The sequence below is a fragment of the Peromyscus leucopus genome, chromosome 9, assembly GCF_004664715.2.
Source record: "Peromyscus leucopus breed LL Stock chromosome 9, UCI_PerLeu_2.1, whole genome shotgun sequence".
NCBI lineage: Eukaryota > Metazoa > Chordata > Mammalia > Rodentia > Cricetidae > Peromyscus > Peromyscus leucopus.
In genome coordinates, this window is record NC_051070.1 from 83068932 (window position 1) to 83357289 (window position 288358).

General features: G+C 45.8%; 3 protein-coding genes and 1 long non-coding RNA gene across 4 annotated transcripts; 2 read left to right on the forward strand and 2 right to left on the reverse strand.

The window, feature by feature from the left end:
* The first annotated feature begins 3328 nt into the window (after window positions 1-3328).
* On the forward strand, window positions 3329-108330 carry Gng2 (G protein subunit gamma 2). Its single transcript, XM_028861258.2, has 4 exons — window positions 3329-3433; window positions 19291-19331; window positions 92229-92344; window positions 107858-108330. Exons 3-4 carry the CDS (start codon window positions 92258-92260, stop codon window positions 107984-107986), a joined length of 216 nt encoding a protein of 71 aa, XP_028717091.1. The 5' UTR covers window positions 3329-3433; window positions 19291-19331; window positions 92229-92257; the 3' UTR covers window positions 107987-108330.
* A 17906-nt stretch (window positions 108331-126236) lies between these two features.
* LOC114686597 lies at window positions 126237-131512 on the reverse strand. The gene is made up of 3 exons (XR_003733594.2): window positions 131248-131512; window positions 127702-127830; window positions 126237-127161 (listed from the first exon to the last, which is right to left on the reverse strand). It is a non-coding gene; the product is annotated as an uncharacterized LOC114686597 (long non-coding RNA).
* A 16900-nt stretch (window positions 131513-148412) lies between these two features.
* Window positions 148413-162344, forward strand: Rtraf (RNA transcription, translation and transport factor). Its single transcript, XM_028861257.2, has 8 exons — window positions 148413-148580; window positions 149546-149670; window positions 152602-152701; window positions 155950-156036; window positions 156828-156916; window positions 159718-159786; window positions 161815-161863; window positions 162014-162344. The coding sequence occupies exons 1-8, from the start codon at window positions 148520-148522 to the stop codon at window positions 162166-162168; spliced, it is 735 nt and encodes a 244-aa protein (XP_028717090.1). The 5' UTR covers window positions 148413-148519; the 3' UTR covers window positions 162169-162344.
* Window positions 162345-162473: 129 nt separating this feature from the next.
* Nid2 (nidogen 2) lies at window positions 162474-220128 on the reverse strand. Its single transcript, XM_028861255.2, has 21 exons — window positions 219838-220128; window positions 218763-219071; window positions 208039-208271; window positions 203796-204520; window positions 194416-194565; window positions 193326-193571; window positions 191356-191556; window positions 189712-189942; window positions 181887-182030; window positions 181235-181363; window positions 180238-180381; window positions 175804-175923; window positions 174825-175058; window positions 170963-171184; window positions 170273-170442; window positions 168131-168260; window positions 167478-167649; window positions 165336-165493; window positions 164244-164367; window positions 163248-163360; window positions 162474-163106 (listed from the first exon to the last, which is right to left on the reverse strand). Exons 1-21 carry the CDS (start codon window positions 220069-220071, stop codon window positions 163096-163098), a joined length of 4200 nt encoding a protein of 1399 aa, XP_028717088.1. The 5' UTR covers window positions 220072-220128; the 3' UTR covers window positions 162474-163095.
* Window positions 220129-288358: the final 68230 nt, after the last annotated feature.

The following is a 288358-nucleotide window of genomic DNA, read 5'->3' on the forward strand; positions in this document are numbered from 1 at the left end:
GGACATTGCAGCACATAGTAGGGACATTGCAGCACATAGTAGGGACATTGCAGTCACATGGGAAGCCCGAGCAGTGGGGACAGAAGGTGGTGGCAGGAGAGAGAAAGGATCACAGTGAGTAAGGAGATAATTTGGAGGCAGCAACCAAAGACTGACTTACTTTGAAATAGCAAAGAAAAGGGGTCTGGGGCCATCCTAATGCTGTGTGTACAATTGGTTGATGTGCATCATTAAAGAAAATGGAGAATATAGAAAGAGGAATAGGCTTCGGGTGAAAGTAATGTCTAGAATCTTCTAGCCAGAATGCCTAAAAATGCAGGACAGACATCAGGCTAAAATGATGTCCTCATCAGCCCCCACTATCAGATACATGTGAGAAATGCAACAAGCGATTAATTTCTGCAAACAAGGACAGTGGTGGACATTAGGGCTGTTTTCAGTCTGTCTCCGTATTGATCTAATGTATGGAAGGCAGCTTGCATCTGACAAGTGAGGGCACAAACATTTCACGTAGGGTAAATGGTACCATGTTCCCTGTGAAATGGATACTTTGGAGATCTGGTGTCAGGACTTCCTATGCTTGTGTTTGAGTTAAACTAAACTGGATTAATCTCTTCTCCTGGCTGAGCTACACTCCCACCCTTGACTTCTGTCTCCTGAAAAGAAAAAAAAAAGAAACTGCTAGAACTAGCTGGAAGCAATGAGGCCAATGACAGGAAGGGAAAGATCTTAAAATCTGACTTTTTACTTCGAGGAGTTTGGTTGACCTCTCTGGGAGCTGGGCAGCTCAATCTACTGTGAGCTTTATGACCAGAGATGAAAGGATGGATTAGAAGGCAGCAGGGCTGATTCCGAGTGATTCATTGATCAAAAGAGATTTTCTTGCTGGGCGGTGGTGGCGCACGCCTTTAATCCCAGCACTCGGGAGGCAGAGGCAGGCGGATCTCTGTGAGTTCGAGGCCAGCCTGGTCTCCAAAGCGAGTTCCAGGAAAGGCGCAAAGCTACACAGAGAAACCCTGTCTCGAAACCCCCCCCCCCCCAAAAAAAAAAAAGAGATTTTCTTATAAAAGCTTACACACAAGTATCAACCCCTTTCTCATGGATGGACGGATAGATAGGTAGGTAGATAGATAGATAGATAGATAGATAGATAGATAGGTAGATGATGGATAGATAGATAGATAGATAGATAGATAGATAGATAGATAGACAGATAGAGAGTTAAGTTTCAAAGTAACGATCTACCTGAATCCATAGCTAAGGCTAGATTCAACTGGTCTAAAAATGACCAAATTCTTGTTTTTTTTCCCCCAAACTTTAAAAGCATGCTTTTAATTTTTCTTAGGCTTAGTATCATGTATCTGTGTTATATATATATACATTACATATGTGTGTTGTAATTATGTAAGTGTGTGTGTGTGTGTGTGTGTGTGTGTGTGTAATTTACATTAGACGTCTCTGGTAACCTTTGGCATCAGGCTTCTTGGCTTTGTGATAACCCGTGTGACACTGGACCTTTGTCCCATTTTCTAGCAGAGCACTCCTACTTGCTGTTACTTCAGAGGTGGTTCCTCAGCTTCCACATGGAAACCAACAAAAACCCAACAACATTCCACGTCAGGGTCCCTTACAATTAAAAGATTTCCAGGAAACTTCATGGAACCTGAAATCAAAACAACAGGGAAGGGAGATTAAATTCTGTACCTGCCAGGATGACAGGCTGTGGTCCCCAAGGTGTGCTAGAAGGCTCACTTGATGAGCCTGAATCAATCCTAGATTTCTAATGATCCTGTCAGTTTCCTTGCTGGGGGATGAAGGTAGGGTAGGACCTTAAAAATACAGTTGCAGACTGCTTCCAATGCTTGGGAAGGGTGGCTTTCCAGGCCCTGCCTCTGAGGGAGGATTTGCTGATTTATTATTTACACTTGAGACAGGGTCTCACCGTGTCAGCCGGGGAAGCCTTGAGCTCTCTGTGATTCTCTTGTCTACCACATCCGGCTGGTACAGCATCACCTCCCTTCTGGAACAAGGACTCACTTTCCCACCCCGCCCCCTCCCACCCTGCTGGTGTTTAAACCGTAGCTCCCTTAATCAAGAGAGAGAATGACTCAAGCCTTGGGTATATTGTTACCGTGAGCATCAACTGTAGGGGAAGCCAGGGGAACAAACACTGGTTCTGGTTTGGCTGTTCAGGTCACTTGTCACATCTGAGTTTCAAGCTCCTATAAATAATATGCACTAGTATGTATTGAATAGTTCTTCTCTTCCTGGAACTATAACGGTGCACCATGTGTCTGGTCTTATTTAGTTCTCAGATTTTTCCACTGTGAAATATGGTATAATCATCTCTATTTTGCAAGTGGGGAAACTGAGGCAAATAGAAGTTAAGTCATTTGTTAAAATTCACAGGCAGGGATGACAGCTCAGATTCTAACTCTGGTGGACAGACTGCCTTTAGGTTCTACCTTGACCCATGACACCAGCCATGAAGGGGACACTGTGGCCATGAAGACCCTCTCAGTCCTACCAGTATATGTGTGGGTGGAGGAGGAGGGTGTTTCTAGGATGGGAATCCAGGCCATTCAGGACCTCCTCACTCCCTTCATTCACGCTCTTTGCAGCCTGTTTTCACTGTTCAGCCTACCTCAGCGTTGCAGGACTTGGCTTAGCTCCCATGTCCCAGAAGAAGTCCTGTGGGGCCATTATTTTCTCAGCATATGGGTTAAATAAAATCTCAGTGGTAGGGAGACCTTGGGGAAATGAAGCTCCGGGAAGGTTGGCCGCAAAGGAAAAACTCGGCAGCAAAAAGCTGCGAGCTAGCCCGGAATGCGGATCGGCCATCAAGCAGAAGGAGCTGTGGAGGCTGGCCCCGGATCTCAGGACTAGAGCCTGGTGGGGGCCACCGACCCAATAAACAGCAGCTGTAGTTCAGAATGAGAATGCAGCTTAGGTGTTGAGAAGGAGACCCACTGAGGCACTCTGTGGGTGGGAGATGAGGGCTAGGGAATGAGACAGGGAAAGAAAACAGTGCCGAAGGGATGTGGGGGTGGAGGGTCGCTGGAACAAAAGGGTCCAGGGGATTAGAGCCAAATTACTATCAGCAGCAGGCAAAGCGACTTAGAGGAAGCCCTTTTAGTGGAGTGCGAGGCAAACAAGAAAGCTGGCTTGCTAGCCGGTACTAAGAGAGGAGGAAGTGGGAGATGCGCTGCTTCCTGTAGAAATGATGATTGAAGACAAAGCTGGGTGGGGACTCAAGCCTGGGCTGCTACACAGACACTCGACGCCGCTCGGTGGGCAACTCCTACTACGGCGGGGCTGGGCTGGGCTGGGCTGGGCTGGGCTGCGCTGGGCTGGGCTGGGCGGGCCGAGCTCACCACCCATCAGCTCCGCCAGGGGAAGCTGCTCTCTAACCAAGCCTCGGGAGCCAAGCAAGGTAAAGGACACGTTTTCCATGTAGCTCCTTTTGAATAGAGATAAAATGACCGTGCCTGTGGGTTTTAGGGTGGATTTCTTAGGGAAGCGAGGGACATTGCTCCAGGCTTTGGGGGGGGGGTGTGATTCAGGTGGGGTTTTTAGCTTTCTTTCTTTATTTTTTTCCGATGGTCAGATTTGTGACACATTTGTTTAGGGAGCGGGGAACCACCCTCAGTGTTTAGGAAAACACGCTGAATGTAAGAAGTGGTTTGCTTAGCTGGCCCGGGAGTCAGGCAGGGCTGTGAAGCTGCAGTCTGAGCAACCGAGCGTGGCAGTCCCTTGTTTGGGGTGTAAGTAGTGAAAGACGTTAAGCACATTCATATTATATATCGCTGGGCCGTCTTCTTTGCAACATTATGGCTGTGGTTTGGTTTTGGGGAGATTGGGTCCTTTTGTGCATAGTTTTTTTTGTTTTTTTGTTTTTTGTTTTTTAAACCAACAAAGGCTCAGATTTCGCGAGTGAGGGACGGGCAGTATTTACCACTAAGGAACCAGTGTCTTCCTCTCTGCTCTGTGCAGTTCCTTGCAGGGTAACTAACCTCAGAGTGGGTTTGTCAGTAGGTCTTACCCTGAAGTTGCATCCTTATTCAAAGGACCGACTAGGGACGGTAACTTGCCCCAAATCGGATACCGGTGTGTGAATACAGGATTCTATATGCCTGTATGGATTTATTCATCTCTAGATCGAAACGATTGCTATTCCAGACAGAGAGATAATATCAAAGTGAGCTGGTTTGTCTCCTTGTCTGTGTATGCTGTACACTGAAGTAATATAATCAGAACACAATTTTTATTCGGTAATTTTTCCCCAGCAGTGGATGCTGGGACTGGTAATGGTAACTCTTTCGGTTTATGAATGATAAATGTAAAAGTGCAATAAAGAGGTCTAACAGGCTTGAATCGAGATTGTGAGATTTCTTTGGCAGAATATGTAGGATAAACAGTTTAATAAATTGTGGCATAATTTAAAAATATCTTCAACAGAAAGTGTGTGGTTATACACAAGAGAGCATTGATTAAAATGATTTTTTTTAACTTTTTTTATGTAGTGAAAGGAGATAATTTTTCAAAACAAAGAAGGAACCTCGGGTGGTAGAATGAAAACAATACAATGGCACGTTTGGATACTCATGAATTATTAAAATACATTTTTTTAAAAAACCAAATATACCAATTGACAAAGTACATACTTTTGAGATAACACTATTATCAGTTGAAGGAGCCATATGATTGGGATTCTGTTCTGTTTTGTTATCGTTATGAAATTAATTTAGTTTCTCTGACTTTGTAGAGTAGCAGTGCATTTTCTGAGACAGGAAGCGTTCATGGGAACCAAAGAAATAAATCTCTATTTTCCTGAGTGTGTAGGAGTTGCTGTAACCATGGGGCTCCTGGGAAGGCTTCCTTGAATTTAATCAAGCAAATCGTGTCAGGGTTCCACAGTCCCCACTGTATCCTAAAGTAAAATAGGTAGCACCAATCTTCCGGATGGGGCCGAGGCTAGACCTAGCCTGGTGATCCGGCTGTGTGTCTCTAAATGAAATAAAAAACTGGGCCTTTGGGTTATGTGGAGGCCGTGACATTCCTTCTATCTGGATCATCTACAGCCTGCCCTCCCCATACGATGCCAACACCCTGCTTTGTTTGGGGATGTCTAGAAAATGTGTTACACACCCATCCCACCCCCACCCTGTGTCTCACAAGAGACTGAGATGATGAAACCTTGGCCAGTAGGCAGAGTAGAATCAAGGGACCCCCTGCTACCTTTCTGAAAACAACTATTTTCTACCCAGCACAAAACATTTCCTTAATTGTGAAATTCCAGCTTGAGGCAGAATGTGAGTGAGGAACAGCAGATCAGTAAGGATGAAAGGCAGGGTTCTTTCTTAAGCAAGAAACAGATGGACATGCTTCTCTATTGCACAATGAGACTATTCCCACTCTTCTGGCTGTTTGGAATACTAACAGGCATTCTCTTGCCCAGGGTATTCAGTGGCTCTAGAAGGAAGGGACATTTTAATTATATGTGCGTTCCCCCACCCCCTCTTTCTGACATATGGTCAATGACTGAATGGAAACATGACTCGTTATTTTATGGCCAGCCCTGGGCCTCGTGTGATGGGTATATATAGTGATGTGTTTAGCCGAATAACAACTTTTTTAGTCTGCTGCAGAAGGCAGGGCCGACCTGTAAGTCTAAAAGCAGAAAACCTGTTCACAAGAGGTCCATCAGCGTGAGGCAGAGAGAGGACTGTGGTAACGCACGCGCCAAGAAAGCAGGCTGTGGGGCAGAACGGTGTGCCTGGGCCCTGCCGCGCTCCTTCCGACATGGCTCCGTACAGTCACTGGGGAACCTAGTTGATCCCCAGTGAAGAAGGAATAACAGCACATAGTCAGGGTTTTATGTGGTGCAGCCTTTGCTTTGGTGTGTGGATAAAGTGAGTGTCGGGTACAAAAAGATGCTGGGGTGTCATGGTGTTCTTCTGTAGTAACATAAGGAAAAGTTGGCTTAGTCTTGGTCTCTGCCCTTGCCTCTGAGAACAGAGATTTCTTTATCGTAAAAGAATATTCATAACACAAAATGCCCCATTCCGTTCACATTTAAGCATGCAGTTCTGCAGTCACACTGATGTTGCCACCATCCACCCTCTGAATTCTTCTTAATCTTTTTTATTTATTTATTTTAGATTTTTTTTTTTTTCAAGACAGAGTTTCCCCGTGTAGCTCTGGCTGTTCTGGAACTCTGTAGACGAGGCTGGCCTCGAAGACACAGAGACCCGCCTGCTTCTGCCTTCTGAGTGCTGGGATTAAAAGGCATGCGCCACCACCGCCTGGCTCTTTTTAATCTTGTAGAACAGAAAGTCAGTAAATACTAAATCGTAATTCTCCTTTTCTGCTGTACCCCAGGCTCTGTCAAATGCTGTTAACTTTCTCTCTGTGGATATGATGGAGAACCTGATGGATAGGGAATCATAGTGTTTTGTGATGAACTTAATTCATCTTCTATATTGTCCCCAGGGTTCATCCATGTTGTAGCACATACCAGAATGTCCTACCTTTTTAGGTTGAATAACTTTCCATCACTTATCTATGACATGCTGTTTTTCCATTCATCCTTTAATGAATACTTGGACCGGTTTTTGGCTATTACGAACAATGCTGTTGTAAATAGAGGTGGGTAGAGTCCCTGGCTTCTGTGTTCAGGCTTTGAGGCACCACTGTACTGTTTTCTACAGCAGCTGCCCAATTTGACATCCCACCAGAAGGGGACAGTGGTTCCAGCTCACCGACACCTGCGGTTGCTTCTTTTGTTTATTTGTTTGGATAATCACCACCGTGGAGTGGGCAGGGGACTCTCTTTGTGAGTGGACTTGCATTTTCCTGGCTATGGCCATAGCGCTTCAAGTAACCCCAACGCCATCTTGCAAGAGCAGATCCCACGTGGCCGAGTTTCCCAATGATTTTCATTTCCCATTTCCTTTTTGGCCACAGGTGCATCTTCTTTGAAGAAATGTTCATTCAAATACTTTCCAATTTTGAATGTGATTCTCCCTTTAAAAATTTTTGCTTTTTACTTTAAAATTATATACATGTGTGCATATGTGTGAATGTGAGTACAGGTGCCCACAGGAGCCGGAAGGGGTCAGATCTCCTGGAACTGGAGTTACTGGAAGTTGTGAGCTGCTTGACATGGATGCGAAGCCAAAGTGATGGCTCCTCCAGCGTGTGCACACACACACACACACACCACACACCACACACACCACACACACACTCCACACCACACCACACACACACACACACCACACACCTTACACCACACACACACACACACACCATACACCATATACACCACACACCACACACACACACACACACACACTCCATACCACACACACACACCACACCACACACACCACTCCACACACACACACCACACTCCACACCACACACACCACACACACACTCCACACCACACAGCACACACACTCCACACCCCACACACACTCCACACCACACACACACTCCATACCACACACACACACCACACTCCACACCACACACACACACACACACACACACACACTCCACCCCCCCACCACACACATACCACACACTCCACACCACACTCCACACCACACACACACTCCACACACACACACACACTCCACACCACACACACACTCCACACCACACACACACACACACACTCCACACCACACACACACACACTCCATACCACACACACACCACACACACACACACACACACACACACTACACACAACACACACCACACACACACACACACACACTCCACACCACACACACACCACACACACACACCACCCTCCACACCACACACACCACACACACACACACCACACCACACACACATACACTCCACACCACACACACACCACACACACACACACTCCACACCACACACACCACACACACACACACTCCACACACTCCACACACCCCCACATGCACGTGCACGTGCACGCGCGCGCACACACACACACACACACACACACTCCCATATGAACATGCACACACTCTGCACAAACAACACACTCAACAGCAGAGGGTGTCCAGTGATCTTGGAGTGATTGCACGTTTCTTTGAAGTTGTTCTCCTGCAGAGGTCTGAAGTAAGGCAGGAGGAGCCTTTCATCGCTGGGCAAGTATGAGCAAAAGGGCCAGGGGAGACGGAAGCAGCCACGTCTTCACTGATTCCTCCACCCTGGAGGCCTAGTTGGAGGCAGGCCTTCATGCTCCAGATCAGTCCTGGGGCCTAGTCTCTGAGGCAGGAGAGAGGCCTGGAAAGCAGGCTGACGGCTTCGCCTTGCGATCCGCCATTCTGTCAGCAGGCAGTTGTTTCTTGAAAGCCCCTCCCCCTTTTTCCTTTCTTTCTTTCTTCCTTTCTTTCTTTCTTAATTTTTTTTTAATTTCACTTTCACTCCCTCCCATGCATTCACGGTGAAATCTGTACAGCCTCGACCACTACTCACTTCGTTCCTTAGAGTTGGTCCAACCCTCTCTTTTTCTAACATATGTTGTAGGCTTCCTCAATCCTTATCACTTCAGATTTTCTCCTTGTCTTCATTCAGACTGCAATAACGAATTACCACAGACCAGGCCATTTTACAAAATCCATTTCTCACAGTTTCTGAGTCTGGAGATCGGAGCTCATGGTGCCAGTAGATTAGGGGAGGACCTGTTCTTCAGAGATCCCGTCTTCTTGTATTCTTTATATTCCGGAAGGCCCTCTTCTCTGAGGGAATCAGTGCATGGCCTGATCACCTCTGCAAAGGCACCCCCGTCCTCTAATCCCAGTGTAATGACACTGGGGGTTAAATCCTAACATATGAGTGGGAGAGGAATACAAGTGTCTGGACCAGAGTCACATGCATTCTGTGTTCTTTCCCTAGCCTTTCCTTCAAAGTGAGCTATATCCTTCATTCCAACTCTGTTCTGTTCCCTCTTACCGCCTAAGTGATGATGCTCTGACAATAATCTTCCTCCTCCATGTTGGCTTCCTTCTCTTACCATATTTATTATATTCACTTGTGTGTGTGCACACAGGCCATGGTGCACGTGTGGAGGACCTAGGATGGTTTGTGGGAGTCAGGTCTTTTTCCCATGCGTATTCCAAGGACTGAATTCAAGCTGTCAGGCTTGGTGGCAAACGCCTTTACCTGCTGAGGCACCTCATCAGTCCTGGATTTCATTCCTTAATTGGCTCCTTCTTATTACCTTTGTCTCGTTTTTTCTTACATGCATAACTTAATGAATAAAATCTGCTAATCTGGGCTTTATTCCCTTGAGATAAGGTCTCACCGTGGAGCCCAGGCTGGCCTTGAACGCAGGTTTCTCCTGTCTCTGTGTCCTGAGTACTGGGATTACAGGTGTGTACCATCATGCCTGGGGACTCTGGACTCTTACGACCTTTCCTGCCTTCCTTGTTCTCCACACCACTTGAAGGTTCCCAGCAGCACTCACGCTTACACAGAATGTTCTGCCCATTCTCTTTCCCTCTCCCCCGCTCCCATTCTTTCCTCAGGGTCTAATCATCGCTGTGTGAGGGTCAGCCCAGCTCAGTTCTCATATCTGCTCTCTCGCTGGTTTCCAAGCTTCCATAGCAAACTCAATGCTCACATCCGAGATAGCACTCACAACCACCTTTTTGTACCTCAAACCCACTCCTCCCCTAACGCCATGGCTGCTAACGAACTCTCCTCTTTCAATTCTTACTTAGAAAAACTCTCTCTCACCATTTTCCTCACCAAGCAACCCGAGGAGCAGTAAACTGAGCAGCTCTGGCAATTGGGATTGGAAGTAAACCCCACTACCGTCTGCTCGTTTCTATGGTGATAACGGTCTCTTGGTCCAGGGCCTCTTGGTCTCTCCAGGAGTGGTTTGTCCTCCCTTTAGATTAGCTTGCCGACTTCTCCTGTATTTCACCTCACAGCCGTGCTTCTGCAAGGAGCTGGATTCTAACTAGGCTCAGGCCAGTGGTTCCGCCTACCATGAAGGCTGCGTCGCTTTTTCTCCTCCCTCCTGAATAAACAACAGTCTTTTTTCTTCCCTGAGCACAGCACTTAGCTCCTTCTTGTGTGTGTGTGTGTGTGTGTGTGTGTGTGTGTGTGTGTGTGTGTGTTAGTCTTGCACACTCACTCCCCTTTTAACCACGCAGCAAACGCTTTGAGGATAGCAGCTACGTTGGGTTTTGTCCGTCTGCCTCATAGCACACAATGCAATTTGTTTATCATGCACTTATTTAATGAACTTTCTTGAGTGACTCATAGTTTTGATGCAGAGTGAGCTAGACATAGAGCTCGTTCTCTGGGCTCTCACAGACCACCGGGGAAAACAGGCAGATACAGGAATAATTACAATTCAGCTAGTCAGTCTGTCCACAAGTCTCAAATGAATGTCTGCCCTGTGCCACCTGCCCTTTGAGATGCCAGGGAACAAAACAGGCAGGTTCTTTCTTTTCTTAGAACTTAAATTCTAGTTTTGAGACAGACTCAATAAACACATAAACCATAGATCTGACTACACATTAGAAATCACAAGGCAGTACTTTGGTGGGGGGAAGCTATGTCCCAGCTCCACCCCAGACTATGAAATCAGGATCAGTCAGGACTGGAAACCATGGGCAGAGATAAATCACAGTGGAAGAAAGTATCAGCTACCACTGTGTGTCGTGTTAGCTGAGGGGGGGGGGTAGCGTTATATAGGTTGTATGTGTGATGATAGGGATTTAGGTTTCTTTTTTTTCTGTTTTGTTTTGGTTTTGGTTTTTGATAATCTCAGAAGGCTTCTGAAGAGGTGACATTGGGGTTAAGACCTAGGTGGCTAAGGAGTCAGGCATGTGAAGCTCTAGGCTGTACCAGAGTGCTTCCAAGCGGAAAGTACAAGTACTTTTCTGAAGTAAGGATGAGGTGAGACCCCAGAGGCCATATGTCCTTCCTCCCACAGAAGCAGGAAGACCTACAGACTTTCTTCTACTGGAAGCAGCTTTTCAGTCAACCTAGACAGGCTCCAAGGCAGAATGCTTGGCTATGCGGTTGAGTATTTGGCCTGGGTTAGATTTTATTTAGATCAAATTGATTTGCACAGTCAGGAAGACTTCTCCATTTAATTATAGATTTTTCCTACACTGCAATCAACTCAACAGGGCTTGTCTGAAGTAAACACTATCCTTATTGTTTAAAGTAACCTTAGATACATGATATTCATCTCTTAGCTGAATAAAGAAGAGAAAGCAATGCTCTCTGTCCCCATTGTGTTTGGGGGAAGCAGCAAAAACGCTTACCGAGGAGTCCTTCAAGCCACACGGAGGAAAGCACTCCCTCCTGGTAGAAGGGGTGAACGGCACCACCCCACACGCCAGTTGAGGAGCAGCCGGCATCTGAGGAGCGGTCAAACTGTGCTCTACACTTTATATGTTACTGTTTTCAACTCATTGTTACATTAACCACGGGAAATGAACATTTTTTTTCCTGCCAGAATATTTTGAGCTGCTGCTGAGGGAGAAAAGCTGTTGTCTAAATGGAAACAATAGGAATTTATCTCGGGATCCAGAGTCTCTTAGTTAGCAGCTGGGCAGCGTCCTCAACGAGCTGAACTCTTATTCTTCCCGCTCTGCTAGCCTCAGCATGCTGATGTGCTCTCTCGGGCCAGCTCCCCTCACTGTGTGGAGATGCTGCCTACAAGTCCAAATTAGGAGCTGTTCGGAGCCCACAGGCACAGCTGAGGGGCCAGGTTCTTCTCATGAAGCTCGTGTGCTCCTTTGTGTCAGTTTCTCGCTCAGTCTACCAGAGTCCTAGAGCTCATCATGTAGTCCAGGCTGGCCACAAACTTGTGACAATCCTCTTGTCCCAGGCTACTAACTGCTGGGATTATAGGCATGATTACAGGTATACCTGTCACTCACGCACCCCTTTTTAAAGTTGAAAAGCAGCCTGTGGGTCACCTGTACACTAGGGAGATATCGGAAGGATTTTCTTAAGTATGAGGCCAGCCTGGGCTACATAGTGAAGTCAAGGCCATCAGAAGCTACAAGGAAAAAAATCCCGTCTCAACAAAAAAAGGCTGTGTCTCAATCACAGAGAACTTAACCTGTATGTCCAAGACCTCAGATGTGCTCCATAGCACTGCAAAAGAAAGAAAAAGAAAGGGAAAAAAGTCATCTCCAGCTGTATTCCCCTCCTGACTCACACTTGACCAAGCAGAAGGAACCTCTGTGATTGTCTAATTTGGGAGCTTCCTTCCAGAGGCCTTGGAGCAGCCCAGCCTCTGTGAAAAACAGGGTCACCAGGACCCAGGAGAAAGATTCACTACTATTAACAAAAAACAAAGGGGTTAGTGGCCCCTAGGTAGGCTGTGAATATATTTTGCTACTATTAGTCTCATTTTGCAAATGAGCGTACCAAGACTTGAAGATCAAATAGCTCCCCCAAACCACACAGCCTGATCTGAGTTGTTTTCCTACATTTCACTTTGAGAGCAACACACACACACACACACACACACACACACACACACACACACACGTATCCACACATATGCATGTCCGCACACACATGCACCCACACACACACACACACACACTCAGCACTCACCACTTACACACATGTCAAAACTTGTTTTTACTGGTGATGGTGATCTAGATAGGATGGAGAAAGAAGTCCAAGCAGAGGAAAAATAGAACTCTGAGGTAAGACAGGTAAGAATAACCCTCTGAAGAGAATAGTCCTGAGGGAAATACGGCAAGTCCTGTAAAGGCAATAGGAAAAGTACTCACTTTAGACAGTCAACCCTACATTTCTGCATATATGTATATAATTAAGTTGGTTCTCTGTGACTGATCATGCACATCAATTTGATCTAAATAAAAGCCAGCCTGGGCTGAATAATGAGCTCAGCGGCCAAGGATTTGTCTGTCCAACTTCCATGAAAAGGCTGTTTTCTCCCGAGGGGTACGCTTGGTTGGTTACAGCACCTGTAAGTGAGACCTGACCAATCTATGACATGTCTGATTACAAGTTTCTCAGACAATAGGTCTCCACTCTTTGGCAAGTGTGTGTGGTTCCAGCAGTGCCAAGGCTTGTCTGTGTTGCTGCTTTCTACTCAGGTGTTGCATTTCTGAGGCAATGTGTGTGCCACAGCGATAGGGAAGAGGAGAGATTTCAGTGTTGTGACGGCTTGTCGTGGAGACGTATTTCTGTGTATTCCCATCCTAGCAGACAGGTGGTGGTGGGAGTGATCTCTCTGCAGTGGATGATGGAGTGCTTCCTACTCGTCTATTTGCATTTTTAAACGGGAAAGTACAGTTAATGTCTAGTACAGTTACTGTCTAATGCCAACAGAGCCCTGTTTAAGAAGGCATTTGTCTGATCTGTGTCGAGCCATATAAGAAAAAAAATGACATAGGAACAAAAAAATTTTTTTCACTGTCGTTTTTTGAGGGTTTCCATGGAGTGAACTGATCTCTTGTCTTTTTTTTTCCTTTAAGACTTCATGAATGTATTTATGGAACCCTGATATCCATGAGTATTATTAAACTACTTCACTAATAGTTTTATCATTATTTTTTCTCCTTTAAGCAAAAAAAATGTTGATATTAAACAGCTTTAAGATTCTTTTTTCAATAAAAAAAAGTAAGGCAAGGTGAGACTTTCTAGGCCAAAATATATTGGTCCAGTCTATCTTTTATTCTGTCTTGAAATGATCCAAAATACAGCAGTGTGGGAAAGTTAGAGTGTAAGGGTTAGTATTTAGGAGTTAGGTAGTTCACGGAGATCAGTGTGGAGGCAGTCACTTGTGGAAGCTGCTTGGACATTCTGTGTCCTGGCTTCCTCATCACGGCTACAGAGTGTTCATTTGTCATGAGCCTGAACTACAGTGGTTATCTCGGAAGTGCGGTTATCCCTGTAACTTGCACTGCTACAAACCTGAAGGAGAGTGCCTTTTAGTTTAACCAGGGTCTTCTTGCCACTCTCTAGTAGAAGGACTCGTACCCATGCAGTCAGAGTTCACCACTGGAGACTGGAGTCAACTGGGGAAGCCCATTTCCCTGGCACAGAGCACGGTCAGTGCTCGGATTTAGTGAAGTGTTAATCTCAGATTTGAACTGTTTACCTGGGAGTCCACGGGCTTATCCGTAATCACGTCCAGGTTTCCTGCCAATTCATAACAGACTCACCTGACCCAAACCTGCTTTTTGGTAGGTGTGGCCAGGTGCCTGGCATTGGCCCGAGATAGGTGAGCGGTGTGGAACGCGTCATGGGTCGAAAGATGCTATAAGAACAATACACAAACGTGCCCCCTGGCCACTGGCGGTGGTGGAAGGGGCGGCAGTGGCTTTGATTTGAAAGTGAGGACAACACGAGGGAGCCCCCCCGCGCTGACCAGTAATGACCGCAGAGCGCGAGAGGAAACAGGCTGTGCTGGGTCAACAGTGGCTGTGGTCAGTCCAGTCTCGCCCACGCTGCCTGATAGTCACTTTGGTTTTCCCTTTAAACTGTGGGGGCGGCTATTGGCCTTAGTACATAAAACATTTACATAATTCTGAAGATGGTGCTTTTAAATGCACGTTTTGAGGCATTGGTGTGTATGAATGGTACTGGGGGGAAGATAATTAAGTTTACATAAGTAATTTGCATTTTAATTTCTTTTTGCAATAAGGCTTATTTTCACTTCACACAGAGGAAACCCCTATATTAAAATGCCCAGCATATATTTCTTTGAGGGAGTCGATAGTAGGACCAAAGTCCTGCCTGTGGCGTGCAGCAGGTGAGGAGAGTTCCACCCTCAGGGGTGCCTTGTGAGTGTTCAAAGAGAAGGAACAGCCAGGCCGGCCCATGGGCCTCTGTCTGGAACGAGTCTCCTTAAGCCCTGTTGTTATGTTCCAGCTACAAACAATGATGCATAGTTCATACACGGCCTTAAATGATGTTTATTAAATAAATAGAAGTCATTTTCATTTCTTCCAGTGTCTGGATTCTTTCATGTGTTGAATTTTAAAAATAAATTATTTAACTTGGGACACCCATTTTAAAATACCTTGATATTAAGAATTCTAATTATTCTTCTGTAACAGTTCGTGCTTCCAGATTTAGGTTATTTTGTTTGGTATTATTAAATATTTTATTTCGCCTACTTATTTTACTAGAGTCTTTAAAACTACTTCATGGAATTACTTAAATTATTTAAATTAGGAAGAGATTATCTTCCATATATAAAATCAAATTAATTTCATTGTAAACCTGAAGTAAATAGATTTATCTTGGAACATTGAGAGAACTGATTAGCTTTTTGCTTTCTACTCCTGATTTCTTCCTCTCTCCCTCTTTCTTTCTTTCTTTCTTTCTTTCTTTCTTTCTCTCTCTCTCTCTTTCTTTCTTTCTTTCTCTCTTTCTTTCTTTCTTTTTCATCTTCAAGAAGGGCCTGTTTGATTTTATGGATCCCTCCTCATAGCAACAGATATGCTAATAAGAGCCCCCCAAAATGCAAGGAAACTTTAAATGGATTTTATAAACCAGCCAGAAACCTGTGTGTCTGGGGCTTCTGGGGGAACAACCCGTGAGTCATTTTAGCAAACACACTCATAATCTCATAGTGCATGTGGTTGCCATGGTAATTAGGCCTGTGGAGCTGCCTTGCTTATGTTCCTGCAGAGGGAAGACGGGAGAAAAACTGTGAACTCTGAGCTTTGACTATCGGCTTTGGCTTCAGCCTGCCTACTGTGGGAGAGTTAGGGGTTTCCCTTGAACACGCTGGCACAGTCATTCTGGAGGGAAGTGGAGAGACTCTGGACTCCCCCCTCCCCTTGTTGTTACTGAAGACAAACTAGCTGCCATATTAGTCTTGGGGATTGCAGTTCACGGGGGAGAGAAGGACGATTGGCACTCTCTGGAGAAGAAGAGCACAAATGGTTTCTTTAGCTAATAGATAATTACAGGTAAGTCTCTAAGGTCAACCTGCTGAAATGCTTTGAGTGTCTGTGCACAGGGCCCTAATGATCTCCTAAAAGGTGCCGAATGCCTCTGGCATATCATTATTGCAGAATGTAATGATCAGCCATGTACTACCCAGGTAGACGCTGGTTTTACGTTTATGATCTGATTCGTATGTGGACCTGCTATCTTTATTTATGGACTGGATTTGACTCCTTTATATTGGGCAACCATCTGATAATGCAGGCCCATGGTTCTCCAAGGAGACCACCAAGCTTACAGGAGTTCTGCTGAATCAGTCATTGCACCTAAGCAAACCAAAATCAAAGCACATGCTTGATGGACATCTAAGAGGTCCTGGGGCTCCATGAGAGGAATGTTGTGGAGGTCACTCCTCTTGGTTCTACTGAAGAACAAGCAGAGTCATGAGCCAAAGACATGAGGGCACACATAGAACGTGTCAAACTCACCTTCCTAAGGCTGGGCATCCGCTCACATTATTATTATGTATAGGCTGAAATTTTATTCTTTAGAGCATACCTCTTGGAAGCAGGTTTTTACCTGGAGTTACATTAAGATTTCCTTATTCCAAAGTCTTGAAATAAAGTGAAATGTGTATGATTGGTTCTCTCTACAACACTATTGGTTCTAAACTCCATATTTATTTTTATTCTCATAAGTAGAAATAATTATTACCCCAACTTTATTTTAGATTTGATCGTCTTAACATTAGTAAATAAAGTTTAACTGGAGCCCCTAAGATAGCTTGAGGGGTGAAGCACCTGCTGCCAAACCTGACGGCCTGGATTGGACCCCGAGCTGGTTAGAGGATTCGCTCCCACAAGCTGTCCTCTGGCTTTCCAGCATGTACCATGGTGTGCATGCCCATATTCACACATGTGCACACACACTGGGAAAACATGCAAAATAAATACATTTTAAAAACATAATAATATATTTTACTGATCATCAAAGTAATTCATGGAGAGCATTAAAAATTTGGAAGTAATAACATTACAAATTATGAATGACGAAAGTAAGAACAGCCCCGTTTAAGTTTGTGGTTAGTTGAACTAATTGCATGTAGCGGGGACCTGATTTCACAGTGGCTGGAGGAAGTTAGAAAGTATTTATTTCTTTCTAACACAACAACCCAGAGGTAAATGACCAATAGCTGTACCCAAGATCACACAGGGGGCCCACCTCTTCTGCCAGGTTGCTCCACGGTTCTCTTGTTCTTGAGGTCTTAGATGGCTTGTTACAAGAACCTGGAAGAAAGGGAGAAGGAGAAAGCATGGACCCACAGCTACATATGCCACCTTTCCAGTTCTCCCATTGAACTCTGTCACATGGCTGCACACTTCCAGCAAGGGAGGCTGGGAAAATTAGCCCCTCTTAACATGTATGGGCATGTAGTTCTTTCTCAAAATATCTTCTTTTGTGTACTCACCTTCTTGAGGTGATGTGAGGTAATAAAATGCCTGCAGGATAAAATAAAGTACATTAAATAATAAAGATGTTGTCACATAGCATTAGGCCACTGTTTAAAGAATGATTGACTTCGAGACGAGATGTCTAATAAGTGACTCTAGTTAATGATGAAGAGGCAGGCAGCATATACAGTGTGGATACATTGGGCAAAGGGATGATTAGTGCCCTGGGCAGGACCAAGGGAAGGCGAGTGGCATAATTTAAAACTTATGAATTATTCACTCCTAGAATTTTCCATTTTCCATGTATGGACATTTTCAGACTGCAAGTAACTAAAACCCAGAAGAGTACATTTCAAATGGGACTGCGGGATGTACCTAGTTGTATGTTAGGGAACTAGCTGGCATTACACTGTAGATAGTGTTTTTGCTTTGGTGTCTCTGCGCCATATCAGGTGCAGTTTTCCTCATCATTTAAATTTCTTGCATCTGGGCTGGGGATGAAGTTCACGGATAGAGAGCTTGCCTAAAACGCAGTCACCACCGTCCCCAAGCAAAAAAAAAAAAAAAAAAAAAAAAAAAAAAAAAATCTTGTCTTTATTGTTGATTCACCGTGCAGAGTTCCCGTTGCCTAGGAAGTTGTATTATTGGTAATTGGGGTTATTTCTAACACCTTGGTAATCATTTTTGTCTGCAGCTATTGTTTGAATCAAGGAGCGGACTCACTAGCATGATGACTGTGAACACGTCTAAGTCCCTTGATAAATAGTAGCAAGCTGCTTTCCAGAGACGTGTGCCAGTTTACACCATCAGCACTAATATATGAGCCCGCTCCTCAGAGCACCCTTGTGCAGGCTTATTTTCTGAGTCCCACTTAGTCATTATTATCCCCAGGGTTCAATCTCTGAAAATAGGTTGTTTTTTGCCCTTGGCTTGTTTTCTTTTCCTTTGCTGTCATTAATCACAAGATAATGATTTTCTTTTTTAATAACTTTGGCTCATTTAAAAACCTGTGACCTCTTCTAGCACTCCGAGAACACAGCTGATTGGACTGAGACATACGTGCCGGTCTCACACAGCGTGAGATCTCTGGAGACACCGATCCCATTTAGTTAGTACTAAGACCCCTTATGAATTTGACTCTTACCCTCTGTCATGCTCCTCTTGGTGTAAGATACCTTTTTGTTCTGAGTCAGAGATGAAGTAGGAATGGGAAGGTGCTCCCTGAGGCTTCGGGGTGAGTGCTCCTTCTGTGGGAAGCACAGACACTAGGCATAATTAGGCCAACTAGGTTGGAATTCACAGGGGCATCAGCAAAGAGTGCAGGTGCCTTTAGACCTCAAAACAACCTAGGAAAGACTACATGCTAAAGAGACCTTCACAACCACCAGCTGACTTCCATCTGCCCTCTTAAAGGGCCACACACCCACAGACTGAGCACTCCAGCTCCCTTAATACCTAAGGCAAAAGGAAGTAGTCTTTGCTTTGATCTTGGTGGGAACCAATCCACCTAGCCCAAGAGCAGAGTTTAAAACTACCCATCCCAGGGTATACAGCTTCTGCCACCAAGAACTCTGCTTCCCTGCCATTGTGTTCTTATGGTGGTTTTTGGTGGTGGTGGTGGTGGTGGTGGTGGTGGTGGTGGTAAGGTATACGTGCATATGTGTGTGTGTGTTTGGGAGGGTAGTGGATTTCACAAAGCAAAAGATTCCTGTTTCACTTGCTACATACCTTTCTTTAAAGAGAAAGTTCATAAAATACAGGTTCTGACATAGACACCCAAGATTCTCCGCCCTTACCACTAGCCACAGCGCCCTTACCCTGGCCACAGAAATGTCCACTTGCTCACTTGGCTATCATTAATTTTGCTATTTCTCATTTTCTTAAAGTATGTTTTCTTCTGCTTTCTACACAGTCAGATCTACCAGTGAGCCTCCGGCCTTGAAAACTGACAAGGTAAGAATTCTGAAATATTTTCTCTAGGCTCATCATGAACCTAACTAGAACTTCAGAAGGGACCATGAAAACATCAGTAATCTTATAGACCAGGACCTTTAAGTATGTGATGTTTTTGTAGAAAATAACCATTTATGGTCTTTAACAATGCTGTTGTGGCTCTGGTAGTTAAAGAAAACACGGTTCTCTTTAGTGATAGCTAAAAGTGGAGTTTTACCCAGATTTCCCCTTATCTTCTAAGAAAAATGTCTGAATTGGAGGACGTTTGAAGTTGTCACCTTAATAATGAGATCCCTGTGGTACCAAAAGTGATTAAGCGATTTCAGACATTAACATAATCTGTGCAAGACAGAACCCTGGGGTGATTGGGCTTGGGAAGGTTAGCCTTGACTTGATGGATTGGTTATAAGCGTTGCACAAGCTTTTCCCTTAGCAGTAACCGGAAGAGCCAGAGGTCAGCTGAGTGCTGGTGGGCTCCTTCTGAAAGACCCTTAATTAACTTTGGACACAAGTTAAAGCCGTTCAAAACCGTTAGCCTGAGACAGGTAATACTGTAGTTTGTCTGTCCCAGCCCAGAAGTGAAGTTTCCATTCAGCAGAGGCTCAGAATTTTCTTTCCATTGTAAAGTTCAACTTCATTTTGAAAACTTTTCAGCAGATGTCAAAGCAGAGATAACTATTATAAAAAATTTCCCATGACCTCATCACCCGGTGTCAACGGTTGCAGATTCACAGCTGGCAGTGTTCTTTCATACTTTCTTCTATGTCTCCTCTTCCTTTCTCCATTGGGTTGAATGGTGTGGCCACTAGCATTTGGTGGTTGGACTTGCAGTCATTTATTTACATATGTGTTTAATGGCTTTAGCAAAATGTTGGTTTGTAGCTAGAGTTTTCCTGCCTTGCCCACAGTCAGGACAAATCTTTGTCACCCGCCAGTCCCACAGCCACTCAGACCCAACCAAGTAAACACAGAGACTTATATTGCTTACAAACTGTATGGCCATGGCAGGCTTCTTGCTAACTGTTCTTATAGCTTAAATTAATCCATTTCCATAAATCTATACCTTGCCACGTGGCTTCTGGCTTACCGGTGTCTTCACATGCGGCTTGTCATGGCTGCGGCTGGCAGTGTCTCTCTACCTCAGCCTTCTGCTTCCCAGAATTCTCCTCTTTCCTTGTCCCACCTACTTCCTGCCTGGCCACTGGCCAATCTGTGTTTTATTTATTGACCAATCAGAGCAATTTGACATACAGACCATCCCACAGCATTGGTTAAAACAGAAAGCCTCGGTGCCTGGCTTAATTGGTTCCAAGAACTCATCATTCATTTGTTTCTTCACACAGCAAATGTATACTTAGCATTTCCCAAACCCTAGACCTTCCTCTGGATAAGAGGGTCAGTTGTTTGGGTGTTTTTTGTTTTTTGTTTTTTGGTTTTTTGGATTTTCGAGACAGGGTTTCTCTGTGTAGCTTTGGAGCCTGTCCTGCATCTCGCTCTGTAAACCAGGCTGAACTCAAACTCACAGAGATCCACCTGCCTCTGCCTCCCGAATGCTGGGACTAAAGGTGTGCACCACCACCCTCCAGCTTGTTTTTTTGTTTTTTTTTTAAACTCACAATAATGAGTTCCTCAGTTTGGACTTTTGAGATCATCAAATGAAGTCATCCATCAGAGACGCACTGACAGAAAGAAATGATGCCCTTCACCTACAACTTTAACAGTCAAATGTAAACATTTGACATATCACAATTCTAGAAACCCGGCAGGGGGTCATTTCTGAACTTATTAATATAGTGGGATTGCAAAGACCACACACAAAACAAAGCTCCTCCCCACTCTCAGATCAATCTTGTTTTATCATGCATGTTCCTCCAGCAATCTATTCCAGACAAAGCTCTGTGAGAGCAGGTGTGGTTTCTAACCCGGCAATTCTGCCTCCAGCATGTAGACAGCAGTCTGGCATTTGTTAGATATGTAATAAAAGTGTTGAATGAATGAACAAAAGAATGAATGCCAGATGCAGGAGCATGAAGATGCAAACCACACAGCATTGCCACAGCTTTGCCAGTTGCATGGGGGAGTACTGTGGGACGAGGGGCCCCATGGTGAGGTGTGAGCAGAATCACCAGCAGGTGGAGGAGGGGGCTGGCCCCGTGGCCCTGGGGAGGAAAGCTTTGAGTAGTGGTGAGATGCCCTCAGTCAGAAAGGAAGAGAAAACTCAACCAAGACGTAAAGAATGCCGTGACGGGATACTCACAGATGCCGAAGGACGCGGTGTGTTCTGAAAGCCGTCAGAGATGTCAAGTGCCCGAGTGGAGCTGGCTGAAGCGGTGGGGGCTTGAGTAGCAGGCCAGCTAAGTGCAGAGGGACTCTGTGCTCTTCTGGGTGGGCAGGCAGAAAGAATATGCGATGAGAAATTAACTTGGAGAAGATGGTTCTACGGGCGGCAGGGAAACGGAAGGAAGGCTGCCGCGAAGACGTGGGTCGAAGAAGATCCGTGTGGGTCGGAAGACGTGGGATCCCAGGGAGCTGATGGGGCTGATGGTGGAGGTGGGGAGGGGAGAAAGCCCCTAGGAGAACTTCAAAACCTCTCTCTGGGGAGATGAGCCGAGGAGTGGTCACCAGGCCCCAAACGCAAGAAGAGAGACTGGAATCCAGATCCCAAGAGTGGCTTCATCCGTGTGGGCATGCCTGTCGGCTGCTTACTGCCGGACAGAGCAGCATTGTTCTGGGTTGGGGTTGTCCGTCAGCACCCGCAGAGAGAGGAACACGGAGACACATGGCTACGCAGAAGCCACCCAGATCAGTTGAATCAGAAGCCCCGGGGAAAGACCTGGTTTCTAAAAGCCTTGCAGATGCTTTTATGGTGCAGCCAGGTTGAGAGCTTATTTGAAGATAGCTCTGTGTATGTGTGTGTGTGTGTGTGTGTGTGTGTGTGTGTGTGTGTGTGTGTGTGTGTGTGTGTGTGTGTAAGACCATGTAGAACCTCTGCTGCCCCATAATCAAGTTCTTTAGGTTTAAGTACCTCATACCTTTTGGATGAGGACTGGGTCATCCCAAATATTCCTTCAAATATTAGTAATAGCTAGGAATGCTTTATACATCTTCTGATGCCCTTCGTATGTTGTGTGGGTTTCATGTTTAAAAGTAAGCTGAAAAATTTCAAATCCACCCAAGCAGAGTTGACCAATGGAGACTGTCCATGTGTACAGTGGGACAGTTCTTCATTGTGCTCTCGGTACTTGTAGCTCATTAAGGGCAGTGGCATCCTTTAGTCATTGTGGCCTCTGGAACGTTCTAGGGACACACTGAGAACTACTGTGCCTTTTGCACACAACTTTAAAGGAGTTATTTGGCATTTGCCGCTCTCCCCTAAAAGAAATTTTCCTCCAGACAAAATTATTGGTCTCAGTGGTCCCTTACCTAAATCGTCTCTGAGTTAATAAACTAAAGAAAGAAACTAAACAAGGTAGATACACAAAAGATGGTGTTGTTTTGTACTCTCACAGGGATTTCGAGTAGGTTTGGTTTAGTACTGACTGCTTTCAAAGTCTGAACAGAGAAGCATTTAGACACTAGGTAAGAAGTGGTCAAGTATGGTTGGAAGCAAAGTCCTGCTAAGGAGGCATCAGGCAAACGGCACACCACTGATGAGAGATTATTTGTTTTCTTTTGCTACTTTAACATATTATGATAAGTTTAACATCTTAAAAGCATACATGTACATATTCCAGTGCTATGGAATAGGGTCTGTAGGCTCTCACTCGGGCTAAAAGCTACATATTAAGAGGCTCAAGGCTCCTCATCTTTATAGGTTCCAGTTCCATTTTCAAAGCCTGTGACATTGTGCATCTGTGTGACTTGGTGCTGTAGGCACGTTACCCTCAGACTGGGTACATCTAGATGAACGGGGATAATCTATCTCATCATAAGATCCTTAATTTAACTGTATCTTCAGAGTCCCTTTATTCAGGTCAGGTTACACATTCACAGGCTCCAGGGGATTGAGACATGGACATATTTGGAGGCTGTTATTCTGCCTACCACAGAGGAAAGAGAGGAATTGTTCAGAACGGTAGGACCGTTTCAGTTTGGGATCTTGTCAAACTTCATTTTACCAGATTGAGGGGTTTTAGTGCTCCTGAGTGAATGAAGCAAGTTCTTGTCTTAGCTCTACAGTTTCTATTCTGTGGGTCCAGGCACTGGGAGACTTTTGCTTTTCTTAGAGTATTTGGCAATGAAGCAAGCAGACAGGTTGAAGTCCAGTGCCTCCCTTTTTCTTGGCTAGACTGCAGTACTGTGGGTGTGGCCTTTGGAGAGCTTGCTGCTTTTGGTGTTTCTCCAGCTCTGAGTGCTTGTCTACTGGTCATAGGTTCCAAGGACTTTGAATAGCACCAAAGAGTGTGAAGGTTTTATTGTAGGCTGCTATGTCTGCCTGCCACATCATACATTATTTATTAGACTCCAAAATGTGGAGATTGGGGAGGGAATGGTATAATATTCAGCATCTCTATGCAGCATGGCTATTGCAGCCAGTTTTCAGGTGTGTCTCAGTTGCCTTCAAATGGATTATTTGGTTATGTTTTTTTAATAATTTATTTAAATTTATTTTATGTGCATTTGTATGAAGGTGTCAGATGCCCTGGAACTGGAGTTACAGACAGTTGTGAGCTGCCATGTGGGTGTTAGGAATTGAACCCAGGTCCTCTGGAAGAGTAGCCAGTGCTCTTAACCGCTGAGCCATCTGTCCAGGCCCTATGGGGTTATGTTTTAAAGGGATATCTTGAAAGGAACGTGAGAGTTTTAAGACTCTGGGGAGATTTTAAGCTCTTCAGATGTTTTTGTAGCAGGTCTCCCTTCTACCCACTTTAGATACTCCAGCACCCCAAGTCTGAAGTCTAAACCTAGGGCTCTCAGTAGAGCACCAAAATGTCCTGATTTTCCCAAGAGCAGGGGACACCATCTTTCCTTTTTTCCCTCAAGATACAGGACTTTCAGAACTAGAACTTGGAGAGTCCTAAGCATATCACAATAGTGGGTCATTTTAAAGGGCTAAGAAAATGGCTCCATGGACATTAGTGTCATTCTGATGAATTTTTAGAACAGAGACTTTAGTTTAACTGAATAATAAAAACAGCCTCTGGGGTTTGGATTGAAAGTGGTGGAGGATCTATCCTGTTTGGAAAACCTGCATCTATTACCCTCTGTATTCATGGGTTCTGCCTCAGCAGATTCAACCGACCATGGCTGGAAAAAAATATTTTAAAAAATTACTTCTGGTGGTGAGCAATGTATCTTAGTAGGTAGACTGCTTGCCTAACATGCACAAAGCCCTTGGGTTTGATCTTTAGCATCACATAAAGCAAATGTAGTAGCAGCACACCCTTCAGTGGAAGCCCTTGGGAGGTGGAGGCAAGAGGATCAGAAGTTCAAGAGCATCCTCAACTACATAGGGAACTCAAGGTCAGCCTGAGACACGTGAGATCCTGTTTCAAAAACAAAACAAAGCTCTCAGTTCTGTACTATGCATCTACATGCTTTTTTTCTGGTCATCCCACAAACAATGCAACCTAACAGCATTTTCATAGCATTTACAATGTGTTAGGCATTATGAAAAATCTAGAGGTGATTTAAAGAGAAGATGCATAAGAGGTTATGTGTAAATATTATGCCATTTGACAGAAGGGATTTGACAGCTACGGATTTTGGTATCCATGGAGGGTCTTGGAAACAGTCCTTCACAGACACTCCACAAGTGGATGGCCGGACACACGCAGACTGATACAGTAACAATACCTAGGATTCAGAAGAACTGGCAATATTTGGGAAATCACAAGGTTGATTCAAAGTGGTTTCTTGCCCAGTTGGTTCCCCAGTGGCCGCTGCCACTTCCTGTTGCCTCCTGCAGTAATGGAAGCTTTAAGAACTATGTTACTGAGGTAGCCATGGGACCTGAATCTTCTTCAGTATATCAGCATGTGGAGGTTATAATGCCCGTCTGCCACAGAGTCCTCTTAGCTTTCATTCTGCCTTTTGTGTTACAACACTGGACCCTTACTCCCTAATAAATAGCGAAGAGTGTTTGGAAGAGTCTGGATGCTCTAAGGGATGGGATTGAGCAGACAATGACTTGGATGTTGCTGCATCTGCTAATGACACCCCGCCCCCCAGCTGTCCATAGCAAAGCCTAACAGGATAGAGGCGGAGGGTCCCAGGGCGGTGTCCCTTTGCTCTTCTGTTGCTTTTACTTGGAGTTTTGATCTCTCTGAACCATTAGGACTAAGCAAAGAGAATCGTAATCGCACTGGTAGAGTACTTATTGAACTCCAGGAAAGGTCTGATTTGCATCGAGCATGGGAACAGCAAAATCCCCAAACAGTAGCAAACCCTCATTTCAATGTCTGCTGGTGTTTTCATGAACTAGCAAGTTCCATAAGAAACTATATAATTTCTTAAGCCCGGATCCTTTAATTCTTTTCAAAAGAGAGATTAGAGAACACGCAAATAAGGGATCAATGACTCTTATGCCTGGGTGGTGGTGGCACACGCCTTTAATCCTAGCACTCGGGAGGGAGAGGCAGGCCGATCTCTGAGTTGAAGGCCAACCTGGTCTACAAAGTGAGTTCCAGGACAGCCAGTACTACACAGAGAAACCCTGTCTCCAAAAACCAAAACCAAAACCAAAAAAGAAAGACAGAAAAAGAAGAAAAGCCCCTTGTGCTGGGGATGGGGTTTCCTACTGGGGAAAAGTCCTGGAAAGAGATAACGGTGACGTGTGCATTATTACTAAATGCCGTCCCATTGTTTGCTTTAATGAAAGGTGAACACTTTTACCTTAATTCTAAAAACTGATTAAACTTCCAGAGGGGAAAAGAAGCTGATTCCTCCTACCTTTAAATTCTCGGAGAGGTCTGTACCCAATAGAATGCACTCATGTTAAACCCCTGGCCCTCAATGATTGTCTGTTCTGTTCCATTACTGGGAGGAAATACGAGCCTCAGAGTCATGGTGGTCCTGACTGAGGAAGCGCTGAAGGGGACAAGCGGACCACTAGTTGTTCGCTGTTAAAATGTGTCCCTTTTGTCACTGGTTATCACTGGTCTATCCTTGGCAAATCTTATCACAATAAAATGTGATTTTTTTAGAGTTTAGCTTTGTTCTGCCCATCGTGGGATACGAGTCCTTAGCACCGTTGTAAGCTTTTACTCTCCTGCAGTACAGACAGCAATTGGAAATGACAGAGTGGAAGAAGTCCAGATGTGACAATTTTAATGAAATGTGAGCGAGGCAGCATATTTCATATATAGAAATATCTTTTATTAAACTATCTCCTTAGACATCCCAAGGGCCATTAATTGATGGGGACTTCTTTCAAGGGATCACGAGTAAATGTGGGTTTAATTATGAAATCTTGGGGCTTTAAATTTCTGCCAGATTTAGAGATAACCATTTTAACCTTTCTACAGAGATGTAACTAGGCAACCAATATAGCATTTGGTCTCTGCACAGCACTCAAAGTGTGTAGCTATTGCATCTTTTTTTTTTTTTTTTTTTTTTTTTAGAAATACTATTTAAATCTCTTCTTTAGCTTTGGCATATGCTGCCATGTAACCTTTATTTTCTTTGAAAATATCACACGCATCCCCAACCTGGAGCGTGGTGTGGTTCCTAGAAGGCCAGCGTCCCTCTTAAGGCAGCGTGTGCACGGGAGCAGGGATGTGGCTGACAGTGGCCACATGCACTGTGTTTTATAAGTGAGGTTAAGGTGGTAGGTTTCACTTAAGAAAAAGCGATAACAATATTTTTAAAATATTTTTATTAGTCCTTTGATAATTTCATACACTGTATCTTGATCATAATTATCCCCACTTCCCCCCTTAACTCCTCCCAGATCTACCCACCTGCTTAGTCCCTCAGATTCATGCCTTCTTCTTCTTCTTCTTCTTCTTCTTCTTCTTCTTCTTCTTCTTCTTCTTCTTCTTCTTCTTCTTCTTCTTCTTCTTCTTCTTCAAATACCCCTTGACTCTGATTCGTGCTGTTAATATATTCCTAAGTGTGGGGCCGTTCACTGTAGCGTAGTCAGTGGGCTTACCAGGAGCCACACCCTAAGCTGATCCTCTCCCAGAGGGTCCTCTGTTTAGGATCCTCTCTCCCTTTCCCATGACGGGCTTGATCTCTACAGGTCAAACACAGGCCATCACAGCTGCCCTGATTTCATGACTGCAGCAGCCCCGTCATGCCCAGAAGACACGGCTTTGCTTCAGTCCTCTCCTACCTCTGCCTCTTAGAATCTTTTTGCCTCCTCTCCCATTTTGGTCTCTGAGCCTCGGGGAGGGGCTGTGATATGGATGTCTCAGTCATGGTGGAGGTTTGGTCAGTTTGTATGTTAGCCACTGTCCACTGTACAAACTTCTGTGAGGTCTGAGGGCTGCACCAATCTATGAGCAGAGAGATCTAAACTTAGAGAGCAATGTGGTGCACTACTTTGCAGAATAATAGTAGTAGGTTCGCTCCTGAGGCCTGTGCGTTTCACAAAACCATAGGCTCTTGGCCAGGCTTATAGTACCAAGCATACGTCTCCTCCTGCACAACAGGACTTAAAACCAATCAGGAAGTGGTTGGTGACTCTTATAACGTTTGTGCCGCTGCTGCATCCGTGGTCAGTTGCCACACTGGTTGGCCATTATTGCAGTTCACAGGGATCACAGTGGGTAAGACTGTTGATGAATCCCTCCCCCAAGCAGCCTTCACGGCATCTTCTAAAACTATGATCGTTTGCCATCAGGGAGAAGCTTCCTGGTCAGTACCAACTTGATTTCTCCATGCCCTGTGACCAGTGTGGGTGTTGTCTCCAACAATAGGGAGTAGGTGTCACTTTTAATGTGGGAACATGTAAAAGAGAAAACCTCTACCCTCAGCAGGTAGAAATGAGCATTTTTCACAGCATTATTAATGAAAAAAATAGATATCATAGAGAAGAAAACTGGGTTTTATGCTAATGGATTTGGTTTTACTGTACTGTATATGTGGTAACTAGAAATATCAAGTTTGGTCAATAAGCAAGAACTTACTGCAAGCATTTTATATCTCAAACAATCTCTAGGTAGGTGCTGTGTTCCTTTTTGGTTATAATCATGATTTTAAATTTTTAATTAGCATTTTATTAATAACATTAAAGTATTAGAGATAGATGTAAGTGAAAGGTGAAGGAGTTTTCCTCCGTCAGCTCCTAGCATCACCGTTGGAGACGCCTGACGTGAACAGTTCCTGGTATCTGTTGGAGAGCTTCCCCTGTCCTAGTCACTCTGTAGAGAAGGTGGGTGTGTTAAGTAGTACACAGCCATCTGTCCCTCAGCTTCTCCTCTAAGCTAAATCTTTTTTGAAATGCTGTTTGAGGCTTCTTTGTCAAATGTGTCTTTTAAGAATTGCCAGGGCCAGCATGGAGAGGGCTGAGGGTGTGGAGGCCAGGGGAAGAGTCAGTGTGGGCGACAGCCAAGGAACAATCTTTAATGTTGTTCTCTGTAGTCTCCGTATCCACTGTAGTACATGATGTCCCTGTATCCTCTGGGTGACCAGTGACACAGCAACTGCTTATTTTACAGAACGGGAAGCTGTGGTTCCCAGAGTGAGACAATTTGCCCATGATCATTAGGTCACATAGATGATCAGTGAAGACAGGATCAGGATAGACACCAAGTTTCAGCCTGTCCTAGTCAGGGTCCTATCGCTGTGAAGAGACACCACGACCATGGCAACTCTTATAAAGGAAAACATTTTTTTTTTCTTAGTTTTTTGAGAAAGGGTTTCTCCGTGCAGTTTTGGTGCCTGTCCTGGATCTCACTCTGTAGACCAGGCTGGCCTCGAACTCACAGAGATCCGCCTGCCTCTGCCTCCCGAGTGCTGGGATTAAAGGCGTGGGCCACCGCCGCCTGACTAAAGGAAAACATTTAATCGGGGCTTGCTTACAGTTTAGAGGTTTAGTCCGTTATCACTGGGGAGGGGGGCATGGTGGCATGGTGCCGAAGAAGGAGCTGAGAGTTCTATGTTTGGATTCTCAGAGAACAGGAAGAGAGAGAGTCTCTGGGCCTGGCTTGAGCTTCTAAAAACCTCAAAGCCCACCTCCGGTGACACACTTTCTCCAACAAGGCCACACCTCCTAATGCCACTCCCTAAGCGTTCAAACATATGCTCCTATGGGAACCATTTGTATTCCAACCACTACACAGCCTTAAACCAGAGCACACTGACGACCACGAAGATGAGGTTGACAACACTTAAGTGGTTCCTGAAGTGACTGCCTGACAGGGACAGTGAATTCTCAAGGTCTGGTTACACCCTCGTTCTGATTCTGCCACTGACAAGTTATTTAAGGCGGTGAGACCGGGGTGGGTGGGAGGAGCCAGCTCTCTCCTTTCAGTTTTCCCAGTGGCTGTTCTGTCCCCATTTTGTTTCTTTAGGGAATTCTGGGTGCACAGTGAGGGCTCAAGTCAAACTGATAAGGCCAGGCGTCTTCATCCCCAGATGGGGTTAGTTTAGAGAACCGGCACGTGACCAGCAGGGGCCAGAGCGTTCTTTGGGTCATGCAGAAGTCCAGCAGGTGAAGGCCCCATCTCTTCCGCTCTGGAGGCAGAAGGAATTGTGCCTGACCATGTTTCAGAAGATGAAGAGCAGTGCACAGTGGGAATTGGGTGGGGGAGAGGTTAGGGGTGGAGGGGGGAGAGGGGAGGGAGGGAAAAGAGGAAAATGGGAAGAATGAAAGAATTAAGAGACCATGCAGGTAAAAGAATGAGCTCCAGCTGTGCCTAGAAACAACTGGGCTCTGAGAATCTTGCCAGTGTGAGAGCCCAGCGACACATTTCCACTTTTTGCCTAATTTAATTCAAGCTGTTACTAAAGGCGCTCTCTCTGGCCAACACCTCCAGGCTTTAGTTCTCTCACCTCTAAGCTGGGGTTGTGGTAGCTCTGCCCCGTATCTGAGCTTTTGCAAGCAACAGTTGAGCTAATGAACAGGAAAGCGCTTTGTAAATCTTTGGACCGACGGTGCTGTGCATGGGTGTTGTATCGAAGTAGGAAAAGTTGAAAGAATGAAGTTACCACTCATCTGGAGAATAAGAGGCAAGAGCTTGTGAGCCATCTGGTCTTAAGGAAGCTGCCAGAGCTCTCTAGTGTTCATTCTCCGACCTGCTTTTAGAATCCTTTAAGCTCTGCTTGTGCCCACAATGGACGCGAGGATAGACCTGAGTTAGTCTAATGGGTTTCTCCTCTCTCCCCTCTGCCCTCTTCTGTCACCCCCACCAAATGCACACACATGGTCTTATTAACACTTCAGCATTTTCTAGCTTGTCATCCAGAGAGCTTTACCAATTCATACTAAATAACACTTTGGCTTTATTAAAGAAAATATCATGAAAGAGCTTAAGGCAGCTATTTTTGTTGTATCTTTTTTTTTGGAATGATATTGTGTAGGTGATTCTGGGAGTTGGTTGTTTCCGGATTTAGACAGGCTCACAATTCACTTTTTTTTTTTCTTTTCAAGAGAATATCTTGCTAGTAGCTCCAAGTCTTGAGATTATAATTTATTCACGATGCAAGACTCACATTTCAGTTTTCTAGTATCCTTCACTCTACATGATGGTAGCTCCCAAGGAGATACCACAGATGGAGCCTCCACAACACCTTAGCTTTGCCGTCGCTGCAGTCATTGCAGTTCACATTCATTTCCTTTATGTTTGATAATGAGCACCTCCTCCCAAGTCACTTAAGGCCTCAGTCTGAGAGGAAACTGTTTACAAAAAGGTTGCAGCAGTGTGGAAATTCGATCTGCAAATGTGAAAGAGCATGACCCACCCACCCCAAGGTGCTTTGCATTTCTCACGTTGGAAGATCTGGAAAACATATTCCATCCCCTTCGCTGTAATCAAAAATCTGTGAGGATGTACCATCCAACAGCCACGTGTGTGTGTGAGCATGAGGCTGGATCTGTGCTGGCGCCACCCCCTCCATACATCAATACCATACTGTGCCTGGTATTGATGTCATGAATGTCAGCGATTTCATGTAAACTGAGGGCTTAGAATAAGTTCGTATTGTGAACTGTGGGGTCTCCAAGCTGCAGAAAATGCCAGGTGAATTGGAAACAGTTGGCACCCTCAAATTGGTTCATTTCAGCTGAGCAACTATAAATACAGGGAGTGATTTTCAAGGGTATGGGCAGAGTCTAGGGGACATGGAAAGGAATGTGTGGTTGTCTTGGTTGCCCTTTGCCCTGAAGCAATGACAGATGAGGAAGAGGACCTTCAAAATGGAGTTGAAGCCACCAGGAAAGGGGTCTGGTCATATGATGATGATCCTGTAGACAGAAGTCCCAGGAAACAAAAAGCCTGAATTGCTTCTCTTCTTCCCTCTAGTCTGGTCACGTTCCCTGCTGGCCAAGCCCACTGGCAGGCAAAGAGCCAGGCTGCCTGTAATGGAGTCCGTGCAGTTTAGTTTCCCAGGGGTGTAGAGCCAGGACAGCAAATAGAAGACATCCAGCCTGGTCCACCTAGGGAAGTCTTGAATGAAACAAATGGCCACACTTCTCCCTGATGTAACCCTCCCAACCAAGAAAATACTGTTTTAGTAAACGTTCATATTCCCATTAATTTAACTTGATCAAGGCTGTAGCCCATGTTCAAATGGACCCAAAAACAATGAAGTATTTGAACAGAGCTGTTGGGTGAACAATGGCTTGGAGGAGGTCACAGGATCTTCACAGGAAACCAACCTCATTCTTGTTTTATTCAGAGTTGGGGTGGCAACTTCAACACACAGTTTGAGTTTACAGCATGAAGTAGCTGGGCACCACTGAGAAAATTTTGTACCCCACAGTCAGGGGCTTGCCACAGTTAAAGGAATAGCTGTCATCCCAAAGAATTGCCAGGTCCGGCTAGAGAGCTGAGGGGCCAGGTGTTTGTTCGTTCTTGTTTTTTTAATATCAGTTCAATTATTTTCATTCCTTTGCCTAAGGAACCACCATTTCTTACTTTGATCAATCTAGTTGACCTACTTTGAATTGCTGAAAATGAGTAAATCTATCGAGTTAGCTATGACTTCATAGTTAGCAAAGGTGCTGGGAAATAACAGTCAGAAGAAAACCGTGTGTAATCAATCCTCTTCTGCACTGTGACCCTCTTCTGTGGACCAGAAACTTCCCTGACCTGGTAAATCCAGGTGGGCAGAGTTGAGTGTATAACAGGAACAATGGAAGATGTGGGGTGCAGAAAAAGAACATGGATGTCAGGTATGGAATAAGAGATCTTGACGTGATAATGCCTGTGAGCCTTGTGGCTTACTGAACTCTACTTCAGAGTCTCCTCACGGGCACCATAGGAATAATTCAACTTGCTTCAGAATTGATTGACATTTGGTATGCCAAATGAAGACATAGCTTTCTATCCTATAGTCATGAACTATTTGGGAGATATGTGTCCATCTTGATTAAAGAAAAACTCATAACTGAAATGATGCATGCATTGAATGTTTGTGATGTGATAATGGATTGAGGTACGGCAGTGCACTCCTGTAATCCCATCACATGGGAGACCGAAAGGAGAGAATCGCAAATTACAAGTGAGCCTGGATCACATAACAACATCCTGTCTCAAAAACAAAGCTCAACAGGAAACTTCCAATTAGATTTGTCCATAGACTCACTTAATAAAACCATCACTTCTTAGGTTTATTGATATTTAACTGATACACAATAAATGGTACATTTGAAGAGTATGATTTGATGAACGTGAACAGTATGAAACCATAGCCATAGTCAAGATAATGATGATGCCCACCCACAAATCGCTTTATCGCAGTGATAAGCCAGATTCCCGCCCTATTCCTGCATAATCCCATGGAGAAGCAGGCATGCTGTCCAGTCACCTGTTTATCCCTTTTAAGGCTGAACTGAATCTACTGTAGTTAATGTTGTTTGCCTCTTGGTGAAACTATTCAGTTAGGTGTTAGGACCTTTTCCCTTCTTTTTTTCCTCATTAATAGTATAACTTTTTTTTTTTTTTTAAAGGATCCCATGTTATTACAGCTGACAGCTCTGTTATCATCCCTTTGGAATAACACAGTAAACAAAGACTGGGTACAAATGCAGACAGAGCAGTAACTGAATTCACTAATGTCTGGGTTTGCTTGAGTTCAGAGCTGAAACCTGCTTCCTCCAGCCTCCTAAGCTTACTAAAAACAAGCAAGATGGTGGGAAGAACCTAGTGGCCACCAGCTGATGGGTGGCTAGCCAAAACTGTGGTCTGGATTATTCATCTGTAAGGAGGAGGGACACAATGATGCATGTTCCAACATGGATGGACCTTGAGAACATTCCGCTAAGCGAGAGAAATCACATACTGTGTGGTTTTATTCACTGACATATCCAAAAGAGGACATCCCCAGAGTAGACTGGTGGTGTTGAGAGCTGGTGGGAGGCAGGAGAAAAATGAATAGAATTCTGCTTTTGCTGTGATGAAAGTATCCAGGCATGTAATGATGATGGATATGAAACTTTGTGTTGTATTCCAATAAAGCTACGTGGGGTACGTGTGGAGGTGTGTTCGTGTGTGTGACACTTGTTGGAGAAGCCAGAGATCAATGTTAGATGTCTTCCTGTATTGCTACCCACTTTATTTTCTGGCATAGGCTTTCTTCCAAACCTGGAACTTATCAATTAGGCAAGAATAACTTGCCAGTGATCCCCAGAGATCATCCTGTCCCTGAGTTACAGGTACAAGGCACCATGCCTGGCTTTTACACAGATACTAGGGATCCAAACTCAGGTCCTGAGCTTTTTGTGGCAAACATTTTACTGAGTCCGTTCCCCAGCCTGAAGCTAGTGTGTGTGTGTGTGTGTGTGTGTGTGTGTGTGTGTGTGTGTGTGTGTGTGTATGTGTGTGTAATGAAAAACTTTGCTTGGGGAAAAGCATTCAGGAACAGCAATTAACTGAATTCTTTCTTCTCATTGCCTGTGCTGCATCTGTTCCCAGGTCTGGAGCACAATGCAGAACCTGCCAGCACTAGGTATTAGAAATGTGTCACTTGCAAATAAGTGGTATTCACTGGTAGAGGGGGCTTGGTGACGTGTTGCTTTGGTTTACTTGGGATGATAAAGGACTTGTAGCCATTTTGACTTCTGTTATTGTTGTTGTTGCTGTTTTCTTTCCTTTTAAAAGCAGCACCACCCCGATTACCCAAGCACCTTGCTTCGCAGGATATCCTGTGTACAAGCGTCTTAGCTCTGCTGCCGCGGTAACTAGATACAGGCTATCCTGCGTGCAAGCGTCTTAGCCCTGCTGGCTGATTTATCGAAGAGCTGACAGTGGTAGAATGGTGCAAGTCCAGATTCTCGGCATAACCCTCAGAAAGGCAAGGAGCCAAATCAGAAAGCGGAGAGATTCGGGGATGCGGCGGCGATGCGGTCAGAGGGCAGCTTGGGTTTCAGGCAGCCGTGCAGGGTGGACTGAAAACAGATTTTCTTCCTTTCTAACTCTCTTCCTTCATCTGGGAGAACATTACCTCCTTTAAAACCCATTTAGCTCTCCCAGGGTGTGATGCAGGGTGACCACTGAGCACTGCGGTCGCTCTAAGTAGGGCCCACCTTGTCTAGTTCAGTAAGCACGTATGTTTCCTGGGTGCTCAAGGTTTACAGGAGGGAGACACCTCCTCCCTCTCCCCTCTCCCTTGAGAAAATCTTACTAGCCAAGGTTTGGATTTCAACGCCATTTGCTTTAAACCTGAAGGTGACTGAAAGGTACTGCCAACCTAAGAGGAAGACGAAACCGGCATGGCTCCACCCGGAAGTGTTGTCTTTGCTTTTGGCTGTAATTTGACAAGTTTTGGTTTTCCAAGGTGACCTGAAAACTTTTGAGGTGACGTGTGCATTTAGCTGCTTTTTTCTGTTTGCTAACTCCTGGTACACTGCAAAACAATATTGCATAACCTTCCATTTTACCGTGGCACTGGAGGGTGAGGGGCCCCAGTACGTGTCTCTGGGTCATAGTCTACTAACCCATGTGGCGGATGTCACACAAAGTGTGCTAGGGAGGTGACCACAAGGTATCCGAGTTAGATGATGGGCTGTGTGGCCTGAGCAAGCAGACATGAAAACGGATGTTCTAGGATTTGCATCCTCTTGAAATCTGGGGTGGCTGAGAGTATTTTCATATGTTTTAAGGGATCTTTTGCATTTCCTCTTCTATGAGCTGCCGTTTCTCATCCTTTTGCCTATGTGTCTAGAAGGCTGTTTGGCTCCTCCCTCAATTTGTGTCACGTTTTAGTTGGGTGATGATAAAGCTTTGCTCTGATTAATACAGTTATATAATTCCCTGACTATCATTGCTCTTTAGTTTGGTTATAATGGTTTTCATCTTTAGTCACTAGTCTGTCTTGTGTGGCTTCTTCATTTCTTGCCGTGCCTAGGGACATTTCCCTTACCCAGAGTAATTAATTTAAGCAGATCCCATATTTTTCTTCTGATATTTTAAAATATATTTTCATATGCATATATTATGGAATATATTGCAATGGTTTGCATATGCCCCTGTGAGCTCAGGCCAATGTCCAAGTGCTTGTAGGGGTGCTGGGAGCTGCCTGTGGTCAGGAATGTCATTGCTTTCAATTGTCAATCAGCCACAGTTTTGCTAAAAGTGATCTGAATAGAGGATATGGATTATTATATTTAAGTGTAAACACTCCTTGAAGCAGAGCCGTATCTATTGGATAGGGGCTCATTTTCCCACCAGACCCACGGGATGCATGCTGCTGTCAGATAAGGGTCATCATTGCTGAAGAACTTTTGTTATCCATGCAACTTGCTGTGCATGCGCTCATTTCTAAAGACTAGACTTTATAAGTGGAATGTAGTTACTTCTGAGACACTAATGGCCTCAGCAATGTAGATGGCATTCCTGAGGCTATGAAAACACCTGCCGAAACCGACAATTGCCTCCAAGCAACATAACCTCAGCCTCCAAAGTGCAAGTCCAAGAGAAATCTTTCTAAGTGCCCACTTCATTTTTAAAAGCCATGACTCCAAAGAACAAATCTACAAGAGAATAGGAAAAAGAAAGAATGATGAACTTTAAAGCGATCTGATTTGAAACAACAAAAAGTCCCAATCAGAAATAACAACAGCAACAAAAGCCGACAACCTGAACAATAGTCTACATGAGAAAAAAAGAGATAAAATGCATGAGACCAAAGCTATTTCAGGGAAAATTGCAATGTCACAATTGAGAGTGTTTCCAGAAATAGTAAAAAAAGGGAGGAAGACAGAAGGGATTACATGGTTATGTGGGGACTAGCCGTAATTAGGTAAGCATGTTCATTAATTATAGAACCAAATAAGTTAGATGGCTTAAATAAGCTTTGAAAAATAATTCCAGATCAAGTTGACCCATTTCTAGAATGGGACATCATTTATTACTTTAAAAAATATATAGTTTCTTAACTTTAAAATAATGGGGGGGGGGGGAATACTTGAGCCAATGAAATATATAATTTTTAAAAAGCCAACAATTTGATATATAAAGTCTCCCTAGAATTCATTAAAGATGTGGCATATTGTGTAAATTAGCATCCAGGGGAAGATGCTGAGGCTGATCTGATAACATTTCAAACTCCAGTGTGGAAGAGACCCTGAAATTTCTGCAAAGTAAGGCCAGATGACACTCTAAATACTGATTTCCAATGTAGCCACTATTAAGACCATGAACTTTCCAAGGCATTGAAATAACATCTGCAATTGTATTTATAGAAAAAAATTCAGGCAAGATGGTTGTTCATTTGGGAAAACTCAAGAAGGATTTCTACATATCCCACCAGCCCTAAATAGTCATTGACTCACACTCCAGTTCCACACAGCTATTGCTCTACACTGTGGCCTCTGGCCAGGTCCTCCTCTCAGGAACATTAACCAAGGTCTGATCCAGAACTGTCCAAAAGAACAGCTCAGACCTGCCAGGGGGAAAGATGTTCTCATGTGCTTCCTCATCCTCATTTAATAAAAGTGAAAGATACAAGACACATGAATCAAGGCCCGAAAAGATTCCTCATTGAAGAGAGAGAGAGAGAGAGAGAGTTGTTAAAATAACAGCTCCAGCCCAAGCCCAGTGGAAGAAACAAAGCAGCCACAAAAGGACGAGCTGAAGTTCTTTGTCTGAATTAAAAATAACTAAAAGTGGTCAGATGTGAGTTGACTGCAAAATGCTGCATTCATGGCCGAATCCCCGAGCTCTCTACGTCTGCACCCTTCCTGACAAGGCCTGTCTCTGCTCCGCCTAGCTAGGACCAAGTCCCCAACCCTACTGTCTTCATGGTCCGCAACAGCACTTGGCCAATGTCGACTCTTCCCTGCAAGCTCCAGCTGCACAACCACGAGGAGCCGGCAGAGATCAAATAGATAGCGTGAAGCAGCCCACTGACCACAGAGACAGGATCCTAAAGGGAATGCGGAGATGGGAGCAGAGTGGAGAGCGGAGCTGTGCTCAGACTTCCCTGGCTGGCAGTTCTTTGCTGGGCTATCTTCACACATCGCCCCTGTGGAAGAGACCTTCAAGAGCTCCCCGAATGCCAATGGGTGAGACTTGCCCTTTGAAGGGCACCCCTGTCTCTGTCACACACTTCTGGTCCTGAGCCCTCTCTGATAATAGTGAGCTTGCGACAGGAATTGTTTGGATGAAGTGACCCACCCAATCCGTTCTGGCCCTTCAGCTCTTGGCTGGCATGTCACAGGCTCTGGACAGCTCGTCATTTGTGGCTCAGATTAATTATCTTGATTTAAAAAAATTTAGATGGCCGGGCGGTGGTGGTACACGCCTTTAATCCCAGCACTCAGATCTCTGTGAGTTCAAGGCCAGCCTGGGCTAGAGAGCAAGATCTATGATAGGCACCAAAACTTACACAGAGAAACCCTGCCTCAAAAAAAAAAAAAATTTAGATGTATTTATTTTATGTGGATGAGTGTTTTTTGCTTTCATGTACATCTCTGCGCCATGTGCATGCCTGGTGCTCTCAGAAGTCAGAAGCGTGTGTTGCATCCCCCGGAACTGGAGTTATGAACAGTTGGGAGCAGGTGTGTGTGCTGGGATAGAACCTGGGTCCTTTGCAAGAGTGAGCGCTCTTAACCCTTGATCCATCTCTCCAGCCCCAATTATCTTGTTTGAGTTGGCTATGAAAAGTAATTTTTTCCCTCAAACATAAAAAAGCTATAAAAATGAATCCTCCTTTTGAACATATTGAAAATTTTAGTAAGAGCTGAGAAATCAGAAGTTATATATGCTAAATTATATAACCCGCAGTACGTCTCTCCCCAAAATAATGTTGATATAAAAAAACAACAAACAACAACTATACTTACAGTCCGTCTGTCATGGCCAAACAGCTATAAAGGGAGAAACGTATTGCTTGCAAACGTTCTGTTCTTCGTTCCTGCCTTCATTTGAATAAAGATAACTATTAATTAGGCAGAGAAGAAAACGAGTGGACAGTGTTTGAGAACGAGACAAGAGGGAGCAGTGGCTCCTTGGGCACCTGCCACCCCCCAGGGGACTTTATTAATTCCTTCAGCAGGCCCAAGCAGGAGATGTCGTAGTTAGTTCCCAGGAGCAGGCTCCTTATCTTGCTTCCAAACATGCAGCCATTGAACCTATATTTGCCTTTCTATTCCACCGCCAAAGCTAATTAATATGAACCAAGTTAACAGTTTCAGTCGAAATAGTAATAGGAAGGACACTTTCTCAATGATAACAAAGTCACTTTAAAATTGGTTGACCAAGAATTAACTTTTTGGCCAGGCAGTGGTGGCGCACGCCTTTAATCCCAGCAGAGCCAGGGAGATCTCTGTGAGTTCGAGGCCAGCCTGGTCTACAGAGCAAGATCCAGGAAAGGCACAAAACTACACAGAGAAACCCTGCCATGAAAAACAAAACAACCGCCCCCCCCCCCTGCGCAAAAAAAAGAATTTTTCAAACAGTCCATGGAAGTCAAGGAAGAGTAAACCCATGAGCCACTAAAGTATATTTTAATATGTCACAATTCAGAATGGCGTGGCATAGATAGTTACAGATAGGAACATAGATTATCACGCAGAACAAAGAGCTCAAGAACAAACCTTCACACTCTTAGGATTTAATACACAATGCTTCACTTGTAGTTGGCAGGGAAAGTGATTTATTGTTTCTTCAAATCATTGATTCATTTAGATTTTGTCTGCGTTTGGAAAAATAATAAACCTGGCTCCATGCTGACCAGTAGAAGCTTTGTGTAGAATGTGTGGGTTTGTGGAGTGTGATGTGTGTGTAACTGCATGCATTCATGTGTGTGCATACCTTCATGAGGGGATTGTGGGTGTGAGCTTCTGTTGGGACGTCCTCCCTGCAATCCTTTCCTTCCCCAGGATATCTGCCACTCATCTTCTCAGATTTGGGTTTCTGTACTGGCCCTTTGACATCTAACATTGTGACTTCTGCTTTCTAGTCCTCCTGATTCCATCAGTGAATCTTAAGATTTAGCGTGTAGCCGAACCACTCAGGGCCTGGTGCTTAGGTCCCATATCAGAAATTGCGCTTCAGTGGGTCTGGGATAGAGCCAGAGGTCTTGTGTTTCTGGCAAGTTCTGGATGCAGCATCCTTCCTCCGCCTAAGGCACTAGATTAATGGAGAGTGAGTACTTGGGAGCTTTTTATATTAGCTGAGAAAGCTTCTGTTTCATAGAGCAATTTGGACTCTTTAGATCTAATAATTTTTTAAAAATGAGTGCACTTTCAATGAAGTTTTTGTTTCATTTTTCTAGTTATCTAGAAATTGTAATTATTCGATTTTTATAATAGCACCAGACTGTACAGCACTGGATATGAAAAACAGACAAATAGGGCTGGAGAGACGGCTCAGCGGTTAAGAGTGTTTCTGCTCATACAGAGAACTGGCATTCAGTTCCCAGCTCCCACAGCAGATAGCCCACAGGAGATGGATACCCCCTGTAGGCACCTGTACACAATTGCACAGACACACATATGTACACACTCACAAGTAAAATCTTTTTTTAAATGGACAAATAAAGGCATATCCTCACCATGGATTGTTCACTATGGTTTCTCTTAGAAGAGTCACATAGTTTGGGGCAGACCACAGCCTACAAGCCCTTATAGATAACCTGGTGAAACAAACAGAGATGACCCGGGTGGTGGTGGCACACGCCTTTAATCCCAGCACTCAGGTGGATCTCTGTAAGTTCAAGAGCAGCCTGGTCTACAGAGAGAGATCCAGGACAGGTACCAAAGCTACATAGAGAAACCCTGTCTCAACCCCCTCCCCCCCAAAAAAAAACCAAGTCAGGATGATTTCAATACAACATAGACAGATGCCATCAGGTCCACAAAGTACCAGAACATAAGACCACATGGCACTGCTGATTTATATGTTGACCATGAAAAACTAAGCCAAGATTTTGGGAGTCAGTTCTTTCCTTCCACCAAGGGTTCCATGGGTCAAAACCAAGTCATCGGCTTTTATGGCAAATGATTCTACCCACCAAGTTGTCTTGATGGCACCCAACATTTGACATTTGCTTAAAGCTTCCAAGTTCCTCTTTCTCATCAACTTGTGATGGAATTAATTCAGTCAACTCACTGCCCTGTCTGGAGGCCATTGTCTGCTTTTGATGATAACTTTGCAAATCTCTATTAGAGCCCATTATGTTATATAATGTCACAGATACGTAACAGGAACAAGGCAAAAATTTAGTTAACACATTAGAGGACAAACCAATACAAAGCCTGGTTTAAAGAAGCCTAAAGTACAAATGCTCTGAGGAACAGGAAGAATGCTGAAGGATGGTTGCCATGTTATGTAAAAACCAGTTAGTGTCCTCCAGAGCAGGAGAGATGTGACCTTTTGGGTAATTTCCTCATTCAGATAATTTGCACCTCTGCTAGACAGAACTAACTGACAATTTACCAATCTGTAAGTAGACTCCTAACTTTCTGGAGTTGCGGCCCTAATATATATTAAGTCAGAAAGTGTACCACAAAGCAGTGAGTCACATCAGATGAGCTTACACAGTTGTCTTCCTATTTCTGAGCTTTGAAAAAAAAAATGTCTTTGCAGACTTAAAAGCTTTACTCACAGAGAGAAATCCTTTCCTTTGTTTTCTGCAAGAAGATCCTGATGAGTCTGGGGGCAGAACAGAGAGAATGTTCTTTTTTCCAATGTCCAGGAGTCTGAAATGACAGCCATGGTCTTAAAACACTTTGAGAGCCTGCAAAACGGCTCAGTGGGTAAAGGCCCTTGCTTCCAAGCCTGATGCCCTGACTTCAATCCCCAAGCCCCACATGGTGGAAAGAGAGAGTCAACGTTCATGAGTTGTCCTCTGACCTCCACCTGTACACTGTGGCACATACATGCCAACACATATAACACACACACTAACACACACACACACACACACACACACACACACACACACACACTCGTGCAGGCACACGCGTGCAAACACACACATGTAACTAAATTAATTAATGTAATATTTTAAAAAAATTTTAAAGCCTTGGGATCTACTGTCTAATTGCCAGTAAGAGTAACACCATTTTCATGACTGAACAAGAACGATGGGGTAATTGTGCCCACTGGCATTTAAAGGCTGTCCTGTTTGACTTTGGGGTTTGTTTGTGTGGGTCAGATAGTCAGTGCATACAAAGCTCAAATATAGACCTTGATAACCTCTGCAAACCCACATCCTGCCATGTAAACTATCTCCACTGCTTGAAAATGCATAGGACCTGTTGTCTAAGCATGATAAACCCCAGGAACGACTTTCCTGCATTATTGTGTGATTAAAGTATTTGTTTGGGAGTACCCAGAGGCCTATATACCAGGGGAGTGCCTATGTTGATATAGTGAAGTGAGCTCTCACCAGTCAGTAAAAAGACTCCATCTCTTCACTAAGATTAAAAGTACCTAATGATGTGGCCCGTTGGTAGCCAGGAGGTGGTAGTGGACCTGGAAAGAATGCCAAACAGATGTGGATTGCAGCAGCCACCCAGTGCCCAAGGGCAACATCAGAGGTCTCTGCCTAGGAGCCATGAGGAGAGGAGAACAGGCAGGACCAGTGGCCCCATGCTGCTGTTTTGCAGGGTCAGAGGAAGACCCAGTGAAGCAAAGGCCTGCTGGGAGGTCCTGGCACCCAGATGTGCACTGTTCTGGGAGCTCTGTGGTGTGCACCACTGCAACAGACACTTGAGTTTCAAGACTGTCGGTGCAAAAGGAAGTCTCTGGTGTCACTCTTATGTGGTCGGGCCAGGACGTCACTTAGCCTGACAACTCCAGCATCAGTGACGATCGCTGCAGAAATTTGACTTTTGGCTTGTTTGTTTTATGAGGGGGCGTCATGTAGCCTAGGCTAGCCTCCCTATGCAAAATGAGAATGACCTTGTGTCTACCTCTCCACTGTGTCCCCATAACGCATTTGTGCTGTGCCTGGGAACGGAACCCAGGGCTTTGTGCATGGTAGGCAAGCACCTTACCGACTGAGCTACAGTCTCACAACAGCAGTTTGTGAAAACTGAGCCAAGGACTTGAAAATACCTACAGTACTCGGGCACGTCATTTCTGCTGCAGTTCATCGTGTGTGTGTGTGTGTGTGTGTGTGTGTGTGTGTGTGTGTGTGTATAATGGTGTAGCTGACTTAGTCAATAAAAGGAGTGCTAAACATCTTTTAGCCAAATACTTGGGGTTTATCACTCTCCACATTAACACTTATCCAGCTATCTTTAAAATATTTTCATTTTGGGTATGGCTCTTCAGACTATATAAAGTTGAAATTATTTTAGCCCGACCATCAAAAGTAAGAAAAGAAATGATATTGGCGACATGAAAGATAGTCTTTTTGTCTAGAGCCGGCAAGATGGCTCGGTGGGTAAAGGCACCTTCCACCAAGCCCAATGCCCTCGCTCAGGCACCAGAATCCACGTGGGAGAAGAGAACCAGCTACCACAGGTTGCCCTCGGAGCGCCACATACACACATCCTGAGTCAATAAACCTTTCTGAAAGACTCCCTGTCCAAATTTACAGAAAGTGTTTATTCAAAGTTAAAAAGACGACAGACGCTTTTCGTGAGTGCGCAGTTAAAACTGAACAGTTTGTGGAGAAGCAATGTCAGGCACGGGAAAGGTTCCCGAGGGAAGGGACAGTGGCTGCCCTGGGCCCGGCCTCCATGCCTATGTAGCAGAAATCTTAAAAGTTCTTATTAATAAAATCAAACCCGAGGCGAGTTATTGGAGTCCATGCTGGTAGATCAGAGAGACAGAACAAACCACAGCTATCTCACCTCGCCGGATCCTCAGCTGGTCTTGTCTCTTCAGACCGGAGGTCTCTGAGTCCTCATCCAGAATGGGTCTCAGCTCAATTACTGCTCAAAAGCCTGAATGCTTAACCAGCCAAAATCTTCTAGTTTCTGGTCCTCATGCCTTATATATCTTTCTGCTTTCTACCACCACTCCCTGGGATTAAAGGCTGGCTTTCTGGGATTAAAGGCATGTGTCACCATGCTTGGCTATTTCCAATGTGACCTTGAACTCACAGAGATCCAGAGGGATTTCTATCTCTGGAATGCTAGGATTAAAGGTGTGAGTGCCACCATTTTCTAGCCTTTGTATTTAGTGGCTGTCTGTTCTCTGACCCCAGATGAATTTATTAGAGTACACAATATTTTGGGGAACATAATACCACCACACGCCTACCTGGAAGCGGCTTGATAAAAGTTAACAGATGAATGAGAAAATGAGTCAACATGTGAGCAGCTCATTGGCCTGACCGGGAATTAAGTGAGTGCAAATTAAAGCAATAATGAAATATTATTTAAATTTGCTATTGTTAATCCAGCAAAATGGAAATAGAAATAAAATCCACACTAAAGGACCTTGAGGAAAACACCCTTATTGAAAGGACTTGTTCATTTGTGTCACCTAGGGCCGCTCCCTTTCTTCAGCCCCTCTTGAAGATTTGCCCCCAGGAAGCAATGGTAAAAAGCACTGTAGTAGAACTCGTAACACCGAGACTAGACACAAGCTGCACACACCCAGCTACTCCATACTATGCAGCCCTCTGAAAGAATGTACTTGGACGGAACCGTGTCAGGACCAGCACCATGTGGACTGGGAGGATGGCTTGCCACGTTCAGCACTTGTGCAAGTCTGAGGACCTAAACCCCGGCTCCCAGCACCCACCTAAAAAGCCAGGCCTAGCAGTACACACCCGTAATCCAAATCCCAGGGAGGGAGAGACAGGAGCGTCCCTGGGGCTTGCTGGCCATATTAATGAACTCAGGTTCAGTGTGAGACCCTGTCTCCAAAACATGTGGATGTGCTCATTAGTTTTTTGTTGACTCGATACAAACTAGGGTCTTCTGTTGCAAGGAATCTCAGCTGAGCACATGCCTCCATCTGTAATTCTGTGGGACATTTTCTTGATTGCTGTGGGAAGGCCCAGACTGCTGCGGGTGGTGCCACCCCAGGCAGGTGATCCTGGGTCATATAAAAACGAAAATGGACCAGCTGTGGCAATCAAGTCAGTAAGCAGAGTTCCTCCATGGTCTCTGCATCAGCTCCTGCCTCCAGGTTCCTGCCCTGCTTGAGTTCCTGCCCCAACTTTCCTTCATGTTGGACTGAAGCCACAAGATGACATAAGCCCTTTCCTCCCCAAGTCAGTTTGGTCTGTCACAGGAACTGAAGCAAAGTAGGACAGTGGAGGATACACAGGACGGTTCAGTGTGTAAAGGCACTTGCCAACCTTGAGGACCTGAGTTTGATCCCTGGGTCTCGCATGGTCACATTCCATGGAGCGTTAAGACTTTCCATCTTTTGGGAAGGTTTTCAGGTCCATTGTTCAGATCCCTTTTCTCTAACAGATTGTTATTTGAGAATCATGGATCTGTACAATAAATCCTGAGACAATGTCATCCTCTGGTGGACCTACACAGCGCTCTTTCTTGTGTACCCACAAGGTTAGCTAGAGATAACTACTCTCAAGTCTGTGCTTTGGGAAGAACCCGGTAGGGACATAGTAGCTTCCACCCAAATCCTAATCAGAGAACTTATACTGAGAAGAAGAGAACCATGCTGTCTCTTAGCTCTGGCCTCTCTGGATCTTCTTAGTTGTCTTAGTATTTGTCTGGTAAATGTCTTGCTCTATGAACGTGAGGGGCTGTAGGAGATGGATTGGGTTGAGCTCTCTATGCTGTCTGAAGTCACGGCCCTCCACTTCTCTGCCTCTGAATCATCCTTGTAGCCAGGAACTAGGAGGGGGTCTCTGTGGAGGTTTGAATGAGAATAATCCCCATAGGCTCATGTATTTGAATAACTGGTCCCCAATTGATGGAACTGTTTGGGAAGGATTAGGAGGTGTGGCCTTGTTGGAAGAAGTGTGTCACTGGGAGTGTGGGCTTTGAAGTTTCAAAAGCCCATGCCAGGCCCAATTTCTCTGTCTCTGTCTCTGTGTGCGTGTGCGTGTGTGCATGTGTGCGTGCGTGCGTGCGTGTGTGTGTGTGTGTGTGTGTGTGTGTGTGTGTATCTGTCTGTCTGTCTTGTGATTGTGTCTCAAGATGTGAGGTCTCAGCTACTGATCCAACACCATGCCTACCTGCCTACCTGCCTACCTGCCTACTTGCCTACCTGTCATGATGGTCATGGACTGCAATCCTATTAGGTCCCAAATAAATGTTTTCTTCTGTAGCTTTCCCTGGTCATGGTGTTTTATCACAGTAATGGAAAAGTCACTAAGACAGTCTCAAATAATTATTTACATTCTGCGGTGGCCCCAGCCCCTAAGAAACTCTAGGCTTGCTTCTCAGACACTGGGGAGTCAGTAATATTTTATGTGAAAGAGTTTGTAGAAGATTTAAGTTGTCTTTGAGACAGCTGTAGTTTGGGTTTTGGAGAAGGTTGGTGCTTCCTGGTTATTTTACTACATCAGTGAAAACTAAAGTCAACCACTGAAAAACAATAACTAGTAGTTACTGTGGCTAAAACTGTGGTACAGTTTCCATCCGGACACTTCTCCTACCTGATTCAGCTGAATTTTTCCTGAATACAACTTTGGATGAAAAGATTAAAAAAAAAACAACTCACATAGTAGCCCATGAGTGCATTTAATGCTTACCTTTTGTAAAATATAATTTTCAGATTATAATATAATCACATCATTCCTCTTTTCCTTTTCCTCCCTCCTGCTCCTCTCACATGCCCTACCCTGCTCTCTTTCAAATCATGGCCTTTTAGTTCTTGTTTTTACATGTGTGTATTCCTAAGTATATACATACAACCTGCTCTGCTCATAGTGTTGTTTGTCTGTATATTAACGCTTACCTTATTATGCATCAGTTAAAAACAAAGATGTCCTTGGAACAGCTGGATGCCTTTGCTTCTTCAGTTTGAATACTGGGTAGGTTCGTGAAAAATGGGATCAAAATGCCACAGGAGTTAGGTCTGCCATGAACAGGAGAGGTTTTCCTTGTCAGGGTGCCACCAAATACAACAGACGCCCTGGACCAGCAGCATCTCCCTCCACGGCTTGAAGCCAGCAAGCTCAGAGATGATCATGGCTGTCTTTCTATGCCGTGGAAATTGCTAGAATCCAGACTTTCTAGGTGAGGCAAGGGTTTCTACTTCTTTCCTACCACCTGGCTTTCAGGACCCCCCCCCACTTTCCTCTGCCTTCCTGTTTTGATTTTACTCTTTCATATTATCTTTTTACCTCCTAGGAGTTAGAACATTATAGGCTAGTTTCTGCATTGTGCTCCATCATGTTCGAATTTACTTGTCATTTAAAACGTGCTCTCTAAATGTAAATTTCTGGTTAAGTCATTACTTGGTTTAATCAGTGTCCTGGATTTTCCTGTTGGAGGATGGGTGCGTGGGGCAGGACTGCCTTTCAATCTCACTGTGTAGCATCACTGGAACAGTAGCTCCCAACATTTCAAATTGGAAAAAAAATCTTCCTTTCTCCACACAACTTCTCAAATCTCAGTGTAGTAACTGGGAGGAGACAAGCTTCTATGTGTGCACATGTGTACACGTGTGTGGAAGCCAGAAGTAGATAGCTAGTCACGTGTGTACACATGTGTGGACACCAGAAGCAGATAGCTGGTCACATGTGTACACGTGTGTGGACACCAGAAGTAGATAGCTGGTCACATGTGTACACGTGTGTGGAAGCCATAAGTAGATAGCTGGTCACATGTGTCCATGTGTGTGGAAGCCATAAGTAGATAGCTGGTCACACGTGTCCACGTGTGTGGAAGCCAGAAGTAGATAGCTGGTGTCTTTCTTAGTCACTGTCACTCTGGCACTGAGCCTGGAGCTGGCCAATTCAGCTAGACCAGCCGGTCAGCCATCCCCAGGGACCCTCCTGTCTCCACTACCCAGTGACAGGCCCCTCCTAGCCTTCCTTCCTTCCTTCCTTCCTTCCTTCCTTCCTTCCTTCCTTCCTTCCTTCTTTCTTTCTTTCCTTTCATATGGATACTAGGAGTAGAACTATATCCTCATACTTGGGTGACCAGCACTTGACTGAATGAACATCTCCCCAGTTGCTGGAGATGAACTTTTACTGTCTGGTATTTGGGAAACGATTTACTGAAAAATGTTTTAAGTGAATTTGCATCCAGCCCATCACTGCCCTCTTTGTACATCCATGAAAACAGAACTTGTGTGTGTAGACTGTGTTTTACTCACAGCCCGCTGGACAATCCTTTACATAGACTCCGTGCCTTCATTCTGAAGCCAAGCTGGAGGCTCAGGGATGGCAGCTCTTGGATTGGATTCAAGCTGGCAACCGCTGCCAGGTCTTGGGCCCGTGGAGGAGACTGTCTCCATGCCTATCCTGCCACGCTTCTCTGACCTCTCATTGAGTTTAGAGGTCCTGATTCACACCACATTTTCTCACGTATACAGTAACGACAAGACGCATACCAACTATTTTAAACAGAAAAGAAGAGGCATCTTAGCTGCTTTTGGACAAATTCTCTTGGCTGGGTTGAGACTGTGGAAAACAGGGATCATGAATGGGAGCACACTAGCAATAATGGCAGCAAGGAATTCTGTAACATGCAGCCTCCATTCCCTCTGCATCCAGGGCATTAAGGGAAATTAAGCCTCCATGCACAAGGAGCACATTTCTTTACTCCTCAGAGATCCCACTTAGCAGGACAACAATAGGCAGTTTTCCCAGCATGCTCTTTGTTAGGGTGTACTCCCATGACATCTAATTTGAGCCACTGCCTGGCTCAATGATGGAACAGTGAGTTGGGTCAAGCAGAAAAGGCAGAAGTCTTTTTTAAGGTGCAGGACTTGAATCTGAAGGCTCGGGAACACATCAGTCCCCGGCTCCTGCGATCCCTGTGACCTTCATCTGACTCATTTCCTGCCTCACATCCTGAGGAGGCAGAACACCCTGAGGGCGGGGCAAAATACCTTGCACTAAGTCGAGTGAGCGGTCTTTACCCACGTGGAGTCGGCACACGAGTGGTGTGAGAATAGTTTAGAATGTGGAGGAGGGATCCACAACTTGGGAACAGGCTTGAACACTTGGAGCTGGCTAGGTCCAAGTGTAGTGAGGAAAACCGGCGAACACTTGCCATCTAGAATTTACTGCACGTCAGTGTGTGCGAAGGGCTGACCGAAAGAAACTGCCCACACGATTGCTCCATGATATGATGAAGATTTTTTATCGTAGATGAGAGAGAGAGAGAGAGAGAGAGAGAGAGAGAGAGAGAGAGAGAGAGAGAGAGGCAGTCAGAAGCACCTGGAAGAGTCTAGATCAGAGAGAGAAAGAAGCAGCCTGAATACGGCCCGTCAACTGGACATGGCCAGGGCTAAAGAAGCGGGAGAGCGGGAGAGAATGGCGGGGACAGCAGGATAGGAAGCGGGGAGAACAGAGGACGTGAGAGTTTAGAAGAAGAGGGAGTAAGTGCTGGAATAGTACAGAATAGCAGGTCGTAAGGAGGGCGAGGAGTTGCGGGAGGGGAGGGAAGGGACAGGAGGCTGCTGTGGCGCCTTTGAAACGCGTAACCAGTGCTCGTGAGTAGCAACCGAGGAAGCCTGGAGGCCAGCACGGGCTTCATATACAGCCAGAGATGTATGTCATGGAGAGCCATAGGTCCCTTCTGCCAGAGGTAAGGGAAATGACTCCTTTTGACAGATGGGACCAGGTATTACAAGTTTCTGAGGAACGTGTAACTATTTCTATAGAGATCCTCCGGTAGTCCAACTTAAGCTCATTTCTGGATATATGGACTGCCCTTTGGGGTTTGGGGAATTGGGGTTTCCTGTGGACCTGACGGGCCTCGTGCATGTTTTGGAGGGTGGTCTGTCACGAAGCTGCATTGTGATCTGAGCTGAAGCCGAAGCCTCTGAGTCCAGACTGCGGCTGCAAATCTAGTTCCAAGCTTGTTTGTGGGGCCATTGGCAGGAGGCCTCAGTTCCTTACAAGGATTTCTCTAAAGACCTCTCTTGACAGGCTTGCTGGAGCACCACTGATCAAAAGAGCAAGACGAGAGACATTTACAGCCTAATTTTAGAAGTAACACATCCCCATTTCTGTCCCTTCGGTTGACCACACAGGGTATGAATACCAGGAGGGAATAAGTCTAGAAGGTCATCTTGGTGGCAGGCTGCTGAAGGTCCAACTTTTTGGACCTTGCTTTTTAGGAAGCACAGATAGCTGCATTCTTTGTAATTCTGGTATTTGATCAAGGTAATAGTAATAATATATTTTGAAAACAAAAAGCTGTACCTTTGTTTTTAAATGTAAAATTTTATATGTGTAAATGAAATATACTAATGTATAAATAATAGATACTAGCATATAATATAGAAATTGAAAGTTTCAGTAATACCCATGGTTATCGATAAATATTTATATATCACTATAAAATATATCCACTTAAAATACTCAATATTGTCAATCTTGCTTTATTTTCCACATAATATCATGGGTATCTAATAATGTCATATAAAATCTATTCTTTAACTTTGAAACACTGTGTTGAATGACTATAATACATAGAATTCCCTTATCTAGAATCGCCTCACCAGTGCCCATTGCTGGACAGTTGAGATTTCCCCCTTCACCTGCTTTGAAAGTCCGAGTCTTGCTTACACCCATAACTCTACATGTGCTGTGAGAATTTTAAGGGTAAATGATTTTCAGAAGGTGAATTCTGGAGGGAAGGGGTGTGTGCTTTACCAGGGTGCTAGATATTGCCGAGTTATTAGATAAAAAGCACTGAACCCAATTACATCTTGCCAGAGGTGACAAAAACGTGACTTCTGAAGCCAGCATCACTTCCCTCTGGTATGCCCTGCTGTGACTTTAAGGAAGGCATGATATACTTGGCAGGAGAACTCAAGAAAAGGAAGAGAGAGCCAAACCCCCTGGTGAGCACAATTTTCTGAGGGCGTGGCTGCTGGACCCCAGTACACCCTCCACGTGAGGCAAGCAGCTCCTGAGCCTTGCTCCGGCTTCTCTGCTTTGAGCACGGACCTTAGGGGCGCTCACCCAGCTCCTCTCTGAAAGAGCCCACTCCGATGGTGTCAGCCACCACGGCTCTGTCCACTGAAGCCAGAAACGGCAGGAAACGAAGTCAGTGGTTGACTATGGCAAGCCAGCTTCCCTCTGTGCTTCCCGGCAGTCTGCCATCTTCCTTCTTGAAAAGGAATCTCACACTACTGTGGCCAATGCTTCAGACTCAAGAGCCTTTAAACAACCCACAGATCATCTGAGGGATGCAGGAAATGCATGGAGACTTATCAGTAGGGCCCAAGCAAGGTAACCACTTCCCCGTCCTTGATGAGACTGACCTACGACCATGAAATTCATTCACCGATTACACGGTGTGATGGCAACAGCTTCCGTTCACCCACTCATCCACAGACTCGACTGTAAGAGAGTGCCACTCTGTGCCAGAAGCTAGAAGAGGCCCTGGGTAGGGGTGACAAGGGACGTGGACATGGAGCTTCCTTCCAGTGTGGGAAATAGACGGCATCCAAATAGCCACAAACAGTTAAATGCAAACTGTGTCTAAGAAATGAGTAGTAGCTCAGAAGTCCCAGGAGGTCGAGTCTAAAGGATGAGTTTGAGGTCAGAAAGAAAGCTGGGAGGATTGTGCAAGGCAGGAAGCCAAGTCACACAGGCATGCAAAGGCCCTGAGGTAGGACATAGCTGGCCTGTGAGAGAAGCCAGTGTGACCAGACGGCTAGAGATGAGGTAGCGAAGGAGGAAGGAGCCAGGCCATGGAGGACCCACACAGGCTGCTGGAAGTAGTGTTTTCAGAAAGATAGACTCAGGAAATGGACCTATGAAAGGCAGGCTCACAAGGGGATGGAAGTGGCATTTGCCGTTGGACTGGTGGGAGGCATGTGGGCTAGGAAAGACACAGCTGGAGTCTCTGTTGGCCACATACCTCCCGGTCGTCATTGCCTGCCTGGGACTTGTGTGAGCACAGTTCCATTGTGCTGACCCTTTCTGCATGTGACAAGCAGCACTGCCGGGACCTCCCTTTGTATCCATTTCTGCCAGCTGGGAGCATTCCAACAGAAGTCCATGCTATGAATTGAACTACAAGAGGAACATTCAAGAAGACTTAATCCGTCTCCAAGTCACCCTCAAGTGTTCACAGCTGTGATAAGCCTGGGGTGGTGGGCCTCGGCAGCAGCCCTCAGTGGACACACTGGGGGTCACCTGTCCACAGGGACTTTTCTGCCATAGTGTCCAGGACAACTTACACTGCTTTTAGCTGTTGAACTCTTGAGGTGTATTGCTGTGACCCCGGTCAGTTTTGAATCGTTATTTAACAAAGAGCCGATAGCTAACAGATCTGTGCGGCTAGCTCCTGAATTTACCTCTTTTGGTGCTACTGTGGGGTGAAAAGTCATGTGGTTGGGGCCTTGGGAACTAGGTCAGGGCCTGTTGGTGATGTTCAGCCATCTGGTAGCTTCAGCATTATAAATCAAAGGTTGCAACATGAGGACTAGGGATGTGACTCACTTGGTGGGATGCTCACCTAGCACCCATGAAGCCCTGGGCTTGATCCCCAGGACCACACAAACTGGGCATGGTGGTGCATGCCTGTAATCTCAGCATTTGGAGAGGGGGAGCAGGAGGTCAGAAGTACAGCAACCCTCTATGCATAGCAAATTATGATGGCAGCCTGGCACCGAATAAAAGTGTCACATGACGTGACATTCTAGCAGGGCTTGCTTTAGAAAAGATGTGTATGAGTGTACGTGTGTCTGCAGTGGGTTACCGGTGAAGAAGGAACTTCTCATGGGGCATGGCAGGGTGTGGTTATCCTTGCCAGGGGCTTAGCAATAGTCCCTAAAATGAGCATGGTATTCTCATGGCTAGCTTCGGATACCAGAGAAATGAATGGCCAAGAATATGGCCTTGGGGACCCATGGCCAGAGTTCAAATCCTGACACTACCACTTACTAACTGGGAATCTCAAGAGTTTAACGAACTTACCTGAGCTTCATTCTCCTCTGGATGATGGTCATATTGGCAGGTGTTGTTCTTCATAGGTTTTGGGTTAGGACTACAGTAGCAGCGGTATGAAAAGTCCATTGTATTTAGTGATTTTTTTCCCCTTAGGAAATGGAAAAGAAAGAGAACAGCACCCAAGCCAATCTAGTCCACACAAGATCCTAGGGAGTATGTGTTGCTACCACCACCCCACTTCCCAGATAAGGAAACCGGGGCGCAGAGGCAGTATCACTTCCCACAAATCACATCCCTAGTAAGTGGAGCGGAGGCCTGAGTTCTGAGCGGCAGGACTTGGACTCTTCACTGCCTTGCCTCACTCACACCTCGCCCAGCTGTAGAAAAGTATTAGCTTTTGTCGTCACCAAGGGCAAGGAGGAAATTGTGCTGGAATGTAAGAGGTAAACATGCAGAGAGTTAGAATAATCCATCAAGGAGCCACGCGAACACCAGCTACCCCAAGTGACAACACTGGAGTCTGTTTCGTGTCCCTCTGTCTCTCCACACCCTTGGATGCCTCGAGGCTCCATCCATGGAAACTCCAGCAATCACCTTGCTTTGAAAGTCAGAGTTGTGTGAGAGCAAGCTGCTGCCCCTCAGTGTTTACTTTAGCTGTTCTCCACCCCCACACCCCCACATCTCCACACCCCCACACCTCCACCCCCTCACACCCCCACACCCCCACCCCCACATCCCACACCCCCACATCCCCCCACACCTCCCACATCCCCACCCCCACACATCCCCACACCCCCATCCCCCCCATCCCCACACCCCCACATCCCCACACCTCCACACCCCACATCTCCACACCCCACCCCCACCCCCACATCCCCCCACCCCCCCCACATCCCCACCCCCACACATCCCCACCCCCTACATCCCCACCCCCCATCCCCACCCCCACATCCCACACCCCCCACATCCCCACACCCCCCACATCCCCACCCCCCTACATCCCCACCCCCCATCCCCACCCACACCCCCACACCCCCACCCCCACATCCCCACATCCCCACACCCCACATCCTCACCCCCCCACATCCCCACACCCCCCACATCTCCACACCCCCACACCTCCCACATCTCCACATCCCCACACCCCCACATCCCCACATCCCCCCACACCTCCCACATCCCCCCCAAACCCCCCACATCTCCACACACCCCCACCCCCACCCCTCACACTCCCACATCCCCACACCCCCCACATCCCCACACACCCCCACCCCCTCACATCCCCACATCCCCACCCCCCCACACCCCCGCAAGTAGCAACATACCCCTCCCTGCCTGGAGCAACATAGCCCCCCCAAAGGGAAACAGCTGCCCCCCTACAGGAGCAATGTACCCCTTCCTCACAAGGAGCAACATAAAGAACTAAGGCAAGCCGGGTAGCTAAGTTAGGAGGTCCGTGAGGCAGAGAAGAAAACAATGTCACTCCTTACTGCCGCAGGCAGGACTGGAGCCCCCCCCCCCCCCCACACACCCTTTGCCCTACCCCACAATCCTTCACTCCAGTGAGCTGTACTGATAAGGCTCCAGCACTCTTTCCGGGAAGCTGCCACACTCTATCCTGATAACATTCCGGCACTCATTGTTCACACTTGGGCGGTAGGGACTGTCACGTCCTTTTCTCACTGCAGCTTCCCTGGCTGCTGCGGGCCTCTCTTAGGGTGCCTGGTGCCACTTGCAGGGCAGAAGCCCTCTTCCTGGTTGTGTCCTGTCTGCTCTCATTACTCCTGGGCTTCTTCGAAACTATCAGAAGTTCTTCCTCAGGGGCGAAATTCCCCTAACAGAACTGCGTGATCGACCCAATCTGACATTCCAAAGCCAGTCGGTCCCTCTGGGCTCACCAGCCTAGATTCTTTCTCTTGAGATGTCAGTGAGTCTAATAAGAGGCCAGAGGCCCCGCTCAAGGGAGCAGGATCCACGCACAGTCTTTACGGACCTTTTCTCCCTGCAGTATGCAGAGATGCAAGGCTTCCCTGATCAAGAGGTTTTGTGTGGTCTTAGCCTCCCTCAAACTCTGTGGTTCCTTAAGATAGGATCTCAATAACCTTGATGGATGTCAAGCTTGCTATGCAGCTGAGGATGACATGGATTTCCCCCCATCCTGCTTCTTTTTTTTTTTTTTTTTTTTTTTTTTTTTTTTTTTTAATATATTTTTGAGATGTTACTTAGGTTACAATCAGCTTTAATTTTGGAGAATGCAATAGTCCAGTTTGGGCTCATGGGTCTGTCCGTCTCCATTTTCGTTTCTTGTGGTGTGGAGAATGGGATCCTGAGCCTGACACATGCTTGGAAAGAGTTCCGTCCACTGAGTTACAGTCCCTCCCCCTGTCACCAGTTTAATACAGCTGGAGGTGACTGGATAGGCGTCACTGGGGAATATAAAGTGGGTAAGTCAGAGCGAGGCTAGGTGGGAGAGGACCGCCATCTTAGGCCACTCCCATTGTCTAATGCAGAGGAAGAAGCCACGCCCACAGGCCCCTGCTCCGGCTTGGCTTTCACGCTCCTCTGAATCTTCTTGAGGGACCCTCTGTCTTGAGGGTGCTCAGGGCATACAAGAGATCTGTCATTTCTGCGTCTGTGCTTTGGTGTTACATTCCCAGTGACAGCATCTGATCAGAGTGTGATGTCAGTGTTTTTGGTGTGGCTGTTGTTTTAAATCTACTTAAAGCTTTAAAGAGACCACGTGACGAGTAAAATACTTCAGGTGCTGCTCTCTCATTCATTCATTCATTTGTAAGTGAAATGCCTAATTAACGCGCTGGCGGATGTGGTAACAGATCTTTGCTCGGGACATGTGTGGGGCCCGCCCTCACGCTTTCTCGGGTGTCGGCAGAGGACTGCCGCTGGCTTTAAATGTCCCGCGGGATGAGCCGGCCCTGCTGTCTTCCAGCCTCCCATTGGTAGCTCTGGGAGAAACCTGGTGACAGTATGTTGGGTCTCTCTCAGTTAACATGGGGGGCACGGGCAAGACAGTGCTTGTCCTCGCTCTGTTGCCGACGGTCACTCACAGTGCCATCAGGACGGACTCCCACTTCACGACTGCTTGCTCACCTTCAAGGCTTTTCTTTCTACCTAGACTCTGCTTTGGCTCCGGTCATTTGTGAACTAACTGTGGCACTCAGGGTGCTCACCATTGTGATATGGCTGTTGTGAGTCCGTGTTCTCTTTGTTGTGAAGAGACACCATGGCCACAGCAACCCTGTAATGGGGGCTGGCTTATCCTGTACCCATTTTCCAGAAACCCCCAGAGACCACTAAGGAGCAGGTTTCCAATGCGAGCACAGAAGGGTCCTTTTATTGTCAGGTTCAAATCTGGGCCACCCCCAGGCAGATGGAGGGAAATGCTGTGGCGGTGGCGGCGGCGGCGGCGGCAGTGGGCCCAGGGGTAGAGAGTTTTTATAGGGAAAAACCCGCAAGCCAGGAATTACATGCTTTGCATCATGGGATTGTGTAGAAGGGATACAGGGCAAGGTGATTTTTTTTTTTTTTTTTTTTTTTTTGAAACTATTGGTCTAGACTTTCGGCACGAAACCACATTTGAAACTATTGGGTTAGAATTTTGGTGGGGAACTACAATTTGCTGAGGAGGATTATCTGGGCTGCCCAGCAGGATTAACTGGATATCTTCAAGGGCCATAAACTGCAGACACAATGTCTGCAGGAGCATACTGCCCTGTATCTGTTCGAGTTGTCATGACACATTCCTGAGGTCCTTCCTGGAACTGAGTACAGCAGGTGGTCTAAGATGGTGGCCCTACCCTAAGATGGAGTCTGTATTGCCTTCACCCTTACAGTTTCAGAGGGTTAGTCCTTTACCATGGTGGGAAGCATGGAGGCATGCAGGCAGACCTGGTGCTGGAGAAGGAGCTGAGAGTTCTACATCTGGATCCACAGGCAGCAGAAAGAGAGAGAGACACTGAGCCTGGCTCAAGTTTCTGAAACCCCAAAGCCCAGCCAAGAGACACACTTCCTCCAACAAGACCACACACTTCCTCCAACAAGGACACATACCCTAATCATTTCAAGTAGTGCCACTCCCTGTGAGGGCCATTTCATTCACACCACCACAACTGGTGGGAAACAGTGGCCACTTGCAGGGCCACTGTTTCCCATGCTCATCAGTTTAAGTATCCTTTCTCTACGCTGCCTTTCATCTCCTTGTTATTGCCTTATACTAAGGGCATCATCCGGGCACAGAGATGGTTCAGTTGGCAAAATATTTGCCCTGCAAGCTTGAGGATCTGCATTTGATCCCCAGAACCCACGTGAAGAAGCCAGACAGGGTGATGTGCACTTACAGTCCTGGTGCTAGGAGACAGAGGAAGGCAGCCAGTGTGGCCTAATTGGAGAAGTCCAGGCCAAAGAGAGAGCTTATTCCAAAAAGTAAGGTAAAGGAATGGCATCCAAGTTTATCACTGTCTTCCACATGTACACAGGTAGGTATGTATGCACCTGCACACACACGTACACACACAGAGAAAGACACACACACACACACACACACACACACACACACAGAATCTAAGTGAATACGAGGACACTATTTCTCTATTGGAAGAGCCAACACTTGGTGCAGGCAGTTAAGACTCTTGTGAATGAGAATGTCAATGTTTGGACATGGAACTCCCCTCAACACTTGGCCCCGCTGCTCCTTTCTGAGGGAAAGGATGCGTCTGAGTGTAGTGGGCAGGGCAGATGTGACAGTGCTGTGTTCTTTGAACATGGTTCCCACCCCGAGTTGAAGAAGAGAAACAGGGCCCTAAGTGAGCTCACCAGACAGACGGCTGGCTGTCCCGGGTACAGGAGGGGCTTGGGTTAGAGGCAGCGGGAAGACAACCTGAGGAAAAGAACAAGCTGCAAACTTGGGGTGGCGGCGGCGGGAACATGAGTTCACCCTTAGGTCCTTCACCCTTTGGTATTTTTCTAAAAATGCTTTTTTCAGATGAACTAAACTTCATTCTGAACACGCTCACTCCCTCATGCTCTCATCGCCCTCTCTGAAATATTTCATGGAACAATGCTGTCGCTCTCAACCAGTGCTCTCCAAGCTCCCCAAGGGGCATGTCCTCAGCCTGGAGCTGAGGAGGGATGGTAGGAGCACTGTCACCTGCAGGGCGCGTTAGGGAGCCCGGGAAACTCGCCAGGCAGAAGCACAGCACGGGTGCCTCATCCAGCTGACAGTTCTCCCGGGACTGTGGCGGTGGGTGTCGCGGCTGATGATACTTACTGAAAGATCAACCTATGGCTGGCCATTTTTAGAGAGGGAAGCGTTAGAAAGACATACCGTGGGGGGCCACAACAGTCAGCCTCAGAGCTCAGCCCTCGAGCCCAGGAGCCTCTTCCTGTGTGTGTGTGTGTGTGTGTGTGTGTGTGTGTGTGTGTGTGTGTGTGTGTGTGTGTGTTTTCTCTTCCTGTACAGCAAACAGTCGGGCACCAACTGGGTGCGTGAATGAAGCCCCGCCCCGACTCCACGTCATTTTCTTCTGCGTGAAATGTCTTGGGATCAATGACAGCAGATCTTCTCTGAACAGGGCTAATTTTAGGGAGAAAGCCTTGTTTTCAGCATTCTTATCATTTCAGCCAGAAGAAAACACTGACGTCGAGTGGGCGCTAGAACACAGCCAGCCGTCCTGTGCCCTCTGCAGACGCATCCGATAGTCGGCAGAGGAACAGCCAACCGTGTTGGGAAAAATCTTCCTGCGCGCGCCTGCCAGGAGGACTGTTTGATGCTGAGTTAGTTCGTATTTCAGTCTCTGCCCCTGCGAGAATATCCTAACGTGTGAAACTTTCTCCGCAGAAATACTTCTGGGGGGAGAAGGGAAGAAAATCCGAATGAACATACCCTCCCTGGGGAACAGGATTTGAGCTGGTTAAGCCCGACCAAGTGAGATGGGAAGGAACGGAGAGGGAGCTGCCCAGGGAGAGCCAGCCAGCCGCAGGACGTTGGGGGAGGCGCAGGGGCCCTGCTGGGCCTTAGGAAGGGTAGTTCCGCGAAGCTGTGTGACCAACAGGGTGTCAGGCAGTGAGTGAGTGGATAGTGTTCCCCACTTCTCGGAAACCTCAGATATTGCCAGAAAGGGAGCGAGGAAGGAACATTTTTTTTTTCCACATTGCACCTGCTGAACCCCAGGAGGAAAGAAGCTTCTAGAAAATGCCATCCCATTTTTCAAAGGGCGGTGTGACAGGATTGGTTGAGTTTATATTGCAGTCGCCTCTGTAATCTTCCTGAAAGATCACCACCCTCTGGAGGATTAGTGTCGCAACCCCAGCCTGGGGCAGAGTTGATTAGAATTCTGTCTTTTCTGTCACTTACCATCCAGCAAACGGAACTAATCCCTCAGACACCAAACTTCCTCAAATTAAAAGTATGTGGAATTAATCAAAGGAGATTTGTTATTCCCTGAAAGAAAAAAAAAAAATCCGAGTCTTTTTTTTTCTTTTTAAATCTATACCACTGAGCTTGTTAATTGTTATTATTTTGTTCATAAAAGAAAATCTGAAGTTTTGATCATTTCCTTATTAATCATCAGATACATTATGTTAGAAATGAACAGATGAGGCTGGGGATATGACTCAGCGGGCAAAGTACTTGCTCCCCAAGTATGAGGACCTCAGCTCGGTCTCCAGACCTGTGTAAAAACCTGGGTGTGATGGCATATTCTGGTAACCCAGCATAGGAGAAGTTGGTACAGTGGATCCCTAGGGTTCACTGGCCAGCCAGTGTAGCTTACTTGGTAAACTCCAGGCCAGTGAGAGGCCCTGTCTCAACAGACAGGTGAATTGTCCGTTGACACCTGACATTGTATCGTGGCCTCTACATGCACGTACCTGCACGGGCACACAAATATCCATGCTCCCACTAACACACACTATCTGTGTCTGTGTCTGTATCTGTGTCTGTCTGTCTCTCTCCCCTCCCCCCCCCCACTCACACAAGGGGTAGGGGAGTGGGATCAAACAAAGCTCCCTTCTACCACTACCACCCTCAAAAGGAAGATGATAAAAGTTGTAACAAAATGGGTGGCAACAATCCTGGAAGCATTTTTATTCAACAGGGTTGTAGGTACTTAACAGGGCTGGGAGCTAAGAGCTTTTTTTTTTCTTTTTTTAATATATTTTATTTTATTTTTATGTGTATTTGTGTTTTTGCCACGGGTGTCGGGGTCTCCTGAAACCGGAGTTACAGACAGGTGTGAGCTGTCATGTGGTTTGCTGGGAATTGAACTCAGGTCTTCTGGAAAAAGAGTCAGCACTCTTAACCCCTGAGCCATCTCTCCTGCCCGAGCTAAGAGGTTTGACTATGTCCCCATGACACCCTGTATGGTGGTTTGAATAAGAATGACCCCCATAGGCTCAAATATTTGACTGCTTAGTCACTAGGGAGTGGCACCACTTGCAAGGATTAGAAGGATTAGCAAGTGTAGCCTTGTTGGAGGAAGTTTGTCACTGGGGGGTGGGCCTTGAGGTTGCAAAGCCCATGCCAGGCCATCTCTAGAAGCTCTCAGCTCCTGCTCCAGTGCCTGCCACCATGCTCCCTGCCGTGATGATAGTAGACCAAACCTGGGAGACTCTAAGCGAGCCCCAACTCAATGCTTTCTTCCAGAAGAGCTGCCTTGGCCATGGTGTCTCTTCACAGCAATAGAACAGTGACTAAGTCGACCTGTGTGACACCTCACCTCTCCTGTGCCCCATCCTGTATGACACCTCACTGCTTTTGCATCCCAGGAGCTGGACTCATTGGCTTCCAATTGTCTTTATGTAGACAGAATTCTTCATTGAGAACAAGTCTCAAAAATATGTTGTTTTACCACTGCTTTCCAGTTTTATCTTGGTAAAATGAGGCAGACAGAGGGTCAAGTCCAAATTTAAAACTGTCTCTCTCTGTAGTTGGACTTTTTCTTTGGGACCATCAACTCCCCAGTAATGACACGGGAGACTTACTATTAATTATGAAAGCTTGGCCAATAGCTAAGGCTTGTTTCTAACTAGATCGTATAACTTTATTTAACCCATATCTTTTCATCTATGTTCTTTTACATGGCTCAGTTTGTTAGTTTTCTGGCTGCGTTGTGTTCTTACCCTGCAAGGAGCATCACGAAACACGACAGAATCCGCTTATAGAGTTTATTAGGAACAAAGGACAGAAAGTGTGCAGGCCTGTGGGAGAGACACGTGCGTGGAGAAGGAGAGGGGAATATCGCGCCGGACTTTTAAAACCGGCTGGGGGCGTGGCCAGGTCACGTCACTACTCTATGCGTGTGCGTAGAGCACATGGTCATGTTGCGCGCTTACATCACCATGCAACGCCACGGGACTCTGATCACGCGAGACCCCTTGGCACGGAACTTGCTTGGTGGAGACATCCGGGCCCACCGGGTATCCTAGCTACGAAAAGACGCTCTTGATGCGGAAATGGCTAGACGGAAGTGTCCGCCCAGTAAATGGAACCGCGTTGTGAACCCTTCACAGTTACCTTCACCTTGTAATGCCCATGCTTCTTGCTCTATGCCTCCTGGTGAGTCTGTCTTTCTTCTCCCAGAACTCTCTCCATCCAGAAGTCCCTGTTATAGCCCTCCTGCCTAGCTATCGGATGTTTAGTTTTTTTATTAAACCAATCAGAGTGACATATCTTCACAGTGTACAAAAAGATTATTCCACAACATCTCTCTATTCCAACTTTCATGAAGGTGTTTCCTAAAAGTAACGGGACTTGTTCATCTCTGGCCTGGTCCCAATAGGGTGCTTACTGGTGTTTGCAGTCTGTCCAGTGACATGTGTTTTTTGACATAAGTATTAAATAAAAAACCCTCACACAGAAAAGACCAACGTATGAGGCTTTTGCTTGGAGATCGGCTTTGGAATAGAATCCAGCAGATTGTCACATCCCCATAGAAATGACTGACTGTGTACCGTCATCACATGGGGTCAGAAAACCACAGGGCTGCGGTTCTTGACACATTCTTATGCCATCACCAAAGAAAAAGGATTTAGAAAACGTTTTTTGCATTCAGCTACAGTAAGCACTCTGTCCATTTCAATTCTGTGATGTCTGGTTTACTTCAGACAGTGACTGGCAGGCAGCTAACTTCACTCCACACACCCACTCTCTGTAGAGACACGGGAGGCTTCAGTGCGCTAGCACTCTGTGAGAACAAAAATACATTAAAGGACAGTTCTCTTTTAAGCATCTTTAAGAATAGTTCTCAGGCCAGGTAGGATAGTGCATGCCTGTAATCTTAGAACTTGGAAAGTGTAAGCAAGAAGACAGTGAGTTCAAGGACAGCCTAAGCAATACAGAGAGGGCTTGGCTTTAAAAGGAAGGGATGAGAGAAGAAAAGATGGATAAAGAGAAATAGCTTTTTGCACATAGTTACTGAATGTGCCAACCCAGCCATAAAAAAAATCCTTTAGCCTCTCAGTTAGGGTCTCACAGAAGGGTCTCTATAATGTAGCCACTTCAGACTAAGCGTTTGACTTCTGCTGAGTGTTGTGTTGGATCATCTTCCAAACAGCGCTGCTGAGAGTCCGGCATACATCTGTTTAACGTATCATAGTCGAGGACCTACTATGTACCGGGTTCTCGGTATTTCTGGGTAATCCGCATGGCCCCTGTCCTCATGGACCGTGCGGAATAGCTGCTGAAATGGGACGTAAATGCACGTATTATTAGATGTGACTGCAGATCACGTCACAGAAAGAACAGGAGGCCATGGAGTATGACCACCGGAAGGGCTTGCTGTGGCCATAATTTATAAGGCGAGGTCTAGGTAAGCCCTGGAGGCCCTAGGCTTTTAGAACAAATGTCTGGAGCACATCCAAGCTCCCTTCCAACCTGCAGGCATTGGTAGGAAGGAAGATGGCAGGAATGTTCCCGCTATGGGCTTGACCGGTGCCTCCACAAGATGTTGTGGATCCACACAGGCCTGAGGAGAGGCTGCCGCTGGAGTCATGGCAACATGCGAGCTAGGCTGCTGGGGAGTGCAGCTGGGAAGGGGACGACTTGGCCTCACACTTCACTAGGATTAGAAGGATCCGGGTTCAGCTGAAACCTTGTCAGGAGCCGGCTGGCCTCCCCTGATGGCCCACCTAAATTCCTAGAGCCTTTTTTTTTTTTTTTTTAACCTTCTTTAAAGTAAAAGGATTAAGGTCCATTTGGATTCAAACTCCTAAAAGGCTGCATGGCTTCGTGAGTAAAGCTCATTTTCTGCATCCAGTCTGCGAGGGTTCTGATCCTGCTCTGCCACCTGCCCACAGTGTGGCTCTCCCCAAGTCTGTGAGTTCAATTCCTAAACAGTGAGGCTGGGCACGTTAAGGCTCACCATATACTTAAGAGAGCCAATGAGTTAACTCAGCACTTAGAACAGAGCCTGCAAGACTGTGATCGCATGCCCTGAAAGCAGACCGCCTCCTCTAAGGACCAGGCCCCCATGAAGCAAAAGATGAGCACACAGGGACGGGCAGACAGTGAGAGGGTGAAGAGAGTGCAGTCTGGGGCCCTAGCACATGCAGCCCTCTGTTTTAGGCTTTGAAGGCAGGCACACCTTTTTAGAGGGGCCGAGCCACTGGGAGCTGTACTTCACGCACAGGGAAATGTCTTCTCTAGAGCTCATCTGGGAATTAAACACCCTCTATCCCCCCAACTCCCCGCCCCCACCTCACATACCCACCCCCTGTGCATGAGGTGCACAGCATAGCAAGCTAGTGCTCACTTCACCCTGCTTTCAACCTGCACCCCAGACCACAAGACCCAGAAGGACCAGGCAGAGGCCAATTGTCTGAGGCCAATGGCGTCTCTAAGCAACGCCATGAGACCTCTGAACGAAACTTGTGAAGGTTTTTTTTTTTCCCTCAAACCAAGAGAATATTCACTGGAAAGCATATGGACACTGGCTTCCGCCGATGCCTGTCTCCCATGGAGATGGGTTCAGTGTACCCTGTTCAGCTCCAAGCTAGCCAGCATGTTCTCATCTTTTCATGATGTTCCACCACCAAGGCCCCGTCATTTCTTCCACACTCTTTTCTTTAGCGTTGTAAGGATAAATCTCATGATACCACCTTTTATATCATGATGAATTCTTATTAAATTGATAAAGGATAAACTAACTCCGAGGGTGTGGTTCAGTTAGCAGAGTGCTTGCCTAGCCTGAGTGAAGGCCTGGGTTCTGTCTCTCCCCAGCTCCACATAAACTGGGTGTGGTGGTGCCTGCCTGTAATCCCAGCTCTGAGAGGGAGAGAGGCAGGAAGATCAGGAATTCAAAGCCAGCTTCGTCTACATACTGAGTCAAGGCCAGCCTGGATTACAGAAGAGCCTGTCTCAAAATAAATAAATAAATAAATTAGGCTTTGTGTGTATAAGAGGTTAACCTTTCCTGCCTTCTGCTGAGAGGATTTGGGAATGTCAAATATAGTTTTGGTAGGTTCAGCCTCTGTAGTTAAAGAAATGTAGATCAAAAAAGCCAGGGATGTTGACCTCTGACACACTCAAGTGCACACATACAGACCAGCATGCATACACCTACACCACACATGCTCATGGAAAGCAAATACACAAACCAGGAACTACTTCTGTGATACCAAACTACAATAGTTTGCTTCTAAATCTTTGTTCAAGACAGATTCTCACTATGTAGCTCAGGGTAGCCTTCGGGTCTCTTGCCCTGTCTCAGCCTCCCAAGGGCTGGGATTACAGTGGCGAGCCGCCATGTCTGCCCTGAATCTGGTCAAACAGAAGACAAAGTGGCTTTTCCGGGAAAGAAAATCAGAGAGGGAGAGAGACACAGAGAGGCAGAGAATAGATTAGGTCTATTTAGGATCAGCTCAGCTGAAATTTTCCCGGGGAGCCCTGGGTGTGTCTCCTAGCTGTCCCTTGCTATGGCTGTCTGATTTTCCGCAGGGAAGGGGTGCTCCAAGTAACTAGATCAGCCAGAGTCTCTGTGTCCTGTCCTCACTCCCTAGCAGCAACTGGAGGCCATCACCTTCATCTTGGAAAAGTGGGGCTCCACTCCAGACGAGGGCCACTAGCCCTCCCGCACCACCAGCTTTATGCCGCCACTGCCGCCGCCGCCGCCGCCGTCATCCCCCAGCATCCTTCCTGCAGTCAACATCCCCACCCTCTCCAAAGACTCGGCAAAGAGCTCAGCGTTTCTAAAGAGCGGAAAAACAAAAAGGCCTTTATGTGGGAGTCTGCTGAAGAAATAACGGCCTCCTGTGCACAAAGACCCCTTTCACTCCGCCCCGGGCCGACAATTCCTGAGCTGTGGGGAGGGTGGCTTAGTGGTCCAGGGAGAGATGGCAGCCACTTTGCCAGGCGGTGGTGCAGGGTGAGGGCGGCCCTGTCCACAGGCGGCTCTGTCCACAGCCGCCCTGCGGCACTTGGCACGGGATTTACTCCGAGCAGCTTCTGGAGCTCTTGCTTATACAGGAAGATATGCATCTTGAGCCGGGGAGTTCTGTCTGGCAAGCGCTTTTCTTTATGGCTTCCCGCAGGCCGAGGAGGAATGGGTACGGTGGGTGGGTGGGGGTGGGGGTTGGTCTATTTTTCATAATACTCTTATTTAGAAATATCACCCTGAGCGGAGGAAGTAATAGTCACCCGGCAGGAAATGCTGATCTCTGTGTGAGGTTTTCTTCTGCCATGGGTTAGCAGAGCAAAAGAGTCTTAAGCCAGTGAGCTGTGGAACCTATAGGGACTGCGGTGGGGGGTGTCACCCAGCATCCCTGCGTATGTCAGAGAGAAAAGGGGCCACCAAGCGTCCAGGAAAGGGGAGGCGATGGAAAAGAGGACCATGTAGAGAGATGGACAGCACCGTTGGAAGCTGAGAGGCAGATTCCTTCGTTTGACTATGCCATGCATATGCAAATCCATATGTACACACATTTGCATTTCCCCATTCTCTCTGGGTATTTGATTTCGAGTTCAGTGGAAAGACATTTGTTTGGCAAACTTTAAACAGATTCTATGCCATATCAGCACCTTCTTCAATGGGGGAATGGTACAAGTTTCACTTCACTGTACTTCATCTTTTTTTTTTAACAAAGCATGAGCTAATAAACAAGATGCTCTTGACTTTAGGGAGCAGTTTTCTGAGGCAGGATATGCTCACAGACTTCCCTTCTCTCTCCACCCAGCAGATACGATGGGTCACCTCAGCTTAGGACGGTTAGTGAGAAAATAAAAATCAGGAAGATTCTGTGTTCAGAAAGACTTACATCTCCCTCCCCGACCTTCATCATGTAATTATAAATCCATTAACCTGTTTAGTTTCTCTTTTCAAACGCAAGCGTCTCTCCGTAAGTGGAAGGTACCGGCTGTTCACATTTTAGTATGAATTACTTGAAGCAAGCAGTATTCTCTTGTGATTGGCTGCAAAGACCACATCAGAAACCTTGATTTCCTAACCAAGAGCTACTTGACAGTTTTGTGTACTGTTAGAATAAACTGCTGAACTTATCTGAACTTCAGTCTTACAAGAGTGGTTACACCTGCCCACACGTCTCAGAATGGCCAGGATGTCAAAGTGTCGTCCTACAGATGGAGGGCCTCTGGGAAATTATGGAGCACCTTGGTCACGTGTGGAGATGCACGTACATGCTGCCAGCTCCGAGAGGAGTGAGGCAGGAGGAAGAAGGATGTCTGTCTTAGTTAAGGTTTCTGTTGCCATGGTAAAACACCACAACCCAAAGGGGAGGAAAGGGTCCATTTCAGTTTACAGTTCCACAGCACAATCCGTCCATCACTGAGGAGAGCCTAAGGAGTAACTCAAGCATGGCAGGAGCCTGGAGGCAGGAACTTGAAGGCAGGAGCTTGGAGGCAGGCACTTGGAGGCAGGAGCCTGGAGGCAGGAGCCTGGAGGCAGGAGCCTGGAGGCGGGCACCGAAGCAGAGGCTATGGAGGAATGCTCGGAGTGCTGGCTTGCTCCTCATGGCTTGCTCAGTCCGCTTTCTTTTACACCCCAGGACCACCTGCCCAGGGGGGTGTCACCATACCCAGTGAACTGGGCCCTCCCCCAGCAATCATCAAACAAGACAGAACCCCAGCTGCCGATTCTCACCCCAGTAGTGGATGCAGCTCCTCCTGGCATGACTCACCTAGTGCTCTGTTTGCTGCATGCGTGGAAAGCAAGGGGTTGCTCAGGGCCAGCACTCACCAAGCAACCTTCCAGGGCCTCAGGAAATGAACCTCCATAAATCACGGTTCCCTCTAGCAGCTCCAGCAGAATTGGCTCCTCCCATCGAGGCACGGGATGAAGAGTACTAGATCTCATCACAAACATAAAGCTGTGAACTTAACAGCCAAGAGTGAGTGCAGGTGGGTGGAGGCGATGGTGTGCAAGCTCTTGAACGGGAAGCGATGCCCACTCCTTACGAAGTTTGGCTTAGATTTTCCTGGAAATGTTCACTGGGATGAGAGTGATGCCGCTTGCCACAGGAACACTGAGGGTGAGAGGGGAGGCTGGCAAACAGTCATTGGTACAGGGAGCCCTGATCCCAGGGGGACAGACAAATGGCAGTTGGGTTTTTTGTTTGTTTGTTTGGTTGGTTTGGTTTTGGTTTTTCAAGACAGGGTTTCTCTGTGTCATTTTGGTGCCTGTCCTGGATCTCACTCTGTAGACCAGGCTGGCCTCAAACTCACAGAGATCCGCCTGGCTCTGCCTCCCGAGTGCTGGGATTAAAGGCGTGCGCCACCACCGCCCGGCCTCAAATGACAGCTTTGACGGGTACCGCACACCTCGAGAAAGCTTTGCTATGATGATGTCATCTGCTCTTGTCAGAGCGTGTGTCACCCTCATTTTTATTTCCCCAGTAATGAAGCATTTGTCTCTAGACATTCAATAATTCCTTCCTACCCCTTTCTCTGTAGTGAGCTGAAAGGGACCCTGCAAGTGGTCACAGCAGGCAGCGAACTACGAAGAGGTGAAAATTAAAACTCGGTTCAGATCGGCTTTGTCAACCTGGATCAGACCTCAGGGAGATTGATGCCAGGCAGTTTATTACCAACAAATTTAAACACAGTGTAACTTAGAGGGGAAAAAGTTTCCTAGTGTAATACAAACCCTGATGCACAAGGAAGCTTAATTCCATCAAAATTCCACTCAGAGTACCTGTCATTTCTTCCAAGAAGATGGGTTCTGGAGATAGGCTACCTGTGCTAGCTTAAGGGCCTAAGGAAGGTCTGGCCTGGACTTGATCATACAGATAGCGTAGAGGTCATTTGGACGATTAGCCACCTCTGGTCATGGTTGTGGGAGCTTTATATGGCCTAGACCAACAGATAACGCAGATCACCAGGCTGTTAATCACTCCCAGTTTCCAGCTTTCTGGATGGAAGAGCAGGTTTTAAGTTGGAAAGACAATCCTGCATGCTTAGCATTCCTGGTTTCTCTGGAGATCTGTGGGAGCTGGGACCTTCGAGCTGTGCCCTCCACAGTGAGTGTTTGCCTCAGTCTCAATGTAGATGACTTGGTGTTCAGCTCTCAGCCAAGTGAATGGCAGCCTAGCCAGGCCGGAATTGGTTGCTGTTCTTTCATATGAACTTCCTGTGATATACTTGGTGAGTGTGCTGTACAAATACGGTCAAAGCATCTCGTTCCTCCTGGCAGAGTCAGCCCCCATCCTGTCTTGGTAATAAGGGGATGGCATAACCATGCGGGTGGCTAATTCCTACCTACCAGAAGCTAAACGGCTCAGGATGTGACCTCTGTCCTTGGCCCCAATCGTGGAGCAAATGAGTCATGTTTGCAGGCTGGGCCTTGCCTGGGAGAGGATTCTGGCTTTCTGGAGGTTTCTAGTGTGAGTACTAGTTCTCAGGGTGTGAGGATCACTTCTGGTCAGTCTGTGACCTTGTTCAGGTCACCTGCTCTTCCTATTGTTTCTTCAACCACAAGATACGTTTCTGTTTTACCTTAGCAGTGTTTCTCCTAAACAGAAAAATACAATGAGTCCTTGACGATAACCTTTCTTTCTGAACCTACCTTTCTTTTTCTTTTCTTTTTTTTTTTTTTTTTTTTTTTTTTTTTTTGTTTGTTTTTTGGCTTTTTGAGACAGGGTTTCTCTGTGTAGCTTTGCACCTTTTCCTGGAACTCACTCTGTAGACCAGGCTGGCCTCGAACTTACAGAGATCCTCCTGCCTCTGCCTCCTGAGTGCTAGGATTAAAGGCGTGCGCCACCACTGCCCGGCTTTGCACCTACCTTTCTAAAGATTAATTGAAACTAACAAGTCCTAGAGGTGCCACATAAAGCAGGTATCTAATTTCCTTATCCACAGGTATGAGCAACAGGCCAACAGGAAGTCTTTGCTTTTTTAGAATTTCATACATAAGTACTGTATTCATATAATTTCCTCTCTCTTTTTTCTTCCTCCAACTGCTCCTGTACCCACCCCCACATCTCAAATTCATGGCCTTTAATTCTTTAATTATTATTGTTTTATACACACACACATAAATTTATAAATACAACCTGCTGAGTCTGTTTAGTTTTGTTCAGATGTATATGTATTTAGAACTGACCTCTTGAGACTGAATAATCTATCATGGGCTTTGTTCCTGGAGAAGATGGAGTCTCCTCTCAGCAGCCAGTAATTGCCTATAGTTCTTTATCTATGGATAGGGTCTGCTCTAGTTTGCTTTCTGTTGCTGTGACAGAGACCATGACCAAAAGTGACTTGGGGAAGAAAGAGTCTATTTGGCTTACACACCCCAATCACAGTTCATCATCATGAGAAGTTATGGGTAGGAACTCAAGCAGGGCAGGAACTTGGAGGCAGGAACTGATGCAGAGGTCACCAGAGCAATGTTACTTGCCAGCTTGTTTTCTTATAAAACCCAGGAACCTCCACAATGAACTGGGCCCTTTCACATCAATCATTAATCGAGAATATGCCCCATTGACTTGCCTGCGGGAAATCCAATGAAGGCATTTTCTCAGTTGAGGTTCCTCCTTCCCATAGAGCTCTAGCTTGTGTCAAATGGACGAAAACTAACTGGCACAAGGACCTGTGAGTCACCTCCCGCCCCCCATGCTGGCACATCAGTTGTTATTGTCATTGTTTGGGTCTTGTTTTGGCAACCACACTGTGCAGTTTCACAGGTTCTTCCCTGTCATGTATAGAAGACACTGTCTCTCAGCAGACACCCTGGTTCTCCGACTCTTACAGTCTTTCCACCCCCTGTTCTGAGATGTTTCTTAGGGGTGGGGATTGTGTTGTGGATGTATCACTTCTGGGTGAGCACCCTCTGCTCAGTTGTTCTCATTTTTGGCCAGTTTTGACTTTCTGTAATAGTCTCTGTCTGCAGCAAAAAGAAGCAACTTTGGGAGCTGAGAGCTGCACTTATCTGTTGGTTGAAGGCTAAGTGTGTAGAGCGCAGTTAGAAATTATACTGGTTTGAGGAAGTGGCAATCACAGGTTGTCCTCTGGACCCAGTCCTCACCAGCCACGGGTAGTAGACTAAGATGGCGGCGCCAGGCATGACTTCCCTCCTATTGAGTGGTGGGCTTCAGTTCTGATTGGGTGACTGTCGGCTGCTCCCTGGATATAACCTCCACCATTGCATCTTTCAGGAAAATTTGCTCTTCTTCTCATTAACAAGAAGTCTTGAAAGCTGGCTTCTGTTACCTTTCTTTTGTTGTTAATGAAGTCCCAAAGCAGCAGACCTCTGAAGGCTCATTTTCAAATGACTCTTGTATAGAAAAAAAAAGTGTGCACCTCACTCACTCACTCATTCATTCATTCACTCATTCATACTATGACTAGTTACTAAAATTGAACAAGTGATTTATCCATTCTTCCTGCAGGAGCAGGGCCCCATTCTAGACTTAGGGATTCAGCAGCATGAAAACTGTGTTGTTAGAGGAGACACATGACTAATGTGATCAGGAAGAGTATGCCAAGCTGAGGCATGGGGAAGTGCAAAGGTCCCAAGACTGTTCTAGAAGCAGCAAGTTGATGCTGTAATCATACTGGCATAAACAAGTTGGATCCAGTAGAAAGTCAATAAGAGAGATTCTAGGTCCCTAGTCATTCAGAGATTGGTGTCCATTAGAAGGACTTAGACCAATGGCTGTGAATGAGAGTTTGAGAGTTGTGAACAGATTGACATCCTGCTAGAGTATGTGTGTGTGTGTGTGTGTGTGTGTGTGTGTGTGTGTGTGTGTGTGTGTGATGATGGGCAGGAGTTAAACCTAGGACCTCAGATCTCACATGTGCTAGGTCAGTGTTCTACCACTGAGCTTTATCTCTATCCCTAAGGTTTTTTTGTTTGTTTGTTTGTTTAATTTTTGAGACAAGGCCTTGTTAAGTTACCTAAGCTGGCCTTGCACTCAAGTAATAGCTCAAGCAGGTCTTGAAATGAAGAATTCCCCGCCTTGATCTCTCAAGTAGCTGGAGTCACAGATCTCACTGCCTGATGTATCTTTTACAAAAAGATGTTCTGTGTGATGCACAAAAAGTGGACTGAAAGGGACCAGGGCAACATTTGGGACCATGGGATGCTATGTAAATGTTCAAGACAGGAAGCAATGTGGTTAGACCTGTGAGGAGAAGGAGCTGGATTCTGAGTGCATTCTGAAGGAAGTAGAGATGAGATGTGAGAAGCACTCGTGGCAGCGAGATTCCCTGAGAGTTTTCAGTGTGATCCACCGGAAGCACATAGCTGTGGGACTGTGGTGGGAAAGGCCACAGGACCAGCCAGTTGACAGGAGGAAACCAACAGTTTGATTTGGGTGACAGCAAGTGGGGGCTGCCTTCGTGTGCAGAGAGCAGGTTAGTGGTTGGGTGTGTGGCCCTAGAAGTCACAGGCAAGACTGGTGCTGGACACATAAACCTGGGAAATCGAAGTTTTTATAACTGTGGCGGTGAAGGAGATCGGAAAAGGTGATGAGTGTGAGCACAGAGAGAAGCAAACATACTAAGGTGTGGGGATCGAGGAGCTCGTGGAACCAAGCAGGCAGAGCTAAGAAGGGGCCGAAAGGACAGCAAGACAGGAGTCCAGAAAATCTCAAATCAACAAGCATTAATGAGGATGTGGTCACAAATGCCAAGCGAGCAGAGTCGGGCAACGGGCTAAGAACTGAAGAATCGGGGCCACTCTTCCAGACAGGAAGGCCTGGGAGACTGAGTCGGCTTTGAGCCCTTGGTGCTAGCCATTCCGTAGAGTGCCGATGTTACCGAAAACCTAAGGGATTACTCAAAAAATTAAAAATAAGCAGGATGCCATGACACCGGTCACAGCAGCCCAGGGGCTGAGGTAGAAAGCTTGCTCTGAGCCCCCGAGTGAGATCTAGTTTCAAAAACATTAAAAATGGAATGGCATGATCCTGCAATCCCACTTCTGGGTGGATATCTGAGGAACGGCAAGCAAGACCTTGAGAAGCTGTTTGGACACACGTGGTCACTGCAGCGGCACCTGTAATAGCAGGCGCTGGCGGGGACCCCACTGTCCATCCCTGGCTAGCTGGATAACATGCGGAGCATCCGTAAGAGGTAGTCGGTGTCCCCTGCCATCACTCCCTGACTTTTTCCTTTGAGACAGGGTCTCTCACTAAACCCAGAGCCCTAGCAATCAAGACTCCTGTCTTCATCCCATCTCCACCCCACTGCACTGGAGGTACAGGCTTTTTTCTTTTCTTTTCTCTCTCTCTCTCTCTCTCTCTCTCTCTCTCTCTCTCTCTCTCTTACCTGAGTACCAGGGATTCAAACCGAAGCTCATGCCTGGTCACCAAGCACTCTTACCTACTGTGCCATCCCTTCAGCTCTCTTGTTTATTTCTTACGATGAGAGGTGGTCTGGCATGTTTACGTACTGATATCAGGTAGCATTTCTATAAAGAGACAAGAGCAACTACTGATGTCAGAAAGAGCCAGAAACACAGGGGCAGGACCTTCAGACAGCAGGAGAAGATGGGACCCTGGGATCCCCTGAGAAGGAGCCGTCCTGACACAGGGCAGGAAGCACTCACGCACCCCAGAGAAGAAAAGTCAATCTTAGAAGGGGGATGCTCAGATGGGGTGCAGGGGTATCACTGGGGAACAGACAGACATGCTCTCCTCTAGTTGCTGCTACTCGTCTTACTGAGATGAGAAGTGAAGTCACCGGCTGAGAATGGCCAGGGGCCAAGGACAAGGTACAAGAGGAGAGAAGGGGAGGGTGGACGGATCATTCAAAGGGAGCTAGGGACGTGTGGGTGGGAAGCAGGGTCCACTGCCGTGAACTCCGGGTTCTCACTGAGTGTGTGTGCTCAATCCTCACCCTTCAACTGCTCCAGACCCACCTAAGCACCCTGTCCAGCCAGGATTGGGGGAGCTTACCAACTGGTGCGATGGAGAAAGGACCAGGAAAGGCTGCTGGGCGTAACAAGGAGACAGACATTGGGATGGGAGCCTGGTAAGGTTCTGGCAGCTTGGAGGGACAGTGAAAAGACAGGAAATTCAGTAGAGTGCAGTCTGGGGTGGGGTGGGGGTGGATCTAAGAGAGGAGATCCACACCAGGGGCATTCTGGAAAGCCGGGAGCAGACATCTCGGGTGGGAATGTCTGACATTTCCTTTCCACCTGCACTGCGGTTGGCCTCAGAGGTTTTCTATATGTTTACCCATGTTTCTTAGGTTTTTTTTTTTATTTTGGAGTGTGGCCTGACAGAGTCCAGATCTGTGGGACTCACTGATAATGGAAAAGTAATGCCACACCAGGTCTCTTGAAGAAATAAACAAGGGGGCTGACAGAAAGAGCCAGAAAGGAATCAGCGGTCATCAGGAACAGTACTGGACATCCCTCAATGAGGTAGCCCATGCAATCACCCAGTAAAGCAGATAATCAGATCCAGAGTTCCAGCCTGAGCTCTCGACACTGCGTTCCTCTCCACAAGGATGCTCTCGTCTCTTCCTGTGCTGAGGACCACGCCTAGCTGCTCAGGCTGCATCTCAGTCCACAGCCTCCTGGCTTTGCTACTTCCCCCAGATTCTCCCTTTCCTTTCCAATTTCCATCTCAAGATACCACACTTACAAAAGAAAAATGTCCTCTAAAAATCCCCTGGAGATCCACACAATTATCTTTCCTCCCTCCGCACAACATTAAACCTATTTTATTGAAGTGCTGGGACTTGCTTGGCAAGAACCATTCACACTCTAATCAGCAAGCCTTTGTAGTTCACTCCCCCCCCCCCTTTCATGTTAAGTTTTCGTAAAGCAGCACAAAAAAAATAATAATAAGGTGAGCAAATCCAGGCTGGTGCCTTTGATCTCATTACATTAGAACTGAGCGACCACCAGACCCCACCCGGTAGCTGGCGGGATATCAATCACCACTCACTGACTCTGCCTTTCTGCTCTCACAGGGTTGCTCTAGCTGTGGTTGGTGATTTGAAGTGGGGGGACAACTTGTCGAGAAGTCTGGACCTCAATAATGCTCCTAGTGTTAGGGAAAGGGGTTGTCAAATGCTTTAAAAACAAAACAAACAAACGGAAAAAAAAAAAAAAAAACCTTGAGGAACAGTAAATAAGTGCATCTAAGTGGGTTAAAGATGATTTTAAGTCCTTGGCTCTGAAGTTTTTGTTTGTAGTCGTGTTTTCTAAGACAATTCAGGTAATCTTTCTGTCTCTTGTGTTTAATCTACCCAGCACATAAGGGTCGTGGTCCAACAGGCTTCTAATGCCTCATATTGCATGCCTGTTTAAAGTGGGTGAGAGAAATGGATAGGAGAGTATTTTCTGTTTATTCCTAGAAAACTCCTCAGCCAGTTCCTGGAGAGAAACTTCTTTCATGAGCTAGCCACCCACTCCCCCCTCCCCCCCCAAAAAAAAAAGAAAAATAGAACCTGTGTTTGTTAAATAAAAGTGTCACTCTGGGCGCTATAGTTTAAGAGGGCTTTCATGACCTGTATGGCAAGTGCTTGAGGTGTTTAACTGGTAGTTATAGAAGATTCCTGCTTTGGACAGATGGTTATATCTACAGGACAGCTTTCAGCTTCTGTTTAACTCTGGGATTTAAGGATTTCTGGTGTGTTACCTAAGGTTGGTTAAGGTCACAACTTTGGCCTTTTCAGAACTGCTCTTGATGCCCGGGAGCCTCATTTTATGATGGTGGGATGGAATGGAAGAAGGTGAGCATCAAACATGGCTTACCAGTTCCCTAAGATAGCACATGCCATGATGGTGGTTTTGGAACTGCACAATCATTGGCTGCCCCAAAGAGGTAAAGGTATACATGCATTATAGATGTATTGCAAATTGAGCATGTCTTATCGATACAACTTGGGACCCAGAAGTATGGATTTTTTGTTCTGGACTTTGCCGTATTTTCCTATATAGTGAGATATCCCAGAGAGCCTCAGGGTAATTAATTCTACACAGTGTTTTTAGGATTTCTGTGTTTTGCCCACAACAAGGGTCAGGTGTGGAATTTTTGTGTCATGCTGGCACTTTTCAGATTTCAGATTTAGGGGTGAGCAATGTTCAACCTGTTTGTGAAAGGTAACACCCAGGCTCCAAGTCAACCTTCAAGTAAATTCTTCCATCTGTTTGGGGAGGATGAATGAACAGCTCTCTTGAGAAGGCGCCTTTCTGGGTTCACCTTGCTACCAACCTGGGCATTTCTGAATCGGCAAAAGCAGTAACCGTCCACTCTCTACCTGAGCGACATTGTGAATGGAAAGGGTGCACACCCCTCCCACACCTGCCTTCACAGAGATCCACCTGTCTCTGCCTCCCGAGTGCTGGGATTAAAGGCGTGCGCCACCACTGCCCGGCTTCTTAAAAATGAAACCGCGTGGCCGTTTATTTTTATGTACTTAGAGAAGGAATTTAAAACAGTACTGACTGCAGGAATCAAAAGAGGCTCTGTTCTGTGCAGCGTTGCTCATGGAACTGCTCACTATGAGGTATGACATAAACGTTGACACATGAGTGACAGGGGGACTCAGAATCCCTTCATTCTCCAGAGGGAGTGTGTGTAGAGCGGCAACTCTCACAGTGGAGATAAAAATAACTCACCCCAGAAAGTCAGCCTTGCACAGGGCCCAGCAAATGACCACATATTAGCTAACTGCCTTCTCAGCAATGACACACACACACACACACACACACACACACACACACACACCGGGGGGGGGGAGCGCTCCAAGTCGGGGGGGAAACATTGAGAAATTACTGCAAAATTAACTTAATTGTCTACAGTTGAGAGGATTACAGGGAATTCTTATTTTCTGAATCTTTATGCTTTTCAGTTTTCTAAAAGCAGCTACGTAGTTATTTTATAAGAAGACAGTGGGGGTGGAAAGATAGCTCAGCAGGTAAAGGCCCTTGCCACCAAGCCTCACAACCCGAGTTTAACCTTAGGACCTCTGGTGGAAGATGAGCGCCAGCTCCTGAAAGCTAATCTTTGACCCCACACATAAGCACCATGGCATGTGCCCCCACCCCCACCCCAACACACAGACACTAAGTGTCAGGAGATGGATGGAGGCCCTTCCAGAGGCATGATGGAAGAACTTGATATTTGAGTCTGGTCCTGAGTCAGAAAACTGCGTGCCAGTACCAGCCGGCAATAGATGTGGCATCGCAGGGGGGGGGGGGGGGCAGCCTGTGCAAAGGCCCTTGGGGGAAACCGGGAGCAGACTAGTTATTGAAGGTAGATACCATGGCTATTTCAGTGGTTCTGTAGCAGGTCTAATGAAGAGCTATTGTATACACACCTGAGCAAAATAATGATCTTTTATAACACCAGTCATAACAAACAATAACAACCAAAAAAAAAAAAAATGCAGAGAGATGGTTTGGATTATCCTGCAGGTTTCTGGACTGCTGTGGCCTGAAGGAGCTGAGCAGGTTATGGAAAAGACACATGACAGAATCACCATGGCTGCTATAGAGCTGTGTTGGGGGAACCGAGGATTTGCCTGAAGATCAGAGCTGGTGATGTGAGCCCAGGGCAGGCAGCATCTCTCTTGCCGGAACCACTGGCTGTGGGTGATGCTGGTCCTTTGCATACAGGAATCAGGCCTGAGGAGAAGGTGCTGCGGCCAATTCCACAAACCTGGCTGCCAGGCTTGCCAGTTCATTCAGTGGTATGAGAAACCTTTACAGGCCAGACAGTGGTGGCACAGGCCTTTCATCCCCCGCACGGAGGGGGGGGGTGTCAGGAAGAGGCAGGCGGGTCACTGAGTTTGAGGCCAGCCTGGTCTACAGAGTGAGTTTCAGGACAGCCAAGAACACACAGAGAAACCCTGTCTCAAAATCCCCCTCCCCGGAAGGGAAGGAGGGAGGGAGGGAGGGAGGGAGGGAGGGTGGAACCTTTACAGCTGCCATTTGTGGACACGGGTTTGTCCTGCAGAGGGAACTGTGAGAGAGGCTGTCACCCTAGAATCATTGAGGAAGCTCACAGCGTGTGCTAGAAATCCTTAGCCTCTGATTCCTGTAGCAACTTAATAGACCATGTGATTGTGGCTTCTGGATGCCACCCGTTGAGTACTCATAAATCCTTGATAATTTAAAATCACAATTGGCTTCCAAATGATCGTCATCCCTTTGACAGGACAGGATGTTCATACAAATCAGACGTTTCAACGGTGGGTGTGAGGATTTCCTTACTCGCTCCTCCAAAACAGATCCCCGCCCCCAAACTGTTAAAGTTTTCGTTTATTATTTAAGTTCTTTCTTAATTGGGTTCATAGATTTTTTTTTTTCTTCTTTGCCTTTCTTGTTCCATGACTCCTCTTCCATGGCCTTTGCTGTGTGGAATGTAGCTGTTCATGTAGTATTTTTAGGCCGCCACGCTCCGCGGTGGTTCCATAATCAGGAGCAGCCCCTGTCCGCTGTTCCTTGCACAGCACTCTGTAACTCACAAGGGTGGGCCCACCTGTGAAATGTTCCCTTTATGGCTAAGCATGGGGGGGGGGGGCGGGGGGGGGGCATGGAAGACTGGCATTTCCGCTCTAGCGCAGCTGAAAGCGCCCGTGCCCACTGGAACCCAGCGCTCCTGTCTCCTGGGGCCTGCATTTCCAGTCCTGTGTCATCTGTCACTTGCATGGAGGGAACACCCAAACGATACATCGTTGGAAGCTAACCTGGGTGGGGCAGGCCCAGTTCACACCTGGAGAGCCCAGCATCTCTGTTGACCGGCTGGCTTGCCCCATTCCGTGAGCGAGCGCGACCACCGGAGCCTCGACAAGGCAGCGCAGCCGGGGAAGCCTAACGAACCCCAGGAACCGTTTTTAGGTTTGAGATCGACTGAAGATTTAAGAACGAGGCCATGGGTTCTTATAAAGAAATTAATTAGCCAATAGATAATCTCCTAAAGGAAGCAGAAGGCTGCTGCCTGGCAGAACCCTGCAGCCTGCTGTTACAGAGGATTAGGCACCGGTAGGCTAACACCATCTCCATAGAAACTAGCTTGTATTTCTCTGTCCTCAGAATCCTGTGGTTCGTGGTGTAGGCTTCCATATGTATAATTTAAAAAACAAAAAACAAACAAACAAACAAACAAAACCCCAAAAACAGCATATATGAAACCCAATACTAATCTTTTCTTGGTGAGAACAAAGCTTACCTAGTATCTAAAAATGCCAGCTCCTATTTACTGAAACAAGCCATTGCCTTATGCAAAGCGCAGATGAAAACTAAAAGCTGATGTGTCATTTTTGAGTGGCAATACAGCCTAGCCCCTTCTGTTCCATTTTACAAAATTCGTGACGTTGAAGGAAACATTTTCATCAAGGCCTCTGTTTTTCATAAAGGTCATGAAAATCAGCTAGCCTGTGTCCATGAGGAAGGCTCCATCTTGTAGAGGTTAATGTTTTCTCAAAACCAGCAGCTTGCCGGGAAGCGGGAGCTGTCATTTCAAGTGACGGTTCTGCAGGGAAGCTGGGCTGCGTCCTCCTCTCCACCCACACAGAAGCAGCCCCCTCCCCAGTGAAAGGCACCCCCTGGAGAGTGCTTTCTCTCCTTCCCTGAGTGACACTTGCTTTCCAGGGAAGTAAGTGTGGATCTGAAGCCATTCCCTGGGCCGGTTTCCATCCTTTTTGGCCCAAGAGCAGTCTGGTTGTTGGTTTCATTCACATTAGCTCTCCCGGAAGCAACAGAGACCTGCGGAGCATAAGAATGGCCTTGATGTGTGTGAAAATGACTGAACAGGCACCAGAGACCCCAGATCAGGGACCAATGCTTCTGACAATGCTGTGAATTAGGAAGTGCCTGAAGAAAGTCTTTCCCAGGAAAAAAGGAGCAGCCTTCTCCATAATGCACACACTTAATCCAAGCTGCAGTTTCCACTGAGGAGGGAGATAGCACCCGCACTTCCCTGAGTCATGCTGAGGATTAGACAGGATGGTGCTTGAATGAGCCTGGCCCAACCGTGACAACTCACGTGGCAGGCTCTTAGTGTACAAGTGAAATGTATTCACAGGAACTCTTTGTCCCTTAGTGAAAGCCTAGAGCCAGGAGAGGGGAGCCAGGGCTGGGAACTGCTCCTGGGAGATTTCTGTTTTTCTTACAAATCCAGTCTACACTTTAGCCAGTGCCGTGGTTCCAGCCCATGGCATGATGGCAGACCTGTGAGCTTCTGAGGCTTCCTAGGGGTGGCTTGTTTTGCTCTGCCACCCCACCCTTGCTCCTGCCCGTCTCTGTTCTGTCTGCCATCCCTTGTCTTGCCTGTCTTCTCCATACAGTGTGCATTCATGGAGCCCAAGACCATCCCACAGCCTCTGTGTCCAAGCTGCTCATGGTGTCGGTGCGGACACATATATACTGCACACACACCCTGTCCAGTCTGTCTTCATTCTCTCCCTCAAGCCTTCACAGTACTGCTCCAAAGTGAGCAAAGGTAAGGAAACCAAGACACTGTGACACCAAGGAGTTCCCTGTGACTACCCAGTTGTTGAAATACATAGATAGCTAGGGCTGGATGAGCAAAGATGCAGTGTGGATTCTAATCCAGATAATGTTAAGGGAGAAGCGGCAACTCATGATACGTCTTTTATTGATTTTAACTGTCCCTTGTTGCTGGGGAACCAAAGAAAATGAGTGTGTGCTGATTGGCAGAGACCGATGTGCTGTTTTGCTCTTTCCAAGTCCAAGTGGCCAGCTGTTAACAGGAAGAGATGCAAGACCAGAAGTTAACCACCATGAGATCCCACAGACTCGTGTTTTATCATTATTTGATTTATACTGCAGCCACTGTGCATAAGTACACTAATGTCTGATGGTGAAACTGAAAGTGCATATAATCTGATATTAGTACGTACACTAATCTCATCAGTATATATAATACAATCAATTTGATGATATAGATGACATATAATGTAGAATGTCCTTTATGATGTATGTTTTATATAATATATAATGCCAGTTTGATGTCAAGTATACTTGCAGTAAATCTGAATGAGGATCAAAATGCAGAAGACAAAAGTGCCCAAGCTCAACCTGGATGATTGTGGGTGCGTTACTGTAGCACAGATATCAACCTGGATGATTGTGGGTGTGTGACCGTAGCACAGATATCAACCTGGATGATTGTGGGTGCGTGACCGTAGCACAGATATCAACCTGGATGATTGTGGGTGTGTGACCGTAGCACAGATATCAACCTGGATGATTATGGGTGTGTGACCGTAGCACAGATATCAACCTGGATGATTGTGGATGTGTGACCATAGCACAGATATATTTGCAAATAAATCACTGTAGGATCTCTAAAAAATTTTAAAATTGGTACATTTAAAAATTAGTCTTCCAATTTAAAATGAACTATCCCCCAAACACCAATGATAGCTAGCTGACAAATGAAAATAGCAAAGACATTACCAAGTGGCTGGGAGACTATAGCCTATAATGGGTATTTTAGATCTATAAATGGTTTATTACCAGTTTAGTACAAAACAAACTAATCAAACCCCACACACACCTACTGCAAACATCAAAACATGGTACAGAGAAACACACAGTTGTAATTAAAATAAAAGTTCCTAGGGAAGTGTGTCTGAATGCTAAAAAAAAAAAAAAAACACTATTAAAGGATGAAAAGAATAAAATACTCTACAATTAACCTACAGTCTCTAAGGCAAAGATCCCAATTTCAAAACATGTATTTATCTTTGTGCCATGGAAATAAAGGGATATATATGTGTGTGTGTTTGTGTGTGTGTGTGTGTGTGTGTGTGTGTGTGTGTGTATTTTAATAAAGCCTAAGTGACAGGAAAATGTATGGTTCTTTAACCAAAACATTCCTCCTGAAGAAAATGAAAGTGCTGAATGTGTTTTGAGGAAAAAGAAATGTTATCACCCTGCTAGAAGTCTACTGGTCCTTGGAGTGGGTGGAGACTCATAAATGGTAGAATAATGCTTTGTGTGTGCTGCTTGCATCTGGAATTCAGGTGGGAAGGGACATTCTGGCAGACTTCTACAAGTCCCTCACATATAACCCCTGTGACTGTTCTAGAGATATTTGTGGGGGTTTGGTTTGTTTTTTGTTTTTCCTTATGGGCAAACCCAGCTCAGCATAATCTCAGTCCACCCACCAGGACACTGTACAAAGAGACCGTGCTCCGTTTTAAATGAGCAGGAACCACAGATCCTTCGGGCACAGAGATGCTGATGAGAATCATGAGCTCTCAGCACTCATGCATCACTGGGGGGGGGGTCGTGGGAGTCAAAAAATATCAGGCTCTAAAAGCAGGTAGTGAACGGTTCTGCGTGGTCTGTGTTCTGTGAGCAGCTTTGTCGTGAATGACTGAGGGCACCAGGGGCGTTTGGAACAGCCCACCTCATTGTTTGTGGTGTGCTGCAGAGAACGGAGTGTCTGCCGCAGCCCATTACATACCACGTGTATCTCCATTTATTGTCACAACCGGAAGTACACACACACACACACACACACACACACACACACTTCCAAATGCCTTCATGGGTGTCACTGCCAGTGGGTCAAATTCAGGGTGTGGAGCAAAGATTAAGCCCATTTGAAATTGCCATATTTATTTATTTGAGATTATTTAAATGAGGAGGGAGGGAAAGAGGAGAGAGATCAAAGTCAAGAACGTAACCACAAGCGTCCCATGCTATGTGATGGCTGCCAGATGATGCACACTTGGCGGCTACTACAGTTGTCTCCCAGGACAGTTTGCTAGTCCAGCGTTTGACCATCTCCCCAACTGACTCCCAGAAATGTTCTGAGGGCTTTTGGATTTTCCCCCAAACAATTAAAATTGGACTCTATTTCCCTCTGCCCTGCAGACTCCTGGGAGAGATGACCACCACCACCCAGCACATCTCTGTTGCAGTCTTGAGGGCTCAGGGCCGGTGGGTCTCTGCAGAACTCTAGCTTGTCGCCAAGGGCCAGGCTGATAAGAGAGCAGGGGTGCAGTGTATAGAATAATCACTTTGGGTTTGGGTTTGGTTGGTTTGGATTGGGTTTTTGTTTGTTTTGTTAGTGTTGTACTGAGGATTGAATTCAGGGTTTGGCATGCTAGGAAAACGCTGTACTGCTGAGATACATCCTGTCTTAGTCAGGGTTTCTATTGCTGTGAAAAGACACCATGACCATGGCAACTCTTATGAAATAAAACATTTAATTGGGGGGTTCACTTACAGCTTCAGAGGTTCAGTCCATTATCATCATGGTGGGGAGCATGGCAGCATGTAGGCAGACATGGTACTGGAGAGGTAGCTGAGAGTCCTACATCTTACAGGCAACAGGAAGTGGGCTGAGACACTGGGCAGTATTCCGAGCATAGGAAACCCCAAAGCCCACCTCCACAGTGACACACTTCCTCCAGCAAAGCCATACCTACTCCAACAAAGCCACACCTCCTAATAGTGCCACTCCCTGTGACATGATGGGGGCCAATTACGTTCAAACTACCACACATCCCAACCTGTATTTTTTTTACCAAGTAAAATAAACTCAGAATTTTAATAAAGTAAAAAAAATAGCACTAATAGAACAAAACACAATGGTACACCATAATACAAAAATGCTTATGAGAAGAAAGCAGCAGAAATCTTATGTGAGAAATGCAATGGCTGTTCAATGTTAGCAATCATAGACACAGAGAGAGTTTCTATTACTGTCTTTCTGCCTATCTCTCTTTTCAGTCATCATTAGCTCATTTTTCTCCTATGAAGATAGGATAGTTTACATGGATAAACATTTAAAAATTTATAGCTAAATGATAGATCAGATAATCAGGTTAGTAGGTGTTAATGATTCGTTTCTTAACTTCTGATCTTTTATCTTGCCTTCTCCAATACTGTAACATTTCCTTCCTAAATCAGAGATTTGAGGTAAAATAAAAGCTCTTAAAAATATTACAACAGTCGTTACTTTGTGGTTACATATTCTACCATTTGTTTTCTATGTGTAAGTTTCAGCAAGATTGAGTATTAACTTCTGTCTTCAGTGCCTATATTGGTAAATGACACTTTAAAGGGGAATCCTTCAGCCTTCTGTGACTGCTCCACTTAGCTGTTATCTATCATTGTTTTCCTGATCTAGCTCACAGAGACTGATGTCCCACATGATTTAACTACTTACCTGTGATGATGGGGGCCAATTACGTTCAAACTACCACACATCCCAACACGTATTTTAACAACAAAAAATGCTTGTTTTTTTTTTCAATCACTTGTTTTCAAGAGGTAGGTGTAATTTGAAACTTTGTCTGCATGATCTCAGCAGAATGTCCTTTTCTTTTTAGAACCGCTTCAGAGATTAGCAAGTTTTTCTTAGTTTCTTCTCTCTTCAAGTAAATGCTGTCCAATTTGACTTGTGTGTAAAATGAAAGAGGAACATTAGCCGATTGTCGACTGTGTGGTGGTGCCTCTCTGCTGACATGCCTAAGCGTCTGATGGAGTGAACTCTTAAACCCATCGTGTTCACGAGGGGCAGCGCCATTCCTCAGCCATGCTTCTCCGTGCATACAACTGCTTCCAACTCAAGTGGGGGAATTAGTGAGGTGCCACTTCTATACACTAACAAGAAACGATCTGAAGAGAAAATGGTCGCACTTACAATGATAGCACCAAAAAGAATATTGAGTAATTAACCAAAGAGATAAAACATATGATGAACACTGATAAACGCTGCTGAAAAAAATTAAAGAACACACAAAGAAATGAAGATGTCCCAGAGCCATAGATTGAAGACGGACCACCAACATGTCAATACTGCTCCAAAGAATTTTACATAATAACACCTATCAAAATTCCAACCATGTTTTTAACCAAAACAGAAAAATCCATCTTAAGTTTTTATATAAAGCCCCAAATATCTAAAACAATCATACAAAAGGACAAATTAAAGTAGTTCTTACACTTGCTGTTTTCAAAACCTACCAAAGCTGTGGTGGTCAAAACACTGTGGCAGAGGCACGGAGAGATGCCACCTCTCCACAGACCAATGGGACAAAACAGAGCGCTCAGAAACAATGCCTTGTGCATTCAGGTGGCTGGTGACAAGGGTACCAAGACCATGTATCTTATTCAGTTTGGTCTGCAACAACAAAAATACAGCCTGAGGTCCTCTTCTTACCCTGCAGATGTCAAGATTTTCCTCATTTTCTCAGAGAGAGAGAAGGGGGCAAGACCATCTCTTCGATCTCCTAATCAGGGCTATGAGGCCTCCACCTCCACGATGTAGCTATCTCCCAAAGGCCCCACCTTTAGACTAGGGGAAGGGAGTTGCAGTAAGCTTCAACATATGAATTGGGGGGAAAAACAAACATCTAGTTTATAATTAATGAGGAAAATGATATTATTTTCAACAAATGGGGTTGGGAAAATCAAATAGCCATGGGCCAAACAGTGAAGTTACACCTGACGTGATGAACAAAATGAACTCAGAATGTATTGATTAATGCTGGGACATTGCTCAATGTTAGAACAAAGCCCTGGGTTCTATCCCAACCCCTTCACCAAGTCAAAGGTCAGAGGCATGGTTGTAAGACTTAAAACTATAAACCTGTGCTGTACAAGAAGACCGCACGGAGCAAACGCTTCCCAACACTGGATGTGGCCATTGTTCCTGTGTGTGACTCAGGTAACCATATCAAGTTGACAAACTGTCCTCCACAAAATTTAAAATGTGTATGCATCTAAGGATAATATAAAGAGCAGCCCATATAACAAGAAAACATATTTGTAAAGCTTTTATCTAATGAAAACATAATATCCTGAGTAAATGAAAACCCTTCAAACTTTCGCAACAAAATCCTCTTTTAAAACATGGGCAATAGATTCAAACAGGTACTCCGCCAAAGAAGCTGAGAGAACCGCTGTTTCCCACATGAAAAGACGCCCAACAGCACTGATAACAGAAATGCAAATCTAAACAGCAACAAAATACTACTTTCCATCCATTGCAATAACTAACTACTGTTGAAAAAAGCAGTCACAGAAAATAACAAGTCTGACTAGCATATACAGAAATTGAAGTTCTTGTGCACTTTTGGTGAAATATAAAATGGCATAGTTATGCTAAAAGCCAGTATGGTAGTTAGTAAAACAAAATATATACTGCATATCCTAAATAATTATATATTGTATATATTTTTGTATATTTATGCATTATTATTTTGTTATGTGTTTGTGTAGTCTGTATCTTCTGTCTTTATCTATTTTATATTTTTACTTCTGTTTATATGTTTGTATCTTTACATATACATATGTAATCTGAAACTCCCCCTTTGAGTTCTACCCTAAGGAGTTAAAAGCGTGGTGTGGCAAAGGTATGTGGACATCTAACTTCAAAGCAGCATTCGAAATAGCTAAAGTGTGGAAGTAACCAAAGTGTCCCTCAACAGGTGAATGGATTTCTAAGCTGTGATATACGCACACAATACCAATCAGCTGTAAGAGAAAGAACATTTGCCTACACTGCATCCTTCATGAACCTTGAAGTCCTCATGCTCTATTCAATAAGCCAGTCACAAAATAGACAAGTTCGTGATTCCACTCCGAAGAAAGAGCCAAAGTAGTCAAGATCTCAGAGGCAGTGTCTTAGTCAATGGTCACAAGATCTTAGAGGCAGTGTCTTAGTCAGTGGTCACAAGATCTCAGAGGCAGTGTCTTAGTCAGTGTTCTATTGCTGTGAAGAGGCACCATGACCACAGCAAATCACATAAAGGATAATTAATTGAGGCTGGATTACAGTTTAGTAATGGGCTTAGTCCATTATCATCATGGCAGAAAGCATGGTGGCACACAGGCAGACATGGTACTGAAGAGGTGGCTGAGAGTTCTACATCTGAATCAGCAGGCAGCAGGAAGAGAGAGACACTGGGCCTGGCTTGAGCATTTGAAACCCCGAAGCCCACCCCCAGTGACACAACTTCCTCCAACAAGGCCACGCCTCCTGATCCCTGTCAAACAGCACCAATCCCTAAGGACCAAACATTCAAATCTGTGAGCCTATGGGGGCCATTCTTTTTCAAAGTACCACAGGTCAAAAACGGAACTGTGATGGGGGCGCTGCTGGAGAAAGAGGCGCATGGGTTATTGTTTAGAGGAGTTTCAGATCAAAAGTATTCTGGAAATGGATAGTACAATGGCCTCATACAGTGAAAAATGTCCTTCACACTACCGAAATACGTGCTTAAAAATGATTCAAGACCGTAAATTATATGCTGTGAATTTTACAGCAAAGAGGTAAATATTAATTAGTGATGCAGAAGTCTCCTTTCAAATAGGTGTGTTTCAAATAGGTATTCACAAAATACACACACACACACACACACACACACACACACACACACACACACTCACACACTAGTACAAAAGCTTAGAAGACAGGTTAATTGTTTTAAACCTACCACCCTTAAACAGGAGACTGGTCCATCTCTTCTTTCTCCCACATTGCTTCAGTCCTGTTTGTTTTTTGTTTGGGTTTGGTTTTGGATTTTAGGTCTTTTTGTAGTACTTGGCTTTATAGGGTTCAGAGGTTCTCAATCTTCCTGCTGTGACCCTTCAGTACAGTTCCTCACACTGTGGTGACCCCCAACCACAAAATTACTTTGTTACTACTTCATAACTGTAATCTTGCTACTGTTATGAATCGTAATGTAAATATCTGATGTGCAGGATATCTGATACGTGATCCCGAAAAGGTCACGCCCCACAGGTTGAGGACTGCTGGTTTAGATAAACCTAAATAAGCCAGAAGTAGAGACATGCCACATTATGCTTCTGAAGCAGCTGGAAGGCACGGCTGCATGTGTTTTCTTCCACATCATTTCCAAAGCCACTTGCTTTTGGGATGTGGTGAATTTGCTATCGGGAGGCTTAAGTTTTCCCTTACTGGCCTTCAAATTCTGCGTAAGTCTCCATATGAGCAAAGATCCTTCAGGGACATGAGCTTCAGAAAACCATGGCCTAATTCATTTCTTTCTATCTTTCTATCTTTCAATCTTTTTTCCTTCCTTCCTTCCTCCTTCCCTCCCACCTTTCCTCCCTCCCTCCCTCCCTCCCTTCCTTCCTTCCTTCCTTCCTTCTTTCTTTCTTTCTTTCTTTCTTTCTTTCTTTCTTTCTTTCTTTCTTTCTTTCTTTCTTTCTTTCCTTCCTTCCTTCCTTCCTTCCTTCCTTCCTTCTTTCTTTCTTTCTTTCTCTTCCTTCCTTCTTTCCTTTTCTTTCTTTCTTTCTTCCTTTCTTTCTCTTTCTTTTTCTTTTTTCCTTCCTTTCTTAATTCTAAAATTTTCATACAATCTATTTGATGTTCCCCTCCCCCAATTCCTCCTAGATCCTTCCCACCTCCCTACCCACTCAACTTTATGTTCTCCCCGCCCCACCCTCTTTTTTTCAGTTGTTTGAGACAGGGTTTCCTCTGTGAAATAACTCACCCTGGCCTCGAACTCACAGAGATCTGCCTGCCTCTGCTTCCTGAGTGCTGGGATTAAAGGCGTGCACCACCACTGCCCGGCCTTTTTCCTCTCTCTTTAAAAAAACAAAACAAAATAAGAAACACACACACACACACACAATAACAGAAGTCGAAATAAACAAGTGAAAGGCCAACAAGTCAACAAAAGCCCAAACAAGGTAAAATGAGACAAAAAGTTTACAATTGTACCGTATCGATTGTTTTGTGTTAGGCAGCTACTCCTGTGCATGGGGTGGGGCCTGCCCTGAAGTGTTGTTAATATACCCTGTGCTGTGCCCATGGGTATCAATTAGAGATAGCCTCTCGGTTAGGGATTGAAGCCCATGTTCACGTCTTCCCCTCAGCGCTGGGACCCTGTCTGGATTGAGACTGTGCAGGCAGGCCTTGTGCATGCTGCCACAGTCTCTGTTAGTTCATCTCTTCATCAGTCCTGTTGTGTCCGGAAGACACTTTCCTTGAGCCTATGGCTCTTACAGTCTTTCCATGTCTTCTTTCACATAGATCCCTGAGGGGAAGACTTGAATGCGAACACCCCATTTAGGACCGAGTGCTCCAAGTCTCTTACTCTCTGCACAATGTCCAGTTGTGAGTGAGACACTGATCTATGAGTATAGCAGAGTGTCATTAGTGTCATTGTACTGCTATCTTCCTTCAGCAGAATAGTAGTGTGAGGTTTTCCTCTAGGCTTAGACTTATCTATTCTCAGGTTCTTGGCCACTTTAACAGTGTTGGTTATAGGTTCCATCTCATGGAGTGGGCCTTAAATCGATCAGAAAGTAATTGGTTACTCCCAACTTCCCTGAAGTCAGTCAGGTTCCAATTCCTAGAACCTGTAAATGCACAGCAAAGGGGACTCAGATTGCAGATGGAATTAAGCTGTCGATCAGCTGACATAAAGTGAGGAAGAGTATCTGGGGTGACCTGGGAAGTCACAATGGAGTTCCAAGGATCCTGGCAGAGAAAAGAGGAATAGGAATTAGAGTCAAAGAAAGATATGACCTCAGAAAGCCAAGCAGTGATAGGAGAAGGACTTGCTCACCTTCCCCAGTCATGAAGAATGCCCTGGAAGCCATGAAAAAAACAGAAATGGGTTCTTTCTCGGACCATCATCCTCCAGAAGGAGGTCCACCCATCCTCTCTACACCTGGACTTTAACCTCATGAGACCCATTCCATATTTCTGATACCCAGAGCTGCAAGGTAATTTTCTGCTGTTTCGGGAGCTAAGTGTACAAGGTACACTACTGCAGCAACAAGTCTGCACACACTAAATCCGTCCCCTCCAGAGGTCGAAAAGACACCAGGACTCCCCTAGAATGCAAAGGATGAGACTGGAGCATTCAATCGGTAAACAGCTGGCTTGGGGGTGGCCAGCACCAGGGCTGTGAGCAAGATGCCCCTTGCTTCTCTCTCACATAAAAAGGTGGCTGGTCCACAGCTGGCATGGTATCTCTACACTGCCATCAAGAATGCAGATTATGGACCTGGAGAGACAGCTCAGGAGCTAAGAGCACTTGCTGTTCTTCCAGAGCACCTGAGTTCAGTTCCCAGCAACCACAGCGCAGCTCACAACTGCCTGTAACTTCAGTTCTAGGGCATCTATCACACTCTTCTGATCTCCACATGTACACACACACACACACACACTCACACACACACACACACACACACACACACAAATAATTTTTAAATGAATCTTTATTTTCAAAAAGGGAAAAAAAATGAAAATTCTTCCTACTCATCCTGGAATGTTCCAGATGGCCAGAAACAGGGAAAATGACAGTGAGGCTAACTCCTTCCCTCAAGGACATCACTCATTGACCCAAACTTAGATCGTCATTTCTAGCTGCAAGGGAGTCTGGAAAACAGATCACTCAGCAGGTAACACTCAGCTATGCATGCTTCAGGATTCCTGTAATCGCTGTGACACAGAAGAGAATGTGGGCTTGGGGGACAGCTAAGATGGTGAAGTGCTCTCCAAGCAAGTATGAGGTCCCAAGTTTCATCTCCCAGAACCTACATGAAAACACTGGGCACGGGGGCTGGGAAGGCAAAACCAGGAGGATCCATGGGGCTCACTGGCCAGCCAGCCAGGAAGAATCAGTGATCTCTGTATTCGGTGAGAGTCTCAAAAAATAAGGTAAAGAGCAGCTGACATTGACCCCTGGCCTACACACTCACGCACCCATACACACATGATACATGAGCCTATACAAATAGGTGACCAACATATACACTTAAGAAAAGAAATAAAAAGGAAAAATCCCATTACTAATGAAGAAGAGAGCAAAAGGAGCTGGGAGGCAAATTCTGGTCTGTACTTCTCGTTTTTATAGGATTTAGTTTCAAGACAGAAGAGTAGTTGGCCAGGCTTCCAACTCTGTTTCAGGCCCAGGGAAGGTTCAGTCATTCTATGATTATTTGCATTCTAATGTGATGAATGAATTGTAGTTGGACAGAAACATTAGCTTCACAGACCAGTGTCCAGGGACTTAGAGATCATGGCTGTTTATATCTCAGGCTGACTGGGAAGTCAATACTTCATCTTGGCTTTGTAAAGTTTTGCTAGGCTGTTAAATGTTTATGGGTTTTGGAAATATAATATCCCTGTGCAATGACTATGCTGATTAAATCATAGTCTTTTACATTTATTTTGTGTGTGTGTGCATGGAGGGCGCATATCTGGAAGTCTGAGGACAACTGGCTGGAATAATTTCTTCCACCATGTGGGCCTTTAGGGGATTGAACCCAGGCTGTTTACACATTGAACCATCCCTCCTCCTCCTTCTCCCTCTTCCTCCTCCTCCTCTCCTCTTCTTCCATAAATTTCTCCCTTTCTTTATCTTCAAGTATGTGAAGGTACAGTTTGGAGCTCCTCGTTTCTGCAGACATTGCTTCAATTCCCCCCCCCCCTCCACACACACACTTTGTTGTCTCCAGATCCTTTGAAACAAAGTTGCCGAAACAGTTAATTGCCTTCCCTAAACAGTTAATTGCCTTCCCGTTTACATGGCTAATGTCTGGCGGCTTGTTTTTTTCAGCATGCCCGCTAAGCTAACTTCTCCAAAGGAAGGCAAGAGAGAATTATACATAATGTCTTCTTTTATCTTGAAGAATTATATATGAAAAATTACTGAACAGATAATTTAGAAACTTTTTTCTTAAGACTAAAGAGATCACTTATAGTCTGCTTTTTTGTGGTAATTAAAACAACAACAAAACAATTTTATTTTAGTGATAGATAAACTTGTCTATGACATATTATGCGTTATCATTCATACCTTGGGTTTCCTATGTGCCCTAGTTCTTTTTTGAGGTGAAGAACCTACATTTAAAAAAAAATTCCCAAAGAGAGCCAGAGTTACAGTGTTTAATATGATGGATCCAAAACAAGATTGGACCAGTGTTGATCGATGCCATGTGTCAGGTTTCATTTCCTGGGTCTGGCATTCTAGTTAAATTAAAGCTCTAGGCCACTGCTACTCTGTTCCAGGGGCAGCTTTACATGACAGCATGGGACTTTGATGAGAAGCAAGGCCCCATCAAGATCTGGGGGAGGACAGTGGACACAAAACAGAATGCTTTTAAAAAGGACAGTAATAATAAAGTACGACGATATGATGGGCCAAGAAAGGATAAGAAGGGTGTGGGAGGCACTCCACATGACGGGCCCGGGAGCTCTAGCAGAGACACTGCCTCATGAGCTACACAGAGGAGAACGCCCCTTTCAAAGCACAAGTGCACTGAAGAAGAAGTCTTTTGTGCTTAGTTTAGAAAAATACTAGTAAACTAATTAACGTCCTTAGTAATTTAGACGTGGTTCTGTCTTCCCTCGACGCTGTGGATGCGTTCCTGAAGGGCTGTGAGAAAAACAACTGTGAACTGGACCACGTTCAGAGCGTGGAGAGATGGCTCTTGGCAATGTGCAATTAAGTGGCGTTGAACAGCTACCCTCCCCCCATCCGCCGCCTCTCCTGGTTCCCCAGTGTAGTGGCCCTGTGGTAAGCAGTCTGAGGTGGTCACAGCTAAGCAGCAGGGTGGAGCTGGAGTCCATCAGAATACTGGAAATAGTGTTGAGACCTGAAGGAGCGTTGAATTTTCCCCCATCCCTCTGCCTTATCTTCTAAGGACATTTCACCCAACCCCTGACAACAGAGCACCCACAATCCACAGCAGCCACACAGTGTTGGTGGGCACCAGCACCCTACCACTTCCAGAGAATTTTATAAGTTGTCAATTTAGTATCATATACATGTATATATCAGTGCATTTTACTCCGCCTAATTAAGTGAACATTCCCCTTTGGGGCAGGGCAGAAACGGGAAATCAAATCCTGCTAGTTATACATAACGCTGACTGGGTAGATGACTGGGGAACTGGTTACCGTCACTGTTCTGAGATCCGCCAGGTGTGAAGACTGCCTGTCCCGCAGCTTGTGAACTCTCTGACGCAGTTTTCCTTTGTTCTCTAGAGTGTCTGAAAACCCCGTCCAGCTCTCCAATGGCCAGCAACAACACCGCCAGCATAGCACAAGCCAGGAAGCTGGTAGAGCAGCTGAAGATGGAGGCCAACATCGACAGGATAAAGGTGAGGGTGACGTCATCTGCAGCTCTTCCAGCTTGACTGAGGAGCAAATGTCTTGCAGCCATTTGACGGGTTTTCCATAGAGGTCGATAGTATCAGGAAGGATAGGAGCTGGGTCCCACACCCTCACTCATACTCATCTCTCTAAGGTATCTCTGCCTCCCCGGGGTTCCCCAGTGTAAAATGACAGCATGCATTGACACAGGTCTCTCTCTGTGTTGAATCAGAAACAAATACCACAGCTAAAGCAAAACGGGCTTGGGCTGAGCTCCAGCCAAGGAAATGAGTGAGCACTTGAGACACCCAGCCTGACCCAATAAAGACATTTTCCTCACTCTGGGGTCTAACTTTCTCTGTCCTATTCACTAAGACTAAGTACCTATTTTACAAGTCTAATCTGTTTTATTCATTCACCACTGAAAAAGTTTTCATCTCTATATCTTACTGGATTTTTTTTTCTTCAAAGCACAAGAGTCACAATTGAGGCCTAAGTAGATGGTTTGGGGGTGAAGCGCCTTCTGTACAAGCAAGGGGACTTGAGTTTGGATCTCTAGCACCCTCACAAAAAGTCAAGTTTGGGGGCCTGCAAGATGGCTCAATGGTAAAGCTGCTAGCTACCAAACTCGATAATGAGTTCAGTCTCCAGAACCCACTTAGTAAAGAAGAGAATTGACTCCCTCTGCCCTCTACAGGTACACTGTGGAACACACACACACACACACACACACACACACACACACACACACACACACCACACACCACACATACCACATACATGCAACACATCATAACACACCACACACACACCACACCATACCACACACACACACACCATACCACACACTACACCACACACACACACACACACACACATACCACACATACCACCACCACCATCACCACACCACACACCACATACATGCAACACATCATAACACATCACACACACCACACACACACCACACCATACCACACACACACAACACCACACCATACCACACACTACACCACACATCAGGACACACCACACACACACACACACACACACACACACACCACACATACCACCACCACCACCATCACCACACCACATACAAGCAACACATCATAACACACCACACACACACCACACCATACCACACACAATAACACCACACCATACCACACATTACACCACACACCAGGACACACCACGCACACACACATACACACACACAAAATACCACATCATACCATACACCACACCACATACCACATCACACACGCACACCACACCATACACACACATACTATACCACACACACACACACACACCACCACACAAACACCACACACAGACAACACCACACCATACCACACACTACACCACACACCATAACAACACAACACACACACCACTTCATATACCACCACACACACACACCACACCACATACCACAACATACCACATCACGTACCAACACATATCACACCACATTTATACACATACACACACCACATACACCACATACATACACACACACCATACCACACCACACACACACACACACACACACACACACACACACAGCACACACACAGCACACGAGGGGGCCAAAGTAAATAAATGTAAAAAGAAAAAAAGCCGGATGTGTTAATGCACAGAAATGCAGATCTCAGGGACTTGCTAGCCCAACAGTTATAGAAACAGCGAACTCTAGGTTCCGTGAGAGACCCTGTCTCAAAAGCTAAGGTGGGCAGTGATGGAGGAGGATGTCTGGCATTCACCCCTGTTCTCCACATACACACGCACAAATACAAAGTCACACTTGGTCTCCAAAAAACAAACAAACAAACAAAAAACCAAAAAAACCAGCATAGAAGTTTAACGAAGGTTAGTAATCTACTTTTTCTTCCACGCCCCAGACTTGTTCAGCTTGTTGAGGCTGACTTAGATGCAAGGTTTTTGTTCAAATCATTTATTTAGCATATTTCGAATGTGAAGTTAACCCCACTATGTCATTATGAATAGACAGCTATTATAGGATGGATTACCAGTAAGGTAAATTTTTGTCAGTCATCAATTTTACTTTCTCAAAAGCATTTTAGGAAACGAAACTCAGAAACATGTCTCATTGTACTCAAAGAAAAATAGAACATTATTCCAAATGTCTTTTTTCATTTATTTTTATTATTAAGAGATTTTCTATTCATTTTACATACCAACCATAGCTTCCCCTCTCCTCCCTCATCCCGCCCCCCAGCCTTCCCCCTCAACTCATCCCCCATTCCCACCTCCTCCAAGGCAAGGTCTCCCATGGGGAGTGAGCAGAGCCTGGTACATTCAGTATTTAAAAACTATAGTATTTTTCTACTTTTTTTTCCCTCTACCTTAAAAAGTTTGGATTGTTCAGCGGATACAATGGGGTATGCAGTAAGCAATAAAATGTGGCTCAGGACTTAATTCCAGCCCATGCTCTGTCTTTATGAATAAAGTATTATTGGAACACACGTATACTCATCCATTTATATTTTGTGTGTGGCTTCACACTCCAACCACAGAACAGAAGTGTTATCAGGGATCATGCAGTCCACAAGACTCTGAATAATGACCTTCTGTCACTTTATGAAGCAAGTTTGCTGGCTCCTGGTTTAGAACAATTGTTCTCAGCCTGTCTGTGTGTTCACGTCACCCAAAGGGTTCTATAAACAGACCAATTCCCAAACCACACTAAAAGGAAAACCAATTAAATTAGGATCTCCTGGGTTTAGGATTCAGGCATCAGTATTTTTTTGTATCTTCAGCTAATTCCAATATACAGCCACCACTAAGAACTGCCACCTCGATCAAGGCAAGTAGTTGGAGCTGTCTCACCAGATTTGCTCAGTCCTGGATAGTGAAGGGAGGCCTCACCCACTTCCATAAAGAAGCTGGGCAGACATCGTTGGACATTTCCCCATCCACTAGAAGCTTCCTTTGTAAGCTCAGACACCTGGGGATGGGCCATACCACAATCAGATCCTGCTCCGTCGGCCCTGGCGTTCATCCTTCCCTGCTCGTGAATGAGATGGGGGCCCCTTCCTGTGTGTTTTCTTCCTCTGCCACTTTCTGGCTTCTCCTCCTTCGCTGCTCTTCTTTTTCATCCCCCTACTGAAAAAGTACAAAGAAACCATCAGGCATTTAACTGATCGGAGAAGAGAGGTGGCCCAGAGACTGCTGTTTCCTTCCCTTTATGGGGGACAGAGGCTCCACCCATCCTCCTCCTGAGAAAGAGTGGTTTTGCCATCTCTGCGAAGCTCTGCTGTGGTTGGCATTTTTTGCCACTCCTCAGAATCCCCAGACACTGGTCCGGAAGGAGAGTGTGATGTCCCAATGGGTGATAAAAATGACAGCAAGAGAGGGTGCTGAAATGACCTCTTCAGCCAGGCCATCCTTCCCGGAACCCTTGACTGCAATGGCGCCTGCCTGGTCCCTGCAGTCTGCTCAAACCCACGTCCACCAGGCCGACAGGTGCCTGGGACAGAGCTGCCAAAGAAAACACTCCAGAGGAAAATGTCATCATGTTCCTCTCGCACTGAAAACTTGACTATACCACAGCTCCCCATCCTTTGTACAATGAATCTCAGACTCTTTAATGGAAACCACAGAGCTCCCCGTGCGTCTCCTCAGCTTTATTCTCCTTTCTTTTACCCACACTGGTCATATCAACCACTTTTGATTCCCTCGAAAGGAACCTCAAAGCTTTGAATGTCCTACATCTTCCCCTTCCCCTTTTCTCTTTATTCATGGGAAATGGCACTGATTCCCTGAAGAGTCAGACCAAATCATTAGGTTCTTGGTAAAGGTCTCCAGGACCTTCCCTGTGAGGTTGGACTTGTCATCTGTCCATACTCCTCTATTTGTCTAATGAATATTTTATTGAGATTTTCTATGTTGTCAGTACTTATTAGGTTTTAGAGGTAGAAATGAGCAGATATGGGTCTTACCCTCGATAATGTGCCGCATAGTGAGGGGTTACAAAAGGTCTGAACAAGACCGACTATCAGAATAAGCAAATACATCAGGGAAGCATAATTACCAAAGGTGTCAAAGCCAACTCCTGATTGCCCTTTCAAGAGGCATAAATAAATAGCTACAGGGGGGGGGGGTAGCCTAATAAACCGTGTACCCAGCAGCCACTTGGCAGGCGATCTTCACAGCTGCATCTCTGACTTCTTCTTGATGTCATCAGACCTTCTGATGATGGAAACCCAGCAGCAGCCTGTACTAGGGCATTTGTTCCGCACCACACAGCCAGGCGGGCGTGCTGTGGTGACAGATTATTTTTAGTTTCCCTGTTGGGTAACACTGTGACTACATTGACACCATTGTCAGCCAGCTGGTTATCTGCTTTCAGGGTTCCGCCAAGGGCTTCAAGATTTCTAGCTTCCCTTCCTACTTTCTGTGCATGAGCCTGTCGGGGAGAGGGGCTTTTTGAAAGATGCCAGGCTGGTGATTTTCCAGTGACAGCAGGAACCTCAGCGTATGATCGCTTTATGCACATCTGGAAGAACCAGCGGCAGCTGAGTTGACATGAGTAGGACCCTGAACTAGAGTGCAGCTGCCGCTGGAGTTTCTAAAGGTCTCACAAACACCTTACCCCGTAGGTGGCCTCCAGAGTAACCCGGCCTGCTCCACTGGACCTCAATAACATGTTCTTGTTTTGAAACTTTTCTTGTTTTCTAGCCTTTGTATCACATGTCCCGGGGATTCGGACTAATAAAACCCTTCTCTGTTCAGAAGCCCCAGGCATATATCAGTGATGCTTCTGGCCTTTCTCTATTTCTTTGTTAGCATTTCCTTCAAGGATAGGAAGTAAAATCAAGGGAGTCAAAGTGGAGGAGTATGGAGGGGCTGTGAACAGTGACGCTTAGATCTCTAAAGCAGGACGTAGACAAACACTAGTAGTGGAATAAGGGGGTGCAGGAGGAGGGAACATGTACTGAAGCAGAGGACAGCGGGGGTCAGGAACTACCATATTGTCACCACATTAGGACTCTTCCGGTATCAAATAGAAACCGGAAGCGATCTAGCTCAGGCAGAAAGAAAGGATTAATTATAGGCGGCATGAGGTGTCTTAGAATCCAGGATAGAAATGCAGCGGTGTCAGCCATACAAGGGACAGCTAGAAGCCACCGGGAACTGCGAGTGCTCCATCATGAGCCATTGTTTCTCCTACCGGCTGTGTTTCCTGGGAAGAGTGGGTTTCTCAGCTGTCTGGTGCTTACGACAGACACAAGATGGCCACCCACTGCTCCCAGGGTAACGGAGACTCGATCACGTCTTTTCAGTTTCACATCCATAATCTGGCATCTCTGTTTGGCAAGAGTAAGATACCTCCAGCTTCAATCTCCTGCTATCAAAATCAAACTGCAGTACAAAATCATAGTTCCTAGGAATTAACCCACCCACATGGATAAGAAAGGAACTAGGGACTGATGTAAGCTAGGGTGATATATTTGACAGAGACTACTCTTTTTTTTCTTTATTAAGAAATTTTCTACTCACTCTACATACCACCCACAGATCCCATCTCCTCCCTCCCAAGCCACCTCACATCCCCACATCCCCCAAATCAAGGTCTCCCATGGGGAATCAACAGAGTGCGGCACACTGAGCCTAGGCAGGTCCAAGCCCCTCCGCACTGCACCAAGGCTGCGTAAGGTGTCACACCACAGGCACTGGGCTCCCAAAAGCATGCACCAGGGATGGATCCCAATCCCCTTCCCTGGGTGCCCTCCAAACAGTTTGAGCCAAACAACTGTCTTCCATATCCAGAGGGCCTAGTCCAGTCCCGTGGGGGCTTCATAGCCACCAGTCCACAGTTCATGGGCTCCCACTAGTGTGGCCGGTCATCTCTGCACATCTTCCCATCATGATCTTGATGTTCCCTGCCTGCAGAATCCCTCCTCTCTCTCGTCAATTGGATTCCTGGAGCTCAGTCTGACGCCTGGCCATGGATCTCTGTATCTGCTTCCATCAGGCAGTGGACAAAGGCTCTATGATGGCGGTTAGGGTATTCACTAGACCGGTCACCAGAGTAGACCAGTCTAGGCACCCTCTAGACCACTGCCAGCATTCCAAGGTGGGGTCATCCTTGTGGATTCCTGAGAGCCTCACCCTGCCTCTTCCTGTTCCCATGATGTCCTCATCTATCATGGTATCTCCCTCCTTCCCACTCTGTCCCTGTCCCTGCTCGACCCTCGAATTTCCCTATGTTCTCATCCCCCACTCCATACCCTCCACCCCCCACACACACCCAGTATGCCTATGCAGATCTCATCCACCTCTCCTTCACAGGGTCATCCATGTGTCCCTCCTAGGGTCTTTCCCTGTTAGCTAGCCTCTCTGGAGCTGTGGGTTGCAGCTGGCCATCCCTTCCCTCACATCTAGTATCCACTTATGAGTGAGTACATACTATGTTTGTCCTTCTGAGTCTGGGTTACCTCACTCAGGATGATATTTTTTAGTTCCATCCATTTGCCTGCAAATTTCATGATATCATTGTTTTTTACTGCTGAGTAGTACTCCATTGTGTATATGTGCCACATTTTCTTTATCACATTCTTCAGTTGAGGGGCATCTAGGTTGTTTCCAGGTTCTTCCTATTATGAATAATGCTGATATGAACATAGTTGAGCATGTGTCCATGTGGTAAGATTGAGCATTCCTTGGGTATATGCCCAAGAGTGGTATAGCTGGGTCTTGAGGAAGACTTACTCTCAATTTTCTGAGAAACCACCATACTGATTTCCAGAGTGGCTGTACAAGTTTGCATTCCCACCAACAGTGGAGGAGTGTTCCCCTTGCTCCACATCTTCTCCAACATAAGCTGTCTTCAGTGTTTTCAGTTTCTTAGCCATTCTGACAGGTGTAAGATGGTATCTCAGAGTTGTTTTGATTTGCATTTCCCTGATGACTAAGGATGTTGAGCAATTCTTTAAATGTCTTTCAGCCATTTGAGATTCTTCTGTTGAGAATTCTCTGTTAAACAACAGAGACTACTCTTAATCATTATGAAAAATAATCTAGAGGTAAGGGGGGGGGAAATCCAAGGCCAGAAGCATGAAGGAAATGGTTGTTTCTTACCTGATTAGTCTCATAAATTGATCGCACATAAAAGTTTCAAGCTTACTCATTTCTCCCAAATATTTCCAACCGATTCTCCTTACTGCTCTGACAATCTGTTATGTAATTCCTGCATGCCTGGTTATTCTGGGTTCCTCCCTGGGGACACTCCACCCCAAACCCCTCTTTGCCTGTGCAAATCATGTTCTTTCATTGAGTGTCAGCTCAGATCCTCACCTGTTCATGAATCTTTTCCTATTCCTACCAAATTTGCTAATTTACTTTTATTAGATAAACTTTTCCAAACAGACTGCACGGTCCTTAAAGTCGAAGGCAGTGTTTGTGTTCCCTGTGAGTCTTTGAAGATTCTAGCACAAATGCAATTAGATAAACAAAACTGCAGCAATTAGAGAGATTCAAATGCCGTATGAAAAGGGGCAGGATAGGTGGTTTTAGAGTCAAACTGTTGTGTGTCATGGTGTGAGTGCAAGTCAACACCATGTGCAGTGCATCTTTATAAATAATTCAAAACTAAAAAGCCAGGCTCATTTTAATAACTGAAAAAAATACATAAATTAGTGCATCAAGTCTGGGCATTTCTAATGAGTAAATCGTCTTTCTGATGATAGACTCATAGTGCATAGGAACTGAACTTCAGAGAATACTGGGAGACAAAGTGGTTTACACCAGGACCAGGTTTGGTGGTGTGCATCTGTAACCCCACCTGAGAGACAGAGACAGGGGGATTGCTGCAAGTTCAAGAACAGTCTGAGCTGCATAGCAAGACTCTGGGAGAGTGGGAACGAGAGAGAGAGAGAGAGAGAGAGAGGGGGGTGGGGTGGGGGGGTGGGGGGAGCTAGTTAGACATCATGCTTGATGCTAGGAAAAGGACACATAGCCTTGGTTTGGGCCTTTGTAAATATTTTTCCAACATTTGAGTTGAAAGCTTTAATATCCCTTCCTCAAAGTGATAGGTTTAATTTTATTAGGAAGAGTAGGCTATAATCCTCCTTATAGGTCAATTGAGAACATCTCCGTGGATGATAAAATCAGTAAAGCATACAAAGAACTTACAGATATTCAAGGACGGTCAGTCTCAGTTCACTGCAGTAGCTGGAAATGAAGCCAATGCTTTTCAATTAAATTCTGCTCTGTATTGATATGAGTGTGGAACTTCGGTTTCTTGAGGACTGATACAGTTTTTAACAACTTAGTAGCTATTTTTCCATCACAAAGTGTATACTTAGCCTTATGCATCGTACATAGCCACCAGGGAAACATTATATACTAAGCACTCTGAATTAAAAAACCCGAAGCGTTCCTAAATCCAAAACTTCCTAAGCATCAAGACAGTGACAGTGTCACCAGGGGGAAACTCCACAATGACCTCATTTGACAGGTCACAGTAAAAACATAAGCTCATAAGTATGCTATGTAGCATGACTTCCAGGCCATATGCGTGAGACATATGAAACATAAATGAATTTTGTATTTTGACTTATGTCTTAGCCACAAGAAGTCTCATCATATAATATAATATAACTTCAATTTTTTATTTAAAAACTTCCAAAACACAATGGTCTAAGCATTTGAGATCCTCATTTGTACTATAAAACCTTAGACATTTCAAATCCCTGGGAAGTTAAGTTCTTGAAGTAGCCTAGTTTTCAGTGAAAATGGAGTCTTCCTTCCTAAAAAAAAAAAAAAAAAAAAAAAAAAAAAAAAAAAAAAAAAAAAAAAAAAAAAGCTGTTTAGCCAAGCCTGGTGGAGTGAGCTCGTAGTACCAGCTACACCAGAGACTGAGGCAGCCCTGGATAAGTGCATTAATGTGGGTGGTGGGTGCACCAACTGAGGAAGCGACTTCATGGTTGACACCCTTCAATGCACAGGCAGCTTCCCATGGGCAGAGGCAACGGTGGTCTATTGGGCCTTGTTTCTTTGCCTGATGGCTTACGTGTATTCTGAGACATCAATTTGAAGATGGAGCTCAATTTCAGGATGCAATGAAAATGGACCTGTATCTTTTCATTCCATTTAAGTTTGGCGGGAGGTCTGGTTTTTATCTCTGTAGAAAACTGCCCCTTCTGCAGCTTCTCCGAGACATCAAGGCATCTGTCTGCCTAGAATAGGTTCTTGTGATTTCAGAGCTTATGGCCCTAGTCTGATGGCCTTTACTGGGGCTGTCCAGAGTCCCCCCTCTCCTCGCTCCTTGGTTTGAGGTTGGCGAGGTTACCGCATAGCTGTATTTCAGCAATTGTCAGTCTGGGAAAATAAATGCTACTGTCAGAAGTAAACTCTTGGGCTACAGACATCTCAGTTATGGACAAGTCACAGGTACAGTGCCGAGCGCCTGTATTTTCCCACCGTGTGGAATAAGCTAAGGAGCGGGCCCACCGCCTTCAAACGCTTTAATGTCTGTTTTGCACAACTAAAGACCCTCATCTCCATGATCATAATGTGATCGTCAGAGTCAATATGATACACAGTTCAACTCTAATCCTGAGACCCCCCATCTAAATATTGAAAATTGCCCTCAATCATACCTTCTTTAGAGAAAGGACTTGACTGAAAATCCTGCCTTGCACTTAGCTGCCCTGTATGACACATTTCCTCTCATGACCTTGACACATTTTAACATTGTGGGCCATTTATTTTACGCAAGGTCACTCAGTTTGGGCTTGTCTGACTTTTCTTTCCTTCCACCACGTGGGCCCCGGGGACCAAACTCAGGTTGTGAGGCTCGGCAGCAAGGACATTTACCCACAGAGCCCCTTTGCCATCCCCCAGTCGGATATTTCTCTCTGAATAAATTCTAGTTAGAAAACTTTGGTCGTATGGAGTGTTACTTTGTTGTGCCCCCTTCTGCGCAAGTGAGACTTGATTTTGAGCTGTTACTTACTAGTGACATTAACTTTGATGATGGACTGAGGCAGCACCTTCCAGGTTTCTCCATGAAAAGCAATTCTTTTTCCCTTTGTACTTCATCAATATTTGGGAACCCTGAGGAGCACTAGATTATGTAATTCTTTTACTCCTCTAGAGCATTCTGTTATTTTTTAAATGTATTTAATTATGTTGCTATGAGCTCCGGGTGTCCCCTTTAGATCAGTGGTTTATAAAAATCGTTATTAAATTTTTTTAATCATTTTATTTTATATGTACAGCTGTTTTGCCTGCATGTGTGTCTGTGCACTAAGTGTATGCCTGGCACTCCAGGAGGGCAGAAGAGGACACCAGATCCCCCTGTAAGCAGCCATGTGGATGCTGGGAATTGAACCCAGGTCTGCTGGAAGAGCGGCCATGCTCTTACCCACACAAACCACTCTCCAGCCCCTGTAATCTGTTATTTTTACATTTGAGATTACCTGAGCCTCTTTCATGTGTCAGCACTGATGACACAGTGATGAATAGACAGATAAGGTTCCTGCCCTCCTACCAAAGAGGGCTTGAAGAGTTAGAAAAGATTAAGCAACCAATGAGCAAGCTCAGAAGGATAATCATGCCGGCGAGGGGTGAGGCTTCTGTGAGAGAGAAGAGGGCTCCACTTGGACAGAGAAGGTTAAAGAGTGTCAGTTTGGGTGAGGGGATCAGTGAGCTCTCTCTTAGGAGCCATATTTCTGTTGATTCCTGGCAGAAAAACATGGAGCACACGGCAGAGGATGTGAAGGAAGACTGTTTTTCAGGATCCTATATACAAAACTATAAGGCAGAAAGGACTACAGAGCTTTCAAAATTAAAGGGGAAAAGTACTGAGGCATGAAACTGGAGAGGAGTGTGTCCCAAATATTCAGAACCCATGGGCCAGTGTGTGATGTTTTTGTTTCTACAAAGTATAGTGGGAAACAACTCACGATTTCAAATGGGGACTTCCTCCACAAGGCAATCTGGGTTCCTAAACCATCTCTGCAGCTACAGTGTGATGACACCAGCTGTGACACTTTCGAAAGCAGAGAAGTCATTCAGCTTCCTAAACAGTTTGGTGCCCTTGACCTAACTATCTGCTGAAGTTCATGGTCCCCTTCTCAGAACAATGCTCTTAAATTACCAAGGAAACTGACTATGTTGAAATATAGCATATCACAATATTTTTATAAAATATTTTAGATAATAGCATACTTCAAAAACTATTTTCAAGAACTATATATAATATATACTATGATTATATATTATATATGTATATTTATATATAGTTTTATATGTAGTTATATATAACTATATATAAATATACATATTATATATACATATTATATATATAATATAACTATATAATATATACTATGATTATATATATAACTATATATAATATATACTATGATTATAGATATGTCCCTTTATTATACAGTCTAATGCCATGCCTGTAACCATAAAGTGGATAAATAGGAATACAATGTTGAGCTATGAAGATGACTGTAATATGACTGAAAATACCTGATTCTATTGACTGACTGACTCACCTGCAGAGCTCATGCTAGTATCTGTGTTTATAATGAAAGGAGATGATAAATTTCCATTTGACATTAGAAAAAAAAACAAAGGAATAATTTTTATCATCAACGTTCACAGACCACTCTTTAAATTCTGTCCTTGGGCCCATTGGGGGAACCCAATGAATGACTTTTTATATAAGCGGTGGTTATTTCAGTTGTCACAGAGAAAATGGAGCTTCCAACTCGGGAGATGACGGACAGCCAGGGGTCTACACGTAGGACATTTTTGGAGAATGAATCAACAGGACAGAAAAGGTAGAGACTATTTTAAATTTCTGGGGAAAATCTCCGTGGAACACCTGCTCCTATGAAAGTGTTAGAAAGGATCCCCCAAAGCCTGAGATCCAGGCAGAACGTCGCACAGTCTACACTAAGGTAAGGGACACATGTGACAGTCTGGGTAGAGTCTGAATCGGGAACATGAACACTCGCCATTGGCTGTTCCTGAGCTGAGACCCAAGCCAAGCACTTACTCAGGGAACCCTAGAATCCACACATCCACATTGAGGACCGTGCTGGACATGACGGCACACATCTGTAATGCCAGTGTCTAAGAAACTGAGACACTAAATTGAACACCAGCCTGAGCTAAGGAGCAAGGGGCAGGGCAGCAGGATAAGATCCTGTCCCCAAAGCAAACAACAGAAAGAGCAAAGCCTGAGGATATTAATCACCTACAGACACACACGCTACTACTCTACAGATTAAATACGACCCTTGGTGGAAAGTGGTTTACACAGTGCTGACACATAGCAAAGGACACAGATATTGGCAATTATTCTAGTTATTAACAAGATTCTGATGTGTTGGATTGTCATCCACAAGAGACTGCAATCTAATTGAGGAAGCAAAATATATTTTGAAAAGGAAATCATTCAGAATCATTTGTTCAAATATAAACTATGAGCAACTCCGTATTATTAATTTTTCCCACTCTAGTATCTTCTGGGTCATAGAAAAGCACGTTGGGGACTGGAGAGATGACCTGGTGGCTGAGAGCACTGGCTGCTCTTCCAGAAAACCTGGTTTAGTCCCCAGCACCCGCTTGGCATCTCACAACAGTCTGTAACTCTGGTCCCAGAGGGTCCAGTGTCCTCTTCTGGCCTCCTGGGGCACCGCACACGCAAGGTACGCAGACATGCCTGCAGGCAGACACTGATACACGTACACTGATTCTGAAGTACTTCAGAAACTTTGTGCCCCGTGTTTGTATGTGAGCATCGTGGGTGCGTAGGTGTGGATGGTACCAGATCTCTTCCTAACAAAGGTGATTTCAGTACTGCTGTTTTTACAGTGTCTGCTGCTCAGCAGGTAAGCTCCTGTTTAATGTCGACTGCTCAAATAAGCAAAAGTCACGACCAAAAAAAAAAAAAAAAAAAAAATGGCTGCAGTCCTTCTCAAAGTCCGGCGTTTGCCCTCGTTTCAGGGAGTAAGCCTAGAATGGGCCATTTCCTCTCATTTTGCCGTCAGCGAGTTTAGTAAAGGTGTGTGAAGAACGACAGCTTCCACCTGTGGGACTAGCCGGGGATTTGAGTGGTTTGCACGCAGATGGCTACTGCTTAACAGAAAAACAACAGTCTGAGTTCTTCTTCTGCCATATCATTTGCTGCCTGAGGATGACCACACTCAGGAAATCTGCTGATCCTCCGGGTTCCATCTGTAGATGGCAGATACTGATTTTTACTTAAGCACTGTCATGAAGAGAGGAAGAAAAAGATGACTTGATGGAACAAAATGGGCCACAATGAAAATATTTCACAAGGACCATAATGTCTATTAAAGAGATAGGTTTCTGGAACAAATATACTATACCACATAGTTCTTCCCCCCCTCCTTAAATTCATGTCCACCTAGAATCTTAGACTGTGACTTCATTTGGTAACGGGGTGTTTGTAGGTGTGATCGGGTTAACGGGAGACCCTAACGCAATGACTGGTGGGTTTTGAACAGCAGAGAGAATGCCATGTAGACAGGGGTCAGCACTGGAGTGAGTGCTCCGTGTACAAACCAGGGAACATAAAAATCACTACAACCCGCTAAGAGTGACGCGGAGCAGATTCTCCCTCGGAGGGTTGGGGACCAACCCTGCTGACTGACACCTTAATTTTAAACATCAAATTTCTAACACCGTGAGAGAATGTACTGCTGCTGCTGTTTTGGTCTGTCTGGTTTGTAATGCTACATCAAGGCAACCACGGGAAATGAATACATGTATCAGTGTTTATATCCAAACCAAGGTAAGCTGGGCTTCCTGGCAGTAACCATGGGTCCTCCTCCCATTGTCCTGGACTTCCAACACAGATATACTTCCTACTCCTACTACAGAGCAAGAGAAATTTTAACTTGATGTCAAGAGCAAAGTAGGTTTGTGATTACAGAGCGACTATGAGATCTTTCCTAATGAGATCATGACCCCACGCATTGTCATTGTCATCAGGAACACTGGCCTAGGGAGCAGTGTCCATCTGGAATATTGCATCTTTCTGGTCTGTGGCAAAGAGAATAGAGAAAGAGAAAAATCCAGCATTTGTTGATTGAGAACATGACATTGACTTCCATACCCATCCTGTTAATCATAAAATTGGTACACCTGTAAGTGATGGGAGTCTAATCCACTTGGTCCCAAGGCAAAGCAAGGGTGTGGCCATTGATCCATGCATGGAAACATGTGACTGGATGAAGGGAGGTCCTAATTATAACATCATATGGACAGAGTGGCAGGGGGAAGAGTGTCTGGCAAGACATGCATGGATTCTTCTACCCCAAAATGATTACTATCAATTCTTCTCACATCTCATTGGCCAGAACAAATTGCTTGCGATATAACCAAGGTGTTGGACAGCACCTTGTGGATCTATGGGCCCTACCTGTAGTGAGGAGCATGGTGTATTTTTAGCAATAGTATAATCTGCTCAAGTCTTAGGGAAGATTATACTTGCAGTAGTCACTGTGAGAGACTTTCACACCCTACAGTGGTGGTGGTTTCATGAGCAAATGTCTTTGGGAGTGACCTTCAACACAAGTGTATTGTGTCATATAAGAAAGCAATGACTGACTTTGTTTCTGATTCCAAATGGCATTCTTCTGGGCGATCACCTAAATCATCCCCAGATGTCAGCTGATCTCTCAACATTAAATTTAGCTCGCCAAGTAACAAAAATGTGCAACAACCATAAAGGAAAGTGCCACTGGCAACACCTCACAAGGAGCTGGGATGTGCAGCCCACCATCTCCAAAAACAGGCCAGCACCCTACTGGGGACCACACATAGTGATGCTATACTGTATATATTCTGCACTACATGATATCAGTGTGTGTGTGTGTGTGTGTGTGTGTGTGTGTGTGTGTGTGTGTGTGTTTGTACTTGAAGCTATGCATCCTGGGTAGAAAAGGGATACCAGCCTGGCTTTGGCATGCCTAGCAGAATTCCAAAAGCAGGGGCATAGCTATCGATATGTAGATATACAGGTATCTTATATATGTTATCTATAAATATGGGTTATCTACAGGTATATAATAACAGTGGCTGTCCTGTGTGAAAAGCTTCCTATGTGTGAGGGCCTGGAAGTTTTTCCTGGGTTAGCTCACTCGGTCGTCCTTGCCAGCAGGTGCAGCAGCTGAGGTATACAGAAGTGGAAAACAGGGTTGGCCCTTGCATGCCCCTGATGCTGAGTGCTTCTTTTGTCCGAGGCCCTAAGTCTGAGGCTCTTCTGTTTGAGGCTCCTTTTACATTAGGTCCCCACCTGCTGGCAACAGTCTGTCCGCTCAGCTTCGTTGACACCTTGTCTGGGGTCAAGGAGCTGAGTTTCTGCAGGTGGAGAGTCTCCTCCCTTCACTTTCGTTCTTTGCTTAGCTGGATGAGCCCCAGCGTGGTGGAGGCCAAAGCTGAGGTTTGGGTCCAGGCCTGTCTAACCTTTCAGACGTTCCTGCCTTCCCTTGCAGGTGTCCAAGGCGGCTGCGGACTTGATGGCCTACTGTGAGGCACACGCCAAGGAAGACCCCCTGCTGACCCCAGTCCCGGCCTCAGAAAATCCCTTTCGGGAGAAGAAGTTCTTCTGCGCTATCCTTTAAGTCTCTGAGAGGAGGCTGAAGAGCACCGGGGCTCCTGGGACATTGGTGTAGAGTTCCTAACAAAGTGGGCGCCTTTCTCGTCCACAGCATTTAAAGAGAGGAAGGAGAACCATCCTGGACACTCCGGGCTGTGCATGTTTAACGAACTGTCCCCTTATGAGAATGGAAGCTGATTCCACGTCCCAACTTTAGAGATCTGACCCAGCAGACCTGCCTGGAGGAGGGGAATGTATAAAAAAAAACAAAAACAAAATCGATGTCACTTCTTTTCTGCTATCCCTCTAAAACCTTACATTTCTGCTTCATATTTAAAAACAAAATAAACATTAAAGCCGGTGTCCTGAGCTGAGATATGGCTGACCTTCTGGGAATGAGAATTGTCTTTCAAATACCCTCTGATAAGCTGTCGTCCCGTGTAGCCACAGTTCTGTTGAGTGACATCCATGTTTGGTCCTTCGTGCCTTTCCCCTTCCCTTCCCTTTCTCTTTCTGTACCCCTCCCTGGTAGTGTACTGTGGAGATAAGGCTGGGTTTGTGTGTTACCCTGAACTCTAAGGATGAGTGAATAGCTGAGACACTTAGAAAGATGTTCCCTATGGTATTTCTTCACAAGAATAAAAGAAAGAAAGAAAGAACACACACACATACACCACACACACCGCACACATTCACACAATGCCGGCTATCTGTGTTCTCTTACCACTCTTCTTAATATTTGTATATGATAGTTTTGATTCTGCAAGTAGAAGTAAATCATGTGTTGTGACTGGTGCTTTCATGTCTTTGTGGTAGTTTTTGAGTAATAATACTGCATGAAAATGTCCCCATGTTGCATCCATTCAGAAGTTTTGTTGTTCAGCTGGAAAGCTAAGAAGAGAAGTGAAAGAGAAAAAGATTTGAGGCGGGGGTCCTCTGTATTTTGAAAACTGAGATCACTTCAGCGCCTTAGTCATCCTGAAATACCTTCTAGTTAACTGTGGTGTCAGCGCCCAGACACAGATTCTCCCCAATCCACAGCGTTTGAACAGCACAGTTACCCCGTACTGGAGACCGGGCAGGGATCCACCATGACTTAGGAAGGCACTGTCAGAATAGCAACCCCTTTCCCACTTTCCAGGAACTGTGGAAATCATAGGCAAAAGAATATTGTCCCTGTTCAACACTAGAAACCTATGGCCCCCTTAAGCTCAAGCGTCAGAAGAAATAAACCCCCCAGCTTCAAAGAAGGTGGCCACCCCCAGAACACCCGCTGCTGGAGAGACAAGTCCCCCAGGCACACTGAGCAGCCCCCGCAGCTGGCTCTTCTTCCCACCGACCTGGTCCTCACTTTTCATTCCCCGAAAAGTTCGAAGCAATCATTGCTTTGTGCCCTGTTGGCCAGAGCCTCTCTGCCCTATTTACAGCTTCCTTTGGCTAGCGCTCTCTTCCCACAATAAAACACTGAGAGTGGTGTTTTGTTTTGTTTGGGAGGGGGTTGTTTTGTTTTGTTTTTTGTTGTTTTGATTTTTTGTTTTGTTTTTTGGGTGGTTTTTTTTTTTTCTTTTTGGTGGTGGTTTTTGTTGTTTTGTTTTGGGTGGTGTTTTTTTCACTGCAGATGTAACCTCCATCGTTAATGAAAGGTCCTGGGAGACTCCACAAGCTTTCTGCGTTCTTCCCAGTCAAAGAGGGCCTTCTGTACATCTTGTTTGTTATCAAATCCTAAAAGACCACTACAGCCAAGTTAACTTTACTTTCTCCTCCTACCTTCCTCTTCCTCATTTTTAAAAAGAGTGTGTGGGGCGGTGGGGTGGGTACCTGGAGGGAAGAGAAGATAAAAAAGATTTCCTATTTATAGCAAGGACCCATTTTGAAATAGACTTGGTAAATATTTTTCTCTTTTATGGGTTTTCGGTAAAGGAATAAATATGTCCATTTAAAATTTATGCCTGAGGTGGGAAGATGAGGATATCAGAACATGTCTCAATGCATAAATGCGATTTTGTAACCAGGAACTCTCTTCTGGTCAGATCTTGGGGGTTTGTTATTGTGGGACACTCAGGAAGATTTAGTGGTTGAAATAAAAAGCTGTGGGTCTTTACAGAACTCTGCTGTTGTGCAGTTGAGGGCACTGTGGAATCAGCTAAAAGTGTCACACATTTCAAGTGAGCTGAAACGTGAGGATGTGTTCACACGTCAACTAGGGGCACTCTTTGCTGGTGAGTGGCATCACTAGAAGAATTCTGGACTTCTGTGCAAATTTAGACCTCTGAAGCAATTAAAGTGGAATCACAATCTTCAGAGCACACCTTGTACAGGTCTAACAATTAAAAATTAAGGGTTTATGAATTACTCATGAGCATACTTACAGAATGAGAAAGCAGAAAATGCATTCCCCTTCTGAAAGGAAGTTTCAGGAAAATATCTGGTCTCTCACAATTTCATATCCTTCGGTATGGAGCTATAACTAGAATCAGTTTTGACTTACTGATGTTTGTATTTATTAAAGGGGAAAAAAGTTTTGTTTACTTGGGTCTCCAAAGAGCTTAATTCTTTCAGAATGTCAACTATCATTTTCATCAGCATAATTTTATCTTAGAGTAACTAATAGGAAACTTCAGCTAAGTTATTTAGGGCCCTCATTTCTATATGCCTGGATAATAATTAAAATCTGCCATGGAATTAGGAGATAATAAATGTCATACTTATAATGCAGTGTCTGTTAAATGCAATGTCTGTTAAAATACTTGAACCATTTTCAATACCAACTCCAATTTAAGATGTTTTTCAATTTGAAAGCAAGTAAGATATAACTTAAATCATCATCAGATTTTAAAAAATTAATCATATTTTCCCTCATATGCTTGTATTCACATAATGAATTTTGAGTAAATCAAGCCAATGGCCTTTAGGAGATTTTTATACTTTTTTCTTTTTCCTTAGTGTTTGTTTCTAGCTGCTCCTGGAAATGATGGATATCATGTGTATATTACTGTCTCATAGCCCAACAATTGTTCAGATCTCCACACTTCCTGTATAAGATCTCTGGAATGTGTCTTTAAAGAGAAGGGAACAGAAACATTGGGTGGAGGGGGGCTTGTTGCGTTTTGGGTTGGGTTTTTTTTTTTCCAGTTTTTCAAGACAGGGTCTCACTATGTAGCTCTGGCTGTCCTGGAACTTGTTCTGTAGACCAGGCTGGCCTCGAACTCAGAGATCCCCTGCCTCTGATTCTCGAGTGCTGGGATTAAAGGTGCAAGCCACCATGCCCAGCTTAGAAATGTTAAAGCAGGAGAACCTGAATGTAGTGTGCACATCTTTATCCCACACGAACCGTGTATTTGTTATAATAAATGGAATTTTCAGATGCATTTCCTGTGGGGTCACTTTTATTGCAAACACCTGTGGACCACCTCCCACGTCAGTGCTGATTGTAAAATGACCTGGGGAAGCAGAGGTGGGGAAACGGAGATCCATGGTTCCTTTAGGAGTTTGTTCACAGCAGTTTTTAAACAGAGGTTGATGCTCTGCAGAAAGACCGTCTTCCTAGGTTGCTGTGTCTCGTGTACAACCCTTGGGAACAAAGAGGCATGGCAGGAAGGGTGCTCGGGCTCTGCAGGCTGGACCAGAGGAGAGACGTGCGAGCTGCATAGACCGCGTAGCTTGCTGTAGCTGCCCCCCAATAGTACCACCCTACCCTCACCGTATTCAGAGTGTGCTGTTCTGTCTGTGATTTTAAAACTATACTTGAGAAGACCGAACCTTTGAATCCTAGATTCAGCAGTCTCCTTGAGGATCTTCTCAGTCAACACGGGCTCCCCCCCCCCCCAGTACTGGGATCGAACCTAAGGTCGCATGAATGCTGGGAAAGCACTCTACCATTGACCTGTGTGCTTTTTCTACTTTTTAAAAATTTTAACAGGATCTGGCTGTGTTGCTCAGACTGGCCTTGAATTCATTCTCTACCCCCAGGCAGTGCTCACACTTGCAGTCCTGTCTCAATACCACCACCTCCCCCAATCACTGGGGTTGTAGGTCTGTCCCACCCACCCCCACACCCCACTAAGAAAGCCTTCCGGCTGTCCCTCAGATTGTGCTGGTAGTAGGTATTGCTAGTGAGGAAGGAAGCGCTGGGTCTCTTAGGACTTATGCCAGCAGCAGCAGAAGCAGCTCCAGCCCAGGGATGGAGGAACCCCATGGTGGAGTTTGTGCATGACCACTCCAAGTCCGTTGCTGTTTCTCAAATGGAGACCACCCCCCTCAGCATCACCTGAGATGCTTATTAAAAAGGAAAGGTCCCGCCCCTGCCCACCACACACACAGGTGAACTCAGATTCTCTGACGGTGACTTAACAACACGCGTTCTTTTTTTAACAACACGCATTCTTTTGCATGCTGCCTACCCTCCGAGTTTTGTTCTCTAAGTACCCAGCACCGCTTGCTTTCCCTAAGGCTGAAGAAGGGCACAGATCGCGAGCATGCAAGAGTGAACACTGGAGAGCAGCAGGTGAGGACCCGGGCAGCTCCTGGCCGGAGCCCTTGCCAGGAGGATGCGGGTGGGCTTTGGCTCTGTTCCTGCTTCCTTCCGTCCCTCTGGGAGGATCCCCTCCAGCACTCCTTCTTTAATAAGACAGTCACATTTTAGACAGCACTCACAGTGACAGAGGGAATTAGAGCTGGGTCAGCTCCAATCCACAAATTGCAAATAATTTGCCAAGGGAAATCCCTTTCCCTTCGGTTCTGCCCCAAATCTACATTTTTCTTCTATTTAGAATCAGGAGAGTTAGGCAGAATTGAAGGGTTCCCAACCCTTCCCCAGTGGGAACTCCTGCTGGAACCAGCAAACTGCATCCCTACCCTAAGTTACAGGTTGATGGTGTCTGGTGACCTCAAACACATTTGGGAGTCCTTACCAGCCCATTGTGTGAACTGAAGAGTCAGAATGAGGCTCCAGGTTCCCACGTGATCTCCAAGACCCCTAATCTCTCCAAGCTATAAAACTGAGGGAAGACTACTGAATTCATTTGTCTTACAAAGTACCCAAATACAGCCCCGTGTGGTGGTGCACACTTTTAATCCTAGCACTCGGGAGGCAGAGGCAGGAAGATCTCTGGGTTCCAGGCCAGCCTGATCACAGAGTTAGTTCCTGGGTAACCAGAGCTACACAGAGAAACCCTGTCTCAAAAAGCCAAAACCAAACAACAACAACAAAAACAAAGTGACTAAACCAAATGAAACAAAACGATTAAAAGGCATCCTGAAGGAGGCAGAGGTGAAGGATGGCGCCCACTACTTGCCAGCAACCCTGGAAGACAGAAACACTAGGCAGCTCTGCCTTGGCTCCTGAAACGCTCTCCTCTCTAGCCACGCCCCTGGCTCTAACCCTGAGTGCCTGGTCTCTGAGATTCTCCACACCCACTGCTATGACCACCCTCACACCCCTCTCACTCTCAGCAATGGCACCAAAGTGGTCTGTACTCAGGCTCCCTCGGTTGCAGGAGGCAAGGTCTTCTTAACGACTGCCTAAGTGTAGAAGAGCGCAGAAGCCGCTCTTTGCTGGGCCGGCTCCCGGCGCTCAGTTGAGTACTTCCTGTGCCCCTGTCCTGCTCCGCACCCCCCTCTGCAGCATCAGGATACTGTCAGCTCTGACCAGCCCGGCAACTGCAGGAGAAAGACAATGACAGTCCCAGAAAACGTGTTCGGCCATGTCCCTGGAACATGACCTCACAGTCTAGGCCGGGGGCAGAGTCACTGTGGCCACGTGGGCAGAACAGGGGTTCTGAGGAACTGAACTCCTTGCCAGACTCAGAATCCCATGGTGCTCTGCTTCCAGGTACTCCTGTCGGCAGCAGGCATCCTCCTTCAAGGCTCCAGAGGGTCAGGCCCTGCCATGCCAATCTTCCTGCCTCACCAGACCTCTCTCCTTTCACTGCCTGGTGACTCTCTGCTTCCTCAACCCCTTTGCTTACCCCATCTGGACTGTCCCGACATGTGACAAGAAAAATAACTGCTGCAAAACACACCTCTTAAACCAGGTGGTGGTGGCGGCGGCGGCGGCGGCGGCGGCGGCGGCGGCGGTGGCGCACGCCTTTAATCCCAGAACTTAGGAGGCAAAGGCAGGCTGATATCCGTGAGTTCGAGGCCAGCCTGGTCTCCAGAGTGAGGTGCAGGACGGCCAAGGCTACACAGAGAAACCCTGTTTCGAAAAACAAAAAACAAACAAACAAACAAAAACCTCCTTTTGCTCTTCTTTGGAAGTCAGTTTGAAGTCTGCGCTGTCTCTGAATGGCTTTACCCCTATCACTGGTATTTTAAAGCATGTCAAGTAAACAGCATTGTTCTGCCTTCATGGAACTTGTGGGTTAATGGAGAACGTAAAGTCAATTGCCAGTTACCAAGGCCTCAGGAAGCCCGGAGGGAAGCAGAGGTGGATTATGGACTGGAGGGGTTGATGTTGAAGTTAATAGCCCACCATGTGAGAGTCTTGTCTTTCAGGAAAAGTGTAACCATCTCCAGAGTCAGGGAGACCCCTTTCAGAAATGTCCCTTTATTCCTCCTGCATTCTTAAGGCCACTGAGAATGAAGTTCTCCACACAAAACAATAGGCCAACTCTGAGTGGAGATCTTGGCCTCCTCTCCTAACCTGTGTGAATGGGGTCCAGGTCCCCCATTGCCATGGTCTGGGCATTCTGTCAGCCAGTGATTCCTTGACCTCAGTGATAATACTGAGGGGTCTGTGGGCTTCTCCAGGTTCGGTGATCAGAGGCAGTACAAGACTGACTGCAAGATTCATCTTCTGCTTAGGCCTGAGGGAGGGGCCTCTTCTCCAGCCACTGAGATCTCTGTCTGATTGCCCTCCATTCTGCCTGTGTGTGACTATTCAAGGTTAGCCATAAATCAACAAGGCTTCAGTAAAGTTAAATTTCAGCCCCTCAGATAAGTTAGTCCCATGTTAGGTGTCCAATGGCCACACTCAGCCAGCAGCTACTGTATTGAATGGCACAGATACAGACTATTTCTATCCCAGCAGTGAGTCCTGCCATACGCTAGTCTAGAGCAGTGGTCGCCTGCTTTACCCCAGACAACTGACTGTCTGTGCTTTATCCTTGTACCCAATTTTTGACAATGTATTTTTTTTAAAGGAGGAAAGAGAAAGTGAAAGTCAATGTGAACTTGATATTCAAGGACTCTGCAGATGTCGATTGACCTAGAGGTGGAAAATAGTCAGAAAAAAACTTTCATCTGTGTTGAACATGTAATGAGTTTGTTCTTTGTCCTCGGTCCCTACATAATACGGTATAGTGACTCTTGGTGTAGTATTAACATGAGGTTAGGTATTATATGCAAGCCAGAGGTGTCCCCCCGAGGGACAACTATGCTATAATAATTCATAACTGACATACTCGGCAATAGGTCATGGCAAGTCATACAGGCTGTGGATGGTCATTCCTGGAAACCTCTAAGCCACACATTGTCATCTGTTTGTCACTCATGAGAGTACAGTGATAGGAACAACCATGATGATGACACCGGCAATAGCCGCAACAATAAAGTGAACGTGTATTAAATAAATACTTAACGGGGCATCAGGCATGAGGCCCAACATTTTGTACACAATATTCCGCTTAATTCCCACAGTAACTCGAGGAACATCATGTATCTCCTGAGGCGGACATCCTTTGTGCCTCCTATCACATGCATGACCCACTTCTGACTTCAGAGGCAGTTGGTGCGGTATTCTCGGTAGGCTACAGCTTCCCAGAGGAAACTAGTACACCCTCCCCGTCTCCTCAGCCCCTCCCCGTCTCCTCAGCCCCTCCCCTCTTCCCGGCCCCTCCCCGCCTTCTCCCAACTCCCTCCGCCCTGAAGCAACCTCTCAGCCAATGAGGCAGAAAGAGGCGGGGCAATGCCTGAAGCTCCGCCCTCCAGAGGGATCGTTCTGGGTGCAGTCTATATAGCTGACCTGAGAATTCCAATCAGGGTGTCCCCAGTCATCTGCAATAGTAACCAGCCCAACAAACACTTCAACGACTTCTGCCAGTGACTTCAAACTGTCTCCTTTCCTCATTAAAACTTTTTATTTTTAATTATGTGTATGTGTGTGTAGTCTCTATATGCAGGTGCCCCTAGAGGGCGCTAGAGAGTGTTGAATGCCCTGGAGCTGGAGTTACAAACAGTTGTGAGCTGGAGTCACAAACAGTTGTGAGATGCCTAACAAGGGTGCTGGGAACCGAACCCGGATCCTCTGTGGGAGTGGTTGGTGCTCCTAAGAACTGAGAACATGCCTCCATCTCCGTGCCTCCTTTCCTCTTACTACATTTTTGCCTGCTGGGCTCATTCTCAACACTTCCTTCCCATAAGCTTCCTGCCTTCAACCCACAGACCCAGGCCTTGACCTAGCAAGAACTCAAACAAATCCATCCTGTTTGGGAGATAAAGACTTTGAGGTTTAAAAAGATCGGCATTCTCCCAAATAGCAGATGAATGACGTCTGTGTAGATTCATCTTGATTTCAAAGATCCTTCTCTTAATTCCTATCCGAGGGTGTAAATTGGAATGCCAGTGCAAAAAAAAGGAGGGTTTTGAGGAAAGTTCTGACTGTGTTGTTGTCTATAAGATACACAGTTTGTGAACATCAAGCCCCTGGATTGCCTCTCTGAATGAAGCAATCAGTACCATAAGTCAGTACTTAACCCTTTCTTCACTGAGTGGACTTGGGGCCTCGGCAGTGTCAGCAGAAACTATTAGGTTTGCCTTGCACAAGAATATTTCTTGATATCATGGAGCCTATGCAAGGAAAACCAAGAAGATTGATTGTATCAGGGATGATGCAACGTGCTGGTTATTTCTTGAAGACTTTCAGGAGGAGAGAGAGAATTCTTCGTTTTCCAACTACTGTTCTAACAACAACTGCTCTATCAGCTAAGCCCAGCAGCTGTCTGTGGGTCAGAAGCAGAATCTTCTGAGAGGCAATGGAGGCTTCTGGGCCCTTCTCCCCTCCAGCCATGATCTGAGTAAAGTTCAGGAAGAAAAGCAAGACCGGTGCCCTCACCCATGAAGCTATAGGCCTCATGGAGCCTTGGGGAAAATAAGAGAAGGGTGCTCATTTCTGCTCCAATCCCCATCCCGTTTCTATCCAAATGCCAGGAACACGTGAAAGCCCACGAAAGCTTGGATCTGAATCACAGCACAGATCAACAGATGCTGCTGCACACGCATGCACCCGTCCACATGCGCACATACAAGGGAAAGCTGTCCCAGAAGGCTTGAGAACCAGCGTTCTCAGATGGAGACTAGCACAGTGTACCGGCACATCCACCATCAAATGTCACTGGCCCCATCTGGGGGTGATTTGTGTTTATTTTATAATGGCAGTTCTCACAGAGTGCTCCAGGTCCTTCTGAGGGCTCTCCAAGGTCAACGCTGGTGTGGTAATAGTACTGGAGTATTTCTTTCACTTCCTTCTCCTCCCAGAACGAGCCCTTTGAGAAGCTCCAGGACACTGATGCTACAACAGACTGAATGCGGGATCCATGTGAAACTCCAGCTGCCTTCTAATAAACCACACACTAAAAAGATCAGCAAAAATTATGAAATGAGGTCCATCTTTTTTTACCATGGCTTTAGTCTTGGAAAATGTAATTTTTTCATTAAAAAAAAAACCATGCTAACATGAAATGGTTTGCTGTTGTTGTTTGTAATGAATTAACATGCATAATTTCTGGTCAATTGTTGTTTATATGTTTTTAAGTCTCACCCTTAGCCCACTATGTAGCTCAGAGTGACCTCAGATTCACGGCTGTCCTCCCACTTCAGCCAAGGGTTAGAATTACTGATATGAGTCATCTTGCCTGGTAAATACACCTATTTCAAAATGTATCATCACTCTAGTATGGTGAGTGACGATAGGTCCAACTCACATAAGTCAAAGTCCTAATCACTGGAGGGGGCGGCCAGTAATTTAAAATATAAGAGTCCAGAGGTCACGAAGTGTGAGGACAGCTGCTTGCTGTTGATAGACTATCTTCTCGTATAACTATTTTGTGGATGAAAAATTTAAGCATCATTCAAAGTCCTTGGAACTATTGAGGAAGACTCATGGGCAGATAAATGTAAGTAGAAAGAGAACATGATTTTTTGGTGGGGGACAGGGTCTCATTATATAGCTCTGGCTGTCCTGGAATTCACTGTGTAGGCCAGGCTGGCTTCGAACTCACAGAGATCCATCTAACTCTGTCTCCTGAGTGCTGAGATTAAGGGCATGCACTAAAAGAGATGATTAAAGGAGAAAGAGAGAAATGTGTGGGGCTGTCCCCTGGGATGCTATTAAAGACTTTCTAGGAAGACATTTCTGATTTCAAGTTCATAATTAAGCAGGAAATTAAGGGATAATTTTCCATGCAAAAAAAAAAAACCAAAATCATGACTGACATAACTGTTGAAAGAACACATATCAAAGATTTTATTTAACTCATTAATAAGTAAATTAGGCAGATGTCATAATGAGCTCAAAATGGAAGTCAAAAGACAGAGGCATTCGTAGATCGGGAATACTGACGAATCTGCAAACGGATGCAAAACTGGCTTTGTTCATAAAGAAGAAACATTCAGCTGAGCTTCTACAGGGCAGGATTTAGTTGTGCGGCTAAAGCCAGAGCTGCTCCATGTTGCTATCAGTGACCTACACCATCAAGACTGGCAGATAGCTCAAAGGCAAGGAAAGGTACAGAGCTCCTACAATCCGAATCGGGCAATCCGGGAGCCAGGCGTATACAACCCATGGCCTCGTGGCCATTCGCCACCAAGGAGAACTGTGAATAAGACCCAGCAGTAAATGGTAAACTCACTGAAAACAGTAGGAGGGTTTCGTGATGTGTAGCTGGATTGCATAGTTCTCTGGTGTGACGTTTGTAATTGACAAGACCACGTCACGACATCAAAAAGGTCAGGCACTCCTGCCTAGACCATTTTCTATTAAAGCCTAGGATTTCCCCTCCGTTGTCACCCTGAGTTAGAGAGGGAGACTTGGTAAGCACTCTGATCTCAAAGTCTTGCAGATTCATTCTAATACATAACCCCTATCCTGTCTCTCACACATGGGCATTTCTTGGAGTGTCCCTCCATTGCTTGGTACTGGAAGTTAGTGTGGGGTAAGTGCCTACTTGAAGATTATAATATGAAATGTCCCCTAGGTTCTCGGTTGAACAGTTGGTCACTAGCTAGTGACACCATTTTGGAAGGCTGTGGAAACCTTGGCAGGATGGGCAAGTAGGTCCCTGAGAGTATACCTTTGAAGGTTATGCCTGGACTGGCTTTCTGCTTCCTGCCCATCATGAGGCAAGGAACAGCCTGAGCATGCTCCCACTAGCTGGTCACAGAGCCAACATAGAGCACTGTGGGCTCAATTCTCTGTAACCATGAGCAGAAATAGGTCCTTCCCTATGGTGATATATTGTGTACCCTAATAAACTTTGCCTGAAGATCAGAGGACAGAACAAGCCGCCAGATTAAACATAGAAGCCAGGCAGTGGTGGCACACACCTTTAATCCTAGCACTTAGGAGGCAGAGATCTGTCTGGATCTCTGTGAGTTCAAAGCCACACTAGACTACATGAGATTGACTCAGTCTAGGAGAGAAACCCCGCCAGGCAGTGGTGGCACACACCTTTAATCCCAGTACTTGGGAGTCACACGTCTTTAATCCCAGCACTTGAGATCTCATGCCTTTGCTTGGGAAGCACACACCCCTTTAATCCCAGGAAGTGATGGCTGGGTGGAGAAAGGTATATAAGCCTAGAGGAGACAGGAACTGAAGTCTTTCGACTGAGGAAAGCTTTTCAGGCTGAGGAGTCCTAGGGGTAAGAGGTGGCTTGTTCCTTTGTCTCTCTGATATTTCAGCATTCACCCCAATATCAGGCTATGGGTTTTTATTATAAGACTATTTAGCAATTCATGTTACACTTCCCATTTTACACTGATTCCATGAGTTGCTTTGCCAGGATGAAAAGTAACTAACATATATATTATGCTCCAGGACTCCATAAAGTCCCATCGGATAATCTTCCCTTACAGCACAGTAAACAACCTAGAGAAGTTGAGTCACGTGTACAAAACCAGCATCAGTAAGGCTTCGTTTGGTTTCAAACCTCAGTGCATCAAATTGCACCTTTTCTTTTGCTCCTTAGTTCTGCGCCAGGCCACCAGAGGGCGTGCTTGACAAGAGGCGGATGCTATAGTCGCTGTTCATGCCAGGAGAGCAGTTATCACTGCTCGCTCTGTTAGAATATAATAGAATATATTCTATAATAGAATGGTGTCTCTATTCATCCCCGACCTCCGTCCCAATTTTATTTATTCATATTTTATACGTATGAGAGTTTTGCCTGCACGTATGAATGTGAATCATGATGTGCCGTGCCTGCAGAGGCCAGAAAGGGATGCCAGATCTGCCCGGAACTGGAGTTACAGAGGGGCGTGAGTTGTCACGTGGGTGTTGGGACCTGAACCCTTGGTCTTCCGCAAGAGCAATGAGCCCTTAAGTGCTGAGACACCTCTCCAGCTCCTCAGTCCCAGTTTTAAATGCTTCCTCTACTCAGCAATACACATAGCATCTCAAAGAGATTTTTTTTTCCTTTTTGATAGTTTGTTTTGTTCTTTGAGACAGGGTCTCTCTACACAGCCTGAGCTGTCCTGGAATTCACTGTGTAGACCAGGCTGGCCTCCAACTCACAGAGATCCACCTGCCTCTTTCTCAACAGTGCACAAAGAAGTTTTTTGTTTGTTTGTTTGTTTGTTTTGAGTTTTTATTGTTTGTTTGTTTTTAAGGTGACTATCTCTACATGGGCCCAGGAAGAAGATATTTAGACAAGTATTCCTGAAGAGAAACAGACACAGATGCAGTTCAGAGGTTGGACTGAGGGTTGCCTTAGATCAGAAGTTAACAAACAAAAGCCATAAGCCAAGTCCAGCTGGTATTTGTAACCTACAAGCTAAGAATGCTTTCACTTTAATGATTAAAAACTCTCAAAAGAGCTGTGGGGTAGTCATGCATACCTTTAATCCCAGCACTCAGCAGAGGCAGAGGCAGGTGGATCTCTGAGTTACAGGCTAGCCTCATCTGCAGAGTGAATTCCAGGACAGCCAGGACTACACAGAGAAACCCTTTCTTGAAAAATAAAATAAATGAAACAATTTAAAAACTGCCAGATGGAAGTGGTGCAGGCCTTTAATCCCAGCACTCGGGAGGCAGAGGCAGGTGGATCTCTGTGAGTTCGGGGCTTGCCTGGTCTACATAGTGAGTTCCAGGACAGCCAGAGCTTTTACACAGAGAAATCTTGTCTTGAAAAACAAAATAATAAATATTTTTAATTAAATATGTAAAATTAAAATAAAAATACATATCAAAAGAGAAGTTTGTGACAGATGGACATTACTTGGCATTCAGATTGCAGTTTCTGTGTCTTAGAATACAACCTTACCCATCAGGGCCTTGCTGTCTGTCTTCAAGCTACCAGAAAGCTAAAGACCAGAGAACAGCAACCTCTTTTCAACTCCCAGCCCACATGATTTTCTAGTTGGGATTAATTTCTCAGAAACCCCAGAGCCAGTAGCTCTGAAGAACCTAAACATCGTTTGTCCTAAATGCCACAGGTTTTTGAATTATGTAATGGGAATGAGGCCTGGAACCCTGGGCTTTAAAAGCACTTGGGGAAGGTTCTCTACTGTGCCCCCTACACTTGGTGTCTCAGTCAATTCGTGGCTGTTCTGGTTCGTGTTCTGTGGCAGTCTGCTTGAATTTACCATTAATTACAATAATTCAAATCACAGAGCCTCCTCCGTGGGAATTTTCCGGCTCCTGGACAGAGACGTTTCCTCACACTTCTTTCTCAAAAGCTCCCTCTGCTGACCAAGTTCTCAGAAGGACATGGAACTGCAGATGGACTTGAGACCAGGAAGAAACCAAAGCTCTAGATCTAAAGAAAAGGGTTATTTGGGGTATTGTTTCCAGGCCTGGTCCACTTGTTCACAGTGCATGAACATCAACATTTGAGTACATACAATTTTTTTATTTAATCATTTTTTTTAGAAACTTCACACATGAGCACTGTGTCTCCATTACCCCAGCCCTTCCTTCTCCGTACCCCAACTCCTCCTGTGTCCCCCACTCTCAAACTCATGATCTCTTCAGTTATTATTGTTACAGGTATACACACACACACACACACACACACACACACACACACACACGCCTGTCTAACCTCCCGAGTCCATTCAGCTTTGTGTACATGAGTCCCAGTGGACTACTTGGGGTTGGACAGCTTATGTGAAACTCATCCTGAAAGAGACTGAATCTCCATCCCTCAGCAGCACTTCATCTAGGGGTGGGATATGTGGAATTTCCCCTGTCCACATCGGCTCTTCAGCTGGTGATATCATTACACTGGCCTTGCTCAAGCAACCATATCATCGAGGGCTCATGTGTGTGGCTCCTTTGTCACATAGAAAGGACACGATCTCCCAGTAGACACAGCCTGGTCTTCTGGCTCCTACGATCTTTTCAATGCCCCCTTCCACGATTTTCCCTGAGTCTTGGGTGTAGGTGTTGCATGTATCAGATAGAGTTGTGCCACCCACAGTTACCTTTTCTCCGCACGTTTACAAGTTGTAGATCTCTATAACAGCCCTCGTGTCCCAAAAGGAAGCTTCTTCGATGAGGGGTCAGAGATACACTTCCCTCTGTATAGGTTATGTATTTAGAATACAGCTAGAGATTATATTGGCTTAGGAAAACAGCAGTAGTAAGTTCTTCTCTTGGGTCTCTGTGATCCCTCCAGCCATGGGCAGTCGGCTAAGTTCACAGTCCTGGCATCAGTTCCCTCTTGTTAGGTGGGCCTTAAGTCCAATAAGGTGACTGTGGCTGACCCTCCCCCAAGACAAAAGTGCCACCGTTACACCATTGGGTGCAATTTAGTCATTGTTGTGGGTCGTTGACTTTACAGCTGTGTAGGAGGACTAGCAATTGTTGCTCTCTCTTGGCAGCTTGCATAGAACCTTCCCATACTATGAAAGCTGGTCCTCATGTAGGAGGCTTCCAGGTCAGGTCCAGCTCGATTTCTCCAAGGTCTGTGTTTGAAGTGTGGGATCTTCAGCAATAAGGTCTGACCTTCAAGTTCTGGTGGTCACCGAGGACTATGGCGATCCCCTATACTGTTTGTGCATGGGGTGTCTCCTGGAAGCCCCTGACCAACAATTGAAAGGGATGTTTTCTATGCCTGTCCATGGGGTTAGAATAAAATACTATTATGTTTACTAAAACGCATATATAGGGGCTGGAGAGATGGCCCAAAAGGTTAAAAGCACTGGCTGCTCTTCCACAGGTCCTGAGTTCAATTCCCAGGAACCACGTGGTAGCTCACAACCATCTACAATGAGATCTGGTGGCCTTTTCTGACATGCAGGCATATATGCAGACAAAACACTGTATACCAAATAAATAATTAAATTTTTTTTTTCTGGAGCTGAGGACCGAACCCAGGACCTTGCACTTGCTAGGCAAGCACTTTACCACTGAGCTAAATCCCCAACCCTTAAATAAATATTTTAAGATGCATATATAACATACAAGTATATGTGCATACATATGTAAATAATTTAAATGAAGTTAAATCATTTTGCATGATGTTGCTCCCCCAAGAGCCATAGTTTTGTACAACATCTCCAATGTGGGAACCAGTGAAAGATCAAAACTTCCTCTGAATGCAAATGAACAGCTCTAAGGTGAGTGGGAGAAGCCTTGGCAAGCAATGCCTTCCTGAACACTGGCTCCCAAGACACCTTGCTAATGACACACAGCCGCTCCTAACTGCTCGCCCCAGGGAAGGATGAGCATATGTAGGTAGGAGCAGAGCAATGTCTGCTTTCCTAAGCAGGGTTGGAAAGGACTGTGGTATGACATGTTATGACTGACGGATGCAGCAAGGTCATGGGAGTCTAGAAGTATAAACTGCTTGTTCACCACTCAAAGAAACGCCTCTAAGTTTCTGCCACAAAACAAAATTTGTAGCTTGTTTTTTCTGGCCAACACTCTCTCTCCACTGATAAAATCATACTTCATCCCAGAGGTGCGGCAGAGTCCCTGAATACTGTTGCAGCTTGATTTGCTACTTAGAATTCCACCCCAGCTGCATGGTGGTAAGTGGGTGTAAAAAGGACAGATAGCTGGGAAGTTCTGCTAGAGCTAACAGAGACAGACCACAAAACAAGAGGTTTTGCGGATGAGGAGGAGAGTCACTGGGCCTTAGTGGCTGTATTGGTCAGACATTTTGTTGCTATGACAAAAAACCTGGTATAAGCAGTTTAAGGGGCAAAGGCTTACTTTGGCCCCTGTTTTCCGAGGTTTTGGTCATGGTGGAGAGAGCTCGGGCCACCAAAGCGGCTCCCATCATAGCAGCTAGGTCTTCTTGATTTTCTTGTGCATCTTGATTTTCTCCTTTGCTCCATCTTATTCCATTGGGGCCCCAAGACTACAGGATGCTGCTGCCCACATTCAGGGTAGATGCCATGCCTTTAGCTAATCCTCTGTGGAAACACTCACCCAGAGTTTTACTAACCTCCGAAGTGTTTTTCGGTCCAACCAAGCTAACTCCTAAAATTCACCAACACAAGCCCCGCCCCCCCTCAACTTGACACACTGTAACCAAGGCCCCTGACTGCAGAGCTGAGAAAGGAGTTTCTAGTTTGATGGTGCACTGGACTTTGGTTCGGTTCGCTGAAATAGGAAATGAAAGGGAAGAAGTGGATTTGGACAGGTGGGCTGAGCCCAGAGGACAGGGCTATTCTAAGAAACGCAAACTTGGAGCTCCTCTGTGAGGCCCAGAAGGAACACACAGCTCTGGCCTCTCTGCAGGTGGGAAGAAAAGGCCACGGAATAGCTGTAGCCACCAAATGAGACGGTGTAACTAATGAGTAGAAACTAAGGCAGCCCTTGAAGGAAACAGCCATTTCTGCTGCCACAGCGGAGCCGGCTCAAGGAGCTCTGCTGTTTCTTCCTCCACCCCGGAGGGGCAAGTGTCTTAGGTCACTGCCCTCTGGGAGCCTGAGCCACCTGCCAAATGCAAACAGTAGGAATGTGCTCCAGAGAAGAATGAAAAGTACCCGCCCCCAGGAAAGAACAGGGTGATGGAAGGAAATTGGTTTTTGTGGAACAGAAGAGTTGGCCTATTTCTTAGTCTGAATTTAATCAACTCAATGCCTGAAAGGTTGGGGAACAATAGAAGTGGAGAGGGGGGAAGAAATCGTTACAAATGAAGGCTGCCTCTCCAGGGAGCTAGCCGGCCCTGAAGGCAAAGCCAACCCACGCCTGGGCTGGGGCTCATGGCTCAGCCGTTGAACAAAAATGAATCTATGGTCCCAAAGAGAGGCAGGGTAAAACAGAGGCCCAGTAAGCGGCCTGAGCTGAGAATTCCTGGTGGAGAGGTCAGTGGTGTGATGATCCACTTAAGACAGCTACTGACAACCGCACCAATTAAGCCAAGTTAAGAGTTTGAAGTACTTTTTATTGATGGCCAACCCAAGAGCAGGCTTGAGCCTCTTGGTGCCTATATTTAGGGACATAGCATTTGGAAAGGCAAAACCCACAAGGATACATCAAAGTTAGATGAAGGTCAGAGTAACCTTGAAACCTTTGTTCCTTGGCAAAGCATGGTAGTTACTTTAGATGTAACTTGCCAATTACTTTGGTTAACGTATCTGAACCATAGTCAAGACCATGGACATCTCAAGTGTTATCAAGGCAGGTGTGACTGTTGAGGGGAGGGAGGGTAAAGGGCTGAGAACTGTCCAAATCAACAAAAAGGGAGTCAGAACATGACGGCATGACCTTGGTCATTTCATCCCCCCCCCCCTTTTTAGTTATTTTCAAATCTTTGATCTTGGCTAAGGGGTACAGACTGAGTCCTCGGGATCATTGGCTTAACGGAGGTAATTTATTATACATGGCTTCTCAGCAGATCTTATAAAAAGTAGGGGGAGAGGCCTGCGAGGCCAGGGAGAAAGTAGGGCGCCATGGGTTTCACCCACTATTTTATGGTACCAGAAATTATTTGATTTATATTCCTGTTGTCTCTTTTTGTTTGTTTGGTTTGGTTTGGTTTTTTTTTCAAGACAGCATTTCTCTGTGTAACAGCCCTGGCTACCCTGGAACTAGGTTTTAGGCCCAGGCTGACCTTGAACTCACAGAGATCCACCTGCCTCTGCCTCCCGAGCGCTGGGATTAAAGGCGTGCGCCACCACCGCCCCGCTTCACTCCTATTGTCTTTTCTCTAAATTATTTTTAACTTTTTGTAAAGTCTCTTTGAGAACTCCTGGTTCGCTAGCATAGGAAGGACAGGCCTCTCCCAGTGTCATAGAAAGTCCTCTCTGGGACATGAAAAGCAAGTCTAAGCCTGCTGGTTTGGGGAGACTTGAGCCGGAGACTCTACCTAGACATGAGTCACACTGAGGAAGAAGGCGTCTGAGGTCTGCATCTGACTGATAACTGCTATAGGCCCTTTTCTCCCAGTTAGAACCGCAGTTCTCAAGGCAGCAGGGCCCGCTACCCACATTTCTACCATCACCCGAACAAGGAGAGGGGCAGCTCTCTTGTGCCACCAGTGGGACAGCCCAAAGGGGAATAAGAGGAGAGTCCCCTCTGGTCCTGAATAAGCATTCACTCTGGGGTTGGGGAGGGATACATGTACAACCATACATAAAACTGGATTGTTACACAGATGTCCTGAGGTCATACAGCCCGTGAGAATGGCGGAACACACCAATCGAGTTCCTGTGGAAGAGAAATAAGTTTCTGAGTTACGAGTAACCATGAGACTAGTATTACAAGAGGCAGAAAGGGTATAACCAAAAGGAGTCCTATTCTGAGAGAGTCTTAGCCTGGGTGGATCTGGTCTAGGTGAGATGGTTCATTTCTGGTCCTACTTTGGAACAGGCTTGGCAAGGGCATGGTGAACCCAGGCAGACATCTGGTCAACCTTGATTGCAGCAGCTGGTGTGGTCAGCGTAACAGTGGGAGTCCTTTCCAGGCAGGTGTTGATCCTCTTTTCTGAAACTTCTTGATGTACCTGGGTCCCTGGATCAGAAGGAGGGACGGGGCATCGAGGAGGCAACCAGAAGGGCATCTTGAACCCTAGAATGGACTGCAGTCTGGACCTGTTGCAGAGGCAGGAGATACTTTAGAAGAAACCAATTGGTAATCTCTTCAATGATAGGGTCTCTTAAACAGGGCCACAAAGGAGTGGTCTTCCAAACATAATCTCACAGGGGGTGAATCCTGCCTTGTAGGGGATACATCTTTTCCTAAAAAGTGCCAGGGGTAACAGGTTGGGCCAGTTTTCACTGATTCCCAAAATTAATTTGGAGAGAATGGACTTACTAGTGGAGTGCATGTGTTTGGCCTGGCCAGAGCTCTCCAGCTGGCAGGCACAGTGGAACATCCAGGTTACGTTTAAGGGCTTACTGACAATTTGAGCTATGGACAAATGAAGTGAAGGCAGATAAATTATCTGATCCAATTGACAGGGGCTGCCTGCACCTAGGAATAATCCAAGAGTCTTGACCACTGTCAGAGCTGTCTCCCTCCAAGTAGCCAAGGCTTTCACCCATCCTGAAAGGTGTCCACAGACATTAACAGATACTTATACATGACATGAGAGGGCTTCATCTCTGTGAAGCTGACTTTCCGTTTCTCACCAGCGGTTAGTCCCTTCAGAGGAATGGTGGGGACTCCTTTTGACCCTTGCCTTGGGGTGACTTCTGTGCAAAAGAGGTAGTTAGAGGCAGCCTAATCAATGGCCATCTCTCAGATGTAGAATCCGGTACCTGGAAGATAATAACTCAGTTAGTCTAGTAAGATCCACTATCCAGCTGGATCCTATTTAGCATCCTGGAGCAGGCCTTGTTTTCTTCTTGGGAGTACGTGGGCTGGCAAGACAGCTGGGAATCAGAAAAAGCAATGGTCAAGACAGAACAGGACTCTGCAGGAATCCCCGCTGCTTACTGGGCTGCCTGATCTGCCCTCTGATTTCCTTGGGCTTCTGGTGTGCTGGCTGTTTTGATGCCCCTTGCAATATATAACGGCCACCCCCTTGGGGAGCCAGATCACTTTAAGAAGAGCAACAATTCCCCCTTTAACAGTTTTTCCTTCAGCAGCCAATAGGTCTATGCCTCGGGTAGGGGAGTATCTATCTCGGAGGTCTGGGTGGATGGCCTGAGATATGTCCATCAAGTCCCACAGTCATGGAGGGGGACCTTGGGGTTGTCATCAGCACCAATGTCGCAAGGTTGAGACTGTACAATAGCAAAAGTGAGGGTAAGCTGATGAAGCTACGGACTCCGGTACTGAGTGATGCAGGCACTTGTCCCTCTTAGGAGGGCTCACACCGCAGGGGGAAAGGCAAATATGGGCTAGCTACCTGGCCCCAGGGAACTGGAGAAGCAAGCATCCTTAAGGACCAGGACTGGACAGACCTGTGGTCTGGTGGGAGGAGACCGAGCAAAGTGTACAGACTTGGAACTGTCAGATGAATGATTTCAGCCCATCGGTGATTTGTCTCCAGTAGGTCCTGGGCTGGCTGATAACCTGAGGTTCCTGGCTTACGCACAGGCGATGAAGGCATATTCCAAGCTGATTGGCATGGGGTGAGGACGTTAGCTTCCAGTCTAGCAATTTCCAGTCTAGCCTTTTGGTTCAAGGGATATTGACAGTCCTCTATCGGTATGGCTGTAGCCAAGAGACTTACCATAACTGGTGGACGGTGTGCTGCCAAGACAGAAGGGTTTATCTCAGCCCATATGTTAGGAAATTGCTGTTGCAAGTCCTCAATCAGGGGCCCTGGGTCTGGATTTGTTTCTGTTGTGAGTGGGGGAGCTAGAAGATGTTCTTCAGACAGAGGACAGTTAAGCTGAGTTGGCAGGACAGGCATAAAGGACATTTTAGCTTTCTTGGAGAGTAAAGGTGATAGTGATGTTACAGAGTTCCAGAACACCTGGAAAAGACCCCCAGACTCAACTCAGATTCTAATTAAGCAAATTTATTAAAGCTGCTAGCAGGGCTGCAGTCTGTAGCTCAAATTAGAGATGTGCTGCCCAGAGGTAGGTAAAGGACGAGCTTTTAAAGATGAAACCCACAAGAGCTGGTTGTCTCCACCAAGATTAGGTAGTCAAGGTGACCTCAAAATTGTCCTTGAATGTCTGCATAAGCAGGTCACAGAAGCCAAAATCAGCAGTTGGTCATATCACAACAAGCAGATGGTCAGGGCTGCACATTTCTGGGGTCAAGGAGTCAGGGATGCCCGGAACTTATCTTCCAGGAATTTGAGTCCAAAACCAACGGATATTAGGTTCCAAGGCGGATGCCTAGCACAAAGTGGAGTTTCTTTAGCCATCACAGTGGTGCCTGAGTTTTGAAAAACATCTTTGCCCAGAAGGGGGGAAGGAGGAGTCACCTGTTTCTGGCCCAGACTAACTGTTCTTTTAGGTGTGAGGTGATTTTCCTTAACGGTGCCCGCTCCCCATACTGGCATCTTTTTATTGATTATTATTATTATTATTATTATTATTATTATTATTATTATTTTTTTGAGGATCTCTCCCTTGGACACACACAGTACAGAAGTAGCCCCAGGGGCTCAGAGTGAGCTGACTGGAACACAGTCAGCATAAGCCTTGCTTGCCTGCGTACGGCTCTTTCAGCAGCCAACACATCCTGCCTCTCCGCCTTGTATCATCTCAGTCATTGTAAACATTTTGGGCTGCCGCTCTGAGCTGCAAAGTCCTCTAGCCTTCGGAGTTTTTATGGACGCCCGGAGGTGACTGAGTGACAAGAGCCAAATTTAATGCTCTAGCATTTTTCGGAGCCAGCGGATCAAATGGGATGTAAAATCTGAAGGCCCTTTTCCCCTCGAGAAATGCCTCGGGAGACTCTCCTGCCCTGAAGAACCTCGATAGTTTTAGACAAATTAGTTGTTTCAAGCTGCACCCTGAATTCCAGCATAAGATAATCGTGACAAGTGTCCAGGGCCTGGGAACCTGCATACGTATTGGGGTCCCAATTAAGGCATTTGGATGGAAACGCTGCCTCAAATCGAGTAGCTTTCAGCATCTGTCCAATGGCTGAACCCCCCCCCCCAAAAAAAAAAAAGCTTTCCTCGCCTCGGCCCCATACATCCCTCTCTGAAGTAAACAGAGAAGGAATTGCAGACGAACACCTCCTTAGTTGGGGCGATAGATGAGAGGCACAGATTCCAGGATAGCCGTTGGAGGGCTTGGGGCTTATCAGAAAAAGAGGTGTCGGTCTTCCGGTTATGCAGATCTGAAGTAGAGAAAAGAACACAGATCAAGGGAAGGGCAACGCCCTTCCTTTAAATCATTGCCCCCGCCTTGGAGGGAGCAGCTTCTTGGATGACAGAAAAACAAAGGCTGGATTTGAGTCCAGTATGGGGCATGGCGGGCCCTCAAGCGGGGAGGCAAAGGTGCCTCGGAGGCCGGCAGGACAATAAACGGAGTGGAGCAGCCGACGCCCGGCGACGGAGCTGGCTCACCAGCTCGCCGGTTCGCCCGGGAGCATCGACGCCGCCCGCCCCCGCTCCCTGCAGAACCTAGAGAAGCGGCGTGCCCGCCACGCCCCCTGGCGGTCGCCCGGAGCGAACGCAGCCTACGCCGGGTCCAGGGACCTTGCCGCTTGTCGGGGCCCGGGGTGGGGGTGTGGGGTGCGAGCCTGCGGTGGGAGAAACGTTGCGGTGCAAAAAGACCAACGGCCAACAACAGCAGGGGTGCCACCTACTGGCAGAATCCGGAAAAACAGGCAGAATTTTAATCAGATCCCTTTGGGGACAAAACAGAAACACCAGTCGCAAAATCAAGAAATCAATTCAACAACTCCCAAAGCCAAACTTGCCTGTCATGCGTTCAATCAACTCTCTGAACCAAACTTGCTATTCATGCATTCAATCATTCACACAGTTGGCGGGCCATTCACCCAAGCAAAACCAAAATCAGGTCTCTAATGAAAGGCAGAGCCAGGATACAGGATCCCCCACTTTCGGCCTTCCAACTTAGTGTGGAGGGAGGACTAGGAAAGAGTTTCCTGCCAGAAATAATCTTCCTAAACCAGGTCGAGGACCTTGAATATCCATCCCTCTTATCCAGAAGAGCCTCCCCTTTGGGGCCTCTCCCTCTTATCCAGAAGGCTCCCGTGGGGCTCGTCCTCTTCAACCAGAGTTCAGCATGCAGACTCACCTCAGAGGAGTGTCAGAAGGACTCTGTTTTGGTGCTAGGAACACAGCAGTCACTTCAGACCTCGACTCAGTGAGAGGCGGAGCCTGGAACATTTGTCAGGGGGGCGTCTCCCCTGCAGCCTCTCCCTGGCCAGGAAGATGGGAAGCGAGGCTGAGTCTCAAGGAGCAAGAGCAGGGGATCTCGCTGTGGCCGCCAGTGTAATGATCCATGTAAGATAGTTGTTGACAATCACAATGGTTAAGCCAATTAAGAATTTTAAGTCCTTTTTATTGATGGTCAGACCAAGAGCAGGCTTGAGCCTCTAAAAAGTCTTTTGGTGCCTAAATTCAGGGATACGGCATTTTTAAAGGCAAAAAAAAACAAAAACAAAAACAGAAGATCCATCAAAATTGATTGAGGGTCAGGGTAACCTTGAAACCTCCATTCCTGGCAGAGCATAGTAGTTATTTTAGACATGACTTGTCAATTATTTTGGTTAATATATCTGGACCACAGTCAAGGCCACAGAAATCTAATCTCAAACGTGTAGCCAAAGCAGATGGTGGCTATTGTGGAGAGTTGGGTAAAAGGGCTGAGAACTGTCTAAGTGGTTCTCAACCTTCCTAATGCTGCCATCCTTTAATACAGTTCCTCGTGTTGTGGTGATCCCAACCATAAATTATTTTCCCTGCTACTTCATAATGTAATTTTGCGACTGTTATGAATTGTACTGTAAATATTTCTTGGAGACAAAGGTTTGGTAAGGGGGTTGAGAACCACTGAGACACAGCTGAACCTATCCTGTCTGCTGTACATGTATCTTCAGTTCTGTGCAAAGTATTAGTTGCATAAAAAAATCATAGCTTCGAGACTACTATTTGGAATATATGCAAAGTAGGTATAAATAACAGAGCTAATTTAAACAAAAATATTAAGCATTTATGTAGATAAAATGTGGGCCTAGCTGGATATGGTGATGCATGCATGCTTTTAAGCCCAAATACCTGGGAGACAGAGGCAGGCAAATTTCTGTAAGTTCTAGGCCAGCCTGATCTACATATGGAGCTTCAGGCTAGCCAGGGATACATAGAGAAATGGTCTAAAAAACAAAGGAAACAAAACCAAAAAAATAAACAAAGGAATGAATAAATGATAAAAATGAATAAAGGAAATCCCAAGCTTTGCAAATAACTAACATTTAGTTAAATATGAAAATAAAGTGAGAATGAGAATAGATCAATGGGTTAGAATACATGAAACCCGGTTCATACTCAGCACCAAAATATACCATAAAAGAATAAGAAGGATGCCTCTGCTAACAAAATAGTTAGGACAGAAGTAGATTCTAAAATTAAAGGCCAGAGAGGATAAGAGTCAGGAACCATGCTTAGGCCACAAGGCTCCTAGCCCAGTGATGGACACAAACACCATACATGGAATGCATGTAATACATACACATGCATTGTGCATTAATTCGCTGAATTCATAAGTGCAGTTTCATATGCATATGATCCAATAAATGTATTTATAGTATATATGTACACACAATTCACAGTGACACATATATGGATCTAATCTTAAATTCTCACAAGCCTGAGGCAGGTACTATTTTTATTTATATTTAACACATGCAAAAGTTGGCACAAAGAATGCTTTAATAATTCTTCAAAGAAAATTATTAGTAAGTATCAGAGAAGGTATTTGAAGGCAGGACGTCTTAGTCCAAAACTTAACCTTTTATCTATTACGTAATACTGAGATGAGATGAGACAGATGAGACAAAATAAGACTAGGAAGCGTGTAGATGGCTGCAGACCTGGAGGGCCTCAGACATTGTCTTAGAGTTTCTAGGGCTATGATAAAGCCGTGACCTAAAGCACCTTGGTATAGATGTAACCAACCGTCTTATTAAATAAGAAACACAGAAACAATGTAAAAGAGAAAGCCGAGAGGTCAGAGCTCAGAGTTAAAATCTCACCCTTCCTCCTGCTGTCCCAGCTTCTCGAAAGAGAGACCTACTTCCTGTCGGTTCTTTTTTTTATAGTATGTTGTTCTGCCTTCTCATTGGTTGTAAACCCAAACACATGACTGCCTCGTCACTGTCTGAATGTACAGCCCCCTAGGTCTTAAAGGCATATGTCTCCAATGCTGGCTATATCCCTGAACACACAGAGATCTTATGGGATTAAAGGCGTGTGCCACCACCGCCACACTCTTGCTATGGCTCTAATAGCTCTGACCCCCGGACAACTTTATTTATTAACATACAATCAAAATAATATTTCAGTAAAATTAGATTACCACCACACCTTGGGAAGGAAAGGGTTTCTTTGGCTTGCATGTCCCAGGTCACAGTCCATTGAGGGAAGCCAAAGCAGGAACCTGGAGGCAAGACCCTACACAGAAGTTACAGAGGGACACTGCTTACTGGATTGCAGCCCAGGTTCATGTTCAGGTACCATTTTATACCGCTCAGGACCACGTGCCCAGAAGTGGCATTGCCCACAATAGCTGGGCTCTCCTACATCAATCATGAATCAAGAAAATGCCCTCACAGATTTACCAATCTAATAGAGGCATTTTCTCAACTGAGGTTCCTCTTCCTAGTTGTGTCTAGGTTTGTGTCAAAGTGACAAAAACCGGCCAGCACATAGACACCACACTGAGGAGTGGACCCTGACACTGAAGGCTGCCAGCTTAAGTATTTCAAGCCGAAGGAGGCAAGATTCAATGTTTCAGCCTGTCAACTGGTATTTGCCAACTGGGGTGGATAACCCTTCACTAGGGCCTGGCCAGAGCAATGATCCAGGGAGAAATAACCCTTGTGTTCAGGAAGCTCCTTTCTGGCAGTGGGGTTAGCCTTGAAGGGAAAAGCATCCAGTTAACTACTGCTCACAATAGAAAGCAACATGTGTGTGTGGAGGGGGGAGGGGGACTGTTCTGAGTAAGAGGGATACTCTCTTGGTGCATGTAAGCACTAGACCATGGGAAGCGGGGAGGGAGACCTCTGAGGGAGTTCCAGGCAGATAGAGGAATGGGATTCACAGAAGAGACCCAAGAAGAAGGATTGGGCTTGACTCACATGCTGAGTTTAAGGTACCCTCAGGGCACAAGTGGAGTTTATGGGTTGAATACAAAGATCTAGACTTAAGATTTGAAGATCATCAGTAAAGATAGAGCGTCTAACACCACCACAAGGAACAAGATCTGAGGTCAGTTGCAGTATTCAACGACAGCAGAAAAATGGCTGCACATTGTTCCCAGCTATTAAGGCAAGGGGACAGAGATATGAAATCTTTAGAGCAGAAAAGGAAATACCAGCCATGAACTGCCAATTGTGGGACACTCCTAACATCTATCACTTCCACATCCTGGCTGAATCCAGGTTCTCATGCAGACTAATGACTTCCATGTAAGGCAGTGGTTGTATGTATGCGTGTGTATGTGTACATTCCCATGCATGCACCAAGCATGTGCACTGTGTGGTGTCTGTGTATCCTTGTGACAAAAGTGTCCATTTGCTATTAAACAATATATACCACCAAGTGTTTTGAGATTATGTCTCATGCATCCCAGGCTGGCTTTGATTTTGCTCTGTAGCAAGAGATGGCCTTGAACTATGGATCTTTCTGCCTTCACATCCTAAGTGCTAGGATTGCAGGTGTGTGTCACCACACTTAGTTTATGAGACGCTAGGTATTAAGCCCTGAGCTTTGCACATTCTAGGCAAGCTCTCTGACCAACTGAGTCACACCCCTAGCCCCTCCTCATCAGTCTCTCCCCCTCATGCCACAACTTTTCCCACAAGGTTTAATGTTCCTTCATTTGAAAAACAAACCTGAACACTGTCTGTCTGTCTGTCTGTCTGTCTGTTGTCTATCTATCTATCTATCTATCTATCTATCTATCTATCTATCTATCTATCTATCTTTGGCATGAGTACTCTGTTTGCATGTGTGTCTGCAGGCCAGAAGAGGGCATCAGATCCCATTATAGATGGTTGTGAGCCACCATGTGGTTGCCGGGAATTGAACTCAGAACCTCTGGAAAAGCAGCCAGTTCTCTTCACCACTGAGCCATCTCTCCAGTCCCCAAACCTAAAAAGTAGAAATAGTAATAGTCTGACGTCAGACTTCAGAGAGGAACTAGATGTGTAGCTAAGGTTTTACATGTGCCCTCAATGTCCCTGCAAAGGTGGCTGGGATGAACATTTTGGGCTTTGGAAATCATTCTGTTCTAAGGATGGTCTTTGGGGTGAAGTGTCTCTAGCAACCCTTAGTAACATCCCTTTGGGAATCTCTGAAGAGTTCTCTCTCTCTTTTTTTTAAGCTAAGAAAACAGGGTTGGGGATTTAGCTCAGTGGTAGAGTGCCTGCCTAGCAAGCACAAGGCCCTGGGTTCGGTCCTCAGCTCAAAAAAAAAAAAAAAAAAAAAGACAAGGCAAAAAAAAAATAAGCTAAGAAAACAATCAGGAGGTTTCAAGTTTGGGCTGAAGGCACACCATATCCAAACATGGGTTCTAATCCTAGAACATTTTGTGTGCTTGCTCAAGATGCACATGAGCCATCCAGTCGCTTTCGGGTCGATATCCAGAGGTTTTCACTGGGCAACAGTGACCAAAGCTGAGTGTACGAGGTTCCTTATAGAGTATAGCTCAAGCTTTAAGGCTGAATTAGTGAGGATTTGTAGAGTAGAACTTGGAACTGAACCCAGTGGCATCTTTGAGCTTCTTCATTGAACAAGAAAAGAAATTCAGGCTGGAGAGATGGCTCAGTGATTAAGAACACTAGCTGTTCTTCCGGAGGTCCTGAGTTCAAATCCCAGCACCCACATGGTGGCTCACAACCATCTGTAATGAGATCTGGTTCCCTCTTCTGGCTTGCAGGGATACACACTGGAAGGATACTGTGTGCGTAATAAACAAATCTTTAAGAAAGAAAGAAAGAAAGAAAGAAAGAAAGAAAGAAAGAAAGAAGGAAGGAAGGAAGGAAGGAAGGAAGGAAGGAAGGAAGGAAGGAAGGAAGGAAGGAAGGAAGGGAAGAAGGAAGGAAGGGAAGAAGGAAGGAAAGAAGGAAAGAAGGAAAGAAAGAAAGAAATTGAATTGAGCAGCGTCGTGTTTGGACATTTGCTACATGACTTAGTGTCATTCTCTGTTGCTGTGATAAAATCTCCTACCCAAGGCAACTTAAAAGAGAAAGTGCTGCATGGCTCACAATTCCAGGTTACAGTCCATCACTTCAGGGAAGTCAAGGCAGCGAAAACTCAAAACAGCTGGTGTCATTGCATCCACTGTCAAGAGCAGAAAGGGAACAAATGTGTATACCCCGTGCTCATCTCACTCTATTCCGATACGGTCCAAGGCCCGGCCCCTGAAACCCTGCTGCCTACATTGGGGGAGACTTCCCAACTCAATTAATGTAATTAAGATGATGGAGTCAAGGGCAACCTGATCTAGACAATTCCTCACTGAGCTCTTCTTCCTAAGTGATTTTAGATTGTGTCAAGTTGTCCATTAGACCTCATCATCACACTACCCATAAGGCATTGCGTGAGTACCACATGGCAAAGTGTCTTCACACTCAGGTAGTGTCAGGAAGGGGTATCGTAACCCCACGTAAAGAGTCATCGTATCGGGATGCCGAAGGGGCAACAGTCAACCATGGGGTTCAACATAGCCAGTAAGAGGATAAGGAAGGAAGCCTTCTAACAAAAGCAGCATTTGAAAGAGCCCTGAAGGTCCCAGAGGTCTCTGGAAGATAAGCATGATAACAAGGGTGGAGAGGGAAGAGAGCGTGGACAGTGATGGGAATGGTACAGAAGTAGAGAGGTCTGGAGTCATTTAGGGCCGTGTTCATGGTCATTACTGATCCATAATAAGTGCAGAAATTGAAAACACTAAAAAGAATCATGCAGTGATTTAGTGGAATAATTTTATTTCTTTTGAAACTGATATAAAGTTGAGCTTATACCTGTGTGTGTTTTATTTTTGTCTTCCAGCGTTATATTTTGTTGTACCTCAGTTTCCCCATCCCACTCTGCCCCACCACTGCCTTTATCTGTAGTTTACTTTCTGAAGTTTCTGACACACAGACAAATGATACCATTTGATAATATTAAATGGAAAATTCCAGAAATAAGCAATTCATAACTTTTAAATTGGATGAGTTTCTAAGTAGTGTGATTATCTCTTATTGTGCTTCTCTGTCCCACACAGTACATGACTCATCCCTCATCCCTCTACCCAGTGTATCCATGCTCTATATACACTGCCAGCCACTTAATTAGTAACTGCCTTGATTCTTAGATCAATAATTGGCTATCACATATGCTCATATTCAAGTAACCCTTATTTTATTAAACAAAGTCCCCACAGAGCAAGAGTAGTGATCCAAGGAGACACCAGAGCATGGAACTTGGGCAGATTAATTTTGGTACCACGTGACAAAAATGCAGTGCAGATAGAAAAACATATAGGGTCAGTAAAAAGACTCAGCAGATAAAAGTATTTGCTGTGCAAGCTTGATAACCTGAATTCAACCTAGGGTCCACTGAAAGGAGGAAGGAGAGAAATGACCTGCACACATGAGCTCTCACATGTAAGTGCCCCCATCACTACACACATATAAATATAATATAATATAATATAATATAATATAATATAATATGATATGATATGATATGATATGATATAAATAGAATAGAATAGAATAGAATAGAATAGAATAGAATAAATAGAATAGAATAGAATAGAATAGAATAGAATAGAATATGTAAATAAAGTGTGTATGTGTGTGTTTAGAGATCTACCAGGGTGGTGGTGATGATGGGGTTGGAATGTATCCCATGGATAAAGAGGGACTTCTGTGTTTTACAAAATATTGATCTGTAACAGATGGACAAGTTTAAAACTGGTCCTTTGCCAGGCAGTGGTGGTGGTGCATGCCTTTGATCCCAGCACTCAGGAGGCAGAGCCAGGCGGATCTCTGTGAGTTTGAGGCCAGCCTGGTCTACAGAGCGAGATCCAGGACAGACACCAAAATTACACAGAGAAACCCTGTCTTGAAAACCAAAACAAAAACCAAAACAAACAAACAAACAAAAAAAAAAAAACAAGAAAAACTGGTCCTTCATCCAGGAAGGTCTGAGAAACACCCTAGATGAGGAAATGTGGACTCTCGCTCCACACAGCGTAGGAGGTTATACAGAGCTGGACCACACTTGAAATGGTAGATTGAAACAGATTGTGTGTCATGGGGGTAAAGATCAAAGTGATATAAGTCTGTATGGTTTCAGAGAAATCAAGGAAGCCATGAGAAAAGATGGGAAGGGGCGCAGACTCTTGGGAATCTGAGCTATGAATACAGATTCTTATTTTCAGGTTTTTTCCCCTACCAGCACAGATCAAACATAAAACACATGTGGGCCACCCACTTACAATCAGCTAGGGCTGAGCTCCTCAGTGTCACATGCCACAGGGATCAATGTCACCTAGCCCTGGAGACCACAGGTATGGAATTCCTGTTACCTGGGTGGTGCAGGAGCAGTACTCATGTTCCTGTGAGATTGATGACCATGACCTATGCTCCAACAACCATGAACTCTGCAGAAGGAAAAATGTCCCAGGTGACACCAGAGCGGGCCTATGCTGACTCTAAACTGCCTTTCCCCGACCCCTTGGCATTTCAGAAGTTCCCCCAAATTTACTCACAACCGACAGAAGAACAGATCATGAATTGAGCATCATAACACTAAGGTGACTTAGCCAGTGACGATGTATAGAGAGACGGTCCAGCACAGAAATCAGACTCAGCACTGTGGATTGCTTCTCTCATGCTCTCCAGCTACAGTTTGAGTGACAAGCAGGCAAGACCTACATTCTTTTTCCTAGGACACTAACCTATGGTGATATTTTAATTGTACTGAAATGTGGTTTTATTTGTACGTTAATAAATAAAGTTTCCTGGGGGTCAGAGCTAATAGCAAGCCATAGCAGAAACTGGGCGGTGGTGGTGCACGCCTTTATTCCCAGCACTTGAGAGGCAGAGCTAGGTAGATCTCTGTGAGTTCGAGGATACAGCCAGCATGGAGACACATGCCTTTAATCTCAATACCAACTATAGAAGACCTGGAGGTCTGTACAGCAGGCAGTGATGAGGTGGTCATGTGGTTGGGTTTACAACCAATGAGAAGGCAGAATAGAAAGTCTATAAAAAAGACAAACAGACAGGAAGTAGCACTCTTGCGGAGAGGTAGGACAGCAGCAGCAATGAAGGGTAAGGTTTTTAGCTCCTAGCTATTGCTCTGACCTCTTGGGCTTTCATCTTTGCATTGGTTCTGTGTTTCTTAATTAAAAAGACAGTTACATCTACACTAACCAAGATGGCCCAAAATCTATCCTGTTTGGACTTTTTAGCGGGAGTTTGCTGGGTTTTTTGTTTGTTTGTTTGTTTGTTTGTTTGTTTGTTTGTTTTTCATTGAAACGGGATCTTGCGTGGCCCAGGCTGGCCACAAGCTCACCATATAGCCAATGATACTTCTATACTCATTTGAAAACTAAATCCCACAGTTCCTCAGCTGTGAAGAAACAGTAACAAAAACAGGAGCTCTGGAAATGCACGCTCCATTCCGCTGAGCTGTTAAGACTACAGCTGCCAGAAAGTTGGGCATGGTGGGGAAATAGCTCAAATACCTCATTAGCGATCTGAATTGTTTATTCCTACACAGTCACTTGTGGGACCAATAAGATCAGGCTTTAGGTTCTCCCAACACATCTAGGAAACTGTAATTTAAGTAGTAAAGGAGGGGGCTGGAGAGATGGCTCAGTGGTTAAGAGCACTGGCTGCTCTTCTTATAGGTTCTGTAGCTCAGTTCCCAGCAACCACATGGTGGCTCACAACCATCCACAGTGGGATCTGATGCCCTCTTCAGGCATAACAATGGAAGCTGCTTGGCCCTCTGCATTTGCTGATACCTGGGCGCAGCATGGAAGACTAGGCACTGATAGCTGAAGTGGAAGGAGGCTTGTCTGATTTGCTGATGTTATATAGGATGACCCAGCAAACAAAAAGAAATAAAAAGAGGCACAGCATCCTGGTGGCCAGGAGTCTAAAGAACAATACTTTGCCTTGTGATTAAACCCCAACATAAGAGCATGCTTACATTTTCCATTTTAGACGAAAAGCCATACAGAGAAACCACCATGATTTTTCTGAGCTGAGGAGAGGAATCTAGATCAATGTCTTCCTGAACAACTGAAAAATCTTATTATTGTTCTGTGTTTTACTTTTTTTCTGAGGCAGGTTCTTACTGTGTAGCTATGTCTTGCTTGGAATTCTCTGCTGATCTCAAACCTGTGCCAATCCTCCAGGTGCTGTGTCCTGAGTGCTGGGATTACAGATTTGAGCTACCACATCCAGCCAAGAAAAAAAAAGAAAATTAATCCTCTGATAGCAATGGGTCCTCCAGGAAAGCAGTGAACTGATAGCAAGTACACGCTCCCTTTTCTCTCTGATGTGCTCTTTCAGCCTTATACTTTATTCTGTACTGGAAAATTATCCATGTCTTTAATCCCAGCACTCAGGAGGCAGGGGCAGGTGGATCTCTGTGAGTCTGAGGCCAGCCTGGTCTACAGAGTGAGCTCCAGGACAGCCAGGGCTACACAGAGAAAGTCTGTTCGAAAAAACAAAAAAGAAAAATTATCCTGATAGCTGTCCGCATCTTCTAAGAATGCTGTGAAGGAAACACACACACACACACACACACACACACACACACACACACACACACACACACACACACCCTCTGCATGCATCACCTTTGATACTCAAAGCTCACATTCTCCCTGACCCTCACCTAGCACAGCAAATCTCCTAAACCACCTTCCAGCTTCCCACTCACTCTCTGCCAGCTCCATTCTCCTTCATAAGGATATCAACTCAAGGCACAGTTTGTCAACCCTAAAACCTTCAGTGGCTTTCTGCTGAACATTGAATCAAGCCCATGGCACCCAAGGCCTCCCTTCTCTTTCCTTCCACTGCGGGTGGGAATCCCTAATCCAAAAGCAAACAAACAAATAAAGCCCGAGATGCTCAAAAATCTGGAACTTTTGGTGCACTGACTCGACATCACACTACCAGGGAATTCCATACCTAACCTCACAGAACAGGTTGCCGTAAGAATACAGATGCTCTAAATACGTTGTATAACATTACCTTCGAGCTGTGTGTATAAGGGGTGTGTTGAAACACAAATGAATTTGCACGTTTAGACTTGATTCCATCCCAAGGAACCTCTTTTGAATATGCAAATACTTAAAACTTCCCAAAGATCTGAAATCTGAAGAGCTCTGGCCAATGAAAGCCTTTGTCTCAAAAACTAGGATGGAAAGTGAGGATACCGGACATTGACCTCTGACCTTCACATGCCTCTCACACAGGCATATATCCATACTCACACGAACACTTGCACTCAATGTCCACTGGTCTAAGAGTCAGCGTGGGACCAGGGCAGAACTGCAGGAGTTCACTATCCCCCAACCTCTTAAAGCTTGCAGCTGTGGGTTCATAGGGAGCAGCCCTAGGAAGTCTCATCCCAAAGTAAAGCCTGCATGTGGAGCTCAGCTGTCCGAATCCCGCCCTTTGCAAGCTAGTCAGAGGTCCTATGGAGAACAGGACTGTAGTGGGTAGCCATCCCAACCTTGATCTGGAAGTTCCAACCCCCATTAAGGCTTCAGTAACTGTCACGCCTACAAGGCGGGGCCAAGAGAGGACCCTGAAGACCCAAGATCCGGATGCACCATCTCTCTTGGTTTCCGGACCCTGGACGCTGCAGGTAGACTGAGCAGAGTTCTCTAGAGAACACCACCGGACTGCGCTACGTCTTTCCTAGACCCTGCGACCTACCTATCCCTTCATTTGTAACTTACACTACTAAATAAACCTCCCTTTTAACTACGTGGAGTGGCCTTAATAATTTCACCAATACAGGACTTCTCCACACTATTAATTAACAGCAACCTACCCTACATAACTGCTAGTCTCTAGGAGAAAGGCCCATTCTTAGAATTCAAAACAAAGAGAAACAGCCAAGCCTTTGCAAGGCTCAGAGCTAGGGAGCACGCACGCCTAAGGCACTCAGCCCAGCCCTGGGGAAAAGGGAAGAGAGGACAGATGGGACCGTGCACAGGAGGTGTGCAAAGCAGGCAGGGGAAGGCTGTCTACACATTGGTCAGTCGTCTCTATATCACTCATTGTCGGCTTTCGCGTCTGAGGAAGTGGCTTCCCTGGTATGTGGAAGACTTCATAGAAATCTATCCACGAAACATTGATCTCCATTTCTGTGTCTTCACCCCCCCTCTCCAAGCCCTCTCTGTTTTCTGGGACACTAGATATCCCTCGTTCTCTTTGCACTTCCAAGCACGTTTTCCCACTCTCCATGACTCTCTCTCACTCCACTTGGACACGAGCACTGTCTTCTTCTAAGACACGTCCTCAGCCCTCTTTCCTCTCCCTGCTCTGTTGGGAACGCGTCCAAATAGTTGCAACTACAGTTTCCTACGGGTGGTTCTGGGGGGTGGGCATCTCTCATCTTGTGCCTTCACTCACGTTCACCCCTGACATCTCAGCAGTTGGTGGAGTACGGCTCCCATCACCTCCAGAGTCACAGGCCCCACACCTGACCCCTCAGGTGCCACACCTGGGTCCACCCCCACCAGCACCGTTGTCTCTATTCAGAGCTTCACTCTTGGGTATGCCCTTGACGTATCCTCACTGTCTCCCTCTCACCCCATGGGGAGTCCCACTGATTCTGGGGATCATTTGTTTGAAATCTCCCTGGGGTCTGTCCTGAGGTTAGGACCATTGTGACAAAACGACACCCCAACCCCACAAAAGGGAATTATTGGTTCACACCTCGGCAAAGCTCGTGGCTCCACACAAGTCATTTTCAGGAGTGACCACTCTCTAGCTCGCGCCTGTCTTCCTGTGCAGACTCAAGTGTGGGAGATGGACGGTTATGCTCCTTGTGCGACTAGAATTCCTACTCATTCACATTCCATTTCCACCAAGAAAATGTAGCTCGACAGGGATGTTCTGCTTCTTGGAGCCCCTTCAGACATAACAGAACGAGTCCCAGAAGGAGCAGAATCTCTCTGCAACACATACAACTTAAGAAAAATCTGATTTCCTAAGGTGTGTAACTGGTAACATTTATCAGAATATAAAGCATTGTTGTGTGCAATATAAAGACTGTTGTGAGCTTCTCTAAATGTTACCAACTCAGTTCCTTCACTCTTTTTTTTTTTAATATTTTATTTATTTTATGCACATTGGTGTTTTGCCTACATCAGTGTGAGGGTACCAGATTTCGTGGAACTGAAGTTACAGGCAGTTGTGAGCTGCAATGTGGGTGCTGGGAATCGAACCTGGGTCCTGTGGAAGAGCAGTCAGTGCTCTTAACCGCTGAGCCATCTCTCCAGCCCCATACATTTCATACAAATATGAAATTTTCCATTTCTTATGTTTTTTTTGTTTTGTTTTGTTTTGGTTTTTTGAGACAGGGTTTCTCTGTGTAGTTTTGGCGCCTTTCCTGGAACTCACTCTGTGGCCCAGGCTGGCCTCGAACTCACAAAGATCCACCTGCCTCTGCTTCCCAAGTGCTGGGATTAAAAGCGTGTGCCACCACTGCCCAGCCCTCGTTCACTCTTTGGAAGAATAGCTGAACAAAGATTTAGTGAACTCACTGACTTTAGAAATTTGACAGGTTAAGCCAGGCGTGGTGGTGAACACTTTTAATCCCAGCATTTAGGATGCAAAGGCAGGAGGATCTCTGTGAGTTCAAGGCCAGCCTGGTCTACATAGTAAGTTTCAGAACAGCCAGAGCTACATAATAAAGAAGGCTGTCTCAAAAAGAAAAGAAAAAAAAGAAAGAAAGAAAGAAAGAAAGAAAGAAAGAAAGAAAGAAAGAAAGAAAGAAAGAGGAAAAACAAAAGATAAACAAACAAACACATAAATTCGACAAGCTTCAAAGTGCAATCTGTACCTCTGATGGTTATCTTACTTAATACGAGTTGTCTCTAACAATGCTGATTAGACATTAACAATTGCTGCCCCCACGAGACTGAACCCTACATACCCTTGAAGATACTTTAGATTTTGTAAACTACATACATTGAATCTATTCCACCTGTTCACTGAAGCAATCAAGGCAGCCAGTGAGCAAATGGACATGGCTGTGTTGAAACGTAACTTTATTTAGAGATGTTGAGATTTAAGCTGCACACACATTTCATTTGTCATCGTTACTGGTCTTCTGAGATAGTCCTGTGGCTAACCCCTTAGCTCCTTCAAGCCTTTCTCTACATTTCACCTTCTCAGTGAGGCCCTACCCAGACAGACCACCCTGCCTAAAACCACAAGTGACACCATGTCCCCACCTGTCCCTTTGTCCTCACCCACTTTTACCTTCCTTAGCATCTTGTGACTTGCCCGTAGCACTTAGGGCCTTCTAAAATAATGAATCACTACATATGTATTTTTATACTGCTTCTCTTCCCTTGCTAGCTAGCGAACTTCTCAATGCAGAGTGTGTTGTTTATAACGTCACAGAGGCCTGCAAAGGGCCCAGAAGACTTCCTGGCTCACAGCTGACATGTAAAAACTTAGTTGAATAATTCAACAGATGGGTTAGTGGCTTATGAAACTTTCAACCGGCAACTGAATTGGGGTTCAGGTCGTTTGGTGATGAAGTGCTTCTCTTTACGTTTCCCTTTGAAATATTTAGAGGGCTTGGTCTTCAGAAATGAGGCTGTTTACCTTCTATTTCAAGGCCCCGGGGTGGTTTGAATGAGAACGTCCCCACATTCCCCCCCCCCCCCATTAGCTCATATATTTTATTGGTTAGTCCTCAGCAGACTAACTGTTTGGAAAGATTGGGTATGTATTCTTGTTAAAAGCGGTGTGTCGCTGGGGGTGAGCTTTGAGGTGTCAAAAGCCCAAGCCAGGCCCAGTGTCTTTCTGCCTGCAGCCTCTGAAACTGTAGCAGGCCCTCAGTTAAACGCTTTCTTTTATAAGAGTTGCCTTGGTCATGGTGTCTCCACACATGACCAAGAGAACAGTGACTAAGACGGGTCCCTTCAAATTTAGAAGAAATAAAAAGACAATAGTATTTGGAATATAAAATATTACATCTTTATAATCTGTTACGGGTCTTTTCCACGATTAGCTCTATCCCCTGCTCAAGTGGGTGGATCCTTTGGCATTCTCTGTGACTCTTTTTCCAATCTCCTCTCTGTGACTCTTTCTCCAGCCTCCTCTCCCTGGCAGTGTCCAGGGCTGATGACCAGCCACGGTCTTAATTAGCTGCCAACTTGGGAACTTGAAACAGACATAGACCAGAAACGAAACAACTGAAGAATTTTGTTCTAAAGTGTCAGTTTCAGAAAACAAATGGTACAAACTATGTCCCCTTAAGAAATGCACTGTGGGGCTGGAGAGACGGCTCAGCAGTTGAGAGCACTTGCTGCTCTTGCTGAGGACATGAGTTTGGTTCGCAGCACCCACATGGTAGTTCACAAATGCCTGGAATTTCAGTTCCAAAGGATGCAATGCTTTTTTCCGGTCTTTGCACGCACACAGCACATTTAAACTCACACAGACACACACACACACACACACACACACACACACACACACACACGAAAAGTGAATAAATCTTTTTTGTTTTCAGAAAAATACACTATCTACAGCTATGTGAAAATGTCTATTTTTTCCTTCATCGAGTTTACTTTTCTGTTTTGTTTTTTTCTAAAATTTTATGAATTGTTCAATGAACCGCAGTATGTGTTGATTGCAAAACTCCTTGTACTGCTGTTCTTGATTTGCTCGGTATACAGCTTAATTGGGGGAATATGAATTGTCCTGCTAAGCCCCGTTACAACTGAACTCTGGCCGTATGGCATACTTGATACTTCTCATTATTCACTTATCACTTTCTGACTCCAGATTAGAAGCATTTATTTACTTACCTGGGTTTATTATTACATTTACACTTCCTGAAATTAGAGACTACAGCTTCCTCATTTGTATGCTCCACGAGAACTTTAATTATCCACTCCTAAACTAAAGTGACATGTATAGTTGGCTTGGCTCCAAGAGCTTCAATGGCACCCCTCAGCTCGCCATGAAAGGCCTTTCTTGATCAAGCCCCTGCCTTTGTCCACAGTCTCACCAGCTGTCACTGCCTTCCTCCAGCTTCCGGAAGTGTTTTCCCCTCTCAAGCCCATTGTTCATTGTTTGCCTTTGCACACCTTCTTCCAGAAAAATAAGTTATCGTTTTGACTGCAAGTGAACTCCTCATTATCTTCAAGTCACAGTCACTATGTCCCGACACCCTCCCCCCCCATCTCTATCTCTATTTCTATATTTCTATCTCTCTCTCTCTCTCTTTTGGCCTTTTAAACTGAATCAAAGTCGACAGCCAGTCTGTCTTGCTCACCACTGCTCTCCAGTGTTGGAAAAACAATTTGCATCTAGGATGAGAAGGATCTTAAATTTAGCAAGAACGCGTTGTCTCTAGAACACAGTGGGTGACTACTGAGGCAGGCAAGCACAGGAGAGAGTTTATCTCAGAACCCCAATTTGGTTTGGGGTTATACACATATCCCCTCTTACAATAATGCACCTGGCAGCCTCGTTCCTTCACCTGCATGTAACACACACACACACACACACACACACACACACACACACACACACACCCCTCTCCAAACAGTTCACCTAGTACTTCAGAATCCCTTCAATTCCCCCAGCTTCCATCAAGCAATATGTACGTCCATCTGCAAATAATAATGTTTTTTCCACCCTGAGTAACAATCATACTTAAACCATTGCTATTCAAGTATATTCCCAATGTATGGGGTATAAAGATTAGAAGAGCCAAGGCAGCCTGAACTGGTTTGGGGTACAAGCACAGTTAAGGGAAAACTATGTCCTCTAATAACCCTTTAAGGCTAATCTACTATTTACTATCTTATGCCTGTGCACATAATTAAAACCAGATGCATTATTGGAAGGGACATGAGCAGTAGAGAAATGATTATATAACCTAATCTATCACTTAAAATAAAGAATCACCAATACTAATAACCAGCCGCTCCTTCCTTTGGACTCCGTGAAATCTGAGAGACCCAGGCTGTAGCCTGAAATCCTCGGTATTCTCACTTATGTGGTCTGCTATTCCTCTGTATGTTGCACTATAGATTTGCTCCAAATAAGACTATTTTGCTTTTGCAAATTTGTGTGAGCCCTTATTTCCAATTCTTTGGATAAGAGGCCAAGAACCTGGAAACAATCAGCTCAGACCACAACCACTGACACCTCTGCTAAAAGTAGAAAGTTTTAAATGAGCGTTTTTAGACAATTAGTCGCATTGCAGTGAGGAAATAGATTAGAAAAGGCTCCATCTCCAGAGAATCCGACACCCACACAAACATAATGCTCAGGCAAAATACCAATGCACATAAAAGAATAAAAGAAAGGACAAGACTGGCTCTAGGAAACTAGTGAGGTAATTAACAGTCAGCAAAAGTGATTGGGGCCTGATCTGAGGCCACAGCCAGGGACTAGAGAGGATATAAAGGATGTGAGACAGGAGAGAGGGCCGGAGTTAATGGCCTATAGGAGAGTTTGGGGGAAGGAAAGGCCGGCTCCTGATTTCCGACTTCACTCTGGTTGGTGACAAATTGAAATATGACACTGGGGTTGTATGTTATCTGTGCATCACTCCAACTAGTCGGAAAGATGTCCTGCATCTTCCTTTCTTTTCGGTCTTTGCTTTACCAGCGTTCAAGGAGCAATTAATTAATACGCTCAAAATATTAAGCAGCAACTCTGAGCCAATGAGAGCTATAGCCGATCGCAGAAAGCCTACAGGCACCGTTTCTTGTTAGTTTGTTTTTCAGTTTCAGTTTTCGCCTCCTGTGACAAGGAGTTAAGCCCAAGAAGCGCGGCTCCAGACTCGCTTGCGCTCCATTGTACAACTAGGAAGCTGACAATAAAGTTTATTTGAGCGTCGACGTGCCCCGACGTGGCCCCGCCTCCCCAGCAGCAGCGCTGATTGGTAAGCGCTCGCCGGCCTCGGGCGTTCCTAAGCCGCGATTGGCGCCCGCTGCCGTCCGTCCGGAGCGTCGGCCGCCGCCCCGCCCTCTCGCCGCGTCGCCGGGTGCCTGCGCCTCCCGCCTCACCTCTCTTCTCGTGTCCCGGCGGAGGCCCGGGCGGCCAGCGCGAGCAGCGGGGACCATGTTCCGTCGCAAGCTCACGGCCCTGGACTACCACAACCCCGCAGGCTTCAACTGCAAAGGTGGGCGGCGGCCGCGGGGCCCGGAGACGGCGCCTCCCCAGTCTGCCCAGACCCGGACTCGGCGACCGGGCAGCCGCTACCCCGCCGCCGCCCGCGGCACGCTTCCCGGCCCCCGGGGCTGGGCTGCTCGGCGGGCACCTGCTGGGGCAGCGGGGCAGGGGCGGGGGCCGGGGAGGCCTTCGGAGCGCGCAGAAAGTTAGTGGCCGGCTGCCAGGGGGTGGGATCGTCCAGAAAAAGACACTTGGTTTTAAAGTCCTACCGGCCAGTGGGAGACCGGGAGTGTGGCGGGGACCAGGGCCTCATTCCGCTGTAGGTAGAAGGCAGTTTGTAAGCCGGGTAGCAGCGTTTGGTCCCTGGATGCGTGTCAGGGTCTATCCTGGTGTTGCACTCGGTCTTTGGCTCAAAGCTTGATGGGTGGTGGTAGATCCGAAATTGGGGTTTGAGTCTCAGCTCTCTGACGTGTAAAATGAGGGTCTTTTCTGAGTATTTTGGAGAAAGTCTAAGGAAGCAAATGCATCCTGGTAACAGTACACTTTCTACTAACTTTCAGTTTTAAATATTTTGCGTTCAGGGTGTTCTGCTCGTTTATTTCTTGTTTATTTTACACTATTGACTTGCTTCTGAGCGTTTACCTGTCCAAAACCCGTTATATTCCGAGGGAACCAAAGTACACTGTTTCATGCATGTTTAATTCATTTAATACTCAAAATAACCCCTTGCAATAAGTCCCATAATTATGACCCTGGTCTTTTATCTGAAGAATCTGAAGCTTAGAAAGTGGACCCAGTTTTCTGAGGGCCACCCAGGATTTGAGTACATTGCAGTGACTGTGGTTCCGGAGTCTGACCTTTGAACTGCTGCTTATGTCTCTTGAGGGGTCAGTTCACTTAATGTTTGCAGGCAGGAAAGTCACAGAGGATCACCAGGTCTATCTAGCAACTTGATGCGTGATGTTTTTGTTGCAGATGAAACCGAGTTTAGAAACTTTATTGTTTGGCTTGAAGACCAGAAAATCAGACACTACAAGATAGAAGACAGAGGTAACTTGAGAAACATCCCCAGCAGTGACTGGCCCAAGTTCTTTGAAAAGGTAATGAATCAGGAAGTAAGAGGACGCATGAAGTTGAGTTGAAAGTGTCTATGTCCTTTCAAGATATCATAGTGATCAGTATAAGTAAAGCGAATTCCATGGATTTCAAATTTCGCTCTTCTGATTTTTTGGGGATGGGGTTGGGGGAGTTTCAGACAGGGATTCTCTGGGTAGTTTTGGTGCCTGTCCTGGATCTTCCTCTATAGACCAGGCTGGCCTCGAACTCTCAAGAGATCTGCCTGCCTCTGCCTCCCCAGTGCTGGGATTAAAAGGTGTGCACCACCACCACCACCACCACCACCACCACCACCACCACCACCACCACCACCACCACCACCACCACCGCCTGCCTGCTCTTTTGATTTTTAAAAACAAGTTATATTATGTCCTCCCACCAAGCTTTCAGAATTTAGTTTAAACATCATTTTCTAAATGGCACGACATCCCTTAATAGGGTTGTCTACTCTAATTTTTATGTGTCCCTGTGCATGCGTTGGTTGGGTGTCCACAGGCACTGGAAGAGTGCGTCAGATCTCCTGGAGCTGGAGTTAGAGTAGACACAAACATGCAAGAATAGACTTTTGAGTACTTGTCTTAGTCACCTTTCTAGTGCTATAAAGAGACACCATGACTGAGGCAAGTTATAAAATGAAGCATTTATTTGGGGGCTTGCCTACAGTTTCAGAGGGTGAGTCCATGACTGTCATCCGGGGAACATGGCAGAGACAGGCTTGGCACTGGAGCAGGAGCTGAGAGCTCACCTCCTTATCCTCAAGGAGGAGACAGACAGCTACCTGGGAATTGTGGGGTAGGGTGGCCTACTCCCAGTGACACACCTCCAACAAGATAGCCCAATCCTCTTAATCCGTCCCAAACCAGTTCTACCAACTGTGGACCAAGCATTCAAATATATGAGCCTATGGGGCCCGTTCTCATTCAAACCACCACAGTGCTCTTATTGAAAGACGTAATTGGTCATCATCCCCATTAGTATAGTGGTGAGTATCCTTTCCTGTCACTTCGGAGACCAGGGTTCAATTCCCGGACAAGTCTATCCTATTGGCTGGGCGGAGGTGGCTCACGCCTTTAGTCCCAGCACTCGGGAGGCAGAGGCAGGCGGATTTCTCTGAGTTCGAGGCCAGCCTGGTCTACAGAGCGAATCCAGGACAGACTCCAAAGCTACACAGAGAAACCCTGTCTGAAAAAAAAAAACAACAACAAAAAAAACAAAGAATGTAATTGACATGTCTGAAAACTTGAAACTAGCATGTTTATTCTTATAGCAAGTGTACAGATAGATATCCTTGTATGTGATAGAAATCGTTGATAGAAATCGTTCTAAAAAGCTCTGTGTGGATATTTTTGTGACTAGAATTAGGTTTCCTATTCATTTATTTTAATTTTAGCTATATTATTCAGAAAAATTGTTTTCAAAACTTGATAAAAGTCACGTTATAACATCAGTGAATGGGAGTGACGGTGGCACCTGTCTCCTCATACTCGTGTTCGTGAGCAGCGTGCCTGATACGCCTGTCCCCACAGGCGTTCTCCACAACAAGGCCGACAGACATGCTTATGGCCACTGCCACTACTTCTGCTGGTTTATTTTTGTTTACCCTTCAGCTTTCTTCAATTTTCAGCGGGCTTTTTAAGATTTTAGAGTACAATACTGGTGTTTTCAATTTGTTCACTTGATCTCTGTGGCTGTTCCTTCATGTAAAAGGAACAGATGATGGAAAGTATGCAGAACTTAAAGACAACTGATTGTATAAAAGACCCAGACTAAGGTCACCCAACTACTACCAGGAATGTCATTGTTTAAGACATATTTGAAAACATCTATTCCATGATAACCTCTAGATTTTAAGGTGTAAATTGTATTTTTAAAATACTTTAGTACTGACAAGTTTTTTTTTTTGTTGTTGTTGTTGTTGTTTTATGTTTTTTGGTTTTTCAAGACAGGGTTTCTCTGTATAACAGCCCCAGCTCTCCTGGAACTCTCTTTTATACCAGACTAACCTCGAACTCAGAGAGAAAAGCCTGCCTCTGCCTCCCTAGTGCTGGGATCAAAGGCGTGCGCCGCCACACCTGGCTCTGACAAGTGTTTTTTGATCGTGGCCAGATCTTATGCATGAGATTTATTTGGTTTATTAAAAGAATAAAATCTTTGCTTAGAAAATGAATTGTGACTAAAAAGTATCAATTCATAAGTTATCCCCAAAGTTTTGACTGAAAATTTTGTTGTTAGGATGGACTTTCACCTCCTAAGAGACTGAAGGGTCCTCTTGTTTGCCTAAGTACTTGGTGGTAGCCAACATGTGTTCCATGGCTTGCTCTGTTAAGCATTTGTATATGACATTTATATATGAAAGTTAAAGTTCCAGAGCTGACTGAATTGTCTGTCCTTCTTTTAAAGGACTTTATCATTTTATCTAATTGCCCTGTGCACTGGGACCTGGAATCAAAGCTAAGGTTCTGGTCCTAGATCTAAGTTGTGTAGCCACTGGTGAGTATCAGATTTCTCTAGACTGCAGGTTCCTCGTCCAATGAGGTTATTCTTGAGTCCAGCTGTCCTTCCTGGGATCTCCCAATGCAAACACTTTTTTAAAAGGGAATATTTCATTGTTTTCCTTAAAATTGTACTTTTAAATGTTTTCTTCCCCTAAGCTGTATAATTATGACAAAGGTTTAATAATAATAGTTGTGGTGATAAACACTGTAATCCCAGTACCTGGGAGCTGGATGAGAGAGAATCAGGTTAGGAGTTCCAGGTCAGTCTGGGCTGCATAAGGCACTATCTCACAATGTTAATAATACAGATGTTACAAGAAATTCTTAGAGATCCAAACTGAGACCTCTGTCAGATGTGCTCTTCTTTAGTTCTGTGTGCTGTCTGATAATGAAGTAGATATTTTGCTCTTCCCTTTACAGTATCTCAGAGACGTTAACTGTCCTTTCAAGATCCAGGAGCGGCAAGAGGCAATTGACTGGCTTCTTGGCTTGGCTGTTAGACTTGAATATGGAGATAATGGTATGTTTTGTGGGGAGCGTGAGTGTGGGTGTGGGCTTGTGGGGCTTTTAAAAAGATTTTTATTTTTAGGTGTATGTGTGTCTAAGCATACCTGGTGTCTGTGGAGGCCAGAAGAGGAAATCAGAGCTCCTGGAACTAGAGTTTGAAGCAGCTGTGAGCTGCCGTGTGGGTGCTGGGACTCAAACCCAGGTCCTCGGCCAGTGCTCTGCTGAACCACCTCTCCAGCCATGTTTAGTTTGGTGCTGTGGGTGGTTGAAGATGAGAAAGAAGGTTGTGGAAATACTTCTTGGTTTTGTATTTTACGTTTGCTTTATTCTTTTTTTTTTTTTTTTTTTTTTTTTCCAGCCCTCTTTTGTTTATTTGTTTGTTTTGAAAGAGTGTCATGTAGTCCAGGCTGGACTCTTTTTTTTTTTTTTTTTTTTTTTGTGATATATATTTTTTATTTTACAATACCATTCAGTTCTACATATCAGCCATGGGTTCCCCTATTCTCCCCCCTCCCACACCCTCCCCTTACCCCCACGTTTGCTTTATTCTTATCACAAGAAGTGGAATGTGCTTTACTGTTTCTTTGATGCTTACATTTTTCTTTTAGAATTTGGAAATTGATTCCTGCAAAAGGAATCAATTAACTGAATGCCTTAACAAACATTACTGTGGTTAATTTGCCAGCTTCCACAGTCTGCCCTTAGCCAGCCTCAGAACCCACGGGGTTTGGAGTACTGGTTGCCGAAAAGGTCCTCTTTTTTGCCTAAAGTACTTGGCAGTAGCGACACACAAGGTCCATGGCTTGCTCTGTTGAGGACTTAGCAGGAGAAAAGCCTTCTAGTGTGTCTGGTATGTAGTGTGCACATACATGGCCAGCACCAGCGTGTCTGTGTTGTGCTGTCCTGCTGTGTCCGCACTGCTCTATTGCAGGAAGCTTTGGAGTGTTAGAGCCCAAAGCACGACCTCTCGTTACACTTGCTGCCTTTCATTAGACGTCTCAGCCTCAGGCGGAGCACCTTGCTTCACTTCCGCCCCTTACAGTTTGTTTTTCCTTCTCGGTACTGTCCTTTTCCGTTCCGAGGTAGTCGGCTTTGAAACCTGCCTGATGTTCAGCTTCTCTCCCTCCCGTCCTCTTCTCCCGTCTGTTCTATCACCTCTGCTCCTGCTGCTGTCTGTCGCCCAGCCTCTGATTTTGATTGTGGTAACTGGTGTCCAGTGGTTCTCCCTTCTGTTCCCAGCTGCATGGTCCGGCGACTAACTTTCTCAAATGTGTTTAGATGCAGCTTCCTTCTAAAGAACGGCTCTAGTTACATCTTCTCAAGCATTATCAGTTTCCCATTCTCACACACAAAAAAGCCTTTCAGTTTGATTTGAAAATACAAACAACCCTGTGGTTTCTTTCCATTGTGGAATAAGTGGGACTATAAACCTTGTGACCTCCATCTTGTTAATGGTTAGAGCCTTTAGAGGTTTTTTTTTCTGTTTCCTTCTCTGGGTTGGTAGCAACTGTGTGGGAGGTGGTTGTAGCCCATTAGGTTACTCAGTGGCTGTACCCAGCAGGACTGCATAAGAGGTTGATCGGATCACGGGCCTGGGTACCAGGTGTTTGTAAGGTCTACACTTGACTGTAACTAGCAAGGGGGAGGTCTTTTACTCCACCCCTTGGCACTGTTATAAATAGACCTTTGGAATAAAGCTCTGGGCCGGTGGATCCAGGCCCACCCGAGTCTGTATTTTTATATCGGAAAAAGGAAGGAGCCAAAAGAAATCATATCAACAGGCTTTGTTTAATCTTAGTGTCAGCATTGCAGGAGCAGAGACCCGGACCTGTCTAAGGCAGCCATGCTGGCCTTCATCAGCAGGAGGCGCTGGTGTTCTTGACTTTAAACAGCTTACATTTGTTGAAATCATTGCAATATTTTTTGTATGCCCTGCTATTATTAAAAACCTTTCGATCACATGCCAATCAAAGTGACTAAAATCTGATTTAAATCTCACTGCCTTTTAAAGTTTAGATTATTAGGAAAATTATAACATTGCAGAGAGTTTTCTTATACCAGGATCTGAGAAGCTGTTTTTGGCATGAAGTTTCTTTGTTATTTCTTTTAAATATTTTTGAAGTAAAAAGAGAATGCCTTCAGAATTTTTAATTTCCATGACACGTTTTAAATTTGTGTCTGGTACTACATTTTACGTGGTTTTGTTTTTTTGGGTTAAAAGCAGTATTTTAGTATTGGAAAGATTTTGGGGAAAACTTTTTTACTTTCCACCTAATGTTCTTTTTTAAAACTTGAGCCAGGCAGTGGTGGCGCACGCCTTTAATCCCAGCACTCAGGAGGCAGAGCCAGGCGGATCTCTGAGTTCGAGACCAACCTGGGCGACAGAGTGAGTTCTAGGAAAGGCACAAAGCTACACAGAGAAACCCTGTCTTGAAAAAACAAAACAAAACAAACAAACAAAAAACAAAAAAAAAACAACCTTGAGACAGGTTTTTGCCAAGTTGCCCACAGTGTTGCTGAGTTTGATTTGTAGTTCAGGCAGACCTGCAACTTGTGACCCTCCTACTTGGCCTCTGTAACTGGGGACATGGGTATATTGCCACCTTGCCCTGCTTCTGTTTAATTTTAGGTAACTCTGTGTGTGTGTGTGTGTGTGTGTGTGTGTGTGTGTGTGTGTGTGTGTGTGTCCCCGTTCTGTCGCAAATTTAAGAGCAAGGTATAAAAGACTTTATTTCCTAAACTTTAGATGTTGAAATATATATATATATATATATATATATATATATATATATTTTTTTTTTTTTTTTTTTTTTCCGAGACAGGGTTTCTCTTGTGTAACTTTGCGCCTTTCCTGGAACTCACTTGATAGCCCAGGCTGGCCTCGAACTCACAGAGATCCGCCTGCCTCTGCCTCCCGAGTGCTGGGATTAAAGACGTGCACCACTACCGCCCGGTAGATGTTGAAATATATTTAGGGAAGTTTATTCCTATAATTCGTGTGTTTGGGAGATAGAGGCAGGAGGGTCAGAGTTCAGGGCCAGCCTTATCTCAGAAACATTAATGGGAAGAAACTTGTGTCCAGTGTCCCAGTAAGCAAGATTTCAGCTTAATCAAAAACTTCCTTACCTTTTTAAATTTCTGTGTATGTAGCAAAGTATGATTTTGAGTAGATGTCATAATGGCTTAGCTAAATTCAGTAAATAACATTTATTTTAACATTAAGTTGCAATTATTTTGCCTTAAGTTGCCTGTTTTTTATAGCTGAAAAATACAAGGACTTAGTACCTGATAACAGGAAAAATGCTGACAACGCAGCTAAAAACGCAGAGCCGTTGATCAACCTGGACGGTGAGTACGCGATCCGCGGGTGACAGGGGGGTTTGTAGTGCTTTCTGCTGTGGAGTGCGGCTGTGTGCCGCAGCGAGCGCAGGCTGTGTGCCGCAGTGAGTGCAGCTGACGGGAGGGCACTCACCGCCTTCTCGCCGTATTCCATTCTCAGTTGCAGCGTGCTCTCTCCACAGCCCACCACTGAGGATGTGAATGTCAGATGCTGGGAATTTGGGTCTTGATTTCTTATTCATGGTGCCAGTCATCGGTCACCTTCCTGACCTGGTGACAGGTGACAGAATGTTTCATTATTTCAAGTCCCACATGCACTTTAGTAATTCCCTTTTAAAGGGTGAAGATTATAAGAATTACCTAGAGTGTGGTGTGTTAAGTATGTTTTCATCGACTGAGTCACCGTGACCCCAAGTACAAGTTAGTCTTGAGTGAATGAGCTGCTTGTACACACCATAGCTGCTGTGCCCGGAGAAGCAGTGGGAACTATAAAATAATAGCTCTGGGAAGAGCTGAGTGTCTGTAATGGGCGTTGCAGCCCACTCCAGGGCAGACTCAATGTTAAATAGTCACGTATGAACTGCCTTGATGGGGCTGGTGAGACTGCTAAGGAGGCCTCACACTCGTTCCCCGACTGTTGATGAGGTGCACTGACTGCTTCATGGCTCTCCTCAAAAGCAGCAGGAAGACTAGAGTCAGTCCAGAGAGCTGGTACTTCTGTAACCTCATGTGTTCAGTAAGTAATTAGGATGTTTGCAGAGCTGTAAGGTTTTTGCTTATTCACTTTTAATCTTTTTCAGTAAATAATCCTGATTTTAAGGCTGGTGTCATGGCTCTGGCTAACCTCCTTCAGATTCAGCGTCATGATGATTACTTGGTAATGCTTAAGGTAAGCTGCCCATTTTATTCTTGACAGACAGAAACTGCATATGTAGAAGAATCTTCACTTTTCCATATGCTATTTATTTATTTATTCTTAAAGATTTATTTATTACTTATTACTATTTATTTTTAACCTAAGTTTATGATGGGCTGATAAATAGAAATTCAGAAGAATGTGGGACCTAGAGCACACATCATTATTTCATTTTTTTCACATTACCCAGCAGTAAGCTGGTATCCAAGCATTAACTGTGTACACACAAATGTGTTTTGTCTTTGCAGAAATAAAATTTCACTCAATCCTACTAGCAATCATGCTGAGAAATACTTTAAAAAAAAAAAAGCAAGAAAACAAAAACTGGGGGCCTATGGAGCTGGCTCAGCTGGCAGCTTACTGCATAAGCCTAAGGACTGAGTTTGGAACTCAACCACGTGGAAAGACAGGCACAAAAACCTCCACTGGGAAGGCAGAGACAGTGGATCCCTGTGGCATGCTGGCCAGTCAGCCTAGCCAAGTCAGTGTGAGCCATCTCACATGGATCATTGCCATAATTTTATTTTTGACAAATATATAAAGGCAATTTAGTAGAGAAAGGCTAATCTGAAAAAAGGTTGAGAGCAACTGGGAGACACCCAGTGCCAGCCTTTAATTTCCACAGATGTGCATGCACACCCATATGCACAGGTACACACAAACATGTACACACTTGCACCTCACACCAAAAGAAACAAGTTTCATTAAGAAACTGAGACCTCGAAGAAGATAACAAACATCCAAGACATAGACAGTGGCAGAGCCATCTCTGTTCAGTCAGATGAGAGTTGAATGTGTTGTTGAGGAAGGGAATGCCACATCACTAATGGTGACTTTAGCCACACAGCAAAACCTCTGTAGGAAACAAATATCTCGTCTTCAGCATCTTTCCCTTCTAGATAAACAATGCAATTTATATCCCTCCATGGAGAAACACAGCTACCTGAAAGAACATTGTTTGAGAAAGGAAAAACATTCCATAAAATTTCTGCTGTGAACACGCAGTCCTGGAGTGGGGCAGGAGAATGCAAGTAGTAGACTTAGAGACTGTTAGGTAACTACTCTGGGAGGACATGAAAGCCTGAGACCTCGAGTGGAAGTCACTATACAGCACTTCATAGTAAATTGAATAAACTTCCCTCTACCCAGAAGGGATTATAATTTATCCTACTTATTAGAATTATGTGGGTTAGTGGACAGTTTCAACAAGGAAAGTAGTGTTCTTAGCTTAATAGAATATTCATGTTGAATCCAAGTAGATTTTCTCAGCCCAACTTGGATGCCAAAGACATCACGTTGTTGTTAGTTAAAGTTAGCTGTTTGGAAGTTTAGTTCTCTGCTTAGTCCAGTGTGCAGATTTGTTTGGGACAGTCCCACAGTGGTCACATCAGCTTCAGTCATAAACTAAGGGAGAGGAGAAACAGAGAATGCAGTGTATTTGGGGTACTTTTGCCAAACTTTGAAAATCCCTAAGTACATGTAGTAGCTGTAACAAGCTTTGTGAAGTCCTATGTGGTGGTATTGTGTTCCCCAAAATATTGTGTACCCTAATAAACTTATCTGGGGTCAGAGAACAGAAAAGCCACTAGATACTTAGGATAGGCAGTGGTAGCACACACCTTTAATCCTAGCATTCCAGAGGCGGAAATCCATCAAGGATAGAGCCAAGCACGATGACTCAGGCCTTTAATCCCAGAAAGCGAGCCTTTAATCCCAGGGAGTGGTGGTAGAAAGCAGAAAGGTATATAAGGCATAAGGACCAGGAACTAGAAGCTTTTGGCTGGTTAAGCTTCAGGCTTTCGAGCAGCAGTTCAGCTGAGAGCCATTGGGATGAGGACACAGAAGCTTCCAGTCTGAGGAAACAAGACCAGCTGAGAAGTTGGCTAGGTGTGGTTAGCTGTGGCTTGTTCTGTTTCTCTGATCATCTAGTGTTCACTCCAATAACTGGCCTCAGGTTTGTTTTTATTAATAAGAACTTTTAAGATTCATGCTGCAGCCGGGCTGTGGTGGCGCACGCCTTTAATCCCAGCACTCGGGAGGCAGAGGCAGGCGGATCTCTGTGAGTTCGTGGCCAGCCTGGTCTACCAAATGAGTTCCAGGAAAGGCGCAAAGCTACACAAAGAAACCCTGTCTCAAAAAAACCAAAAAAAAAAAAAAAAAAGATTCATGCTGCAGTCCTAGGTCTAGATACACCTTTATCTTGTTAGGCTTTCCAGTAGTCGTGATACTATAGAAGGTATCTTAGGTTTGCCAGGCACAAAAGTCAGCATATTAAGGGCTGTTGTAGTTCAGTGGTAGAGTGCTTGCTTGGTGTAGCTGAAAGTTTTCCTGTGTCCCATCCAGTTCGTAGCCGCTCAGACCCAAGTAAACACACAGGAGCTTCTATTAATTAAAACTGCTCAGCCATTAGCTCAGGCTAACCACTGACTAGATCTTGCACTTAAACTCAGCCCATTTCTGTTAATCTATATGTCACCTCGTGTTCCGTGGCTTTACCTGTGTGCCATTACATGCTGCTCCCTGGATGGCAGGCTGGTGTCTCCTGACTCAGCCTTCCTCTTCTCAGCATTCTCCTTGTCTCCTTTTTTATCCCGCCTATACTTCCTGCTTGGCTGCTGACCAATCAGCGTTTATTAAACCAGTGTACAAAAGCATCACCCCACAGCTGCTTGGTGTGCATTAAGCTTGGGTCCAGCCCCAGCATTGGGGTGGGGTGAGCACTGTGTATTAGTGGTCTGGTAAAATAATAAGTATGGTGTTTTTGGGTTTCCTAGGCAATTCGCATTTTGGTTCAGGAGCGTCTAACACAGGATGCAGTTGCTAAAGCAAATCAAACAAAAGAGGTACGTGTGTTTCTAAGATTCTAAGCCAGCTAATGGAAATTCTTCTTTATTGCAAGCATTCAAACTTACTGTTTTCTTAAGAGAACACATTCTGGGCCAGGCATGGTGGCACATACCTTTAATCCTAGCATATGGGAGGCAGAGACAGGCAGATCTCTGAGTTTGAGGCCAGCCTGGTCTACAGAGTTCCAGGACAGCCAGGGCTACACAGAGAGACCCTGTCTTGGAAAACCAAAGGGGGAAAAAAAGATATTCATTCTGTTGGAACAGGAGAAAGGATAGCTGACTTATGTGTGAATTGAATTCAGTTCTTAAGCAAATTCAGTGTATTCAGTGACTTGAGGTTCAGACAGGTGAGCAGGGTATTGCATATCTCAGTGATCCATTCACAGTCTGCAAACTGAGGCATGTGCCCAGTGGAAAAGGGATTTAGCCTTGTGAAATGTATTGGATTGTTTTGATGCATGGTGGGAAAGGCAGGACACACTACTGTCCTGTTAAGTCTAGATCCCATCCTCACACTTGTGAGTCTTCGTAATTTATCTCATTTTGTTCAGTATGCCATGATCATCACCTCCTTGAAGAATGCTACTGGAATTTTTTGTTGTTGTTTTATTTTTCAAGACAGGGTTTCTCTGTGTAGCTTTGTGCCTCCTGTAACTTACTCTGTAATCCAGGCAGGCTTCGAACTCAGAGCTCCATCTGCCTCTGCCTCCCAAGTGTTGGGATTAAAGGCATGCACCACCACCGCCCAGCTGCTACTGGAATATTTTTATACCGCCAATTCAGTTATCACTGATAATGCCAGATGTGGAGGTGTAAGCATTTAATCAGCCTGGACTACATAGTAAGACCTCTCTCAAAGAAAGGAAACAAGAAAAGTGTAATCTCCCCAAAGCCACAATGCAGAGAGTGTTGTTGGGTAAGGAGTAGCAGCTGCAGTTCCAATAATGGTCCCTTCTTACTACACAGACGCTGAGAATGCTCTGTGCCTGCCCCAACCCATCCCCTCTCTCCAGTCCTCCAATGCCCTTTGTCCTTTGACCCCTGTAGCCAAGTCCAGTGGTGAAGGGCTGCTAATTCCAGGGCAGTACAGTGGAGGCGCTTCTGAAAGACACTCAGCTTTCTACCAAAGGGTCTTACTAGCTTAATTATGTATGAATTGGCCACTGGAAACTGGATCAAAGATCACTTATTTCACCCACACTGTAGAACAAACAGCAGATTGTTCTGGCTTAATAGTCATTCATTCACCAAAATGATGTCTTTGGTTTGGAGGCAATGTGAAATGATGCTGAGCCAGAACTCTCCCTGTGTTGCAAAGGAGATCTAGCTTCATCTTTATTGATACAGTTTGTCACTTCAGATTACATTCCTGACTAATATTTGAGGGCTATGTTGATTTCAGGAGTAGCTGTTCCTTGGTGGTCTGTTGGCAGGCCAGATGATTCAGGACAAGTCTGCTCTTACTTTATTATGAATTCCCATTCATTATGTAAGTTATTAGCCCTGGTAAAGCAGATAGAGCCTAGGTGGAGTATGTTAGATTAGATATTTAGCAGTAACTAAATATTACTAATGACTTGAGATACTTTTTTATCAGCAGGGAGCCTAGACTTATTATAAAGTTATTGTAGTTTGGTATCATCATCCCTGAAATATCTAGATGTAGGTGCTAATGAGTTGGATAATCAAAGTGACTTCATACGGTAAAACATTAAACACATCTATCTGTTAAACAAGCTGACTGAAGACAATTGTATGTTTTAGATACATTGGTATACTTTGTAGTGTCACTTGTAATTAATTTGCAGGGCACTTGCTTAGCTCAGTCCTCTTTGAGCAGCACGAAGTCTTTGTAATAAGGGCTCTTAGAGGCCAGTTTAAAAGGGTGGGTGAAGAACAGGGAAAGCCTGTTCTTCACGGGGTACCTTGTATAGTCCTTACACTGAATAACAGGTGCTCTTTAGTTTAAAATGAGGAAAGGGACTCTTAATTAAATAGTCTTGTTTTGTCATTCTTTTAAAGGGCTTACCTGTTGCTTTAGACAAACATATTCTTGGCTTTGACACAGGAGGTAAGTTATTTTGCTTTAAGTCAAGCTATTTTGAGGGACTTGGTGTTGTTCTGAGGTATAAGCAGGTGGCTGGAAGCACAGAAACCATTCAGAGAGAGAAGGGGGGGAGGGAGAGAGAGAGATGGATGCAGTGTTCTTGTCTTGTGACAGATGCAGTTCTTAATGAAGCTGCTCAGATCCTTCGGTTGCTGCACATAGAAGAGCTCAGAGAGCTACAGACCAAGATTAACGAAGCCATAGTAGCCGTTCAGGCCATCATTGCTGATCCAAAGACAGACCACAGACTGGGCAAGGTTGGAAGATGAGCACATCAGGATTTCAGCTTCTTGCCTGCTTAGTGTGATGGGAACAGTCTACACCGGCATGTGTTCGGGAATCAAATGTCACATTTTCAAGGGAGGAATCCCAGGAGATTGCCCGTGTTCTAGAGATTTACCACCACGGCTTTTTTCTTTAATAAAGTTGGGGAAAGTAAAAAGAGTTTTTTGTTTTGCTTTGTTTTGAAGTAATGTATCCTGTTTCTATAATTACTGTGCATCCTCCTTTTTGGTTAGAGTCATCCCAACCCATAACTTTGTCGTGGAGACAATATAGATCTTTAGACCACAAGAAAGCTGTAAAATATTTTATTGGAGTTACATAGAAAATTTAAGAACTGCTACATCTTTGGTATTTTACATGGAATACTTCTGAGGGATGCTTCTGTAGAGGCACTTAGGGGATCATTCTAGCACCTTAAATATAAATAAAGTCTGAGGGCTGACTTTTTCTGGGAAGTATAAATAGGCTGGATCATCCCCATGACCAGCATCATCTTCTCTGTTACATCATCTTCTCAATGGGCTTTAGGAATACATTTTCATAACCAGTCATGTGTTTTACTTTTCTTGATCAGGTAGACTCCATGGCAAAAACCAGATTTAGTGTCTTAAACTCTTATTTGGTTCTTTGTTGAATGAATTTGGTCTTTTAAATAAGTGTTTACAAAAAGTCGCTTCAATAAGTAATGATTAAAATTCTATTTTAAACTTCTGATAACCTTTGTTTTTAAAAATACAGTAGTAATGATTGAGGTATACACTTCACAAACTAGACTTAGTCTCGCTGCACTGGGAATGCTCATCTTGTGTGCCCAGAGCTCATAGCGGCCAATTCCTCTTTCACTGCCTTTGTAGTAAATGTTCTTAGGTCAAGATTCTTGTAAACTTGAAATCTTCCTATACATTTTATGTTCATTTTCTTCCTGTGAGGGAGGGGACAGCAGAGATATTTCATTAGTTAAACCACACGGGAAGGAAAGCAGTAGGGTTAGCACTTTGTGTTAACTTTGTAGTGTTAGCACAGCCCTTCTCCTGGGTATGGTGACGTGCACTGACGGACTGACCTGTTGGACAGTAGGGGTAGACTGCGGTGATCCCGTAGAGGTGAGACCGCTGCTCGGGGAGGTACTCATCCGTAAACTGGCCACTGTCTTTATTCACCGAGATAACACCATCCCTAGTAAGAGAAGGAGAGGCGGGCAGGGACGGCCAGTCACAAGACAGTTTCAGTAGACAACAGTCTGGCGGCAGTTTTCCTTATACATTAAAAAAACAACTTCAGCTAAATGAGTTTTGATTCCATTTGTCTAACACCAGTGATTCTGGACATAGCTCCTGCACTGGTATCACCTGGGAACTTAGAGGACATGCAAAGACTGTTTTCTCCTCCCTGGCCCTCTTAAGTCAAAACCCTGGGGCACCAAGCAGAATATATTTCATTTAACACTTTGTAGCCATAGAGCTAGTGGCTAAATCAGTTCTCAATTTTGGCTACGTCCAGGGGGCCTAAAGTATGGCACTTAGATCTCATGTGAAAATCAGGAGCAGAAGAAAAGGGCTCAGACATGCACCTCTGTTTTGTTTTTAAAATCTAAGCTCAGAGCCAAACTATTTTTTAGTCTTTAAGGTAGACAGTTGATGTTATTTTTCTTATTGTTTGGTTTTTTGAGACAAGGTGTCTCTGTGTAACAGTCCTGGCTGGCCTGGAACTCACTCTGGACCAGGCTGGCATGAGACTCAGAGATCCACCTCCTCTGCCTCCCGAGTGCTGAGATTAAAAAGGAAAATTTAAACTTTATACCACTTAAAAGTACTCATTCTCTAAGAACAGGTTTAAGTAAACACTTCTTTTTAAGAAGTATAGTACCAAGTGTCTTTAACTCATATGCTGCCTGAAGCAACACCAGTCAACTTCAGGGTGAGGTGAAAAGATGACTTCAGAGATGATCCTGGACAGACAGACAGCCGAACAGGGCTTCCTAACTAGAGTCGCTGACCGGTAAAACAGCGTGCTCCCCGGAACTCGCTGCCCCTGCGGGCTCCCCCCGAGTGGGGCTCACCTCCGCCAGTCTGTATGGTAGAAGTGATCCGCGTAGCTCACGACACTGAAGGGGTAGTTGAGGTGACTCTGGATGACACGGCGTCCTGTTCCGTCGGGCAGTGTACACTCCAGTTTCTTGGTTCCTTTTAAGATATCCAAGGGGGAAAGTGAGGTGCCAGACAGAGTCCTCCAGAGGAGTAGAGGCAGAATTTTAAAATGGGGCCTTTTATTCCCACCGCACGCAGTCCACAGTAGCAACTGTAAACCTTGCCGCTTGACTCTAGCTTTGAGTAGATATTCAAACTTAAATCCTTTTATGGAAGGAACAATGTAATCTGTCGAAACCTTGCAGTTTTTTCCCAAGGGGGAGAGCATCAAAGATTAGCATTTTTAATAATTTTAAGCCTACATTTATAATCTGAAAATATCTACATATAAGAAAATGAGCATGGTAGTAGGTATTTTTACACTTTGAATTTTTGAGGAAAATAAAAGAATTCAAGAATTTTTATGTTCCAGATTTCTAAAGACGTCTAAATTCCATATACTTTAAAAAAAAAAAACAATGTTCGGACAACTGGATTTTAAAAACACCCAGCTGCATGTTCAGTAAATTCAAGAACTTTATTTAGTAGAAATGAGGTATATAATGTCTTGGAGTTTTTCTAGTAATGCACAGTAGACCACAAATAGATAACCCTGGTGTCAATGCATTCCTGAAGGAGGCCATCCTCACAGCACATGGCAAAGGATCATAATACACAAAGTGAAAAAAATCTTAGAGTTAAACTCTAAGAATGGCCCAGAAGGTAGACCAGCCTCAGTTCATCCAAGCGTCAACAGCAACTAATACTTCTTCCAACCTAGTTTTCCAACGGTTCACAGCAGGGGCAGGGGGCAGGCCAGACATGCTGCACAGTCAGGCTCCCCTCTGAACCCCCATAACTCACTGTAAGAATCACTGCAAAATGTTCTTTTAAAGCTTACAGATCTGCTAAGTATGCTCCGTGCTGATAGAAATTTAACCCAGAAGATCTAAAAGATGGGCGAATCCCCACAGCACGCACACTGCTGTAAGGAAGACCATTGCTTTCCACCTCACCAGTATTACCTGCATCTGCCCAGCACAGCAGTTTGGAGAAGGGGTCAAAGGTTAACCCATTGGGTAACCCAATATCTTTGTTGATCAGAATTTTTCTGTTTTCTCCATCTAAAGATGATGTTTCAATCTTAGGAGCTTCTCTATTCCAGTCTGTCCAGTACAAGTTGCTGTGGATAAATATTAAATTAAGACTGTTATGAACAGTTCTGCATGGGTTGGTATAGCTTAGCCTGGACAGGCCCCTAGACTAAATCTCCAGTACCCCACCACACATACACACAAACCCCCCAAAAAGTCAGCCATGCAGCTTCGGGTACGCAGCAGCCACACTGGCCACCACTGATTGCCACCTCCTGGTATTCACAGCCTTAATCTCCTTATCTGAGTTTGGTGTCTTGCTCCGGGTGAACAGTATGGTAGAATTCAGAATATCATTTCACTATTAGTTTTTTAAAACTGGCTTTTGTCGGGTGCCTTTTCTTGCTCCACAGGGGAAGCTAGATTCTATACTGCAAGCTACCCTATGAAGAGATCCCTGTGCCCAGCAGCTGGCAAAGGCTGCCAATGGCCCCCCTGGGAACTTGAGAGAGGACTTTCTCACCTCGGCTGCAGCTTCCCGACATTACCAACACACGTGTAGTCCCACCCAGATATTTTACAGTTAATAAATGTTGTCTTGGGCTGCCAAGGCCACCTAACAACTGCAACTGTGTGGAGAGTCATTAACTGTCTAGATCCTTGCCTCTCAAGACACCTGATGGCAGTTGCCCATCATTGTTAAAATCTTGAACTGGATCTTAGGCCTACAATCCAAAGAAATGTATTTGTTAGGGAAACTCTTGTGGTATAAACTAAGGGAATTGTTAAAAAGAATTGAGTGGGATTCAAGGAACAGAGGAAGAGTTTCTTAGAAAAAATACCCGTGTTAAAGGGGACCCTTAGTTGTCCTACACCTGGTTACCAGGACAGAGACACTCTTGTTAAACAGTATCTTGTTGAAATCTGCAAACAGAGCAGAGGTACTGAAACTTCCATGTATCTAGAGATAAATGTCAGTTGAACCCAGAGAAGCACAGCAAAGGGAGAGAACTGAGTCTCCTCTGCTGTGACTGTCCTCCTTACGGGTGGCAGTAAGAGCCAGAGATCCAAACAGTGAGCAGCATCCCTGGAGATGACCAGCTAAGCCTCCGCGAGAAGCTGTGAGGACTTAGACGTTACAAGTATGGCACTTACCCTGGGGTCAAGGCAGCTGCTCTTGACATTCTCCTCTAGAATCTAAATCCTGGAGTGTAATGACTGAACAAGGCACCATTGTTCAGTTTCTGCCCTTTCAGAGTAAGCACCAAGGACTATCAAAAGAGGGCCTAGGAGTTATTTAGTCCTGCAGATAAGGAGCCTTCGAGTGCAGGATTTAAAAGTCCAAACCACCTGTGAGGCTTTCTTCTCTGCCTTAAAGGGCTTCTCTGTAACTTTGATGGAAGCTGCATCTCAACAGTCCCAGGGACCCCTGCCCAGGCCTGTACACCGCAGGGGGACAAGCCTTAGTAGCTGTCGTGGAGAAGGAACATTTTTATCTGGATTTTGTACACTCCTTATCTAGGAAGAAGAGCGCTGTTGTGGTTGTAGCGAGGCTTTCTCGGGGTACTGCTGAAGGAAGCCACTTCCTCCAAGGTCCTGCCCGTGACCACCTGATCCAGGCAGCTCCCGCAGCCCGCACAACACGTCACACCCCCAAGCTAACGCTCTCACTTGCATGTCATCTTACTTCCTGCTTCATACAATGCAAGCTCCTTAAAAAAACAAGACCGCACACCTTTAATCCCAGCACTTGGGAGGCAGAGGCGGGAGGATCTCTGAGTTCAAGGGCAGCTTAGTCTACACAGTGAGTTCCGTGACAGCCAGGACTGTTACACAGAGAAACCCTGTCTTGAAAATCCAAAACAAACAAACCAACAAACAAACATAAAGAGCCTGCTTCTGCCTACAAGGATGCCTGCTACCTAGCAGCACCTTGACTCAACATATTCTCTCTCTGGTAAATTAGTGTATTTGAGTTTTTACTCTGGTCTGGACCTTCCCATGCCATATAATAGCCAGAGGCTCCAAAACAGATCTCCAGGGGAACTGGGAGAACAAGGGAAGCCAGCTCACCCTCGGATGGGATCCACAGTGATGGCTCGTGGATTCACCAGATCTGTGTGAAAGAGGACCTTCCGCTCGGAGCCGTCCAGCCTTGCACGCTCTATCTTATCCAGGCCACTGTCTGTCCAGTACATTGTTCGACGGATGTGGTCAATGGAAAGTCCTTCTGGGCTTATCAGACCTGGAAATAAACGCAGGACAGAGCATCTGCAGGGTGTGAAAGGTGAACTTAAGTACCCTATCCAAACAGCTTACATAATCCAAAGCAGAAAAGAGCCTTTAAGTCCCCAGAACCAAGGCTAACAGGATTTCACCTTCTGTTGCCTTTTCAACCATATCTGGTCTGTACTAGACCTTACCACTCTGGTGGCTCCTCACAACCACGGTGGTGGCGACAGGTACTATAAACTGCCAGACCCTGAATTCTTACTGTGACCCACTTCTTTTGAGGACAGTTTGTCTCATCCTAGAATCACCTTTCTGTTTCTCCCGTATAAATGTGTTTGTTTACAGAGGGGCAAGGCCTGTAGAGCTCAAAAGTAATTTGCACAGTACTTAACCTTCCCCTTTAGATCAAACCAGGAGAAACCAGGATTCAACAGGCCAATGACATACAATCAGCTGTATTGCCAAGTGTCCACGGAATGAAGCCGCTGACTGACCTGAGGTTACGATGGTCTCGGGTTCTGCTCCTGCTTCCAAGCTGGCGCGGCTAATGCTCCGCCCGGCAACATCTGTCCAGTAGACCATCCTCTCCTGGCAGTCATAGTCAATCCCCACCACGATGGAACCCTTCGAGAACCAATCACGGAGTCAGAAGAATTAGGATTCCTCGAATCCCCAACACTAGTTCATGGCTACACAGTGCTACTGTGAGCAAGCAGGGCAGTGGCGCCCAGTGGTTAGACAGGTAGGTAGTAACTCCTCCCTAAGGTCAAAGCCAGGCTCAGCCACTTCACCCCTATGTCTTCGTGTCCTCCAACACTTCAAACAGTAAGACATTTATAAAGAGTCCAAACGGCACCCACCATACCGGAAGCTCCTCCAGCACTATTACCACTGGCTGTAAAAACACTCGGTCATGAGGAAAATCAGCCCTTTCGCTGATGAGAGGATCATCTCCTCAAAGTAAGTCCTTAATACTTAATGGTGCAAAAGATGAATGCTTCCAAGTGTTGTGGGCACTTTCTCAAAGAGTCTTTCTAAAAGCCGACAACACAAGCCAACAAAATTTCCCCTCCTGGGTGAATAGACTGAAATCCTCCCCTACCTGGGGAGCAACCATCCCTGCCTCTTAATACACGCATTCAGCTGCGTGGTATAGAAGAAAGCCTGTAATCAGTGTGAGAACTGTGGTCACCCGGCCCTTGGCCAGTGTGTCCTCTCCCCTTCCTTCCTGCTGAGTCTTATTGAAAACCCCAAATCTGGGATGTTCCTGCTGGAGCTCCACATAGGACTGTCTTCTTTCCATTTCTAACCCAGATTCCTGCTGTGAGAACCCCCAGCAGACGTGAGAATCAACACAGGCCACACTAGGCCCTGCCTTGCCTAGCAAAGCCTCCTGGGGCTTGACTCGCCTTGTGCCTGAAGCGGTAATCACCAGGAGACACTGTATGAAGCAGAATTTGGCTCCTACAGAAAAGCTGGCATTTATATGGGGGGAATCTAAGGTCTCAGTACTTTTATTTGAAAATCAAAATTAAAAGGCCCTCTATCCGAGGCAAGAGTACACATTCATACAGGCGCCAATGAGCCCAGGGACTCAAGGGATTCATAAACTAAGTGTCTCAGTATGAAGGTCCCATTTTAGGTAAATTTCCCTAAAGTGTGCTTGTAATGCAAGTCTCCTTTCTCCTTCAGTTCCACTACAACCATCTCCACCCTGCCCGTTAGACATGTTCAGAAATGCAATCAAGCCATCTGGTGTGGCTAGAATATAAGACAGTTAGTACAAGAAACTTATAAAGCGGCACACTCTTATCGAGAGTGGGGATGGAGCCTTGAATTTTAAAAAGAAGAAAAAGACAATCTTTTTCTTTTTTTTTTTTTTTTGACAAACACTGGCTGCTTTTAAGCTTTCTTGGAATCAAACAGTAGTTTATTAACAGAAGTAAATATGGAGAACCCTGCCTGGATGAACAGTCAGCTCAATGTACCATGAAGAAACAGGGTCAGACCAGTTTTCACGGTAGATGTCAATGCCTCTCTTCTCTGCACTTTGGAGAAGAAATCCCTCCTTCCACAAGGAGGTGCCTTGCCAGCTCAAGAAGTAAGCTCGTCCTCAGGGGCTGCAACAGGAGCACACACTCCCCCCAAAGCAACTGGGAACAAGGAGAAGACTAGAAAAGACGTGCATCCAAGGGACATAACCAAATCGGAAGGGACAGGCTGACGAGCAGTCCTGGGAAGGCTGCCACCCTCAAATAACCATGGAGATCACCCCCAAGATGTCTACAACCTGAACAGAGACCCCAGGAACTTGAATTAACAATGATCTTCCCACAAACACCTGACAACTCTGAAGTTCCTTGCTATCTATCTGAACTTCCATGAGCCCCCAGGGTAGAGTGGCTAGAATGGGTCAGACACGACCTCCAGCAACTGAACTGGACCCATCCCATCAAGCAGACTGCAGCCCAGAAGCACGCCAGAATTCCCTGCCCTGTGGCAGCAGGCAGAGGCCTTCTGAAAACCACAAAGCACAGCTCTTCCATGCCCCATCAACCCAGCATGCAAGCCCACCCTCATCCTGAGCCCCATCCTCCTCCTCATGCAGCTCAGCCCTTGGGAGAAATCCAGTTTACATGCAGTGACAGCAGAGTCTTGGCTGCATCCTTCTGGAGCCTGCTGCCATTGAGAGGCAAGTGGCCAATCTGCTGGCCCTGGGCATAGAGCAGGAAGGTGCCCACAGATGGAGGGGTCACATCAGGGCGGGGTGTGGGCCGGACCAAAGGCGGGGCGACTGTGGGGATACCTGTTTGTGGAAACAAGGACAGAAAGAAAAGTTATTTTTGTGCATGAACCTCCAAAACTACCCAGCTTTTTCCACAGGGCAGGTATTCTTCGAAGAAATTCTGGTTTCTAAGGTTTTTTTCAAAGATTAATTATTTAAATTGCTGGCAGTACTCAGGACATAAAGACAACAAAAAACACTAGTCTCCGAACAAAGTGGAGGGATTCTGTTGTCATTTCTGGAGGGCCACAGGCTTCCTGGGGCCCCAGGGTGGCACTGCCCCCTTTCACCCAGGGCTGGGGAGGCAGAATAATCACATGCTGGTCTGAGATCAGCTGTTCTTACAGTAGAAACTGCCAGTGGCAAAGCCAACCTTAACTCCAGACTGTGATCCTGAGTCATTCTGATGATAACCCAGCCTATCAATGAGGTGATGTCACTCATCAGTCTTGGTAACCCGTTTCCTGCCCACCTCGGAAGCCAAACCCCGACCCAAAACCCTCAACGGCACCAAGGGGAGCCACGGCCGTCCCAAGCTTACATGCAGGCCTGGTGCCTGGCTGCGAGCGTGTGCCCTGCAGCTCTCTGCCATCCTTGTCCACACACCAACAGAAGTCACTCTTTCCATGACACTGCAGGGGTATGAAGTGGCCCAGGTCGTCACACTGGGGGACATACTGGTCATCCCTGGGTGTGGTCCCATAGTGCTCCAGCAGACTTTCCCTCCAGCGCTCACAGACTGTCCGAGGCCTCTGGGTGGGCTCTACAATGGGGAAACAAGATCATCAGCACAGGTCCAGGTCCCAAGCCCTGATCGCTCGGCCTTCTTGGACACACCCCTGGACACCGGGCCAGGGAAGCACCTGTGTTCTCAGAAGTTCCCTGTGGAAACGCAGAAAAGAAATCACCCTGATGTTCCTTGGTGCTCCTGTCTCCCAAGGCCAAGAGGACCTGCCATGGAGGCCCAGGCACATCAGAAAAGAACAAAGGAGACAAGCTCATCGATGATATACCTCACTCAGGCCAGTAGAGATGCATATGGACATCTGGCCAGTGCCCAGGGATCCTCTGATGACGGACGACAGAATACTGTACAGACTCTCTGAGGGCTCAGTGATACATGTGACGCTTAAAAACAATTATTCTTTCCCACTTGTTTCAAGTTCTTGGACCTGTTGCTACAAGATCCATTTCCAGGCTGGCCTATGTGTCCTAGAACAAAAGGGCTGAAGACCATGCGGTGCTACATGTAGTCCTCAGTTTCACTGGAAAGTCACATGAAGCAAGAGTAACATGGTAGTGTATACAGTACAGCAGAGGTGGCCCTGAGCAACGTGAAACTGATTCTTGGACTACCCAGTTTCATGAAAACTATGGCCATCCCATTGCTGGGAACTGTCTCAACGCTGAATTTTTCCTCCAAGCTCTAGCTTTCTGCCACAACGCTGTCCTGTTTTCTCCTCTACCCCACACCCCCAATCCTCCTCCTATCCACAAACTTGTGGTTCACACCATAATTAAAGAAAGCCCTGCTGGCTTCTGACCTGTGCCAGTTCCTGCTCGGCTGCTGCCCCGGGGCCACAGAGGTTCTGCTCTACACATGTGGTTGTATCTACAGAGGCACCACTTGTTGAAATCACTTGTTCACTGAGATTGGATTACCCTCAGGGCATAACTAAAGGCATTTCTGGTTCAGTCTTAATTCCTGCAACTCAAAGCCTGGGGTCTGCAGAATCACACAGTCGATTTATCTCCTTGCTATCTCCACCTGGATGCACAATAGAACTCTCTGCACAAAAGTAAACGCTGGCCTCCTGCTTTTTCTCAAACTGGCCCCTCGTGCCTTTTAGTTCCATTAAACAGCATCTGCATTTCCCATTGCTCAGACACAATCACTAGATTACCTCTTTCTCTCACACCTCACATCTCAAGTCAAAAAATCTACCAACTTTACCTCCAAAAACATTCCGACTAGAGGCGGACATAGTGGTGCATGACTTTAATCCCAGCACCAGGACACGGAGGCAGGGGGATCTCCATGAGTTCAAGGCCAGCCTGGTCTACAGAGTGACTTCCAGATCAGCCAGGGCTACATAGTGAAATCCTGTCAAAAAAAAGAAAAAGAAAAAAAGAAAAAATCCCCAACAACAACAAAACCCCCATTCAGACTATCTTGACTTCTTGCTACTTTTCCCATGTTGCCCTGAACACAGACATTTCACCCTGGGATCATGGCAACAGCCTTCTGGCTGGCTTTCCTGTTCCCACCTTCCCCACACCAAATACTCAGCCAGCAGTCACAGTGGCGCATTTAAACCCAGGGCAGGGCATCATCTCACACTGGGACCACGGCAACAGCCTTTTGGCTGGCTTTCCTGTTTCCATCTCCCCATGCCTTCACGCCACCAAACCAATTACACCCAGCCAGCAGCCACAGAGGTGCGTTTAAACCCAGGGCAACTGAGTCTATTCTGCTCAAAACCCTCCAGACACTTCAAAGAACAAAGCTGCAGGGAACCGGTCCTCTGAGAAGGTGGGGAGACACCAATAAAGTCTCCAGTCTCAAGCTCAGCAAGCCCACTCAAGACTCCCATCTTGAGAAGTGGCTGCCCCCTCAGGCTGCTAAAGCTCATGACCCACAGGAAGTAAAGGAGACAAAGACAAGACTGATCTGCTCAGCCCAAAGTGTTCCAGGACCAGGAGAGGGGGCTGCTGCTCCCTCCGACACTCGCCATCCACTTCACGGTGGGATGTGCTGGGGGAAGCCACCAACAAGTCCACTCCACACTGAACCCCTCAAGAGCTGCTCTTGTTTCTGGGGACCACCCAACATGCCTATGTGTCTGGATGAATGTAAACACACAGCAAGTCAAATGGGTCTCAGATCACTCCTAGGTGGGCACCCCTTCATCCCCTACTGCTTTAAGCAACACCATCCAACGTCTTTCCTGCTTCTGGTGGGTAAGGGCTCAAACAGCCTCAAGTCTTGAGTGCAGTGCATGCTAGCCTCCCTCTCCCTGACTGGATGATGCAAATGAGACTCATCAGAGATGGCAGGAAGGGCCATGCAGTGCCAGGGGAGAAGTCTGGGCCATGAGAAGTCTGCACAAAAGAATGTGCCCTTATTTTAGTCATTAACATCCCAGCCTGAGTCACTATCCTCACCACATGTTTGTATTAGTCAACTTAACAGAATGCCAAGCCATCCCGCCAAGGCCCCACTTAACCACGGACTTTCCAACCTCTGACAGAGAGCTGAGGCTTTTGAGAGAGGCCACGACAGAAACAGGATTTCTCTAGGCATCTTAGTTTTTAAGGCCCACAGAGTCTCGTTCATAAATAATAGAGGGGCGAAGAGGATCAATGTGGAGCAATCCATTACCAGTTTCCCCATGTGAATCTATTTTATTGAGAATTTTTTTAACAAGGTATTTTGATCATATTCACCCTCGCTCCCCCAACTTAAAGTCCCTGGCCATGTTATGAATGTTACAGAATCAAAACTGTTGGAAATTGCCCAGCTCTATTTCCCTCACACATTAAAGGCTGAGATAAGTAAGTCTGTGGACTTTTTTAATTACTTTTTTTATCTTATAATTTTAGAAGCCGCTCTTTGGATACGAGCTCCCAGATCAGGCAGTATCTGGGCTAAAGCAGCAGCATGTGTTACCCATTTGTGAATAATTTCACAAGGGGCTGGAAAGCTGCCCAGTGCAAGCTGCCCGCTGCTCACACTGCCAGGGAGACTGCCCACCATGCTCCAAAACCCTGGCAGGAAGAAAGCGGATGGTAATGGCTGTTTGCCATGATCACCTCTGATCAGGGGGTGGATCCTACACGTCCTATGAAGGCAGCTGTGCAAAAAGAGTTTCCCATCACCATGCTGGACTAGCTAGAGACGGGCGGGGTCACTGGGTTAAAAGGAAACTCAATGGATCCATTCTGAGTTTCACACCCATGTTTCCTGCTAACCTTAGCACAACCTTCAGGCTGCTTTCTACAGGGACGTGACATGGTTACCCAGAAAGGAGCAGAGAAAACGTTAGGCTGGCCAAGTTCTTCAGCTCTCTCAAGCCTCTCACAGTGCGCCACAGCCTGACGTAGCCACTCAACTTTCAGTCACCGTTCACCAAGGATCTATGCACCTGGAATCCAATGTGTAAAGGATCCTGCATGTCACGTACGTAACCGAGAGATACCATGACATTAACATGCACATGGGTGTGCCTACATCATCCAAGTGTTCTTTGGAGGAAAAAGCTATAACTATAGCAGCCAGTCAGACCTGCGTCTGTCTACACAGTGAGAGCTGTCTTGTAAATCACCCCATTGCCAGAGCCCTTCTATTCTTTGTCTTCAGGCCTGAGCTGGCACAGGTCTTTCTTCGGGGCCAGGGGGCTCACCTGATGGTGGTCCACAGTGAGGTGGGGTGGAGCCAGGTGGAGTCTGGGTACCAGGGACTTCCTGGCCATTCTGGTCCACACACCAACAGAAGCCAGTGCTGCCATGGCACTGTAGGGGCACGAAGTTGCCCTGGTCATCACACTGGGGGATGTGGATCCGTGACCCAGGGTAGGCATGCTGCGCCTGGGCATAGCGCTGCTGATGTTCGCAGAGCTTTGGGCCTGAGACGGAATCTTCCAGAACCGTGGATGGGAGTGACAAAGGAGAAATTAGAAATAAATTTATTTCACAACCCATGCACACTAACCAGCCCCCAAAGTCTTCTGTACTGAGACTTTCTTCCCTACAACTGGAAGTTATCATGACATGGAGAAATAGCAAGACACGAACATTTTAGAGTCCTGAATTCTTATTTTGGCTTTGCTACCATCTACCTAGTTGTCCCTAATTCCCTCCATTCACCCTGCACATCCTCAGCCCTTGGGGGCCAACTGCCACCTGGGCAAGATAAAGAATAATCGGTGGCATCTGCCCAATATTCTGGAGACTTCATTGGACAAGTTAACTCCATCCATTCTTTGGGACCCAGAGTTCAAGTGTGAGAAGCCCAGGTCAATGGCAGCCACACTGCTGTACGTTGGGCAAGTTCCCCCCAAGCAGTCACCCCGAGTACTGACTCCTGGCTCATTGGTGCACGAGGCTCCTACTGAATAAGCTCAATAGTTTATTCAAACAACATGCAGCAAAGCAGATGAGTAGGGCGGTGAACCAGAGCAGCCACAGAGGGAATGACAGCCAAGCAGCTCACATACCAAGCAGCAGTAAGTGGGCATTAGGAGGCTACTGAGAAGAATCCAGAGCTTGGAAAATCCCCCCACCAGGACCCCCAGACCAGCTTCCATCAAGAGTGGGCTGGGAGGAAAAGAAGAGGGAAGGAGCTGGGAGATCCTGCGCTTAAGCAGGTCTTCCATCACTTACCAGATGTGCAGTGGAACCCGTCCCCATGGTACCCAGGCTGGCACTGGCAGGAGAAGGACCCAGGGGTATTGTAGCAGGTAGCTGCCTCATGACATCTGTTTTCCGCACATTCATCAACATCTGCAGAGGTCAGGGACAGGCGCAGAGAGGTGAGCAAAGGAAGGAAGACCATGACTTCACCAGAGACAGCTGTGCAACTATATGGTCTCAGTGCACATGGCTCAACACATTATCAACTTTAGAACATCCCTGGGTCTGAGCTGAGAAGTGCTAACATTGAAGAGTAAGCCTGACAGGAAAAACAAACAAACAAACAAATCCACACACTAGCTAGTTTTATGTCAACTTGACACAAACTAGAGTCATCAAAGAGAAGGGAGCTTCAGCTGAGAAAATGCTTCCATAAGATCACGCTGTGGGGAATTTTCTTAATTAGTGATCAATGGGAGAGGGGCCCAGCCCATTGTGGGTGGTACCATCCCTGGGCTGGTGGTCCTGGGTTCTATAAGAAAGCAGTAAGTAAGCCATGAGGACCGAGGCGGTAAGCAGCACTCCTCCATGGCCTCTGCATCAGCTCCTGTCTCCAGGATCCTGCCCTCACTGTTTTTGATAATGAACAGTGAGATATGGAATTGTGAGTGAAATAAACCCTTTCCTCCCCAAGTTGCCTTTGGTCATGGTATTTCATCACAGCAATAGTAACCTTAACTAAGACAAAAAACAAATCCAGGAACATGTGCGTTAACAAATGAGATGAATGCTCGGAGTAGACATCTAACGTGCGGGTAACTCAGAGAAAAATACCCTGCCTTGTACTTCTGGAGCGTCTTTCAGCTACAGTGAATTCTAGAAGTGATTTCCTTTCAACTACTAACCTTTAGACTATAAGTCATTCATTTCCCGTCAGAGATGTTACAAGAGATAAATATAGGTAACAATAGTTTTTCCTCTTTGTTGGGCGCCAGCTCCCTCCATACTCTTGTGGAGTATACAGGAGAAAGATGAAGGCCCAGATACACTTCAGCTCAGACCTTCAGCCCTGCCTGATTAGACTGCTGTCTAAAACCTCCAACGAGAGACTGCCTCACCCAAACCTACTCTTCACTTGTACAAAGAGAAGAATGTTATCAGTACTTCTGGAACAACACAGAAACAGCCCAGGCCTCTGCTTCCCTGAGGATTTCATACTCGAAACTCCAAAATCCACAGCTTGACCAAAAGCCAATTAACAGGCCTTTTTATTTTCCTTATTAAAGTTGGCCCATGCTGTCAACAGCAAGTCACCTCTTTCCCCACCCCCACGCTCCAAAGACCCCCCCCCCCCAAGAAACCCCTGAGTTCAACTGCTAAAGCTGATGCCAGGGGATGAGGTAATCTCCAAGAGGACAGGAAATCTTTCAGGGGAAAAAGGGGAAAAACAAAAGGTACAGGTCTGAGCGAGGCTTGACCAAACACAAACGACAGCATGAGTCACATCCACAAAAACAACCAGCTCTGGTTTTGATGTGTGAGTAGAAAAAACGTGTGACCCAGCGGAGGCGGCGGTGGTCTGAAGCCGTGTCTGTTTGGTGCAGCCCATGGCAGGCACATACCAGCTTGGAAAGTGAAGTTTATGACCAGGGGTTAGATGTGAATGGGCAGGATCAGAGGGACATTCCACCCGGCCTCCAGGCAGCGCACATTTTCCAGGGGCTCCTCCCACAGCTCAGCTGTCTGCTCGGTTGTCAGCCCACTGCGTCTCACACACAGGCATTCTGTTCCCTGGACAGGAATCCCTTATACTCCCTGAGTGAGCGGTAGGCCTATCCTTTGCCTTTGGAGAACACAGTGCCTTTCAGTCGAAAAATCCCTGAATGCTCAACCAGATCAAGCTTAATTCCACCACAGCAGCTCTCTCTCCCTGGGCAAGCAGCTGGCTTTTCTGGTTACCTTCGCCTCCCAAGATTAGGAAGGAGTTATTTAAAGAGCAGCCTACATAGTAACTCAGCTACTGAAGAACGGTTGTATACTAGCACATGCTGTCTCTTCAAAGGCCAGCTCCAGGGCACAGCTGGGGAGCTGGCTGGGCCTAGAGGGACTATAAAACTGACTGAAGCCGAAGCTGTAACTCAGGAAATTCAAGCTTTGACAGAACATACCATACAAGTACTTCCAGTGGGGACAGGAACCCCAAGCAATGGCAGGAAGCAGGAATTCCTGACACACACAGCCTATTGCTGGGCCCCAGGGAGCCCTTTCTTATGGCTATTTTTTAACTCAAGAGGGGATTCCCCAAGGTTGCCAAACCTCTGGCATTGTTAAGGCCCTGACCAAACCTGAAACAGCGTTTTCCCTGCTGTTATTGCCTCTTCCTGGATGCCATGGTTATGGCAGACAGTAGCAGTGACCAGCAAGTAGAAAAAGGCCCTTGAAGACGTTCAGTACATCACACCTGAGGAATCCCTGGCCCCCAGGCTGGAGGACTACAGGCTACCAGAACAATCCAACTCCTTGGAGGGCCTCCGTGATGGACAGCTAGAGCCAGCCAGCAGCTCCCGGGACTGAACGCAGGGCTGGCTTCCACCTCTCCTCAGGAGCACAAACACCAGGAGGTTTGCAGAAGTCAGAGCTCATTTCCCAGGACCGCCCGCCGGTGTCCACAGAGAAGATGGGGAAGGACTCTGGCCTCTTCTCAAGGCAGGAGCTCTCTTTTTAATCCCCACTGCTATGGGGACGCCAGTAACAATTAACTAGTTCCGGGGCTGCTGGAAGACTGGGGTCAGGACAAGTGGGCTGAGACAGCAGGACAGACTTGTCGCAAAGGGAACAGAAAAAAAAGGCAACTCAATTCCAGAGCCATCAACACCTCCACCATTCGCCCATTAAACTCAAGAACCTGTTGGGAAAACAAGTCTGGAGCCCTCCTCCATTTGGAACTCATGCTTCGGACTTTGAAATCCCTTCCCCCTCATTCTGAACAGAAGCCGGTGGAAGCAAATCAGCCACTGAATGACTGACCCAGTGTTTGAATTCTCTGGTGCCAGTTAACCTCTACACTACCCAGAATGCTATGCTTTGGTCCACATGCCCTTGCTGTCTCTCTGTTCCCTAACTGTCCAATCACACATAAATGTCCGCTGTTTGTGTCTGTGTGGAACCTGCAAAGGTAATAATAAACATTGTTGCTTCTATGTCCACACCCTCTTGTCCATTCTTTACCCGGCATCCCTGAGCACACACACCCTGACAATAATGTCGGCACCATTCATCTGCCTACTGAGCAAAGATATAACAGACCCTCCTCTCTGCCCTGGCTTCCTCAACTTACACTTGAAACTCCTCAAGACAATCTGTTCTTTCTGCAAAGTCACCCAGCTTCTTAATGAAAACGTGCCTGGGAACTAGCCAGCTCATGCTAGTCCAGGACTGGAACCACTTCAGAGGGAGGGAGAGTGGAGAAGACTTCACTCTTTATGGACCAAAGCCTCCTGCTAGTGACTCAAACCAGACTTCAAACCAAATCCAAGTGCAGCCTTTCCAGGACGGCTGGTACTGGACAGACCGTGGCTGGAGGAAAACGCACACATCCCCCTTTCTTCTGGTGGAGTAGAAACGTGTGCACCTCAAGACCACACAGTTCCCACAACACAGAGCCTCTTGGCAAGGATCCTTCACTCACAGACATAAGGAACACTTGAGACACCTCTGGATATGCACGCACACACGCACGCACGCACGCACGCACGCACATATCTAACATGTTGTAGCTTTATTCTGCCAGCTACTTTCGTGATTAGCATAGGCTAACTTACGTGGGATCTTTAGGAAAATGACCCCCATCTGAAACCTGGATGGCTACCACACACTACAGGCTGTGGTTGTGTTAGGGAGCCTCCGAGATGGCTCTCAGTGACCCGTCTTATAATACGCATAATCTCAGAGTCCTCTCCTTAGGGACTTGCTCATATTGCTCAACAAATGCAGTAAAACAACATTGCAAGCATCTTCGGGATGATGACTTCCATCTTGCTGGCAGGCTTTAATAAAGCAGGCTGTTTTGTGACTCAGACAACCCTGTCTCATGAGAGGCCCACATGACAAGAGGCCAAAGGGCACACACAACATGCTAACATGGAAGGAAGCACGGTTACACAGAGAAACCCTGTCTCGAAGAAAAAAAGAGAGAGAAAAACAAACAACCAAGTAGCTAAGAGTCCCTCCAGTCTACACCAGCTCCAAGGAACAAGCTGGCACCAGCACTCCACGACAACCACGGTGCTCACCAGTCCAGTGACAGGGAATCGCCCATGGGTGATTCTGACTCTAAAGATGCCCGCTCTCTTTCAGCAACGCCACGGCTGTGTGAGTCACAGGAGAGCAGAGACTGTGTCTCTATGAGGATGTACACCTAAAAGGACCAGACGGAGTCCCCAAGACTTGCCCACAGGTACTCACCAGAACACTGATGTCCTGTGCCAACAAAGCCTGGCAGGCAAGCACAGCTGAATGAGCTGCCTCCGTGGTGAACACACCGGGCCCGCCCCTCAGGAGCACAGGTGTGACTACCATCAAGGCAAGGGTTGGAAGGCGGGGCGATCACTGAAAAGAAAGTGAAAGTGTCCCAAGAGTTGAAACCCGTGAGTGGGTGAGCCTTTCTCTTCACAGCCCCACCCACAGACTAATACCACCAGCACACCTGCAGATCTGAAGGAAGGCAGGGTCCCAGGGGTCTCAGGCCCTGTCCCAGTCACAATCTCAATTTTAGCAAGATTCCTAGCTCAAGACTCCTATGTGTATTAGAGTTCAGACGTGCTAGTGTGTGTTTGTGCTTAAAACATTAGGCATGACAATAAGTCATCAAAACAGATCCTGGTTGCAGCTTATAATTCCCCAGAGTACTGTGCCACAGGACATCCAGCCATACATACTAAGCACACACACAGTTCCTACCATCACTGCTATCCTGTCATCTTCCTGGAGAATGGAATGTGTGCTTCTCTGTTATCAGCTAGCTCCATCAGTGGGATAAATCTGAAATTCGAGGTCTTTTGGATCCATTCTTCAGTCTGAAGTTAGTGTGTTTTAGAACCATAGTGGGTGCATTTATTGTGGATGGGGGTCTTTGGCTCCTCGAATGAGACAGGCACCTTTCAACATGACATCTTTACAGAGCTGGGGTGTTACAAGTCACTGTCTGGTTATGAGACAAGGCCAGGAATCCCAACTGAGAACATCCTCCAGTAACTCGATATACTATCTAGGTGGGAAAATCCTAACAGTGACACACCATCAGGGCAGAACTGGGCTGAACTGCAGGGGAGGGGTGCATCCAGCATACTTTAAGAAAGCCACACAACAGAGCCTCGGGACTGCAGGAGTAGAGACCTAAGTGAACCCCAAGGTAGGGTTCAGCATCCTTCTAGCTGAAGGGAAAAGAGATTCTGATACTCACAGATACAAGTGTGCTGGTCATCGGCAAATTCGTAGCCACTGCGGCATGCACATCTGTAACTTCCTTGCGTGTTGACACACACAGAGTTGGGGCCACAGTGATGAAAGCCAGTGGCACATTCATTGACATCTAAGTGAAAACGAGACCAGAAAAGCCCTGATGAAGCAGAGGGCTCCAGAAACAGAAGGCCTGAGGACTCAATTTGCCCACCACTGTGATGCTCCAGCGGGATTAATGGCTGGCTAATGGAGACCGTAGAAATCTGAGAGTCTTGGATGGACACTGAGCAAAATTCCAAGTTGCAGTTCGTCAGAAATAAGGAAAAACATTTTCAAATCTTTCCAGGTAAGCCGAAAGAAGATAATTTTTGAATACTTTAGGAATTCTTTAAAAGGGAAACAATTTGATTTTCAAAAGATGCTTTCTTTCTATAGCCTTAACCCCAAATACCCATCTCCAGACTTCCTTCTCACACCTAGCCAGACTCTGCCTCAGTTTCCACATAACTCCAGATAGACAGAGGCTAAAATCACTGTCTAATGGTGATGACCGCAAAGACCACACGGACGGACGTGTCCTCCAGACTGTGATGCTGGAGAGAGCGAAGCAAAAACAAGAGCTGCGTGACAGAAACAGACAACACGTCTCTTACCCACACAGCTCCGTCCATCTCCCTGGAACCCGGGGGTGCACTCACAGGTGTAGTCTACACCTGTGCCCGGGCGGCACCTTGCTGTCATGTCACAGGTGTGGCTCCCATCATAGCAGGGATTCACTGGTACAGGGGCCGAGTCCCCTGTGCATGTACCGGAAACAGAAAAGGGTCCAGAGTGAGTGTCACAGAGAGGACGAGGGAAGGAAGGAAGGAGACAGGCGGCCTTGCTGTGGTATGAATCCAAAGCTAAGGTGGACGGCTTGCATCTCAGGGTTAACTTCAACAGCTTCCTTGTGCCTACTCTGTATTATATTACATATTATTATATGTAATAGTGTGTGTGTGTGTGTGTGTATGTGTGTGTGTGTGCGCGCGCAGTGTTCTAAACTGTCTATATCCAACCCCATTAAATCCACGATTACACATGCAGACTGAAGCAGCAGCCTAGGAAAGCCGAGCGAGTTGCCCAAGGTTACAGTCAGGAGAAGCAGGTAGAGTGAGAATAAGATAAAAATCCAAACAGCCCCAGGCTAAGGCCCATACTGCCCACCCCTCTGCTGCAGCTGTCGCCAGAGGAACACCATAAAGTTACCTATCTGAGCCAAAGGCAACAGGGATGAGGTTCAGATGCCCATTGACTCCCGATTCCTCCACGCAAAAATCCTAATAAAATTGTTTACACCTGCTGGATTTGTGTTTAAAAATGGAACATAACATATTTCCAAGGTTGCTGTTCCCACTGGCAGGCCTAGACACCATGAGGGACAGTTTCCTCCTTCTTCCTCAGTGGGACAGCTTTTTCCTATTTGAGGTGTTTGCGTTGACTCAGTCTGTGGAATCGGGACCTTAGTCACAGAAAACTTCGAGAGCCCCATCCACACCTGTCAGACTACCCTGAACCACTCTGGCTATCACAATATCCCATGCAAATTACAGTAACTGGGGCCTCTGCCTCTTAAGTCTGTCGGAACCCTGTCTTGGTGAGCAGGTTGGTACACCCCAGTGCAACCTCGTGTGACCTGCTCAACAGTTCTCCCACCGTCAGAGCCAGAATCCTGGCATCCGTAGGCACACCCTGGCAGGACCTCCGCCTGCCTGCACTTAGCACCAGGATTCCCTGTCAATTCTCACTTGTGACTCCCCAGCCACCTTCTACACTGGGGCTTGTCCCAAGTAGCTGCCAGTTACACCCCAGTGCTTGTTACTGCAGCCCCGCTTTGGGGGCTGAGATTCCTCCCAGGCCTTCGGGACTTGCTATCTCCTGAGCACGTTCATCTTCCTGCTGCCCAAGTTAGAGTGCTCTGGTTTTCTCGAACAGTCTGCTTGTAAACTGAGGTACCTCGACTGCGCTATCTCCACTCTCCGGTAAACTCCCCCATCCACTATAAGAAACAGCACAGCAGAACACTCTTTAGTGGCTCCCCCATCAGGGCCTGAAGATGAGTTCCGCTATGAGTTTGTCCTCACTTCACCTCGTCAATGTTGGCTGAGGGAAGGGAATCTCTGCCAAACAAAATAGCGGGACAGCCATCCCGGGAATGCCTCTTTCTGGACCTCTTGGCCAAGGGAGGAAAACCCAGTGTCAGAGAAGCGGCGCTCAGTTGACTTGGACACGTAGAGTTCCTGGAGTCAGCCTCCAGCCAGATTAAACTAAGAACAGGGTGACATCCTCACTGAAGGGCCCATGTAAGACAAGAACCTCACTCTCCCCACAATTATTTCCTCATTTTAGAATACCTTCCAAAGGGAACAGTCGTCTTCGAAATGCCTTAGTTTATAAATACTAATACTTAACCTTCTTACGCAGCCCTCTCCAACATCAAACTTGTACCACAGTGCATTCCAGGAAAGATTACTAAGTGTGTATGTACGTCAGAGCTTATCACCCTGCTAGGCATTAAATAAAACGAGGATTTTAGAAGCAGACCAGAGGTGACCTGCACTCTTAAAACTACTGTACTTACAACAACATAAATAAGTCCACAATTACATGATACTGATTTAACAGGCAGTGCAGTTATAGAGCTAGTAATATAATTCAGAATCTAGGGAAAATACAGAGCCTGTTATTTAAAAAAAAAAAATTAGGCAAAAACTTAAAAATCAGCTATTTCAGTGAGTCCCTTTGCACACAGCCACTAAGTGTAGCTTCCCGTTGTGTCCTGAGAAAACATTCCTAACACTAGTTCTCTATTTACCATTCCTAAGTCTGCTGGCTCTCTCCTCTTGCAGTAAGTCAAGGAGAGCTGTGTCCTTACGTTACTGTGAGCTGTCTTTCTGTACGCTGTGAATACGTGTTGCTCCAATTGGCTAATAAATAAAGCGGCCCGTGGCAGGGCAGGATGGAGCCAGGCAGGAAAATCCAAGAGTAAGTGAGAGGAGAAAGGGGAGTGGGAGGAAACACCAGCCGCCATCCAAGGAGCAGCAAGGTACCAGCAGAACGGCAACACCACGGCCACGTGGCAACTCATAGATTAATAGAAATGGGTTAAGTTATAAGAGCTAGCTAGCAAGAAGCTTGAGCCGTAGGCCATCCAGTCTGTAATTAATATAAGCCTCTGAGTGATTATTTTATAAGTGGCTATGGGACCGAGGGGTCGGTTGGGATCAGAGAAACTTCCAGCTACATTAAGTCATTTCATATTTCACCCACTGACAGAGGAGCTGGAACCCATTGGCTCAGTTAGGAAGGGAAGAACGGTTCCCTTAAAGGAGCGATCACTGAAGGGCTGAATTCACTGATGCGAACTCAATGGCCGTCTGCCCAAACATCTCCCTAAGTATCCCTGGAGAGGGAGGATGGCAGCATGCCTGGGTCGCGATCTGTGACACCACCACAAACACACAAGGGACAGACGTCCGTGGCTGGAGGAGGGCAAGGGCCATGGGCTTCTCTTCCTCGCTGGGAAATCCTACTATCTGCACCTCGCAAAGCCACACAGTGCCCATGTCGCTGCAAGGTTATGTGGCTCAGCATGCCTTCCAGCCTGACAGCAGCTGCCCTGGAAAAGCCTAAGACTTCACACGCAGTGACAGGGAGGAAAGAGGGTTCACTTCTGGTGTCCTGTGTGTGTTTTTCTATTGTTCCAATTCAGGAACAATGAAGGGTACCTCTGTGGGTGAAGCATGGTTCAATCACAAAAGGATGAAACCTACACCCACATGCAATCTGGGTCTATAGCTAACAGCCTATGTGCTGCAGCTGGACTGTGTGGGGCAAGTGTGGACTCTGCGCCCACAGCCAGGGTTCGAGTCCCAGCTTGCCGCTTACCAGCTGTATTTCTGTTTTACCTCAACGTCTCAAGTTTTACATCTATAAAGGAATGATAACAATACAGCCCTGTTGAGTAGAGGTTGCTGTGGGGATTAGATGGGGTAATTCATGGAAGGTACTCAGAATAGTGCTTGGCAATATACCATACTATTTATTAAATATTATTTGGGTGGGAAGGAACCTTATAAAACTAGCTAGCAACTGGTGCTTTTTGCTAGCTTGCTCTCATTTGGTAAGAAGAGACCCAAAGACAAACTGTCTCCTTAATGATTCCAGGGACTCTAACGGCATTGGTGGCTCATCCTCTAATACAATGGTTCTCAACCTCCCTAATGCTGCAACCCTTTAATACGGCTCCTCATGTCATGGTGACCCCAATCATAAAATTATTTTGTTACTACTTGCTACTGTTATGAATTGTAATGTAAATATCTGATATGCAGGATATTCGATGTGACCCCCTGTGGGGTTGTGACCCACAGGTTGAGAACTGCTACTCTAAGCTACTCCAATGGCTCTTCTTACACACCTGATGCCTCCATCTGCAAAAGGCAGAGCTGGACATCTGGGGCGGGAGGTGTATTCCAAAGGTGCCTTTATCTCTTTCCTTATGAAGTGCAACTGGACTCTTCCTTCTTACTTTACATGCTGCTCTAAAAATTGTAGCAGGCTTTCTTTTGGGCTGCCGACCAGCTCCCAAATCATGACACGGAGATTAATTATTAGTTATGAATGCTCGGCCTTACCTTTTGCTTGTTTCTTGCTAGCTCTTTTAATTTATATGAACCTGTTTCTCTTCATGTATGTTTTGCCTGGGGTCTTTTTACCTTTCTTTCATTCTGTCTGTCCTACTCAGTGTCTGACTGGCTGGCCCAGGCACCTCCCTTGTTCTCTCCTTCTCTTCTCTCAAGCCTAGACTCCTCCTCCTTATTCTCTCTGCCGGCCAGCCCCGTCTATCCCTCTGCTGCCGAGTTATTGGCAGTTCAGCTTTTCATTAGACCAATCAGGTGCCTTAGGCAGGCAAGGTGAAACAGCAACACATCTTTACATGATTAAACAAATGCAGCATAAACAAATATAACATTCTTACATAGTTAAAGTAATATTCCATAACAAAAAAAATCAAGTGGCATCTTTATGCATTAATTTACTACACTGTAATGTCATCTTTGGCTGCCCAATGCTTAGATCAGCATTCTATATCATCCTCTATGTTTGGACCAGTTTCCTATATGCAAAGAAACCAAACTAACAAACTTGGGCTTCTCCTTCCAACCAAGGCCCTGTCACCTTCCTCCGCTGCTACTATGTGGCTGAGCCAACACCTGTATTAAATCTACAGAGGCATAAGGGGCCTTCAGCTCCAGCGGCAGAGCCCAGAATTCTGTCACCTCTCACAGATGCGACTCTGGGCTCACGGTGCTAACAGCGACTGAGTGTGGGAGGCAGTCCTTTTCTCTCCACATGCCTCTTGCCCTAGGGGAAAGCATGATGTATTGGTTCAGAGAATTCAAACGTCACCTTGATTTTTTTTTCCTGCAACATAGGAAGTTGCAGGCTCATCCCAGCTTGTCTAGGACATGTTTGTAAAATAGCTTTTGAGGAAGAGGCAGGTTTGCAGAGAACTTGCTAAGAAAGAATTCTGTATCCTCATCTCTCTGACCTCGGTCACACAGATGCCCTAATGTGTACTACTGTGGCAGTAGTCAGTGACTAGGGTCCATGGAATTCATTGGGGACTCACGCCACAGGACACAGAAGTCCCACCATAGAGAGCTCGCACACCATGTTTTTGTCCATTAATAGATGAATGGATAAAGAATATGTGGTTCCTATATACAATGGGCTTTTATTTAGTCATCAAGAAAACAGAAATTGTGACATTTGCAGAAAAATGGGTTACCACATTGTTTTCTCTCATATAAGAGCCTAGATTTTTAACTTTTATATAGGTGCATATATGGGAGGGGGGTTGTGGATAAGGACAACAAAATCAAAAATCTGTATGAAAATGCCATAATAAACCTACTAATTTGTATAATCATTTAAAAACAAAAATAAATCCTGTTGTGGAATATTATTTTAGGATGTGTTACATTTGCTTATGCTGTGGAACATTTGTTTAATGATGCAAAGATGTGTCGTATTCTTTTACGTTGCATTTGTTTAACTCTGTGAAGCTGTGTTACCTTGCCTGTCTAAAACATCTGATTAATAAACAGCTCAGCGGCCAATAGCTGGGCAGAGAGAAAGGACAGATGGGGCTGGCAGACAGAGAGAATAAATAGGAGGAAAAATCTGGGGAGGATAAAGGAGCAAGAGAGAAGGAGAGGAGGAAACAAGGGGCTACCCACTGAGCCACACAGCCAGCCACGGACTAAGAGTGAAAGTAAGATATACAGAAGTAAGAAAAGGAAAAATGCCAGAGGCAAAAGTTAGATGAAATAATTTAAATTAAAGAAAGCTGGCTAAGGCTGGGCACTTATAAGAAATAATAAGTCTCTGTGTGTGATTTATTCGGGAGCTGGGTGGCGGTCCCAAAAGAACAAGTAGTAAAGAGTAAAAAAAAAAAAAAAGTAACAGCAAAATACAATTTTAAAGTAATAGGGCTTGGACTGGGGAGATGGCTCAGCGGTTAAAAGCCCTTGCTGCTCTTCCAGAAGGCCTGGAGTTCGGTTCCTGCCGCCTACATCAGTCAGCAGCTCACAAGCCGCCAGGAACTCCAGCTCCAGTAGATCTGATGCTTCTGCCCCACCCCCACCCCCCCACAACCAGGGCTCACTCTGCTTGCAAGCCTACAGGTTTTGAATAGCACACGCATAAGAACATATCTCCTATCAGAGCCCGGTGCACCGCGGCTTCACCAACCGAAAAAGGTCCTTCTCCTCCATCCATCCCCCTCCACCCGGATGCCTGGCAATCACTGCTCTTTTTACTATACTGTCTCCAGTGCAACAGCTGGAATCACCCAGTCTGCTGCCGACTGAGACCGGCTTCCACATCTAGGGCTCTGCTGTGCTCGACTGCTTTGATGGGCACAGAACATTGCTCTCTGCACAGGTAGGGCTCAAGGACTGTGAACCACTAAGTCGCTTCCACCAGTTTCCTTAAGTTGAGTTGCAAAACCTGGGACACACAATCCATCCACCTGAAGGGCAAAACTAAACGATTTTCACGACAGCCAGAGCTGCACAACTACCATGATGACCGGTTACTAGGACATTCGTCACTCTAAGAAGAAACTCTACACTCTTTTTTTTTGGTTTTTATAGACAGGGTTTCTCTGCGTAGCTTTGCGCCTTTCCTGGAGCTCACTTGGTAGCCCAGGCTGCTCAAACTCACAGAGATCCGCCTGGCTCTGCCTCCCGAGTGCTGGGATTAAAGGCGTGCGCCACCACCGCCCGGCAAACTCTACACTCTTAAGTGATATATATACCTTTGTCTAGCGCCTCTTGTCCATGAACAACCATTAGTCTCCTCAGATCTCTCTGAATTGCCTGTGTGGACATTCTATGTACATGGAATCATGCATCATGCTGCCCTTAGTCACCGGCTTCTTTCACTTAGCACGATGCTGTTCAATGTCACCCATGTGATAGGATGAATGAGTACTTCTTACCTTTTTAATGACTGAATAATATTCTATTGTGTGGCTTTAGGACTGTTTTATATGTATTCATTAGTTGATGGCCATCTAGGTTGCTTCTGCCTGCTGCCTATTTTGAATTATGTTGCTGGGTTAGTATTATCGTCACTGTCATAAAATACACAAAGAACTTTGGAGAGATATAGTCTAGCTCAGGTTACAGTCTACAGTCCTGATGCTGTTGCTTCTGACTGTGGTAAGGCAGACCATGACAGCAGTAGTAACTGGCAGAGGCTGCTCATGAGTGGGGAAGATAGCACATGATATAACCCATGGGGTTATGGCCCCATAATCTACTTCTTCCAGCTAGTGCTCTTCTCCTAAAGTTTCTGGAAGCTTGGCCATCTGAAGAAAAAGCCTTGAGTACATATAAAAGGTTAGCCTTTACATTTAGGTCTTTGGCCCACTCTGAGTTGGGTTTTGTTTATGTCTGAGGTGAGATACGGGTCCCACTTCATTCTTTTGCATTTGGACAGTTGTCCCAACATCGCCCATTTAAAACACTTATTTTCCTGTTTGAACAAGTAGTTCAAAAAAAAAAAAAAAAAAAAAAGAGCAATCTGAGAGGCTGGCTCAGTGGGTAAAGCCTGTGCTGAGAAAGCCCAGCAACTGAATTCAATCCCCAGAACTCACGAAAGAGCAGGAGGAGAGAATGTATTCCACAAAGTTGTTCTCTGAGCTCCACATGCATACATGCCACAACATGCATGCATCATACACAGTAACAACTAAGATTTGTGTTGAATTGATTGTAAATATGGTCATCTGCCTGTCCACATGGGGCCCAGCTTTATTGACTTTTATATCTGACACTCACCAAACTTTACTCACACACACCAGAACTGTTTGCCTGCTTCTAAGAAAGGATGTGATTTCTGCCCAACAAAAATAAATATACATACCTTCGACGGGGCCAATCTGATTGGTCACAGCAAACCTCAGCACACCCTCATCCTCACTGTACAAAGCAAAAGCCCGGTCCACAGTCAGCTGCTGGGTGGCAGGGATGGCCAGGTGTCTGGGGGCATGCCTGCAGGCCTGGTAAGTGATGTTCTGGTCTACGTGATAGGACCATGTTTGGTTGATAGAACCAGAAATGAGAGAGAAACTTCTGGAACTGGAGGAGGTCACAGCTGTAATGAACAGTTTACAGGCAAACCGGTCAGTTTTTAAAATACCGAAGACAGAAATGTTCATGTTTCATGTATTTTTTTTTTTCCTATAAGTTTTTCACCCCATTCCTGGAACAGGTTCCCTTGAGAACTCCCCAGGGTTCTACAGGAAGCTTGCAAGGAAGGACCTATAACCCTTGAACTTGAGTGGGCACAAAGCCACAGTGCTGAGAAGGGCCCACAACTGCTGCACTAAGAACAAGCATTATGAACTGCGACCGTCATCACACACTAAGAACAAGTGTTATGATGTGCCGGCGTGCCGAGAGCTGCCGGCGTGCTGAGGGCTGTCTACATACTACCTGGGTTGCCCCTCTTGGCCATGCAAGATAGGCACTGACTATGTGTGCAGAAGCCACGGAGTTCAGGTGATAGCCTAAGATGCGGGGCGGGGATGTGGAGGAGCTAGAACTGGAACTCAGCGTGTCTCAAGATCTGAGACACGTTCCACAAAGGGAATGCCCCCAATGCTCTGCACTTTGGTGAGCTGGCAAGGCACCAGTAGGGGAAAAGGTTGTTCCTCTCTGGCTGGGAGTTGTGCCAGGATTGGCTCCAGTGTATTCTGGTCACAGTTAAGGTCTGTGTTCCAGTCTTTCCCCTGTATCCAGCTCTCTCACTGGAAGCTGGGTACACGGAACAGGTGCCGCTCAAGCCAGACCGCCAACTGCGAAATGACAACCCTGACCACTGGAGCGTCTTGCGTGCAGCTGGCACTGCATATAAACGTGTCCAGCCTTTAGACATTGTGACAAGACACTATCATCCACAAATCTGTCAGGCTGTATTTATAGCTACCCTGGGACGGATGCAGCCCCAAGGCTGCAGGCTGGATACACTGTACAGCTTATCACCCCTTATGAAATTTATCAACTGTATTAGTCAGTCAGAAAAGATGTTTTTATTTTCATGGGAAAAGATGAGAAAATAAGCTTTCCCGTGATTTTTTTCCCCATAGACTTTAAATGGCAAATCCAGGATGTGAATGAATTGATATGTTGACTCCAAATCCCATATCTGTTTCACAACACTGTAAAGCATCTTTGTATGACTTTGAAAGTAAACTAAAATCATCAGCTGACACAGTTACAGGACAATCATAAATTCTAATCGCCAACGCAGTCCATGCCCCAGATGGCAGTGTCTTATCAGTTATTATTATCAGAAAATAACGTGCAAAGATTATTGACATTCTCGTATATAGGAGTCATTACTCTGCTCACCCACACAGTGTGTACTTCCTAAAACACAAGAACAAAATTCTATCAACGTCATTTTGTGTTCCAGGACATCCCACGATGACTGTTCATTTAAGCCTAGTCACTATCTCCTGGGGCAGACACCATGTCCATTTTACAGCCCTGGAAACTCACATACCTGAGTCCCTGTGATGATAAAGCTCTTTGTACGGGGCAATGTGGGCTGTGAAATTCGCCGGGATGAAGGGCACCTGGCCTTCGATGTTGGTCTTAATGCTCAAATAGTTCTCTGGGTCAAGCCCCTCAGCAGTTTGAGTGATACGAACCCTCTCTTCTCCAGGGAAAAAAGTAACTTCCACATCATGGACAAAAGTAGCACCTGCAGGGGACGAAAGATCAGTGAGTAGGTGACGAGGTCTTGCTCAAATCACTCTGAGAACTGGCTGGGGCGTGGGTGGTCGAGTGCTTGCCTATCAGAGGAGAGGCATGGCCTCAAGCAGCTAATCACTAGTGTGCATATCCTCCTCTGGTCTCTGTTGGAGATGGTACGTGAAGAGAGTATGCTATGTCCAGGCTCAGTGCCACTTGCAGACCCTCTGCTCTCCCAAAGTTCTCAAAGAGTCTCAGTTCCCCTGCCCTGGTCTCTCTATGGAAGTTAACTGAGAACTTCTTTCTGAGGTTGCCGGGTGAGCAAATTACACATAAGCCAGGATACCCAGTTAAATTTAAATTTCAGGTAAACCACGAATACATCAGTCACGTATGTCCTATGTAATATAAAACAAACACAGTTATACTTTAAAACATTGTTTTTCCAAAATTCAAGCTTAACTTTGCATACTCTATTTTAGCTACTTTTGGCCCAAGATTTCGTTTAAATCTTGTGTAAAAGTACAACATGAACTCTTCTCACAGTATACACCTTTGTGTGCAAGAAAGGAAACATGTTATTAGTGGGTATATGAGAAGCCAAGGAATACTCCCGCTCCACACACCCACCCACACTCCCTGGCTATGAATGGAGAGTTCCAGCTACTGGTGCTGGCATCAGCTGAGGGCTCATTGGCAACTCACACTCTACCCCAGCCCCAGTCGGTGCCAGAGCCACCAAGGCGATCTGTGTGCAGTTAAGTCTGAGAGGCCGTGCACTCTCCCAGAGCCTTTAAACATCTTCCACTCGGGACCCCTTTCACCCAAGAACTCCCTGCTCTACCCAGATATATAGATGTGTAAGAAATGGATACATTTACAGAGAACAAGTCATAAAGAAATTGATTTTAAGGCAATGCTTTGGTATACATATAAATTTACCACTTATTAAAATGAAAGAAAACTTGTATACTACTGAAATAGACATGCATGTTTATTTTATACAAAGAATTATCTCTTAGTTGAATATTTCACACTGTAGGAGAAAGAATATCTTCAGCGTTTCTCAGAGTTGACTGATTTTGATCCCAGGAAATCACTGATGCTGAAAATGCCACTTTATACAAGTCCAAAATGGCAGAAGTCTATTTAGGGACACTTCAGTAACTGTTGAAAAATATGTCCTAATCCCTACAACCTACAACTCATTGACCAATTTTCAAGAAACTGAAGTCTGAAACTCAGACAACAGTTTTTAACATCTCACATATTAACGGAGAACGACACAAAGCTACACTAACTTGGTACCCACACGCTGAGGGATGACAGTAGAAAATATGAACACTTTACCCGTCGTTAAAGTGGTATGTTTCTGTAAGAGCCGAAAGCTTTGTACATCCAGCAAAAACACTGCAATTCAAAAACCTCCAACAGACTGGAATCTGAGCACACCGGTCCCGGGCAACGCTTTTACAAAGAGTGTCTGTTGTGTGCTTGGAGCCAAGGCTGCTCTGGAGTCCGGTGGAACAGCACAGGCAAGTGCTGTCAGAAACATCCGTATTCACGGTGTGCTTACAAACTTTTTGAGCAGCCAGAAACCTTGTTAGCAAGCCCCACATTCAGGTACATGACCTCCTCTGTAGTCATGACTCGGCTTAAAAAGGACATGCAGGTAGAGTTAGGGGAGAGATACCGCCTTCTCCAGAAGTCAAAGCGGCTCTAGGTGCTCCACAGGTGCTACTTCTGAATCCCTGACAGCCAAATCTGCGCTCTCCTCACCTGTGAGGCTGAAGCCATTCTCAGAGCCCGGCTTCTCCAAAGCGAAGAGCCAGCCAAACAGGCCTCCGATTGGGATGACGGGGAGAAGGGCCTGGGCTGCCGGCTGTGGGATGTGGCTGACGGCTGTATAGGCTCTGCCATCATTGCCCACGATGTAAGCGTGTAGGTCCACGTCAGTGAAGTGCACAGGAGCGTGACCCACTCGGAGGTGGCCGCTCACTTTCCCATTGACTCGGTGAGGTGCTCCTGAAAGACAGAAACAGTCCTCTCAGCCTTGGCCATCATCGGGCTGGGGACAGGTGTACACAGGCACAATGACTCCCCTGCCTCTCCCTAATACTCACTCTTTGGAAAACTTTAATATTATTATTAGAGTCATTGATACTGGTTTTCTTGAAATAAGATCTCTACGGATGCCAGCTTAGAGCTCACTATGAAATCCAGGCTGGCCTGCAGCTCCCAACCCTCCTGCTTCCACCTTCCTCCTGAGTGTTAGTACTGTAGGCACATACTACCACATCTAGCTTAACAAGTCCCTTCGACGATGCTCCAACCAACCGACCGCTCACTTACGACCCAGTCCCGTCTGTAATCTCTCCCATCCTCCTTCTTTTCCCTTCCCTTTGGCTCTACAGAGTTAGGAATGAGCCAAGTGGACACATTTCTAGTTAATTCTCCAACTGGGAAATCAGCCCAAACCTATCCGTTACTCCGGCATCCACCGAGCACTCTGGGCATTCTAGCCCACTGGTGCTGATGTGAGTACCAGCTCTGGCTACTCCTAGGAACACACAGGTTGTGGTGGCCTTCCAGGGCTAAGTCTGAAAACAAGGAAACAGGAGTGGGGGGAAGGAATGGAAAACTCAGTATTTACTTAGAGTATTCCAGGTGGGAACAAAAACCAAGAGGATGGGGAGAGCTAGCTCCCTGTGTGTGGCAATGCAGCCGGCACAAACATGTGCATCAGCAAGTCGCTAGTGCTGTGATTGACACAGCCGGGGTGGAAGGAGCACCAATCAGAGCCCACACTGTACCAAGAAACAGGCAAGCGGTGACGCCACACACACGGCAGCCCCAGCCTGTCAATCACCTTCTGGCAGACAGTGCTTCCCATTTCCATAAAACCTGGACTGGCAGTGGCAGCAGAAGCCAGTGGCGTAGTCGGTGCAGAAGGCATGCCGGGAGCACTGGCCATGACTGCGTTCACAGGTTTCCCTGCTGGCACCGTTATACGAGAAGACTGCAAAATAAAACAAACAAGCATTAGAAGGGCCGAAGGGTTCCAGCCTCGTCACTGAGCTCCACCAGACACCGCATCTGCTCCGCAAAGTCAGCCTGGACTGTAATAAACAAACCGGTTTTGATGCCGAGGAGACGGGAATAACATGCAGCCTGGGGGATTAACTTGCTTTATATTTTTCTGGCAAGAAGCTCAGGTCATTGCTGCCAACTGGGTCTTATTGCAACACTGGAGAGCTGGGTTGAGGCTGCACCACTGTGGTCTGAGCGCAGTCCTGAAGGCAAGCCTTGCTCGCAGATTAGAGTGCGCTTGATGAAATCACACAACTGGTGAGTTAAAAAAAAAAAAAAGGGCAAACACTAGCAATTCTGTATGATTCAGCGTAAGAGGACCTTCTGAGAGCACGGCAAAGGAGGGAGCTAAGAACCAGGGTCTACAGCTAACTCTTTTTTTTCCTTTTCCTTTTTTTTTTTTTTTTTTTTTTTGGTTTTGTTTTTTGTTTTTTCGAGACAGGGTTTCTCTGTGTAGCTTTGGTGCCTGTCCTGGAACTCACTCTGTAGACCAGGCTGGCCTCAAACTCACAGAGATCCACCTGGCTCTGCCTCCCGAGTGCTGGGATTAAAGGCGTGTGCCACCACTGCCCGGCTATTGCTAACTCTTAAGGAACCCAAACTTAGAGGATGCACACACACTTGCCTTCAAATGCAGAAGGGTTGAGGAGGAAAGAGAGAAGGAACAGGTTAAAAACTCTCGGTCCTTGCAGGCTTCATCCTTTCCAGCACTTCCAACAACCTAGGCTATGGTCACAGGCGTTCTACAAAGCTACAGTGAACCAGAGAAAAAGCCTGATGCCCTAGGGACTGTTGGCCAAACCACCCACATACTCTACCCATTAAAGAGAGGTGTTTGTGCAAGAGAGAGGAGGGACGGAGGGAGGAAAGTAAGGAAGAGAGGAGCCTGGAGTCAGTGCCATCATGTCATCGTTCATAAGAGAAAACACCAAAGTGTGTCTGAGAACTGAGTCATAGGACAGGTGAGAGCTTTATACTGGCATGCTGGGCAATACACCAATTCCAAGCACGGCCACCAGGAGGCAGGGTGGCTGTGTACCCTCTGCCTCCCAGTCCCCCAGAGTAGGCTAGAGACACCAGATTTCTTTGGATAAAGCAGCAAGGGCAACGAGTTTTAGAGCATTCTAGCCCACTGGTGCTGATGTGAGTACCAGCTCTGGCCACTCCTAGGAACACACAGGCTGTGGTGGCCTTCCAGGGCTAAGTCTGAAAACAAGGAAACAGGAGTGGGGGGAAGGAATGGAAAACTCAGTATTTACTTAGAGTATTCCAGGTGGGAACAAAAACCAAGAGGATGGGGAGAGCTAGCTCCCTGTGTGTGGCAATGCAGCCGGTACAAACACGTGCATCAGCAAACACAAGTGTGACAGAGATAGCCTCGAAGTTGGCTTGACGCAGACCAGGCACTGCTTTAACATTAACCCTCCATTTGCACCAGAGCCCAGGGTAGCAAGTGCCATTTTTAATCTGTTTTCCAGATAAAGAAACAGAAGCCAAGGGGATGAGGGTGACTCACCTGAAGTCACGAGGGCTGTGGGCAGCTGGGACTGAACTCTGCAGGGTCCTTCTCCGGATCCTTACTACTCCCTAGTAGGCTCAAGGTGGGATTGGGTGTTTGGCGCATGTTGAGAAAAGCACACAGGTAAGAAGTGGTGGAAGGGCCTGGAGATGGCAGTGAAGTCAGGACCCGAGTTCAGTTCCCAGCACTCACACGGGTGGTATCATCATCACCAGTAACTCCAGCTCCACAGGATCTAAGGCCCCCTTCTGGACTCTTTGGGCAACTACACTTATACGCACATACCCAAGCACAGATAGGCATTACAAATAAAAAGACTTATTGAGACGTATTGGGAGCATCACAAGCACTCCTTCTGCAGTTAAAGCATCCTTGAGAAGCAGCAAGCCAAGGGGTCATCAGGTCAGAACACCGTGGTTAAAGGGAAAAGCTGGTGAGGAGCTGTGAGGATGGAGTTAGTGACTTGCCTAAGAAATTCCAGCTTGATAAAAATAAACTTAGGCATAACTCAACTTTTTTTTTTTTTAAACAAGAAAGTGACAAGCATTAATTTTTTTTTTAAAAAAGCTCCACCCTATGCTGACTCAGGGCTTTACAGGTGCACATGTAAAGCCCTGAGTCAGCATAGGGTGGAGCTTTGGCAGGTCACAAGCTGAGCCACCTTCAGTCCCTCTGGGAGACCACAGGAAAGCGCCACCTGCACTCCCTCTCCTCAGAACTCTCCAGCACGTGGAACTCAGCTTCTTCACCCTCCTCGGGCACTAAGGCAAAAAGGTAATCCAATGCAGGTACACCGGGGAGTCACAGTTACGTCTAATCAGAAGAAAACCAGCTTCCTCCAGGCGGTGGTGGCGCACACCTTTAATCCCAGCACTCAGGAGGCAGAGCCAGGCGGATCTCTGTGAGTTCGAGGCCAGCCTGGTCTACAGAGTGAGTTCCAGGACAGGCACCAAAGCTACACAGAGAAACCCTGTCTTGAAAAACCAAAAAAAAAAAAAAAAAAAAAAAAGAAAAGAAAAGAAAACCAGCTTCCACACATGGCTCAGCTTGTGAAGTAAGCAAGCGATGGATGGATTTGTGCTATACTCCTGCTTTGTTATTTTGGGAAGACTTACTGCCCCAGTTACTCTAAGCCTCATCAGGAAAGAAGAGTGGGATGAAGAGGAGGACCAGAGATGAGAGAGCTCGGCTAATTCAACTAAAACACTAGATGTGATCACAGCATGAGTCACAGGGCCTGTCCAGTAACTCACAGCAGACTACACGTGCAAAAGGGTTATTTTAATACTTATCTAGTTAGAGAGGAACAGAGACAGAGACAGAGGACATCTCATGGGAATCAGTCCTTTCTCCCACATGAATCCCAGGGGTCACGCTCAGGTCATCAGGCATGGTGACCATCTCTCAGATCTCAGAAAAGGGTTCTAAAGTTAACAAGAAACCAGAATGGAAATTGATAAAAAAGGCTTCTTATAAAATCTATAAGATGTGAATCATACCTACGACAGGTCAACTACCTATTGGTTTGCGGACCTGACCCTCTCCTCAGATTTTTATGGAAATTTGTATTTTGAGACTTGAACGTGAACCAAGCACACACCCTTTTCAGTTACACAACAGCCCCAAACTCAGGAACGCTTACTTCCCTTATACTCTCTTCCACACCCACCTGCACAGACACTTGCACACTTAACGCCTAAAATGGAAATGCGTTGGTGAAGGCCAACAGCTCCTGAGATTTTTCTTTCTTTCATTCATCCGCCAGTTGAACAAGTATTTCCTAAACACTCTCTCTGAGCCATGGATCTAGATGTCAGCCAGACAGCTGCTCTGAAGCACAAATCCTCCTGGGCAGGAGCCAAGAACAAATATGGCTGACTTCAGTGAGCTAGGGCCTTGCTAGTCAAAAGTGCTAATGAAGAGCTCGAGAAAGCAGCAATCCAGGAGACTCCAGAGCCAAAACCAGCAGGGTCTTGCTGATGGATGTGAGGTGTGAGAGAGGGAAGAGGGTGGGAAACAGGAAGGAGCTGCACTCAGATGACTGGCAGCTTTGACCGCCGCTGAGGGGTGCTCTGGAAACCCATCCCCACCCTGACAGCATCGCCCACCCTCAGCACAGCACATCTATCCTTCACAGGGAGGGTCAGTATATTAGGAACCCTGGATACACAATCGTTAAAAAGGCTGTTTCTGAAGCCCACCTTAGACCCACAATCCTTCCCAACTCTCTACAGGAATGCCAGGAATCTGAGCTTCTGCCTCCACAAACTATAGATGGTCAAAATGCTAGAGTCTGGCGGGCAGTGGGCCGAGGCTGCCAGGTTTAAATGAGCTCAATCTGTCACTGGCTTGTCATCTGAGCTTGGGTAACTGCAAAAGGCATCTTAGTGCTAGGGTTTGCAAAATCTCACTTCTTCTCCCCTCCCCCCCATTTATATTTTCTTAAAAACCGTTCTCATACCCTTGGGGGTGGGAACATAAGAAAATGAAGCAAGGACATTGCCAGAGTCCTTGAGTCTTATCCTAATTGGGAGTTTTTAACAAAAACAGAAAATCCTCCTTTGTACTCGTTCTGACCCATCCTTCAGTCTTCCTGCTTTTCAGAAAGGTTGAAGCACTTGTCTTCAGCCCTGTGCTTGCCTGAGGGCAGCCTCGGGAGAGGAGGTCCCACAGTGCACATCACAGGCGCGCACAGGGTTTCCTGCACCTGTCCCGCAGCGGCCTGGCAGACTCGTGCCTTTAACAACACGGCACAGCTACCCGAAGAACAGGAACCAACGTTCTCACTGCGGAGCAGACTCTCTTCCCCAAATTTCCTCAGCTCCCAGAGTGACAGACGACACAGCAGTGGCCGTCTTCCCTTCCGGCCCCAAGGGTCATTCTGTATGTACCTACAGGGTGGGTGACGAGGCTGGTGACGAACTGATCAGACTTCGGTTGTTGCGGCAGCTTACACAAGTGGTCAGGACACTAACAGGATCCCTTCCTCCCACCTTCCGGACAGGGGACGGGGCCCATCAAGGAATCTCTGCCCACGGGTGTCCTCACAGGTATGGGAGAATCTTAGCAACCTGGAGGTAGCCATGGGTGTGAGGCTTTGGGGCCTGGAGGGCTGGGTTGAGGGCACAGCCTGCTAGAGTTCCTCCAAGAATGTACCTCCAGTGATCAGAAGATTCATGTAACGTGGGGGACCCGCTCCCACTTTTTCCCCAGGGTACTCTTGAGGAGTGAAGGGTAAGAGATTTAGAGAGAAATATAGAGGGGAGAGAGAGACAGAAACACAAGATAGCCGCGGGAGGGCCTGGATCCTTATCCACCAGTCCCCTCTGGCTCTTCTAAAGGGCTTTTTACAGGAATGCCAAAGTGTGAAGCAGAAGACCTCCCCCTGGCACAGCCAAGTGCAGACCCTTCCAAACACCTCAAGCCATCCCCTTATGCAGCCCTGCTGGGTAAAGCAAGCTCAGATCTCACTAGGAAACCTTTGTGGGCTCCCACAATGGAACCCCCCTGAAGGCCAGAAGGAGAGAGGAAGAATGACTTCCAAACAGAAAGAGCAGGCAGAACACACAAGGCATCTGCAGCCCAGGCATCTCAGCCTTCCCTTCTGGGCCACATTGCCAACTGAGAGCACATCAAGGTTCTTACAGAAGAGCCTCGGCAGGTTCGAGAGCATCCAGACCCCTTCATCAGCCTCACTGCCTGCCCCTCACAAAGCAAGCCGACCCTGGGCCCTATCCGCTGAAGCTTCTCTGGCAACTCCTTAGCTCACTCCTACCCCGGCTCCATTTCCACCTCTGTATCCAACTTTCCAGAATGTTCCCACCTCTCCCCTTCTCTTGCCTCAGATTCAGAACCCCATGACCTACTTCCAGCATCCCTTCCTCCAGGAAGACTTCCCTGACTGCAGCCACAAGCACAGATGTAGCCCCTCCAGGGAATCCCTGACCCTGCTGCAATGTCTGCCGCCTCTTACTCAGCGAGACACTACTCGTTTCCAGCCTCCAAAACAAGAAGACTAACACTGTCTCCCGCCAGTCCATTCTGAGCAGCAACCAAGACATCGCAATGGAAAGCAAAGTCCCTTCTCAGGGAAGCGGCAGACACAATGCATCACAAGAAAACGTCTCCCGTGGTTCCCTCACAGAAGAGCACGTGGGTGCTTGGGTAATTTCTTGGTCACCTCAGAGACAGGATGCTCACACATCCCCTGTGTTGCAGGCTCTGTGAGCTGTGAAAGCAGAGTAAAGCCAATTACACAAGGCCAGAACCTGAGTGTGCCTGATACAGACATAATTTGAAAAGAATCTAGAATTCTGAATTTTTTTAAAAAAAGAAAGAAACAGTCGGTAGGTAGCCAAGCATGTTGGTGCACACCAACATCCCAGAACTCAGAAGACAGAGGCAGGTGGCTCTCTGTTGACATACAAGTTCCAAGCAAGCCAGGGCTACAGAATGAGAGCCTATCTCAAAAATAAACAGATGATAGATAGGGAGGGAGGGAGACAGACAGATGGATGGACAGAGAGATAATCTATAGGACTGGAACAATGGCTCCGTTAGGAAAGTACTTGCTCTGCAAGCATTAGGACCCAAGGTTGATTCCCAGAACCCATGTTTTAAAAAAAAACAAAACCTGAGAGGCGGCTCTCTAGGGCATCCTGGCCACCGTCCAGACTATTTGACAAGTTCTAGGCCAGCAAGAGACAATGTTAATGGCACTCTTGAGGACGACACTCACTCAAAGTTGTCCTCCATCCTCCACACACTTGCAAACACGTGCTCCTGCGTGCACACGCACACGCCTCCTAATGGGCCTTTAACAAAATCCTAATCCCCCGGCTAAGTAAACTGAACGCTGCATGCTTAAAGGGGAAGGTAAAATTTTTGGGGAATGGTGTTTTCTATTCTGAAAACCAGGTTCAAACAGTGTCTTTCCTCAACTACCCAACAGAGCTGCCGGGGAGCTCACGTCCATCCACCACCAAAGGCCATGGACTGTCCACTCCGGAGCTGGTCCTTGCCAGGTCTCAGTGACCCTCATGTCACCAGCGACCCAGAGTCAGCCCCACAGTTGGCAGAAAAACCTCCTGGGTGCCAGTGTTCCCTTTCCCATAAATAATAACAATGACATGTTTCTAATGCTTCACACAGCTCACAACATTTTTTTTTAATGCTTAGGCTTCCACACACACAAACAGGCTTAAATATTTTAAAAATAAAATCTAAAATTTTTTTTTCTTCTAAGACTTAAAAGCTTCTAATTAGACATTCTCCCCATAAATGTACTTTTCTTAAACATTCTGCCATTTAAGATGTCAATAGTTGGCTACATTTGGCAGCTGATAAATATCACAGTTCATGCCCCTCCCGGGTTATGCCATTACCTCAGTTCCCAACGGCCAGTTCCATTTCAGCCCCTTCTGGGCTCCTCAACAGCCATACCCAACCTCTGACATCCTGACACATCATCATCTACCAAGTTCTCACTGTGAGGACCACAGCTGAGTTACAAAAGAAAAGAAATCTCATAATGCCGCTGTAAGTTAGTTTACAGTCTCGCGCTGGGCCATATCCACAGCAACCTCGGGTGCAGGCAGCCACACAGACTGGCTTTTCGATAACTACAGGCTCTTGTGGGGCCTGGAAAACACAGCCCCCAACAAAATGCCGCTCAGAAACACATCTGTACCACAGAATCCCTTAGAGAAAACCTTTGATTCATGCCTGTAATAGAAAGAAAGCGCTCGGAAACTATTGGAGACTGTTAGAAGGATCTGAAAGTTCAAGGACCTCAAAAAAAAAAAAAAAAAAAAAAAAAAGGTCCATGCCTTTGTATTTACAGAAACCATGGCTCCTCTGACTCCATCAGGGAGAAGGGAATCAGGGCAAAAGACTTTTTAATGAGTCCTTTTGTTTTCACATTTTCTGTTCATTCTCCACCCCACTTCCAAATGTTTTAAATCCTCTAAAAATTATTAACGGCAGTCACTATTTTAAAGAACTAATGGAGGCGCTGAGAACTTCACATATATTCACATCAAATCCTGGCAGTACATCTAGGAGAAATCAGAGGCTTGGGGGAGAAATAAGTTGCCTCAATATAGCCAAGATTCAAATTGGACATCAATGCTCTTGCACTAATTCTCACTTAATGCTCTGTTAAACACAAAGTGGTTTTCTTTCCTCCTGAAGTATTTCTCTAAACCACATACTGCAAAAGAAAAAAAAAAGTGTCGAGGCAGCACCCAGAAGGTCCTCTTTGTCAGGTTTTTGTCATGGATGGGAAAACAGAAGAGGTGAAACATATGGAGAAGGTTGTCACCTCTGACCCTGGCCTCCTGGCAGAGATCAACGAGCAGGCCCGGAACAAGGGGGATGAACCCAGGGCCGGTTTCCCAGTCCCTCAGTGTGGATGGAGTGATGTCCTCTCTGGGCATTCCCCCACCTCCCTCCAGCTCCGCTCAGTGAGTCATGGAATGAGGACATGGCTCAAGGAGGTGAAGGCCACAGCTGCAGGGACCGGAACCAGAAACAACGGTAGACACAGGTGTCTACCATGTCCTCCCCATGGGCGCTTTCGTGTGTTTGCCAAAGCTCTGCAGATCTCACCACGGTCAGAGCCATTTGGCTTAGCCCTCCACCCTGGATTGCCTAGGAAGCCTCCAAATGGCTCACCTTCCCTGAACTGCAAACTGAAATATTTCATTACACTTGAGAGGCTAGCTGGCAAAAACGGCCCAGTTCTTTCCCCACTCCATGAGGCTTAATTTTTAGAACACATTATTAATGGTCAGGAGACTCCAAGAAGAACTCTCCTGCCAAGATTTACTTGGCAAAGGGAATTTATCTCCTTAAACACAAGGAGGAAAAAATCAGTTCCAGTCTTCTTGCTAAACTTTTCACCTATTCACTTAGGAGAAAAATCAGAAATCTATTTTTGTTTGTTTGTTTGTTTGTTTGTTTTGTTTTGGAAAAGCTCTCCCTCTATAATCCAGGCTGGCCAACTGGCCTAGAATTCTATATAGCCCAGGCTGGCCTTCAGCCCTAACCCCCCCTCCCATGGTGGTATTTTATTTGTACTGAAATGTGATTTTATTTGTATGTTAATAAATAAAGTTGCCTGGGGGTCAGAGCTAATAGCAAGCCATAGCAGAAGCCGGGTGGTGGTGGCGCATACCTTTAATCCCAATCACATGACAGGCAGATCTCTGTGTGTTCAAGGATACAACCAGCACGGAAACACACACACCTTTAATCTCAATACCAACCACAGAAGACCTGGAGGTCTGTACAGACAGGCAGTGACTAGGAGGTCATGTGGTTGGGTTTACAACCAATGAGAAGGCAGAACAGAAAGTCAATAAAAAGACAGACACACAGGAAATAGGTCTCTTTCTGAGGGGAAGAACGGTAGAGGCAGCAGTGAGGGGTAAGAAAAGGTTTTAGTCTCAGCTCTTAGCTACTACTCTGACCTCTTGGGCTTTTAACTCTGTATTTGGCTCTGTGTTTCTTATTTAATAAGACTGTTATATCTACAACCCCCATGCTGAGATTAGCATAGGTGAGTGACCACGTCCAGCTTGACAATTCTACATGTTTTAAAATGAAGTCTCAAACACGCTGTTTTCCAAGACACTTACCTTGATCATGAGAACCGACATGGTCCTCCGCTCCCACAATGTACCTCCCTCCACTCAGGGGGGGCACATGACCAGACACTCGGTAATTTGGAAGAACTTCTCCTTCCAGAGGAGGGACAGGAACATCCGGCCCTGAAGGCTCTGGCCCTGCATCAGGGTCGGGCTGGGTGCTTCTGTTCCCAAGGTCTTCCTTGCCTGGAGTCAGGAGAGTTGCATCAGCCTCTGGAGGAGCCTGGGTTCGGGTACCCATACGATCCAAAGGCTTGACTGGGTCCTTGAAATCCGGGTCCTCTACCTCTCCCACAGAGGCCCCCTGTTTGGTTTGAGGGTCCAAGGAAGCTGATTCTGTTTCCCGATAGGGTGGCCAGTCACCAGGGTGTGGCAAGGGAGAAGCCTGATCAGCATCTGGAGACAAGGTCCCACTTTCCAAGGGACCTGGATCAGCCTTTGAATTGAATGATACATCAATTCTGCCGTGGCCTTCGAAGGCCTCCCCTGGGTCAACAGGTGGGTACTCAACATCCTCTTCGTTCTCGTCGTAATAATCGAAATTGTCCTCAGAATAGCTCTCCAGGGCCGCAACATGTTTGAAGGGGTGCTCCAGAGCAGCTGAAGAGCGGGCTGTGGAAAGGTCGCCTCCAACTGTCGCTGGCCTGACACTGTCCAGGGGAACCCTGCTGCCGATATGAAAAGCCCACGCTCCAGGAATCCCCAGGTTGCTTAATCTAAGAGCAAAGGAAAGAGCTGATAGTTACAGGTCCCCTCATTCTCCTTCACAACTCATTTCAAAACCAAGACTACAAAGATCCAAGCCGCATCTTCCCTGATGTATGTCTAACAGCAGCAAACCTTCTAGGTAAGTAACTAAAATATCATACTGGAATCTTGATATAAGCTGCCCTTTGTTTGGTATCATGTGTGCAACACTAAACCATCACGTTATAAATCTGCTCCAAGCTGGGCGGTGGTGGCTCACGCCTTTAATCCCAGCACTCGGGAGGCAGAGCCAGGCGGATCTCTGTGAGTTCGAGGCCAGCCTGGTCTACACAGTGAGATCCAGGACAGGCTCCAAAGCTACACAGAGAAACTCTTGTCTCAAAAAATTTTTTTTTTTTATTTTGCCCTACAACCCAAAACCAAATGGGATGTTCGCTTCAGTTCCTGCCTCCCTCCACGTTCCTGTCCTGCCTGAGTTCCTGCCTCGGCTTCCCTCAATGCACTGTGACCCAGGATATATAAGCCAGATTGCTTTTGGTCAGGGTTTTATCACAACAGAAAGCGGACTGCAGCACCTGCTACAGTCCACCTAGATACAGAAAGCAGACTGCCCTCCTTTCTGTGATTTTCTATATCCACCGGCTGCAGCTTCTCTTTATTTTTTGAGACATGGTCTCATGTAGCTCAGGCTGGCCTCCAAATCACCATGTAGCAGAGGATGATGACCTTGAGCTTCTCTTCCTTCTGCCTCCACCTCCCAAATACTGGGATAATAGGTGGGAGCCACTGTGCCAGTTTACGTGGTACTGAGATCAAGTCAGGGCTTCATATCCGCAAGGCGAGCATTCTACCAGCAGGGTCTCCCTCCCCCTCTCCCTTGGCATGCTTATAGAAATCAATGTTGTAAATAAACAACACCACAGAAGACAAAAATCCAGGCTGGCAAAACGGCTCAGCGGGGAAGCCTGCTTATCAACAAGAACTGAGAGCTATATCCAGATTCCAGACGGTGGAAGGACAGCACCCCACCCCCAAACAACCCCCGCCCCAAACACGCAGGGCCATTTTAAAAACTGAAGACCATCAGTTAAGAGGAAGCCCTAGGAGCCTGAGCTCACCACCCACCCCCACAGCAGAGGTGCTGCAGCTGGGAAGCCTCTGGAATTTGGAAATGGACAGCTATAAAAGCTTCAAGGAGTAGGGAAATACAAATTATGAAAGAGTAAAGCTAAATAAATGCCTTCTAATGAGACATAAATCAATATCCTGCTGCTTGCCCCAGTGCCTGGTGGGAAACTAACCAATTAGTTTATCCTACACTCTGAGGTCATTTGGAACACTTCCTGAGAGAAAGAATTTGTCTCCTAGAAAGAAAAACTGGATCATAAAATGGGATGGCTGTGCCTTCCTGCCTGAGTTCTTGCGAAGAACATGGGAGAAAACCCACATTAAAGGCCCAGCACAGGCCCTGTGGGTAACACTTAATAACTACTCTCTCCCCTTCCTGAATGTGCATATTTACATAGTCAAAGGAGCACTGCAAACATGAAGGACCATGACCTTCACTGAGAAGGAGATTCCAGTACAAGGAAAATGACCTTCCCGTTGGAGATACACATCAGAGTCTCCAGAGAGAACCAGGAGCATGCTTGTGAGCCCCTGGAGCTCACAAATGTTGTCCTCCAATGTTGGCCATATATGATTCAAGGTTTAAACCCACACAATGATAATATTGACAGAATCTGGAGGAAAGGGGCCTAGAAGACAGTGTCAAGCATAAAAACGCTGAAAAGGAGGCAAACCCCATTCTGGATGGGCAGGCGGCAGGGCTGTCACTCAAAGAAGGGACAGGCAATTCTCACACTGATTTCATGTTATTCTGTTGTTTGTATTTTGTCTCATTTAATTAAGCATGGAGTACCCCAAATCTATCAGTCATTCTGGTGGCGTCTCACTCTGCTCTTCTCTGGGTAATTCTGATTCTTTCTGGAAAGCATCATAGAAAGAAATGAAAGAAGATCAGGAGTGGGTCCATGTGCATGCACGTGTGTGACACACGCGAGGGCCTTTACGGCTCTGGCAGGGAAACACAACTGCTTCTCCTCACAGGCTCTTTGCACACACAGACACATGCGCACACATGCACTCACGCACACACAGGCACCTGCTTCCTGTGGCCATGCAGATGCCACGTCTCTTCCCAGGGTTCTGTGATTCCTGGCCCTCCATGTTGTTAGTGTGCAGGGCCTGTGCCTTAAAACTGTAGTTATTTCAAGGGCTCAGCCCTCCTTCCAAGGGCTCTCCATACAACCCTGGGAGTGGGAGTCTTGAAGTTCCTGGGTAGGAGATGGGAAGAGAGGGGACAGAAGGCAAGGAGCTGAATTTGTTTTAGAATCTAGACTACACGGCAGGTGAGGAGACCCACAATGCCCCGCATGGATCACAGAACAGGGAAGGACACCGAGGCTCTGTACAAAACATAATCTGTTTTAGCGCTTCAGATCTGTGCTTGACCATGGCTTGGCCATTTAACTCGGACATAGGCACCTTACTTTATTTCCTTGAGGTAATTTAAAAAAAAAAAATCGAGAAGATAGCTATACTTACCGCCTATAAGCCGAGTGAGTTTTATTTAATTAAGATAACATCTGCAAATGTCTTGTCACAATGCTTAGCAGATAGTAAGTGACCAATAAATTCTGCTGAGTTAGCCATATGCCCACCCTCTAGCTGCTAAGTACGACAGATGCATGCCCAAGGGTAAGGTTTTCCTTAACCAAGCGTGATGATTCAGTGCGACTGAGAAGCAGCTAAGGGAAACCAGGAAATAAGCAATGTGGGGTAGGCCAGTATTCCATAAAGCAAAGACAGGGGCCCACCCGGAGTCAATCAACCTCCTACGAGCACTAAGTGGACAGACAAATGCAGAAAGGCCCATGGCCACACCAGCAGAAGAAGTCATCGGGGAGACTACGACGCAGATCTGTCTTTGGCAATGCTGTGGGCAAACCTATCAGCATAATTTCCCTATCAGCATAATTTCAGGCGATGAAGCCAGAGGAGAAATCCTGAGACTTCTAAAAGCCTCAGCCATTCTCCCCTCCGCCCCAAGTTATATTACTTGTAATTTAATCTTCAACAATACCTGTTTGAAAGACTAAATCACGCTGCCTCCTCCTGAGCAATAATTAACCTGAAAAGCCTCCATTGAGACAGTTATTACTGGATATTTTTATGTGGCTCCAAGAATAATGTTGTTCCTAGCAAGCCCCAGTGGTTCTGCAAACACACACATAATCGCTGCTGGTTCTGGTTCCTCTGCCTAACAGCACAGGGGAAATAAAGGACCTTTTGTACCGTGGAGAGCCTGAAGCTCCAAGGTCGAACTTAGCTCCGGGTTTGGACCCAACGCCTTCCTTAGAAGCCACCAAGCTTATTATGCAATGGTCTCCAGCCACTTGAGATCATGTCCCTCCTAAACGTCCTTCCAATGGAACAGCATGGGCACATACTCCACATAACTTACTGGTAGAGATTTTTCACAGACTGCTCAGTGGTAGTCAGGCTGAAATACGGCACTTCTCTCTTCAGGTCGTCCGCCTCCCCTCGACAGAAACCCACCCTAGCGGGAAGCTGCAGCTGGACATTGTAGGACTCTTTGGGGCGGGTTCCAAAGAACTGAAGGCCGTTGTCAGGATAGAGGAAGAGGGCGTAGGTATCAGATCCATCGGATGCCAGGACCGCCTGGAAAGTGTTCAGCTGTGGACAGACAGGAATTGCAAACATTCTTAAACAAACAAATAAACAAAAGAAGGGAAACAGAATAGAGCCAAGGTGCCAGAGTCCAAAATCCTTCTTAGGATTTCCCCACATTGGTTTTAAACAGTCTCCTTTAGAATTTTCTTTCCAAATTACAAATATAATTTTGTAAGCTATACGAGTTACTACTCTAAACCTCTTCTACCAATTTAGATCAATAGTTGGGTTATGTACAGGAAAACACTGGTTAAGGAACTTGAGGATTGCAGGGAAGTGGAGGGGACGTGGAAGGGATAACTAACACTAAGGACACTGGATAAAGCCATATGAAAACCTCCTTGTCAAGACACACACACAACAGAAGTTTAAAGGGAATTGCTTCACATGGGGGATAACGCTCCTCCCATCAGCCTTAAGTTGTAAAATAAAAACCCAGTGCACTTGGGAGGCAGAGGCAGGGGGATCTCTGCCAGCCTGGTCTACAGAGTGAGTTCCAGGACAGCCAAGGAAACACAGAGAAGCCGTCTCGGGAAACAAACAAACAAACAAAAACAGGAGCTGAGTGTCAGGGGTAGGACACCTCCTCCACAAGTTGTCGCTGGTCAAGGGTGTCGCAGAGACACCTGTACCAGTGCTGCCTCTTGTGATGGCTCAGGGTCACCCGCCAGCACATGATGGTAAGGAGACCCTATAGCTGATGAGGCTGCACATGTAGGTCAAAGGCCTTGGAGAAATCAAGCCAGGACTAACCAGGACTAATCAGGAAGCTTCCACCCCGGCTAGCGCAGGCTGCCGAGGGAGAAAAAGCATCAACGGCCTCCCCTACTGAGACCGCTGAGAGAGCTACAAAACAAAAGCCCTGGCAAGATGTACTGGCCGGGCGGCGGCGGCGGCGGCGGCGGCGGCGGCGGCGGCGGCGCACGCCTTTAATCCCAGCACTCGGAAGGCAGAGCCAGGCGGATCTCTGTGAGTTCGAGGCCAGCCTGGTCTACAAAGCAAGTTCCAGAACAGCCAAGGCTGTGTGACACAATGAGACCCTGTCTAGAGAGGGAAAAAAAAAGATATACACGTGGGTGCAGTAAGCGACGTGGATGTTATGAGGATAATCAAACTTTTTCTGGGTGGATTTACAGCCTGTTCGACCAGAGGAAACTTTTGCCTGGTATTGTAAATCTGGCCAAGAACTCATGGCTTCGGTTCCAAAGCCCTAGGGGTGAACCTATGGCTCTGATTTTGTTCAATGGATACAATATCAAACTGCCTTCTAAATACCTACACCTCCAAACCCGTAGATTAGTGCAGCTCTCTGTCCTCATCAGGGGAGCATCTTGTTCGGTGGATGGTAGTTCGTGTAGACTCCTAACTAGTCAAAGTACGGAGAGCACGCTATCTGTGGGGTGCTCAGCCATCTACATCAGGGGGTCCCATCTACAACCTCTATTTCCCTGGAGGCTCAGGGAACATCCCAGAAGAGGTGGAAGGAGTTTAAGCGCCAGAGGTCAGAGGGAAAGGGTCAAAAGCATGTCTTGTCGATGAACGCACAGCAGGTGTGGTGACCCGCACAGGATCAAGCCACTCTACATTCCAGCACGGATGCCGGAGGGCACAGAAACCCCACCTGCAGCTGAGCAGACACTGACCGTTGATGACTGCTGGGGAGGAAGAGTAGGTATGGTCCCTGGTGGGTGGACCACGCTCCAGGGGGTGACCCCTCACCCATGCCCATGTGGGCTGCACTCACTGTACACAGTGGGTTATTAAAACAAATAAAGGACACAAAGTTGTGAGTGGACAGGAGTAGAGAAAGAGGGGGAGTGAGTACACTGAAATACGTTGTATGGATGCATGACATTCTCAATAAACAACTGGAAAATCGTATATTTAAATTTTTTAAGGTTGTTAAGTTTCTCCAGTCCAAACTCTTTTGAGAGGCTGAACAAGGAACAAAATTAACCTGTTCATTCCCATACCCCAAGTCCTAGTTTGTAATCTGTGTCTCGGCAACTCCATTTGGACCATCCATCCATCCATCCATCCACCCATCCATCCATCCATCCATCCGATGTCCACTGCAGGCAAGCCTCAGTCAGGAACTGGCTGATCAAAAGACCTGTTCTCACAGCCGAATTCTCTTTTTATCTTGTCACACTGCGGATGAGGAAAGAGACCCAGGGACCTGCAAATGTGCTTGAGGTTGGGCAATGAGTAGTAGTGGCCGCCAGCGAGCTCAGAGCCCCGGCCCTGCAAGTCAGCATGTGAACTCTGCTAAGGCAGTCAAGGATCTGTGCTCTGGCCCAAGCTCCCTTCCCAGGCGTGGCTTCACTACACCCTCCACACAGTGTTTATAGCTCCCACTCCTACTGTGCGTTTTGATGCTGTGTTCGTATTTCCCTGCACCTAGAAAGCCCTATCCTTCAAGCACTGGTCCCCTGAGGCTGGGTAGTGTGATTCCCTATGGAACCCCTCCTGTTCTCCAGCACCCCTTCTGGTATGCATTCAGCTCATGCTGCCTGGTCTAGTTTTAAATTCCACTCACTAACCAGTCTGAATATTAATTCAACAAGGCCAAGTACCTGCGGAGCCAAAGCATCATGTCTGATCCGGCAGGCTCAAGAGGGAGCCAGGGTCAGTGACTAGGGCCGCAAGAGCCCGCATTTTTCAGGAGAGAGAAACCGCCGTGATTGTAATTTTCGGGGAGTTACTGGGGACAGGGATGGTGGCAGAGGCCACAGAGAAAGGAGGGTGTTCAGGCCGTCAGAGTGGGGGTGGGGTGGGGTGGCGGCTTGGCGGCAGCCAGTGACCATAGATAAACACTGCAGGAGCCCAAAGCCCTGGGAGGACAGATGGAGCTGAATTAACACCCGGGTGACTCCGGAATCACTCCTTGGTGTTTCATTTACTAAGTTTCAACAGGACCTTCCTGCCTCTAGCACCTTCCTCCACCAAAGAATTAGTTCAGGGATTGTGCTAGACGCTACAGTCTGTTTCTCTCATTGATCGTATTTGTTTCACAATTTAAGAGGGAAACTGGGAAGGGTTTTTTTTTTAAGACCCTTGCTTTATAAAGAAGATGAGTGACAGAAAAATCATTACCTCCCCATGTTGCTGAACAAGACAAAACCGGGCACAGGAACAACCTCACCTTTGAATACAAGGAAGGAATGTGTCCTTGTGGTTTTTCTGTCTCGTTCTAGAACTTCTCAAATGTTAATTTTACCTTCCCAACATCTAATGCTATTGATTAGACTGAAGTTGGGCTGACTGGACAAAGAAATGTTGATAAGAATATGGTTTCAAGAAGCACCAAATCTACGCAGTCCTCTGTGCTCTCTACCTGGAGGTCTGCTCGCCTTCCGTTTGTTTTGTTTTGTTTTTAAAAAGGTTCCTTTACTCAGTTCCCACTACATCCACAGCTGTAGTTGTAGATTATCTCATCAGCAAAGCCTGACTCTTCCCCAAAAGGTCCGAATCTCTCAAAACTGCCATCTCAGGTAGACAGATGCCTAGCACATGTCATCAGTCAGGGTGGGGCCGGTCACTGCACGAGTTTTATTTCAGTCACAACAAAGTTCAACTAGGGAGATAAAGGACGCAGAGCGGAGAACCTCATCCTTAAATAACCAACTGTGGCGGCCCCTGGCATGGCGGCCACAGTCAACATCTCGAGATAAGCGAGAACCCAGGTTCTAAATTTAGAGAAATTCTATAAGATAAGGGCTGTCTACGTCTGGAGAACTGGAGGGGGAGGTGGGGAGGCCTGGGGAGAGGTGAGGAGATCTGCGATGGGGAGTCTGGCTTTTAACGAAGGAATCTGCACCTCTAGTGCTTTGTTCATTCATGTCCACTAAAAAGCCCAAGTGTCTTTTCTATGCCACCTTTTCGACAAGCACTCAAGTGTTTAATTTCCTTGTCTCCATTAAAATAGGCCAATACCAGAGGAAAAAACAACAAAAACTTCCTTTTAATATAACTTATGATCCTAGAGTACACTCCAAAAGAGTTGAGCTGCCTGAAAACTACCCACACATGAACAGACCCCTTGTCAGGCTACAGACGTCCACACAGAATCGGTAAGAGGCCACTTCACAGGTCCTGAAGGGCCCCTCCTCACAGATATCCTTTGACTGGTTTCCAAAGGGAAAGGCCCTCATGTTCCCAGAGACCAGCTTTCTAAGAGCCCTGAAGGGCTCCGAGGCTCTGAAGGGAACCCTCAGATGGACTGCCAAGGGTCACTGGCTCTCAACTTCCCCGGAACCCCAGAGAGGAGAGGGGCTCTCCTCAGGGTGAGGAGAAGTGCAGAGAGGGGCAGGCCGGAGCTGCCTCGCTACAGTGTCTCCAGTTTCCTGTTGAGAAAGATAGCCTGAAGCCTTCGCAGAATCCCTGCAGGAGCCTGCATGTCCTTTCCGGATACAGAACATGGCCTTTCAGCGTTGAGAGACCACTGGCACAGCCAGGCTGGCGGAAATAAAGCATGCCTTTTGACAAGAGAAAAACAGCAGCCAGCACAATGCCACCTTTCCCACAAGGGATCTGGCTATCCAACCTTACCAAAATGATAACGAAGTTAGAAATGAGGTGATCCCTTCATGGGGACAAAGCTCACTGTCCTGTCTTCCTAAGGACACATGTTCTCTGAGTTGTAAGACCAATGAATTCTGGCCTCCCCTGCCTGGTGTGAACACAAACCTCCTCTCATTGAGTTCTTCCCCCATTCCTGTGGGACAGTGGCATTTGAAGGGTGTTCTCTATTCACCTCGGTACTGCAGAGTTAAGAAAAACGCCCAAGACTTTCACGTTCCTGATAGTGTGCCTTCCCTCATAGGCAGGCTTCAGGAAGACACGAGCAGCTTTTTAACTCGTTTTCAAAATATCAAGCTATTCTGTTCTCCTTGTCGTTACAGACTTGTGGTAAACTACACACACACACACACACACACACACACACACACACACACACACACACACACACTTTTTCTGGACTGAAGTTCCAGGAGTTAAAAAGCCAAATCCAGGCAAATCCACAGTTCTTGACCAATGACTGTCATCTCTGCACCAACTTAACACGCACCATCCCCATGTCAAGGCCTCCACTGGCCAACTGTGATGGGTACTACTGATTGTCAATCAAACCGTATCTGCAATCGTCAAGGAAAACAGCCACTGGACACGCCTCTGAGAAATCATCTTGGTTAATTGTGATGGGAAGACCCACCCTAAATATAGACAGCACCTTTTCCCTGAGCTGGATCCTGAACTGCATACAAAGGAGAAGGCTCAGAACCAGCATCCACCTTTCTCTGCTTCCTGGCTACAGATACAACAAGGCCACAGCCCCAAGCTCCAGCCTCCATGACTCCAATTATACAGCCAGCTGCTTTTTCAGGTATCCCAGTAAGAGGAAAGTGGCTAACACTGCATCCTTCCACTCATCTTAAGTCACCATCCTCTACCCCGTCATCCTCTTCACAAGCATCAACATCCCCCATCCTTCTCCCAGGACACAGCCTAGCTCAACACAAGCTCTCCTGCCACCTCATTCTCAATGTCCATTCTTGTGGTCCTTCCAACCCAAACTAAACTCCTAGTCAACAAAGGCATTTCACATACTGCATAACTCAGTTCTCGATAACCCCTCCCCCAATGAAAACACAATAACCCTCCCTTGAAAACAAAAACACACCGAACAAAAGAGTACATATCAGTACTCAGCCCTTGGCTCTCTGAAGTGACAGTTCAAGAAACCTCAGATTAACGGGATGGACCAACGCTTTCTTGTTTGTTCACATATTTTATGTAGTTACACCAAGACATTCCTGCACGCCAGGTGGAACATTCTGTCACACCCAATGTGAGCGTCCATGCAGAGAACGAACATTAACAGAATCACTTCACACTGTGAAGATGTTGTTCCTGATGTCGTTTCCAGTAACTGTAATATTAAGATTACTACACCAGATGTAAGAAAACTGTAGAAATCACAGATCCTCCAGGCAAGGGAGATTAATATGTGCCAAAATCTACCTAAAAAAAAAAAAACCAAAAAACAAACTATCAAACCAAGAGCTCAATCCCAGGGCTTTCAAGTATCCGGAACAGCCTTCCACAGGAGTGACTGAAAACACATCCTGTGCACACAGCCCTCACCGAACAGAGCAAATCCTGAAACCCCAACAGCCCATGGCAATATCTGAAGAGTGACCTGGACAGAAAAGTTAAAAAGACAGAAGAGCTACAGAATTTTCTCCATCCCACTCCCCAACGAAGAAGAAAAAATACAAAAAACAGACAAAGTAAGAAACAGTGATTCAGAAAAGTCTCCAAGTAAGGAGTCCTTACAGAGGCTCAGCAGGTTAAGTCCTTGCCTAGAAATCCGAGTTCAATTTCAGGAACCCACATGGAAGGGGAGAATTGGTACCAAGAGGTTCTTCTTCTGAACTCTGCATACATACCATGGTGTGTGTACACACACATCATACAAACACACATACCATCCACATCATACACACGCCATCCACACACATACCATCCACACACACTATACACACATCATACATATACTACACACAAACAACATACACACATACACATACAAACCATGCACACACACACCATGCACAGTGAATACACACACCATCCACACACACATCACACACACCATCCATACACATGCATATATCATACACACACCACATGCATATATACACACATCATATACACACCATGTAGACACATACATCATACAGACACATTCATATATACACACACATACATAATACATACTCATACACATTATGCATACACATCATACACACACCATGCACACACAAATACATACCAAACACAACATGCAGACACACATCAAATCACACACAGACAAATATATCATACACACACAGGCAGACAGACAGATAGGCAGACACACACACACACACACACAGAGTAAGATAAAATGAAATAAACAACCAAATCCTTACATAGAGCTCTACCATGGCACTGTTCCATGGCTGGAACAAAATCAAGCCAGTGTGGGCAAGAACATCCCTGAGCACCCACACACCTTAAGATTTCAGTGAAAACCACACCTCAGCTCGTTCTTATGACAACCCTATAAAGCCGGGACTGTCACCTCCTTCTACAGCTTAGAAAATGAAGGCTGAGGGGCCACCTCTTCCAAAACCACTTCTGGAAGTGTCTTCCCCCTCGTCACTGACTTCACACCAACAGGAAGGCTTCATGAGGGAAGAATTATTGGGCCGATGGATGTGGGTCAGTCATAAAGGACTCACCTAAACTTCATGAGGACCTGTGTTCAAGTCCCAGAACTGCCAAACTGAAGGGTGGGGAAACAATTCAATGTGCCAAGGGCTTGCTGTACAAGCATGAGCACCTGAGTTTGATCCCTAGAACACACACACACACACACACAGAGAGAGAGAGAGAGAGAGAGAGAGAGAGAGAGAGAGAGAGAGAGAGACAGAGAGACAGAGAAATAAAAAACAAAAAACAAAACAAAACAAAACAAAACAGTCACGGTGTCTTAGGTCTGTAATCTCACGTTGGGAAGGCAGCCCTGGGGAGCTCACCAGCCAGCAATCCTAGGTTGCTCAGCAGATTAAAGGCATTTGCCATGCAAGCCTGAGGACCTGAGTTCAATTCCCAGATCCCACAAAAAAAGTAGAAGAGAGCGACTCCAAAGTTGTCCTGTGACCACACACGTGTCACAGCACACATGTGCCCCTGCCACAATAAATAATCGTGTAAGAGGTGGAGGGGACCTAAGGAATGACTCTCAAGGTTATCCTCCACACAAGTGTGCAAACACACACATACACACCAAAAGGAGAAAGAGTCGAAGAAAGCTGCTGATGAAATGAGAACATGAACAAACCGAGCTCATCCCTGGGTGCTGCGACCTACACCTGGGACCCTGCCCCGAGACCCCAGAGCCTCTGTGCAAATGCTTCTTGCTCTAATTCTTCTTCACCTTTCTTTTTTCCTGTTAAAAAAGGCCAATTCAGCCAGGCGGTGTTGGCACACACCTCTAATCCCAGCACTTGGGAGGCAGAGGCAGGCAGATCTCTGTGAGTTCGAGGCCAGCCTGGTCTACATATTGAGTTCCAAAAAAAAAAAAAAAAGGCCAATTCAGCTTAACTCTCCTCAGGAGCAGCAGAATACTAATCTGAAAGTGACAGTGACATCACAAGTGTCCCTCCCTCCGACAATTTCACTCCAGTTCACACTTCTTTTGAAGGAAACGTAGCTCCAAGAACTGTCCAAGTCCTAGCCACAAACAACAATAAGATGCAAACCTGATTTAGTGGAAGTCTTCTGGGAAAAAAAGCGCAACTGTTACTCTGCTTTCATGATTCATTCGTAGAAAAGAGGTCTCGCATGAACAGTATGAGAAAGGAAAACACCGAGAGCTGAAAAGCTTGCTTTTGCCTCCCTTAAGGCAGATTTGGAAATCATTTTCTCTTCTGTCATCTGTAATAAAGAATTCTTGCACTTATCCTCTAGGACTGTATCTAGAAGACAGTATGCTATAAGAAAATGTAGTGAAATATAAGACTTGGTGACCTAGTTACTCCCATTAGGAGTGTTTATCCTGTTTTCTATTATAAGCTTGTTACACAGTATTTTAGGTAAATGTTTAAAACATAATGAATGAATGAGTGAGTGAGTGAATGAAACCTAACAGCTGAGCCTATCTTCTCCAGCCCTCGAGCTGGCCCAGGGCACAGTGGGCACAGAGAAAGCACAGTGTTTGAGTTGAATTCTGCTGTACTCTGCTGAACTGTAATTAAGATGTCAAACCCAGGCATTACAAGGTTAGTCAGTAAACAGAACTAGATGTCACCTGTCAAATAAGAAACCATAATTTCAAACGCCGTTTATTTCCAAACCTTTGCTGGAAACAGGTCTCTTCCTTTAAGAGCACAGCCACCATTGGTTATGAATCAGCGACAGTGGGCAAGCTCTTAACCCCTTAGGGAAGACTTCGCTATTTCTGTAGCTAAGAAACACTAGGAGTTACAGTAAACATGGCTTTGCTCCTGGTCTAAGCGTTTGACACCCAGGTGGAATTTCACAGGAGGACTCTGTCTCTACCTACACCAGGAAGGAGACAATCTACCCTGACCCCACCCATGCCCATTTCACATGTTGCCAAGACCCAGGCCTGGGTGCTTTCTCCAGTAAGACTGCAGGACACGGTCTCCTGCAGGGCAGAAGGATGCACACTGTTACCTCAAGGGCAATGTGGCCAACGCCACAAAGAGCTTATTAAAAAGTGCAACCTTTCCGCACATTCCTGGGATGTCAGCTAAGGCTGTGCAGTAATGAGGCTTAAAAAAAAGCGTTTCATGGGGGCTGGAGAGATGGGTCAGTGGTTAAGAGCACTGACTGCTCTTCCAGAGGACCTGGGTTCAATTCCCAGCACCCACATGGCAGCTCACAACTGTCTGCAACTCCAAGATCTGACACCCTCACACAGACATTCATGCAGGCAAAACACCAATGCAAATAAAATAAAAATAAATTCATTAAAGCGTTCCATGGGTCTGGAGAGGTGGTCCCCAGACCCACGTCAGTCAGGCAGCTCACAACTGCCTGTAATTCCAGCTTGAGGGAGTCCATGCCATCTTCTGGCCCTACTGACACCAGCAGACACAGAGACACATACACATGAACAAAATAAATAAAAAAATTAAAAAGCCCTTCATAGTATTAATTATAATAATTAATTATAATAAAAAGACTTAAACAACACTAGGTGAGATCTTATATTGTCATTACAAACGTTACATAAATCCAGTGACTGAGTATATACCATCCGGAGGAAAATGCACTGAGAGCAATATGCATACTGCAAACCCACTACTGTTAATGGCAACAACAATATTCGTAAGAAATAGCTGGAAATCTAGCCCGGTGGTGGTGGTGCACACCTTTAATCTCAGCACTCGGCAGGGGCAGGCAGATCTCTGTGAGTTCCAGGCCAACCTGGTCTACAGCCCAGTTCCAGGACAGTCAGAGATACACAGAGAAACCCTGTCTCAAAACAAAACAAAACAAAAACAAACAAAACTGGAAATCTACATACAAAAAAAAGTGTTTAACGATGATCGTTCCTTTTTTAATTTCCTGAATTTTCCAATTTTTCCTTCAATGAACATATCGTTAGAAATATTTGTGTACTTATAGGTGACTCCAGAAATAAACCATAAAGTGCCTTGGGTCCCCAGGGTCCTTAGTATCTGCACCTCAGTCCCTCATTTCACTAAAGCTGTTTTCTTTGCCGATTTAGCCACATTATGGACCCTTAGAACACGCCCAGAGCCAACAGACTTCACTCCCAAGGCGCCTAAGCACTGGTTTCATCCGGTTCAAACGGCAAGGGAAAAAACTACAAGCCAATCCCTTAGTTCCCACTCAAAATCCAAGCCCATCCCTTCAATTTGCTCAGCTGCAGGGCATCCCTCACTCACTTACCTCCCCCGAGGGCGCAGCCCCGCGCCTGACCTCCTCGTAGGCGCCCACGTGCTCCCAGGTGGCCAGGAAGGCGTGGGTAGGGGTGAAGCTGGACGCGGACCGCGGGAAGCCGGTGCGCACGTAGCGGGCCGCCAGACCCAGCACAGCCGGGGAGGTGTCCTCGCGATACAGGATCCGGCCCCGGCCGTGACTAGTGTCGATGTCAGCCAGGAAAGGGGCGATGGCTGGGAAGTCAGTAGGAAAATCATCATCCACATATTGAGTCTCCCTGGGGAAGTCCTGGGTGGAGATGATGCCGTTGGTGCCCACCTGCAGAGGAGGGCGAGATGGTTCAGCGACAAAGGGCACTTGCCTCCAAACCTGACCACTTTGAGTTCCAGGACCCGGACCCACATGGTGGAAGGGAAAAAAACTGGTTGTTCTCTAACCTTCACACGCACAAGGTGGCGCATGAGCTCCGCCCCCCCCCCCAAACAATTTTAAAAGGACAAAATAGTGGCGGTCGCTCCAGCCCACAATGCAGCCACCACGTTCCTTCCCGTCGTATGCGCCTACCGTCCCTTTGGAGAAAAAGGGGCTCTGCTCGAGCCAGGAAGCCTCCCTCTCCTCGCCGATTAGGAGACACAACCAGGACAACCAGCTCAATTTCGTTGACGGTTCTCACCTCTACCCCACCTCTCCAGTGTAGTACGACCCACAGGTGTGGCCGCCCTCGAACCCGTCCATCTTTCCACTACTGCACGCCCTGGGCGCCGCGTGTCCTTGAGAAGACAGCTCTACCGGCGTGCACAGCCTCCCACCGCCCTAAACGCCAACTCCCCTGGCAGCCTCAACGTGGCCCATCTTCCTTCCTGCCTAGGATGCCAAAGTAGAAGGGTAGGGTCTTTGGGGCCCCTTGAGAGATGATCCTTATTCCTGCACAGCAAGGGTCACGAAGCTGCAGCACCGTGGCAGAGCCTGGCCCCCAGAGAGACGACAGCTGAGCATGGGAGGCTGGTTGTTCCACTCCATGGACACCCTGGGAAGAAGCTACGAGACTAGCACCGAGCCGCGCACCTCCAGGACCTGAACTTACGTAGAGGTCGCTGAACTGGGCATCGTAGAAGCGTAGGGGTACTGCCAGCTTCACGGCTGCCGAGCTTTCGTCGTCGCCCTCTGGCAGCAGCTGGTCTCCCCGCGACTCTCCGTAAGGGAAGAGCTCGTCAGGACGCAGAGCCCCGACTCGCGACAGCGACAGCAGCAGCAGCAGCAGCCGCGACGGCGGCGGCGATGGCGGTGCTAGCCGCCCGGCTGTCGGGTCCCGAGACATGCTTGCTCCTCCCTGGCTCTGCCCTTCACTCCGCGCGTCTCTGCCGGCCGTACTGCCTGCCAGTCTCCAACCTGGACCTCTGGTCCGCACTGCGGGCCCGCCCAGCGCGCTGATTGGCTACAGTTCTTGGACATTAACCAATCAGCAACTCTGAGAAAGTTCGCCAGCGGCCACTACATCTGGTTCTCATTAGGTTTTCTAAGACTGTGGTAGTTCGCTGGAGCGGCCCGGCCAGGAAGGTGAGGCTGCTGGCCCTTTGCTCCTAGGCTGTCCCCCTCCCTCCAATACGGGCCACCACGCTGCAGGAGGTGACCTCACGCCCTGGCGGGACCCCCGGCGCGCGTGCAGCTGCAGGCTGGAGCGACTGTGCGCGCTGGGCTGGCAGAGCGAGGGAGGGTGATGGGTGACACACTGGGGTTCGCGCCCTGCCCTAGGGTCGGGGTTACCCCTCGCGCTAGAGGCCAGGCCCTCGGATAAAGATTCAAAGGAGCTTTGTCTCCATCCCGGGACTGCTCCGCCCCACCCAAGTTTCCTGCTGAGAAGCTCGGCTTTGTGAAAGGCTGAGTCCCAAGTTCCATCCAAGCGTTGGCTAGCGCTGGGATGAGTCTGCCACCCTCCGAAATGTCCTCACCAGTTGTTTGCCTTCCCTGGGGAAAACCGCCCCAGGGCGGACGGTGAATCCCACAGTGTGTGTGTGTGCATGTGTGTGCGTGTGTACTCCCCTTGAATTGGAGCCTGGAGTGAAGCGGCCAGGCGCCAGGGCGGGTCCATCAAGTGTTTCTCCCGAAGCCTGCGAGTGTAAGAATTGTCCTAGCAGGAGGCCACAGAGTCGGTAACCTGAGCTGCCCTGCAGGATTGGAAACCTCACAACCTAGAAAGCAGCTGCGCGGGTGTGGGGGAACCCCCTCCACCATAAACATCCCCTCTGCAAAGTCTCAGGAGCCGGACGAGATTTTATTACCATTTTATTATCAGGAGCTTGAGATTTCCCACATAGTCTGTTTTCTCTCTCAGCTCTGCCCACCCCCACCCTTAGAAGCAAAGGTAGTTTAAAAGAGAAGAGGGGCGGGGGAGGCTTAGAAATAGTTTAAGAAACTCTCAAAAAACAGCTTTCTCCTTGTGTTTTTTCCCAGCTAAGTAATTCTTTAAAACCCAAGGGGTCAAATACTAAAATCCTTTAATACAGGAGACTGTAAGACTCAGAATCAACACAACAGAAAGGGCCCCAAAGCAGCTTGCTTCCCCAAGCTGGAGAGGGGGCTATGTTTGCTCTTATAAAAATCAAATTTAGGCTTGCACATATTTTTCTCATTTTTTTTTTCCGGAACCAAATATTTACATTTTGCTGAGGACAAAATGATGTCTCAAAGACGAGAGGTGATTTGACTTGTCCAAGGTCACCTTAAGTTACTGTCCCATCCCCCATAAATTCCTCCACTGGCCTGTGATCTCTCTATTCAGCATAATAACAGCTAGCATTGATTGGTGGTCTGTCCTACAAATTAGTGGTGAGGCAGACTCCAAGAAGGAATCCCCACATGCTGATTTCCTAATGTGCATTCCTTTGTATAAGCCCTCCCCCGGAACGGTGGGCTAGCCTGTGCATTCTAACCAGCTTAATTCGGCCATGGTGATGATTTATGACCCTTCTGTCTTGCTGGCCAACACTGTTACCTCCATTAATTCTGAGGAAGCCGGATAGTGTATTCGGAAGGCCATATATAGCAAAGAACTTTGGACAGCCTCTGGCCACCAGTAAGAAAGAAACTAAATTCTGCCAAGAACCAAAGCCCTGACTGACTGACTGGGTGCAGCCTTGTGCAAGACCCTTAAGCAGAGGCCTCAGTTAAACTGACCCAGATTCCTAAGCCATAATAACCCTGAGACTTACTAAATGTGTGTTGTCTTAAGCCATTACATTTAACAAGGGTTGCTGTATAGCAATAGATTATAGAATTGGCTGGACACTGTGCTGAGGAAACTAAGTTTGGAGAGTTATTTCAAACAGTGATTATTCTCACATGATCGGTGTATGTCAGAGCTTAGGTTTGAACCCATTTTTGTCAAATCTCTAAACTTCTACCCTAAAGCTCCAATTATATGGATGCAATGGCATTTTTACTTTGCAAAGTAGCTTAGGTTACTTCTCTTGCTTCTTCTCTGCCTATGGCCACCAGTTTGCAAATGCCACCTCTTGTATTTCATGATGCAGAATAACTCACATGCTACACCCTACAATGGGTTTCTCAATCAATTTTTGGTTTTAGGTTTTTGGGGATTTGTTTGTTTGTTTGTTTGTTTGTTTGGTTTGGTTTGGTTTGGTTTTTGGAGACAGGGTTTCTCTGTGTAGCTTTGGAGCCTGTCCTGGAACTCACTCCAGGCTAGCCTCGAACTCACAAAGATCGGCCTGCCTCTGCCTCCCAAGTGCTGGGATTAAAGGCATGCGCCACCACTGCCCAGCTTTCCCAATCTGTCTCTAAATAACACTTTACGTCCTTCAAGAGGCTTTCCTGGAAAACACAGCCTGATTTAGAAGCCCCTTCTTGCTTAGCACCTGCCTTGGGCTTACCGTGGCGGTATCTCCTCCCACACATCCCCCCTGTGAGCCCCTTAGCCACCTTCAGTGCATTTTGAGAGCAGGAATTTTATCAGAGCTTGTCACGATGCCTAGAAACTCAAGATAGTTTGCAGAGTGAGTGAAGTCAAGCAAGGCATGCTGGGACTAGGACCCAGGTCTGCTGACTCAGAACTTTCTTTCCTCTCTGCCACCTTTTCTATTAATCAGGACTAGTTTGTAATCCTCCTTACTAGGCTCCTTAGCAAGCCGCCCACCACTGTTCTCCAGTTTTCCTCATTCTCTCATTCATTCATCCAATATTCCTGCAAGCTTACCATGACAGGTAAGATATGAAGGCTCTCATGACCTGGCCTTTGACCCTACAAGCTCATGATCATGATCAGGTCTAGTAAACAGAGCATAAATACAAGGCTGTAACATTCCATGCACTCACCAGCAGAATGGTCAAACTGGCCTTTGAAACTAAAGATAGCACTAGCTTTGAATCCGATGCGATCTGAGTACCAAGAAGTGGACCCAGGAGAGAAATGGTTGAAATGAACAGCCCTGTTTTCCTGAATTTTTTAAAATATGAGGCTTTGGACAGCTGTACTTAAACAGACATTCCTTGGAGCTTTTATTCCAATTTATTTTTTTTTTTTTTTTTGGTTTTTCGAGACAGGGTTTCTCTGTGTAGCTTTGCGCCTTTCCTGGAACTCACTTGGTAGCCCAGGCTAGCCTCGAACTCACAGAGATCCTCCTGGCTCTGCCTCCCGAGTGCTGGGATTAAAGGCGTGCGCCACCACCGCCCGGCTTCCAATTTATTTTTAAACAACTCTGGCACCAAAAGAGAGGTTTCTCCTTTAAAAAATGTCACTTTGTATCTTAGGGAAAAGAAAAACTCTCTCATAGCTGTTTCAGTCGTCAGCGTGAAGAGGGAAGAAATGCTTCTCTTGTGCCCACAGCTCCCTTTGCAAGGGTAGAATTTCCATGACCTGCCCAGCTGGCTGAAGAGCCAGAGCCCCCTCAAGCTGAAGTTATAAAGGACTCCTGTAAAAGTGTTTAGCCCTTTTGGGTTGGGTTCTTACATTAGACTGAACACTGTTTGAGAATGGAGATTATTTTATCCATCTCAAGTCAGGGATAGTACCAAACACCATGCCTTCCCAATAGATCTCTAGTGACTCTCCACAGTTCTGGTTTTTTATAGTTACATTTCTGTTATGAATACCAGGACTTCAAGAATGATGATACTTCCTGTTATTTTGATCAGGAAAATGAAAGCACAGTTGCTCCTCTGTGCAGATAGATGCAAGTACTCAAGAGCATGCTCCATGCATAGTCAGATGAGCATGCTCCATGCATAGTCAGATGAGCATGCTCCATGCATAGTCAGATGAGCATGCTCCAGTTCTTGTAGCACTCAGGGATTCTTTGCATAACTTAACTACTAATTATATTCCAAGGAGGGTGTACTAGCCTTTGAAAAAATAGAATTGAGCAAATTAGCATGTCTTCCCAGACTCAGGCTCAAATGAAATTATGTTGGGCCTAAGAAATACCATGGAGTAAGAAAGTATTTGCTGTAAATGTACAGTATATAAAGACTCTGAGTCTTACAATTTTGACATCTATGTTACTGAAGATGTAGATTTTACCATGATTTTAAATACAGAGAGACATAATGTGGTGTACATTTGGATTCTTTCCCAACAGCCTTCCTTTTGTATTCTTCAGACTCAGGAACTTCGTATTGTTCAGATTCAGAAAGCAACAAACCTAGAAATGGCAGCAGCCTCTTCCATTTTGACAGATAAACTGAAATTGGTCAGGGTGTCATGATTCCAGTCACCACCTCCTCAGATGCAGGATACATTCCGTGGATGTCTGAAACTGTGTGTATTATGACTTTTTGTATGCATGTCCGGGACAGCATTTCATTGTTAATTAGAAGCATTAGAAGCAGCAGAAGAGGCTGGAGGCAGCTCAGTGGTTAACAGAATGTGCTGCTCTTACAGAGGACCTGAATTTGGTTCTCAGCACCCACATCATGCAGCTCACAACTGTCTGTAACTCCAGCTCCGGGGAATGTGGAGACCAGAGATATGCAGACACATATACCTACACATAATTAAAGATATAATAAAAGTAAATCTTAAAAATATTAACAGTAACAAAATAGAACAATTATAACATCATGCTTTAATAAGACTCATTTAAAACCTATTCATTATCTGTATCTGTACATTTTCAGAGAGTTTTGGGGCTGCAGTTGGTTGACCGGATGAGGGGAGAGGCCTGCATGCCTTTCCTCTTTTATTTAAGAGTCTCTTGTGTCTTCAACCCTTCCCTTCTGTTGGCCCTTCTCCTAGCCTCCAAAAACACTCCAGTCAGGCCATTAATTTTTTTTCTCTACTTCCTATTGCTGTGGGATGGTCTGTATGTCAAATTGTTCTGATTGGTCAATAAATAAAACACTGATTGGCCAGTGGCCAGGCAGGAAGTAGGTGGGACAAGGAGAGAGGAGAATTCTGGGAAGCAGAAGGCTGAGGCAGAGAGACACTGCCAGCTGCCGCCATGGCCAGCAGCATGTGAAGTCGCCGGTAAGCCACCAGCCACGTGGCAAGGTATAGGTTTGTGGAAATGGATTAATTTAAGCTATAAGAACAGTTAGCAAGAAGCCTGCCATGGCCATACAGTTTGTAAGCAATATAAGTCTCTGTGTTTACTTGGTTGGGTCTGAGTGGCTGTGGGACTGGCGGGTGACAAAGACTTGTCCTGACTGTGGGCAAAGCAGGAAAACTCTAGCTACATCCTATTACCTGCTTTTATTTCTCTGGACTTCTAGAGCCTCTACTGAGAAGGAATTTAAATTCACAAGCCGCCCTTCCTTACAGTACAGGGTAAAAGAATGCCCCATCTCCACCAATAGACTGCTCAGCTCAAGACCAACTATGAAATCATATGACCAGATCATCTCCACCAATAGACTGCTCAGATCATGACCAGCTATGAAATCATATCACCAGATCCTCCAGGCATTTTCCACTTCTTTACCTTGTGGGACCTCTTTGGTATTTCTGGCCCTTCTGGGACTTCTTTCTAGAAATTCTCTGCTCCCTTGACTTCTCTGGCCATCTCCTTATAGAGTCTCCCTTAGGGTTTTCATCTTCTGCCTCCACTGTCTAAAAGTAGGTCATCACAGTGGCCTGCTGCTCTTCCCTGTCCATGCCACACCTGAGTGTCCAGACTCTTCTAAAGGCCCTCCTCCCAGACCCAGCCCTGAGCCTTCCTTTTGAAATTACATCCATTCCTTTGCTGAGCTTCCCCTGAGATGGCTCCTGATCACCCCATCAAGAAGAACTGGGTCAGAATTTCTAAGGTCCAAGTTTTCTGCAGAAGCAATAACCATGCCTTTTGTTGTTGTTGTTGTTGTCACTATTATCCCGCCGCTGGTTCTCCTGTCTCTCATCTGCTAGCTTTGGTGGAAGAAATGACAGCTTGAAGTGCTCATTGCTTATTTCCAACTTCCTACATCCACACGTTCATAGGAGGAGAATTATTGCTTGCTTAGCTTCTCTTACAGCCAAAGGAGGCCATCTGGGATCATATCTACCTAACTGCCAAAAATCTGCTAAGAGCCTGTTGGTCTCTGGAAGGGCCTTTATAATTGATGATGAAGGAAAGGAACCGTTGGCTCTTTCTCCATTCTTGTGGCCTCAAACACAAATGTAATGTGTTGAGCTCAACCAACCATCTGTGGATGGCCACTCTGAGAATAAAGCATGACAAAGCCAAAATGCAGAAAGCAGAGTATCTGAACCAGGCCCTGACAGCTGCCACCACCCCTTTGCTGTGTGAGAAAACACACTTCTGTTGGCCTAAGCTATTCTTACAGGTAGCAATTCCCACTCCTCACTAACACACTCTGCCCCTAAACCTGTGCTCTTTATAAATTTTAAATAAACCTGACTATGACATATCTTTGTCTTACATGCTTGGGTTGAGCTTCCTCATCTTCAGGACAGCTGCTGCAGTCCTTCAGTCCTGGGAAGAGATAGATCTCATCTGTCATATCCTGTTCTTTCCAGCCTTACAGCCTAAGAATACTGAGCTATTTCTGGTACCCCATCCACAAAAACAGCTGGGTCCTGGTATGCCTCCATGGATGGTGTTCCTTGCCCTTCCCACCTCCAGATGTTACACAGAGCATCTCCTCTTTTTGGATGCCTAATGCTTGGGCGTCTCTGCCTCAGTCTCTCACCTAAAATATCCAGTTCTCTAGTTACATCTGTCACTTCCACAGGGTAGCCTGGAGTGTAGGCATGCAGTTTTCACATAATGGCACCCCTTTGTTGTCCTCCTACCCCCATCCCTACCCTCCCCCTTCTCTCTCGGAGTTTTCACATAATGCTACACCTTTATCCTCTCTAACACGCTCATCTACCTTGTATCTCCACTTCAGAATGCTTCTTCCTCTAATCACAAGACAAGAAAGAGCCTTACAAATGTACTCCTGGATGGTCTTGCGTGGTCATTGGAATATGGTCAGAAACACATAGTATATTTTTATCTTGTGTTTCCCACACTTAGCACAGAACCTGCCACACAGGGCTGTTCAGGAAACCCTGCTGACATGAATAGAAAAAAAATACTACTCAGAAGGCTTTCCTAACCCCTACAGCTTTTCCTGGATCACACACTCCCTGATTCTCTGCATTCTTGTTTCATTCTTGATTGTTGCTAGGGAAAAAAATGGGACTTGGAGAAGAGAGAAAAAGAACAAAAACAAAAACATCACATTACATCAGCCTCTCTGTCCTCCATATAGACTTCATGTCCACTCCTGGACTCCATGTTCCTCAGAGGTTCTACGTTTCACTTCCTTTAAGGCCTTCACAGCTGCCCTGTGACATATTCTGTAAATAAGGGCTGGTCAACTTCTGATGAGTTGGATGATGGCCTGAAAGTGACATCAGTGTGTGCTGTCCGCACTGGGTAGTGAGAGCAGCCATGTTTCTCATTGTCTTTGGCTTCCTCTGTGCTGCTTTCTGAGATATGCTGCGCTTCTCACCCAATCAGATCACCTCGTTTCTGTGACATGTGACCTGCTGGCCACTGGCACTTCCTCTAGAAGTTGGTACCTGAGTCAGAACGATGCTCCTGAAGCCAATAATAACACTAGCAAGTCCCTACTGAACCTTCAGTAATGTCCAGGGCTCAGTCTGAGGGCTCTTCCCTGCTTTATTCATCCAGTGAACATGCCCAGTTTTCGGATAAAGAAATGGAGTGGAGAAGGATTAGGTGACTTCAAGAAAAGCAAGAGTCAAGAGCAAAATTCAAACCCAAGCTATCTGGATCTAGGATCCAGATGGTTAAACTTCCTAAGACTGGCTCTGGTGCTGGGATCAGTCAGGGGCCTTCCTCAAAAATATGGGCACCAACAAAACCTCTCATTCTACTGCCTGTAAAGGAATGTTCTTGCCTTCCCTATTATTCATGAAGTTAGAACTATGCTCTCGTGACTGGACATACTTCATAAACATTAGAGAACTGTAATGGCCTAAATTCTACAGACTGAGGAAGTGTAACACTGTGCCCTTTAAGGGCCTACAACCTAGATTTATTGATGATGTTCTAATTTATTGAAAATTTATTATACAATAGACATTGCAATGCATTTGAAATCCTCACCACAACCTATGAGATAAGAAAATCGAGATTCTGAAAATTTAAGTGGTTTGCTGAGGCTCCAAGAGCTAGCAGTAGCTGAATGAGAATCTGAATGGCCCCAAAGAGTCACATCGCACATCAGCATAGCTATGGTCCGTTACTCTGGAAGCAGAAATCTGATTTGTGAGCCACCCAGAATGACTGCAAAGTTCAAAATTCTCAGAATTCCTCCAAGCATGAACATCAGACATTACCCCAAACCCTAAAATAATAAATAAATGAAGAGTGGTATAAGGCTCCACAAACTCCACAGTGCCTGGTTCCATTGATACAGACGGACTCTATGGTAGTGGAATGTTCACATACACTCGCCATGTCTCTTCCTACTGAAATACTATTGCCAAGGTTATCCTGGGCAGTAGTGAGTTCTCACCTTCTCCGTGATGGAAAGTTGGCTGTGTTCTAAGGCTGCCTTTCTTCTTTGCCTCAGTTACTGTGCTGGCTAGTTTTAACTATCAGTTTACGTAACCTAGAATCACATGGGAAGAGAGTTTTCATTAGGAATTGTTTAGATCATGTTGGACTATAGACATGGTGTATGGGGTGTGGTGGGGGGAAGTGGAGGGAATTACCTTGATTATTTTTTTGTTCATCCAGTACCAGCAACTATCCTGCTTCTGGTACCAATTTCTGTTCTAGTTGCATTTATATTACTGTGACAAGAAGCAATTTAGGGAAGAAGGGACTGTGGTGGTTTGAATGAGAATGGCCCCCATAGGCTTATATGTTTGAATGCTTAGTAGGAAGGCCCAGCCCACTGTGGACAGCACCATTCCCTAGGCTGCCCTCAACTGTATAAAAGTAAACAAAACTAGCAAGCAAGGATCCATGCATATATTCTCTCTCTACTCTTGACTGTGGATATGTTTCCACCAGCTGTCTTAAGTTCCTGCCTCTATGATTTTCCTGCAGTGGCGGACTGTTACCTAAAATGATAGGCCAAATAAGCCCTGTCTTAGTTACTATTCTATTTATGTGAGGAGATACCATGACCAAAGCATCTCTTGTAAAAGATAAAAGAAAGTATTTAATTGGGGGCTTGCGTGCAGTTTTAGAGGGTTAGCCCATGACCATACCATCATGGTGGGAAGCAGGCAGGCGTAGTGCTGGAGCAGCAGCTGAGAGCTTTACATCCTGATCTGTAGGCAGAGAGAGACACGAGGCCTAGTGTGGGCTTTTAAAAACCTCAAAGCCCACTCCCAGTGACACACTTACTCCCACAAGGCCACATCTCCTAACGCTTCCCAAACAATTCAATTCACTAGTGACTGAGTATTCAAACATATGAGCCTACGGGAGCCATTCTCATTTAAACCACCACAATCCATTCTTCTCTAAGTTGCTTTTTATCAGGATATTTTATACAGTAATATAAATGAAACTAGAACAGAAATTGGTACCAGGAGTTCTAATAAAATATATACATGTATACACACACACATGCACGCACACACACACACACACACACACACACACACACACACACAGAGGAAGGTTATGGGGATATGTTTGCATGTCAAGTTGACAAGGGGTAGATTGTGTTGTTTAGGGTTTTTTGTTTCTTTGTTTCTTTTTTTCTGTTTTTCTTTTCTTTCTTTCTTTTTTGTTTTGTTTCGTTTTGTTTTTCAAGACAGGATTTCTCTGTGTAGCATCCCCGGATGTCCTGGAACTCACTCTGTAGACCAGGCTAGGCTTGAACTCACAGAGATCCACCTGCCTCTGTCTCCCGACTGTTGGAATTAAACATGTGCACCACCACACCCGGCTTGTGCTGGTTAGTTTTAACTGTCAACTTGACACAACCTGGAAAAAGGGTCTTAAGGAAGAATTGTCTAGATTAAGTTGACCTGTGGCCATATCTGTAGGAGATCATCTTGGTTGTTAATTGAGGTGAGAAATGAAGCTAGTAGAGCTATGCACTTGAGAAAGATTGTCTATGAGTGACAGAAGGTGCACCTCCCACTGCCAATGTAAAGTGGGAAAGAGCCCCCCCCCCCATGAGGGCTCCCTCATGCCCTCATCACCAAGACACTACAACAGACCTCAGAAACAGCTGCACTTGGGCAAGAGTTGCATATCAGAACCATTTAGGAAACTTTTTATCCTAAAGCCAAGACCACAACTCAGTTCAATTAGAACCTCAGACATCAGTTGATATTAAAATTCCCTAGATGATTCAGAGTATAGGCAAAGCCACTGGCCTACTGAAGTCTGATATAGAGGGCTTCTTTGTCAAAATATTAATTGATGGAATATAATTTCAACATTTTTTCAAGATAATATAGTCCTTTTTTTTAAGTTTATGATGCAAAGCAGTAAGATTTAAATCAATTCTTTAAGAGTCTCAGCAGAACTGATGAATGTTTGTGATCAAAGGAAATATGATCTTGGGAAAATACTTCTGTGGGAAACTATGATGATCTTCAGTCTAGGCCTGCTTGTGTAGAAGTCAAAGAAAAAGCTTCTTCATTTTGCCAATAATATGTCAACTCTGAGAGTACACATCTGGGACCTACAGAGTGACCTCTGATGGGCCACACTTCATACTGCTGTGTTAAGCACCACACTGAACACGGCTGTGTCAGGCACCAAGTGAAGAATTTGGTTAGAAACTAAGCAAAATCTAACTAGTAGTCATAGTTTCCTGGGCATTATTGGTGTTTGAGACACAGTCAAAAGGATATACCATTTCTCTCCATTCGAACTCTATTGTTAGGTCGGTGGATTACACTATTTTATCACTTCCAGAGAGGTACCTTGGATGAGTTAAGATGATTTTTTTAGGCTTTAAATGTTAAATTTGCATTACATTTATTAACTATTTGTGTGTATACGTTTGTGGATACGTGTAGGTACAGAAGTCAAGGACAACTGAGGGGGCTGGCTCCTTCTTCCATGTGTGGTTCAGGCATCAGACTCAAGTTGTCAGGCTTGATGGAAAATCCCTTTACTTGCTGAGGCCTCTTGCTGGCCCTCAATATTTATAAATAGGCCTTCATGAGGAAAACTGACTTGACAAATCTATCTTTTTTGAAAGATATATTCAAGTACATTATTAGTTTGATGAATTTTCCTGTATTAGTGCAAAAGGAAAAAATCCTAAACATTAAGGATTGCACTAGGTGAACATTTCAATCAAATGGGCATTCCCTCAATTAGGCTTTGAGAAACTGGAACACTACATAAATCACCAAACCCAGGAATTTACTGTAGAGCTTGTTTCATTTGAGAACAGAACTTGGACTGGGTATTGGGACTTCACATCCACTGTGTTGAACACTGATGTGTCCATGCCACTTTCCCAGCCCATCCCTCACCTACCTTCTGTTGTTATCTGTTGCACCACCCTGTCCTCCAATACCCACTGGAAATGGTGTCATGACTTCCCACTTTCCATTTCACTGACATCCAGTGACTTTACAAGGGCTCCAGACCCTAAATACACAGAGACGCAGATTTTTCCAGTTTTATTTACTGAGACAGTCCCAGTTCTAACACAAAAACAGCTCAATGAACATTGAATGAATGACTTACTTCACAGACTCATTTCCCGTGGGGTTTCTCACCTCGTTCCATCTCACTGTCATTGTGAGTCCTGAGCACCCTTCCTGTCCTAAGGGTACAATGTCTACCTCATTCCAGTCCCTCCCTCTTCATGAAGTCCACACAGCCCAGTCTCTGTGAGTTCACATGCTCCTAGTCCCTTCCTCTCCAGATCTTCAGCCTTTGTCTTGCTTAAGGATGCATGCTCTTGCTCTAGCATTCGGGATTAGTGGTTACCATCATCCATATGTCTGTTTTGAATAATACAGCCTCAGAGAAGAGAGGGCAGAGGGCACCTGGGGCAGCATGAAGAAGAAAGGGCAGGGTCAGTGTGGGGCAGTGTGGTCTATGCTCTTTCAGAGTATGGGAAGAAGTGGAGGTTATATACATGAAAGTGGGTTAAAATGGCAAAATGTCACAGATGGGCACATTTAATAGATTTGCATGGAACAACCCGAGTCATTTTCTAAGAGGCAAAGTGTTTCAGCATGTCATGGCAGCAGCTGTTGTAGCAAGCTTTCTTGTTAGACTATCTTTGGACTGTCAGCCCATAAATAATGACCTGGAGACTTATTAATTATGAAAGCTTGGCCTTTAGCTTAGGCTTGTTTCAACTAGCTCTTATAACTTAAATTAACCCATATTTTTAAATCTGTGTTCTGCCATGTGGTATTATCTCTCTTTAATTTTGCACCTCCTGTTTTCTCTCTGTATCTGGCTAGAAACTCTTCCTCTCTTCTTCCAGAATCTTCTCTGTCTCCAGAAGTCCCACCTAACCTCTTTCTCTGCCTAACTATTGGCCATTCAGCTCTTTATTAAGCCCATCAGAAAGCTCCTTGGCAAAGATACATTTTTACAGTGTAAATGAACATTCCACAACAAGCTGTCTCAAAACAAATACTTCTGCTAAAGATTTTGGTTCAAAATCTTATGAAATTATAACAATCCCTGAATTGGCAGAGAAGTCTGTGATTTATGATTTACTTTTTATTTTATGTGCATGAGTGTCTTGCCTGCATGTATGTATGTGCACCACATGCACTCCTGGTGCCCATAGAAGCCAGAAAAGAGTATTGGATCCCCTGGAACTGTGGTTACAAAAAATCATGACCTGCCATACATATGCTAGTGCTGGGAAATAAAACCCAGTCCTCTGCAAGAGCAGTATGTGATCTTAACTACTAAACTGTCTCTCCAGCTTTGTTAGTGATTTTTTTATGCACACTTTGAAGTGTATTATTTCCCACAACTCATCTCAACATTGTAGAGAGATAGATATGCATCAGTAACCTAGTGGAAAGGTCGATGACAAGCTCAGAGTTACCTGGCTAGTCAGTGACTGTAGTTGACCCATAGGAATTATGATTCTTTGAGAGTGCAAAGATCTCCTTTTAGCAGCTCCTTGAAGTATTTGACAGCCATGGTAAACAATTACAGACTCAAAGGAACAAAACAGAGAACATGAACTTCCAACTACTGGTCTCCGGAGGAAGAAAGAGTTGGTCTATTACAAGGGGACATAATGGTAGGAGGCTCCATTAGCTTTGACCCTGAGTGTGTGGTTGTGTGAAATGGCTAGTTCATGAAGAAAATCTGGTATACCACAATCATTACCTAGGCTTCCATTTTGAAGATTTGTTTACATGAAACAGCCCGTTTCTGCCTCTTTTATTTGAAAGCCTTAATTTCTTAGGCGTGAATCTTTAATAAGTCACGTAAATAGAGTAGGATTCTTCTGTAGAAGGTCTGAAAAAAATGGATGTGACAAAGAAAAGTTTAGCTTTGCAGCCTCAAGCTCAACAGATCGTCTCTATTGTTACCTAGGGTTCCCCTTCCCCATTCTCTCTTTTCCTTATTCTGTATTGTTATTAGGGCCCCCCTTTCTCCCTTCTCCCTTTTCCTTGTTCTGGTTCGCTCTTTTATTTTGTTTTGGTTTTTTCGAGACAGGGTTTCTCTGTGTAACAACCCTAGCTGTCCTGAATCTTGCTCTGTAGACCAGGCTGGCCTCAAACTCACAGAGCTCTGCCTGGCTCTGCTTCCCAAGTGCTGGGATTAAAGGCGTGCGCCACCACTGCCCATCTGCTCTGGTTCGCTCTTATTGCTCAGAGGAGCAATATCACTCGTGAACATGAAAGGCAAAATGCAGCCTGAAACAATGCTTTTACTTTACTGCAGATGGTGCTAACAACTGAGGAGATCACCCTCAGTGACTCCAGCACTGCCTAGTGTGGTGCTCTGGGTTATGCTTTTGAGCTTAAGCAGAGACAGAGTTCAGTTCAGAAATCTGTCAGAGGAGTGGCACCTTGCTCTGGCAGTGAAGTACCTCACCACTCCCCCGACCCCCGGAGTGCTCGTAGATGGAAGAAGTTGAAGGACTTAAGGCAGACATAATTGAACAATTGATAGAACCTGACTACCCTATGAGTAGGATTAGGGGTTCCTCCAGTGTGAAAGGGGAGCTGGATGTTGCTAAGACTTGGCATACACCATCCATGATATAGGATGTGCTCATGAGTAACTGCCTCCTTGAAGTGTTGTTGGCCGCTACCTCATCCATTGTGCATCTGTATGGAGTTTTCCAAACTGTAGCTATGAACTCCCAAACGTCCCTCAAGTAATGAGAATATCACACTTCATTCATCCTTGGCGATCGAGTCTGATCTCAACAAAGCAGTCTTGCCAGTCTTGCCTCTTGACTGGACTTGGCAAAGCCACAGGATGAGTGCAGGGGTGTGAGAAGGTTGGAGCTTTCTTAGCGTGCCTGCAGCCCTGGATTCCATCCCCGGCACTGCATAACAACAAAAACTCACTTGTGAAGAGATTTCTAAAACTAGAACATGAACTGGGTATTTCTAATAGCACGTTTCTTTTTAAGCATTATTTTTTTGATTTACATACCAGAAAGCTCATTTTGATGCACAGATCTCTGAGCGTGGCAGATGCTTAGAGATGTGTGAGCAACACCACAATCAAGATAGACTGCTAGCTAGCTGTTCCATCCCTACAGCATCCTCTCAGGCTTCCACTTTGCTCTTACTCCACCATCCTGACTCTGTTCTCCAGCCCTCCAGCAGTGATTTTTTCCAGAACAGCATATAAATGGGAACATACAGTCTTTGACATCTGGCTTCTTTCACTTAGCATAATGCCTTTGGCCTTCATTCACAGAGTTGCAAATATGGGTGGCTCATTTCACTTCATTGTGGCCAAGTGTTGCACTACATGAGTGTGTCACAGCTATCTGTTCACCAGTTGGAGGATATGAGCTGCTTCCAGATGGCAATATTTGTGAATAAATCAGCTACAAATATTTGTGTATGATTTTTGCATGAAAAATAAGTATCTCCCTTTTCCCAGAAGTGGAATTGTTGGGTCATTGACTAACTGTATGTTTAACTTATTAACAAAACTTGCCAAAACCCTGAGTGGCGGTACCCCTTCACAGCCTCCTGTAAGGTACAAATGATTTGCCTTTGTTGCATCTGCTCCAGCATTTAGTGTGTTCACTACTTTATCCTCCTGTCATGATTATTGATATGGAACAGTATTACATTATGATTTTTAACTTGTATTATTCTAATTGTAATAATTAATCACTAATTGGTGTTGAGGCTATATCATATGACTACTTGTTATCTCTACCTCCAGATGTTTAAAATAGTGATTATTTTATTTCAAAGATGATACATGCTTATTATTAAAAATAAAAAGACAATGTATTGCCAGGATTGGTGACCCATGCCATTGATAACAGCTGTCAGGAAGCTGAGGCCTAAGAATTAGGAGATTGAGTCTAGCGTGGGCTACACAGGGCTACACAGTGAGTTCCATGCTGGCTCAGGAGATACTTTCTCAAATAAACAAATAAAAGCCGGGCGGTGGTGGCACACACCTTTAATCCCAGCACTTGAGAGGCAGAGGCAGGTGGATCTCTGTGAGTTCGAGGCCAGCCTGGTCTGCAGGGTGAGTTCCAGAATAGTCAGGGCTTCACAGAGAAACCCTGTCACAACAAACAAACAAACAAAAACAAGACAATGACCCAATGATAACATGCTGCAGAACTATTTATAGAAAATACAAGTTTTCCATAACCATTTCAGTTTCTGGTTATAGCTTCTGTTAACAGATTCTCTCATGTTTTATATACTAGCATATACTTAAAAATATTTTATTTACTTTAATGGGTATGATTGTTTTGCTTGCATGTATGTATGTGTACTACATGTGTGCTTGGAGATCAGAAGAGGAAGTTGGATCCCTTGAAAATGGAAGTACCCACAGTTGTGAGGTGCTGTGTGAGCTGGGAATGGGTCCTCTGGAAGGGCCATGAATGCTCTTAACCACTGAACCATCTCTCTAACCCCTTATAAAAGTATTTTTTTCCAATGATGGCATTTTGTTTATATTACTTGAGAATATTTTAAAGTCATTTCATAATAATCTCATATAACTTTTTATATTAGAACATATAGTTCAAATCTATTTTTTTCTGGTGACTTTTTGATAATCTCATGTTTTATCCAATCATTTATTGCATTATATTTTCTAGTAGAACATAAATTTACTATTTTTAAGTTGAAAAGTCACATTTTGACAATTCCATGGTTCAAAATAATAGCAATTGTACTTCTAGTATATTCTAGTAAAATTTGGGGTGCTACCACTAAGTGATGAAACTACACATTTCATGCTTTGAGCATGTGGGGCAGTTATTTTAGTAATGTGATTAACTGAATTCTGCAGAGACATGAAACAAGTTCCAGTTGATTTCATGGTGATGTCCCAAGAAACTCAAGAGTCTGGAGAGCTGCAGTGCTGTGAGGGTGAGCAGGATGACCAAGAAGTACAGGACTGTGTCACTGTGTCCCTGGGTTTTCCACAGTAAGCAAGTCGAGTCCAGTATACCCACAATAATCTCACCTCAAGGCAATCCTTTCTGTTCAGTCTCTCCCACTAACTTCTGTTATATTCTCGGGGGAGCTGAAGTCTCATCCGTGTCCTCCTTTTGATTTATTTAATTTATGTCTAGTAACTTAACCTTAGACCCCTGTGTTTGCTTAACTCGAAAGAAATAAAGGGAAAATCCGGTTTTGCTTAAAGAGGTTGCTTTTAGGCACAGATAGGCACAGTTGATCCTAGAAGGCTACATAGGCCTAGGGAGAAGATGGACATATCAGAGACTTGGCAGGTATTCTCTCTCTCTCCTTTCTCTCCTCCTCCTCTCCCTCCTCCTCCTCCTCTTTTTTCTTCCCCCTTCTCTCCCTCTCTTCTTCACTCCCTCTTTCCTCCCCCTTCTTCTTCCCTCCCTCTCTCTTCTTCTCCCCTGCCTCCTGTCTCAAGAGCATTTAATGTTTTGGTTGTCTAAGCAAATCTCCTGCAGCTGCAGCTGTTCAGTTCTCTGTCCGTGCCAAGGACCCTTTGTTTATAGTAAATGCACCCAAGGAATTCTTCTTACACAAGTTGTACTACTTAAGCTCTTTTGCAAGTCTCGGACTTTATCACATCCACAGGGAAGCAGAATCAGGCTCTTCTTTCTCAACATTCTTTCTGGTCAGAGGAGAATGAGGAGGATTTGATTTCTTGCACAGTAGTTCATAACCTAAGAATGCTTGTGGTTTCCGTGTAGCTATGAAGGAGAGAAACTCCCCTAGGCCAGTTTATAGATGTACCCAATCCTATGCTACATGAGGACCCCACAAAGGGGCCTGAGCAATATTTAGTTGAGTCGATTGAAACCTTAAAGTCAGCAAAAATCAGAAAAGCCCAAGGAACAGAAGAAACAACCAGATCAAGCTCTGTGAAAGGACAGGAGTGTTGGGCCCTCTGCACCTCTTAGCCTCAGTGCCATGGGAACAACTAGTTGGGACACCCCCCACCCCTGTTTTGTTTTGTTTTTTGACAAATAAACGAGGTCTTGCTATGTAGCCCAGGCTAGCCTCAAACTCTTGCTCTTCCTTCTTTAGCCTTTCCAGTTCATTGGCTACAGGAATGCACCCCCACACCGCTATTGTAGATTGCAGGCATACTTTTCTTTGCTTCTCTTTTCTTCATGTGTGGGTGTGGGTGTGGACGATGACTGTATGTGTGCCTTCCCTTTTTTTTTTTTTTTTTTTTTTTGAGAAAGGATCTCTCACTGGTCTAGAGCTCATAGGCCAGGCTGGCAGGCAGTGAGTCCCCAAGGTCCATCTTTACAGTGCTGGAATTTCAAGCACATGTCATCACACCTGTCTGTCTTCCCTCTTTCTTTCTGTCTTTCTTTCTTTCTTTTTTTTTTTTTTGTTTCGTTTTTTGGGGGTGGTGGGGATTGTTTGAACTATCCCTCCAGCCCCTAGACATGCTTTTAAGGCCTCTGAATTTTGTTTAAAAATTAGTTATAGGGGCTGGAGAGATGGCTCAGCAGTTAAGAACACTTGTTGCTCTTGCAGAGGACCTGGATTCAGTTCTCACCATCCACATGGTAGTTCCTAACCATCTCTAACTCCAGTTTCAGGAGATCAGACTTCCCCTTCTGGACTCCCACAGGCACCACACACACATATTGCACATATATACATACAGACAAAACATTCATGCACATAAAATAAGATAAATGAATCTAAAAATACTTTAAAAATCAGTTATCACAAACTGGATATGTTGGTGCATGCTTTTAATCCCAGTACTCAGAAGGCAGAGGCAGAGGCAGAGGCAGGTCTCTGTGAATTTGAGGTCAGCCTGGTCTACATAGCAAGTTCTGGGACAGCCAGAGCTACATAGTGAAGCCCTGTCTCAAAATTAATTAACTAATAATAATATATTTAGTTATCATCTTTTTTTGACCATCAAACTCAAAATTACATTGTTTTAGAGATGAAATTTATTTATTTGTTTGTTTGTTTGTTTGTTTATAGACAGGGTCTATGTAGACCAGATGGCCTTCAACACAGAGATCCACCTTCCTTTGCCTCCAGAGTGTTGGGATTAACGGTGTGTGCCACCATACCCATGGAAAGTCCAGGTTTTTAAAAATGTAAACACAGGGTCTGGAGAGATGGCTCAGAGGTTAAGAGCACTGTCTGCTCTTCCAGAGGTTCCTGAGTTCAATTCCCAGCAACCATTATGGCGGCTCACAACCATTTGTAGTGAGATCTGGTGCCCTCTTCTGGCCTGCAGGCATACATGCAGACAGAACACTGTATACCTAATAAATAATAAAACTTAAAAAAAAATTAAACAGGGGGCTGGAGAGATGGCTCAGTGGTTAAGAGCACTGACTGCTCTGCCAGAGGACCCAGGTTCAATTCCCAACATCCACATGGCAGCTCACAACTGTCTGTAACTCTATCCAGGGGATCCAATGTTCTCATACAGACATACATGCAGGCAAAACAGCAATGCAAATAAAATAAAAATATTTTAAAAAAAATGTAAACACAGCCTAATACCCCAATGCTTGCTATCACCAATTCAGTTAACTGATACTTTTTGTTGGTATCATATAGAGAAAACAACATCTATCCCATAACAATTGAATGAAATTGCTTCTTTCCAGTCCTTCATTTACTCTCAATGCTTTCTCTAAAGTTCATCATCTATGAGGTTTAAGAGTCTGGTCTAGCCTTAGTCTAGACACACTTCACTTGTATGTTATGTGACCTTCACCAAATCTTTTAAACTCTCTGGACCTCTATAGAGTCTCCTTGAAATGGCTAGCTATGGGCAAGTCAAGCTGGAAATACTCATATAAACCTTCAGGATAGTGCCTGGGTGTACAGGAGTACAGAGAATCGGCACCACACAAGTGTGCCAGGCTCCTCAGGATACTCGATGACATTAGAACACACAAGGTGAGCTTGGTGTGCTGACAACAGCTGACGTCAGCTGAGTAGATTTGGCACATTTCTTCACACGTCTGTTCGGTGGGATAAAGTTAGTGGCTTGAGATCAGCTATGGCGGGGAACCACAAACACCACGAAACAGAGTCTCTTCCCTACCAGAGCCCCAAGTGGTAAACACTCATCAGAACACACTGATAGAACCCAGACTTCAAGCAGACACCTATATTTGCATCCCAGCTCCGGCCCTCATCAGCTCTTAACTCTAAACCCCGGCTTCTTAAGCTGGAGATCACCCAGTGTTTGGCAAACAGAAAAAGATCTGAGCTCTTTGCCCAGCACACGTGTCATGCTGGCAAGGCTACGGAGGGCCCCCGCGAAGCGCTTGAGTTCTGAGCTAAGACTACTGTGCGTTATAAACAGCCAAGCCTTCCCCAGAGCGCTCTGCTCTCATGGCAACACAGTGAGTGGTCTCATTACAGAAAACAAAGGCTTTTTAATGTTATCTGACCATTGCGCTTCAGCATGCAAATGTCAAACGCATACAGCTCTGGGTTTCGTTATGCTGAAATGTTTGGTTTCAAAAATTGCTGTCTGAATTGCTGACTTAACTTTCTTAATGTAATACATTTTGGCAATCGTGCAATGAAGTTCTAACAGTTCCTGAAATGGCTCCGAACACACCTTTGCCATTGTCAGCTAGGTTTTATTCAGACCAGTATTCTTAAGCATTATAAAGTCAAAACTCATCAATTCTGAAAAAAAAAATGTAGAAAGAATGAAAAATACTATGTCCAGAAATACTAAATATTCACCCGATTTAGTTCTTCCTGCAAAAATAAACAAGCACATTATCTCATTAGCATGCAAATTTGTTTTTCTTTAACAACTGGGGAAGATATATGTATAAAATCAAAGCGATGCTTCATAATAAATCACGACTCATTAACAGTAAATGTTTGATTTGTATGCCTGTTTTATATACTTGTACGTCCAGATTCATGCAAAAGTTTCTCAAAGAGTTGCACGCAGGAAAAGTGCAAGAATCCCTGCCTTCCACCAGCTCCCTTAGGCAAGTGAGCCGCAGCTTCCTGCCCATGCTTGGGATACATATGTAAGGTGAAGGACTGTCCCAGCCAGGCATGACACAGTCCGGGCTGTGATCCCAGCACTTGGAAGGCTGAGGCAGGAAGACTGCAGATTTGAAGCTAGCCTGGCCTTTATACTGAGCCTTGTTCCCTTTCCCAAAAAGGATCAGTACAAAGATGAAGGGATGAGATACATGAAACACTTAAAATGTAACAGCAAATAAAATGATAATCGTTAGTTTTGCTAAAAACCCGGAGGACACAAATCTCAGCTGAATCTTGCATCTTTTACTTATTTGGATAAACACTTGATAAAGATAAGGACAACATGTTGGGAAAGGGTTTGTTTTATGGGGGGATCATTTCTATTCAAGTTCTTTCCTTGTTTCCTTTGAGAAACTAAACAAATTTGACCATCTAAACAAAGAGGGTTTTAAAGTCCCAAATCTAAGTGCTCTGGGACTCTCCTCTGAGCAGTTTTCAACAATGTTGGGCCCAGAGCCAGAACATGTTAGAAACGTTTTGAACTCACCCCACCCTGTCTCCACAGCCATCCTCCCCCAGAGCAAAGAATTTGATACAGTGCCAACATTAGGATCTTCCTCCTGAAAATGTCTTAAGGTTTTCATCCTTTCCCTTTGAAAACAAAAAACAAACAAAAAAATAAAATAAAATAACTAAGCCCTTGCAATGTAGCAGACCCAGGATGTCTGTGGACCCCAGGATGCATTGGAAGACCAACATCAGCGTACTCTTGCCGTGTGGCAGGAAGAGCCCAGACAACCTCGCAGCTGGCTTCCTGTCCAGCTCCAAGCGTCCCCTTCAGTTCCTTCATCATACAGACAGCATCAAGGTCACACTCCTGATGGAATTCCTGAAGGACCTCAAAGTCATCCAGTTGGGAAGCTCTGGGAAGAGCCGTGGGGTTCCTTGTTCTCTGTCGCTAATGTGTACAGAGGAAGTGGCAGGAACAGGAGAGGGAAGACTGATTCGAGAGACACTGGTGTGGCTCCAGAAGCCACACCTCACGGGGTTGGGGAAGGAAGGAGGCAAAGAAGCCCTCCAGTGTTAGGGAAGTTCTAGTACTTCCCCTCTGCCACGGCCTCCTTTGTTGTCAGGGCGGCTATGAGCCTGTAACACACTCAGTGTACCCGCCCTAGGCTAGTCACACACCAGCACTCTGTGTGTGTGTTTGTGTGTGTGTGTGTGTATACATATGCATGTGTGTATGTATAGGACTAGGTGCATGTCAGGTGTCTTCACTGAGCACTTTCCACTTCATCTTTTGAGACAGGGTCTCTTGAAGAACCTAATGCTTCCAGATTGGCTAGACGGCTGACCAGTCAGCTTTGGGTATCCACCCGTCTCTGCCTCCCTGTGCCAAAGTTGCAGATGTTTATGAGGACAGCTTTTTAAAAAATTAATTAATTAATTAATTAATTAATTAATTAATTAATTAATTAATTAATTTTTGTTAACGGGTGCTGGGGATCTGAACTAGGGTCCTCATGTTGGTGCAGCAGGCACTTAGGCACTTTACAGACTAAGCCTCTACCACAGAATTTCTCTGGCACACTGTTGCAAAATAGTTTCCCCTGAGGTTGAAACATTCTTATCCTGCAGGGAAGCTCCTTAAGCAGGTAGGTAAACAACTCAAAATAGCTTCAGGAAGTCCCTGAAACTGACCAGACTCACTAGGTCCCTTCCTGCCAGAGTAAGCATTAAAAGCTGGAGTCCCTCTCAGATGGGAGCCAAGCTCCTGAGGAGACTCTCGGACAAGCTGAGCCACAAAGACTCTGACAGGAGAAAAGCTGCAAAGAAGACTGAGATAGACCAGATGTCTGGAAGAAGCAGAAACCAACCCAGCTGCCTGGAAGAGGTGTAGACCAGATCACTTGGAAAGGACACTCTCCAACTTGCTGGGCTGCTTGCAGGCTGTGCAGTGTGCTCCAGGATTCCCAGCTTTCATGAGCCGTCACCCATGCTGGGGTGGCCTTGGTAATGCAGCTCTCTTTGAGTCATTTCCACTTACATATGTAACCCCTCACCCATATTCCTGTAAGTAACCCCAATAAAACCTATTGTTTCGCCAAGGTGGACGTTGGTGGTATTTATACTTTGGTCAGTCATGGGTTCACCCCATATCTGGGGTGAGTAGATGTCTGTATTGTATTTCTCCAGAAAAAGTTGTGTCAGACAACATAGTTGGTGTCCTAACAGGACAGAATAGAACCAAAGATGAGCTGGGGAGGAGGGAGTACATGGTCCTGGCTGTGGCTATCAAGGAATGCACATGAGGCTGAGAAGCCTGGGTGGGCATCGTCCACAGAGGAAATTCCAATAGAGTTGTCCTTTCCTGTATGCTAGTGTACCTCTGTGCTATGACAGCCGTTGTGTGGTTCTTGCTATGGGTAGTGAGACATGCAACCAAGGCTGAGCCATCAGGATTAGGAGCTTCTGGGGAAGGGATCCCAGGATGGCAGTCTTTATGGTAGGTTGATGATTAGGTCCACCACATGAATATGGAGATACCCTGGAAAGAGCTAGAGGTTTAGAGGAAATCTTGTAGTCTTTGGGATTAGTGCACAAAGTGTAAGCATTACAGCTCTGAGGGAAAGGCTTCCCTAGTTCAAGTGTTGCAGCTCTTAAGGGAAAGGTGTCCTGGCAGCTGGGAGCCAAGGAATACCACGAAGTCATGCCAGGCAATGAACCTCACACAAGCGATTTATTGGGAGAGACACAGGAGAGTAGTTGCCTCTGCCTGGTGAGGAGCAACAGGGAACTGAGCTGGAGACAGGCTTGTGTAGGGTTTCTTGGGAGCAGAGTTTTCCAGGGTGGAGATGTCCAGGGTGGGGATTGACGGGATTTCAAGTCCTGAGCTTGGGACAAGCCCAGGGATTAGTGGGATTTTGAATTTAGGGATTGGTGGCTTTTTGAGCTCAGGGATTGGTGGGTTTTTCAAACCCAGACATGCGCTTGGACCTTTTACCCTACATGAGGGTCAAGATTGTCGGCAAGCCATGACAGAGGTTGCTCAGCCTCTGTTGTGTGTAGTCAGGAATGAATCTGAGGCTGAGATGGTGGCCAGGCAGGAGCTTGTTTGTGTAAAGGAGCAATTACAAAAAGAAAGGGAGCGATGGCTAGCATTGTGTTAGCATCCACTTTGACAAGTAAATTAGACAACTAGAAGATGAGCAAGGGGTAGGAAAAGCAGTAGAAGGCACCCCTCAAGCCTGACCTTTAGTAGAAAAAGAGGGGGAAACTGTGATCCTCCATATAGATGGGGGCCTTTAAAATGGTCCGTTCAAGAAACCAGTGTGATCAGGAAACACTCAGCAACTGAACTGCTAGAATTAGGGAAGACTTTTAAGCGGTGAAACACCCTGTCACAGCCTGGCTTGTGAGGCTGTGGGACACGGGAGTGGCTGGGATCAGCCTGGCTGTGGAGGCAGGAAAACTGATCAATGTAACTTTCCGTCCCCCAAGGCACAGGCTGCATAACCTACATCTCCTGTAATGTCCTGTAACTCTCCATGAATGACCAGGAATGGAGGACTGTGGAAGAGGAAAGGGCACTAATGAGCAGACTGAAAATAAGGAATTCTGTGTTTGAACTCTCGTTCATTCAGCCAGATAGGACTACGTTCACAGAGGAGTTAAAGAAAGGGCGGTGGCGCACGCCTTTAATCCCAGTACTCAGGAGGCAGAGGCAGGTGGATCTCTGTGAGTTCGAGGCCAGCCTGGTCTACAGAGCGAGTTCCAGGACAGGCACCAAAACTACATTAGAAACCCTGTCTTGAAATACAAAAGAAAAAGAAAAGGTGGATCCGGCTAGGACCTCGAGGCTGGTGTGGAGCTTTCGAGGGTTTGCTGAGCCCTTTGGTGCTGCAGGATCTTTCTAAAGGAGGAGAGGCTTTGACAGGTCTCAGTGACTTAGTCCAGCATGTAAAGTGTCCACAGACTGGGAGAGCAGCCTAGAGGAGATGAGAAAAGGGTAAAGCAGAGAAAGAGGTTTATCTGGGTTCCTCGAGAGAAATGTGGCAGGGTCTAGCTGGAGTTCCTAAGGGGGAAAATAGCAGGATACATGTGAGGACGGTTAAGCCTGTCCAGGGTGGGTAGTTATCTCCCCACACCGAGAAGAGCACGTTTCCTTGCAGCCAAAGGTTATGCTAGGGGGTTGCCCAGTCGGGAGCAACCAACCCCAACAGCCAGGTATGGAATGCAGAGGCAACAGCTGCAGTTTGATCCACAGTGCCATCCCAGGGCCGCTCTGATCTCCAGGGCCAGAAGGTGCAGCGGGGAGCACAAGACCACCTTCCCCTTGGGCCCTGAGCGGGTCTGAGGAGATTAAGTCAGGCCAGTGAGTTCATCAGATGTGGAGACATATAGGGAGGCTCTGTGGAAGAGTTCCAGGATATGGGGACATAATAGCCCAGGGAGAGTGACAGAGGATTGCAGAGAGCTAATTTAAGTCAACGTCTCCTCTCTGTGCTTTGTATCCAACCTTGATCTGTGGAGGAAGCAATTGATACTAATGGATGGAACCTTTGCAGCCTGCCTAGACCTTTTGACTTTAGTGTCTTCCTAGTTGGGAACCTCTGGGCTCACCTGGCCTCACTGAGAACAGGTGACAACAGACTTTCAGAGCGCTTCACCGAGGGTATCTTTGCAACCCCACTGTTTGTTATGGGATGGTGGTCTGTGGTGTTGCCTTGTTCTGTCCATCATTTGGGAAAGGATTTGTTATACAGATGACAAAAGGCTAACCCGAGTGTCTTTGCAGATTTGGAAAGCCAGAGGAGAGACAACCAGGTTCTTCCAACTACCTCACAACCCTACTGGGGCTGGGTTAACTGAAAGGAAAAAAAATATATATATCCAAAAGGACACTCCCAGAGGCCATTCAGCTACTGAATGAAAACCTCAGTGCCAGGGGTGGGCTACCTCCCCTTGAGCTGTAGGCCAGTGAAGCCTTTGAGGCTCTACAAACCATAAGGCTGTTGCCACTGCCGTTGGTTATATGCCAGAATGAGACTGTAAGACCCCATTGCTGAAGATGCTGCATGTCCATGCTGTGACTACAGGACATGGAGGAATGAAGCTGGGACTGAACTGGAACCCCCCAGCCTGCTGGCTGGCTTTCAGAGTGCCAGAAGTGGCCATGCAGGCTATTGGTGGAGAACTGTCACCAACATTCCTGTTTGGCTATGGACTGTGTGCTGAAATCCTGACACATGTCTGCTTGTGCAATAGTGGCTTGGCTATTATGGGTAAGACCAAAGGCCTTCCAATTAGATTTAAGGTCTGCTCCACAAAAGGGAGTTCATGTCCGGTACTGTAAGCCAGGACAAAAACCTGTGGTTAGGGAGGTCATAGGTCCCAATGGGGAAGCAACTTCTATGATTTTTCTAGACATATGTGACATGCCTGTCAAACTGCCCTCTAAACGTGTGTGTCTGCACCCATAGATCACTGTTTTTGTCAGCCTCAACTCATAACCACCGGTGAAGCTCCTGAGAACAAGTGGCTGTCACTGTGATGTGGTGGCCTCAGGGATCATTACAGAGGAGGGGCAGAAATGAGTGGGGGTGCTGAGTGGAGTGCTGTGTAACAGTTTCCTTGGAGATTGGGACATCCCATCCTGCTCGGAAGATCCTTAAGCAGGTAGGTAAACAACTCAAAATAGCTTCAGGAAGTCCCTGAAACTGACCAGACTCACTAGGCCCCTCCTTGCCAGAGTAAGCATTAAAAGCTGAGAGTCCCTGTCAGGAAGAGGAAAGCTGAGTTAGAAAGAAGACTGAGAGAAGAAAAGCTGCCTGGAAGAGGTGTAGACCAGAGTCACTCGGAAAGGACGCTCTCCAAACTGTTGAGCTGCCTGCAGGCTGTGCAGTGAGTTCCAGGCTCCCAGCTTTGTGAGCTGTCACTCATGTTGGGGTGGGCCTTGGTAATGCAGCTGTCTTCGAGTCATTTCCACTCCTGTGAGTAACCCTTCACCCATATTCCTGTAAGCAACCCTAGTAAAAACTCAGTGGTCCACCAAGTTGGACTCTGGTGGTATCTGTACTTTGGTCGATCATGGGTTCCTTATCTAGGGTGAACAGATGTGTGTGTAGCACCTCCCTAGGAAAAGTTTGTCACGCAGCACCCACCATAGCACCACCACACTGCCCCATTGCTGTGGAAGCTAAAAGATCAGCAAAGGGAACCTTACAGTTTTACCCTGTTCTATCCACAGGTTTCCACACAGTGAAATCCTGTTTGGGAAGTTGGGAAACTTTCTAATGGTGTATCTAGGATTCAGATGTTATCATTTCTTTTCAAATGCAAGTTTCCCTGTTCACCTACAAGTCCTGAGACTTCAGTTTCCCGTCTCTAACTTCATCTGGTGAATTCTGCCTCCCGAGACTAACCTTGAACCATGCTCGTGCTTCTCCTTTCATTTCCCATCTGTGCCAACCTCACCTGTTTAAAATGAAAACACTAGCCGGGCGGTGGTGGTGCATGCCTTTAATCCCAGCACTCGGGAGGCAGAGGCAGGTGGATCTCCGTGACTTTGAGGTCAGCCTAGTCTACAGAGTGAGTTCCAGGACAGACAGGGCTAAACAGAGAAAAACCAAAACCAACCAAACAAAAACAAAAAAAGCTCACTGATTCTCTATCCAAAGGTTATGGTTTACTATGGTGTACTACAAATTGTCTCCGAAAAGATGAGTCCTGCTAATAAATTTTTACAAGAATGGTTTAAGGGTGAATCTTAGCCAGCAGTGGTTGTTCATGTCTGTAATTTCAACCCGTGGGAGGAGGAAGGAGGAGAATACTGGAATTCAAGGTCAGCAAGGGGTCCATAGTGAGTTGCAGATCAGCCTAGGCTAGAGCATATGACCATGCTCAAAACAGCAGAAGAATGAATCTTAATGAAAACTATCATCAAATTATATCTGTAGTTCTTCATGGACAATGTGGTTACCCCTCCCTTTTAAAAAAGTATTACTTACTTGTTTATTTTTAGCAGAGTACTTTGCTTCAAGAGTCGCCTTTAACAACCAAAGTGTAGTCCTGACTGGTCTAATGCTCCTACACTGGTCCCATTGACCTTTGATAGTTGTTTGAGTGTGGACATATTCACCTTCCCAGTCAGTGAATTATGAGGAAGTGGATGGCCGTGGGGTTTGGGTGGAAGTCATGCTTGATCTTAAGGTAGACAAAAGTGGGGAATGGCCTTATTGCCAGTGATGATTGAGTGACAATGAATTCTAGGAACTTCTTTTTGTATTTATTTTAAATGTAATTCTTACCTGATAACTGTTCTTATTGTATTTAGTTTTACCATGTTAGAGTTAAAAAATTTTTTCCTTTTTATTTAGACAAAAAGGAGAAATGTGGAATATTTGTACACTGTGTGAAGATATATTGTTGTGATTGGTTTAATAAGGAGATGAACAGCCAATAGCTAGGTAAGAGGTATAGGCAGCACATGTGGGTAGAGAAAGAAAGTAGGAGATGAATCTAGGTGTGCAAGGGACACCAGGAGACATAGAAGAAACAGGACAGGTGGTATGTAACAGAACATTGACTAATAGAAATGGGTTAATTTGAATTATAAGAGCTAGTTAAAAACAAGCCTAAGCTGTAGCTAAGCTTTCATAATTAATAATGGGTGTCCATGTCGTTATTTGGGAGTTGGCTGGCGGGATAGAGAAAGACTTGTTACATTTTTATGTGTATGGGTGTTTTGTCTGCATGTGCATGCCTGGTACCCATGAGGCCAGAAGAGGGCGCTGGATCCCCTGAGACTGAAGTTGTAGACAGCTGTGAGCCACCATATGGGTGCTGGGAATCAAACCTGGATCCTCTGGGAGAGCAGTCAGTTCTCTTAACCACTGAGCCACTTCTCCAGCCCTGGATTGTTTGGAACTATCACAGCTATCTTGTGACTGGAGGTCAGCCTGAAGCTGTGATTGATACAGCATGGTGGAAAGTAGGGAAACTCATGAATTCTTGATGTGTCTTTTAGACGCTAAAGTAACCAACCTTACAGATGCTAAAACTATGTAATTCCAGGTAGTTAACACTTATTTCTTGGGACACTTGAGTCAGGATCTCTGTTACTCATAGTTGAAGCCTGTGTAGCAGGTACAATAAGTGGTTTACTTTAGGATAAGCTTTCCAATGAGTTCATACAGCTGAGCTCATCAAGAAGATATGTTCACTGTTCTTTTTTCTCTTCCTCCATTCCTTTGATTTGTTTTGTTTTCTAGACAGGGTTTTTCTGTGTAGTGCTGGCCATCCTGGAACTCACTTTGTAGACCAAGCTGGCCTTGAACTCAGGGATCCACCTGCCTTTGCCTCCCAAGTGCTGGGATTGAAGGCATGGGCCACTATGCCTGGTTGGATATACATTTCTTAAAGTAGAAGTCCTGCAGGAATTTTATCTCTACTTTCTTAATGCCTTTAAAAGTTTCTTTCTAAATGAACTTATCTAGCCAAGTGTGGTGGCACATGACTTTAATCCCAGTAGTCTAGATTTTGTGAATTTGAGGTCAGATTACATAACAAGTTCCAGGACAGCAAGGGCTGTATAGTAAGACCCTGTCTCATAAAAACAACAACAATAATAATTTTAAATTAAAAAATTTGTTTTGTACCACAGAACTTTAGAGTCATGGAATTTTGGTTGCTCATATATCTGTGAACTGGATATTATAGTTTCATTTTGTTTCTGCAACTAACACGACCAACAGGAATTTAGGAGGGGGAAGGGTTTATTTGGCTTACACGGCTAGGTCACAATACATCACTGAGAGAAATCAAGGCAGGAACTTGAAGCAGAAACCAGAGAGGAAGGCGGCCTGTTGGCTTACTTCCAAGATCAGCCTAACGGCTTTATTATACAGTCCAGACCCACCTGCCTAGGGATGGTGCCACTCATAGTGGGTGGGACTCTCCTGCACCAGTTAATAAATGAGACAACCCTGGACAGATGCCTATAGACTAATCTGATCTAGGCAATTTCTCCGTCTAGGCTTTCCTCTCAGGGAACTCTAGAATGTTGGGGTAAACCAGAAACACAAAGGGTAACTTTAGTTTTGCTCTGTGGAGGTGTGACACCCGTCCACCCCCGGAGTTAAGCGAGTCAGCCTCCTTTATGGCAGCGATAGGGAATACTCTTGCCCTCGGCTCCACGGATAGTCCAAACATCTGAATCTGACTTCGATTAGAGGCCCAGATAACCCCACTCCATGCTTTGCTGACTATTGCAGCTTTCAGCTCTCTGTGGTCCCCGGCTCAGCCAGAGTCCAGCTGCAGGCATGGGGCTTGCCAAAAGTCCCATGATCCATCATTCTGCTGGAGATTAGAAAACTGCCTTAGGCTCAAGTTTGTCCAGCAAGCCTGCCTGTGACAGTATGCTTCCCTCTCCCTCTCAAGATAGCGGTTGGCCAGAAAAATTACTACTTTAATATCAGGATCCTGTGGGCACCCACTGGGACTTCCAGATTCTTGTTTCCTGGAGCAAGTAATTGGAGGAGACGCATAGGCAGAGGCAGGCAAAGCGGAAGAATTTATGGGGAGAGACTGTATTCCTGAGGGGGGAGGTGGGCTCAAGCACTTTGGAAGTTTAATGGGGACGATGCACAGTAGATGGGGGCTTGGGGTGGGAGGGAAGGGTGGGGGCGCAGGCTTGGGGATCCTTTGCACAGTGCAGACTTTCTCATACATGCTCTCCTATATATATATAGTCTATAGTGAGTCACCTACAGACACTGGAGTGCCACTGAACCTGTGCCAGAGACCCCAGACTGTTCTACTTAGCCCCGGTCTTGAGGTGTCTAGTCCTCTTCTTTGCCAGTAAGGGTTTTTTTTTTTTTGTATGCTAATTTTTCAGCTTTTGTAAAATGTTTTTTGGACCGTGTACTCCACCCTGTTCTCCTACATCAACTCTTTCTGAGAGCTGTGGTCCCGGAAGTCTTTTGGGGGAGCTGAAGGGTGATGATCTGTTGTTTGTAATCATTTCCTTTATGTCGAGGGACGAATGTAGTCCCAGCCTGAGAGGAACCACAAGGCTCTCCCTGTTCTATGTTATAGCTGTCACGGAAGCCCTGGTCCCCTGGCATTGGAACAGCTGTAATCCCCGTATCACAGGAGTTTAGTCTGAAACTTCTGTACGAGAACACAAGTTTTATAAGGAAATGGGTCAGAAACATAAGGTCCAAAGAGTTAACTGATTACATCAAGGAACAACCTTCAAAGGAGCAAGAACCAGGAAAGCCATGACCATGGGGCAGATTTGAAGGTAAATAGTGGGACAGAGAGATTGTTCCATGGTAAGTGACTACTGCTCTTGAAGAGGACCCAGGTTTGGGTCTCATCATCCATGTCAGACACCTTACAACCCTCTGTAACTCCAGCTCCAAGGGATCTGTGGTAGTTTGACCGTAATTGGCCCCCATAATCTCATAGGAGTGGCACTATTAGAAATTGTGGCTTTGTTGAAGTGGGTGTGGCTTTGTTGGAGATGTGTCACTGTGGGGACCGGCTTTGAGGTTTCCTATGCTCAGGATACCACCCAGTGTTTCAGTGGACTTCCTGTTGCCTTCTAATCAAGATGTAGCCAGCAACATGTCTGCTTGCCTGCCGCCATGCTCCCTGCCGTGGTGATAATGGACTGAACCTCTGAAAGTAAGGGAGCCACCCCAAGTAAATGTTTCCCTTATTAGAGTTGCTGTGGTCATGGTGTCTCTTCACAGCAATAAAAACCCTAACTAAGACAGGATCCTATACCCTCTTCTGTCTACCAAGTTAGCCACACTTATACACGTGCACGCATATACACATATTCATATTTTTTAAATTAAAAATTATACCTTTTAAAATTTACTTTTTAAATTGTGTATGTTGGGGCCAGGTGTGTGCATGTGAATGCAAGTTCCCCTGCAGGTCAGGAGAGGACACTGTGTTCCCTGGAGTTACAGGTGGTTGTGAGTCACTCAATGTGGCTGCTTGGAACAGAACTCATGTCCTCTGTAAGAGCAGTGCGTTCTCTTAAGTGCTGAGCCATCTCTCCAGCCCTAACAATCATCCTCCACACTTTTTTTTTCCTTTAGGGAAATAGTATGAAATTGTAATCATTGCATTTTTTTATACCAACATTGCCCAAAGCTGAAATCCAAAACATACAGCAGGATTGCAACTGCAGATGGATTTATAAATAAGATTTATCTTTGCATTTTAGGGTAATAAGTACAGTTTTCTTGAAGACAAATTTCAAGTCTTCTGGCATTTTCACAGTTTTCAGGTGTGAGCAGCCACATCTTTTTTTTTTCTGTGGTTTTTTTTTTTTCGAGACAGGGTTTCTCTGTGTAGCTTTGTGCCTTTCCTGGATCTCTGTAGACCAGGCTGGCCTCAAACTCACAAAGATCCACCTGCCTCTGCCTCCCAAGTGCTGGGATTAAAGGCGTGCACCACCACTGCCTGACTCAGCCACATCTTTGAGGTGTTCTCGACACTGTGGAGAGTCATAAAGGAGAGCTCTATCCTGGAGACTAACACTCTGTAGTTCTCTTAGTCTCGGTGGGGCTAGCCTCTATCAACCCTGAGAAGGTATATATACTTATATCCTTGACAAGGCTCATCAATCAGCATGACTGTAGCCATGACAACACTTTGCATTTATTTATTTGTGTGTACACATGCATGCACAAATGCCATGACATGCATGTAGAGGTCAGGGGACAACTTAAAGAGTTGGCTTTCTCCTGCTACAGTGTGGGTCCCAGGAAGCAGACTCAGGTCACCAGACTTGGTGTCAAGTAGCTTTGCCTGCTGAGCCATCTTACCAGTCTTGGCTTAATAAGTTCCATACATTGGAAGCATCCTGGCCATCCACATTAAGAGTCTTGTTGGAGAAGTGAACCATGGCTTCAGGAATGTCTTCTAGCTTTTCAGTGAGGATGTCCAGTGTCATGCCTTGCTGTTGGGCCACACACAGGGCAATCTTCAAGGCTGGAGCTGAAACAATAACTCATTTGGCTTGGGAGACATTCCCATCAACACCTGTTTCTATACAAGCTCACTTAGATTATTTCTCGTTGATATACTTGTTTCTATATGAGGTTCTAGATAATGGATTAAGGCAGAAAATAAATCCTCAGTATTAGAATGAAAATAAACATTTTTCTTTTTTAACTTTTTGACTGGCCATGTCAAGAGTTACTCAAGGTGCCTTGATGGGTCTCTGGAAATGTATTCAATAGGAAACCCTGGGCAGCTTCATTCCTCACTGGAGATGAAGATCCAGTGATTCCCTCTGTGACTTCTCTCTTTGCAAAGTGGGCAAAGCCCTGCTTTTCAGAACCGACAGAGGGCAGTTATTCTCCAGTGCCCTCCCCCCTCCCCCACTGTGGTATGCATTGCTCTAGGTTCCTTTCTTCAGCCTGGGATTCCTGTGAGGGGGCAGACTGCTGTCTCCCTGGGGAAATGTTTTCAGGGCTCTCATCTGGCTTGTTCTGGGCCTGCCATTTCTTCCCTAGACCTTTGGGATGGTATTTGACCCCAAAAGTCAAATTTAGAAGTTAACTCAGAGGGTCTGCAGCTCCCTTCCTTCTACGCTGGGAGCAGGCTGACTGGCAGATAGTATCTCACCTAGCCATATGTGCGACCTTAGGAAAATTTCTAATAGTTTTTTACATTTCTCTTTATGTATTTTGTGTGTGTGCATATGTGTGGACATGCTCATGCCGTGGCGTGCGTCTAGAAGTCAGAGGACAACCTGCAGGATTTGTTTCTCTCCTTCCACAGTGAGGGGCCCAGTGATCAGGTCAAACTTGTTATCAGGTTTGGTAGCAAGGACCTCTGTAGGCCAAGTTGTCTCACCAGGCCACAATGGATTTTTTAAAACCTAAAACAGGACAGAAGTTTTCCATCTCAGCCTCATTTTCTGTTCGTCTCCATTCCTTTGGGTTGCTTGCTTTATCTGAGCTTGTTAAAGAAGAAAGAAAAGTCATTGTCCCAGTCTTAGATTCCAGGAACAACAGAACCAACACCATACCCCCACAGTTACATCTTGGGCTGGGGCAATCGTACCTGACAACCAGGCCATCCCTTCAAATAGGGTCTTCCTCAGATGATTTCCAAGAACCAGAACTGAGACAGTGACTAACCAAGCCTTCCTAAGATGTCCCAGTTATGCATACCTTGTCTGCTGTTTTTTTTTTTTTCTCTACTCGAAAGAAAAAAAATCTATATTTAAATTGAGCATATCCCATGGGAGGTTTAGAAGCACTGGTGTGAGTCCGTAACTTTTCTATGCTTTCTTCTCCCAGACCAGGATTTGAACCAATCACCTTTGTTGTCTCTCCCTCAATGAGACAGAGTCCCCACTGTGGGCATCCTTGACGTCATTTTTCTATTTAAATTTGCTGGTACCCCAAAGATAGCCCCAAGGCCTTCAGACCTCTTTGCTTGCTTCTCCAACATGGCTACATTTATTAAGTCTCTTCTCTTTGTCCCTTGCCATTATTCTATCTCTTCAGGACAAGTGGGGGCTGCTGGAAACAGGACGCTTGCCTTAAAACTTAGTTACACTGTGAACTAAAAGGAATTTGGACTAGTTTACCAATTTTATCTTATATGACCACTTACATATGAGCTAATTTGGTACCATATAAATAAAAAAAAGACAGAGGTGTGTGTAGCAATGCATATGTATCTATAGTTGTACATAAAGACAGCTTTAAAAATGGGGGGGCTGTATTGATTTTATTTAGATCTCTCACTTGCCAGCTTTAAAGACAGACTGTTGATCTGATCAGTCTCTCCAAAGCATTCATCCAAACCCTGCACTTCAAAAACACCACTTTAAAGAGCAGCAAGGTACAAAGCTCAGATGGTGCTCAAAGACAGAGCCTAACCCAATTGTTGATAAGGTCCAAGCAGAAGCCAGAAAGAAAGACAAGAGCTCAAGCAATCCCTTTCTCTGCTTAAGAGGTAAACAGTAGAGCAGGGAGCAGCTGAGGCAACCCCATTTTCTACAGTCTTCAGCCAGCTTGTTGAGAAACAAGGCAGGATTCTTCCCGCATTTTTTGAGTAACATCGCTGCTCTTATCAGGTTTACCAGGTTTTTAGTACAACTTTCTTCCCTTTGGGGAGGCGCTCTACATTCCCTCATGTCCATGCCTGTGGGTCCCTGTTGGAATGTTGCAATCTCAAGCAGCGGGCTTCTCAGGTCTGTCCTGCAGGCAGATGGTCACTGGGATTGTGAGCAAGTAGTTGACCAAAATGTCTCCTTGATTCTCTCACATCCTGCCCCTCCCCAAGAGTAGAGCAAGTACTGAGGAGCAAGTACACGTCCTTCCATGTCGATCAGAGGCTTACGTTAAAGTCTGACAGTCACTAGGAGTCACAGTGGCTCCTCAGAGACGCTTCCTGGCTTATCCTTGAATTGCTGAAATCCCAAGGTTAAAAAGACACGGAATTTAATTATCCCAGAGGGCGTGGGAGCCTCTGTTCAGAGGGACGCTCTGTGTGTGGGAGTGGGTGGATGACTGCAAGCTCCATTCCTCCTGTGCTCAGCAGGACTTCTTCTTCTTTTCTGGTAACTTGAAGAAGCATAGAGGGGTGGTGTGGGGCTCTACAGCATGTGAGAAGACATGGGCTGTAAACTGAGTTACATCCAGTCCCCTGTCTGTGAGTTCACTGTTTAGTTTGCAGTGACAGTTCCGTGGAAGTCTTCATCTCAAAACTGAGGGGTCTAGAGATTGGCTCAGCGGTTGAGAACACTTACTGCTCTTTAGAAGATCCAGGTTCCTCCACATGTCAGCCCACAACAGCCTGTGAATCCAGTTCCAGACGATCCAATTCCAAAGCTCTTCAGGTTTCTGTACGCACATAGTGCATATGCATATATACAGGGCACACACACACATACACATAAAAACAAACAGAAAACCTACCCACGGCAGGGGATGTAGTGGTAGACTGTGCAGTTGGTAGGTGCTTGCCTAGCATGTACAAAAGCCCTGGGCTGAATCTTCAGCATAAAACATGGTGATGCATGCCTGCTATTCCAGATGGAGGCAGGAAGATCAGAAGTTCAAGGTCATACATGGCTACATAGTCATTTCAAGGCCAGCAAAGACAGATTAAGACTATATCTCAAAAAAGTATGGTTTAAATATGTGTAGTTTAAGTAAAGTATGTTTCAGTAAAGTTGTAAAAGAGTAATAAATCAGGAAAAAAAATCTTACATGTTCAACCATCGTGGCCCATAGTTCTTACTGTCTCTCTGTCAGGAAAATGCCCAGCTCATCTGAGCCTGCCTATCCATTGAACACATTGTCTTTCACTACTTGTTTTGGTCAGGGTTCTCCAGAGAACTGCCAGTAGGATGGATAAGGAGAGTGAGGATGGGATAGAGAGAGGCACAGAGAGTTTGGTTTTGCAGGAATTAGGCCACATGATTTGGAGGCTGAGCAGCCCATATTTGCTCTCTGAGATCTGGAGTGTTGTGGAATATTAGTTGAAGATATGTTACATTTGTTTATGCTGTGGAACATTTGTTTAATGATGCAAAGATTTGTTGCATTCTTTTATGTTGAATTTGTTTAGCTCTATGAAGCTGTGTTACTTTGCCTGCCTAAAACACCTGATTGGTCTAATAAAGAGCCGAACAGCCAATAGCTAGGCAAGAGAAGAATAGGTGGAGCTTGCAGGCAGAAAGAATAAATAGGATGAGAAATCTGAGAAGAAAAAGAAGAAACCTGGGAAGAAAAAGAAGAAGGAGAGGAGGACATCAGGGGCCAGGCACCCAGCTACATAGCAAGCCACAGAGTAAGAAGTAAAGAAAGGTATATAGAAAAGTAAAAGCTCAGAGGTAAAAGATTGATGGGATAATTTAAGAAAGGCTGACTATAAACGAGCCAAGCTAAGGCCGGGCATTTATAAGCAAGAATAAGCCTCCATGTGATTTATTTGGGAGCTGGGTGGTGGGCCTCCCAAAGAGCCAAAGAGTAATAAAAACCAACTACACTGGAGCCCAGAAGAAACAGTGGTTTTATCATGGATCCTCAGTTCAAGTCTAAAGACCAGAGAGATGGGGGTACTGGTACCCCAGGGCCAGGGAAACATGTTCCTGCTCAGCCAGGGGGACCCTCCTGCTGTTTCACTATGCTTAAGCCCTCAACGGATTGGAAGATGCGGTCCACACTGGCGAGGGACTCTTCTTTGCTTAGTTTACTGATTCCAGCGCTATGTATTCTGGAAATTTCCTCATAGAACCACCAAGAAACAATGCGTTACTAGCTATCTGGGCATTCCTTAGCCTAGTCAGGCTGGCATATAAAACTAACTGACCATGCTATTGTAACGGGCTGCTGGTGCATCCTTGAGGGGATTGCTGAGTTCATTCTGCAGCATGAACAGCAAACTGAGTGTCTGGGAAGGACAGAAGACCAAGCCTCTGAGAAAATGAAAGCAACAGTGTTATCCCTTTAGGATGGGAAGGCCCCTAATGATTGGAGTTTTCTAATCAGACTGGGTGTGGGTACTTTACAGGGCCTCTGGGTTATCCCCTTTCCTCTACTGACCCTGTTTAGGTCTCCCCTGCCTCCATGCCTTTTCTGGTGGTTTGAAAGAAAATGGCCCCCATAGGTCCGTAGGGAGTGGCACTATTAGGAGGTATGGCCTTGTTGGAGGAGGTTTGGCTTTGCTGGAGGAGGTGTGTCACTAGGGGGCAGGCCTTGAGGCCTCAGATGCTCAAGTCTGGCTAGTGTGACACTGTCTCTTTCTGCTGCCTGCCCATCTGGATGTAGAACTCCCAGCTACCTCTCCAGCACCCTGTCTGCCCGTGTGCCGCCATGCTTCCTGCCACGATGACAATGGACTAAACCTTCAGCCCCAATTAAATGCTTTCCCAAGAGTTGCCGTGGCCATGGAGTCTCTTCACAGCAATAGAAACCCTAACTAAGACACCTTCCCACTATTTCTCTTCCCAGTGTCTTCTGGGGACAAGAAGCCACCATCTCTGCAAGCCCAATTTACTCTCCTTGTCTCTCCATGTTCCGCTGATTCTCCTTCATTAGCCTTGTTCTATCAACTTGTCATGAATCCTCAGACTAACTAGTTTATCAATTCAAGATCCTGACTAGAGGACAAAGGAGGAGGAAAAACCAATCTCCAAACAAAGCACAGCGTGCTCAGTGTGCTGCTCCAAGGAGAGCCTGTGTCACAGTGGATTAGAGTCTCTTCCAAAGTTGCAAGGCCACCTGTGCTCTTGGCCTAACCCCGGAACAATGTTACAGATATGCAGTCATATCTGCAGTGGTGGCAGCACACGGTTACATCATGAGTCCACTGTCCCCACTGGCGTCCCCCTCGGTATTTCCACCACTAAGCCACAGCCTGGCTCCCCGCCATCTCCAAGTCTGCATCCAACAACCAGCTGAGACTTTTAACTGAAGCAACCCATGACCAACACTCTGCAAGAGCTAAGGAGGAGACGGCGATTAGCAGTGATGTTCAAAGGCATGGTGTTGCCCTCGGGCTTCGCTCATGTATCATGGCTTTTCCAAATCAATGTTTTGGGCTGGGAATGTGGCCCAATGGTTACCTAGCACACAGGATGTTCACAATTCTACATAAAATAGGCACAGTGGCTCACATCTGTACTCTCAGCATGTGGGAGGGAGATGGAGGCAAAACAATCAGAAGTTATTGTTGGCTACATAGCAAGTATGGGGCCAACCTGGGATACATGAAACCCTGTCTCAAAATACAAAAACAGGCTGGGGGAGGGGGGAGCATGCCTTTAATCCCAGCACTTGGGAGACAGAGCCAGGTGGATCTCTGTGAGTTCGAGGCCAGCCTGGTCTATGGAGTAAGTTCCAAGACAGGCTCCAAAGCTACTCAGAGAAACCTGTCTTGAAAAACCAAACCAAACCAAACCAAACCAAACCAAACCAAACCAAACCAACCAACCAACCAACCAAACAAACAAACAAAAGTAGTACTGGACCCTGTCTTAGTTAGGGTTTCTGTTGCTGTGAAGAGACACCATGACCATGGCACTTCTTATAAAGGAAAATAATTAATTGGGTGGCTTTTAGTTTCAGAGGTTTAGTCCATTATCATCCTGGAGGGACACGGTGCTGGAGAAGGAGCTACATCTTGATCCTGCAGGCAACAGGAAGTGAATTGTGACACTGGGTGTGGCTTGAGCATATATGAGACCTCAAAGTCCACCCCACATTGACACACTTCCTCCAGCAAGGCCAAACTTATTGCAATAAAGCCACACCTCCTAATAGTGCCACTCCCTATGAGCTATGGGGACCAGTTACATTCAAACTACCACAGACCCCCAAACCCCTTTCCTCCAAAATCTCACTAAAAGATTCTCCTTACTCATATCCTGATTTCTCATTCCTCTTATTTTTCTCTCATCAACAAAATTAAGAAAGGGCAAAAGAAGGAGAGAAAGTCTACAAATGCAAAAATAACTTTAAATGGTGGAGGAAGAAGAGCGAGTGAGCCAGCAGAGTACAAAATCCATTAAGAAGTGAAGGGCATGGGCCGGGCGGTGGTGGTGGCGGCGGCGGCGGCGGCGGCGGCGGCGCACACCTTTAATCCCAGCACTCAGGAGGCAGAGCCAGGCGGATCTCTGTGAGTGTGAGGCCAGTCTGGTCTACAGAGTGAGATCCAGGACAGTTAGTGTTGGCATTTTCTCCCACCCCTTGAGGACCCACCCAGCATTCTAACATAAAGTCCCCTTTAAGAAAAAACTCCTCTTCTCCCTCCTCTCTTTCTCTATTCCCATGAGGTGTGTACCTGCTCTCTCTCTCTCTCTCTCTCTCTCTCTCTCTCTCTCTCTCTCCTTTCTCCTCCCCTCTATTCCCTCTACCCTCCAAAATAAACTTTCCCCGTGGACACGTGTCTGCGTGGTGTGTGTGACTTTCCATCGCTCCACACTGCAGCCCGAGTCTGCGTGGTGTGTCTCCCTCACCCACCGGGCACCTTGGCCCAACCCCTGAGGCCTCCCCTGTGTTGCATCATTATAGTCGGGGCTACACGGAATAAACCTTTTTTCAAGAAACAAAAGCAAAAACAAAGAACAAGGAGGGGGCGGGGAAGAGGAGGACATGCTCAATGCTGACCCTGCAGGGTAGGTCAGGAAAGTGCACCATCTGTTACATCACAGTGTCCTCCCCAGAACATGGGAAATTACCTGATTCAGTATCCCCAAACCTGCACTTCTCCTGAATGGCAGATGTGTGTTTGAGTCTGGGGACCTGCATGCGTCATGCAGCAGTGCAGCGCCAGACCCACACCGTCACTCCAGTAATGCTCAGTACAGTATCCGAAGTATGCAAAGCTGCATCCAAACACCACATGTGGATTTTATATTCCCCAGGCATATTTTTCTTGTCCCCCAATTTCCTCGTTGGCTTTCCAGCTTGTGTAATTACAGCTGGCTCTCGACCCACTGCAAACGAGGTGGTATGTTAAACGAACGGATGGCGAGAGCACAGTTCCATCTTTCCTTCGGGTTCCTTCTTTGTAAAGTCACACTTGCCTTCTCCTCTTGATTTTGCTTCTTCGGCTCCCCAACCCCATCCAGGGATCCAGTCTTTCTTCCAGTGGACTGGGACTGAAGGGCAGAAGTGACCTTGGCTTCCCCCTGTCCCTTCTCTCCCAGGCACTCACGGTATCCTCCAAGTCCTCACTTCATTTCCTGTGTCACATCTGTCCCTGTCTTTCCATTTGCAACCCAGCTCTCCTCCAGTCCTCATCGTCTTGCATAACCACCAGTACACTGTCCCCATTTAGTGTTCTGGCTACAGCCCGACCTCGACTCCAAATTGTCACAGAGATGGAGTGTTCCTCATTAAGCACCACCCAACACATGTGAAATCTTTTTATGTCTTTCCAAGAGCTAAACACAACATACGACACTTTTGAAAGTCAAGATTAGGACTGGAGAGATGCTCAGTGCCTAAGAGCACTGTCTGCTCTTCCAGAGGACCCGGGTTCAAGTCCCAGAACCCACATGGCAGTTCACAACCGTCTGTAACTCCAGTTCCAGGGGATCCGACACCCTCACACAGACTTACATTCAGTCAAAACACCAATGCACATAAAAAAAAAGTCAAGATTAATTTATATTTTAACCATCCTTGACGCTTTCTAGAGGGACCCCTGGGTAAACAAAATGACTTATCCCCTCACCATATAAAAGTAAAGGGACTAACATAATAGGGGTGTTCCATGTTCTTTGTACTTTAATTAGTTCTATTAAATATAGAAATGATTGTAATATGTATAACAATAATGCCTGCTTTGGGGATCCAGATGCTAGATGAGTCGTTCCCTTCCTTAAACAAAAGCTGGATTAACTCCCTAGGTTAGATATGCCTGATGATATTAAAGCCTTCTCTCCTGACTTGGGCATTAAAGACGATCTCCATCTTAAGACATTTATTGAAAACCAGGGACATATTAGAACCCAGGGACCTAAACTCATTGTCCTCCTCGCTGTCCCCTGCCCCTTCACCCACAGGTCATCTACAGCCTCTTTATGCCCTAGTTGAATGCTGCTCTGGTTCCACCCTGTAGCCCTGTAGTCTTTTCCCAAGACAGATGTTTCTCTTGACACTCCAGGAAAGCCCCAAGCATAGCTTATTCTGAAATGTCTAACCCTGATGACAATGCTAATTAGATAGTATCTGGTGACTGCTTACACCTCAAGAACAATCAATGTAAATTTTTACTGTGTCATAATAGATTCTAAACATTCTGTTACCAACGTCTTAATTTCTTCAGTTCTGATGTGAGCATGTGCAATGAACAGAGATCCAAGTCAATACTGTTCATGATTTGACATATAACAAAAACTGAAGGGCTGTCTAACTCCTTTCAGTACTTCAAGCAATGAATTCTTTGTTTTTCCAGACAGGGTTTCTTTGTGTAGCTGCTGGCTGTCCTGCAACTCACCTGGTGGATCAGGCTGGCCTCGAACTCACAGAGATCCACCTGCCTCTGCCTCCTGAATGCTGGAATTAAAGGTGTGCACTACCACCACCCAGCTCAAGCAATGATTTTAATTAGAAAGATATTTTATATTTTAGTGACAGTCAAACATCTATCTCCATAATTGAGATGAAGGCCTTTCTAAATAAAAAACATGCTGGCCAAGCATTAGATACAATGAAAAGACACCATTTGGTGTGGTTACCTTAATTATAAGATGATGGTTTGAACTGATTTTATAATACATAATGAAATTAACCAAGTTGAATAAAACTATTTATTCCACCTGGAATATTTTATATTGGCCACTCCAAAAATTCCTCGTACTACTCGATGCCTGAAAAGCCGCAGCTTTAGGCTTTTACCCTTAATCAGGAAGTAACTCAGGTGAGAGGTCAGCCTCAAATTACTTCAAATTTTAGGAAACTATGGAAAACATTTTTTTTTTAAACCCAGGAAATCAATCAAAATTTACCTTTTCTCTAATAATCATCATCCAGGAAAACTGCATTGTTTTAAAATATCTCACTTTACAGTTAAAACATCTAAAGAAATGTCATTGGCATATCACACTTGAAGCTCTAAGCATATAGAACGAACCAATGGTGTCTTATAGTCAGAACTGTTCCACTCTTCCAATAGAATGGGTCTGCCAGAAATACCTATAAATTCTCACTGCATAACATCACTACATGAGGCCTGCAAGACTTTTCCTCTGACAGCTCCCATTTTCTGGCTGGCCAGCTATGATCAGATAGATAGGTGGCCATGAATCCAACAGATTAAAAAGTACAATTCCAAACGTCCATGCTGGACTTACCCCAGGACACCAACCTAAGAGACAAGTGTGTGTGTCAAATGGAATCTGCTGATGTCAGCTTCAGAACTACACAGACAATAGGTAATGTGCCTCCCTCCTTGACTCCATTTCCCTCCCTTCCTTCTTTTTAAAATTTTTATTTATTGTTTTGTTTTGCTTTGAGATAGGGTTTTACTATGTGGCTGTGATGGCCCTAGTACTTGCTCTGTAGACCAGGCTGGCCTTGAACTCACAGACATCTACCCGCCTCTGCCTCCAAATGATGGGATTAAAGGTAGGTGCCACCGTGACTGTCTCTTCCTTTCTTTTTAGACTCAGTCTCATTTTGTAGTCAAGTTTGGCTTCAGATTCCCCTCCTTTTCCAGCCTCCAGAATGAGTGCTGAGACTATAAGCATGTGCAACCAAGCCCAGACGTTACTTCCTGTCTGATACTGGTCACTTCCGGTCTGACACTATTCCTAACTTCTTAGCCATGCGTCCTGGGCACCTGCTTCCCAGTAGACATACTTGGGGTCCTTGGCTGGATCTTATTAAAGGAACCACTGCACGTGTGATCCAAATTTGCATTCAATACAGTGGCTGCATCTTAAGCGACTGCTGTCCCAACAGGCGACTGTGACTCCACAGCTACCAGGCAATTTGGAAACATGGGGCGCGGCCAGGCGGGGATTCTGTTCCCTCAGGCACTGGTTCTATCATAGCCGCTAAAGGAAACTTCATCTAAATCTCTATCCTTCTATAGAACTCAGGATTTAAAGGTTGAGGTGATATCCTGCGAGTTCAGAGAGGCTGACTAGCAAGTAGCTCACCTCTCCTTTCTCGGGTCCCCTGAAAAAGGGCCCCCACTAAAGATTCCTCCTTACCTTAGTTCCTCCCTACCACTTCCTGTCAGCTAGTTGCTGACTCAGCCTCCTGAGACCAGGTTAGTTTTATTTAATTAAACAACTGTAACACATCTTACATTGTTCACAAAAGCAGCAGAAACAAATGTAACACACACACACACCTTTACACAGTTAAAATGATATCCCACACCACCCCAGGAAGCAGAGTCACTGGACGTCTCTCCCCACCATCTGTGGATGGGAATGGACCTCTAAGTGCAGCCTTTCAGTCCCTTCAGGGAAATGTCTGTGGTGAGACAGACATTATAATTGGACTTAAGTTTTATTATTTGTCTTTTCTTCGCTTCTTTCATTTTTTTATTAATCCTTTCTGATCATTTCCTAACTACCCTCTTACCTAAGTAATTTTCTGTACTAAATTTTTCTTTCAGAAATTTTTGTAGGGACCACAGATATTTCTAAATATTAAATTTTATTTGCAGCCTCAAAAATCACTAATATATATATTTTAATATTGAAATCTACCCACTTTAATGTGCTCACTACCCCTAACCAATTATCTGCTGCTGTCCAGGGTCTCAAGGGGATCCAAGGATTTGAGAAAATAAGGGGATATGCAAATGATTATGTAAATGATGCCCCAATTATTTTCCTAGAAAGTTATGGAAGGATCTTTGCATGATTTTTTTTTAAAACTCTCCTGGGAATTTTGTCCTCCGAAATTAGACCAATTAAATCAGATTGCTGTGTCTATTCTGATTAAAGGGCCCTTCATCAGTAACCCTGTGTCTAGTCATCTTAAATGAAGGCACAGCTTCCTTGTCCTTACCAAGAGAAGGTGTACTTTGTTCTTCAGACATGGTACTCCAGCTTTTCCAAGAAGTCAAAGCTACTTGCTGATTTCCTTGCATTTCATTAGGAGCTTCATATGGCAATTTTCCAGGAAGGGTCCAACACAGTGGCTTCAAAGATTCCTAGGTTATAATGTATGATGCATAATTTATGCCTTAACCCCCTGAAACCCCTCAAAATGGAGTTACTCGAGAAGCTCGAATAAATTTGGTGGTCAAAAGAGTCCTTCCTAAACAAGAAAATTGTTCTGAACTATTACTGGCCAGTGAAGATAGAGTCTACTAACACTTAATGTATTTTATTGTATCTGATTAAATATATTAAAAACAATCAGTAAAGCTCACAAAATCATTATTTAATTAAAACTGATCAAACTTATCCTTGAGACCCTACTGACTTGGCCCAGGCTAACAACTAAAGAGTGAATTTAAACGGACTTCCAGTATTTTGAGATACTGAATTAGTTGCATACATGGGTGCTTCTCTGTCTTTTTATACCATACAAAAAGAGACTGGGACCCTCATGCTAAGTTGTTTCTGTTTTGTTTTGATGGATGTGTGTTTGTTTATTGTCTTTTTCTGGCACTAAAATACGAGTTCCGTGAAAAGGAAGACTGCCTCATCACCGTCCTCTCAATGTGTCCAGGCATATTGCAGTCTGCTGTGTAACATGGTCAATAAGTTTGTTGAAGAAATAGGAGTTGTCCTACACAGGCAAAAGTCGATGTCTGAGTGTCAGCGTCTCCAGAATTTGGAAGGAGATGTCCAGCTGGCATCTCGGTGGTGGCCGCATGTGTGACTGTGGTAGAGAGCATGTAGGATGAACACGTCTTCACAGTCACAGCAGACCCCTCTCTAGGGCTGTCAGAGTGAGGAGCTCAGAGGTCCAGCTTTGTCGCTCAGTGTAGCTTCAGTAACCAAGACTGGGTCCCGGACACAGTGGTCTATGTGGGCACTGAAAAGCTGCTTAGGGAGGAAGGCTTTCAGAGACCGGCCTTCCCTTAGTCAACTGCCGTCAGATTGGCATTGTGTGAATAGAACAGTTAACTGTTTTACACACTAGGATTACACTCGTATTTTCCATTCTGAATATGTATAGTCTGCTTCTCTGACTTAATTAGAAGTTTCTGAAGGCGGTCACTCAATGTAGATGGGAACTATTATTTGTTTGGTGATGGAATGAGAATAGTCCCCAAAAGGCTAAGCACATGGAAATAAAGGATAGCCAAAGTAGGTTAAATTCTTTCTTTTTCTATGCTTTTGAGGCTACTGGGGGAAAAAAGTTACTAAATAATTTAATAGTTTTAATTGATACATAATAATTGTTTTTAAACCATATAAGCCAGGCATACTTATTATCACAACACCTAAGAAGATGAAGTAGGAGGATCAAGGCCAGCTTAAGCTACACAGGAAATTCCAGGCTAGCCTGAGCAACATAGTAAGACCCTGTCTCAAACAAAGTACATTTTTTGGGGCTGGGGTGGGGTTGAGACAGGGTTTCTCTGTGTAATTTTGGTTCCTGTCCTGGATCTCACTCTGTAGCCCAGGCTGGCCTTGAACTCACAGAGATCTGCCTGGCTCTGCCTCCTGAGTGCTGGGATTAAAGGCTTGTGCGGCCGCCGCCGCCGCCGCCGCCGCCGCCGCCACCACCACCACCCAGCCAAACAAAGTAAATTTAAAAAAGAGAGAGGAAGAAAAGAAAGGAGAGAGGAAGGGAGGAAGGAAAAGGGAAGGAGGTGGGAGACTGAGCAACCCTGGAAGTCACCGAATACTTTCCTCTTAAGCAGTGTTTAGGTGTGGCTACCCCTCTGTGGTGCAAAGCTGTATGTATGATGAGGTCATCTCCATTTCTTTACAATGTGCTGGAAGTAGAGTCCTCTGCATAAATTACTCAGCAGAGAAGCCATTATTTCACTTGGAAAGATCCAGTTGCAAATTCCTCAAGATTCCCAGAAGGGGAGGTGCGCCCTCGGGTGAGTGACAGCTACACTTGGCTCAACTCACTACATCCTTCACCTCCCGACGAGGCAGCATCCTCACTGCTGAAGTCTATAGACGGCATCACTCTGCCCACCTCCCCCTCTTCCTCTTGCTTCCGCAGACAAGTGTCACCCTAACCGGGGAGGTACTTCTTACTGATTAGCTAAAAAGTGGAATGAATCCACCAGTAAAACATTAGAAGATTTGCGTAAGTCAGATATAGCTGCAAGACACAGACATTGCTAAAGTGTCCGAAAACCTTAGACACCTCTCTTCCAGCTTGTCGCCACCCTCCTATCCTTGACGCGGTACAGTTGGATATTTGATAAGTGTAAATCTGTCTAAGCAAAAGCAACAGTTTTATTTCTAGGTAGGCACTGTAGAAGAACCAGGCCTGCTGGGCGGTGGTGGCTCCACGCCTTTAATCCCAGCACTCGGGAGGCAGAGCCAGGTGGATCTCTGTGAGTTCGAGGCCAGCCTGGGCTACCAAGTGAGTTCCAGGAAAGGCGCAAAGCTACACAGAGAAACCCTGTCTCGAAAAACCGAAAAAAAAAAAAAAAAAAAAAAAAAAAAAAGAAGAAGAAGAACCAGGCCTGGTGGTGCAGGCCTATAATCCCAGCTTCGTAGGAGGCTGAGGCAGGGAAGATTTCAAGTTCAAGGCCTGTATGGGCAATTTAGAGAGACCCTATTTCAAAACAAAGAGTTAAAAGAAATCCGTAGATATATTTCAGTGCATGGTGTGCGTTTGTCTAGCATGCATGAGGCCTGCAGTTTAGTTCTTAGCACCCTTCCCAATAAAAATTAATTAATTAATTAACTAACTAATTAATTAATTAAAATGCTCTATCTCTATCTTTTAATCCCGGGAGGAGTGACAGAGTCGGAGGACCAAAAGAAGAGTAAGCAGACGGATGCTCTGATGATGGATGCTAAGAAGGTTCCTGTCTGTCTTACAGGGTGTCTCCAAGGTGGATTCTGCGCTGCCATGCCACGTGTCTCAGACCCCGACTTGGCCTGCCTGGCGTCTTCTGGAAGGTTCAGCACCATTCCACCTTCTCCGGAGAAAGGGAAAATCCCTATTCAGTGCCATCATCTTGGTTACCCGTGGAAAACATAGCGCTGCTGTGTACTCACACAGAAATATGGGACACCTGGAAGCCCCTTGGCCAGAGGAGGGCGGGGGAGGGAAGGAAGAATGCGTCTTTCTCTGGGCAAGCGTTCTTACCAGCCCATGATACCACAGTGTAAGGGAAAGGCAAGGCTGAGAATTAGTCCTCCTGATCAGTTCAGTGTGAACCGGAGCAGTCTGGGGAGATCTTCCAGGCCTTTTCTGGGCTCTTTGAACTGTCCACAACCCCCAAGCCCCCCTGAGGTAATTCTTCAGTACTCCAGGTGTTATTGTCACAGCGTCTCTTGCTGAGGTGTTTACACAGCTGTTTCAATGTTATCTCATGGAGTTCTTCAGAATCACTTAAGGAGCTTCAGAGACAAGGGAGCTTTGAGAGATTAAATGCATGGCCGGTAAGTGGCAAAGCCACACTTGAAGCCAAGTCTTCTGTTCCACATCCAGTCCTAGCTCCATAGTGTCAAAGCTGCTTCTTTTGCCTTCTTCAGAAAAATGCACCAGCTCACGTAGTCGTCTTTGATACTCTCTTAGTTAGGGTTTCTATTGCTGTGAAGAGACACACTGACCACAGCAACTCTCATAAAGGAAACATTTAATTGGAGTGACTTACATTTTCAGAGGTTCAGTCCATTACCATCATGGTGCAACATGGTGTCGTGCAGACAGACATGGTGCTGGAGGAGTAGCTGAAAGTCCTACATCTTGACTTTCAGGCAACAGGAAGTGGTCTGAGACATTGGGTGTGGCTTGAGCATAGATGAGACCTCAAAGCCCATCTCCACAGTGACACACTTCCAACAAGACCACACCTACTCCAATAGTGCCACTATTTGGGGGCCATTTTCTTTTAAACCACCACACATTTCATGTCTTAATTACAACCACCTTTGTAGAAATCTCAGCCCCATGTCTGTTTATACCACAGAGCTCTAAATCCAGGTACCATCCTACTGGTGAGTCAGTGAGAACTGAGAGGTGAAGATCTGCTTTCAGGTTGATAGGAATGACTCTGGAACTGAAGCTGGTCCATGCTTGCTTCTTGGGAGGATGTGACAGTAGTGCCTCGTGCTACCATTGAACAGTAGTCACCAGAATGCTGATGCCACACCCCCTCCTCTCAGGTTTTCCTTATTTTAGAACTGGAGGGTTTTATTACAGACACTGAATGTCTAATTCAGCTCGACCATTTATCACATCATTATTTTTCATGTGTGTGTGTCTGGCACATGTCTCTATGTGTCCACATGTATTTAACGTGTGTGTGTGTGTGTGTGTGTGTGTGTGTGTGTGTGCTTGTGTGGAGGTCAAAGGTCAGCATCAGGTCATCTGTCTCCCTCAATTGCGTTTTACCTTATTTTTTGAAATGGGACCCCTCACTGAAGCTGGAGGTCACCGCCTGGCACTCCAAACCCCAGGATCTGCCCGGTCTCACCTCCTCTGCCCTGGGACCTCAGATGGCTCCCACCACACTCAGCTGTCATGTGTGTTCTGGGGGCAAACTCAGCTCCTTAGGCCTTCAAGGCAAGCATTTTGCCTGCCTGAGCTAGCTCCCAGCCGGTTTTAATTTTTCTTCTGATACCTTATTAAACTCTGCTCTCCTTACCTTGCCAGACTGAGCAGCAACCTTCAATAAGCAAGACTGCAAACTCAGTCCTCTCAAGTCCCACGGCTTCCACTCTCTCTCTTCCCCTCTTTCACGTCACCCTCCCCTCTCTCTCTTTCTCTCCCTCTCTCTTTCATGCCTCTCTCCCTCCCCCTTCATGCTTTTCTCCCCCTCCTTTCATGCCTCTCTCTCTCCCTTTCTTTCATCCTTTACTATGGCTGGGTCCTCCATAAGGACATTATACTGCTTGAGGCCACGCCTCTAAATGTATTAATGCAGAAATCGGGAAACATTTTACTTTTTTTAAATGTATTTTTTTATTTAAGAAATTTTTTTTTTAATTTTACATACCAACCACAGGTTTCCCTCTCATCCCTCCTCCTTCTCCCCCTGCCAAACCTCCCCCCAACCCCCATCCCCTCCTCCAAAGGCCTCCCGAAAGGGTAAGGGCAAAGCTTGGTACATTCGTTGAGGCAGGACCAAGCCCCTCCTCTCTGCATCAAGGCTGAGCAAGGTGGTAATGGGATCCAAAAAGCCTGCTCATGCACCAGGGATAGATCCTGATCCTACTGCCAGGGGCCCCTCAGACAGACCAAGCCACACAACTGTCTCCCGTATGCAGAGGGCCTAGTCCAGTCCCATGCAGGCTCCATAGCTGTTAGTCTAAGTTTCCTGGGTTTCTATGAGCTTGCTTCAGGTGTCTCTGTAGATTTCCCCATCATGATCTTGACCACCTTTGTTCATATAATTCCTCTTCCCTCTCTTCGACTGGACTCCCAGAGCTTGTAGTGGTGCCTGGCTGTGGATCTCTGCATCTGCTTCCATCAGTTACTGGGTGAAGGCTCTATGATGACAGTTAGGGTATTCACCAATCTGATTACTGGGGTAAGCCAGTTCAGGCACCCTCACCACTATTGCTGGTAGTCTAATCTGGGGTCATCCTTGTGGGTTCCTGGGACTAGGTTTCTCTCTGACTCTATAATGTCTCCCTCTATCAAGATATCTCTTTCATTGCTCTCTCACTCCATCCCTCCCCCAGCTTGACCATCCCGTTCCCTCATGTTCTCATTCCCCACTCCCTCCCCTCTTTTGCCCCCCCCCCAGTTTACTCTGGAGTCTCATCTATTTCCCCTTCCCAGAGTGATCCATGCGTCCCTCTTAGGGCCCTCCTTGTTTCCTAGCTTCTCTGGAGCTGTGGGTTGCAGTCTGGTTATCCTTTGCTTTACATCTAGTATCCACTTATGAGTGAGTACATACCTTGTTTGTCTAAGTCTGGGTTACCTCACTCAGGATGATATTTTCTAGATCCATCCATTTGCCTGCAAATTTCATGATGTCATTGTTTTTCTCTGCTGAGTAGTACTCCATTGTGTATATGTGCCACATTTTCTTTAACCATTCTTCAGTTGAGGGACATCTAGGTTGTTTCCAGGTTCTGGCTATTACAAACAATGTTGCTATGAACATAGCTAAGCAAGTGTCCTTGTGGTATGATTGAGCATGCCTTGGGTATATGCCCAAGAGTGGTATCATTGGGACTTGAGGTAGATTGATTCCCAATTTTCGGAAACATTTTTCTTTTCCAAGTTAGGAGTCCAACTCTGGGTCTCATGTACAACAGACAAGTGCCACTGAACTACATCCCAGCCCTTGTTTGTTTTGAGACAGTCTTAATATACAGCTTAGGGTGGATACCTACAGACATGGTGGATTTTTCTGCTTCAAGTTTCCTGAGTGCTGGAATTACAGGCACACACCATCAGTGGCTAGAAACGTGTTTCTTTTAAAGGCCAGAAGTTACATATCTTTATTCTGTGGGACAAAAGATCTCTGTCACAACAGTAACGACGTAGCTCTCCAACAGTAGCAGAAAAGCAGCCTCAAATAATACCCAGTCTAAGGACTCTGCCTCTCCCATAGAGCCTGCTCTCTAGACATTAGAAGTTGGATTTCATGCAGGTTTTTTTTTTTTTTTTTTTTTTTTTTTTTGTCTTCTGATTCCTTCTCAACCTTTTAAGTAGTTGTGCATTGTCTTTGCTCACAGACAATGCACAACAGGCCTGGGTTGGCTTACTTGCAGATGCTCCTAGACGACCTGATAGACAAACTGTCCTCTGTTTCCTGGGTAGCAAAAAGCTCCGACCCAAAAGTCCAGACGCTGGCAACCAATAAAAATGCCTCATCTAAGCAGAGTTCATATTCAGTCTAGAACCAACTGCTCCCTTCAAGTGTAGCCGCAGATTGCTGTAGCTAAGTGCCCTCCGGTGTGTGTGAGAGCTCAGTCTTCATCCTCTGGTGTGTGTGAGAGTTCAGAGTCTTCATATATCCTTTGCCTTGCAAACTCTGGCTACATGAAGTGTTTACAGGGACAACACATGAGAAGTCTTTCCCTGCAGGTTAATACTGAGCACTGGACCCCTCTGTGTTGCCCTTGGCTCTGGAGAACAACTAGCCCCGCTGATCTCGTCTTCCTGTCCCAGCTGATTTTAATTCAAACTCTTCTACCCAGATCTGCGAGATCAATGTCCAGTTTGAGTCCTTGCTTCTGTGAGTTGAATATGTGATTCAGATCGGGGTAGAGGGCTATGGGAAACTTCTTTTTTCAAGAGAAATTTCAAGCTGATGGGATGAATTAGGGGAGAATCTGACAGGGAAATGGAGAAATTGCTCAGGTCCCCCCGAGACACAGGCCTCGTCAGCACGCCGGACCTGGAATCGCTATGTACTAGAAGATGAAATGAATGCATCCTGCCCAGTCAGCTGTCTGGGGTTTTTGCTGTGAGACCTGGATCACAGAATGAGCTTTTCTGGGCTTCCCAGGACTGACTGAGACCCCCTCTGTTTCTGGCTCATCCTGTCCTCAGGTATCCAGGCTCTCGAATCTTCCCAGTTCTGTCAATGTGAGCATTTCTGAGTTCCTTTCTCGAACACCGGCCTCCACCCTCACTGTGGCCATCCATTTGAAGCAGTGATGTTTTGTTTATTTCCAAGACCAAAGTTGAGTTCTTGGGGGAGGAGAAGAATGCACATTAAACTAGAAGGTGCCACACTGCTGTATCAAATCAGCCGTGTACACATACAGTACATATGTAAGGGCATTATATGGCTAAGACTGTATACAGTTACTTTTGTTCACTGTGTCGTCATGAAACACAATCTCACAAAATGTAAAAATTTGCACAGGCCTGTTAGGACACGGCCCTTCCGCACGCACCGCAAGCTCTGAAATTGTGTCCTTTCATTGTATAGTCCCTTTCTAGGAATATGTCCTGTCAGAAGAAAAGGTCTTTGGGAACAAAGTATAATGGCACATGTGTATGAAAACGTCACAAAGAAACCCATTACTTCTTATGCTAAGAAAAGCGAAAAGCATTAATAAAGAACAACCTTTGCTAGAAGACATATTCACCAACATAATGATGATGGGGAAGGACGGACAGGATCCTCAACCGTAGAGGAAAGACCAACCCTTACTACTCAGCAGGCAGCTTATTTCTATTACCGTGACGATGACGAAGGGGTGTGGGGTACAAGATGCCAACCATGATTTCACTTTAGTAACGATTCTTCTCCTCCCAAAACTCTACCGGGAGGAGCATGTCTGTTTCCTGCCTTATCACTAGAACTGCTGAGGAGGCGGGGGTGAATTAGGTAAGCATACGGAATCCGGGATAATGCAGGGGAAGCTGATGTCCCAGAAAGTGGGAAAGGTTTATTTGAATCAGTCTACTGGGAAAACTGAACTGTTTCTCCAGACATTTAAGAAATGCGACAACCAGCCACCTGACAGCAGCTGCAGATGTTGGAGACAAAGAATCAAGGAACCCAGAGCTGCTCCTCCGCAAGTTCAAGTGCCGCAAAGGGCGTGTTTGATCTCCTTCTCTTTCCTGTTTTCGTTGGAGGTTTAAAGGAGTAGCTCAAGTCCTCCTTTGTGCTTTGACGACGTAAGGGGACGGACAGGTCATGGAAGGAGCCCTCTCCTGTGAATGTGCCGTAACCTCCTCAGGCCCCATCAGGGTGTGTGGGCACTTCCTGCTCCAGCACAAGCAGTGTTTGGTGAGGTGGGTCCAGAGGCCTGGGGCTCTGGGTTAGGCTGGGGGGTGAAGGGAAGTGGCTGGTGCCTGGGTTTGTGTAATTTTGAATTTCTGCCAGGCTCATTTGATAGTCCCTGGATATTTCCTCGAATGGTTTGTCTTGGAGCTTGTAAATATTTAATAACTGGTTCTTCAAAGAAAAGAGTCCCGATTTATAACGTTTACTGATTTCTGTAGTATAGTCAGTTCTCGGTATCTGTGAATTCCACTCCCCCCCCCATTTAACCAATTACAGATCAAAACACCTGAAAAAGTAACTGTACTAAAGGTGTACAGAGACATATCTATTGTCATTATCTGCTTTTATATCTTATTTGTTCCTTGAACGTTTCATATAATATGCAGTGATCATATTCATCCATTTCCCAACTCCTCCCAGATCCTCCCCCACCTCCCTAGCCACCCTGTCTCATGTTCTCTATCAGTTAAAACACACACACACACACACACACACACACACACACACACACAAAACACACACACACACACACAAAACAACAAACAGACAAACAAGAAACAACAAAAACAGACAAACAAGAAACAACACAAACAGACAAACAACACCCACACGAAGTCCAATTGTGTTGGCCAATTACTCCTGAGCGTGGGAGCTGCCCAGGCGTGTGGTTGATATACCTGGTGCCCCTCCATTGTGACTCTCCTGTCCCAGCAGCTAGCAGTTGTCAAGAACTCCTTGACTAGGGGCGGGACTTCATGCCTCCCTCCCCTCCTTCATACTGGCATTTTGTCTAGCTTGAGCCTTTGTAGGTCATGTGCATGCTGACACAGTCTCTGTGAGTTCATACGCACATCTGCCTTCTTGCTTCCAGAAAACTCTGCCTCTCTGAAGGCATCCACCACCTTTGGCTCTTACAATCTTACCGCCTCCCTCTTCCATAGACCCCTGAGCCTTAAAGAGAGGGCTGTGATACAGATATACCATTTAGGGATGAGCATTCCAAAGTGCCTTGCTCTCCGTTGCACTGACCAGGGGTGAGTCTCTTGTTAATTACTGTCTATTGCAAGAAGCATCTCTGATGAGGATGAGCAATGTACAGGTGAGGCAGATGGGTCATTAGGAGTCATTTTATTACTGTGTCTGTCTAGCAGAATAATAGTGTTCTTCCCTAGGGTCCATGGCACTATCAGTGAGGTCAAGGACCTGACATTATATAGGCCATGGGCCCTAGAGATGACTAGAAAAATGAACAGGAAGTATATATGTAAGTTATATGCTAACACTATGCCATTTTATGTAACAGACTTGAGCATCTACAGAGTTTGGTGTTTATGGTGTGTGTGTGTGTGTGTGTGTGTGTGTGTGTGTGTGTGTGTGCGCACACGCGCGCCTGTTCCAGCACACACACATGCTCAGGAATCAGTCCCCCATGAATACTGAAGGGCAATGGGACTCAACTCTTTTCATGCCTAACTTTGAGCCACCACCATGGGGTAACCTGATGCAGACCTCCTGCACCCTATACACCGTAGAGATTCCTGAGGGGTTGACTTCCAAGGTTTTTGTTTGTTTGTTTTTGTTTTGATTTACTTTACAATATTGTGAAAACACCACTATTCAGTAGAAACCAAACTGGGGTAATTATTTATGCTAGTAATTCTCCTGATGCTGGGTAACAACAGTGACTCCCAGTCAGCTGGACAGTCCCCGAGGGATTGATGCACCATTGCTAAACTGTTGTGTTCTGCAGGGTAGGTGTAAGGAATGTATTTTCATCCTACTGTGGGTTTACCAGGACAACCCCATCCAAAGTCCAGGACGTGTGGCTTTGTTACTCTCGCTCTGTAGGGCCCAGCCAGGGGCTGGTTGGATCCCAGCTGTCCTGCTCAGCCCTGTAGGAAGGAAGCACTCTCTGTGGAGAGGCTCATGCTTCCCATGGCTTGCTCAGCTCACTTCTTATAGAACCTAGGACCAGCAGCCCAGGGATGGCACCACCCACCATGGGCTGGGCCCTCCCCTGCTGATCACTAAATGAGAAATGCCTTACAGCTGGATCTCATCGAGGTGTTTCCTCAGCTGAGGCTCCTTCCTCTGATGACTCTGGCTTGTGTCAAATTGAAACACAAAGCCACCCAGTACAACTAGTAAGTATAACTTAAAAAGGAGAAAAATATAAACAAAATAAAGTATTTAGCCATAATCCAAACAAACACACACACACACACACACACACACACACACACACACACACACGCCCCGTTTAGTGTTCTGTATATTTGGAGCTTGTTGCTCCTTCAGAATCCTACTCTGTACTGATGGCAGCCCCTCAGCACCCATCCTGTGTGGTTGGCCTTTGCCTAGCTGTGACAGACCTGGCTTTTCTCCCCCTTATTTGGAGAAGTGCTCTGAAATGATTCAACTGTCTCTAGGCAAACTGCTTCCCAGACTGGAGGAAAAACCCTACCAAGTCCAGGAACTTGAAATCCAGTCACTTGAGGCTCATATACATCCAAATTCCAAATGGCAAAGATGGGCATCTTCCTCTGATGCTGAGTATGGTTCACAGACCCATTTTCCAATAATACCACCAGCAAGAATGTTCTTTTGGAATGTTAACTTTTTGTTTGTTTTTGGTTTTGTGTGTGTGTGTTTTTTTTTTTTTTTAAGGCAGGGTTTCTCTGTGTAACAGCCCCGGCTGTTCTGGAACTCAGAGATCCTGCCTCTGCCTCCTGAGTGCTGGGATTAAAGGCATGTACCACCACCACCCAGCTTGGATGTGAACTTCTAACAAGACACCATCTGTCAAGAAATAAGTTACCCCCTCTTCCTAACTAAGCGCCCACACCTTCTTGCCTTGCTTACAACAAAGGTGATAAATAGCATTATTCCCAGTAGACACCAAAAGGTCAGTTTCTGAGATGCTTGGGCAATCCAGTCAGAACTCATACTAATTTCACAATTTTAGAGCCATCCTTTGGTATCTGCAGGGGTTTAGTTCTCAGGTCTGTGGATGCTCAAATTTCTCATATCAAATGACATGGTGCTTGTGTGTAACCCACCATACCCTCTCGTATACCCTGAGTCCTCCCCAGATTACTTATACCCAGTGTAATGCATATGCTGTCTCAACGGCTGCTCTGGGTCTGGGGCTCCAGCTCAGTAGCATACTATTTGCCTGGTGTGAACAGGTTTATGAATTTGATCCACAGCATTGTAAAACAGACAAGATGTTCTCTTTATTAAGAGAAAAATCAAGGTCACAGTGATGTTTCTAATATAAACACGACACCTTGGGACTGTTATTCAGTCACTTTGATTTTTGCACTTATCTATTACCAACACTGATGTTTTAGTATCGTTTGCCTTTGAAACACAGCCGGGTTTCAGTATATATTTAAAGAAGTCTGAAAAGTAAAAACAGGAACAAAAGAATGAAAGAAAACATTACTATGAAAGAAATCACTAGCTGGGTGGTGGTGGTGGTGGTGGTGATACACACCTTTAATCCCAGCACTCAGGAGGCAGAGCCAGGCAGATCTCTGTGAGTTCGAGGCCAGCCTGGTCTACAGAGTGAGATCCAGGACAGGAACAAAAAGAGAACGAAAGAAAGAAAGAAAGAAAGAAAGAAAGAAAGAAAGAAAGAAAGAAAGAAAGAAGAAAAAGAAAGAAAGAAATCAGTGTAATTAACATCCCTGGATGCCTAAGAGAAGATAGTGTCTCTATAGAACTCCTGCAAAGAAATCTTACCCTGGGTTCAAGTTAGATTTCTAGGCTGTGATAAACATCATGATCAAAAGCACCTTGTGCTGGCCTGGGGGGTTCATTTTACCTCATAGCTTACAGTTCATTGTGAGGGGCACTCAGGGCAGGAACTCTGGGCAGGAACTGAAGTAGAGGCCATGGGCGAGCGCTGTTTACTGGCTCGCTCCTCATGACTTGCTCAACCTGCTTTCTTAGACAACTCAGGACCACTTTGCCAGGGGTGTCACCACCTACAGTGGGCTGGGTACTCTCCATATCAATCATTAATAATAAAAAAAATTCTCCACAGACTCTCCTACAGGCCAATCATCCAGAGAAAATTTCTCAATTGAGGTCTTTCTTCCCAGATGACCCTAATTTGTGTCAAGTTGACGGGAGCCCAACCAGCACATCTGTATTCAAAACGTTCATTGTAAGTAACATGAATTCTGGGATTTATAGAACGACAGATGTGTGATAAACTAAAATTAGTAAATATCTATGTCACTATCAGGCAAACCAAGCTTTTAAACATGTTAAGACAGAAAGTCCTTGTTTCTCATTTTCCAATGCACAGAAATTTTCCAACTGTTTATTCTGAAAACAAAACAAAACAAAGAACTATAAACAGTGACAATTTAGGGACAAGGAATACCCCTTGACCAGAGACTGTGGTCTCTAAGTCCATTTCCCAATTGAAAGGAATGAGGGTCCTTGGCAAAAACACCACAAGAGCGTACTAAGGCAGTCTGAAATGCGGGGAACTCCGTAGTACCACCGGTGACCCGATTCCTTTCGCAAGTGATCAGCATGGCCAAAGACAGGAACTGATGCCTGTGCGTAGACCTCATGAGGATCTCAACCCACCTGGAAAGAACACATCAGCCAAGCAGAGTGAGTGGAGGCTCGCCAGGATGTTCAGCAGAAGCCTGGCATCCTGAGTCCCATCCCCATGACCCACACGGTGAAGGAGGAAACTGACTCCTATAAGTTTTCCTCTGACCTTCGAATTCATGCCGTGGCTACCCTCCTCTAAAATTTTAAAAGCGAGTGGAATGCTGGGTATTTTACGATACAAAAAAAAATCATTGTTACATATGGTAGCAATATTGTTAGGTTAAAGGAATCTGTATGTGCAAACAGTGAGTTTCAAGCCACTTAGAGATGACCTGGTGTAACATTTGGGATTCACTTTAGTATACCTAGAAAAAAAATTGGACAGGAGCAGAATCAATGTGGCAGAATGCTTGAAGAAATGGGTAAGGCCATGCCAGTTCATCATGGTATCTCCTTGCTAATCTTTATACACTAAAACTGTCAACGTTTTTAGAGGTCTATTAAAAGAAGACTAATTGAGAAACACTAAAGAGTCAAAAAAAAAATAAAGAGATTTTAGTGTAAGGATAATTTAAAAGTAAACCAAGTTAATTAAAGATGCATGGTACATCAAAAGGGAATCCATTTCCATGATGCTTCAGGGTTCTGGAGCTAGGAAAGTGTGCTTAAAATCTCCCCAGGCTATAGATCAGGACCTTCAGAGAGCGGGAGGGGCCTTATCTCTTCCTGATGAGGTCAGAGGTTAGCATTCCTGGGCTGCTGGTTGGAGGCGCATGTGCAGACTGCATGAGCAGCCTCCTCATTCAGAGCCGTTTTGGACATGGTCTGAACAGTGGAAACATTCTTCACATATTTAAGTAGATGATGCTGCCCATGATGGACTCTGGGGGCAGCTGCCGGGGGAAGTCACTGAGGCCCCAGGAATAGCTGCCCCCCGAAGCTCATGTGGCTTTGCATTTGTTCCTTTGCTGAATTGCTGGAGGGTCCCCCCCCCCCCCCCCCCCCCGCCCACTCCCGCAGCTCCCGTATCACTCGCCCCTCCCCAGCACAGGATTCCGCTCCATTTAGAGAGCTCCTGCCTGGTGTTTCCTGGTAGTCGGTGACTCATTTTTCTCCCTTGAATCTTCTCCGTGGCCGGCCGGATCCTCGTTTCCCATACCCTTCCCACCCCCTCGCAGAACAAAAGGTGCTCGTTGGTCTTTTGGCTGGAGTCTGAGCTGGACCATTGCACCCCACATAGGAAGAGACCGGAGGGCTCCTCCAGCTTGCCTAGATTTCAGTAAGCATTCCGAGATAAATGCTAACCGTAGGATAAATGCTAACCGTAGGCTACTCTTGCTTTGTGGCTGAAGTGATGTGTTATGTGATTCATCTGTGTCTGGGATTTCCGGTTATAGTCATGAAATCTGGTCTCTGCCCCTGATACAAACCCTTGCATTTGTAAGATGTAACCTAAGTCACCGCACATTTTCAGAACTGGGAGCATGCTTTTTCACGTCTATAAACACAGTAAGATGAATTTTCACTTTTACATCATGTTTGAAAGGCTGCTTTAACAGAAGTCAGTTCAAAAGAAGATGGGTCAGAATTAAGTTCTGAGTCAAGAATTCCATCTTGGCCCTCCCCCCAAGCCCCAGCCAGAACAACAAGGGTCTTTGGTTGCACCTGACTTCGCCAAACAATCGCATCATTTTGGGGGAATTAGAAGGGCGAGGAACACCTACCCCATCGATGAACTGCTGGAGCTGGTGAAGGGGCAGGTTGGGGAGCCATAACCACAGGGTCTCCGTGACCTTGGGCATCAGCAGCATATCCGAGATCTCAGAGAGGGCCCAGTATTGATAAAGTAGCAGAAACCAGAAGCCTTGAACCAGACCAATGACTCACTGCACCGAACATTCGGAAGTAAAGCTGTTTGAACAAAAGGGTCTACAGTGTGACACACCACAGCTCCCAATGCCACTACGGCCAGCGAACATACATGATGGAGGGGCAGGAAAGATGGATGGCAGAGCTGGAGACTCAGCAACTCCGGCTAGTGTGAAGAAGGCAGGGATTGATAGAGGAGCAGGTTGTTGCCCAGACGGGCTGGTAAGAAGTTTAACTGTTATTGTTTTTCTTTTTCTTTTGTGGGGGAGGCTACAAGAGTGGAGGGCAGATACAGAAGGATTGGGAAATGAGCAGGATGTGTAACTCCCAAAGAATTAATAATAATAATAATAATAATAATAATAATAATAATAATAATAAAAGGAAGGGTGAGGGGGTGACTTAAGCCATCCAGCGTTATTCTTGTAGAAAACAAGGCTTTCAGAATCACAGAGCATGAGGAGGCAAGGGCGCTCACTACCCAGCAGCCGCTGTTTCACAGGTAAGAAAACTAAAGTCCGAAGTGTCAGTTGTTACAGCAGAGATAGTGAACCCATGTTCCCCAAACCGCTTACTAACCGAGTCAGCCTGGGGGTGTCTTTCTCACGGTTCCGCACCCCACTGTTCCCCCCTCACCCCTGACTGCTGCCTTTGCCACAGTCTGTAGCGTGGCTCTGACCCATGTGCAGGTCTCCCTCAGCTCAGAACTGCTCTGCTTCTCAGTGACACGCGTGTGGAACTCAACGTACTCACGCTCTGCACAGTCCACACAGGAAGGACCTACCTGTGTCTTTTCCCGTGGCTTTCACTGTCTGGTAGACATAAACAAACCAGGTTTTCCTGTCACCTAGAGACAGCGCGACGCCCCTTCCTCTGCAGCTGTCATCCATTCTCTCTGAGTGAAAACTGGCATCCTCCCTCCCTCCCTCTCTCCCTCCCTCCTTCCCTCCCTCTCCCCGCACGGTGCACGTGGACTTCCATTTGCCTGGTATGATACTGTAGTTAATTATGAACATTTTGCTCCTCTCCACTTCACCATAAATTCCTCTGAGCCGGAGACCAGATTTGTAGCCAGGATCTTATTTATAGCCCCAGCAGTTAGTTACTCACCGAGACAATGTTAAAAAAGAAGAAGAAAAAAAGTTCTGTTAAAGCAGGCTGAACTTCACTATTTTTGGAAATCCAACAGCATTTAGACAGACAATTCTAAAGAGGTGCAGTTTGGCATTTTTCTGTTTCCCCTCTGCTAACTTTAGGTACACTCAAGGATATTTTTATCTCTACGGCATGCCATAGATGAAAACAGGGAGGGCTCTCTTTTCCTGTTTCCTTACATTATGCTCCATGTAAAGCTCAAATGAACCTGTTTCCTAAGTAGCCTGTGTGGAGGAAATACTTTCCTAGGTTGCCGCAGGGGCAGAAGACCATTGAAACACCAGAAGGGAAACCATGACATCGATATAATGGGGGCAGGTCCCACAGTTATAGACTCAAGGGCCAGCACCCCCATATTCAATGTTAAGCATTTTCCAAGTAACATTTGCCAAGCATCCCTGCCTGCTATTAAAGAAACCATTGAAAGATGGTTAGACTCAGGAACTAGCATTGATCAGGCGTGGAAGACCTGGGCCTTTTCCGGACAGTACCGAGCTCTGTCACTGTGACCCTGGAATCTGGAATTTACTCCTACTTATCCTTCCTCAGCGGTGAAACAGCCTGGCCATGGAGGTGAGTTCTTCCATAGGCAGGGATGCCACCCAGCCCGTTACAGGGCGTGGATCAAATTAGCAAACATGTGGGACGTGTTAAAGCCCTTCTCAGTCTCTGGATGGGTAGCATCTGAGGTTGGTGGTTGAGAAGGCTCATTCTCAGTCCCCACCCCAAAGCATCTAATTTAGAAACTGGCTCCTTGGGCTGGGGGCAGTGTGGCCTCTGCTACCTCCTCTGTGTCACACACAAAGTGAACCTGGGTTAGCTGAATGGAGGATCTCTCCCCAGTGGTTCAGTGTGGTAAAGTAAAAACAACCCTGCTTGCCAAAGGCAGTGCAGGCCACTGCGCCTGCTCGGCTGGCTTCACAGAAGTCCGAGGCTCCCAAGACATAATACTTGGGAAAATCTGTTAGAAATCCCAGGGGCCATATGAACGTAAGTTAAAGTAACTGAGTTTTTATAGAGATGTGCAAAGAGAAACACGGCAAAGGCAGATTCTGCTGAAGATCTTCTAAACTACTCTTGAACCCTGACGTGTCCTGACTGCATCCACATCTCTCTTTGTGATTTCGTCCTGTCTGTCTACTCCTACCTGAAACTAAGATGAAACAAGACTGAAGTCAGCAATGTGAACCAGGTCTCCAGAAGCGGCTTCTGCTCTGCCTGGCGGTAACGTTCCCTGGCTGGCAGAAGACCTCTGGCGCCTTCTAGAGGGAGCAACTGGAAAGAGCCCCTTCTAGGTCTCAAGTCCCGGGGCTGCTTTTCCCGCGAGTGACTGGAAATTTTCATGGCTAAGTATATAAAATTGGTATATTAATCAATCACCTGCTAATAATATTTTATAAGGAAACTTATTTTAAAATAATCCTTTAGTATACATATAAAATTTTATCACTTGCTAAAGATGAAAGCAAATTTGCTAAGTAATGATTTTTACATAAAGAATTAACTATTGGCTGATGATGTGTTACTGCAGGATACAGAGCTTCTAAAGAGTTTCTCCGAGTTGATCGATATTTTGATCTTATAATCGTCAATGCCGAGAACAGTGCTTCACCTAAATACGTAGTACACACGACAAAAATATATTTAGGACCATTTTGGAAATTATGTCCTAATCGTATCAAACCTGAATCCATTTTAAAGACGAGTGAGGCATGGTGACGAACGCCTTTAATCCCTGCACTGGGGGGAGGGAGGGCAGAGTCAGATGGATTTCTTTCAGTTCGAGCCCAGCCGGCCTACAAAGTGAGTTGTAGGAACAGCCAGAGCTGTTACACAGAGAAACCCTGTCTTGAAAAACAAACAAAACACAAAAAACCAAAACTCCAAAAAAGGCAAGTGCAAATATCAACACAGAAAACGGGACTCCAACTCAGGCATCAGTCTGAGAATAGTTTCACTTTGGGGCTCAAGAACTCTGGGAATCTGGTAAGTACATTTTGAACACAAACCTCTAGATAACCTTCCTTCTCAACAGTCACACAGTAATTTCCTTTAAAACAGTCTCCCGAGAGAAAGCTCTACAACCAACACAGGTCAGAGTCGGAACAAGTCTGCGGGCTGTCCTCCTCCCCCTGGCGGTGGATCGCCGGTAGTACACTCGGCAACAGCAGGACTCACTGACCGTGAAGAGGAAAGCGGGTTCCTCTTGGATGTGGCAGCCCTGTTGTCTCACGGCCACATTTCCTGCATTCGAGTGTGTTGGGTCCTTCAGTGAGTAAAACACGAGAAAAAAGTTTTTCACTGGCTTGCACCTGCATCCGCTGCCCCCGAGGACTCTGCAGAGTGCTCCCTTCTAAGTTAGTTTGTTTTTCTCACCCCCAGATCCTGTTTCAGATGTCCCTGGCTGCTGAAGATAGGGCCAGGGTACCCCATCCTTAGCCCTAGGTCCTTTATGCAAAACACTCTACAGTGCAAACCCTGTTTGGTCGGTCTCCTCCTGCTGCCTAGTGCTGTGAGAACAGGAACACTGTGGTTCTCAACCTTCCTAACACTGTGACCCTTGCATACAGTTCCTCATGTTGTGGTGACCCCCAACCATAACATTATTTTCCTAGCTGCTTCACAGCTGTAATTTCACTACTGCTATGAATTGCAATGTGAACACCTGATGTGCAGATGCTCTTAGGTGACCCCTGTGAAAGGGTCGGTTGACCCCACCAAATGGATCGGAACTCACAGGTTGTGAACCACCACTCTAGGGTCGGCCTTGACTTGGAACGTGACCTCTCGGTGGCATCCTTCTCATGCTCCGAGACATAGGTCAGCTCTTCTTGCTTTTCTGCTGTACCCTTGCCCATGAAGGCTTGTCCTCCTTCAGTCTCTACAGACCACTGTTTGTACTGACAGCAGCACATGCCTAACTATGGCTTGTGAGAGACTTAGTTGTTTATAAGTTTTCCCCATTGGAATGCAAGTCCCAGTCCCTCATTTACCTCATGTAGTTTCATGCTTTGTGGAAGGGGAAAACCAAGGTTTTGCTTTTTTTTTTTTCCACTCTTACCACTGAACTACATCCTTTTTCTCTTGAGATAGAGTCTCACCAAGTTGCCTAGGCTGGTCTTGAACTTGTAGACTTCCCTTCTCCGTCTGCTGAGTAGCTGGGATTTCAAAACTGCACCGTCAGGCCTGACTCTGAGTTTCCTTCTTGAAGAGGACTCGGTGTGACTGACTGAGGCAGGGGATGGGTAAGGAAGGCTTAGATGGAGCATTTTGGGGTAATTCTCAGAAAGGATCTGATCTGCACAAGGCACTAAAAGTGAAATTTGCTAAATTTACCTTTTTTGTTTATTGACTTTTATCTTAATATCAGAGATACACTGAGATAGAAAAATTCACAAGATTTACTTACATTTATTTTATGTGTATGACTGTTTTGTCTGCATTTTTGTATGTGTACTGCATGCCTGAGTGGTGTCTGCAGAGGCCAGAAGAGGGTGCCATGTCCCCAAACTGGAGTTAGAAGCCACCACTGGGAATCGAACTCAGCTCCTCTGCAAGAGCAGCAAGTGCCTTTGACCACTGAGCCATCTCTCCAGCCCCTTGATAACATTTTACCTCCAAGTGGAGAGGAAGTTTGATGTAGACGACTATCAGATTGTACAACTAGTTAAATGTGATTTTGAATCACACCCTGTTTCTTATTAGCTTGGACAAATCGTCAGACTTAATCAGCAGAAGGATTGGAGGTAGGCACAGTTCTTCTGATGAAAGCAGCGAGTAGATAAAAAAATTCTGGGAATAATAAAATATGAAATCCACATATACCACAATTTAGAGATCTACTCAAGTAGCATTTACAACTATATCAGGAGTCTTTGCCTGACAGAGATGAAAATTGAACTCAAGCAAAAAGAGAACTATTGAGTCATAAGTTGGGGACATCTGGAGTGTGTCGGGTTTCAGGCTCATTTGGATCCAGAGATGCAGAAGGCATTCTCAAAACTCCAGCCTCTGCTCCATGCCTTGCATAAACTCTCTATAGCAGCCCAGCCTCTTATCCCACAAGTTTAGAAGTCACAGAGGCCAACAGAAACCAGTGCTTGTGGTCCAGTGAGAGGGACGAGGTCAGAACTCAAGTATAGGGGATGGCGAAAGCCATTTCCTACAGTTGTATCACAGGAATGGAGTATATGTGTTCTGAGTAGAATCAGAAAATGCACACTACAGTGATTCAGGGTCACTGTACTTTCATTGTCTTTTGTTTTCAAGGCATGCCCCAATGTTCTACCCAGGGATCAACTCTCTGATGCTTTATTAACATATACGTAATTACAATTATGATAATAATCACTAATGAGTTTACCTTGCTATGTACCAATACTGTGCTAACTGCTCTACACAATCTCGTTTTGCCCTTAGTCCATTTTGTTTACATATATGTGGTACTAGCAGTCGGACCCAGGGCTTCTCACACATACTAAGTCCACGTTCTAACACTAAACCACAAACCCCAAATCCCTTAGTCAATTTTCTTTATTCTTTTCAGGTTTTTTCTCCACCTGGGGGAGGACGATTTATTTTTGGCTTACAGTTTGAGAGCCTACAGTTCATCATGGCAGTGAAGGCGGAACAGCTGAGGGGCTGGGGCTGCTGTGGTGGGAGAATAGGGCTACTTGTTCACATGCTGGTGGTCAACTAGGAAGCAGGGTAACTGGGGCTAGGAGCAGAGCTGGCCTATGCCCTTCAAGGCCAACTCTCCCCTCCAGGAGCTCAGTTCCTCCAGTTCGGCTTTACCCTCTAAAGCTCTGTAATCTCCTTGAACAGCGCCACCAGCTGGGGACCAAGTGTTCAAACACATGAACCTATGGGAGACATCTCTGGGATGAAGTCTACTTGAACATGGTGGATAATCTTTTTTGATATGTTCTTGGATTTGGTTTGCAAGTATTTTATTGAGAATGTTTGCATCTATATTTGTAAGGGAAATTGATCTGTAATCCTCTCTCTTTTTTGGGTTGTTATGTGGTTTAGGTATCAGGGCACTGTAGCCTCATAAAAAGGGCAATATTCCTTCTGTTCTATTTTGTGGGATAATTTGAGGACTATTGGTGTGAATTCTTTTTTGAAAGTCTGTCACAATTCTGCACTAACCATCTGGCCCTGGGTTTTGTTGTTAGACTGTTAATGACGGCTTCTACTTCACAAGGGCTTTAGGTCTGTTTAAATTGTTTATCTGTTTTTGATTTAACTTTGATAGGTGGTATATATCAAGAAAATTACCCATATCTTTTAGATTTTCCTATTTAGTGGAGTACAGGTTTTTAAAGCATGTCCTTAGGACTCTCAGGATTTCCTCAGTTTCTGTTGTTATGTTCCACTTTCTGCCTCCAATTTTGTTAACTGGGATCCTCTCTCTGCTTTTCAGTTAATTTCACTAAGGGTTTGTCTATCCTCTTGATTTTCTCAAGGAACCAATTTTTCCTTTCATTGATTCTTTGTATTTTTTTTGTTTGTCTCTATTTTATTGATTTCATCCCTGAGTTTATTTCTTGCTGTCTATTTCTTTTGGGTGTGACTTCTTTTTGTAATTGAGTTTTCGTGTGTGCTGTTAAGTTACTAATAAAAGACCTCTCCCATTTTTTCCCAACATCCCAGCTCAGATTTTATTATGTATGCACACATCCTGGGGCAGAGGTCAGCCCTGAGAGGTGGAGGGACTTATTTTTCATACAGGGATAAATATCTCCAGCATGTACTTAATCAGAATTAAATGTTCAGCATTTAAATATTAATGGTACCTGGAAGCTGGGCTTAATTCATAAATCAAGACTTCATGGCAGGTGATATTTATGGCAATTCTTGCTGAGAGAAATATTAAAATTCATAAGCATTGTAAATGTTGTAGCACAAAATGCTACAGTCCCCAATCTTAATCGATGACTTTCCCTCAGATGTATGAAATAAATCAATTTCATTGCTATATGGATGACATTAATATGATTTTATAATTAACTTAGTTCTGAGAGCTGCTTGGGGTGCCAGACTTCACTGGAGGGAAGAAACCGCTTGAGGAAAAATGCGACGCATGAAGAATAATTTGGAAAACAAATAGAGAATAATGTGGTGATAAAAACTGGCAGGTTTGATGTGGCCCTGCTGTGAAAGAAACACACCAGGTCTGCTCAGAGGTGGCTTTGGGGGCGTGGCTGTGTGTGTTTCCAACGCTCCTGAGTATGTTTGGGGTTGATCATGTCCCAACCTTCGACAGATAGGCCACTAGGTGACTAAAGACGCTGCCTTCTAGAAAACACACAAAACCCCAACCCAACCTGCCACGCGGAGCCCCTTCTGCTTCAGCAGGCCCAGTATTCAGCCCACCAGTGGAGATTGTTCCTTTCTCTTTACTGCAGTTTATTGGTTATCCCTGACACACTTGGTTCAGCAAATTCACCCAGAATTTCCTCTCCAGAGATCACTGTTCTCCATAAGCTGTTCCTGGTGGTGGAGGCTGAAGCCATAGACTGTGTGTGTGTGTGTGTGTGTGTGTGTGTGTGTGTGTGTGTGTGTGTGCAATATTTCCTCCAAAGCTTGCCTTCTTCTCAAGAGGACTCCCAAATATGAGCAGGTGCTTTGCTCTGGAGGCGCTCCCTTGACACCATTGGATGCTAAAATAAAGAAAGCGTAAGTGGCATGGTAGCCCCAACTTTTTATGTAGTCACTTAGAGCCACAAACTCACCTCTTAGAACCAGCTCATCGTGTCCCATAGAGTTGGGCATGTTGTGTATTTTCACCCAGTTTTGGAAGGCTTTTAACGTCTGTCTTGACCCATTTTTTATTCAGTAGACAGTTACTCAGTTCCCACGAGTTTGTAAGCTTTCTTGGTTCTGTTGTTGATATCCAGCTTAGATGTGTGGCGGTCTGGTAGGATGCAGGGGGCTATTCAATTTTCTTTGTATCTGTTGAGACTCGCTTTGTGTCCCAGTATGTGGTCAACTTTAGAGAAAGTTCTGTGAGTGCTGAGAAGAATGTATATTCTTTTGTGTTTGAGTGACATGTTCTGTAAATACTTGTTAGGTCCATTTGGTTTATAACGTCAGTTATCTCCAGCATTTCTCTGTTTAGTTTTTGTTTGGATGGCCTGTCTATTGGAAAGAGTGGGGTACTGAAGTCTCACACTATCTGTGTGTGAAGGTTAATGTGTGGTTTTAGCTGGAGTAGTGTTTCTTTTATGAACTTGGGTGCCCTTATGTTTGGTGTGTAGATGTTAAGAATTGCACTGTCCTCTTGGTGGATTTTTCCTTTGGTGAGTGTGTAGTGACCTTCCCTATCCCTTCTGATTAGTTTTGGTTTGAAATCTATTTTGTCAGATATTAAAATGACTGTCTTGGTTCTTAGGTCCATTAGCTCGAAATATCTTTTTCCATTCTTTTACCCTGAGAAGATGTTTCTCCTTAATGTTAAGGTGTGTTTCTTGGATGCGGCAGAAGGATGGATTCTGTTTTCACATCCAATCTGTTAGTCTGTGTCTTTTTATTGGGGGAATTGAGGCCATTGATGTCTAGAGTTATCAATGAGCAGTGTTTGTTGATTCCCATTATTTTGTTGTTAGGGTGTGTGGCATGGGTCCCTCTTTCTGATTTGCTGGTC

Bases quoted from the DNA above. Each gene is read 5' to 3' on its own strand.
- Rtraf (XM_028861257.2), top strand. From the start codon at position 148,520: ATGTTCCGTCGCAAGCTCACGGCCCTGGACTACCACAACCCCGCAGGC. The intron at 148,581-149,545 runs GTGGGCGGCGGC...TTTTTGTTGCAG, and splicing joins CGCAGGCTTCAACTGCAAAG to ATGAAACCGAGTTTAGAAAC. The intron at 159,787-161,814 runs GTACGTGTGTTT...ATTCTTTTAAAG, and splicing joins AAGCAAATCAAACAAAAGAG to GGCTTACCTGTTGCTTTAGA.
- Gng2 (XM_028861258.2), top strand. From the start codon at position 92,258: ATGGCCAGCAACAACACCGCCAGCATAGCACAAGCCAGGAAGCTGGTA. The intron at 92,345-107,857 runs GTGAGGGTGACG...CTTCCCTTGCAG, and splicing joins CCAACATCGACAGGATAAAG to GTGTCCAAGGCGGCTGCGGA.
- Nid2 (XM_028861255.2), bottom strand. From the start codon at position 220,071: ATGTCTCGGGACCCGACAGCCGGGCGGCTAGCACCGCCATCGCCGCCG. The intron at 194,566-203,795 runs GTAAGTGTCTTG...TTTATTTTGCAG, and splicing joins TGTCGGTTCTCATGATCAAG to TCTTCTCGTATAACGGTGCC. The intron at 167,650-168,130 runs GTCAGTCAGCGG...GTTTATTTCCAG, and splicing joins CGAGACCATCGTAACCTCAG to GTCTGATAAGCCCAGAAGGA.